Here is a 273,697-nt window from a genome sequence, read left to right as displayed (position 1 = left end):
CTGAGCTGTACGAGCTGACGACGGCCAAGCTGGACCCGGGCGGCTCTGGCAGCCGGGTGGCCGACGCCTTCGCCCGCCTCATGTCCACCATGGAAAAGACCAGCACCTCCACAAGGTCAGGGGTCAGAGGGGGGTCAGGGGTCAGCAGCTGTTTTTACCTCAGACTGTAGAGGTCATGTGGTCGTCATGACGCTCACCTGTTGCTTCAGTTTCTTTATTAAATCATTGGAGTCAAAACAGACATGAAGCGAAAAGTCGACACAGCTGATGATTGAAACAATACACAAGAGTTTCATATGTGACAGAGTCAGGTGTGTGTGAGAGGTCAGGTGTGTGTGAGAGGTAGTGGGGGTGAGAGAGGGGGGGGGGGGGGGGGGGTCACACTCGTACAAAGAGGATGATCTGCTTTCTACCGAGGTCGCAGAGGAAACGTTCTCCCACGTACGCGTCCGTCAGCTCGGGGAAAGTTTAACAGGCCTGCGTCAACACGTGGTGCGAGCTTGGTGTGGGAAAAAAAAGCCTCAATAAAAGGGGAAGAATAGGGTTGATTAAGACGCTTTAACGCCAACCACAGACTCCTTTCGTTCCTGTTTTAACTCCACACACCCTGAGACCATGAATGAAGAGCAGGAAGCGGGGCACCTTTTCCTCACCCGAGTCCTGATCCAAAGCCAGACCTGGAGAAAAAAAAAAATCAGGTCCTTCCTTTCATCTGAGAAATGGGTTTCAACACTCAGCCGGCTAACAATATAACGCCTCATATTGCTTTACAAGTTGAGGTTAGTTTAGTAGGTCAGAGTCTGTAAAAGAGAAAGAGAGAGAGAGAGAGAGAGAGAGAGAGAGAGAGAGAGAAAGAGCAGGCTTTGTGCTGCAGGTTGAGCATAAACAATGTACTGGAGTAAGAAAATGACTCTTTTAGCAGTTTATTTTTCCGCAGATACAACGAGGTTACGAAGGTGAAACAGCCACCAGACGCTCACCGTCTCCCATCTTCACCCTCTAACAAGTGTAAAACTCTGTTACAGGCTTCCGAAGTGACTTTCAAGGGCCGTATAATCTCATCTAGTGAATCAAAGACAAGGGAGGGAGAGGAGATGAAAGTTTCTGATGTTATCAAGGTCGAGGGAGGAGGAATCTGGAAAGACGTTTGATCGGAAACGACCGGTTAAAGAGTTCTGGAGTAAAAAGTTACTTTCAGGGAAGTTTGGATCCAGTAGACGAGATAATTTTACCGGTGCGAGCTGGTTTGAGAGGTTTTGTTGTGTTTAGTCTGGTTATCCAGTGGAGGTGCCAGTGCAGATACACAGAGACCACTTATCATGGCAACACCCAGCGTTTAAATCTGACTCAGAGAAAATCTGTCCAGCCTGAGCTGAGCTGCACAAACTGAGGCTGGTGCCATGCAAACAAAACAGTTGTAGCTTTAAAGCTCCGATGAAATAACGATGGTTTTATAGCAAAGTTTACAAAGATGCAACAGCAAAACACGTTCATATCGCTAAAAGAAAAGACAACCTTTTAAATAAACAAGCTAGAAACCATAATTAAGCTTCACTGATTAGTGAATGAATCAAATAATCCATCAGAAATAAAGTAGTATGCAACTATTTTGATAATCAATTTATCATTCAAAGTAAAAATGTCAAATATTTTCTGATTTTAGATGAGAATTTGCAACTTTTCTTCATCACATATGATATTTTATTAAATATCTTTGAGTTTCGGACTGATGAAAGGAGCAACTCTAAGATGCCGTGACATTTCATAGAGTAAGGAATAATTCATTTAACACTTGCAGACCTAAAGCAAAGCAGTAATAGTTTTAAAACCCCAAAGAAAAAACAATCAGATGCAACAGCAAAGCATTTAGTCTCTTATAGACGTTTATAATAGTAAAGAGGGACAAAACAAACCAAAACAAAACATCAAAAACCCTCAACAAAACAACCCTATTACCAAAATCACTATATGTAAGATAATAAACACACCAGGCACAAGTTTAGGAGTTGGAAATACTCCATAAAGTGTAAGAAAAAGTCAATAAATTCACTATATCGCTCCATGAAAACACCATAACCTCCTGTAGAAAATATTTCAGTGTCTTTGATAGAGAGGACATCATTTCTAACTGCACCAAAAGACTTTAAAATGGCTCTTAAAGATATTTTGCATGTTATGAAATGAGGTTTACGGGTGTTTTCGTGTGATTTTGTTCGTGTTTTTTTTTTTTTGTTTGTTTGTTTTTTTACCTGGTAGAAGTAGCGACGAAATCTCCTTCCAGCAGCCTGAGCTTGCAGAACAAAACTCCGTTGACAAAAGGCACCGCGGTGAGCTCCTCCAGGGTCAGATGAGTCTGAAACTTGAATTTCTTCTTTTTCACGAAGAAAGCCATTGTTTCACTCGCATAAAAAAAAAAAAACACGGCTAAAGCTAGCGGAATGACCTGGGGGATACTATTTAAAAACTAGCTAATGTAAACGAAGTGTCCCTGCTGCTCCTGCTGGTGTTTTAGTTTGTGTTTTCATGCGAACTCCGTTTCCCCAGAGATGATTCAGCACAGAAATCTGAAAACAAACCAAGCGTTTCGGTTGATAACGTGTATAAACGTGGGGAGAAATTTAACGTACGTGTTTAAAAAAAAAAAAAAAAAAAGTAATGTCGGACCTACCTGGAGACATGTCTTGTCCCGTGAGGTTTGTCCGCAGCGGTGCAACAACGTACAATGACAGAGAAAACAGACGCTTCATCTCGTTTTCTTCTCGGAGCCGAGAGGAGGAACTTCGCGCGAGGCGCATCAAGCTAGCGGAGAGTACGTCATTAGACTTCCGGTTCCTACCTTTCGGAATAAAAGTTAAAAGCTCAATTTTTATTTATTTTGTTAAAAAAAAAATGTTTTGTGATTTTGTCAAAATTTCTGAATCATTGGCCAATACACACAACACACAATGCCAATAACAATATCCAGTGAGAAACACATAGATATGATATATCATATATGCATGTTATTGCACAATGTCAGTTTTAAACTATACTATTATAATTGTAGGTAAGTGGGTGTTTTAATACTACAGGGTTATTGCACAGGGATTGTGGGACTTCCTGACTCTGGAGGTGTACAAGTCCTGGATAGTGGCCAGGTCAGTGATTGCAAAGGACTATCTGGATCAGCTTCCTGAGCTGGTTGAGGAAGTACATCCTCTGCTGGGTTTGAGGGCTTAAGTCTTACTTAGTCTTACTTATAAAGTTAAGAATAAAACCTTTTTATTGAACATCTTTTGACTTTTAAAATGCTCTTAAAATTAGTATTTTATAATGTTGTAATGTTTTATAAGGGTTTATCATTATTATTATTATTATTATTATTATTATTATAATGATAATAACAGAGTTGTAGGATTTATTGAACAATTAAATTGTATTTAAGTTTAAAACTGATTTTTTTCCAGTTTGTTGATTTTATTTTAAAAAGGTAAATCACCTAACATCCGGTCATGTACTAAATTCACTCTTATTGACTTGACACAGCTCAATGGACCAAGTCAGTGTCAGTCACGCTGCAGCCTCAGCGGTGAAACAGCGACATTACGTGGCCACAGTCTGAACTGCTCTCTTGTTGCCTTCAGCATTATAAGATATTTTCTCGGACACACACTGATATTTTATGAAATGCAGCTTTTCCCGATGGTGGAAAGTAACTAAATACATTTACTTACTTACTGTACTTAAGTACAAAGTGTGTGTTTACTTTCATATTTTCAGTTTATGCTACTTTATACTTTATACTACCCCACTGCATTTATTTGACAGCTATAGCAACTTCAAGTTCAGCCAACAGAGAGCAGCAGAGGACTGAAGGGAAAGCAGAGTGCGGCTCTCCATCTAAAACTTCCAGTCTATTTCTATATCAGCATTTTGGATTCTTGTGTATCTGAGAATACATAGATAAAAGGATTTGAGGGAAAATGAGTGGGAGAGCAAGGAGAAGGGACAGGACAACCTGTGGACCAAGAGAGGAAGCTGGAATAGGTGAAGAGATGATGAAGAGAGTGAGAAAGGAGAGAAAAGCTGAAGTTAAGAGAAGGAAGAGAGGAGAAAAATATGTGATGAAGAATCAGGAGGAGAGGAGTGGAGAACAGGTGAGGAGAGGACAGAGGAGGAAGTCTGGATTTGAAGAGTGAAGAAGAGAAAAGTCAGAAGAAGACACAAGATGTGAAAACTAGATTTGTTTCAATGATGATAAACGTGTAATCTGTAAATATAAATCAACTTCCACAAATACGAAAAACACGTTTATAAACTCACAAAAATATCTTGCAAATATAAAACGGATCTGCAAATAAACAACTTTCACAAATAAAAACAGATCTGTGAATACATTTAATTAATTTACAATTAAATGAATGAACATTTACAACTTTCAAACGGACATTTGTGAATCGAAAAAGCATTTGTGGATCTCACTTCTACGCTTGTGGATTCATATCAGTGAGACAAATCTACCTCCATTAAAACTCTTTTTGTTTTATATTTTCTTCTTTGAGTGCAGGGATAGATGAGTGGAGCTGAGAGAGAAGAGAGAAGGAAGAAGAAAAGATCAGGAGTAGATCAAATAAAATACTGTAAGATAATATTACAGTACATGTCCATGTTGTTGATCCATATTATTATGGTCTGGATTTAAATGTAGATTTGTCATCTAAACATTAAATCTGTGAACTCTGTTCTAGTACAGTGTAACAAGGTGTCAAGATTAGTGATGCTGTTTATGCCAAATTCATTCCCCACCTGTGCCATGTAAATTCAAAATAGTCACATCAGACAATCTTCCTCTTTTTCTGTGACAGTAGTGGAAATGAGTCTGTTGTGTTGTGGTTTCAGAATGATGGAGACAGAGAACAATTAGATTCAAAATATGATGCAAGCTCAGGATGATGTGCTTAAAAAACAAAAAAACAAAGTAAAAATACAGCTGCAATCACCGAGGTCCAGGCGGCTCACAAACATTTAAATACCATATGTATTAATTGTTACTCAAGTTTTGCTGAAGCAGGACTTTGGGCATCTGGGGTTTCAAACCTCTGACCTTCGTATCCCCAGAAAAGGCGACTCACTGGTTGCGCCACTGGGAAACCAGGTGCTGCCCACGCCTTCACACCAGTTGAGGCAATGACATCACATGTGCAAAACATGTGTCTGTGTCACTTTAAGACACTTAAAACTGACAAAAAGTGGGTGTGAAAGTCCTGACAAAAAAAGACCACACATCATTTTACTGGTTTCAGGAGAATCATCAAATAATTCTGTGACTTAGAAAAAGAAAATGTTGTGCATGAAGTAAAAATGACAGAGAGATAATTCATTTACTGAGGACTCACCGTTTGTCTGATCCAAACACCGTTTGAAACTCTTGATATCCGCCATCTACAGAATGTCTGTACACTTGTGGACTTGTGGAGATATAGATGTTTATTGATTTTACATATTATTAAAAGAAATTCGCTGCTTGGAGCCTTAATAAGTGTTAAATATTGTATATTTACAAACTGAAAAACCTTCTACAATTTCAAACAGAATTCACAACTCCAAAACAAACGTTATAAAAGAAAGTGTAGTTCATGTCACCGAGTGTTTGAATTTTCTGAGGGATAACATTTATAAATGCCTCCTATTTAACTTAAAATGTCACATTTCCAAACAAATACTGTTGATTTTACATCACAGCATCAGATAAAATAGGATCTAGGAAATAAATTCATGCATCTATAGAATGAATTGGCTTCATTCTAATTATAGTAGGTTGTTAGCTTTATGATTCACTGGGTTGGACTGATGACAGGGAACGTCCTGTTAGCTGACATTTCTCAACAATAAGTCATCAACAACCAAACTGTAAAACCTCACCTCTTCCTCATCACAACAGCAGCTGTATCACTGCCACATCCCTGCACCGTACCACTGAGATTCTCCTGTTAGTGATAAGACCACACCCCCTCACCTCTCACCCGTATCATCCCCGTCAGACACGGACTGTTTGTCTGATCCCGCAGGTTAAAGTGCTGCTGCTGAATCCTGTTTGTCGCAGGCCGCTGTGACTCTGGCGTAACAGTTATCGTTTACTCTCCGCTGAGTGACGCCAAGGATTGGACAACAGACAACAAACACAGCAGCTACACACCAACATGTTTGTGTTCACACTGGACTTTAACTGGTGTGTTAGTGGACTGCTGAGTTTGCAAGCTGCTGCAATTATTGTAAACAATTTCACATACCTTTGAAAATAGAGTTTAATATTAGGTAACAGTCAGAACAAACAGCCGGGACAAAACCTGAGACCAATATACAGATGTAACCTAAAGATCTTCATTAAAAAACGTTTCTTTTTCAGTCTCATTAAACGTTTCCTCAATAACAGCTGTAGTGTATCGAGTGTTGTGAACAGCAATTCACAGTATAGATCTTATATTTTAACAGCAGCAAGAATCTTTAAATTCAGCGTAAATGGAGAGAAATCTGAAGTGGAAACAAAGATTTTCATAGATTTCTAAAGCTGGATAAAACTACGGTGATGCTGAAACAGTAATAACTATAATCTTGTTGCCACAGTGTTTATTGGAGACAGAAGAGGAACATGCAGCATTTTGGATTTAACTGTCCAGCTGTTGAGTCAAACTGTGCATCATTTGGAGGTTTTACCATAGAACCTGAAAACCATTTTGATGTGTAAAATAATTGGTACAAACAGTTAAAAACCCTCTGAGGGAATTTTCTCAATTTCTAAATTATGTCTTAAATTCATCTTTCAAAGGGCGGCATCTGTTTCTAAAGCGAAGTCCCTTTTGGTCGGAGAGAACTGTGCAAAGAGATAATTTGGCCCAAATGCTGAAAAATCGAAGCTTGATTTTTGAAATTCTTCAAATATGTTGTGAAAACATCCTTTTACTGTTGTGGATGAATTGTTTTGGTGCTTACCAAAGTCTATAGGTTCATAAAAACAGTGCAATATATGAGTAAAATAGTAGATAAATGGATAATAAATGCCTAAAATGAGAATTTTATAATATCACGTAGCGTCGTAGTGTCATAGTGTCCTCTGTCACTCTACTTTAACCAAATTTTAGAGGCTTTGAGTCACTTATGGTCTTGTAAGTATATGTTTTACAGATTCTAACAACATTACAACCACGTTTCTGCGCTGTATTATCACAAAGATATTAATAAAAACAAACATTGACTGCAGAGGGTTAAATTTGGATTACACATATGGTCATTTTGGATTTTCCAAAACAAGGCCAACGTGTGATTCACACAGAGCAACATAACAGTGAGTTTTCTGTGGGCCAGTGGAAAATAACACAGTAATTCAGAGTGAATGTTTTCACTTCATCAAAAATTAAATCTCACCTGGTTAAGGTTTTGTTTGTTGCTTTAGCTCAATAGTCAGTTAATGTTTTATCTGTTATATCTGAAGAGAAGGGGGGAGCGTTCAGTAACACTAAGAAAAACATCTCAACAACAACAACACTTATTTTTTCTTAGCTGACACAATAAAAAAAAGTTTATTTATTGTCTAAATTATCACTGAACACTTTATTGGAACTAAAAATGAAACACAGGCTCATTTAAGTCTATGCTCAGGGATGTCTATATACTTTTGGCCACATACCCGTCTCCAGATTCAGTGCAGAGTTATACACCAGTGTGAGGTTTAAGAGCTTCATGCAAAAGTCAAACTTAAACCAAGTTGAAAAGTTATCTGCATGAGTCTCCATCAATACCAAGACGGTCAAGGAACTTTGCGCTCGCTGTCAGTGAAGAGAGATTTAGAGGTGTGTGTATGTGTGTGTGTGTGTGTGTGTGTGTGTGTGTGTGTGTGTGTGTGTGTGTGTGTGTTGTATGTAAACTCAGACAGCATCAGCTGACGGCCTAAGGGGTTCAGCCTGCAGTACTTGGCGTTTCTTCAGCGCCTTTTTTGGCTTTTGGCACTCACCCTCCTCCCGGTTTAGGTTCAGAGCGTTCATCCCTCCGGTCCGTCTGCCTCAGGCCAGTTTCCTCGGAGAACAAGCTTGGCTCTGACTCCTGCACCGTCAGTGGCCAAATCAGATGACGCAGCATGGTCTGCAGCAGAGTACACAACAAACAAGGAAAGAAAACAAAACCCAACACTGAAGTAATGCAGGGACAAAACAGGACTATCGTAGCTTCTCAAAACCTCAAGATAAAGACTGTATAGTATAATATTAAGACTAAAACCAGTATATAGCTTAGTGCATGTGGTGGAACACGAGGGAAGAAATGGAGAGCTAGGTTTACTCAAACTAACTTGCATATGAATTTTATTTTTTATTTTTTACTTATATTGTGTGACTTTTTCTAAATGCTATTTCTTGCAGGGAAATGATGAAGACTGAACTCAAACTAGCACAAAGCATTCATGAATAATGTTGGTTGTTTTCGGTTAGTTTGTTTTCTGATTTATGCTTAATATGTGGCAGGAAGACAAAAATAAACTATAGACGACGTGTCTCAGTTGACATTGACACACAACCCATTTATTTATTTATTTTTTAGTTCTTCATTTTTCATGCAAAAATAATTAGAAATGAAATTAAAATTGTTAATTTCTTCAACCAAGCTTTATTATAACATTATTATTATTATTATTATTATTATTGTTGGTATTTATATTTTGCTTTATTTTATTTTATCAAAATGTATTTTTGTAATTTGTCTTTGCAGGTCCTTTTCTCATGTTGAACTATATTATTATTATTATTATTATTATTATTATTATTATTATTATTAATAATACTATTGCACATGTCCCGCCAAGCAGCACTCGTATCTGCGTCATCCACAGTTTGAATGAAAGAAAACACGGGATTGGTCAGTGTTTGCCAAGATGGCTGAAAGGAGGGACGGGATTGGTCGACGATTCTACGACTCTTTATGTACGTAAGTAGTAGGCGGGAACGAGCCGAGCCCATCAATGGGCGGTCTCAGCAATTGGTCCGTAGTAAAACGACGTCACCTTTGCAGGAGGACCAGCCAGTGACGTTGCACTATTCCTATAAGGGGCGGGGTGTCTTGACACTTAGAAACCGGCGTTTCGGTACCGGCATTTCAGTATTGTCCTGCGGAGGAGGAGACACGTTGGTGTGTTATTTATTTATTTATTGTAGTTCCTTTTTAAATTTTCTGGAGCCAACATGCTCGGCCTGTGCCTTTACGTCCCGGTGTCCAACTCAGACCCGATTGAAGTGGAATATTTTGAGTCTAACGGACTACCGTCGGAGCTGAAGTCTGTCTTCAACAAACTGAGCGTGTTCCTGCCGTCTCAGGAGTTTTCAACCTACCAAAAGTGGCGACAGGTGAGAAAAAAATCACTTAAAGTTATCTTTTTATTTCTATATATGCCCTCGATAGTGTTTATTACCTACTTCTTTAAATCCCATCAATTAGATCACGCTAAATCCTTTCTTTCCTGGCGCCGGAAGGATTAGCACAGGGTAGTAAAAAAGCCTTACGATTAGGCCGCAGAGGTGACCGGCTTTCAGAAAATGTATAATTTTTTATAAAAACTTTATCGAGATTATTGGTACAATATCTAGCTAACAATAGTTTATGTTAAAGGTAACAGCTTTTGGTCCATGCAGCGTAATTTTCATGGTTCTTGTACACTCAAATGAACCGGCGCGCGCTCTGTCATTCATGTTGCAGGGGAAATCCACCCTAAAGAGGAATTCATGCCATGCCCTTCATTTTCACGTGCATTTGAAAAGTAGCTGAAGTCAGTGTCTGCTCCCATGAACTTGATCAGACATTATAAAGTAGCATCAAATGCACAAATTAAAGGTAGTCATTTTATAACGTTGTTCGATCATTGCACTACTAGTCTTAATTAATTTGCACGTAAAGTGTATACTTGCAGATTGCACAAATTGCAAGTCCAAAACCCCCAAAGTTTTCACTTGAGTGTTATATATGACAGAGAAGCAGCAAATCCTGCAGTTTGACAATCTGCAGAAATTTTCACTATTTTACTTGAAAAATAACAGAGGATTCAGCTCTATTCTTCTGTTGCATGTGAATATTCCCTCTGGGGATACAGTGGGAGTCTTCTTACTGCCACATGCACATGTGCTTTCCCGAAACTAGAAAACTGGTGACCTGAGCTGTGACTTTTGTGCTAAGAGATTGCACTGGACTGTGACTCATGCCTAATCTGCAATCAGTGGGATGCTGACCCACTGCTAACCTGTTAGATTTTTCAGTTCTTTGCACTCAGCTGAGGTTCACATTGTGGTTCATCAACTGATGGCAATGCAAGAACATTCAGTAAACATGATTTATTTTAGTGTGGCAACTTCAGTTAGTGTCTTATGCCTCCAGCAATGACTTTTAAGACAAGTGGCACAAACACTGGTCCCTTAAAACTGGTGAAACAACTTTCCCCTTTAACCATGCTGCAAGTCACATTTAAGCACTTGTGCAGGTAGTTTGGTGTGAGGTGCAGGGGAGAGTATCATTGCTATGTGACAGTCATGTGCCTGCACTGTGGGCAGCGGGTCAGGTATCCTGGCTGGCTGGCCGGCGGGCTGGAGTACTGCCGGTGTCCTCATCTTGTTTTAGCTCAGGAGGTTCGAGCTCAGACTAGATTAAAACAGTTGGCAGGTCAGCATGCAGTTGAAGTCAAAGATAGACCAGGGTGTTACTACCTAATACCCCCCCCCCCGGTCCTAGAGATATGGACGTCATTCAAGAATGCCAAGAGCACCGCAGCTTGGCAAATGGGTCATGAAACACAAGCCAGGGCACCTTTTTAAATCTCCACTGTCATATTCAGGACTGTGGGTTTGGCTGGTCATTAGTTGTTTGGCTTTAGATCGAGTACATTTCAGGACTCGCTGTACCTGTTTCATAATTGAATGTAAAATTGTTTTGGTGTGTCAGTGCAGATGACACGTGCATACCACTGCAAAATGTCATCTAATGCCGAGACTGATTTCTCCTTTCACCTTTGCAAAAACCACCACACTGTATTTGCTTCAATAAAATTTAAATTCTTCCTCCCTCAACAACTGTCATTATGCAAACTTTACCCTGTCCTCTTATCCGACTTAAAACAGAGAATCTTATCTCATTGCATGTATGAATTTATTTTCTTGCAGAAAACTTTAAAAGGGGAAGGACACGACTCGGACGGACAGCTGGACTTTGAAGAGTTTGTTCACTATCTGCAAGACTACGAGAAAGACCTGAAGCTTGTGGTGCAAAGCCTTGGCAGGAAGAATGCGGGTATGTGGCTGCTGCTGCTGCAGAGGTTTTGGTTTTGTTTCAGATGGTTCAGCTGCCATATGAGAAACTTTTTTTTTTTTCTTTCTTAAAACTTGTCTGTGTTTCCTTTTAAGGCCACGTTGATCCCAAAGAGTTCATGCAGTCTCTTCGTGACCTCGGTGTGCATATTTCCCTGCAGCATGCGGAGAAAGTCCTTAAGAGGTAATTTCATTCATCTGTTTCATCCGCTTATATTTTGGATTGTTGTATTAACTGGAGTCCGAGTCTTAGTTTTGTTCTTTCTTTCTTAAAGCATGGATAAGAACGGAATGATAACGATCAGCAGTAGAGACTGGAGCAACTACATGATGGTGGAGAAGACGGAGAACATTCCCGAGATCATCCTCTACTGGAAACACTCCACGGTTAGTTGAACAGACTGAAGTGAAACATCGAAGTTACCACTGTGGGGAACAGATGTAACAGTGATCTTCTTTATCACCAGAACCCAAACGGGGAAGAGCTAAATAATCAATAATGACTTCCTTTGACTAAACTGGAATATTCCATTTGTTGGTGTTACATAAATGTTCAGATGTGCTATTTTCACCCGCTCTTCGGTTTGATAAGGGTATCAGGGCGTCCGATAATGGTATCACTCAAGCTGGAGCTTATCAAAGGGCATTAGGTGTCTTTCTCCTGTCTGAAGGACGGGGAAAAGAAAAAAAAAAACAGGTCAATTAAGAAGCGAATTCCCTGAAAGGCTTCATGAGCACAAGGCGTGCGTCAGAAATTAAGCTCTATTAGTCCATGAAAGGAATTGGTCCCATTCTGAGAGGATTATGTTGGAGGGATTTGCCCATTTGTCTAGCTGTTATGTAAAAGGTGGCAGCAGTAAATGGGAGCAGGTGGAGACTGAAGTAATTTAGCACAACTCCCGCAGGAGGACAGTGTGATCTTGGGTGTCGGACAAGTTATTTCAACGCCGTGCTCATCTAATGAGTCTAGCAGCCTCGACTTGGCACAGACGAGATGCTGATTGACTGACAGGCGGAACCAGGTCCAGGAATAGCACCGGAGTTACCACTCGCAGCAGATCAAACGAAAGGCAACCACATTACTGATGAAACGTAAGCCCCTGGATCGTTTCAGATTGGAAAAAAATCCGATGTTTAAAGCTCTCTGCAGTTACAGCACAGCTTTGTTTCCCACTGCAGAGCCAGCGTGTCCCAGAGTGACACAGACTTTCTATTGGGTAGTTGCAGAGGTTGCTGTCCTGTATTTGGGACACAGTAATAAATAGGATGTTTTATTGACTCTGTCAAATTATATAATGACAAAGCAAAAATAAAATTGAGGCTGCACAGAATAACATCGAAAACAAACTGGAAAAATCTTATTTAGCAGGAGGACATCTTTTTTTTCTGATGCCCTTTTAAAGTCATGTTTAAGGGGAGCAGAGTTGGCACAGGTCCACACCTGCAGGTTTAGATGGATCCAGTTGTAAGCCTGCTGTCTGCTCCTGACCTAGATCGTTTCAAAAACACGTCCCCCTGCAGACTCGCACCCTTTGACCTTCGCCCAAGGAGCCTCATTAAAACCTTCGTGGCTCAGATTTTTAGAGCAGTACAGTGTGTCCCTGATTATCCACTGAAGTCAATTAAATCCTGACCTATACTGTGGTGTTTGTGAAAAGAAACCCACCACATAACTCACAGTTTGACCTTTTACTGAGGCAGGAGGAGTCTGCTGTCACACAACAGCGATGTCATGTGCTTTCTAACAAGAAAAATGTTCACAACAGCACATGTGGGGAGCTGGAGTTTTAAGTGGATACTTGTATAAGAATAGAAGCTCAGGGACACCAGGGGGTTCCCAGCAAGAAGGGATTGAAACTCTTTCTGTAATGAAAATCTTATCAGATCGGGGTCGGTGGTCTCTCTTTTATATTGGTTTCTTGTCCTTCATGTGAAAACCTTTTGAGAAGCTCTGTTCTAACTGATGCCGGTGAAGACGAACAGATAAAAACATGATCTTGTCGTCTTGTGGTCTGTCTCTCTCACGTTATCCTAGCATCTAAACCTTTCTGTCTTCCCGGCAGATATTCGATGTGGGTGAGAACCTGATGGTGCCGGATGAGTTCACCATCGAGGAGAAGCAGACCGGGATGTGGTGGAGGCACCTGGTCGCAGGTGGAGGAGCGGGAGCCGTTTCCAGGACTTGCACCGCTCCGCTGGACCGAGTCAAAGTCATGATGCAGGTAAGACGGTCGCGTCCAAACCCAGTGTGTATGAATCAAAGGTTAAAAACCCCGTAAACGAGTTTCCAGACCTTCAGGAGTTTGGGAACTGGACAATGTGAGGTGGAAGCTCTTATCTTACTCGCTGTTTGCAGCGGTAGAGAATTATCATCAGCTTGTGGGTCATATGATGTAGGTGCCAGCTGTCAGCAGAGCCACCAAGACTGAAATCTACTCACCTGAGTCAAATCAAGAGAGTTGAGCTCAACAAATCAAACTTTGAATAAGTAAATGTGAGTGAGATTCTCCTGAAGGCCATAACTGAGGGGCTTTCGTAACCGCAGCATTCGGCACAATTATTCAAGTAGAAAGATGGAAGATTGCCCAAGAGTGTGTTGCTTAAATGCCATAAATGAGTTAATGGTTAATGGACAGTATAAGAGCGAGGGGTCAGAGTCCAGGGGCCAGTCGCCCGTCAAAGCCGAGCCATAACCGTGACCAATGACGGCTCGCCAACGGCCGTCACTCCCCCGGCTGCGACGCCTCAACCGCCATCAACGGCTGAAGGTCTAACCGTGCTGATTCGGGATCTGTGTCAACGGCCCTGATTGACGTCAGCGGCAGTGTGGAGAGTCGACTTTGAAACAATCGTGTCAACTTTGAGCCCCATTGATTTTTTTCACTATTTTCCCATCAATTAGTTAAACAACCCTGACCCACTTGGATTAGTTTTTGGGTAAAAAAAAAAAAAAAAAATTGGGCTACATGGCGCCGTGCCTGATCCTGAGATTTAACATCCCATTGTAATTATTTCAGCAGCCTATTAAATCAATCAGATCTCCAAATGTTTCCCTCTCAGTGCAGACAGAAGTTTAGGGCTGTCGAATATTTACATCTAATTGATTATCTCTAATTCTTCTTTCTTAGGTTTATGGATCCCGAACCAACAACATGTGCATCATGAGCGGGCTGATGCAGATGATCAAAGAGGGCGGCATGAGGTCGTTGTGGCGAGGCAACGGCGTGAACATCATCAAAATCGCCCCAGAGTCGGCGCTCAAGTTCATGGCGTACGAGCAGGTATGACGAGTGACTCTCGCAGCGCACTGTCCTGAACCTCGGCTGCTCTTGGTGTCCGTTCACTAATTCTCTCTCGGTCGCCTTCTCCAGATCAAACGTTTCATCGGCAGCGAAAAGGAGACTCTGACCATCTTGGAGCGATTTGTCGCAGGGTCTCTGGCCGGCGTGATCGCCCAGAGCGCCATCTACCCCATGGAGGTCCTGAAAACGCGCCTGGCTCTGAGGAAGACCGGGCAGTACGCCGGTATCTCCGACTGCGCCAAGCGGATCTTTAGGAGAGAAGGAGTTGGGGCGTTTTATAAAGGCTACATCCCCAACATGCTCGGCATCATCCCCTACGCAGGCATCGACCTGGCAGTGTACGAGGTGAGCGGTGGATTGGATTTTTTATTTTTCTTACTTTCTGTATTCTTTCTTGCAACCTTCATCCTCAACAGTATCAGTTTGTTCTTTCTTACTGTGACTCAACTTCTAATCGGAGCAAGAATGTAAATCTTTCAGCTGCAAATTCAGCACATTCACAGTTTTACTTGTCTACTGTTAACTTTGCACACTGATAAAATGTCCAAGTGTTAAACCAAATATTTAAAAAAAAAACATGATGTTTAACACAAGAGAGAAACAAAGGTGACGTTTGATCAGGAGACATTTAAAAAAAAAAAAGCCAAAGGTTGTGTTACCACATCTTGCCTCACAATGAACCAACATTAAGAAAGAACCAGACGAACTCATGACTGGATTACATAACACAGTCTGATGACTAAGTGACTGTTGCATCCCCCTGTTCTCTTGGTTCCTGCCAAACTTATCTTGTGTTTTTCCCCTCCCTCAGACGCTGAAGAACAGCTACCTGCAGCAGTACGGCATCAACGGCACCGACCCCGGCGTCTTCGTCCTGCTGGCCTGCGGCACCGTGTCCAGCACCTGCGGCCAGCTTGCCAGTTACCCTCTGGCTCTGATCCGGACCCGCATGCAAGCTCAAGGTGAGGCCTTCACTCGCTTGAAATACTGAGCTTCTCTGACAGACTCCATCAGTATAAATCTGACCTGAACATGTCAACACTGAGGGTGAAGAAGTTTTAACCTGTGAAATTTTAGTATTTTATGTTGTAAATATGTTTTTTTTGGTTTTTTTTGGTTTTTTTAAGACCAACATTTTACACATTCCTTTGAAATGGAGTGTCAAAGATTTCTTACAGAAGTAGCAGCTCCTTAAAGGAACACACCCATTTAGGGAGGATATTTCCCGCACTGTGATCAGGGAGGAACATTCATGTCAAGGGTGGATGACATCATTCAATAACTATCAAACTTCTGGCATTTTTGTTTGAAAAACCAATCAGTGAATCATTTCAGCTCAAGTTCAAATCTGGAATTTTTTTTTGACATTTTTCACAAAAGGACGCTCTTGATCTTTAGTTATAGAACATTTATTGTATTATATACAAGTGCTTGACAAACACTTGTGTATAAAAACCAATCCAGGGTAATTTTAAGAGAAATAAAACGATTCATGGGAAAGTAAAACCAGGAGAAGCTCTCAGATAAAAGCCTGTTTTAAGAAGGTTAGACTCATCCCAGAGCCGTGGGGCCCTGACTGTAAACACTCTGTCAGTTTGTTTCATCACTGTATCTTTATTGCAATATCTTCATTGACCTGTTGATGATGTTTTACAGCTGCAACAGAGGGCAGCCAGCAGGTGACCATGACGGGTCTCTTCAGGCAGATCATGCAGACCGAGGGTCCGACCGGGCTCTACAGAGGCCTGGCCCCCAACTTCCTCAAAGTCATCCCCGCCGTCAGCATCAGCTACGTGGTGTACGAGCACCTGAAGACGCAGCTGGGAGTGACATCGCGCTGAAACCCCACCCCCTCCTTTTTGTCACATGGCTTCAAAAGCTTGAATACGACAAGTGACCCTCACCCAAACACCCACCGCAAACCCCGCCCCCTCCCGCCCGTTCCCTTCCAAGGCTCAAGCTAGGGAATCCCAGGGACCTTTTGTGGCCCCTCTGGGGGTTCGTGGAGCCATCTCATTCTGTGAATGTCAGCTGACGAAAGAGGAGAAAGGACACTGAACGTTGGAAAGGCCAAGGTGGAGGATATGAACTCTGTGAGCTCAGGTTGTCAGGATTGTGACTGCTGCTATTTATGTTTTAAGGGGAAACTCAAATGTGAAGAATGTGAGTGACTGTAAGTCGAGGACCAAATGTTTTTGCTCTTCCTGCCACTTTACGTTTTGGTGCCTGAGGAAAATATCCAGTTTTGTTTTGTTTTTCATGTTGGTCTGACATTGCAAGCTTTGGTCAGTCGGCTTTAATATGCATCACCAGCACTCTTGTTAAATAACTACTTCATTTAAAAAAAAAAAAAAACTGAACAGATTCAAATACGTGGCAGATCTAGCATTAATAAGCTTTATTCTTTAACAGTTCTGCCTGTAGGAAGAAATGATTGTGTCCCTAGAAGAGAGGATTTTGCACATGTGAGTTTGATCTCTCTCCACCTCCGTCCCGAGTGAATGGATTGATGGCAGCATTTTCTTAATGACTGCAGAGTATTTATTTCCATCTATCCTGTATTTATTGCTTTTATTTTGTAGAAGAGAGAGGAGGTGTAAAATGTTTTCTGTTGCATGTTTTCTGTCTGAAGAGCCAAATGTGCGATTGATAACAGTTGTAAAATGCAGTGTGGTTATATTCAGGGTGGGAAATTAATACCAGGAAACGGCCTTAACACGTGGCTATCAAACACTAAGTGTAGTTGTGTGGTGAATTGTTGAAAAGAGGGTTGGAGCTTGTACTCATGAGTCACTGTGGCTGGTGTCTGCATCAACAAAGACTTATTTTTTTAGTTGCTTAAAGAGTTTAATGGCATCGAATAGCGTCTGTTGATGTGTGTTTGCCCTTTTTTCTTTTTTTCTTTAAAAAAAAAAAAAAGTACAAACGTCTTAATGTTCATCTCAGGTTTAAGGGCAGATTGATGTTTTTTTTTTGTTCACATTTGTACTTGGAAAAACAAGGGCTTGAAAAAGATGAGCAACATAATGCACTTTAATTAATGCTGGACGGGCCTCTGAATGAATGTCATATCAATCCAGGTATTAAGATTAAATTCTTTGTATGTTTTAGTGTTTTAATGGACCATTTTGATGCAAATAAAAGCAAATTCTTGTCAGATGTTTTGTCAGATGTCCTATTTTAGATGATGATCTTATGTCTTGAACTGCACACAACAGATCAAGTGACAGAAACTGAAGTGGAATTAGACTGGGGCTTTCTGATCTTTCCCATTTTCTAGGATCCATCCCATATGACGTGAACACACTAATCCTGGTTTATTGTTACAGCTGCAACTAAAAAGCCAAATTACAATAAGACTTTTCTATTTGACTTTTGCTTAGATAAGCAAATAATATAAATTAAACTAAAATGAATATCCAAACACAGAACAGATGCATTGATAACAGAAAAATCAACAAACTAGTAAAGAGCTCGTACAACCCTCATTAGAGATCTTGAGCCATGGTGATTGGATTTTGACACATCTGCAGCCACCTCAACACAACAGTGAATGAAGTTTCATTTGTGGTGGAGAAATGACATTTAATCAAAAAATTCCAAATATAACAGAAGCACAAAAATGTTCCTGTTTCTATAGATAAACCACAGAATTGTTTCAGAGGGAAATCCCTAGTAGCAGGAAATTCTACTGATTATTCTGTGGAGACAAATTGCAGAGCCAGATATCTCAAAATCTAAATAAATAAAACTACAACTATCTGAATGAATATATACTAGCAATGTGTGTGAAGTGAATAAATCATTATTTTATTAGAATAGCCCCAACCTTTACATGCACAGTGACCCTAGTATTACTGTACCTCTGCACTGGATCATAGATGGTAAAGTATTTTATCATTTAACTGAACTGAACTGCAAAAATCTCCTTTTTCCTTTTGTTCATTACTTAATCTTACAATGTTTAACTTAAAACAAGTGAAACATTAATTTGCTGTTCCCACAACAGTTTCAGCTCTTCCAGGAAGCTTCTATAGAAACTGGTCATGGGACGAGTAGAGATAACAGACAGATTAACTCACTGTACTTCAGAATAAATAAATTACAATGGCTGAGTTATGTGTTACTGATATGACAGACATTTTGGATATTTCACATAATATTTCAGTAAATTTGAATGATTATATACAGTATTGTAACCTTGGGGATTTATTATGATTTATTATGTTCTTACATAGTGGAGATCGGAGAAAGATTTAGAATTAATGCGCAACAGGAAACAGCAAATAGTTTACTGGATAGGGATTACTCAGAAAAATAGTAAAGTGTTGTTATGTAACAGTAACTGATACAGGATTAGGCTTCTGCACAGTCCATGATGAAAACACAAGTTTTGTTGGTTGAGCTGAACTAAGAGAGTGTCAGCTGTCAATTCAACACATAGGAATATGGATCAGCCAGAAACCTTCTCCAATTATTATAATTTGTCAGCGGAAGATAAGAGAATAAATGAACAACCAGGGAACACAGTCTGGACTCTCTGGATCCACGGATGCCTCCACTGTAAGACTTCCTCAGTTATACTGTAACAACGCCCGTGATGTTTGCTCTGCAGGTTATTCCTAGGTCACAGCTACTGACTAAGGGTGACTGGGCCTTTGCTGTCAGAGCTCGCACACTGGGAAACAGTCTACCTATTAAGATCAGAAAGCTCAACATCATTGGTGTCTTTTAAAACTCTTTTTTTTCTTTTTTTACTGTGTTATTTCGTGATCCATTCAAACAATGTTGTGGCTTACTGGTCTTTTCCATCCAAGCCTTCTTTAGGACCCCGTAGTAACCAAAAGTAATGTATCTGAGTTAAAATAGATAATACAGGAGCAATGAAGTAAATGAAGCCATTAGCATCCAACAGAAAAATAAATAAATAATAATACATAAAATACAAAAAACATTCTTTTATCAGAGAGCTTTTATGAATGTTTGATATGATGTTGTGTTTTATTTTCCCACTGTACAGACAATTTATATTTTCGTGTAACTTGCCTCTGTTATGTTTGTTTTTCCTTCGTTTTTAATGGCTGTTTTTTTCTGTAAGGCACTTTGTAACTTTGTTAAGAAAAGTGCTATATAAATAAACGTTATTATAACTGCTATAATTATTATTATGTGGTCCAAAGATTTAATTCAGTTTGAGTAAAGTAAATGTCATATGTATAATATTACGGTATACCCCATTCATTCATGAAAGGCCTGTATAAATACAGTTAGCTAAACTGTCCATGAGCAAATTGGTTTGTTGACATGCTGATTCTGTTTAAATGCTAATGTTGCTAACATTGGTCAACAGTGTTTACCATTATAAAAGAGCCTACTGAGATTGCCACCGAATGCTTAAAAGTTTGTTTTAGTTTCGTAACCACTCTTGCTACAGCTAACGAGGCTAAACAGTTACCTGGCAGTTAGCAGTGGTGCTAATGAAGGACATTATCAATATTATTATTAATAAAAATGGAGCCAAGCATTTCTCGGATGTTAGCTAAACTGTCTGAGCGAATTTGGTTTGTTTACGTGCTACTTCTGTTTACATGCTAATGTTGCTAACGTTGGTCAATGGTGTTTACCATTATAAAAGAGCCTACTGAGAATGCCACCAAATGTTTAAAAGTTTGTTTTAGTTTCGTAACCACTCTTGCTACAGCTGAAGAGGCTAAACAGCTACCTGGCAGTTGGCAGTGGTGCTAATTAAAGACATTATTAATATTATTATTAATAAAATGGAGCAAAGCATTTCTCAGATGTTAGCTAAACTGTCTGCGAGCATTTTGGTTTTTTTACATGCTACTTCTGCTTACATGCTAATGTTGCTAACGTTGGTCAAAGGTTTGTACAAAGGTGGAAGTGACAGACCAATACGGAGCCAAGCAGACACACACACCTCTAAAAACAGGGCAGTCAAACGGACTCACCGACTCTGAAGCGCGTTCCTGCTAAATCCATGAGGGGGCTGTCCTACTAAAACCATCAAGGGCGGACATTTTGTGCGCTTTATGCACTTTTTCCATAAGTCCGCATTTCTGCAGACTTTCCCTGAAGGAATTACCCACGACTCATGGGTCATATTAAAACACGGGTTTACCATGGTTACCACGGGATGCCCTAAATAAAACTTACCTAAATAAAACTTACCAGGTGACGTCAACTAATTCTGATTCAGGTTAGGGCTTTAACGCGGAACCTCGAATGCAGTGACGTAACCGTACATTTGATGTGTAGAACGGTGACGTAAACGAACCTTGCCTTACAGACTCAATGCATTTATTCAAGTATCTCAGGAGAGGAAAGTATTGGTTTTATTTGTCATGAAAAGATACAACGACGTCTTTTTCAAGATGAACATCAGTGGTTGGCTCCCAACAAGCACTGGGAATCCTCTCAGATCAATGGCTGCTGGTCTGGGACTTAACCGTCCCAGTGGAAGCCAAGTCTGCGTTTCAACACCTGACCCACCAAGATACGTTAACTCTCTGCACACAAGAAATGGCCAAATTCCTGAAGGCAGCTCGCAAATTGGGAGTGTGATTTTCCTCCAAACAGTGACTGCTCCAGGACTCAAACCCAGGACAGCTATTCAACACCTCCAGTGCCATCAAACCAAGATAACTTTTTGCAAACAAGCCATGGATGTAGCTAAATGCAGTTCAGTCAGCCTGAGTCAACAAATTCAAAGAAGGCAGCAATTGCATGCTCTAACATCTGTATTCAGAGGTGTGGTTTACTGGAAAGTTGCTGGCAGATGAATACTTCAACAGATTCACCTTTCTAGACTAGAAGTTATTGGTATGGTGCATGTACAAATTGAGTACACACATTAGAAAATAAAATTCACTCAAACTGAAATTCTGCTGCTTCAGATATGCTCATGAATTCCCACATGGGTGAAGTGCAATGACACAACATCATATGAACATCACTTCCATAAGTATTCAAATTATAAAATAGGTAGTAGATAAGTTATGGTTAGGGGTATTATGCTAATTCTCATTTGCATTACCAATTAATCATTAACAATTACCACTCTAACATTTTTAATGGTCTCCCTGTCTCCAGTATTATGGCTTTATTGTAATATAGTCACTCCAATAATATCATTCACACAAAATTTCTCAGTTTCTTTGTGCACCAATCCACTAAGTCTTGCAGTGGGTATCTTTCAATAGCAGTAAAACTAATACAAAAATGAAATATGTTATGGCATTTTATAATAAAGATGAACTAACTTTGGTTTATCTGTTCACGAAGAACCCAGGAAGGAAAAAATAATATATGTTAGTTTTCATTTTAGACAGCTAAATACGTACGAAACCTACAATAACAACATCATACCACCTCATTTGACGTTTTCGCGCAGGTTTCAGTTCGCGCAGTTTGTCCTACTCTGCCTCCCGTATCACAACAAGGAAGTAGCAACACCAGGGGGGCAAAGTAAAACCAGACAAGAAAATATATAAAATAAGCATTTACTACTGTAACTAGCTACATGGTCACTTTATAAAACCCTCATGTATTTCCTAACATAGATAAAAGGTTTGTCTTAGTTTCGTGACCACTCTTGCTATGTTGCTAAAAGACAGCTAACGAGGCTAAACAGTTACCTAGCAGTTAGCAGCGGTGCTAATGAAATGTATTGTTATTAGTATTGATAAAATGGTGCAGAGCATGTTTCGGACCGGGTTTCTAGTTCGGGCCACACACACTCTGCTAACCTGGGTCACAACCCTCATACTGTTCCTGCATGACACCGGTAAGTTCATTCAAACTTTCTAACTATTAAAGAAGGACAGATCAGAAGAGAATATTTGACTCATTCCTGAGCTACGTTTATTCTTCAGGTGTAGTTACTAATTACTCCTTCTGGAATGAAATAGGTAAAAATACCGAATATTCCAATATTTTTTAACCTATATATTTATTCTGTTTTGCACATATCAAACATACCTAACATAAATTGAATAAGAAAGAAAGAATAAATAACAAAGGCAGCCACTTATATATATATATATGTATATCAGTGAACCTGAATTTAAGAAAAACATAGACAATGAATATATTCAAAATATGAGTGACTCAACAAAGAGATTTAAAAAAAAAAAATCATATAGATGTATCTTAGAAAACTACTGATCGTGTACAATTTGTCCAAATTTATTTAAATAACAATTTTATATTTTAAGATGAATACAATTCTTGTATTTAAAAATCCATGGAGGCCATAAATTGTTTCTGTTCTGTCTTTAGGGTTTCCCTTTACTGTAAATTACATTTTATCCATAGAAAGCAAGCTCAGAAGTCCTTTTTAGTCACTGGGTGAGAATGAATTAAATGGATTATTCCAGCACACAGCAACAGTATATTTGGCGAACAGATAACAAAAATATACCATCTCTTTCTATTTCACTCCATTAAATGATTAAATGAAGGAAAAGAAAGAAAGAAAAGTTGGGCCAATGCAAACCATCACCAAGTTTATGTATTGGTTATTGTACTATTGTGATGAAGGAGCTTTAATGTTGTATCTTCCTGATCTTAAAAAAAATATTCAGTATTTATTTGACTGTATTAGATTTGATTTAATGTTGCATGGAAGCACCAGTAGCTCAGCTCTGTTGTGCGTGTGCAGATTTACGGAAGTGTGAGGAGCGAGGAGAGCTGCTGCTGCCGCTTCTGTTCTTCCTCCTGGTCGTGCTGTCGGTGCTGTTGTACTTTGCAGTTTCTTTAATGGACCCCGGCTTCGTTCTTACTGACACTGTCAAGGTAAGATGAGCTAACCCAACCCACATCACTACAACCAAACAGATGTCATGAAAAAAGGTCTTTTATTGCACCACAGTGGTTTAGAGCTGAAACAATTAGTTGATTAATCGGTTAGTTGACATAAAAATAAAATGCAACTATCAGATGAACCTTTTCTGTAATTTTTCAAGCAAAAATAGTGAAAGAATCACAAATATTCTCTGAGTACAGTCTCTCAAATGAGAGGCTTTTCTGCTTTTCTTTGTCTAATATCTTTATAAATGAAATACTTTTGGGTATTCAGACTTTTGCTTGAACAAACTGAGATTTTTTAAGACGTCATGTTCAGCTCTGCAAAGATGTGATTGGCCGTTTTGACAAGTTTTTAACGTGTCATAACCTAAACGCATCAATAAAGTAAAATCAGCAGATTAACTGACGTCGATGCAACTGCTCACTTTTCACCTTCAGTGTATTAAAGAAACAATTCCCTCCACATTCAATATTTCAATATTAGGCTTTCCCCCCTTTCTCTTTTTTTGCTCATGTATATAATGCCAAAATGATCCTTATTTTTCCTTTCCTTATATGCACTGATTATGATTTGGATCGTTCACTCCCCCAGAGGGACCGGCTTTGATTTCTTTTCTGTAGTAATGTCTTAGTTGCAGGTGTCTGTTGAATTCACGTGTCCCCAGGTTACACAGCCCTCTGATTTAAGGTCACAGTGGGTACGTTGCGTGTGCGTATCTGTGTGTACACGTGTGACCCACATCGGTCTGTGTTGCGCAGGGCGATCAGGGTTCAAATGAGGAGATGGAGTCGATGATTCCTCAGGCTTCGACCCCTCGGCTGCGGCGCTGTGGATACTGTTTGCTGCAGGTAACAACTCGCACTCTGTGTTCATCAGCAGCACGAGTTTGTCATGAACAAGTGTCAGTGTGATATTCTCTAGATCTGTTTGTTTGATTTCTGTTGGAGTTTTTATTCTTTCCTTGTCGCGGTGACTTGGAACAGTAATGCAACTTTGGCAAAAACACAATCAGACAACATGTTCGCTGTGATGGAACATTTTGTAAAACAAGTGCATTTTCATACAATGAAACAATAGACTTAAACTGCTCTTAATTATACTGCTTCAGCTATTGAATTATTAGTATTATTATTAAATCAAACGATTGCTGATAAATAGTTTTTACTCTCAGGTTTGTGAGTAGAAGTGACGGATTTTTACTTTTATATTTCACTTAAGTTCAGTTTAATAAATACAGACCAGGAGCTGAAGAGTTCAACTTTTCAAAGTTAAAATAAGGCCCCTCTCTCTCTCTCTCTCTCTCTCTCATGAGCAGCAGCCAATGAGAGCGAAGCACTGTCAGACGTGTAAGCGCTGCATTCGCCGCTTCGACCACCACTGTCCGTGGATCGAGAACTGCGTGGGCGAGAGGAACCACCGCTGGTTCATCGTCTACCTGCTGGTGCAGCTGCTCGCTCTGCTGTGGGCTCTTCACATCGCTCTGTACGTCGGCTCAACGCCGCCTGTGGTCTTTAAAATAAACGCCCTCATCTGGTGGAAAATAATCCATAATCTAATGTAATACACATCGCCACCAGTTTTTGTTCCGCCTTAACGTCAGTGTGTGAATCTTTCAGGTCTGGCATTTCCCCCGGCGTCACATGGGAGCTGTGGTTCCGAGTGAACGGGTTCCTGCTGGCGGCGCTGGGCGTTGTCGGGGTTTTCTCCATGGTGGTGGTGCTGCTGCTGGGCTGCCACCTCTACCTGGTCTCCATCAACTGCACCACCTGGGAGTTCATGTCCCGCCACAGGATCTCGTACCTCAAGAACTGCGGGGACGAGGAGAACCCGTTCGACCGCGGGGTCTTCTGCAACATCTGGGATTTCTTCTGCATCTGCAGGACGGTGGTGTGGGAGCAGGTCTACCAGAGAACGACCGCAAATCCAGTCTAGCCTCGCTGAGACTGGTGTCAGACGGATACAGTGTTTGTAAGGGAAGAACTCTGGACCGTAAAACGATGGTTTGACACCTGGAAGAGTGTCGGGCCAGTGGTTGATCCACCATGAGATTCACATTAGTGGTTTTTTAGTGAAATTCTTGACAACTGTTCGATGGATTCCCCTGAAATTTGCCACAGATATTCCCGTCCCCCTCAGGATGACGTGTCGTAACTTTAGTGATCCTTTAACTTTTCTTTTAGCACCATCATCAAAACAAGGCTGTTAAAATCAGGGTCTTTTTTCAGTGTGAACGTGGCCTTAAGTCTTGTTTTCATTCAGGAAAGGAAGAAAAACCTCTCGACCGGATCTGTCTTTAATGTCGTTTTAACTCGACCTTTTCCTGTTTTTACAGTCAAGTGCAACACACGTATTCTTCGTGTTAATGTCATTCAACACACGTAAATTGCCACTGGTGTGTGTGGAAACAAGGGTGCTACTGTTTGAAATGAACATCGTTATGATTAAGTGGTAATATGACGTTAGAATAAATAAACGTTCTGCACTAATTTTTGACTCTTGACCGTTTTCCAAACTTAATATTAGAGACAAAAACAACTGGTTTTTATCTTGTGTAAGTTTCTTAAATATTTATTTATAATTATATAAGACTGGGAGAAATTTCTGGGTGTTTTTCTTTTTTATATTCTTGCTGACAACAGACCCTTCTCTAACTGCAGTACGTCTTGATGATAATGACTGAACAAAAGTGGCAAAACGAACAACAACTATTCCATCATGCTGATAACAGCGTAGAAGGAATCTCGAGCTTCAGCCCGTCACACTACAACGGGCCCATTGAACTGTTTGTACTGTGTGGGGATACTTCAGTCCACAAACACAGAAATGCAGTGAAATAAATCTGTATTTCCTGGTTTGTTTTGTTGAAAGAAAGAAAACGCTTTAATTTAACACTAATAAGCTGCATACAAACATTTAATAAATGGTTTATAACACACTATCAGGACAGTGTGAGCAGCTGTAAGGAGCTTTATGAGTGTTTATTAATGTACAGTATTTAAGTTCTAGATTTTATATTATTATTATTACGTGTTACAGCTACATTACAGTAGGTTATAAACCATTTATTTCATGTTTATATTCTGAATATAAAGTAAAGTGAGGCAACACCAACGGTCTGCTGCAGGTCGGGGTTTGATTCACTGTATTTTGATGTTAAACTTTATAAAAATGAATTTAACTCTGAGATGGAGCCAAAATATTTTACAAACATCTTTCTTTTTTTTAACTGTATTTGTTCTTTTTGTATTTATTGACAACAAGGGTACATTAAAACACTGATGATATACAGTATGTATGTTGTTATAGAATACATCCGTACACACTGACATTCCTGGTCAGGACGCTCCACAGACAAAAATACAATACTGACACACAAGTAACATGTAATACTCAGCAGCAAGAAACTTATAAAGTGCTACAACAGCTAAAACCAACGCCGGACGCTCGTGACTGAACACACTGGTCTCTCCGGAGAGTGAAACCTTTCAGTTTCGGGACGGCGGTCGAATTCGTTAAAAGAGAAACTTACAGCTTGAACACACGCCTTCTTTACATATTCGAAAAGGCTTTCAGATCACCTCCTCCACTAATACCCCCCCACCCCACCCCCACACCCCCCAGCTCTGACAGTCAAGACCCACTGGACCCTTTATTTTACAGCTTCTTTATTTTACAGCTAAATTTCCTGGAAACTTTCAGCATAATTTCCTAAAAAATGAGCCGGTACTTATCTGTAAATTATGAATCTAATAACAGGGAACGAGCTCTGCAGTTTGGTGCTAATTATGAGAGAAATGAGGAAAGTGTCAGTTGCTGCAGTTATGAAGAGTCCACTTGTTATATTAGAGTTTTAAAGAAGGAAAATAGGAGTTTGTGCAGCAGGTCAGTGAAAAGTAGTTCATAAACTGACGTCAGTATCGGTCAGAGTTTCTTACAAAGGCTGACAAATATTCTTAATTAGAGAAAATGTGCCACATTGAGTCAATTTATTTTACTGGTCTGCTCTGTGGAAATTAGATAGAAATATATTTGTAAGTGTAACTTACAAATTGAAAATTGAAATTGAAATTCCATCTAATAAGTTAAATTTATTTCTTAGCCTTTCGAGGAAACGCTGACGGATACTGACGTCAGTTTATGAACTATTTTCACTGACCTGCTGCATAATCTCCTTTGTTTTTTCAAAAACTTGAACATGACAAGTGGATTCTTCAAAACTGCAGCGACTGACACTTTCTCCATTTCCCTTTTAATTGGCACCAAATTGCAGAGTATTTCCTTGGAAATGGATTTATAATTTACAGATAAATTCCAGATAATTATGAGGAAAGTTTCCAGGAAATCAGCTGTAAAAACAGAGGACCTGTAAAATTAAGCGTTCCAATTTCAAATCTAGTTTTAAAGGCCTTCATCATTTCAGTTTATGTTGTTTCTCCATGGTGATTAATTACTGACTAATACAGCGGCGAGACACAGTCAGTGAAGCCTCAGGAATTATCTGCATTTATGTATAAATCTGCTTTAAAATATGATCAGATCTTTATCTAAGTTACAATTATGAACAAACACAATCTGTTTAAACTAAAAATACACAAATCATTGTGTTGTTCTTGTTCATATTGAAAACATTAGTCAAATATTCACAGTGTAGGTCGGAGTCGAGTCACTGAAGCCAGATTAGTTCCTTAGAATTAGAATTTAGAAGAATTGTTGATTTGTATGAAGCTGAAAGTGTTAACGAGTCGTCTCGAAGAGTCCAGATCGTCATCAGTCCACAGTCAGACGAACTGTCTGCAAATGGAGATGATGAATGAAGACAAAGACACAACACAGACGATCAGCAGCGTCACAAAGAAGCTCAGACTTACGACCACTTATTAAATCCAAAGGTTCACTTACTTTTCCCACCAGCACTGTGAGTGTTGAAGGGCTGCGTTCAATACAGACATCAACGATCATAACCGTTTGTGTGTTTTTGGCTTAGACGCACTGCGTTTGTCGACACTTGTGACTCAGATGAGGATCAGATCAGATTTTATGACCAATTCATGCAGAAAACCAGGGAAGTGCAGAGGCTTCACAGACTTTATCTCACCTCAGCACGGACACCACGCACACGCAGGAGGGTGAACGCAGCTTGTTTTTGCCCCACAGCAGGTTCACAAAGGCCCTTACTACTCCTCTATCTTCCCTTCTGTTCCCATCAGGCTCGTCTCAGATTAACGTCCAGGTCACTGGCTCGCTCACGTTTCACTCACTCTAGAATAAATGCATCAACCTGAAGTTACTCCTTAAAGTCCCGTGTCTGAATGTGATGTCGAGCCCAAACGTTCCCTGGAAAGGAAATATTTAGGGATTTTTTTTTTTTGTGTGTTTCAACAAAATCGGCTAGTTCATCTTCCAGCTTCGTCCCTGCCGCTCCTCCTCCTCCTCCTCCTCCTCCTCTTCCTCTTATTGCACTGACATCATTAGAGCTCAGTTATCACAGAATACAATTTGCTAAATTCAAAATACAGATATTTTCTTACTATTATGGCTATATTAGATTTTCTATATGGCTTCTTTTTATACCGCTAGCGATTACAGGATTTCTAGTGCGCAAGTTCACCACGGTGCCATGCACTTCTACTGTTGACAGCTGGTCTGGAGGAGACTGATATGTGAGCGTCTTCGCTACGAGGGGATGAGTTGACAAATATTGAAGATTTTTCTTTTAAAAATAGACGTGTAACCGGAAACTGGGTTAGCTTGTTTCATCTGTTTGGTCAAGGCAGTGGGCGAAGCCTGTCACAGTGATGCATAGAGACGGCAGCACATACTATACTGTACACCTCCGGAGGATAAATATTAGAAAGAAACATAATAAGCGAAGGCCACGAAGCAAGCTGAGTCGGTCTCCACCACACAGGGCGCTTCAAGAGGCTACGAAGCTCTAAAACTGACTCCACAGTCTTTTGTAAACCTCCTGATATTTAGCCGGCACATTCAGATGATCCAGGACTGCAGAATCTAAACTCCAAAGAGGAATAAAGACGTGGAAGGAAGAGGTGATAGTGTCACAAAGTCCTCGAGCATCCTGTATCTGCCTCCATCGAATGAGTTTCGTCCGTTCGTGGAGCAGTTTCACCTCCTCACCCTCCCATAAATATCCGTGTTGACTCTCCACAGACTATAAAAGGGCTACAATCACTGTCTCTGCTCTGTTAATACAAACAAACAAATAAATAAGTAAATGAATAAAGATGCTGCCGGGGGGTTTGATCGACAGTCGCACGTCGACTGGATGAAAGCGACAACAGTCAGCGAAATCAGCCATGGGGTCGTACCAAGTATCCTGTCTCAAGACCAGGGGGGGAAACTCTCTTCAAGTGGCAGTTAAATGAGGTTTTTACTGAAGGGATGTATCATGCACTACTGCACTGTCAGGGGCTTGAAGGGCTGCTGATCAATACTGATAGCTAATTAGCTAACGATTGGTCCCGGAGCTCAGATCTCTCACTTTGTTTCCTGTAATCTGTCAAATGACGCAGGGCTCCAACTACTAAATCATTTACTTTCTGTTTAAAGGAATAGTTTGACATCTTGAAATATGCTTATTTTTGCTTTCCTGCTGAGGTAACTGCATGAAGCATTTTTTACAATTAGGTTCTTGTACTGATTAAATAAACGACATTTGATATTGTCGTACATCGGGACGTTTGGCCTGTTGGATATTTTGGATCATCGTAAAGATGCTGGAACTGCAAGGAGGATAGAGCTTCATATTTACCAGACAGACATGACAGGGGTATGAAACCGCTCGGGTTTTTATCGTATTAATAAATGAATTTAGTCTATAAAGTGACATCTGATGGTCATTACAAAAAACAGCTGTAAAAAGTTTTCATGTAAATGATACAAAACAGTGAATTGGAGGGAAATGCTCATATTTGTGTCTGTAATGATTGTAATGATTGATTTTATGCTAATTGATTAATGAACTAATTTAACTATAAAGCTGTAAAAAGTTAAGCAGGACTCATCCTTTAATGTTTGTATCCAAAGAATGATAAATAAAGTAGTTAGTCACTGTTCTGACATGCTGACAGGGGCCTGATACGTAGGTGAAGATGGCGGTTACCTGCCAAAGAAACGGACAAACTTTCTCAACAAGCGTTTCCTGTCCGCTGGTCGTTTCCCTCCCTGGTCTTTTCAGCTCGTCTTTCATCCATGCAAGGCGCAGAAGTCGAAGTCGGCGAAGGCCTCCTGCTGCTCCGCGGAGAGGCTGAAGGGTTTGCAGGGGGGGGACAGGATCGGCTGGAGCCGAGTGAACTCGCTGTCGAAGTTGCTGACATCCACGGGCTCTCTGATCGACGGCAGGAAGGGCGGCGTCACCTTCTTGGCCAGCAGAGCTTCCCAGTCGATGGTCTACGGGAGCCACAGTGTTTATCGCAGTGTCCATGGGTTTTTTTTTGGCAGGTTAAATCAATGACTAATCAAAACAAATCAATATCTCACTGGGCTGAATCAGTAGTGGTGGACAAGGGTTTTAACGATCTAACCTTCACAGGGGGTTAAATGTTTGACGACTGATGATTTACCTCAAAGAATTTCTCTCCTTTGACCTCGTTGGCGTCTCTCTCTCCGGCTCCGAGCCTCTTCAGAGGATTCTTCTTCAGCAGCTGCAGATGGATCATGAAGGTTAGTTAATTATTGACAAATACTGCACATTAATAAATATATATATAATCAGATCTTAGTTAATAAATAAATATAAATAAAGTTAATAAATAAAACCAGTTATAATTCTTCTGCAGTGTATCTGTTAGATCAAACATCTTTAAGCTTGTTGAAGCTGAACCTTTTCAACCATCAGTATTATTTCATATTTATATATATGTATTATTGTATCAGAGGTCAGAGGTCGTTACCTTCTGGATGATGGCGACGGCGTCAGGAGGAAGAGAGGCGGGATACTGCACGTCATCGTTGACGATGCTGTCGAACACCTCCTCCTCATCCTCACCAGGGAACGGAGACTAGCGGGAGGGAAGACAGACGCCAATCGTTTATCATCACGCAAACATTCAAAGCTTCGAATATGAACAGAAAACGAATCAGAAATACTGATGAAAGAAAAACAAACCTCTCCCACGAGCATCTCGTAGATGAGGACGCCCATCCCCCACCAGTCCACCGCTCGGGTGTAGTTGTCGTCTGTCAGGACCTCAGGGGCCAGAAACTCGGGAGTCCCACAGAAAGTCGAGGTCCGGTCTCCGTGACCCATCCCTGCCAGAACAATGACAACGCTGTTAGACGTGCCGTGACGGAGGAGTCATCACAGGAACTGGAGTGAAGACGAAACCGGGGTTTAGAGCTTGAGTATAGTTTTGGTTCTGTAATAGTCCGGCCGGTTGGACAAGGAGCCACCGAGTGACAGAAAAATAAATGTACAACATGGAGATAATGACTTTTTCTTTGAGGCTCCGTGTTGATAAATCATGTCAGCGTCATGTTTGGTGTTTGCCTCGCTCCTCATTCTTCACTGTTCTAACAAGCCTTCATTTTTATGTTTGTATTAAGTCTGTGTTTTTCTATTTCATTTTCCTCTATAAAATTTGCCCTTGAGTGGTGGAACTGGAAATTTCAGGTACATTTGAAAAGAAGAGGATGATTTCCTGTGACCCCTCGACATAAAACAACCGGCCCTGGTGACTTGATCCGCTGTATTTGGAGGAGAGAGCGGAAGAGTGCGGTGTGATAAATCAAATTACCTTCTTTACAAAGTCCAAAGTCTGTGATTTTCACAAACCCGTCTGTATCCATCAGCAGGTTGTCCAGCTTCAGATCTCTGTGTAAAACACAAAGCGTGCGCTCTGAGACCGGAAGCTTCGCTACGTCTGCAGCTACATGACACAGTGACTTACACCGCTCTCACTTACCGATAGATGATTTTATTCAGATGCAGGAACTCTAAACCCAGCAGGACGCACGCTGAATAAAACCTGCACACAACAACAACAACAACAGGTTTTAGATTGTAGGACTCGCAGAGCCACTTAAATACCTGCGGAAAGAAGAAAACAAAGGTCGTTTATAGAGTGTGACCTTATGATCTTACAGGATAAACACGCGAAAGTACAGACATACTGTCCACTAACAGTGAAACATGCGGACCTGGTCTGGGCCTCTGTGAAGACGTTGTTGTGGATGTGGATCATGAGGTCGCCGCCTGGTAAATACTCCATGACGAAGCAGACGTGGTCGCCGGTCTGGAAACAGCCGTGGAGGTTGACCAGGAACGGGTGTCTGGACGCGTTGATCATCTCAAAGATCCTCTTCTCACTCATGAGACTGTAGATTAACACAAGTTACTCTGTGTTTTATATATTTCACAGACAGACAGAAGTGATTTATATCAAACACTGTTTTGTAATTTGGGTAAAACCTATAAATAAATGCATGTTTGACGACCGCTTTTCGTCTTGGTTTCCCGGTTACCAGAGGTCAGTCGCTCTGGTTACCTGTTTGCAGGTTTTGTAATTTGGATGAACTGACCCTTTAAAGCTTTCCCTGTCCTTTCACACACCTGTCCACTTCATCACGAGTCACGATGTCTCTTTTCTTCAAGGCCTTGATGGCGTACAGTTTCCCCGTCTTCTTAAACTCCGCCAGCAGAACCTGGGCAGAAAACATTCACGACCGACTGAGGACAAACACGAGAAGGAGTCTGGATCAAGCTCAATGAAAAACTTTTTAACTGTTACCTTCCCAAAGTGTCCTCTGCCCAGAACTGAAATATACTTGAAATCCTCCATGTGCATCCTTAGAGAAAACGAGAAGAAAACAGGAAGTAAAGACGCTTCATTGTTAACTTTTACAGTATATGAGATAATGTCTATGTGTGTGTATGTGTGTGTGTGTGTGTGTGTGTGTGTGTGTGTGTCTGTGTGTGTGTGTGTGTGTGTTTACTTTAGAGCAGATACAGGCTGATCTTCACTTCCCTCTGTATTGTTTATGGACGACTGCGAACAGACACAAAGTTTAATCATTTCACACCTTTTAATGATTATATTATATTTCTTTTCTAACCCACACAAGAGGCTGAATTTGCATGTAGTTAAATGTAGTTCCTGTATACGTCATTAATGTAATCTAGCGGATGATGAGAAGCTCTATATGGTTTGTGTTTTGTGTTTTAGCATCTCAAGTAGAATAACTCTCATTTTCAACTTTTAAACTGTAACATTATAAAATGTAAGTATCACAAATATGACGTTCTTAAAGACACAAGAGTAAAAACCTACAGGAAACATTTATGGGTAACACTTTATTTTAATTCTTCTATTTAATGTTTATAAACTGGTAAAAAATAAAATGGTTTAAAACACACTAAAATATGTAAACAGGTGTTTATTAATGTGTTTGTTAACATAAGTGGATTATTATTTGGATAATTATTGAGAAATTAATGAATAAACAATAAACACTTAAAATATCCTTATATCTACTTACAGCTACAAAAGTGTGTTTTAAATCATTTATTAAATGTGTGTATGCTGCTCATCTTAAAGAATAGTGTTACCCACCTACGCTTTTAGCCATGCTAGCAGAGACATTAGCATTTAGCTCCTGGTGCAGCCTCACAGAGCTGCTGGTTTACACTGGTTATAATCAAAGAATTTAGGCTTTTGCTTCCGTTTCACTGTTTAAAAGTCACTTTGGATAAAAGTGTAAAAGTAAAGAGAAAATTAAATCTACTGAAATATCTTTAATATCAGGTTTATTAATCATCATTTACCAGTTTTTCTTGCAGTGCAGGTACAGATGAGGTTTTGTGTTCTGTGGTGATGATGGTGGGGCTGTTGCCTCCCTGGTTGATGCTGGTGGGGGACGGCTGATCCTCAGTGATGCTGAGTCTGATTACAGGAGCTTCACTGCAGAGACACAAAGACCAGTGGCGGAGTATGAAGTATTCAGATTCTTCACTTAGGTAAAAGTTACTGTACTATCAGTATAAGAAATACTTTAATACAGGTAAAAGTGTGTCGGGCTTTTCCAAAAGTTCAAAAGATTTCAGACTCAGTTATTTAAATTAAATCATGTTTAGTGTTTAGAGGAGAAATGTCTTATTGGTGGAAATGCTGACAATTGATAGACATTTGAAATGTTGCTTTAACTGTTTTTTGTGTAAAAAAAACCAAATAAGTTGGAAACAACTAGTTTAATATTTAACAATTATTTGTATTTTACAATTACGGGGGAATGTTGTGTGTCTGTAAATAACACTGTAAACAGCACGGCCCTCTGGTGTGATTTGACGCTCTATAAATAAAAATGATTATGTCTGACCCTGGCAGTGGAGTGGTGATTTGAGGCTCCTTCTCAGTGGGACGTGGGCTGTTGTCGGCCACCAGGTCGGGGGTCGTACAGAGGGACGAGCTGAACGTGGTGAAGGAGCTGTAGCGAGGGAGGATGCTCATCATCAGGTGACCCCACGTGGCAAAATTCATGTTCATCTGGGCGGCTCTGAGGAAGTTCTTACCTGTAAAATACATTTTTTTAAAAAATCACACATAAACAAAATTAGAAATAAGAATTGAAATAGTGACATGTTTTCGAGATACGCTGCAGAGACAGAAACACAAATGAGATTCTGCAGGTTGCTCATCTGTACCTCTCTCTTTAGTGAAAATACATCGCTGACGTCTCAGTCTCGGCTGCCGCTCGACAACAGCGTCAATGAATCGAAGCTGTAAAAAACCACAACAGCAGATTTTTGTCCTTGTGTTTATGGTCAGATTAACAATTACTGAGAATTTTATATTTAAAATGTATTAAAGGTTCCACGTGTATGAAGGTGTGATTCAAAAATACCAGTAGAAACAGAGTCATAAAAGAACATTTGAATGTGACACTGACTGAAACATTAAAGATTATATGAAAGAAAGAGAAACAAAAGTAGGTTTTGTTATATTTCAATATCATTTATCCAAATAGCTTCTGGTCAATATGACAAGTAGAGGATATGAAACAATAGCTGAAGATTAGATAACCCTTCATGGCATGACAGCAAGTCCTGTGGTGTGACTAATAAGTTATTCCTCATTACAGAAGCCTGACCAGACTTTAGAGGACGTCTGCTACACCAGACCAGGCAGGTTCGCTGTGTGCACCTGGGCGTGGAGGAGGCCCTGAGGCTCCAGGCTGAACCCCTGGTTGTGGTTAGGGTTGTCCATCGTCTCCTCCAGGCGCAGGAACTTGACGGCACACATCGCCCGCCGGTCCCGCCAGAAGACACACACCTCCAGCTCTCGAGACTAAAGAGGAAAGTTGGACATCAGGCAGCACGCCGTTAGCGAACACAGACAGTAACGGACAAACGTGACTCAACCTGTGCTTGTGAAGTGGACATTTCGTTTGTCGTTTTGAAGGTCATGTTCAGACAAACAACAATTCATATAAACTCAATAAATACAGCTCACTTCTTAAGAGTGATGCGTATCTTGCATCTTTTCTTCGGTATGAACAAACTCTCTGTTTTATTGGCGCTCAGGATCGTCTCCGTCTTGAGGTTCCCATGATCAAAACAAAGCTCGATGTGAATAAGTGAAATCACTGAAATCAGACTTTTACTTCCCTCTCTGTAAACTTCCAGTTCAGCTGCTGCTCTGACAACAGAATGAGTCAGATCCTGAGTTGGATGTTTATCTGCAGGTATGAGGGAGACACCTGCTGGTCTGACATGGAACTACAACAACAACAATAACAAACAACAAGGGTACATAGGACTATTAAACAGTAGCTGCTTCAGATGACTGGCTAGGAGGGCACAACACGCCGCACAGCAGCTCCCTCTAGTGGTGGAAGAAGTACTCAGATCTTTTACTGAAGCAAAAGTACTATTAACACCACATTGTAAAAAAGAGAGACTCCATTACAAGTAAAAGTTCTGTATTGACAATGTTATTTAAATGTAAAAATGTACTTGTTTGCAGCTCATTTTAAATGTATTTTATATAGAACTGCATTTTTATCTTGGATTTAAACTTTTCCTGATCAATCAGATGATTGTTTTTATTTGTAAAAATTCAGATAATAGTGAGAAATGTCGTAACAATTACTCAGAGCCCAAAGTGACGACCTCCCCTTGTCAAACCAATAGTCCAAACCTCAAAATTATTCAAATCAAGAGAAGGAAAAGCAGCAAATTCTCATTATTGAAAAGCTGCAGCTCTGACTGGAAACACTGGTGGGTAGTTTAATATATAAGAAATAAAGAAATTATCTTTCATGAGCTCTGTTTATGTTTTGTATGTAATTTGCAAAGAAACTACAGTAGTAACTACAGCAGTTAAGTAAGTGTCCTTCTGAAACAAGGAGTAAAAGTATTTCAAATGTGTACTGTGGTACTAGTTTGTTGTCAGCTGGATTACACTAAAACTACTGAACCGATTTGCATCAAACTGGGTGGAGGGAGGAGGCGTGTCACTCTCCTTAACATTGCCAGAGACGACATTTCAGACGAGGTAATATTTGAATCTTGACGTAAAAAATCAAAGGGTTTTTACCATCCAGAGTTTTACATCCTGACTGCATTAAAGCATTATATTCTGTATATTCTGTATATAAATATGATCTTAATGTAGTAACTCCTAAAGGTAGAACTACTTTTAACTACTTTATATGTAAAATGTTCAAATATAAGTGCAGTAACTAGTAACTCTAATAACTGTAGAGCAAACAGTGCGGAGTAAAAAAAGAAAAAAGTGAGGTGAAAGTATAAAGTAACAAACTGGAAACTGGAAACTGGAAATACTCAAGTAAAGTTCCTCAAAGTGATTTTTGCGCTAACATTAATACATTTTTGTTTTCTTTCAAAGGGCAAAAAAAAAAGGAAAAACTAATGACTCTATTGTCTCTTTTACTCTCCGAGCAGAAACCACCTTGTTAGAGCAAGGCCTGGTCTTTAACTGTGACTCTTGTCCATGTGTTTCCAGTTCCTGTCTGTCCTGCACGGTGCCCTTGTATAATCCATAAGGTCCTGGGGTTGTTGTATTATGTGTGTCAGCAGTGTTACTACAGCCTATAAGCTGCTGATGCTGTTTGAATCTGCACCAATGTCACAGAGGCAGAGCCCTGTACATTCATCATACAAGGAGAACATACTGCCCTCCATCTTGTTTTCTTTAACCTGCCAGGACTGCCATATGGGAAGGGAACAGTAAATGGATGGAGCCTTGTCTCTGTTATTCCACTCATTTCAGGTTGAAACAGGATGAGCGCGAGGGAGGCGAATGCACAGGAAAAACGGCTCGAACGTGGGCGGCGTGGATCAGAATGATCACGAGAAATGACTCACGAATACTGGAAGCGGGCCTGCGGTGAAGGGTGTTTAAATGATGGGAAATCAGATGAGGAATCTGTGGTGGAACTATTGTTTTTCACTTTCCACATCACAAACATGCAACATGAGCAAAACAACTGGTTCAAACGTGTCGATCGGCAACAATTAAAAGATGATTTTTCAGACATTTTTCATTCATTAACTCGGGTTTTTGTAGAAAGCAGGCTCACTTTAACGTTAGATTCATCTCAGCTTACATGAAGTGCTCCAGTCACGTCCATGTGATTGACTTGTAATTAAGAAACTCTGCCTCTTTCATGTGAATGCATTTATAGCAGGATTGGGAAAACTGCCTTACCTGCCACTTTGACTGTGGCTTAGATAGAAGCAAATAGTCAGACTTCATCGGCTGTACAAAGCAGTTTAGTTGTAGACTATACTGGGGATATCCAATGAATTCTGGGTAAATTGTGTAACAGTAAAAAAAAAATCTAAATTAAGACTGGACCGCCACTACAGACCAGTCTGAGATGTCTCTGTGAAACTGGCCCCCAGAGCTAACTGACTGGCTGTACTGCATCCCCAGGTGACCCAGCCGGAGCCAGATCACGTAGCACCTGGCGTGCGATGAAAGCCTGACTGCGCTACAACAGAAACACCCTCGTCAACTCCAGTTACAGAGTCGTTTGTCAATAAAACAAAAAAAAAAATATGACATGTAACTGAATAAGGTCCGTTTACAATAAGTTCACGTGTTTCAAATCCATCTCAGCGTCTTTTTCTTCGTGACACCTGAGGAAGACTGTGAGTCACAATCCACTGTCCGGAGCCGCTCGATCTAGGGGGCCGCCCCGGGCGTTCCCCACAACAGTGCAAGCTGGCAGAAATGCAACCCACACGGACCGATGGCCCGACCGTTCGCTTTTATTGATCAGCCTCATCTTTTTGCCTCGCCTGCCAAGCTCATTACACATGCACTGTTGTTCCACATCCTGATTGCTGAGTCTCGGAGACGCCAGAGCCGAGCTCCCTCCTCCAGTCTGTCTCGTGAGTAGCTGTTTAGTTATCCAGCTCGTTCAGTGCCTTCTGTCTGTGGTTAGTTTAGTTAGTTTTTCACATCCTGGTAGCAGATGCTCTTGTTTTCTGGTGTCAGAAATTATGTGTTTGTTGAAAGTTCTGAAAAGTTAATAAGTGGACCTCTAAGCTTAGACTGTTTTGTTATGAATCCTGTTCCCAAAGGTCAAGAATAAAGCTTCAGATAGATAGATAAATAGATAGATACTTGGGATGAACTGTGCACATTAAGGCCTGAAACCAATTTACATTTATAATGATAATAATAATAATAATAATAACAACTTTAGCACTATATAACACTTTTCTTTTAGGAAGTAACAAAGACCTTTACAAGAAAAGTAAAACCTGATGAAATTAACTAGTAACTATAGCAGTTAAGTAAAAGTATTAAGTCTCAGAAAATGGAAATACTGAAGTACAAATACCCCAAACATCTGCCTAAGTATTGTCTCTTTATCTGTTTGTTGTCAGCAGGATTACAGTAAAAGTACCAGTGTGCAGCATGTGACCGCGTGTCTGTGACCGGACTCACCCGCTCCAGCTGGATGCAGAACGTCTGATCCCAGCTCAGTCTGCTGACGGCTGCCCACCGTGTCCGGCCGACCAGTCTGCCGTCCAGCCGGAGCGCCGCACCGACCTCTGCTGCGAGACAGAAAGTGATAAAAACTCGACACTTTAATGACTTTACGATCCGTTTTCATGGTAATACACCTTACTAAGACCATCAGCTAAATATAAACCATCATCATTTTAATGGGAGCCGGTTCCGAGGAAGTTCATTCTTGTTTATCATTTGTCTTTGTTCAGGTTTAAGGAAATAGCCAGTAAATGTCATGCCATTTAGCAAATGACTTTTGACATGACATAGTCTCCTTCTAATATCCTTAGCAGAGGACGTAATGTAATAAAATGCAATAAGCACATGGACAGTGATATTAGATTAACCTTTATATGAGTATTTCATACTTTACAACAATTTAATTTTTGTAAGTAACAACTGTAAACGAATCAACAAAATAACATGCAACTGAGCAGTCAGAGTGAAGACCATAAGATGCGACTGAGAGCTCTGGGATCAGCCTTGAGTTAAACGTATTTCATCACACTTTTATTCACAAGGTCAGAAACTTTCACACTCGTCTAAACCTGCTTGTAATTTGTTGTATATATATATATATATGTTTATACATCATGACCCTACAACTGTTTGCATTTTAGTACGTTACTACTTTATTAATTGTTCTGTTTTTTTGTCACACTTTATTTTATGCGCCAAATAATTTATATTCATGTATTTATTAGAAAACATACCGCTCCATATTTGTTGTATTGTATGGTTTCAGATTTTTTGCATGTTCAGTTCCACTGCTGTGCGCTGACAGAAACACTCATGCTAGCAATTAATTGGAATTAATTAACTGGAAATGTACTAATTGGAACAAATTGTCTATTTTCTTCAATTCTAAAATACATAATTCTTTCTAGCATGCTGCGGAAGAAATGATTCAGAAAAGACAGACCTGTAAGATAGTGAAGTGTTGCATATGTTCTGCAGGAATTTATTTGTACTTAAATGATCAATATTTCAGTATCTTCATTAGGAAACGCAGCTGAGAAACAAGCTGAACTGTTGTGGGCAAAGCAGTAAAATGTGAAACCAAAACTACAAAAACCAAAAACGACATGCTTTGAAAACTACAAACGTCCACTTACCAGAAGGTCCGTCCGTCCGGGGAGCAGCAGGTGAACCGTCCTCAGTGGGACTGGCAACGTTTTCCTGCTCTGGGTTTGTCTGAGGTTTCAGTAAATCCTCACATCCAAGAAGCCTGACTTCAAGTTTGCCTTTAAAAAAAAGAAAAAAGAAAATTTATTTTTTCCACAGAATTTACGACAAGAACATCGACTAGATTAAATAAATGTTGCGATCAAGTGTAAAAGTAACTGCCCACAAATTGGCAGTGATTTTGTGCTCTGTTCTTACTAAATACTTCAACCCGTAATGTAATAGGTCAACCGAGCGTGTTTCTAGTTCTGAGTAATGAATCTCAGTCGAGACAGCTGACCAAAGTGAATGCAGCATTTCAAAATAAAACCTTTCATTTGTCGGCATGAATAAATCTCTCTGAGTCAAGCCTTTAATCAGAGCTGCACACTGAGCGTTCACCTCAATTTCTTCACTTCACTGTAGCATCAACAGTGTTTTCACCCGCCCTGACACTCGTGCTCAGTACTCGCTGCCAACAGAGCAACTCCAGGATTTGTCTCCTCATTACATCATCAAAAGGCCTTTTTTTTTTTTTGTGTGTGTGTGTGTGTCTTTTTCCGCCTCATGCGGAGAGAGACTGGCTTACAACCGAACTGTCCAAAACCAACAGATTACATGCCCTGATTATCCACTGCCAGAGGTCAGCGTATGGTAGATCATGTTTAAACACTGGGCGTCCATGATACCAATGACAACATCTGCATATTAGATAGAAAATGAACAAAAAATAACATTATGCTAGTGTTTTAGAAAATTACAGAACCAGATAAAGTGGTTTTAATAAATCCATATTTTCTTAATTTTTCCTGCAAATTTTCTTTGAAGTTTTCCCAGGACGAACAATTTTATTTGGTACTAATTATATGGAAAATGGAGACACTATTCAATTAGCACACTCCCAATTAATCAATTCCAATTAACTGAAGGCCAACAGGCAAAAAGTTGACACAATGACAATGACACTCATTTGCATAATAAAGCAGAAATGCATAAAGAAATGTAAAAAGAAAATACAGAAATAAGTAAGATAGCAGGAAATAATTAGAGGGGAAATGCAAAGGAGAAATTGTAAATGGATAGATAAATAAATAATAAATAAGTAAATAAAAAATTTAAACAGGAATTTAAATGGGAAAGTAAATAAATACAGAAGCAAATTAAAACAGTAATATAAGTTTACGTCACATTCTATTACTTAATTAATGTCTGTATTTATCTTTAATATTATTTTTTGGTGAATTTAATGGCATATCAATCTATTTATTGAGTCATTAACTAATTAATAGATTTTTGTTAACATGTTAATTTGAAATCTGCCTTCAGCAAAACATACAATGCAGCATAGATAGAGAATGAAGTTTCTATTATAAATTAATAATGAATTAATATTTATTTGGGTTTAAATGGAGCTGTTTTTTTTCCAGGAAATTTCTAATTCCTGTGTAATTAGTACCACACTGCACAGTTCTTTCCAGGAAAGTATCAAGGAGATAAAATGAAGCGTTACACTGTGCAGAATCCCTGACCTAAATATTTCAAACCGGCTGAATATGAGAGACAACCTGAATATATTTGAGTATTAGTGTCGCCCTCTTTCTCATACAGACACACGTGTTTAAACATTTAAGTGTCTGAAAATTATTCGTGTAGAAAAATTCATTTCTACACACGTATAAAAACACTTCCAGCCGAGTCTGTGTCAATACCAGTTAAGGAGGCCGGTCTGATAGAGAAGATGGACGTGGAGGTGGACAGGGGACATCCAGGTCCAGAGTTTTGGGGAGACGGGGTTCCCTCTGAAGGGTCGACCCCCCCTGCAGGCTGCTGTAGAGGCTCCTGGTTCTTTTCCTTCAGGCATCTCTCAAGGGCCAGCCGCAGAAGATCCAGCTTCTGGGAGGATTCCTGCACCCGGGACTGAGCCTGACGGGAAGATAAACACTGTGCTGTTATATTTGGTCTTTGGTATTTTGGGATACGGTTTGAGCCACTCCACTTTGTTTTCCAAACTTTAGGCTTTAACTAGGATTGTTCTTCGCTTTTATTTTTGTGCTTTTATTAATTATGAAATTTTATCTAATGACCAAAACTAAACAGGATCGAAAACCCAACATGAATATTGCATATTTTATGTTTTCATTTTAACACTTAAAGGCCTACCATTATTGTTTTGTTGGATGTATATTACTGTCTTTCTTTCATTTCTATGTGACATAAAAATCAGATGGTAACTCTTGAAACCTGCTGGAGTTGTTTAATCTATCCCAGTGAATGTCTTCAATCATTTTTGCCAAATTTAAACTACATTAATACGTAAAAATGATGCTTAAAAAATAACAAACACCTAAAGCAAGTGCAGAGAGAGCCTGCAAAATGACTTTCATATTCTGCAAACCAACAGGATGCACTGAAGAATAACCAGCAGTAATACTGTGTTAAGTTTACATGACATGATTTGTAAGGGGCAAAGACAGATTGCTGACCATGAGTCTGGTTTCATTGGAGGGTTTTAATTAACTAAAGGCTGTTTCAAAGGCTTTTCCACCCTGACAATAATTCATTTATTATGAAAAATCCTAAATACGTCAAATGTTTTGAGAAGGAAATGAGCCACATTTAAAATACTGAGTATCAGGTGGACATCTTTCTCTATAGCTCAATACAGGTCAGTGGTGAAATGAGATGGAGTTACAATTTTCCAAATTCCAAATGGTGACAGTAATTAACCATACTTTTACGCACCTGCACTTAAAAAGAGCAAGTTAACTTTAGTTGCCACATTTAAGTTGGAACAGCCTCATAAAATGAAGTAAACACTAATAAATTGTTAAGTAAATTTAACAAGTGGATATAAAGTCAACATAACTTAAAACTAATAGTTATATTTACTTAGTTTTGACAACACAATCGGTTTCCTAGGTCTTTTTAAAGTAAGATGAAATCGTCATATTTTCTGTTTCCCCATGTTAAGATTGCACATTCTAGTTCGCTGAAGTCGAGCTACTTTAAAACAAAATGAGTCAAGAGTCCTACTTCAGCCAGTGCCTTCTGGTCCAGCGATGAGATCCCTTCCAGCTGCTTCACCACATCTTTGGCCAGCACCGATGCATCTGTCTCTCTCTGCATGAAGTGCTGCAGCTCTGCGAAATGAGCCTCCGCGGGACCGACGGCGACCGGAGAGATCCCTGAGAGGAAAAGAGGAAGAGTTAGAGAGAGAGAGAGAGAGAAGGAATTCATTTCAGATGAGCGACACATCTTCATAGATTCCTCACTGAAACTCTTTTTATTCCTGCAATCAATACTTATAAAGCTCTGTTCTCTAAAACGTCTCATTGCTCCAGGCAAAGCTCTTACCATGACATATTTTGTGTTTGTGGCATTTAGCTGACACTTATCTGAAATGTATGAAGGCTCGAAAAGGCTGAAAGAATACACACTTTTTCTCTTGCTGTTTGGGGCTTTGGTGATATTAACTTATGAATGTGTAGTTTTAATATTTTTATCCGTGTCATCATTTAATTTTCAGAGGAGCTTGAATGATTCCCTCAAAGACAGAACTGCAGGGGAATCTGCATCAAACGACATTTTCTGAAAAGTAAATCTGGTTATTTGGTTTGTGTATCTTGTATGTTTGCATGGGAAATAGGGGGAATTATTAATTTTGTGCCTAATTTCTAAATATTTTTGATCAAGTCCTGCATATGCTTATAGGGTGTGAAACGTTACAACCATGCCGCACTGTGTGGGGGAAAAAATAGCAGTTATTTCATCTCTACGTAACGATGATGAAAACTGTGCACAAAGCAGCAAGAGCGTTTTTACATTTAGCTGATACCTGGATGAACAGTGAAGTAAACTGCCTTCCATGGTTCACAACATGTTAAGGAATCAATGAGAGGAAAGGAGGTCAAGAGTCAGGGACAGGAAACACAAGCCGAGGAAACAAGGTGTAGAGTTACTTGTCTCGTATTTCATACTCTTATTTTCAGGCCTGGAATCATTTATTAAAGCGGGCACACATCCCCAGTTTAGAATTAAACGTCACATTCACTCTCTGTCTCTATTAATGCTGCCAGAGTGGTTTCATTTTCTGGATTATACAAATAACAACCACAAAGATGACAGTTGGCAGGAAGCACGGCTCAACCAATATGGGTCTTGATACCAGCACTGATATTTCTGAGCTGAAGTGAACTGAAATGTCTGTTACTAAGTGTCTCTGAACTTGACCTTTTTTCAACAAAAAAAACCAAAAAACAAAAAAATGCTCTACTTGTTCACAGGAAATGCTTCTGAAACATCATCATCATCAAAGTTTAACTGCAACTAAAATAGAGCACTTTTGCAGATGGCTACAGCATTTCAAATTAAAGCTCTGGCTTACATTAGTGCCTTTAATTAAACTGAATCATTCATTAAACATTAAATCTTCAAATCACATATCTGGATTAACATCAGCAGGAAAGAAACAAGATAAAGACTGAAAATGTTCGCAAAGGAAACAGAAGCCAATCTTAGGGGAGAAACAAGTTTTTTTTTCCTGCAACATAGCAAAAACATATATAAATATATAAATAACCATGTAGTATCATACATGTAGAATTTCCAGGAAGCAACAGAAGCGGTTATCAATATCAGTGACTCAGTGATTCCTCTGCCAGATTCTGAGGCAATTTCCAGCCACTACATTTCTAGCAGTTCAATAACCGATTAGAGCTGTGAAGGTTAAAATGACTTCTGTTCTGGCCCCAAAATGGTATTTAATTTGTATTATTCTACCATGTTGTTATCTATTATGTTTTCACTTCTTGTTTCTGACAGATTCCTGGTTTATTGAGTCATTCTCTATACTCTATACTTAGAAAATCTGACTGTAAACAACAAGACATACACAGTATCAAGGTTGTGTTCAATTGTTGCAGTTGCTACTGGTGACAGACAGAATTTCATTGCTGTAATAGATAATTTCATGCCACTTATTGACACATTAGATGAAGCTCAGAGGCTGGTCATTCTCCTAATCTTACACAGGGAAAGTACATTTCTAAAATATAAATAAATTCTGACAATTTCTATTTATAACCACACACATCCAGTGCATCATTGTAAGTAAGTCATGGCGTAGGACTCTGACCTCTATGAGTGGAGCTGTTATGGTTGCCACCATCATCACTGCCAATACCGCCACCACCGCCGCCGGTGCTGCTGCCAGCCTGGGTGACTTTGATAATCTGCAGTCGGATCAGCTCGATCTTGGAGCGGCTATCCTGCAGCATCTGTTGAGCTGTGGACAACATCTGATCCTGGATAACGACATCACATCAAGAGACAACAAGGCTCACTTCATCACCATGCTTTTTTTTTTTTTTTTTTTTAGCACATTTGAGCACATTCACAAACAAAAAAAAACACTGACTGAATACAGGCTTAGTTGACCATAACAAGTGCCAGAACATGAGGAGATCACCTGTGACGGCGCTGCACGCATGACTCGTTTCCTTACGGGAGAAAAACAAGTGCCAAAGAAGACGTGGACTAAGTGAGAACAGCATGTTCATTTCAGCTGGAAGCAGTATGACTTTGCGCTTCACTAACCTCAGAGTGATGCTCTCGCTCCTTGCTGAATAAGGACTAATTCATCCTCTGTGGAGGTGGTGGTGGTGGTGGGGGGTTTTCTCAGGTTGCGCCTCTCCACCTTCACTATCCTTGAAACACAACAAGTCCCCTGATGTTATGGTGTGTTCACACATACGCGCGCGCACACACACACACACACACGCACACACACACACACACACACACACTCTGACCGAGGGCTCCTCTGATGCAGCTCCTACATCTTGAGACCTGGATCACACAGCCTGTCCTCCTGTTTGTTTTTGCCTCCCTGCAGCCTCCTCTGCAACATCCCCTTCACGCTGCATCCTCATCCTCTGCTCTGTAACCAAATCCCCCCTCTCTCCCTCTCTCTCTCTCTTTTAGGGGGGTTTCTCTCTGCAGGGGGATGGCAGACCTCTTCTCCAGTGCCAGCACTGCTGCTTCTGCTGCTGCTGCTAGTCTGACAGTGCTGATCGCCCGCTCTGGGCTCGGCATTGGCCGCTGCATGACCACATGTTCCTGTGCTGTCACCAACCAAAAGACAAACACAGAGCTGCTGCTGCTCTCTTTGGGACAAGGCACAGAGCAGCCTGCAGCATTTAACAGATTTATTTAACCTGCCCTGACAAGAGGGGGGTTTAAGAGACATTAATAGCCATACTGATAGTCAACATACGTGCAGGGGGTGGGAAATCAAGGTGCAGCTGCTGGTGAACTGAACCTGATCCTGGACATTGAGGTTTGCTGACAGCACTGTGATTGTTTCCAAACCCTGCATGTACACTTGTCTGCATACAAGCATACATGACAACTCTGTGGTGGTTGTTGTTCTCTTCTCGGCTGTCTGTTGTCCTGTAAAATAACAATGGAGATTAGTTGACTGAAAACCATTAATATTTGAGTTACATATAGACAAGGACGTACACACTGGCCTTACACTCTTTGTGATTAGGCTAATACGCGTCCGGTAGCTTGACAGTCTTCCTCACCGATTAGGCTAATATGAAGCTATGATTTATACACGTCGTTTAGCTAAATTAAAATGCCCTGTTTATTTAGACTTTTCTTATCTAAAACAAACAATAAGCTCGGGTCAAACTGTGACTAATTAGCACCGACCATCAGGATGGGGCTTCAACTTCGACTGACATTCAGCATCTTTTTTTTTTTTAAGTGCGCAAGTGCGAGTCGGTCCAACTGAAGCTTTGGCCTGGCCCGAATAAACGTAATTTTTTTTATTTATTAATTTAAAAATCGCGCATGAGATATATACAAGTAATAATTCGAGGGTTGGTTCATTTTGGGGTGATTTTAAGAGAAGAGAGAGTAGTAAATGAGCAAATTGGAGCCGAGTAGTGAGACCTATTTTGAGAGGCGGAGCTCTTCTCTGCTCCATTCGGCGAGGCGCGTTCGTAATGAAAGGAGCGCGTGAGCGGCGGTTGCTGTGACTTCCTCGCTCCTCGGCAGCTACATTGTGTGGAAAGCAGCACGTTGTTGGCTTCTCCACGCTGAACTTTACGCCGAATTAACGTTCTCCTGTTCGGGGAGAAACCAGATTCAAAGCTACTAGCTATTCTCTCAGACGTCTGTAAGTTACCCCAGCTTGCGAAAACATGTCGGCCTCGGCGGCAAAAGTGAGTAAAAAGGAGCTGAACTCAAACCATGACGGAGCGGACGAAACCTCCGGTAAGGGGGAATGGCGGCCTCCTGTTCACCGCCATTTTCACTTTCTTCTCTAACATAATTTGCATTGCCATAACGTGCATGAATGTTAATAATTATTTTATGTATTGCTTTGATTTTGCTTAACGTCCCTGGACCTTCTTTGTGGTTGACTGCGACGGCTGCTGCGTGTATTCACATTTCGCTAACAGCAGCTAGCTCGCCTGCTAACGCGTTTATTAGCATGCCGCTACTCCAGCCTGTTGTTCAGTTCAGACCGGTGCTGAGAGGCCATGTTAGCTAGTTAATTTAGCATCATCAGCGTGGCCACTGTTGTCGATGGCTACTGACCCAGTGGCCGTATGCGATGCTTGAGCATGATTTGTTGTGTGTGCTGTTGTGAAACAACCACAAACTGCCCAATTTGCGCTAACGTAGTTATTATTGTGTTTAATAACCGGAATAGTTGCCCCTTTCATTTGGGCATTAGCAGCTAGCCAGCTAGTGTTGTTGTTGTAATGTTACCTAACGCTAGCTGACGACGTTGTGTTTTGTTACTGGCCAAGATGCATTTAAATCCACCAGCCCCGCATTCAGTCAAACTATTTATTAAAAGTTGCATAACTGGATCTAGGATCCCGCCGTATGGGCAAGGGTTTGACAGTTACAGGGGTCTACTCTGGCATCTGTCCTAGCTCGGTGTCTCACGTTATCGCGGCTCTGTGTGTGCAGTCTGATGTCCCACATTTAAACCACGCGGCCTTGTCGGTAGCAGCCGGCAGGAAACGGTGAGTGTCTGAACCGCTAGAACTGCAGCTATTGGCCGCTCATATTGCCTTTACCTCCGGGAGACTCCGACTGTTAGTCTGCCAGATAACCTGACAACTACCGTTACCTACCGCATACTAACGGAGGATTATTTACTATGTGCGCGGAAACAATTAGAAAAGCAAAAAAACCTACGTACAGACCCCAGTAGTTTGCGTAAACTTAGTTGCGGGGATGAAAACAACAAACGATGATAGAAATTTGGCTTTAATTTTTATATACCAAAATTTGTATGCGGGTATGAGTAAATAAATACTTTTATTTAAAAAAAAAAAAAAAAAAGATATTATGAATCTCCCCTTCTTTTGAAATTAATTTATAAATTAACGTGTATTTATTTTAGTCCCACTCTTGACTGTTGATACTTTTACCTTTTTATATTTTGTGACACATTTCTATTCTTTGTCCCCCACAGAAAAAGAGCAGCAAGAAGCTATTGAACACATCGACGAAGTTCAAAACGAAATTGACAGGTAACACAAATTTGTCAGATTCTTACAGATTAGGGATGTCACACTTTGTCCTTGTAGGGCTGAGACTTTATGTCCAGCAGAAAACTCAAGGAGGTGATTGGATTACTAAAATGTTGTTAAAGGATGAGGAACCAACTAGTGAAATCAGATGTTGTAATCACAGGGTGGCATGAGAACCTGCAGAATTTCAGCCTTTCACAGTTCACTATTTGGCATGCTTGTCTCTAAGTAAACATGATGATAAAACAATTGAAATGCATAACAAATGGATGGTTTTGTTTTGTTTTTTTTTCCTGTGTGTCGATCAGCAAAATAGTCCAAATTAATTTGTATTTTGGTTTGTGATTTTTATTTATTTTTACACCCTTCAGGTTGAACGAGCAAGCCAGTGAGGAGATCCTCAAAGTAGAACAGAAATACAACAAACTCCGTCAGCCATTCTTTCAGAAGAGGTCAGAACTGATCGCCAAAATCCCAAACTTCTGGGTCACCACGTTTGTCAACCATCCACAAGGTAAGAAATTCAGCATGAGGTGTATATATTGTTTTTATTCTGTGGAAGCATTTAGATCACAACGACAGATGTTTGCATGACAATAAACCAGAAATTGAAGCCCTATATCGGTCTGTAAAATATGCATTTCCCTGCAGTATCTGCCCTACTGGGGGAGGAAGATGAAGAAGCACTTCACTACCTGAGCCGAGTGGAGGTGACAGAGTTTGAAGACATCAAGTCAGGCTACAGAATAGATTTTGTAAGTATTGTAATGTTGCATACACACACAACAATGGTGATGAAAATCTCTTCTTGTGTTCTTACCCTGGTGCATTTTGTCTTCCAGTATTTCGATGAAAATCCGTACTTCGAAAACAAAGTACTTTCCAAAGAGTTCCATCTGAACGAGAGCGGAGATCCATCTTCAAAGTCAACAGAAATCAAATGGAAATCAGGAAAGGTGTGTGTGTGTTGAGTATTTTTTGTTGTCAGGGTGGTAGTATTCTCATTATCCTCAATCAGAACATTTCCAACTTTTACAGTTTAGCTAGTATGGGTTGTATCAGAGCAGCATGACCTGACCGGACCTGATTATGAACTTGCACAGTGGACATTTTCAACAGGTAATCTTTTTATTTGTCTCTGTGTGTTTGTAGGACCTGACCAAGCGCTCAAGCCAGACACAGAACAAAGCAGGAAGGAAGAGGCAACATGAAGAGCCAGAGAGCTTCTTCACTTGGTTCACCGATCATGCCGATGCTGGCGCAGATGAGCTAGGGGAGGTCATCAAGGACGACATCTGGCCAAACCCTCTGCAGTACTACCTGGTATGTTTACGACCAGCAAATTCAGTGCTTATTAGAATGCTTAATGTATTCTTGCTTGTAGCATATTTATTTCCCTAGATGCCACTTCTCACAATAAGCGGGCATATTTAATCTGTCCGTTTGTTCTTTTATTGAAATGTTATCTTTGGTGTTGATGTTCCAGGTGCTGTATCTGGCTAATAAACTGGATTCCAGTAACCAGAGCAGGAAACTTTCAGTTGCGTGTGTTATAACTGAGAAGACAAATGTACTGAAAAGTGATTGTTATCCCCAGGTTCCTGATATGGACGACGAAGAGGGTGAAGGTGAGGACGACGAAGAGGATGAGGAGGGTCTGGAGGACATTGATGAGGAGGGAGATGAAGACGGAGAGGAGGATGAAGAGGATGATGGAGAAGATGGAGAGGTAAAGGGATAAAGTCTAGAAAACAGGTTTTGTTTGCAGTACTTTTTCAGCACTCACTTCACTGTTTGTCTTACTCTCTCAGGATGACGAAGGAGAAGACGACTAAGAAATAACATCATCTACCCAGACCCTCAACCTTCTATTCCCTGTTTGGTTTTTCCACTCATGTTCGGGAGCAAAGGTTTTACTTTTTTTTTTTTTTTTTTTTTTTTTTACTTTTTAACTTTTTTTTTTTTTTTTTTTTTTTTTACTTTTTTTTGTGCTTCATTTTCCATTCTGAAGCCTCTTCACCTGTTGGTGCCATGTTATGTTCTCCTTTGATTCATCTAAGGCCAATGGCACTTTGCCCTGAATTGTGAGTACCATCCCCAAGGTCATCTCGAAAATAATAAATAAAAAAAAGTATAAAAAATAGAATCAGCGCGGCATCCTGAGTAGAATTTGAAGACAATTCACACAGAGTTCCTTCAGTTAAAGGTTGTGTGGTAAATTGACTAAAGCCATGGTGTAGTGACCTAGCGCTAGCAGACCTCAATATTTTTTTTTTTTTTTTTTTTTTTTTTTTTTTTTTTTCCCTCATATAATTTTTATTTTATTTTATTTTTTTCAGTTGGGGCGTTGATCCCTTGAAAAAACTGTTATTTTTCCCCTATGTGGTTAACGAGTACCAGCTCATTCCTTTGACTTGTAATGTTTAGGGGGCGGGGGGGTGGGTGGGCTAAGCTGGGGAGGGGCAGGAGTATGTTGGTTATTGGGGAGAGTGGTTATTTTGACATCATTTCTATGGGACTTTTTTTTTTTCTTTTCATTGTATTGTTTTACAGATATCCATGAGATTTGAAATGACATTTTTAATAAAGAACAAAATGGAAAAAAAAAAACAAGCTTGTAAATTTTGGCCCCCACTGCTTCATGGGTAAAAAAAAAAAAACCTGTTATCTCATAGAATTTACATTTAATCACCCTCTCCTTTTCCGCTGGGGGGAAAAGAAACTGTTTTAAATTTGAGGTGTACAACTTGCTTTGTTACAATAATAAAACTTACTGTGTATACACGTGTGGGAGTCTTCAAACTAAGGGGATGCATAGAAATTTATTTAAAAAAAAAAAAAAAAAAAAGTAGCAGCAAAGGCACCTGGGTAAATTGTACAGTCAAAGTCCATCAACTCGTGAAGGATTTTGGAGTCATTAACAAGCTTGAAGCAAAGTCTTCTCTTAATAGTCGATGGGTGATTAAAGCCAAGAAGGTGTGCTCCGACGCCTCAAATTTGGTTTTAGTGATCGTGTCTGGCCAGTTGCTGGGTTGGAAGGCCCAACCTGGAGTGAGAAACAAAACCAATCGGTTATCTTAAAACACACCTGTTTATAAATCATTAAAATATAGCACATGGGTTCCAACAAGTGCGAGGTCGTGACCTGTAGGGAATGAAAAGCATTTTTCTACTGATTGCTCAATATTCGTAACTTCTCTTTCAAATGAAGAGATTTGAACTTTTCACCTGCTCCCACTTAGGAGATAAAATCGGTAATTGTGGCAGAGTCATAAGAATTTATTTAAGTGTGTATTTCCTGGAGAAATCTGATATGGAGCAAATAAGAACTTACTATACTAAATCCAGAATATACCAAATGAATGGCATAGATAAAATAATATTTCTGAGTATTGAGTATGCACAACTTACTTTTCAATGGGCTACAACTAATTACATTCATTATTATCATCGATAAACCTGTAGATTTATTTTCTTGGTTAATTATTTTGTCTATAAATTGTCAGAAAATTGCAAAATCTATTTGGGTATGTTACAAAACAAATCTCCAAAGATTTTCAATTTACTATAATGTATGACCAAGAAAAACATCAAATCTTCACAATTTGTTGAATCTAGTGACCAGTCAAATATGTGGAATTTTTTCAAAAAGAAGTAGTAATTCAATTGTCTAAATAGTTGTTTATTTGTTGTCATTGATTGATTAATCACCGCAGCTCTATTGTTCAACATTATTGCTCCATAATTAAGACAGTAAGTCTTTAACACACATGGAGCAAATACAATTATTTAAGAAGTTACATTTGTCTTCAGTTGTAATTTTAACATAATTAAGATTAACTAGCTAGAATATTTCTACTGTAGTTATTTGAGTGCATAACTTTTGCACAAATTTTCTTTATATTTTGATTTACTCAAAGTTAATTGTTATAAGATAATTGGGAAGGTAAATATTATTTCAAAGTATTGAAGCCTTATCAGACCAATACAAGTATTTATTAAGAGGTCAGGATTCTGTGGGTTTCAATTTTGATTTGAAAAAGTTATCCAGATTAAAATGGACAGCATTAGTACAAGTATTTAATAAGACTATTCTAAGTTAAGTGAGAGTGCATAACTTTTTAGTTTACTGATTTAACCTTTTTAACATAGTTTTAATTACTAAATTTGATTACTAGTTTGTGGCATATAAGTATTGGTTGAGTATATTTCAGTGTTTTTAAATAGTAATTAATTATCACATATTTGTCGTCGCTGTGAATATTCTAACTCACACTCGCAGCTCTTTTGTGGAAAACTGTTTATTTCTTGATGCGTCTCATTTCCCAGAAACAGCTCTGTATTCAAACTACTATCAGTAATAACTTAGTTGTTTTAAGTTAAAGGTTTTAAATATGTTTACTTTATTTTCGCACCATTCCCGGTTTATACCCACCTAAATGAGTTTTACACCGAGGACAGGTGGCCACGGTCCACGAGAACCCCGGGAACCAGGAGAAGTGTTTATCTGCCGGCCAGTGCTGGGTAACGTCCGCTTTTCTGAACGTAATCACCTCAAACTGGTGTCCGTGGGGATTTTCAAAAAGCTGGACGTTAACCCTTCGACCCCCGACCTGCGTGTCGTTGCGGCTGGACAGTGCCAGCCGGCTGGGGACAAAGTGGATGTCCGTCCCGACCGCCAACTCGTGTCCGCACGCCCTGCACAATAACAGGGTGTCGGTGCTGGTTCCCACCTCGTCCGCGGCTGCAGCACACGCCTCACCGGGCTGGTATGCAGCGGGATAAAAGAGTAGTACAAAGGAGATATACTGTATTATTATTAACCTCTCCAGCTGCTGTACCAGCAGCCGCAGGCTCCTTTTGCATCTCATCGCTGCGTCGCACGCACATGGACGGCTGAAGCTAGCAGCTTTGTTTTTAGCTGAGGCGGTTCAACGATGAGTTGGTTACAAAATACCAATCGAAAGTACATCAGATTTATTACTTAAGCATGTGGACTCGGTCAAGAACCTGCAGCGTAAATATACTAGTAAGCCATATGGTGATTTGTGGACTTAAACCGCGGCTAATAGCTAATGAATTGAGCGTTAGGTAGCTCTGCAGGCTAACTAATGTTCGGAAGTGCTGTAGAAAGAAACAGGAAGTACAGTCATCTCAACCATTTCCTTCTCTTAACTGCGAACATTACACTTCAGCGGTTACATAACCATTAAATTGGTGCTTACCGTAGTACAAAAGTCATTTAAGTTACACATTAACTATCAGTTGTAGTTCTGTAGTTGCTTTACAGAGTAATACTTATAATACGTTTACTCAGCGAGCACTTTATTAGGAACATCATATTAATACTATGCAGATTCCACAAGATGTTGAAAACTTTACTTTGAGATTGTGCATGAAGTATAATTCTTCTGCACTTGTTGACGTTGTATAATGAAAAATGCCAGTTTAAGGGGTATTGCCTAATTTCATTGTCCTCCTTATTCTGAGTGTAAATGTATGTTGACGTTTGTGAGCTCGTTCTTCATTAGCCGATGCTGCATAAACGCTGTTAACGCTTTGCGTCTGTTATTGTCCCATTAAATGAAGACGTGCAATTCAATTCAGCGCAACAAACCGTCAGTTTGTTCCATTGTCCAACCTGTACAATATAAAAATTGAACAAGGAAATCAAGAGCCGGAAACAGAAACAGGTCGTCTTCAAAGTAAAAGTTGAGTGTTTTGAACAAACGTCCAGCGGTAAATTTAAGGAGAGCTAAGCTAAATATATAAACAAACGGCAAATAATGAACACAATTCATAACTGTTATCGATGTTTAACTGCTAGCCCACAACTGATCGGGAATACATTTTCAATGAACACTGGAATTATTATAGAGTCTTGCGATTCGTGTGTGTAGCTATTCATCAATTTATTAATTTGATTATGGTTACTCAATCTGTTACTTTGGGTATTTAAAAATTTTTTTTACTTAAATAATAACGTATACTTGTGAGATCAACTTGAAAAAAACAACTGTCTAGTAAAATAAGTCTTATACGAGTTGAAACCGTACAATGGCAATCAGAAAAAAATACTCAAATTATAGATGTGAAACTAAAAATCCTTTATTAATATATGGATACACCAACGCGTTTCGACTTACAGAGTCTTCAAAAAACAAACAAGTAATGACAATAGAAACAACAAGAAATAATATTAATAAAAAAAAACATTTAAACTGCATCAAACACATATGAGCTGAGAAAGAAAACAGAATTATGAATAATAAGACTGTAGGCTGGGGAGAAACTAATAGTAATGTAGACAAATAAAGTACACTAAACTCAGGCCTGTGAAATAAAGTATAAACAATAATATCACAGCATAAATCAGGAGAATGACGTGATGATAGTACACAGACTGGGAAACCGCATATAAGTGGAAACATAGTCTAAAACAGTTTAATATCGCATTATCACATATCAGAGAAGTTCCCCAATTTATATGAGAAAAATCTAAATGTGAACAACAATATGGAAACAATAAAAAATACTGTAGAAATACGCATATTGTATATCATGGTAAGTAAAACAGTTTATAGAAAGGGGCTAAAATCTATTTCATCATTTAGGCCTCGGAAAGAGGTGGCCCTGACTGTGTATCCAAAATGTCTCCTGTTGAAGGAGAGGTTTGAGTCTATCGCCCCCCCTTAATAGTCTTAAAACTATAACTTCAGTGACCATGGCTTTCAGAGAGTCTGGGTTAATGTGGCCAACAGCCTTGTAGTGTTGTAACCTTCAGGGAACGTTCCCCAAGGGTTATCTGTTTGCTGAGGCTGTGGCATTCAAACCATGATTAATTGGTATTAAGGGGCCCAAAGTGTGACAAGAAAATATTCACCACACCGTTACACCACCAGCAGGAGCAGCCTGGACTGTTGACACAGGCAGGTTGGGTGCATGGATTCATAGACGTACCCTACCATCTGCTGCCTCAGCAGAAATCCAGATTCATCAGACCAGGCTACGGTTTTCCAGTCTTCAACCGTCCAGTTTTGGTGAGCCCATTAACTTCAAGGTTGGACATGTTGTTCAGCATAATTCTATTTTTTTTAATTTCCTCTCCCATTACTCATCTCATGACGCCACAGATTTATCTGATGACCCTTTGAAGAGGCCCACTGGACTAAACTCACTAACACTCGTTTGAACTCGCTCCACCTCTAACAGCTACAGCAGTAAAATGCTGCTTACACATTGTTATATGGTTGTAACTTAAGATTGATTTCATCATCAACAACTTTGATTATTTTGATTATGTTTTTGTTTAATTGATAAACCTTTTTGTTAATAAAATAGTGGAAAATGTTAAAGTAAAAATCCAAGGTAATGTCTGTCTCATTATTACTTTGTTTACTTCGTCATGTACAGAACAAAAATCATAAAATCCTCACATTTGAGATGCTCTGCATTTTTTTCTAAATAAACGACAAAAAATGTATTATTATTATTAGTTGATTAGTTGAATGTCAAAATAGTTGTCCATTGCCCAACCTCTACCCAACGTGCACAAATGTATAAAGTATTACAGTATATCACTACCATTGTATTGAATATACACATTGTAAAATGTATATATGAACACATTATAGCTATGGGTCTTAAGTCTTTATTTATCTATTTTATTCTATTTATTTATATGCTTTATTTACTCTATCTGTTATCTATCCATCTAAAGTAAAAACAAAGATTAGAGAAAAGTAAAAACAAAGGTTTTTAGATATATTTTTCTGATTAATCTGGTAATGTACTTACTTTAGTAGGATTTTGAAAGCAGTACTTTTGCTTGGAATATTTTTAAACTGTCGTCCCGCTACTTTTACTAAGGCAAAGGATCTGAGTACTTCTTCCATTTTAGAATAATGTGTGAAAACTCCCACACCGGAATAACGGGTGTTTTTCAAGTTCTTCCCATTTTGCGGAAATTCCCTGAATGCAGCATTACCCGTTACTTTCAGTGGTTACCACGGGCAACGCTTATCGAAAACTCGCTTCCACCAATCACAGAACGAGATCTTGCAAACGAGCCAATCAGCGGGCTCGTATGTCGATCCAAACAACCGTCGGCTACGCAGACAAAAGTCGAGATTTGTGCTGGAAACATGTAACTTAGCATGCTAATAATGTGATGTCCGGCTTAAATACTCGTCCGGTTCGGTTTCATTTATCTCGAGACGCGGTCTGAATGTTGTTGTAACGTCTCGAAAGAATGAAAACCCGGGATTCATCACCACCGCAGCCGCCGCCGCTGTCGACGCCACCGGTTCATGTCCACGTACCGGAGACCACACCTGTACATGTTCATATGAGAAGGAGTCCCAGCAAGACCCCACAGGTTGTTACCCTGGTTTATTAAGCTGGAAATACAGTTACTTTTTTTACTGCTTATACTGCATGGTGATCAAAGTTTAAACATCCTATTGCACTTATTTTGTTGCTCATATGTGAAATTCATCACCGAGGTCACCTGATTTAAGCTGCACTGATTTGTTCGTTTCTTAACATTACCTATAGGTGATTATCTACCGGGCACACAACGAGGGTTTCACAGGATTCACCTGCAAAATGTCAGTGAAAGAGACTCAAAACGTCAACAAGTCATAAAAGAGATGCAAAATGACCAAAAAGAGTCACAAAACATCAACAAAGAGTCATAAAAGTAACACAAAGTGACCCAAAAGGTCCACAAAATGACCGTAAAGAAACAAAACAAACCCACGATGAGATGCAAAATGACCATAGAGAGACACAAAACCAACACAAAGACACACCAAACAGCTTCAAATAGAAGCACAACGATCAAAGAGACACGCAAAATGACCACAAAGACACTAAAAACATCCTTAAAGATGCTTGACACGACCATACAGATACAAAATGATCTAAAAAGGATGCAAAATATCTATAAAGAGACACAAAACCACCACAAAGTGACGCAAAACTGCCTCGAATAGAAGTCAAATGATCACAGAGACACACAAAGTGACTACACAGAGACAGAAACATCGACAAAGACGCTCAAATTAACCACAGAGATGCACAATGACCACAAAGAGTTGAAAAACATCCATACAGACAAAGACAGACAAACCATACAGATACAAAATGACTTCAAAGAGATGTGAAATGTCTATGAAGAAACATAAAATGACACAAAGAGACACACAACCACCTCAAATAGAAGCAAAATGATAAGAGATGCAAAATTACCATAAAGAGACAAAAACATCGACAAAGACGCTCAAAACGACCATAGAGATGCAAAACAACTCCACTGTACTCCTCTGCAGGAGGGTGGGGGTTGTGTCATAGTCTCTTCAGGACAGTACCTTGTCATTTGTCTATTTTAACACAGTTTTACAGAGTTCAGATTTAAATAGACTAAATTATTCAGAAGATGAGGATGCTTCAGTAAGTCTTGTGTTTTACCGGTCTCTTCTGTCTCCTTCTGCAGAACAGGGCAAAAGATGTCCAGGTGAAGGGAGAGGGAGGGAGGCCAAAGGCCCGGTCGCCGTGGATTCCTCCTGGAAGACTGTCCTGCCGAAGAGATGCGGGCTCATACAAGTGCCAGGTCTCTTTATACACTTTACAACTGGGGAGAGGAGGGGATATTCACTGCTTGTTTACTGAGGACAAAACGTTTGCTGTCATAACTTCTTCAAATTGTAAATTTTTCATTTGACACAGAATCACGTAGAGCAGAAATCTGGCCCGATTCCTCCCCTCTCGCCTCCCCAGAGAAACGTGAGCTGTGTTTGTTTGTGTGTTATGAGCAGAGGAGCCGAGTGCAGCGTCAGTCAGGACATCAGCGTGATGGAGAAGAGCAGGAAGAAGAGGCGGCTGCCGTATCCAACAGCCTCAGCATCCTACTCCAAGAGCAGGAAGGCATCCGTCGTTCAAAGAAGTAAGAGTCGTGTCAACGTTCCCTAAAATACCAAAGTACTCAAAACAAACCCGTCCTGATACACTTGAGTAATGTTCAAAACAACTTCAGATCATATGTTTGTCATTTCTGGGGACATTTTCCTTTAGTGGATACGGCAGCTGTTGTCGTCGCTCCTCTCAAAATTAAAAATCGAAAGCTTTTCTCCCAGGACGTCTGCCTGAGATCAGACAGATTTTTGTGTCAACAGTTGCCAACAATAGACTCGACATTTAAAATTTGGCATAGTGCACTTTGTTAGTCTACTCTTTCCACTGACAAACTGTTGCACATGTGCTTTTTTTTATTAGTTGAACTGTGTTTGTTAGTCAGCACTGCAGAGTAATATCCTGTGGAACAGCTGTAGAACATAAAACCTGCCGAAGGAGTGAACTCACTGTCATCATAAATGTTAAGCAGTGGGAGAAGTACTCAGATCATTTACTTAAGTAAAAGTACTAATACCACAGTTCAGTAATACTCTGTTTTTTCCTTGTAAAAAGTTGCATAAAATAGAAATAAACATATAAAGTGTAAATACCTCAGAATTGTACTTAAGGACAGTACTTGAGTAAATGTCCTTAGCTTCTTTCCACCACTGTAAAGGTTTTTGTTTGGATTAGTCGCCTTTCTTTCTAAAGATACAGGCCAGTGACGAATGTGCCCCATGTGATGACAGCTGTGTTCACACACTGGCGTTTCCCTTTGATATTTTTCCATCTTCCTTACAGGTCAGATTCCAGGGGTCAACACAGAGAGACGGACGTGCTCCTGAGGACGCTCGTAGAAGCAGAGATCGACGGCGTAGCTGTAGCTAATCAGCTGACATCCCTGAAGGAAACTATCGACAGCCTGGCGAAGGTGAGTCCGGTGACACAGCTGGTCAGCAGGATGCAGGATAGATGCTCAGTGAAGGATGGATGAGGACTTATTTTCCTGGACGCGGACATATCTTTATTGAGTCACTTATTTATTTTTTAGGACAAGCGGCTGTCCAAGCTGCACGCAGCTTCACTGGGACGGCAGCAGGAGTTGTTGTTCGAGAAGATAGAGATGTTCGACAACACCAACCAGAGCCTTCGAGAGCTCCTCAGAGAGTGGAGTCAACACGAGGTACAGGAAGTTACAGCTGTAAATAGTCGACAATCTTAAATCATTTATCAAGTAAAAATGCCAAATGTTTCCTGGTTCTTCCTCCTCAAATGTGAGAATTTCATTTTTTGTTTGATTTCACTGAAAATGAAATATCTTGGACTGTTGGTTTGAAAAAAAACAAGTGATTTAAAGACAATCAATCAAGAGAAGAATCAGCAGATTAATTAATAATGGGAGTAATCATTAGTTTTCACCGTCAGTCTCAAGGTAAGTGTGTTCACACTGGTTTATTTAATTTGTTTATTCTGTTCAAGTTTTCTGCTTTTGTTCTTTCGTTAGTTGATTTAGCTGCAGGAATGAAGCCTTTTATTCTGAAAGGAAATCAAAGCGGAAGATAAAATTAAAAGAAAACTTTGAGCTTATATATGACCTCTGGTTAGAAAAGAAAATATACAGAATTTACAAATGACAGCAGAAGCAAACACGGCTCGTCTGCTTGTATCCACAGAGAGATTCACTGGTGCGGTCAGAACAGAAAGACGCCTTGAGGAAGAGACTGACCGACAGCGAAGCAGAGAACATTGTGAGTGACGTACGCTGCTGTTTTGTCCCTTCATCCATAAATTCACCTGCCACCAGGTAACATCACGGGAGGTTGTTCCTGTGTCTGTTCTTCTCTTGCAGCGACTCGTGGCCAAACTCACCCACAGGGAGAAAGAGGCGTCGAAGCTCGCCGAGCATTTGGACTTTGAAAGGGTTGAGAATTATAACTGGAACTGTGTCTTTGTTCGCTTGTGACGTTGATTTGTCTCACATAGTCAGATAGAGGTTCATCTACAAGAAACTCACCCTCTGCTTCCCTCTGTCGTGGCAGGACACGGTGAAGACGACGGAGGAGCTTTCGAGAATCCTGGAGTCAACGCGCGACCATCTGGAGTCTCAGCTGAGCCGAGCAGAAGCCGAGAAGACCCAGCTGGCTGCTCAGATTCAGGTCTGTGAGCACCGAATACAATCCTTTGGTTTGCTCTGATTTTCATTTCTGTGGCGTGCCAAACATGTGGAACCGTCTGACATCAGTAACACTGTGTTGGTGCTCTTTTAAAAAGTATATTTATACAAACACTGACAGAAAAGAGCTGCTTGTTTTCCTCACACAGTTCACATGTGAGCAGCCTGCTCGCTCTCTGTGCATCGTCCATAAGAACAAAGTCAATATCAGATGCTGTTTTTATCTCACTAAACAACATATTGCACAACCCCCCCCCCACACACACACACACACACACACACACACACACACACACACACAAAAAGAAAAAAAGGAATAGAAATTATGACTCATTTTCTGTATCGTTCAGACGACACACTGAACAACTCTGCTTTTCAACAGCGTGTGGTAAAACACCAGATCTCAGCTGGACACATGGAGATCTTTTACTTTTAGATAAATTCAGTAAAACAAGATTTCATTACAGTCCAGCCCGAATATAGTGACAAATAATATAATATAGTTTTATATACTATAATTTTTTATATATATATATAATTATATGATTGTGTTTTCTGTTTCAAGTATAAGTGATGCTGCCACTAAACAGAACAATAATTATAATAATTTGGTGTGTTGCATACAACAATGAAAACCAGCAACATCTTTGTCCAAAAACAATTTCCTGATTATTCAGAATAACTCACAGTTTTATGGAATATTGTATTAAAATAGGACATTTTGATATTTTTATTTCACTCCAAAAACTTGGCGCTACTAAATATGAAGTGCAGATCTACATGAACATGTGAGGGTCTTTATTACACCTTAAACCTGGTTTGTGCAGAGGATGCAGCAGAGCCAGGAGCAGCAGCAGGAGAAGCTCCAGACTCTGCAGGAGGAGCTGCAGACTCAGAGGCGGCAGCGGGGCGAGGAGGAGGGGGAGCAGGGGAGGAGAGACCGGGAAGCTCTGACCCTGCTGACCCAGCAGGCCGAGCGTGCCGAGGAGTCCGCCAGAGAGCGAGCGGAGAAACTGAAGGAGAAGGTCAGTATTCAGAGCTGACCCCACCCCCACCCCCCCTCCCCCTCCACAAGGTCTGAAAATCACAGAGCAGCAGGGCGGTGGGGAACATAAAGGATGATTTCTGCATCCCTCAGCAGAAAATATAGATAGATAGATAGATAGATAGATAGATACTTTATTTATCCTCTCGGGGAAATTCATGTGTCTGCAATGTAATAATTGTCAGAGGCTCGTTAGTCACCAAACGACGCCGGGGTTCCTGAGGCTGGTCCACAGACCGCTCTGTGGTTTATCCTGCGTCATGCAAATCAGTTGTTTTCTCACGGGTGGCCATGACTCGTCTGATCTGAGGCTTTTATGCAAATCAAATTCAAAGGAAGTTGGGTTGTTGTTCCAGTGAAACACAAAACACACAAATCTAACAAACACAGGTGTGAGAGCAGGTCACCGCCGTGGCTCAGCTGCTTTGACTTAACTGACAATCTGGTCTTTGTGAGGAGTTCCTTAAATATTCAGCACTTTGCAGTAAATGTGACATAAATAGTTTCTATTATTAACTTCACAGAAAGTGCAGCAAAGAGTAAAAAGGGAAGTCAGATCAGTATTTGCTGTGCCTCTCCCCCTTTGACTTTAAACCGGCTCCAGTAGGTCGTTCCAGCATCTTGGAGAACCCATGGTGTCTCTGTGTCTTCATGTGATCCCAGACTGACTCCATGATGAGTTCAGGGCTCTGCGGGGGGGTCAGACCATCTGCTGCAGGTCTCATTGTTCTTCTTCTATGACTCTGTCTGTGTGTTTGGACTCATTGTCCTGCTGCTGAACGACTCTGAGACCAACCAGACGCCTCCTGATGTTGTTGTGTGACCCTCTTTCACAGTACATGTATATCCTGACATGCAAAACGAATCCCAGGCACGGAACATGACTTGAAAGGCGAAAACATAAAAAATAATTAGGAGACAATTTCTGTGTTTTATTTTAAAGGAAATCCAGTTGGCTCAAGCTCTGTCCACATCCAGTGACTGGTGCCTCCGACACTCTAAAGAAGCAGCTGCCAAAGCGCAGCTGGAGGAGGAAGTCTCTGCTCTCAGATTGTGAGTGCTCTCAGAAATATACAGTGTATATATATATATATATAGATTGTACTATATAATCATCTCTTATTTTCTGTTTTGTTTTTATTCAAACGGTTCTGACCCGACCTGTTCGTAGTGCAGTCCAGGATGGGGACGGGGGGAGGATGAGGGTTAGGAGGGTTTTTGTTTGAGATTTCTATGTGTTTCTGTTTTATTATTTAGGTAAGGAGACAGGTGACGCTCCGAATATGACTGTATTACTCTTTGCCATATTTTTTCTTACTCTTATGTACTTTTATGCATTATATTGCACTTTTGCTTATTTTTTGTTCCCTTACTTACCTCAGTTGTTTATGTCCTGTAGGTTTAATCAGTGTTTTGTCTGATTTAAATGTTTTTCTATTTTATTTTTATTTTATTCTCCTACATGTTTGGATTTATTGTCTGTTTATACATAAGAAGCACTGAATCTAAGCAAGTAGATGCTTCATAATAGAAATATTTGAAACAATTGGTTCTGATCCAAAAGCACCGTATCTTTGAACTTTTAAGTTCAGTTTTGACTTTTGACCTGCGTCCATCACAGCCAGGCGACAGAGCTGAATTCCCAGCTTCGCTCAGCGGAGGAGAAGAGCCGGGCGGAGAGGGAGGAGCTCAGGGATCAGCTCCAACATCTCAGCGCTGAAAACACCTCCACCAAGCTGGACAACCAGAGACTCAAGGTACCTTCAGGGAAAAAAAAAAAACCCACAACAGCTTTCCTCTTCGACTGTTTCGTCATTTCTGTGGCAGTTATTATATAAACGCATCGTGTTTAGGGAGAGTTGGCGTCATCCGAGGAGAAGCTCAGGGGGCTTCAGTCTGAAGCTCGTCAGATGAAATCATCCATCAAAAAGTATGAAAACGTGGTGGAGAAATACAAGAAGAAGGTACAGTCTGACTCTCAGTGATGCTGCTTCACTTTACACCCGCAACTGTAAATATATAACGATATAAAACCCTAACCCTCTCTGCGCAGGTCCAGCAGGCTCGTCTGGAGTCGGAGGAGCACTGCCTGAAGCTGGAGATGACGCAGAGGGAGATGCGGGAGGTGGAGACGAGCCTGGAGAGGGAGAAGGAGCAGGTGAGGAGGGAGCTGCTGGGTCGGCTCAGAGAGCTGGAGACGCTGCCCGACAGACTGAGGAGGACCGAGCAGCAGCTGCGAGACGCCCAGCAGGAGGCCGACGCCCACGAGAGGAGGAACGTGGAGCACAACTCCGCCCTCTCTGAAGTCAGACACAAGGTGCATAAGAGGCTGGAAGACAGTGAATATTAGAGGAGAAAAGGTTTACGTACTTTCAGCAGCTTGTTTTACAATCATTTTCATAAATTCTCCTTTAAATTGAGCGTCGGTCGATTTAGTTCTCCCAGAGGAGTTTGCACATCAGCACATTCTTCATACAGCCTGAAGGCCTCCTCGTGGTAACAGGAGTCTCCACACCTCTCATCGCAGGATGGGCTTAAACTAAACAATTCCAGTTATATTAAAAATGTCTTATGTTTTCATTGGGTCTTGTGTAAGAAGTGAAATGATGGTAACATCACAAATGACCTGAATTTACCTTCTGATTAAGAACGTTTGGAGCAACAGCACCTGTGTCTTTCTCGATAGCACCCAGCAGAGGGCAGCAAAGCACAGTGTCGTTACTTTCTCAAATAGAAGGATTTCATTTGTTTGTGTTGAAAGAATTTACATAAGACAAATATGATATAAGAATAAAACAAAAGGGGAATGTTTATGTTACTTTAGCTCTTTCACACTTGATAGTAAATACTAATTAATCTCTGTTACAGTGACGGCTACAGACAGATGTTTAAGAGAATGACACTTTTAAAATTCATGCTTCCTGAGGTAATACAGCAAACTGTGATCTTTAAGAGGAAAAGAAAAACTTGTGTTTCACTTTCCTCTCAGCTCTCACCTGTTACAAGAAACCGTCTCACAAACGACCTAATTCAGTTCGACTGAGAGAACTATTGGCTGTAACAATGCAGGATGAACGCATGTGGTATTTTTGCCTTTTATTTGAGAGCAGACAGTAAACAGCTGTCAGTAAGAGGTGGATTTCTATCATGGCTGACCCTGTGTCGGCCGTTCATCGTGTTCCTCCCCAGGTGGAGCAGCAAGGCGCTCAGCTGGAGACGTTTCAGCAGAGGAACCTGCTGCTGCAGGAGGAGAACAGCGTTCTCAAGGAGAAAATTCACAACTTAGAGAGGTAGAGGCAGAACGGACAAAACCGTCTCTGAAACATACATCTATGCATTTCTTATATAAGAAATAAAGGGACATAATTGATTTCGTGCTCTGTTTGTTGCAGGAGGCTGGAGGACGTGAAGGTAGAAAACAGAGAAATGTCTCAGGTTCTCAGCTCAAAGGAAGCAGGACTCCGCAGCGTTCAGCAGCAGCTGGAGGAGAAGACGTGTGAGTGCAGCGTCCTGTCCAGACAGCTGCAGCAAACACTGGACGACGCACAGAGACAGGTCTGAAACCATCACATCACAACTTTAACCTCAATCCAGAGAGACATTTAACTGAATAGAAACACTTGACTCATACACTCGATGATACCTGCTACAGTCCTACCATTTCCACTTCCCTTCTCATCTTGTTTGTGTTGTTGTGATGCAGAAAAGCACGAAGCATGAAGCTCTTATGACCCTTTAATATTTAAAATGTGCTGCTTATTGTGGTTTTAAGGACTACACACAACACAACACAACACAACACAACACAGCCAGATTAATGGTCGATGACAGCTTCCACACATCTCCGTGTTTCCCGTGTTTGTATCTTAATCTGACTGATGATGACATTTTGTTTCACTTTATTTATTCATGAGATGCTTAATAAATCAGAGATGTGGGTGGAAATTCAGACGTCTAGAATGCTCTACTCAAAGTTGATTAATTATTGGCAATACTGCTGTTTATCATAAGAATAAGAACAATAAAGGTCAACTCCAGCTGTTTTACACAACAGGAACAGTTTACTTTTTGAGTGCTTTGTGAAAACAGTTGTATGTATTTTCGACGTGTCGACAGATTTGTAAAAGAAAGCTTGGATTACAAACTTCGTCCATAGAGTTTAGCCTTTATATAACTGTCTATAACTCCATTAATATGGCAGCTTTTATACAAGAAACAAGTTCCAACCCTTGTGTCTTATTGTTGTTTACAAACTGAAGTTTTGAAGGTTTCATTTCCTAAACAAGGTTCATGTTTATACCTTCAATAACAAAACTGGAGTTAGATTAATGATAGATAATTATGAAATGTAAATATACACAATCAGGAAAGCTTCAGTTCAACATTTTGCCTCTCTCGTCTGCAGGTTGACGACAGCGTGCAGAAGGTTTTGGCCAAAGAGAGAGCGTCCCAGTCGAAAGCTTTGGACCTGCAGAGCCAGCTGAGCCGAGCCAAAACAGAGCTGAGTCAGCTGCAGCGAAGCAAGGAGGAGGTACGTCACTGTGTCCCTCCTCAGTTCTGTCATGATCAATCCTCAACAGGATTGACTGCTGAGAGAAGGGAATGAGTGAATTAACCTGGTGCTGATGAATTTTAATGTTGCACACACCACGCAACAAAATCCTGTTCCGTGTTTGTTCTCCTTCAGATGGAGCGTCGTTTCAAGAGTCAGCTGCAGAACCTGAAGGACAGATTGGAGCAGTCGGACTCTACAAACCGCAGTCTGCAGAACTACGTCCACTTTCTCAAAACCTCGTATGGAAATGTGTTTGGTGACTCTTTGCTTACAAGCTGACTGCAAGATTCACCGACCTGACCAGCATTTCATCCCTCAGCAGTGTAGTAGAGCTAAATTACATTTATTGAATATCTACTTTTAACTTAAGAGTTTTATATTATCTATGAAATTAATAAAGCTTTCTTTTTATGAAAATCTTTGTAAGGATTGCTTGATTTTAGTCACCTGGAACTTATTTATATTGTTTTAAATAAATAACTTTTCTGAGTTATTGATTCTGATTGCATCGTTTTCTGAAAATCTTCCATCTTTCATATTCCTAAATTTGAAAACTTCAATTATGAGAAAATGTATGCATTTTGCTGACATGAATGAAACTGAGAGTAACGTCCTTTGTACAGAGTGAAACGTGGGGAGTGAAGTACACGCACCAAGCAGCAGGCACATTCAAAACTTCTCCAGGAATTTTCTAATTTATATTTTAACATTTGTAATTGGGTTTGCGCTTTTTGGCCGAATTTTCCCATATGTCGTGTTGCAGTTAGCTTTGAAGTTATTGCGTGAGAGTTGAGTATTTATATGAGTACATTAAACAAATAAAAGATAAACAAATTAAAGACCGAATTAAGAAAACAGGCCGGCTCAGGGACTGCAATGCCCCCATTTCAGCCACCTATCCAGAAATACTCTCATTAGCGAAATAAATATTGTTATTGGATGGAATACATTTTATTGTATGCAATACTATTTTCTTATGTGACCATTAAACCTAAAACAAAATATAAAATATAAATATAAGGGGGATAGCAAGGCCGGAACCGTGGAGCCGCCATACCGCGTTTCTGGTCGGAGTGCAATTAACGTTGCCTCATCAGGCGGTTCAAAATTTAGCTCAGCGTTATCGTTAGTTAGTAGTTTTGGGGTTTTGTGTACGAGTCTGTCGGGATGCCTGCTGAAACGATGGGTAAAAAATGGGACGTTATAGAGGCTTTAAAAAATTCACCAAAGGGAAAAGTCACTTTCGACCCGCACTGGTCGGACAGGGGCGAGGTGAGTTAACCGCCGGCTAACTCTGATGCTAGCTAGCTAATGGCTAGTTCACGTTAGCCAGGCTAAGCTGCCCCCTGCCTGTTTACCTAATGTTAGATGACTTAACCACTGTTGATGTATTAATTAAAGTGACCGTTTGAACATTTAGCGAAACTATGGCGACCTGTAGTGACAACAGGACCACCACAGTTTGCTAAGTCACCGATACTGAACCAACAAACAGTAGAAGGAAGCACTTAAGTACATTTACTTTAGTACAGTGCTGAGTTACTGTCACTTTGATAAAAAAAAAATATACGAATATATGAAAAAAAATTATACATCATATACACGAAAAACATCAACAGCCACTAAAGAGTCAAGAAAACAACAGTGTGCAGATAGTAAACAGTGTACTAGTAGTATACAGATCAGAAATACAGTGTGCAATTTTAATGTTAAGAAAGTGTTCAGTGCAAAATGGCGGCGTATACAGTATAAATATGATATATACAGTGTGTAGTGTGTTCACCTTTCACACAGGTGAGCTGTTGTATAGTGTAATGGTGAGTTACTTTCATTTTCAGTTACGTAGGAGGGAAATATTCTACATTTTACTTCACTGTTTATATGACAGCTGTAGTTATTGCTTAAATTGCAGAAGGAGGTTTTTACCTTAAACAAAAAGTGATAAACTCATAAAGTGAAACCAGTTGTTGAAGGTTAAACTGGTGGGTCCAAAGTTTTTGGTCTTTCTCAAATTAAAAAAGTGTGTAGCTGTGTATGAAAGACACTCCCCCTCTAAACCGCTCAAATAGTCTCTTTTCAATAGCTGCTTGAGTCCCAGTATCAAATGTTATTTTCCCCAATTTTTTGCATACAACTGCATCTGACAGCCGTAGGTGCCTTCAGTGTTAAGTATATTGAAACCCAGAACTGTATGATTGTCAGTGTTATCTTGATCATCATGGTCCATCCAGAAACTCATGGCAAGAATCAGACAAAGGATCCTCACACTGTTCTGATGGCTCCCAGCAATTTTAGTTAATCTGCTTTTCATGTACTTGAATCTGAGATCTTTTTGTTAGAATATATGTGGAAACTAATGTTGATTTTTCAATGTATTTTTCTAATAGTGAATATTTGTGTTGAATTCATCTATACTTTTGGTGGTGTGTATATCAGTATATTTAAGACTCTGTGGTTGAGATGTCTGTGATATATTATTTAACCATTGGAGCTGAGTGTGTGCTTGTCCTCTCTCTCCTTAAAGAAATACAAGCCCAAAAGACTCTCAATGAATGAAATACACTTGAGTTATACTGTGTCTATGTTCTTGCAGCATATTATGGCAGGTTGTAAAGAGGCCATCAGCTTGTCCTCACGCTCTGGCATCATCTTGGAGCGAATCGGCTCCTCGCCCCTGCAGAAGTCCTGCTTTCTGGGCTCCATCTCCGGAGACTCCAGCCCTGGCTTGTCGGAGGAGATCCCCGCCTCCCTTTCCTCCACAGGATCTGTCCTTGACATCAACACTAAGCACATCACACTGTCCGCAGCCCTGTCTTTAAAGGCCGACCGTGAGCAGGTAAGTCTAAGTCTCTCCTCCAGACGTGAATACGTGCTGATCTCCCTATGTTCTTCTGTTCATTTATCAAATTACAGTGTAAATCTGGCAGGTTAAAGGAAGAGTTCACCCAAATTCACATTAGAACTTGATCTTGTCCAAAAAATTCTTAACACAAATTTTTTAATTTTATTATTTTTAAAAAAAAAAAATTTATTTTTGAGCTTTCAACCACATGTTGATAAGCAACTTTTTGTCCATTTGTTTACACTTTAGGTGCTATTGAGTTGTTTGCTGCTAAAGCAGGAGACAAATGAATTGTGAGATGGGATAACACATGAGTAAATAGAAGAAGAAAAAGTTCACGTTCAAACATGTTGAATTCAAATTAAGGCTGTTTGTGTAAAATAAAACAGACAGATATTTTACTAAATTCGGGTCTGAAAACCTGCAAATTGTCTGTTTCTTAAGGTGAACAAACTTAGTTTTATTCCCTGTGGCTCTGTCTGAACCTTGTCCTGAATTTTCTAACTGTCTTTTGCTCATTTTAACGTGCTGCAGGCTGTTAGTGATGAGGTGAAGGATGAAGATCCTGAGGCAGATGTCAGTGAGGTTTCCAGTCCTGCGTCACCACCTGCCATTTCCCTGCTGTCGCCCAAAGCCATGGAGATGGCCGGCTGCATTCTCAAAGCTGAGGAGAAATGTCGAGAAAAGGCAAAGGTCAGAGACGGTGATTTTATAAGATCAGCTCAACAGCCCTGTGACAAAAAGATGTTGGCTGTATATAATGTTTTTTTTATGTGAAATACATAATCTCACCTGTTGATATCTTAAATCTGACGCTCAGGTGGCGTTCAGACAGCGGCAGGAGATGCAGGAGAAGCAGCTGGCGGCGGTGGCGAGCGCCGAGTCGGAGCAGCTGAAACGCTTCGAGGAGCTCATGGAGCTGAAGCAGAGACAGGAGTGCCAGATCATAAGGGACATGATGGACAGAGAGTAAGGATGCAAAGCTCATGCTGTTTCATGTTTCTCAAATGTCACATGTGACTTTAACGGCGTGGTTTTCCTCTCTCTGCACCTCAGAACCAAAGAGAGCATCGGGCGCCAAGAGAAGCTGAAGGAAGAGCAGCGACACCGGATGAAGGTACGATCATTGGAGAGGAGACTGGTGTGAACGCCTCCCTAAAAAACAAATTCAACTGAAATCGCATCACTTTGAGACACTGGATAAAGATGGCTGCCTCGCAGGTTTTGTACCTTATTAATAAATTTTCTTCGTTGTCCTCGGCGTCAGATCCTGAACCTGCGGCTGAGGGAGGCGGAGCAGCAGCGCCTGCGGGAGGCGGAGCTGGAGCGGCAGCGGCAGGCAGAGGGCAGGGAGCGGCTACGTAACCTCAACACCATCCAGGAGGAGATCCTGCAGCTCAACCAGCTGCTGGAGCCGTCCACCCAGACCAACACCCATCTTCCACCGGCCGGCCTCAGCTCCTTCAGCACCCGCGGGAACCAGCTGTGCTCCCAGGTGTCGGAGGTGGTGAGAAAGACGGCAGAGGTCAGTTTAACTCCTGATGGTTGAAGCTCAGGTTTGGATCGTGGCAGCTTCCACACCGACAGCGGAAAACGTGGTTGTGTTAGAAGTTGTCAGATCTGGGTTTATATTTTCTTTGTTTTTCCCCCTCGGTTCAATCATCAGAGCAGGAAGATGATCAGACAGGTTGGAATTTAGTTTCCACATCCAAACTTATTTGGAAGAAAAAATAAACAGTAAAATTATCTTGATCTTCTTTTACACAGTTTTATTTTCTTAACTTGGACATATCATATTTATTTTAGGATTCTTTATTTGATTAAAGCAAAGTAGAACCACTTTGCCTCACCTGCTGCCATCGAGACCCGACCTCGGATAAGTGGAACAAAACGGATGGATGGATCATTTGATTGATCCGTGTGTCTATAATGTGTCAGATAATGTGAGAAATGCCCAAAAAAGAATTTCCCAAAGCCAAAGGTGATTTTTTTTCAAATATTTACAGTGAAATTAAAGAGAGAAAAGCAGCAAATCGACACAATTGAGAAGCTGCAACCAGAGGAGGAGAGAAAGGAAGAAAAGACTTTAAAAGATTGTTGATTCGATTTCTGAGGATCGATTAATCGAGTGTAAAATTCCCTGTACTGAATGCTCTGTATCGTAAACTCTGTTAGACTCTGGTTGAACAAGACGACTATGATGTCTGAAGTTGATGTCATGGTGCAGGTGAATAAAAAGCCGACTGGGAGGTGGAGTGAGAATGATGATGGATGATGGCACACATGTTCAGACGGTCTCTGCAGGAAGACATTTATTATGTTGCATTCAGTTGTTCACATAAAAAGTGATAGAAATAGTAAAGTATATAGTAAATTAGACTCAGGTTTCCCACTTCAGGACGAACCGAGACTCGATCCGGATCTCTGACGTGGATCATCCTGTCTGTGTGTAACCGTCTCCGCTGCGTCTTTTCTAGGGAGAGTTCCCCAGCGTGGAGGACATGACTGTGGCCGAGCGAGCCCTCCACGAGATGAGGGCGCTGATCCGGCTGATGCAGGAGGAGGTCGCCAAGGTTCAAGAGAAGAAGAAGAAGGACCAGGAGGAGGAGGAGGTGCGCAGGAAGCAGGCGGAGCTGCAGGTGCAGCAGGAGGCGCAGAAGAAGGCGGCGCAGTCGGCCAAAGAGAAGGCGCAGAGGAAAGGTAATGATAACGTTATGAAAAAGATTTTCCAAAACACAGTGGAAAATTTTCTTAAATCTGTCGACAACTCTGTAGTTAAATATGTAAAATTGAACGACTGCAAACCCCAGAATCATCACATTACAATGATTATTATTGATATATATTAATCTGTTAATATTATTGCGCAACATCTTCCCACAGGGCTGCAGAACAGCGCTGAAGACGGCACGTTGAAGTGGCTGAAGGAGCTGCAGGATTCAGCCGCTCAGTGCGCTCAGTCCTTCGAACAACTCAACTCCCCGAAAGACGCCCAGGTGGGTTCTTCTTCTCTGCATCAATGTTGGTAACAAAGCTGGGAAAGCCCCAACAGCCTCAGGGACGCACCAGTAATAAAAAGCACAATTGTAGACTAATAATAATAATAATGTAAGTAAGGTAAAGTAAAAATGACATCATAATGCAAAACAATGTAAATTAAAATCAAAGACAAATGGAAACAAGAAAAAAAACAACAAATACAAACAATAAAACTACTAATAACGATAATGACAACAGTTTTATCTAAAGTAAAAGTAAAACATTTCATTAATTTACATGTATATTAAATACATGTTTGCCTGAATATTATACAATATTTATATTATATATATATCGTCTCATATTTGACGACGGTTCTTTCTTTTTGAATGGAGAGAGCACCAGTGTCTTCTACAGAGAGTGGTGCATTGTGGGTTGTTTGTAGGCGTGATGTTGAGTGTTTTCAGTCAGTTTTAAAGTGTCGGCCCAGTTTAACCTGCAGACGTTGGTGATGATTGAATCGGAGCTCTCAGCGTCTCCTGAGAGAAAATCTGTCAAACAGAAGAAGAAGAAGAATCGCAGCCGTCACAGAGGATGAGCTCAGACTGAAAGTCTGAGAAACGGGAACTGTCAGAGAAAATGATTGTGACAGGAGAGAGCGTCAGTCTGCGTCTGAGAGACGAGACACACCAGTGTGGGTTTTTTGTGTTTGAACTGTGCTTCATGTTTCAGTCTCTGAGATCTCAGGGAAGTTTTCCCCACAGTGTCTCCCGTCCTCAAAGTCTGGTAACAAGGTGCGACCCATATTCAGGCTAATACAATAAATCAAATCTATATGATCAGAGAAAAAGTCAATAGGCCTCACTCACCGATATCTTCTATCTTCTTCAGATTCATGAACGTGTTCTTAAACCACAGTATTGTGCGAACCTGTGTTCTTAGATTGATGAACGCCAATCTCCTGGTAAATGCAAAGCGTGTGCCAGGCGGCCCTGAGGAGAGTAGGTGAAGAAAGGTCGTGACACTGAAGGGTCGTGTGCAGACTCAGACAGACGTCACAAAGACGGAATCAAAAGGCAAAAGGAACTTTTAGTGGTTGTGAAGTGGAGGAACTGCTGCAGGAAGTGAGCCGCTAACGAGCCGTTTGGTCTTAATGTAGCGTTCATTTATTTTAAAAGACCATAATGCTTTGTAAAATAACAAAAGTTATAAATGACAGAAATATTATTGTAATTTAAATAATATACCATTATATAAATGTAGAACAGAAGAAAGCGCAGACATGTTGCTCAAACATGTCAGAACTGAAATGTGTGTAAGAGACTCTTGAGTGTGTAGATTCTGTTCTGAAGAACAAATCCCATAGAAGAAAACACGTGAGAGTCTTTGTAAAAAAAAGTGGGTTTTAAGAAGAACTTTCTTCTTACGAATGGTTGGTGAATGAGGCTCAATGAGTTGAGGAATCTGATTGGACGTTTGCTGCCAACTTGCATGTGAAGCTCTGTTGTGGTGGCACTTGCTGTACCACTGAGCAGAACTCAGGTTCAGATGTTTGTTTTTGGTTTTTTCTCTCGTCTCCACGCAGACGAAGAAGCTGAAGCTGGAGCTCCAGAAAGCCGCCACCATCCCCGTCAGTCAGATCGCCAGCAACTCCGGATCGCAGCTCCGAGAAATCTTCGACAAGATCGACAAGCTGCTGTCGGGGCGGCCGGTGGTGTCGGGGGGGAAGTCCGTCTCCACCTCCCAGCATCCTCAGGGCCTGGACTTTGTCTGCTACAAACTGGCCGAGAAGTTTGTGGTGAGTTCGCCTCGTGCTGTTTGATGAAATGAAATACTTGGTGTCACCTTGGACTCTGTATTTGGCATTTTTCACTATTGACTGAGATTATATCCAAAAAGGAAAAGCATAGATAGATAGATAGATACGATTATTGATTTGTTATTTAGAGTAGCTGCAGCCCTAAATAGAAACATCTTTAAGTCTGAAATTTGATTTGTTGAAACTTATAAATGAAAGATCCACAAGAATCCTGGATTATTGCTGCAAAAATAACATTTATTTTCATTATCAATGGATCTGACTTCAGGTTTTCTTCATTAATGGTTTGGTTTATAAATAAAATGTCAGAAAATGTCAAAACAAAATGCCAGTAGCCCAAGATTATACCTTCAAATTGCTGTGTAAAACTGCATCGTAGCTTTACTTGAACGTCCCAGATTTCCTGAAGGAAACTTTACAGTTTTATGAATGTTTCTATTTGCCGAGATTATAGTGTCAAGAAATTTCAAGTTTCCAGCTTCAGCTCGTTCCCCTGCAGTCTGAAGGAGTTTACTTCTCCCAGAATCTTTGAGCTCCTCTTTAGGTTTCCCAGTGTTGGACTGAAGGTTAATGAAAGAGTTATGAAATCCTTCCCTCCTGCAACACGCAGGATTTTCACATTCTCTGTGTTCGGTTTACAACGTGTACGAACAAACAAACAAAAGCTGTTTACACACAACAAACCAAATCAAAGCTAAACTCCTCTGGACAGAAACAAGGAGAGGAGGAGGTGGCGTCTCACCACGAAGCCGCCTTCCCCATCGCCGTGGTGGCCTCTGGTGTCTGGGAGCTGCACCCTCGGGTGGGAGACCTCATCCTCGCCCACCTGCACAAGAAATGTCCGTACGCGGTCCCGCATTACCCCCCGATGAAGGACGGCACACCCGTGGAGGAATATCAGAGGTGAGCCGCTCAGACGCGTCACTTCATCCTCCTCTTTACTCAGGGTGCAGGTTCACATCGGGTGTTTTTTTTTACCTTCACTCCCTCAGGATTCTTGGTTACCGCGTCGACGACTCCGGGGTGGAAGGTCAGGACAGTTTCCTGAAGAGGATGTCTGGGATGATCCGTCTGTACGCCGCCATGATCCAGCTGCGGTGGCCGTACGGCTCCAAACAGGGGGTAAAGATAAAACAAACGTGTCGCACCTGATGATCGTTCTGAGGTTCCTGTTCGCTCAGAATCAGAAGTGACAGATGTGGAACTGAATTTAATCACAAGCTCAAGTCTGTAGAAATATTTAAATTGATCTCAGGTTTACCAGGTTTCCTCTTCAGATCTGGAAACATTAAAGTTTACTTACGTGTAGTTGTCTTTTTAAAGCAGTTCTGTTGAGAAGAATAGATCGTGTTTTTATCGCTTCTCATTTACATGTTTTGTCTCAACAAACACTCTTTTCATTTTATGCAGAACCTGCATTTTCCTCTTTTATCTTTGTCTTATTCTCATGTTTTAGCCTCGTCTGTCTTTGTCTTAAATCACAAAGTGACCTGGTGCATGTTTTCATAGTTCACTGTAATAAACGGTTCTTTGTTCTCCGTGGTGTTACAGTCGGTTCCTCACGGTCTGAACCACGGCTGGCGCTGGTTGGCTCAGATGCTCAACATGGAGCCTCTGGCCGACATCACAGCGACGCTGCTGTTCGACTTCCTGGAGGTGAGTCGGTCCTGCCGCTCTTTTTTTTTCATTTTCATTTTCATTCACATTTCATTTTATATTTTCATTTATTTCCATTGTAAAGTCTTTATTCTCACATACAGTCATTCAGACAGCGCAGGGATGTCGTCTCTCTCGCGCTCTGCTGCGACACAGTTACACTTTTGTTTCAGCCGTTTGCTTTTTGAAAAAACCTTAATTATTCTTTCTTTCTTTTATGGCTTTAAGTCGAATTTCCTTTTCAAATCTGACGCAGTGGATGACACTGGATAAATAACAGCTTATAAAGTGACTCATGAGTTGTGTTGTTCTTTCTTTCCACATAATTGTGCTTTAAGAGATTTAATCTTCTGACTTCCTGTCTTTACATCGTCTTAACATCGTCTGATAGATAGTGTGTGAGTTTGAAGTTTAGTATTCGATGATGAGGTCCGAGCTTGTGTGAGTGTGTTGCTGTGATCAGCTCAGACCCTTAAAGCCTCATTAGTGACAGTTAAATCTTATTTTACTGCTCTGCTCGCTGACGGCGGCTGTGGGTGTAACTGATGTTTGTCTTGTTGTCGTTTGTGTGTCTCCCTCAGGTTTGTGGAAACGCTCTGATGAAACAGTATCAGAGTCAGTTCTGGAAACTCATCCTGCTTCTTAAAGAGGAGTACTTCCCCAGGTAAACACACTCCACGCCTGATCCTGTAGCGGAGATCATCCTCAGCAGCAGCAGCAGCTGTGTCCAGATGTTTAACTCTAACGTGTCACTGCTTGTCTTTGGTGTCTCCAGGATTGAAGCAGTGACCAGCAGTGGACAGATGGGCTCAGTCATCAGACTCAAACAGTTTCTAGAGGTAAGAGACTCACTGCTAATGTGAGCTAATGAGCTAATGCTAATGAACACAACTGTCAGACAGTGATGAGCCAAAACACTGCGACCACAGACAGAGGAAGTGAATAATGTTGATTATCTCGTAACAACAGAGCATGTCCACGTCTGGCTTAGATTAGAAGGTAAGTGAACAGTCGGCTCTTGAAGTCTATGTTGGATACGGGAGAAATGTGCAGCGTTAAAGATCTGAAGGACTTTGACAAAGACCAGACGACTGAGTCGGAGCAGATCTGAAACGAGACGGCTCGCCGGCTGCTCCTGGTGAGAACTTACTGACTCTGGTCTGTGGAGGGAAAAACCACGGCCGGGTTTTTGATGATGTGCTAGAACAAGTCTGATCCACAGCTTCAAGGATCTGTCCCTAAAGTCTTGATGCCAGAAACCACAGGACGCCTTTAGAGGTCTTGTAGAGTCCACGCCTCAGTGGGTTTTGGCATCAAGTGGAGGAACAGCGGCACATAAAGCAGGAGTGGTCGTAATGTTCTGCCTCATCGGTGCACGGCAACACGGGGAAGCTCCTTCGACAGGATGTGTTTGTAACTGTAACTTGTTTTTGTTTCTTGTGAAAAGACGTCACTGCAGAGCCGACAGATCAGTCCGCCCAAAGGTCAGCTCACCTCCATGTTCTGGAGGTCGTGAGGGAGGAGGAGACGCGTTGGACGTTGCTGCACGACGCCGTGTTCAGGCCTGAAGACGGGAAGAGAGGGATGATGCTGAGGAAGCTCCTCTGAGGCGGGAGGGAGACTCGCTCTGTAGTCAGGAAGCTGCTGGGAAGAAACCCGCTCTGGTTTTATGTCTCTGAGCTGATCGGGCGGCAGCTGATGGATGACGACGCTCAGCTTCATTTTTAGACTCTGAGACATTTATCAGCAGCTTTGGAAAAAGTTTTAAACTGCTAACAAGATATTTATCCATAGGAAGCACTTCTGGAATAACACCGACAACGACATCCGTCCTCCAAACATCTGTTCAGATGGATTACTGGGTGTCCTTGTCCAGATGTTTCTGTCGTGCACGGATAATTTTTCTGCTTCGTAATTCGTGTGTGCAACGAAAAAGAGCCAAATTTTCTTAAATGAGAACATGCAATAATGATGCTGTCGTGGTGAGGTGTCAAGTTTTTCTGAAGTGCCTCCAGTGTTGAAGATCAGATTGTTCACAGCAGTTTGTTTCAGTTTTACTGTTAGTTTGTTGTTTCCTGTCAAGAGGGAAAATCTTTTTATTGTCATGAAATTTGGTCACTACAGGATCATCAGTCGCTGCTCAAATCACAGTTGTGTCGAATGATTTGCTATTTATTTTTGTATGAATCCACCGTGTGGAACAGAGGTTTGTGGTTTGACGAGCTGTCGTTTAGTCATCGTGAATGAAGTTACCCGAAAATTAAAAACACTGGTGGTGACGTTACAAAACTACGAGTTCTTCAGAGTTTTCAGTATTTTTCCTCAAATTGAAGCGGGAACCTGAAGACGAGTCTGAGCTTTAACATGAAATTCATTGTGATTAGTTTTGTTCCGACTAATGTTGAATAAACAGATGGAATAGATCCCAGGATGATTGTAATCTCTGTAAAAATCCATCAATGAAGCAGATGTCTGAAATAAAACCTCATCAACAGTTTACTGGACTAATGTTTCTGTATTTTTCTTTTTCACCCTTCGTTCACAAGGCCGAAAACAAATCTAATCAGTTCATCCTCGAGTCCTCCAGAATGTTTGAAGCTCCGTCGAGGCGTAACAGAGATTTCCTGCATAAGATGGACGAACAACGTGAAAACGGTGTTGTTTACTTTTGCAGCATCCTGATAACTTAAAGATAATTCACTAAATCTGATGGAAAAAGAACTAAATGTAAATTATTTTCTGTTGTGACAATAAAAACACACAACACCAGGTTTCCTTTTTTTATTTTACCTTTTTACAGCTATGCACATTGAGTCGTTTCATACAATTAATATAGGAATTAATCTGCAGCTGACAGTTTGCATATTAAGTACATTCAAACCGGCAGCTCACCAGTTCCTCTTTCATTTAATTTTCATTTGACCCCTAAAGAGAGAGAGAGCAGCAGCTGATGAGCTTATTGATTCTCCGCTGCCGGACCGATCCTGCATCACTGATCTGAAATAAATACAGAGATAACCTGATCTCCTGGAGGCCACAGCTGCTGATCTCAACAACATGGACCTGAAACAGAACGAGAGTCTGACAGAAGCTTCATATGGATGAGTCTCTCTTCACAACATGTGTTTGAAAGCTAAACTTTAATATTTAAAACGTCAAAACTAGGAGCAAAATCTGAAGAAATTCAAACAGTCGTACAGAGAGATTTTGTTTTGTTCCATAGATAATATGTGTCGAAGCTCAAACTCTGGCGGAGAACCACTCGAATAGACCATGTTTAAGATTTTTTAACAAGAAATAATTCATGAAATACAAGCAGTTCCCAAACATTTTAAACTCCAATCAAGAGCTTGAAATGTGTGAAATCACTTTCCATCTGCACAGAAACCCTGCGGGCTGTCGAACTATTAAAGACTCAACTAGTGAGATGTTTACTTGCCCTGTAACACAAAATAAATCAAACATATTTGCATGAAATTGCTGCACCAGAGACATGCTGACTTACTCCTTCACTCGTGCTGTGAGTATCTGACTTCACTCTGTTGGTTACCTGTCTTAAAGTTGCAGAAAAGACTCAGTATGTTTTTATTGATGCTGCAGCTCCAACACTTCACCAGTAGAGGTCAGTAAAAATCACAGACGCCCGTAAATGACCCACCACAAAGCAGCTTGGTCATAAAAGGGTGAAATTAAATATGTGACGACTCTTTTCATGTGTTTCTCTTTATCTACGTCAACGTCTGCAGTGAACTCGCTCTGACGAATCAACAGGTTTAAACTCGTGTGTGTGTGTGTGCGCGTGTGTCTGTGCGTGTGGAGCAGTAAATCAATCATGGCAGCGGTGACCGCTCTCAAACCGTTTCCACAATAGAAGCAGGACTTCTTGCTTCCCGATGCTGGTCACTCTTCTTTCTGGAGGTTTTATGGTTCCGTCTGTTTGAGGCTGGAGGCGCTCGGTGTTTCTCCGGCCTCCTTCACCCGTTTTCGGCCTCAGTCTCGGCCCTCGTGGTTGAGCGTTGCTCTCTCCATGCGTCTGTACCAGTATTTGACTTTGGTGTTCTCCATCATGTCGTCGAACGCCTGCAGACCCTCCATCACTCTGAGGACGCCGAACACCGCCTGCAGACGGAGGGAAACTTTCAGAGGCCGCGATAAACAAGTCGCCGTGTGCAGCACAACAAGGATGGATGGTTTAAAAACAGACTTTATCTATTGGTCCTACAGCCTCACTATTAGTGGGATAAAAAAAATCTCAGATACCAAATCAAATATATATATTTTTTTACTCTAATCTTTGATTTTATTGTGAAATTTTCTGTAATTAGAGATGAGAAGTTTAGAGGGGAAGTCACTATTTTGTGGGCCTCAAAAAGTCAGTTTTTTGTGTGTAACTTATCACATTTCAAAAAGGTTGGTTTAATCTTTGGCAATAAATTATATTTTATAAGCTTATTGTTTGATTTTGAATGTAAAATCTTAATCCGAAAAGTGACTAGTAAGTGCAGCTGTAAAATACATGTGGTGGAGTGGAAGGATAAAGTAGCAGAAAATGGAAATACTCAAGTACAAGTACCTTAAAATTGTACTTTACTAAATTGTCAATACATATGAGCATATTAACATGCATGTTAATGTATTATTAGCATGTTATGCTAACATTTAACTTGGTAAATTGTGAACATGTAACTACTGTTTCTTCTAAAACCTAACACTAGATTTTAACATGATCACAGAATGTTATGCTAACCTGCTAACAACATGGCTACTACTAAGATGTTAACATGCATATCATACATTGATGTCCCAATTAGCATTTAACATCTGGTTTACAGAGGCCAAATTAGCTTCAGCTGTAAACTCAATGATAAATAGAAAGTACGTTAGCTGGTTTATGCTAACTTGCTAACATGCTACCATGTTGAGATTGAGATGTTTTAGCAAGGTAACATCTGTACTGCTAAAAGACTAATAACCAGTAACATACTAACCTTTCTCATGTTATTTAAATTGAGCTTTTATATAAAAAGGTATAACTTCATTATTCATTTATTTTTAATCTTATTTACTACTACTTTTTTCCCCTTGTTGCTGCTATTCGTCTGTGCTGCTGTGTCAAATTTGAATTTCCTCATCTCATCTCATCTCACAGCTGAGACTGTCAGACACTGAGTTTCACAGTGAGTTGAAACAGGTGGTCAGGTTGACAGGAGGCGAAACCTGCAGGAATACAACAGGTGCGTTCCCTCACCAGGTCTGCCAGGTTAGGATGCTCTCCGCCCATGAACTTCCTCTTCTTGCCGATGGCTGCCACCCAGTCGTTGACGGCCTTGTAGAGATCCTGCCTGACGTCGTCCTGCAGGTTGTGTCTGTTGGATCAAAAGGAGAAAAATAAACGACTCTGACGTTCAAACGCCGATTTTAAAAACACAAAAACTACAAGTGACTCTGGAGCTCCAGGAGCAACGAGCAGATCAATAACGCTGGAACTGAACCGAGGATCACTGGAAGATGTTTGTTCACGTTTCACTCACCGACTCTTCAGCCTCTTGGAGATGAGGAACATGGCCGTAGCGCCGACGTATTTGGCAAAGAAACCCTCAAAGGTACCGAACTTTCCCTCACGCACGATGTAGTCGAAGGAGGCCAGGGCCTCGTTGGTGGTCCGGTACACGTTGGGAGATATAAGGTGCACGAGCCAATCGTCGGCCCACTGGCGCCACTTCATCTCCTCCCTGGAAACAGAGAAGGAAAACATCCAGAATAGAGGTCGACCTGCTGGAGCTTTCAGCCATGTCTCATGACTTTCATTGTGGAGATGCTGTGCATTATGGTCTAGGGAGCTCAGATGTGAGGAGAAGGAGCCTCGTTAGCCACATGGAAACCACCCTGTGTGTGAGGAGCAGGTGTGTGTGAGGAGCAGAGGTGTGTGTGAGGAGCAGAGGTGTGTGAGCAGCAGAGGTGTGTGAGGAGCAGAGGTGTGTGTGAGCAGCAGGTGTGTGTGAGGAGCAGAGGTGTGTGAGGAGCAGAGGTGTGTGAGCAGCAGAGGTGTGTGAGGAGCAGGTGTGTGTGAGGAGCAGAGGTGTGGGAGGAGCAGAGGTGTGTGAGGAGCAGAGGTGTGTGAGCAGCAGAGGTGTGTGAGGAGCAGGTGTGTGTGAGGAGCAGAGGTGTGGGAGGAGCAGAGGTGTGTGAGGAGCAGAGGTGTGTGAGCAGCAGAGGTGTGTGAGGAGCAGGTGTGTGTGAGGAGCAGGTGTGTGTGAGCAGCAGGGGTGGACTTACTTCTGCATCCCCTTCTCGGGGTAAACCACGGCGGTCTCGTCTTCGCTCAGCATCAGCCAGTACTTGTTGGCGTACTCCGTCACCTGCTTCCCGCTATCGTTCACAGACTTCATCTCCGGGTAACAGCGGATGATGTCAGACACACTTTTCTCCCTGGAAAACAAACGTCAACTGATCAATTAATCAACTAATCGTTGCAGCTCTTCTGTTAACGACATCACTGAGACAACCTGTTACAGTAGAAAAACAATAGAAGCATGTTTCATGTTCTTCCCTCACAATCAACTTCATTTTACTTTAAGGCTTTTAGTGGCAGGATATTTAATGATCATTATAATAATTATCAAGAAAAAAACAAATATTCACGTCTCATCAAACAAACACTTAAAAGGAAGCTACAACTCACTTGTTGACTAAAAAAGACCTGAGGGAGCTGATGATGACGGAGGAGTCGTTCAGTTGCTGCAACAGAGGAGAGAAAAATCAAAACGACGTCAAGGAGGGAAGAATAAAATAATGACATGGTTTCTTTTCTGTTTTCTGTGTTCGTTAACGCTGGTTTAGATGTATGAGGTGGTGACAACTTATATATCTGTTATTGATTAATCTATTGATGATTAACTGTGAAATATGATCCAATTTCCCAGAGCTCAAATATTTTATTTTGTCTATTAAAAAGTCGAGTTTAAAATCACAAAAGACCAGAAACCAGAAAACATTCACATCTGAGAAACAGAAACGAATTTGTACTTACTTCCTTTAATAAAAGGACTTAAAACGATCAAATAGTTGACAATTATTTTGCTGTAGACGTGCTGAGATCAGACTGTCTTACCACGTCGCTGTCCACCATCAGGATGGGCACCTTCCTGTAGGCCGACCACTTGATCTCCTGCCTCATCACCGGGTTCACCTCCACGATCTCGTACGGCAAGCCGTAGAAGTCCAGGAACGCTCGCACCTTGCTGCAGAACGGGCAGGTCTTGTACTGGTACAGGGTCAACTTCGGACCTCCACCTGGAGCCTGGAACCAGATTCAGAATCAAGGGCAAGTTCACCTTTCACCTTTCAGCTCACTAATGACCTGAACCATGTCGCCATGACAACACTGGAGTGGCTTCAGGACGAGTCTGACTGTCCTTGAGCGGTCGAGCCAAAGCCCAGACTTAAACCCCACAGAACATCTGTGCAGAGACCTGAAGTTTGATCTGCCAGAAAGAAATTTTTCTGTTTATATTTTCACATTTATTTCCCTGTTCTTTAACAGATGTAATCAGGTTTTTCTGGCTCTCCTTGGACTCCAGAGACTGGATGAAGATTTTAAGTCTGAATCATTTCTATTTTCCAAACGTACAAACTAATGTTGACAGAAGTCTCAGGTGTTCTGCACATTTTAAATGCTGCAAACTGCCCTCATGCTGGATTCATTCATTCACCTTAGAGACTTTAAAGATTATTATGTGATGTGTTCACTGACCCTTGTAATAACTTTTGTCTCTTAAAAATCAGACAGCAGCAGCAGCTCAAGTTCAGATCAGTGACCCTCTGCACATGTGAACTTAGAGAACTGCCGTCAATGAGAGAGTGACACTGGAGATCAGTGGGACGCAGCTCACCTGGATGACGTGCAGGTGAACTGAACGGACTCACCTTGGTCTCCTCCTCGGCCAGGTGCTGCTGCACAGAGAACTTCAGGGTCTGATACAGTCCCAGACCTCCACCGAGCAGGAAGGCGCAGCCCAGCGCCCTGCCTCCTCCTCCTCCTGCCCGCAGAGAGGAGAGCAGCTTGGACCGGACCCCGGTGCCGCCGGTACCGTACGCCCTCCTGGACCCATGCGCGCCCACATTCCCCACCAGGTATGAGACGATACCGGGCCGGCGGGCGGCGGGAGACTCCAGAAAAGACCAGCCGACCTTACCCAGTGTTCTGGCGCAGGCGGCTGCCATGTTGGGTTTACATAAAGTCCCACAATGCATCGCGAAGAAGGAGAGTAAAGGGGCGCATTTGCCCTGAGTTGAATCTGTCAGGCTGTGTGACGCCCCCAGCGGCGTGCAAAGGCAAAATCTGGGGAGTGGACAAGAACTGTAGCATGATGGAACCTATGGAAGTTTATAATCATGTATGGAATAGTGAACTGACAAATTCATCATAAAGACATGCAAAATAGCTACAAAAAGAAGTATTATGACCATAAAAGATGCAAAATGAAGACGATTAAATGCAAAAATGACCCTGAAGAAATTAAATAAAATATAATATAAAAAGAGTAGAAACAGAGTAAGTGGTCGCAAAGAAATGTAAATTAACCACAAAAGAACACAAAATGATCCCAAAGTGCCATAAAACAACCACAGAGAGACGAAAAATGACCATAAAATAATGTAAAACAACCGCAAACACAAAATGACCACAACTACAGCATGCATATATATATATCATTGTCTCTGCTCTCTTATGATTATATTCAACTTTTACAGCTAAAAATAAACCTTTTTCTCAAACATAAATACAAGCCACAGCTTGTTTTTAAATGTATTTGACAAGACTCAGTTGGAAGACACTTTCAATTAAATCAAAGTTTCAGTTCTTTGTTTGAGAATTATATTAGAAAAGACAAATTTGATACTTGTTTGTTCTGTATACACTGTAAAAAAAACGGTCAAATGACTGGCAGACAAACACAAACCGTAAAATTAAAGTAAAATATCCTTATTCAAATAAAGTGTAAAAACAATAAATTACGGAAAGTTTCATTAATATTCATACAGAGAAAAACTGTTATTATTCCTAGTTTATTATGATCAAACACCTTCAATAAAGTGAAACCACTCAAGTTTCAGATTTTTCCCAAATTATTATGATCAAACACCATCAATAAAGTGACGCCCCTAAAGTTTCTGCAGAGAAACTTTTTCCTAATAACAAAATTAAGTGTCAATCAATTAAATGTTAACACATGCTTGATATTGTAAAATAAACCTTTCGTTTTGGAAGACAAAGTAAAACATGCTGTGTAAAACAGATTAAAATCATCTCAAACTTCAACTTGCAGTATTTGTGTTAACATTTAATCTTTAAGTATGTAAAGTAATGTTAAAAACCTGTAGAAGCAAAATCTAAATAGTTCACAAATAGTTCTTCAGAACATAGCAACAATAGGAAAATATATATTTTTTAAAAAGAAAGAAATTTGTGTATTTCGATTTATTTGTAGGCTATTTCATTTTTGACCAATTAGGTTAAATATTGTTTTTCGTTATGTGTTTATGGTCTGACTCGCTAGTTTGAAGTTTTCTTCAATTCAACATGATGTTCATTTTTCAAATTATGGTCCTATTTAAAGGAAAATAGACGTTAAAGCAGAGTGGGTCTATGACGTGGCTACCACGTCATTGACACACAGGGGGACCTGCCTGTTAATCCGGATATGATATCAGAGCGATGTGTCGGACATTTGACTTGTCATTGTGTTTTTAGTTCATCAAAGTTAGCTCCAACATGTTGTTTGCCTTCAAATGTCTTGTTCTACGTTCAGTTGTTCTGAAAGACACTCGGAGGGAGTCGGCGGTTCATTTTTTCCGGTAAGTACATTTTGTTTTAAGCCTGTTTCTTTGCTAGCCAAAATTAGCATCCCTGTTAATATCACAGTTCAGGTGAAGATGCACCTTGCTAACCAAGCTAGCCAGCTAGTGCTAACGTTAGCTGATAACTTAGCGATTGCTATGCTAACGGTACCTGGCCCCACTGGGCTGATAACCTGTGTCAACCTGGGTTAGCCCGTGGAGGTGTTCAGCCAAAGCCCAATAAAAAGGTGAATTTAATCGAAGTTAATCTAACAACGTTTGGTTTGTGTTTCTCCACATGTGACCCAGTTTAAGTGATCTGCGTTCGTGTAATGCGCAGCGTTAATGTTGGTTAATACATTGTCCATGTGAGCCAGAAACCAACATGGCGGCAGTGAACTGACACCTGGCTCTGTGAGCAGTCCTCAGTCAGTAAGTGAAATACTCGATGAGTAAAATCTTCTTTACTTGCAGAAATCAACTGCCTGGTACTGGATGTGAGTCCCACATTGTTGGAGGTTTTACTTTCTCAGCAAAGTGGTTCCACAAAGGGTTTATATCTTGATGCTTCATGTGAACAGTGCAACATCTACTGGCCAGAATGCAAAATGGGCAAATACAAATGTTTGTGCATCACAAAAATGTAAGTATAAAGGAAAACATGATTGTATTTTATAATCTAAGCATAGATTTATATACTGTAAAAGCAAATCAAATTGTTTTGTATGCATCAAATGTGTCAATATCAGTCAAGTTAAGCCAATGTCTTTGTTTTAACTTTAGTGTCAAAACTATAAGTTAGTTTGCAAATTGTTAGTATGGACATTAACCTTATAATAACAAGCTACATTTTTAATTACAGATAATTACTGTCATTTTACACAGATTTGTATGTAATTAAAGAAAGCAGAAAAAATACTATATGAATAATACAGTATTTTTCTTGACAAAAAATGGGAAGTAAATGTAATGTAAAATCTATAAAATGTGAGAACATTACAAAATACAGAAAATATCCATCATATATTCCCAGACCCAAAGGATTTTCACCAATTCACAATTGATTTATTATTCCATTACAGAAAAGTAAGGCCCTGATTTTTGGGGGTCTTGCTGTTCAAAATGCCATTACATCAACTGCACAATTCAGCTAGGAATAGTGTTTATAACCATTTGTTATGAAGTACTTACATACACACATAATACAATAATATAATATGTACAATTAGATATTTAAGTATAACAAAAAGATTATCAGCAGTTAGCAGTTTATTAGGTACACTTGCCTAAAACCTAGCTATTAACTAGCACTCTAATAGACATTTGTGGTAATTTTGTTACATCGTCGTTACATAATAATATAAACTGTAGGTCTCATCTTTCAAAAGTTCATTTTGTGGTATAAAGTACCAAAACGATTCAAATTTTTTATCCATTTTAAACTCAAGATATAAGTAACATCTACAGCCCCCCTTCCCCTCTTGGACCTGCTAAAATTATTTCATCAAGTGATGGTGTTTGGGTTTTTTTCCAAATTAAATAACGTGTTATTCATTTCCGTGCAAATACACTGTTGAACATCGCTGGGATGCGTTCAAAAGCGTCCGATTTGCCTCTGTGTCGTGCTTCGTGTGGTGCGTTCAGGAGCGTCGTTGTTCTGAGGCGCTTTTATTCTCCCCACCGCAGCAGCGGTAGCGGTAGCGGTGGCGGTAGCGGCGGCGGCAGCGTCTTGTCTTGGTGAAAGCGGAGTTTCCCTCAGCCAGCAGCAGCAGCAGCATCATCCATTTCAGCATCAGTGTTACAGTGGTCAAATCACCACATCCCCCCCCCCCGGACTCTCAGCTCTTCACTGGGATGTCGTCGTCGAGTATCTGGAGGGAGGATTCGGTCGGGAGAGCCGATGCTAGAGGACACCTTTCCGCTGTATTTCTTCGAGCGTGACTGGAAGGGAGAGGAGCGGCGATGGATGAAGGCAGGAGGGGACAAATAAAATTTTGATAAACGCTGGGTTTAGCTGGCTAACGCTAGCACGCTAACGTTAGCTAGCCCTCAGCCTCCCCCGTCACCCCCCTTTTCCCCGTTCAGTGACCGATGTGGTGTTTTCCTCCATGAATAAAAAACACTCCTTAATGCCTTTTTATATTCATGTCGAGACATGCTGGAGTCAGCGAGGACATTTCTCTCAAGGATAAAGCACCGTAGCTGTCTACTAGCCTCCCAACGTTAACGCTAGCTAGCCGTGAGCATCGTTAACCGTTATCTTTTTTTTTTCTACCGTTATTATTTTTTTTCTCGCTCATCTGAAGAACAAGATGCTGGCAGAGGAGGAGTGTGTCTAACCGTGAACCTGAACTCGCATGGATACACACTCCATGAAGGTCATGATACTGAGAGAATGATCATGCTGGAAAAACAGGTAAGAAATTGGCACACATTTACATGCACACACACCTGGGCTCATTTGCATATCGGTCACTGTAGGTGTTAATTATCAGTATCACACCGCCTCTCTCTCTCTCTCTCTCTCTCTCTCTCACAGTGTGTGTCTGATAAGACTTGGATCCGTGTAGTGATTCTGCAGGTGATCAATACCTTTGTAATGATGACCCTGCTGCACATATTTCCCCTCATTATAACCGTCCTTCCAGCTCTCTCTCTCTTTCTCTGCCCTGCTTAAAGTCAACCTCTCTCGACCAGTGTACCACCAGCTGCTTTACAAAGAAAAAGTATGAAATATGTCAGAAAATGGTAGAAAATGTCGTCAAATTGTTTTAAGGAATAAGAGAATTTTGTGCTCCACAGTAATCTATCACAATTACTATTAATAAATTGATTAACTATTTGACTTATTTATCAAACATTAGCTGGTTTGGATTTATCCAATATTTCTCTAATTAAAATTGAATGATTTTTTTATTTCATTTTGATAATCTTTGTCATTAGGGCTGTGGCAGCTTGTGTCTGGTGAATTTGTGCAGTAACTGCAGTGATTTATACCTTTCTTTAAATGACTCTGGTGCTCATATTTCACCCTCATTATGACCTTTACAACCTTCCTCCCAGCTCTCTCTCTCTCTTTCTTGGCCCCGCTTAAAGACGACCTCTCTCACCCTGCTGTCAGAAAATAGGGGAAATGCCAGTGGTGGAAAGTCAGACAAGTCAAAGTTGATTTAAAGTGCATTATCACACACGAGTGTCTCAACACACTTTACACCAGGAAACGGTAACGAAATAGCAAACTAACTAACTATAAAAGTGCAAATGATAATTTAATAGAAAAAACATAAATAAAATAAAATAGGTAGAGATAAAAAATTCAAGAGGAAATGGTGAATATTCACTGGATCCAGCTTCTCAAAAGTGAGGATTTGATGCTTTTTGGGTTACAAGACACTTAACAATAACCTTGATGCTAAACAAGTCAGAATTCTCTAAACTCTCAATTTTCTCCATCTTCAGAAATTATATTAGTCATTAGTTGCAGCCGAATATGAAGTAGGACTGAAATGATTGATTCATTGATTCATTCGTGACAGAAAATTAATCATCAGCTTCTACAGACTTTGGATCCACAGCTTTTCTCTACTTGTGTGATTATAAACTGAATCCCTTTGGGGGTTTTTAACGGTTATTCAGACAAAATGAGATAAGAAGCAACATTTTACGCTCTGGGAACTTCCAAAAAAAACATTTTAAAGACTTAATAATTAGCTGATTGGTTGAAAAAAAAATAACCGACAAAAGAAAATATGGTATCATTTGCCAAAAATAAATCCGCTGGCGTTTCAGTTCAGACTCATTAGCTTCAGTTTTAGTCTCAGCTGCAGACCAGAAGCCCCTTCAGGAAATATCCTTCAGTCTGCAGAGCTCATAACCTCCTCCTTCCAAGAACTGTGGGAGGGCAGAGGGGGGGGAGGGGGGTATGTGAGGGGATTACTTCTTCTTGTTTACTCCCACAGCAACATCAGTAACCATAAACAAAAGCTGACACATCAATAAAACATCACAGCGTCAGAGATGTGAAGTGTTTCTCTCGTGGAGATTCAACACGACGATTCTTTGGCTGGTGTCGTTTCCCTGGAAACGCTTTGTCAATTGACCAGTTAGTCACTCAGCAGGAAATTAGTCCATTTACATTAATTGTTTAATATTGATTAATTGTTTCTCAGTGGAGTGTGTTCAGGTGAGCGTAGGTGTGAAATGCGTTTGTGTGCAACATGTCCTGGGTGTCTTCTACCTAATGTCCGCTGCATGCTGGGTTATTAACTCTACTGGTTTTCATAGTAATCTTTTATACTCTGGTCTGTGTTAGTGTGGGTCTAACCCAGAACCCAGAAACCCTGATTAAGTAAACATGATGAATCGGTGTCAGAGGTCACGGGTGAAGCGAGCAGGATGAGAGCTGCTGCTGCAGGATGTTGAGGCTTCCCACTCCTTTAGTTTAACCCCCCCCCCACACACACACACACACACACACACACACACACACACATCGCCTGGATTTCACTGTAAACAACTGTTCCTTATTCTTCTTCTCTCCCCTCCACCTAAATCCTGTTTCCTCTCGCTGGTATTATTGATGTTTATCCTCTTTTTGAAACATTTATTTGCCTTTTCTTTTTCTCCACTATTGTAGGAATTGTAGATAAAGCTGTACGCTGTTCTTGTTGCTGCTCCATTTTCTGCATGGCGCTCCAGAAACCACTCTGTTCTTGAAGCTTGACTTCACTCCAAGCATATCTGACTTCTTTGTCTGATGGAATGTGACAAGAATCAGACTTTTTTTTCTCCACTTTTTAGTCCCGAGGGTTTTTTTTCTTTCTTTCTTTCTTTCTGTTTTTTTCAGAAGCATTAGTTATGTGTGTGGAGGAAGGGCCTGTCCTTGAAATCTTGTCAGTGTTGCAAAGTGCAGCAGCAACATTTCTGACTTGTTGCTGAGCATTTCACTGTCAGACTGTTCTGCTCTGCTTTTTTTCTTTTTCTCCTCAGCAGTTCGTTCAGTCGGCAAACAGATCGAATTTGTTTTTTTTGTTTTTTTTAAATCTGCTCTTTGAGGCCAACTGTCCACGTTTGTAATTTCCAAGTGACCGGATCAGATTTGTGTGTGTGTGTGTGTGTGTGTGTGTGTGTGTGTGTGTGTGTGTGTGTGTGTGTGTGTGTGTGTGTGTGTGTGTGTGTGTGTGTGTGTGTGTGTGTGTGTGTGTGTGTGTGTGTGTGTGTGTGTGTGTGTGTGTGTAGACACTGTAATCATTTGCAGGCGTGTACATGCCGGCTGAAGGCAAGTTTTCCATCCAGAGTCTCTGCAGGCCAGAAACATGAAGTCTGGCTGCTGCTCATTCTGACTGTTTATAGATTTTTCAGATGTTCAGTCTCAGAGGAGGCATGAAATGTCTTCATCTATCTGTCGTATCTGCTCTGTCACATGATCACGGGTGTTTCACCTGCAGGTGAATCACATTTTATGTTTGAAATCAGCATAACATTTGATCTCAGAACATTTGATCTCAGGGATGCACAATATTCATCAGCCAGTTCACCTGTATCAGGGAATAAATGCTTTAAAGTTCCTCTCCACACGTTTTAAACTCTGTAAAAATCCTCTGTTATGATTCATATTTAGTTTAACTTTGTTTTCCCACATAAAAACTGGGTCCGAAGCTCATCTCCTCTTACTTCCTGATTGATAAATCTGGATCAGGCCTTATGCCCCGCCCACCACCTGCTTGCTCCAGGTGGACAGGTGAGAGAGCAGAGAGTATGAAGATGGTTAGAGGAGGAAACAGCAGAGAGACTCAGTCAGACCCAGACTCAGAGGAGGAGTCTGTTGAGACCAGAACCAGAGACTAGCAGACGGATCAGAATGGTTAGCGTAGTTAACAGCGGCTGACACAGTGTTAGCGGTTGTGCTAATGCTAACGCGCACTCTCTGTATTGGCAATGTTTCATGTTTATTTAGCCCCGCCCCCTGTCCCCGCAACTTGACAGGATTGGTTCCTTAAGTTTATGACATATGAAACCCTGAATCTGTTTTTATGAGACTGTCATTGGTTCACTGCAGTTCAAGGTGGAAACACCCAGTTATGGTGCTGATGATTATTAACAACAAAGAAGTTAAAAACTTTGCACCAAAGTAAAAGTTACATCTCACTTACATTTGAGTGGTGAAGAATTTGTGTAAAAAAAACAAACAATACTCAGCTGTAAACTCAGCCCCGTCATTCTTGTCATAGGAATAGTTTGACTTTCTGTTGGTAAATATGAAGCTACAGGCAGCAGCTAGTTAGCTTAGCTTAGCTTAGCACACAGACGGGAAACTGGGGGAAACAGCCAGCCTGGCTCTGTCCAAAGAGATCATAAAATCTACCTACTGGTACCGCTAAAGGTCACTAATCCAAATATAATATTTTTGTTTTAATCCATACAAAAACCAAAGTGTAAACAAATTTACAGTTTTACAGCAGGATATGTGCAGGACAAATTCTAACTGATTTCCCAAAACGTCAAACTATTGATGAATCTGCCTCAGTGACATTGTGGCTTTTGATTCTTCACCTCTTCACCTAAAGTGTTCAACCTGCAATAACTGACATATCATCACCTTCTAAGCAGATATGGTGAACTGGCTGACAAACAGTTGCTTATTCACATAGTCATCAGTTATGGAGCAACATTATTGTAAATGTGGAGTGATGTTTGTGTCTAGTATTCCCTCTCTTTTCTTTTAGCTCTGTGTTTGGTCTCCTCCAGCTCCTGAGGGAAATCTCTGGCTCTTTAGCTGCTAAATGCTCCGCTGTGTTCAGCAGCTGCTCTCTGACTGTGTCTGTCTGCTGTTTGCTGCTGAGCAGGTAGAGGACAGTGAGTTTTTTCTTTTTAGAGCTTTTACTCATCAACAGCTGCTGCTGCTGCTGCTGCTGCTGCAGGCGGAAACAAAGCCGTGAGGTGCTGTGAGAGTGAAGTTATGGTCGGGACAGGTCAACAATGAGCTGAAAGTCACTGTAAAGCTCAGTGAAACCGAGGGAAGCTGCAGATTCAGCGAAAACATTCTTATCACCATCAATTACAGCAGCTTTAACAACATGATAATGTCGCTATCCCACATGTCGCTATAACACATTGTCAACACAGCAAAAACATAAAAAAGCTGAGGATGTATCTTAAATTAATTTTGATATATCATAACTTCATAAACTTTTGACCTTTGAGACTCGGTATATCTCCACTAAAAGCAGCTTTACAATAGAACAAAAGCAACCAGCTGTGGTGACAAAAACAAGATAAAATCTGAGCTCAGCAAACACGGAGCTGCACGCTTCAACACATTCTGGAAAGAATGTGTGCTCAATTGTTTGATTCGCTGTGTGCATGTTCTCAATCCAGAGCCTTGTGTTGAATTACACAAGTTACATCGCTGCCTCTGTGCCGGTGATGTTGTTGATGTTTGTGGTCGGAACATGTTGTGCCGTGAGATGTCGCCTGAACTGTAACACCTCATCATGGGCTGTAAGTAGCTTTCAGATGACAGTGAGAGCAGTAACGACAGGTTCACAGTTTCCAGCCGTGACTTCTTGTGTACCTGCACCGCCCGTCCTGCCTTTGTCCGAGTCCACAGGAAGCCGACCTGCAGGTTACAGTCTGGCTTCCTGTCCTGGCTGGGTATCTGTAGCAGGGGGGGGGGGGGGGTTTGTAGCCCTGTGAAGAGCCGGCTTTGCCTCCCTGTTTCCATGACGACCGCTCTCCTACAGTATTCAGCCGTGGGACGGCCTCTGCATCTGAAAGCAGTTCCCAGTGGTGTTTCAGACCCTCTTGCTCTTTCTCCTTCTGCTACGCTCTTCTTCTTCTTCTTCTTCTTCTTCTTCTTCTTCTACTGTCTCGGTTTTTTTAAAGAGCAGCAGCACTTTATTTTCATCTTCACTCGCCGCTGTACTTTAAAATCACCACGTCGAACATCATTTGCATCTGAATCAGGACTGAATTCTGCCTTTGTTCCCTGCTGAAATTCTCCCCAAAAACTACAACCCAAGGCTTGGACTTGGAGCCAGAACCCACTTAAAATATTTAGACTGACTGTCCTGTAAATGTGCAAATATTAGCTGAGTGAGACTAAGACAAGATTTTTAAATGAGGAGCCACTGAGCATCGTGCTCTTTGTTTATTTAGCAGGGTCATTGTGTTTCATTTTTCCACGGATTTCCCAAAAGACACAGTTAATAATCACACAGCGTGGATGTTTACTCTGAAACGAGCCGAGTTTAGTTTTGTACATTCGCAAGATGATGAAACACAAAAGCAAAGTGGTCAAAGCAGCGTTCAAGTCAAAACAGAAAGCAGGACTTTGTGTGATAAGTGAGATAAAAAACACAAACCCACAGAGGCTTTCAAAAACAAAAATGCAGACACGTTTTCACAGCTCTGAGGAGTTCTTTTTTTTTTCAGGTCAAAGCAAAACTTACTTCCTTTCTATCACCAATTCAACCATTTGGGGTAAAAGCTGTGTGACCTACATACAACAAGGTTGACTGGAAATACTTTTTATAGTCTGGGCCGTCAGATTCAGGCTGCGAAGATGACGAAGAAAATATCAAAGATGTTTTTTCACCTGCTATTCAGTTTATTGTGAAGGCAAATGTGTAAATGGAGCCTCAGGCCTCAGTTTCGTGTGTTGTTTGGTTTGGTCAAAGTGTTGCAGTGTGTTTGCTGATGTGCTCAAAGTTATGAAATGTAATCAGTCCAGTGTTGTACTCCTGGATAATGAAGCTCCAATCAAACTAGACGTTGCAAATTAAGCAAAAGGTAATCGCACACAAAACGAGCTGCCTCGGAATCATGTAGTTTCCTGTGTACTTGTGCAGATCAGGGCCAAATCATCTGTGGCTGACAGCAGAACATCATCCGTCACATTCAAGACTTTCTGCCAGTGTTGCTTTGGTTTGTTTGGAGTCTTGCTGCTGACCTTGCGTCACACACTGATGTAACTGCACCTCACAGACACATAGTGTTGATTTGAGAACACGTGCAGCTAAAGAAGGAACTCAAATGTTGTCAGTGTCAATGTTTTTATATCATTAATAACACTTTGCACTGTGTAAAAGCTTAAGTTGTGTCCAGGGCTGCAACTGATGATTATATTCATTCATGGATCAACCTGCTTTGTCTAAAAAATGTCAGAAGATCATGAAAAATGCCTGATATCATTTCCCACAGCCCAATGTAACATTAGAATATTCAGTTTACTATCAGATATGACAAAGATAAGCATCAACTCCTCGCATTGGCGAAGCTGGAACCAGTCAATGTTTGTCATTTTTGCTTAAAAAGTTTCTAAAACTATTATCCGATTATCAAAATAGTTGAAAATTAATTTTCTGTGGATCAACGAATCGGATTAATCAACCGATCGTTGCAGCTCCAGTCGTGCACACAAAGCCAAAAACAAGACTGGCAGCAAACAAGCCTGATCCACAACATGTCATGAAGAAACATCTTTTTGTTTTGAGTCACAACCTCAAAAATAAGCCAGAGATCAACGGGCGGGTTCACGGATGAGCAGGTGAATGCAGCACGGAGACGCCGAAGACAGAACAACACGGAGGATCAGACAGATTCACAGTAACACCATCATCATCATCACTCAGAGCTGTGACGTCTGCACATTTAGATCTGTGACATTTTCATATTCATCGTTGTTTGCTCGGTGAGTCATCGTGAAAGCTTTAACACACACTGCAGTGAACAGGCACGACGAGATGCTTTTATTTAGCTACTCCTCTTTAAAGTGAATTTACATCGTACTGCAGGAAGCTCAAGAACAGAATGACTGTCGCTGCAGCTTAGAAATATTAAGTCATAGCACCACCTACACATCACAAAGCACTGGGTTAGAGACACAAAACTATACTTTACCAGTTACCAGTGACTTGCTTTGAGTCAGTGTGAGACACAACAAGCTCAAGTTTTATTTACCCAGTTCTAGTTGTACAGAATAATGAGAATTTGACATTTAAAACGGGGTCAAACAGTGACATGTTTGCAACCATACCATGTTAGTTTCACTCTCTTTAGCTCTGTTTTTGGTCTCTTCCGACTCCTGATGGAGATATCTGGCTCTTTAGCTGCCGAACGCTCCACTATACATATAAGTTTATTAATAACTCACAACACTGGGTCAGAACAGCCCCTTCTGTTCCCATCTACCCTGGGTAAAGTTACCCTGTGCATTGTTGGTGATTTATTCACCCAAACTGGGTGACTTTTGACCCAGTGATTTTTCTATATGCTAAGCTAAAACCAAGCAAACTGTGGTGGATGTTGCTTGTGTTCTTTCAGGAAGCTTATAGTCTGACTCACTGGATGTAGACAGTGGGGATAAACCTGCCATTGGGCGCCTTTTTCAGGTGTCGTTTCCCTCCCTTTCTGCTTCCCCTGCCTGTTACCGTTTTTTAAATCCCCCTTTTCTGTGGGAAACAACAACATCCACAGTTAGAAGCCGATTGTGTAATCGACATATGTCTTTACTATTTTTTGTGGGTGTTTTCTTTTGCGAGGAATCAGCCATTTTGATGACAGCGCTCACCTCTGCAAGTTCCCCTCCGACTCTATTTTGCAGGAGCGCTGTCGCTGCATCCTGGGCTCAGCGCCACCAAACATGATTGTGATTGGTTTAAAGAAAATGCAAACAAGCCAACAGAATGAGAATGGTGCTGTGGAGATATGTCTGGCTGTGCGAGACTATAGGAACCTTATATAACTCTGTATTTAAACACTGTTGGCTGTTGACCTGCTCAGCAGCCACAGATGAGTACCTTGTAAATGCAGGCTGTGTTTTTATGCACATTTTGAATTTGGACATAAAAACAAAAACAAACGCTTGGCTGAGGTGGGAAAGTTGTCAAATCGATAAAATCACGATGCGACAAAGTGCAGTGGAAACAGACTTTGTGAATAAATCATGACGTACATGAAGAAGAGACAAAAACATCAGATCTGTGCGGAGCGACGAGGACACTGAAACTGTCCCCGCATTAATACATGAAACAACATAAACGTCATATCTCCATTTGTTTTCAGTGGATTAACGGCACCTGACCTGTTAATCTCGACAAACCGACCCCCAGTATTCACACAGCAGTGAGAGGAAACCTAGCTACAGTAAACTAAACTGACTGTGTGCATAGTTAGCATGGACAGCTGTAGTTAAGACGGAGGAGTGCTGCTTAATAAAGTGCATCATTTCTTCATCAAATGTCACTGGGGAAAAAACATCACAGAACCGCCCACAGTGTTTGATTGACAGGTGGTTTCTGAGTGTGACGGTTGCAGCGCAGAAACAGCACCGTGCTGAGAGCGGAGCGGAGCAGCAAAACACCATCAAACATTTAATAACGGTCCAAAGAGAGGCGCGAGTCAGCGTCTCTTAGACTTCACTTCGCTTTCATCGTCCCGGCAGATATTTGCTTAAAAAAAAAAAAAAAAAACATTTTTCAATTTTCAGATGAGGGCTGGTAACCTGCCAGAACGTCTGGTTTCACATTTACCAGTGGCATTAATGAGAGGGGGGGAGGCTGATTCATACATCAGCCCCAGAAGCAGTCACCCTGCTTCATCTTTAATGGGCTCACACAGACAGTCTGGCACTACGGAGCCGTTCCCTCTCTCCTGATTAAATCGCTGCAGCATAATGAAGCAGAAGAGAGTCAGACGGCATCTCAGAACCCCTCTGTGTACCTGCTGTATTTCATTTTTTTTTTAATATTTCTAGTCTGAACACTTCAGCCTGAACCTTTCAGGGCGAGGGGGGGGAAGAAGCAAACACACTGCGGTTGTGGCATAACAGCTGAGTGTTCCTGAGCTGTTGGGCAATACCTCCAGAAGACGGAAAGACAAGAGAGCAGCTGCTGACAGTTAAGACGTCCCTGGTGAGGGAGGAGGAGGGGAGGAAAGACGAGAAAAGGGAGGGAGGGAAACGAGGGGCAGGGTTGTTGGTGGCTGGGAAGAAGAGGAGGAAGAAGGAGGTGGAGGTGGAGAGGTTCCTCTTTTTTTTCTTTTTTTTTTCTCAGAGACGGATTTCTCTCAGTCTTCAGTGAGAGGCGGAGCGAGCCAGCAGCAAGCTCGGGGAGTTCCTTCTTTTTCTTTTATTTTTAATTTTCATTTTGATTTTATTTTTCGTGGGTTGTATGTTTGTTGCGAGCGGTGGAGCGGCGGCTTCGCGGTGCGTTCACTGTGCAGCATGGAAACCAAGTCCCTGTTCAGCCTGCACAGAGCCCTCGCTCAGCCCGTCAAGATGTGCATGTTCGATTTCCCCGTCACCATCCTGGACGACCTGGTGAGCGCCGACACTGGGAGCTGGGGGTGTGTGTGTGTGTGTGTGTGTGTGTGTGTGTGTGTGTGTGTGTGTGTGTGTGTGTGTTCATGAGACCAGTGGGTGCATTCAAACATGTTTATGTATGGATTTGTGCATGTGCTACATTATGTTTCTGTGTATATGCAGAATCTGTATGTGTGTGTGTGTGTGTGTATAGATATGTGTGTGTAAGCATACATTAAATTGTAATTGCATGTGTGTGTATGTCCCCATTTCCATCTGTGAATGTGTTTCTGTGCTCTCATGAGTGACATACTTTGAACTACAGAGCACATTTAAGTATTTATTGTGTGTGTGTGTGTGTGTGTGTGTGTGTGTGTGTGTGTGTGTGTGGGGCGGGGATCAGTGCTGTATCATCATTCCCCCTCACACAAAAAGAGCATTAAATGTATATTTTTATGCAGTTTTAGCAGTGTTTGTTTGTGCGGCTTACAGCTGTGTGCATGTGTTTATTTGTGTAAATGACTACTGAGTGTTGGAATGTGACTCTAATGTATTTAGTTTATTATTATTAGTGTGGATGACAGTGTGACCTTGTCATTGTGGATGTAAAGGATGATCACAGTTCATTGTCTGGTCTGATCCAGAGTAGAGAAGCTGATTTTACTGCATCTTTGTCCCTGGTTTGTTTTGTTTCACACCTCCGACCAATTAACAGCCAATTAGGGCTTGTGAAGAAAAGTCACATGACTCTCTAGTAGCACCTCTGGAAACTTGTCAGGTAGCAGATTCAAGCTCTGAATGTAATTGTCTTTGTTGGTGTTTTCCTTTCCTTCCTTCACCTCGTCTTGACCTCAGGTGATTGTTCTCACCTGTATTTGCTTCTGCTTAGATTCACAGTCTGTCCCTTTGACGGTGACATTTTAGACCTGAATAAAACATCTGTTCCCATGTGAACAGATGTTTTTTGTTGGTACAGTATCCGCCAAGTTTGATATCTGCTTTAACGGACGCAGCCTTCGTTCAGCTGTGTGTGTTTTTGTTTCCGAGCTGCCGCCGCCACCGAACCCCGCGCACCCGGGCAACCGCCTCCGCGCAGAGGCGGCTGTGCCCTTGATATTTTGGCATGTTTGGTCGTGTCTGTCATAATCCCGCGGCGCCTAATGAATGTTTTCCTGTTGTCAGTTTGTTAATGAATCCTGAGAGTAAAAAACAATGCGACAGATCCTCCGCTGTTGTGGGTGAACACAGCTGCTGATACGATTATTTTACATGACTGGTGTTTTTACAACTCTCTATTCAGTGATTAAATATGGAAAAAATGGCAGTTTCCCCATAAATATATATGTCTCTGGCACCTCAACCAAAAGTACACCATATGGCCAAAAGTATTCAGACACCTATGTGCACAGACCTGTGCGTAGGTTTGATCTGGGACTGTTTTTCATTGTCTAACGTCTAACTTTGAACACAATCCATCTCTTTGGACAATCACATATAGGTTTTAAGGTCTAGGTGTCCACATACTTTTGGCCATGTTGTCTGTTAAACTCTACTGTTGTCTTTAGTATTAATCCCTTTCAAAAATCTGCATGGACTTTCAAAAAATTGACACCTTTCATCATAAATAAGCTTGTGAACGCAGCTCTGATGGTTCGACGACTTCGCAGAGAAACTCTCCACCTTGGAAATACTGAACATGTGTTTACACTGACTTTCAAACTGCTGCAGAGCCACAAAGATCCTGATATAAGAGCTGAAACAGCCTCCTTTTGTTTCCAGTCCAGTGTTTGAACTTGTTTAACTGGCATCCAACACATCTGTAGATCACCTGAGGTTATATTATTGTATGAAATGTGCTCCAGCAATAATATTTAATCAGATTTGATACTCTGCTGTGTCTCACACACACACACACTCACACTCGGCCTTTCTCTCAGTGTCTCTCGGCTCCAACGCCTGATTGTGTTTCATGTGGCCTGAATTCTTCTCGGGGGTCAAACGAAGACGTTCACTTTCTCTCCCTGCGGTCAGTGTGTGTTGTCTGTTGGTGTGTGTTGTTGTCTGTTGTTGTGTTGTGGTGACGCTGGGCGATGTGGCTGAAGTAAAGTCCAGGCAGCGAGTCGAGTCTGAGACGCAGATGACATCACGGTGAAGTCATCAGGGTTGTCTCAGCTTGGGCTTGGAGACTAGAAATGTACAACAGACACTCTGTGGGTGTGTGTTTACCAGGCAGGGAGGATGTAAGGAAAAGATGCTACAGGGTGCATTGTGGGAAATGTAGTATCCTGTGATGTTTTTGGTGCTACATTTAAAGACCAATAGTAGAGTCTAAAACAATCTGGAAGACTAAATCACTGGATTTCTCTCAATACATGTCACATGAAATCACATGTTGAAGTCTCTGCAGTAGAGCTGCAATGATTAGTCAGTTAATTGACTAGTTGATCGACTGAATTAATCTGCAACTATTTTGATAATCAAATAAATATTTGACTTTTGCATCTTAAATGTGAGGATTTGATGCTTCTCTTTCTCTGACATGTTGGTTGCAGCAAAACTCGATGTAAAGCCTTGAACTCTGAGGAGTTTTTACACTTGGCTGAGGTGGAAGAGTTGGTGTATTGATAAAAGCAAAGTGGAAACAAATGAATAAGTTGAATAAATCATGATGTAAATGAAGCCTGTGAGTAACATTTACTGAAGCGTCCGCTGAGGAGACGACTGTGACCGTCCTCAGATTAACACATGAAGCAGCAGAAATGTCACATTTCCATCCACAGATTTTATAAAGAGTTTTTGTTGACTGGGGCCTTTTTAATTTCATCCTCCTCTGCTGTCGTGGTTCAAAGGCACCTGACTGGAGAATTTGGTGCAACCAGTTGTTTAATCTCGGTGAACCAACTCCTAATATTGACGAAGCAGTGGCTGGAAATGAGCGTTAATGTGGGTTTTCTGTAGCAGATTTTCTGGAAAGTCGAGTACAATTTGCATTACGTCTGGTTGGGGAACTGGCTGTTGGAATTTACGTGAAGCTCGCTGGACTGACGGAAGTTCTGTTTATATATTACTGATGACCAACAGGGAGAGTACATTTTGAAAATGTAATGCAGACTGGATCATATTTCCTCTTAACGTAATGAGGAAATGTATCAGTGATATCTGTTTGTCAGGACTCAGCGTTATTACACTTTGTCATGGTTGTGTTGAGACTCTGGGAAAGAGCATGGTCTTGGTTTAATAAGGATAATTATATATTTAATATTAACATTTAATGAAAATTGTGATTTTCCTCATCATAACCAGTGTTGTTGCCTATAAGTCAGAACATGAACTTCGGTCTCTGGTGTCGGACTTTGCATCCTCGTCATCCGCCCTGACCTCCACCCTGCTGCTTCAGAGTGCTTCATAAACGTCCGCTGCTTTCATTACGTTGCATCGGTTTGATGAATTCACATTATTACTGAGCCCCGTGGGTTACTGCTGATTAAAAAATTAAAAAAAAAAAAGTATTTTTCAGCTTCATCATCAGTCCACATGATTGGTGCAGCTGCTGTGAAAACCATGATGTGCAGAGATGTGATCAGCTGCCGAGAGCCAGCGGTGATGACAAGTTTAACAGCAGCTGCCAGAGACTGAGCTGTCAAACGAAGGAAATGAACGGACGTCTGCAGACTGCTCGATAATGCTCACATGATGTGTTCTTTTTTATCCAAGTGTCAACATTGAGACGGTTTTGAACAATGAGCATCAATGAGCATCAATGAGCAAGTGGAGTTTTTTATTGTAAAAGCTAATGATCAACAATGAAATCTGAATCGTTTTTTAATTTTTCATTTGTTGCATGGTTACACTCCTGCTCAGAGTTTAAATTGTTGTTTTTAAATGCAACGGTTTTCAGATTTTCTTCCTCGGGCGGCAGATGTGCCATTAGTCTCTCACTCTTAGCTCCCACTTGGTTCACAAAGCCTCCAGAAATGATGTGAACAAAGCCGGAGGAAGCAGGAAACCGAGTCCAGCAGGGGCAGAAGCAGATATAAGTCCAAAAAAACAAACTAACTAGACAGGAGGGTGGAGAGCAACAATAGACAAATAGACAGGGGAACGCTGGCTCGGGGGGGGGTCTGTATACAGGGGAAGTGATGAGGGAGTTGGGAACAGGTGTGCAGGGGGATGTGGAGGTGATGTGGAAAGGTGAGAACACTCTGGGGACGACTACTGGACAGGGAGGGGATGGCAGAAAGGGGGTAGAGGACATTTAGCTTCACGGTTTTTCCTCGTCTTTTTGTTTCCCCTCTGTTGTTGTTGTTGTTGTTGTTGTTGTTGTTTCTTTCATGCTGATAGGAAGCTGATTTCAGAGGGAAATATTCTACTTTTACTTGACAGCTGCAGTTACTAGTTACTTTTCAAATTAAGATTTTGCATTAAAAAAACAAACGATGAGCTTATGAAATGAATTGTTAAAGGTTAAGCTAGTTGTTTCTTTTGTCTGTTTATAAGTTGCAGTTTCAACAAAGAGACATTTCACATGGTTTCGTTTAAATAACAGTTTAAGGCTCAAATGGGAAAAACATCCAATATTTCACAAAAAACAGCAAAAGTTTGAGAAAAAATGAATAAAAATTTCTCTATCAGAACTGATTTTTTCATTCCTCTCCCACTAATCATTTCATGACCCTTTAGCTTTACGTGGTGACCCTTTGAAGGGGCCTGACCCTTAGGTTGGGAACCACTGGACTGAACTAACTGTAACTGCTCCACCTCGAGCAGCAGTGAAATGTCTGGTTATCATATATAATGATCCCTCACAAGGGGCATTATATTGCAGGAAGTACTTAAGCTTTTGATGCTTTAAGTACATTTAAATGATAATACTTGTATACTTTTACTTTAGTCGGGTTTTGAATGCAGGATCTTTTCATACTTGCATGTTTAGTTTGTTCTGTATTGTTACAGGGGACAGAGGCAGCAGTTAAAATGAAAGTGGAGCTGCATCAGTTTGTGTAGGTTAGATAGATATCTCACCTCAAACACATGAAACAACAAACAGCCAGTGGAGTCAAGTAAATCAGATGAAAAGATGTTGATGTTGATAACAGATTGTAAACAGTGTCGTGGAACAATCAATGCGAGCCACAGAACTATTATTCTGACGGAGCAAAACAAAGAGAGGCAGGTTTATGTCCTCCTCAGCCGGGCGACGGTTGTCAGGTTACCTCAGAGCAGCGCTGATCTCCCAGAGATCCCCACTTGGCTGCAGTTGGTATGAGAAAGCATTTTTAAATGCCAGGAGCTGGAGGAGGAGGAGGAGGAGGAGGAGTACCTGAATGGCTCTGCTGGCTCAAATAATGGCAGGGCATAAATCCAGAGGCAGCTCACCGACAGGCGGGTCCTCTCAGCTCTCAGGAGCTGCTTCACTGGGTGTGAATGGGAAGCTTCTTCTCCTCTCTGTCTGTCACTGGGACACTTTGTCACGGGGTTTATTTCCTGTGGTGCAGCAGAGACAGGACATCTGTGGGTCTGTAAAAGAAAAACAACCTCCTCTTGGATATAGTCTGTCCTTCTAAGCCAGTGGTTCACATTGATTTAAATGGGCTCCTTCACCTTTATTGTACGTCATACTGCATGTCACATATACCGTATGTGACATATATAAACTACAGTAGAGCTGCAACAAGTAGTCTTTCAACAGGAAATAGATTTTAATATTATTTTAAGGAAAATGGCAAACAGTCCCTGGTTCTCGCTTTTCAAATTACATGCGTTTCCTTGTCTAACAGAACAGTAAACTGAACACCTTTGAGTTTCTGGCTGTTGACTGGACAAAAACAAGATATTTGAAGATGTCACCTTGGACTTTGAGGAATTATAAATTGAGATTTTTTTTCACTATTTTCTTATATTTTATGTTGAAATTATTAATCGGTTAATGCAGAAAATAATCCTCAGATGAAATGACAATGAGTGCATAATCGTGCAGCTCTAAACTACAGTGATGCTGCTCTCACTCAAAAGAAGTCAGTTGTTGTTACGTTGCTGTGCAGATTTTCAGATAAACACTGAACAAATGCTAATGGATTCTAATTGGTTAAATGACGTTGAATCACAACAGCCATTGGCAGATTATTCCATAATGAAAATAATCGTTAGTTGCAGCTGTAATTATTTTAGATTTTTAAGGGAAAACGTGTACACAGCATTTTGCACTGCTGGTGTTATCTCTCTTAACTGCTGCATTCAATATGTTTTCTGTCTTTTGGGTTTATTTGACACCTCTGCACCATCTGACAGTTTCCTCTGCAGATGAGAGATTCCTGTGTGTGACACCTCTCCACAAACAGCTGTGAGGCGAGTCGCTTTCATTCCCACTCATTCACTCTCTTCTCCGGTGACACCGGAGAACTGAAATATGCGCATTAGAGGCATTAAAGTGCTGCATGATCCGCTGTCAGTCACCAGGATTTGAGTTCCCCACGTGGGTCCTGTCAAAGCTGTCCAATCAGGGAGTTAGCTGTCAGTGCGTGTGACTCCACGTTTACAGCTCTTATTTCATTTATTAAAAAAATTAGTGTGAAAACAAAACAGAGCAGAACTAAAATACAATCATTTATCATTTCCCTCTTTGAACCAAACATCAGCTGTGAAAGAAACATTTCAGTAAGCTGTTTGCAGGTGAAAATCCTTGGATTTTTATTGTCAGTGTTGATGCAGCCAATCAATTTTTGATGATTGTCTTTATTAGTTTTAACACACGGCCCATGATTTCACACAACAAGGAATTTGAATACATACAGTGAGCCGTCTGAGCAGTTTAGAGATAGAAATAAAATAATAATCAGCTTTTACTTGGTTCACCAGAGATTTTGAAATAAAAGAGGAAACAATCCAGAAAAGAGGAAGAGGGGAAAAAGAATCCAACACAAACCAAAGGAGAGAAAACGGCAACAAATAAGAAGCACGTGGAGAAAACAGAAAGGGAGAAAACATTGTAACCTCTTCCAGCCTTACAGGGAAACAACCGACAGTTGGTTTCATTTCACAATACTTTCTGTTCTCTTAATCATCTGGCGTTGTTACTTTCTGCTTCTGATCATTTGAGATTTAAGTTATACACAAACAGTAGAATCCAATGTTGTTGTGTTGGTGTTGTGTTGTTTATATGGTTGAGTATCAAACTTTCTTAGCACTTTTATGGAGCGACTGAAGCTGTTTGATACTGTCGATCGATCAATGCCTCGTCGTTCAGTACCTAAGGAGCAAATTAATAAAGCTCATCAATCAATCAGCATGCAGCATGCTTGGACCAACGCTGGTGATTGGCTCTTTATTTACACGCACACAAAGAGGCGGAGCTTAAAAATAAAACTAAAATTTGTACCGTAATGTGTAATATTCTTTTAGTTATAATGGATTTGATGAAATTGGTATCAGAAAAAGTATCGTTAAGAATCAGTATCAGTAACGATATTGAATATTTTTTAATGATACCCAGCCCTAATTGTTTATGCTGCAAGAAGTGTACATCTTTCTTTAACAGATAAATTAAGTTCAGAAATACACCCAAGCCTCAAAAACAGACAGAATCTTTTTTATTTTATTTGATGCACAACATGAATGACTGATTAATGACTCATGTGTCAGTATGTTGTGGCTCTTCATGCTTCAGGTAAAGGCATTTCACTCAGCAGCTAAACAGAACCACCCACTGACAACATCTACGAACCCGGAGGTAATTCCCGCCTTTAGTTGGGAAGGGAAGTCACTTGGAATTTCACTGCCTCTTCTTTAGCTTTCATTTTCTGTTCAGCTCTTATAAAGTTTGTGACACCGACATGCTGCGGCATTATTTACTGAGGTTTGATTTCACCTCTGACAGACAAACACATTCTCCTTCTTCCCAGCATAAGTTAATTTTTTCTAGTGTTCCTGGTGTTGTTGACACAGCTGTAAAGTAAACATGTGCCGAGCACAGCGTCGGCTCGGGGGGGGGGGACGACACTGGGGGCTCGGCCAATCTGTGACGAGGGGAGTGGGAGCGCTTGAGGCTCGTTGATGGGTTCCAGGACTACTTTGGATCCCCTTTGAGATTTCTGGTCTGGTTCTGAGCGAAATCGCAATGTGGAGCCGGAGCTGGTGGACCTGTGGACTGCTGGTCAGGACAGGTGTCTGCTGGGACGGCGAGCTTTATTACCAGGCGGTCCGGGGGGCAGAGGGCACACAGGTTGGATTTACGGATGTTTTCTTATATATTTTCGGACAGGACAGGACACGGTGATTGTGTCAGGACAGTTTCTGTGACCACAGGCCACAGTCAGAGTTTTTCTTGTATTGATCATTAAATCATGTTACAGGCAAAATAGTGATCAGTTATCTGCTGATAAATCTGGGGTTCTAAAGTAACTATATAAACTTATTAAATCTGAGTTGTATACCACATAAAACCTTTAATCAGCTGAGCCTCAGTCACTTTGTTGATTTTCTTACTGCACATTACTCAATAACTCTCAGTTGCCAGTTAATTACTTAAACTAATGTGCTCTAATATATCACCCCTGCAGTAAATCCTCCTGCAGAAAGAGTCACTGGTGAGCTTGTGTTGAGCTTGTTTTAGTGAGGTGTTGATTCATCTCACCGGTTGTTTTGGAGGCTGTAGTTTGCAGTGCTGCTGAATGGTTTGTCTTTGTCTTATGTAAGTGAGTGCAGACTAATTACTGGAATGTATGAGGTGTCCTGGAGGCTTCCCACATTTCCTGTCTGTATCTTTATGTCTCTGTGTTTTAATAATAGTCATTTAATCAAACAAATGATTTTGTCCCTGCTCCTTCGGGACCAGGTTTTCTGTTCCTCTCTGAAACTCAATATATTAGAATTCCGCACTGACGATGTTTTAAGACGTAATTTTTGTTTCACCGTTTGCTGACGTTTAATAAACCAAGAAACTAATCAGTTGATCACGAAAATAATCGATGATGGAAATAATCGTAAACCTTGTTTTGCCAGACAGAGCTGATAGTGATAGTGATAGAAAATTATTTTGGCAGCTAAGATAAGATATTCCTACAAAACAAAAACTACAATATCAAATACTTAAAAAAGATCAATAATATTAGATAATGTTACAATTAGATATTTGAATACGAAAAAAAAACAAAAAAATAGAATGATAACTGATAATCTATCTAGTGATAGTGATAGCTATTTTGATAATCAATTAATCGATGTCAAACTCTTGCTGGTTCCAGCTTAAACATATAATATTATTATATGATATTTTGGCCCTTTTTTCACTTTTGTTTGACATTTTATAAACTTAACAGACTTTTTCAAACTATGGACTTAACTTACCTTAAATGTTTTCTTAAATGACTGAAATGTATTTGCCTCAAAAGAGTAAAAACTGTTCTTATATTATGAAGTCGTGAACTTGTGGCTGGACTTTGAAATGAGTCCAACACAGAGCAACAAACACAAACACCTGCGTCACGACGCGTCCGCAACGGAAATACATTCCTGCATTTGAAATGAAAGAGTCGATGCTTCCCTGACTACAATCAGATCCCATTAACCGTCATTACAGCGTCCCGGCTTCACCGCGACACGAGGCCTGACCTCCACTGTCTGCCTCTTGCTAAGAGCTGTCAGACTGAGACAGCAGGCAGGGCAGGAACCCAGCATCCTCTCTGCCTGCATCCAACCCGCTCTGCCCACGGGATCCTAACAATCTGCAGCTGTGAGATGTATATGAGACGTAGAACTGGTTTTTAAAATAGAAGATAACCCTCCAGGTGATATCTCTGGCTTTGTCTGTGAACCTTCTGTGAGCTGCTGTCCAATCAGAGATCCTCAGAGAGCAGATTGGCTGATTTGGGGCTATATAGAAAATAAAAATCTCTTCCTGAGAATTTATGAAATGTGTTGCTTGTTCTTCCGTCCTCCCACTCAGTCGCTCAGGTTATGCCACCCCAGCACCTGTCAGTCACCAGGTAACCAGTGTGACGACCCTTTTCCATTCTCCTGGCATGTTGCCTCACTCTTCTCCTGCAGTTATGGGAGTTTGCTGGAAGGCGGAGCTTGGAGGGTGGTTAGGTAATGCCGGCACATTTAGGTAGGGCCTCCCAAAAGGCATAAAGGTCCGCCCCTCAGGTAGTCTCTCTCTGTCTCAGCTGGGCCTGCTGCAGCCACTACAGCCTGTCTCTCTTTGTTTGGTTTGTTGCATCTTACAACGTGCACTACACCATATTTTCACCCATCCACACACTTCTGACATGACTGATGACTTTCTTACTTACACACACCATTTGGTCAGTTACTGTGGTTATGCATTTGAGTTAAATAAATCGTTTCTTGATCAAAGTGTCTGTGTGTGGCCTCCCTGTTTGTTGCCGGCCTAGAGCCAGTCGGTAACACCAGCAGACGGAGAAATGGAGGATGCTCTCTGAACGTGGTGCTTTTCTTTCCGTCTGTTTTCTTCTCACTTTCTTCCATGTTTGATTTTCAAACACTTCACTTTAACTGCCCCAGTCATCATTTATATACAGTATATGAATATATAATCAATTGTCCAGCACACACCAGAAATGTAGTTTGAAGCAGATCTAAGGACATTGAAGTGGTTATTAATGTGCAGCTAGTATGTAGATAAGACATATTTTATATAAGATACAGATCAATCAATTGGTTGTTTAATCTTTTGAGTCATTTCTCAAATAAAACGCCCAGAATAAGCTTCTACCTGCTCCGACGAAATTCAGTTTGAGATTTTACCTCCGACCAAGAAACCGATCGATTCATTTAGAAAATAATCTGATTAATCATCGAAGAAAATTAGTGTTAGTCATAGATTTGGAATGATTAGTTGATTAATCAGTCAGTCAGTTGTTTAAAATTGCAGCATTGCATTATGTGTGTATGTGTGTATGTATGGTTTTATAGATACAACTAAAGACTATTTTCATTATAGATTGTGTTGTTGTTGAGTAATCAATGAATCATTTAGACTCTGAAATGTGAAAACACAGTCATCGGGCTCTCACATGTTCCGAGACGAAGCCCAAGACGACATTTCAGATGTCTTGTTTTGTCTGATCAACGGTCCAAGAACCAAAATCATTCAGTTTACAATGATATAAAACACAAAAGCCTCATATATGAGAAGCTGGAACAAGAGAATATTTATGTCCCAGATTGAAAAGATCTTCCTGGACTGGCTTTTGACCTGACGTCGATGTTTTATAATCAGTTTATTCTCATTTTATTTGCCTGTTTTTTTTTTTTCTGTTACGTAACTCTGTACTCTGTCCATGTCTGGCTCACTCTCATTGGCTTTTATTGGTTACAGATTTATTGTTTGTTGAGCTCTGGGGAACATTGTGCGCCTGGCAGCTGCCCAGCGCAGCCACAAGCCTCCACTGCTGGCCTGTGAGCCTCCACTGGGGGTGAAGTGCCTTGCTAAATGGCATTTTTTAACAGAAGTAGAACTCGTCAAGAAGTTCCTGCCTTGTTTGGTGTCATCGGGACTAAAATATCTTCCTGGTGTCACTGCTCCGGTTTTAATTTGAACCTCGTCATGGTGGAGATGCTCTGCCAGTTCTGGCTGCTGACGTTGACTGCGGCCTCCTCGCCTACTTGGCCTCTTGTCAGACTCTTTGTGGGTGTGGTCAACGTCTTTAATTATGCTGCTGCATATATATTTCTGCATCTGAGTAACTGCGTGTGTGTTTCTTTGTGTTTGTGAGAGGCTGTGAGCGTCACCGCCCTCTGGGAACAGTAAAACATGTCGGAGCTTCAGCCAGAGCCTCAGCAGCAGCAGCAGCAGGACAACAACATCCTCTGGTATTGATTTCCAGCAGATGGAAGAAGAGCTTTAGTTAAATCGCAGCAGACTAAGAGTTGGCCCGCCCTCCGCGCTCTCAGAGATTTCTGGGATTCAGCCCATGTGGGTTTTTTTTTTCTGGAGGACAGATATTATTATTATTACCGATAAAGCTGATGAGTTCTTCTCATGTTTCATCACGTCTTAGCGCAGGGTCTGATCCTGAAATACGACAGTGTTTTCCTTGTAGAGAAAACAGGAAGCAGTCACATTAAACTCCAAACAGAAAATCAGTTATCATAACTATATAAGAATCATATTATTGTATTCTATATTTCAGGTATAAGCGATGCTGCCACTAAACAGCAGTTCAAAGTTTTATTTTGTCACATGCCAAGGTCCAATCTACTGCAGGCACATCAGAGGAATGAAGACAAAAATTCTGATATTATGAAAAATATTGAACATCGACCCAAGCCCGATCATAACCATCTCTTTAAACTGTCTGTTCTCCAGTTCTTTAAGGGTCAGAAAGAGACATTTTAGTGTCATCGTAAATCTGATTGCTATTGGTCTTAGTGTTTGTGTTGATAGTTTTTGCAGTTAGGTGCAACTGAATTTTATGATGTGACATTGCAGGTAATCTTTATTATCAATAAATACAGGAATCACACACACCAACCTACACAAAAGACAAGGAGTTACATACGACTGAAATAAAACCAGTGAATACTACACAGATACACAGTGTTCATTTGACAATGCAGTCTCAGCACGAGGTCCATGTAGTAGCTGCTCTGGAGCTTTTGTGTGACACGTGTGAAATTCTGTTGTTTCGCAGATTAAGAATAAACATCAAATCCCAACTTTAAAACCAACATCGACTGCTGAGGAAGATCATGTGATATGATAGAAGGTTCCAGAACAGCTACTAAATGGCTGCAGTTATTCAATGACAAAAACCTCAGACTGCCGATTATCTTTATTATCAGATTTCAGTCAGTGACAAAATTATATTACACTGCATTTTTTTAATGACATTAGATATTTTATTGTAAATTTGAGATTTATCTCTTTTTGCCTTAAATACTATAAAATAATGGAATCACTCTGTTTTATTGTTTTTGTAATGATGTAATGGTGCAGAGGCTTTTCCATCTGAACAGGAACAGAACAAACCATTTACTACTTATAAAAATAATCAATTGTTTTTAAAATGTAGCACAAAACATCAGCTGTTGGTCACTGAACATTACCAGAGTCAGTATCAGCTTTCCAAAACCCGTATTGGTCCTTCACTGCTCCCTCCTCCTCCTCCTCCTCCTCCCTTCCACATTTTGTCCTTTTCTGCTCCAGCAGCTGCAGATTTGTGAGTTATGAAGCGCAGCAGCCCCGTGATGAGAGAAGGCTGCTGAGGTCAGACGTGTTTGTGGTCGGATTCGGCCTCAGCTGGTGCAGCAGATGTTTTTCTTCCATTTGCTAAATCACTTTCACACCTGTTCTTCCTGCCGATGCGTCGGCGTGGGAAGCCAGTGTGGGTTATGTAGTCCTTCGTGCAGGTTGGCACAAGTTTTTGGACGTTGATATCGTTAATTAAAGTCCACCATTAATTAATTGGTAAAATACAGACTGCCGCTCTGCTGTGTTCATTTGTATTGTTGACTTATAGGCTGCTCATTCAAAACAGGCTGAATTCATCTGAGTTGGTTATCGTTTTAAAAGCTTGGCAGGCATCTTAAGATGATTGATACCTTAGTGTGACATGAGACGATGGCCAGTAGGAGGCAGTGTTACATGTCGAATCCACAGAGGCTCCTGCAATGTTGGACAGTAGAGTCCATTAGAGAAATACTTGGGCTCCAGTCTAACCGTGCTGTAATGGTAGATCAGTTCAGTTGGTTTACTTCAACACAAAACAAAGACATAATGATGAGCATTTCAGTGTGGAATTTGAGCCACTAAATGCTACTAATGTCCTGATTCCCACTTTTTAAACATTAGGACTTGTTGCCTTTCTTTGTTTTATATAATAGTGAATTGTATATTTTTGGAGTTTTAAGACTGTGTGTCAATCATAATCAGACTTTTAAAGATGTTTCCTTTGGCTCTGGGAACCTGTGATGCTCGTTATTCTGACCTTTTATAAACTAAACAATTAATCGATTAATCAAGAAAATAATCTGCAGATTAATTCATAACTCAATCATCATTAGTTGTAGATCAGATCCTCTACCTCATAATAGTGGTAATTGCACAACGTCAAAACACCCTTTTAAAATAAAAGCATGTCATTAAGAAAGTTAAAGTGCAGAAGTATGAAGTGTAGCACTGAGTGTTAAACTCTATTATAATGTATGTATTTTATGTTATTTCACTATTCATTTTTATGCATTTAACAAGTAAGCAGTATTTTAATATTTTAGCAGATGAAGATGGAGTTTTATATCTATAGATTATAGATCAAAGTATTGGTTATGTTTAGGTCATTTATTTTGACTATGAAAAGTCAAAAAACAGTGCTTGGGTTGGGAGTCCAAGGTGACATCTTTAAATGTGTTGTTTTGTCTCACCAATAGTCAGACAAATATTCAGTTTGCAATGATATGAAACACTAAAACCCTCATATGTGAGGAGCTGGAACAAGAGAATACTTAGAATTATTATTATTATATTTAACATTGCCTGATGAAATTAGTTTATCAATAATTGTTGTTGAATAGTTTTATATTTTTTAATCTTAATTTAATTTTTAATGTTTTAATTTTTAATTTTATTTTACCAGTCACGTAAATGTAGAGGAGTGAAAAGTACAATAAGTGTAAACTGGTAATAAGTATATTAAGTAATAAACTGGCATAAAAATGTAAATGTACTGAATCTTCCCACCATTGACCTTGTTCAGTGTCAGTGTGTGTTTGCAGCAGGGGCAGTGAAACGCACATGTGTGTTTTTATCCATACCAGCCTGCTGCCATAGCGAGAGCAGCAACAACACATGAGCATCATTTCCCAAAGGCATGACGTAAGAGTGGTGGATTTTAACGCTGCCTTCAGGGACTCCTTGTAGACTTGTATTTAAGACTTGTAAATATTAACCTACCTCATAGTATTGTCGTTGTTGGAAAACATAAAAAAAGGCTTTGTGATAAAAACAGTTGATTTGATGTTTTGATCCAGCAAATATTATATAATATTTATTCATACATGTTACTTTAAGGAACTTTTATACTGATATAGCCCACCTGTTTGGCTGAAATTAATATAATATTGTGAATAATTTCTTAATGTTTCCCACTCAAATATATATCCAGCATTTTAATAATACAAATGATTATATTAATAGAAAATAAATACTTTAATAAACTATAAAAGAAATGGCTGATCATGAGTGATAATAATCATGAACAAGCTAAATGATAATGTTTTAAATGCTGATATGCCACTAGGAGTCTCACTAGGTTTAAGCTTGACCATCACCACCTCTAAAACTTACATTCATAGGAAGTGAACATGATCTTTTGATTATAAAATAACATCTCAATGAAGATAAACTAAGACTTAATTAAGGGGTAAATAGTGTTAAAGTAGTATAAATATCACAGAAGTAAAAACATGTAAAGAACTAATTAGAATTTTGACGTTTAGATTTTATTAATTTTTATTTTATATTTTTGTTCTTCCACTTGCGTATTATGTGTTATGAGTATTTCTACGCCGTGTTTTAGTTAATTAAAAGATGTGAGTGGGTCATCCTCCGCTGATGAGTGTAAACAGTATTTTAAGAACGCTAATCCTCGGTTACATCCCCGGGCTCTGATATTTCCGACAGCCCTGAAGGCAGCACGGAGCCGGGGGGCGGGGTTTAGAAAAGCCCCAGTGTGAGTCATGATTCTCCTAAACGCAACAGACAAGCAGCGATGATCCGACACACCCGCTGTAACCCCAGACAGCCGCGGTGACTCTTCGCTTTGAAAACTCAAAATAAAAACAGCGGAAATGTCTCCACCGTTACCGTGACTGAACTCTCGGCTCCGCGGGCATCCATGGTCTATTTCCCAGGGATGCAAACCGAGGCGCACAGCGTCAAGCCGGGACAGCTGGTCGAGATGTTTGACTCGTCGTGGAAGGTGCGGAACATTTGGGACGGGGTGAGGCTGGAGGTGGTAGAGGACCCCAGCCCGGTGGTCCTGCACAGCTTCACGCACCTGGACCCGGACCTGCCGCTGCTGGAGGTGAGGAGGAGGAGGAGGGGGAGGCCGGTTAGGTGGCAGGGTGACGGGGCGGGATGCGGGTGACCAAGAGACGGGGATGAGGGGAGACTCAAGTCCCTGAGCTGATACGGTTTGTTGTGGCGTTATTAGGAGGATGATCTGGACCCAGGCTGGCTTTGAGGCTCCAGGGTGGAGATTCTGTGTTGATCCAGAGCTAATTAGAAATTAGCTTTTCATTAAAGAACCAAACTTAGGAATTAATTCAATTCTTTAACAGGTAGTTGATCTTTTTTTAGCGGTTTGCCAAAGACTAAACAGTTAATTTCATATTTAAACAAGCAGCTGCAGGCTTCCAAAATATACATTAAAACACTTCACGTATACAAGATGATAATTTTCTTGTCTTCTACCTTTAACATGATATAATCCAACATAAAGTCATCCACTAATCTTATATGTAGATGCTGTTTACACATCTTACCACTGTGAAATTGTTGAGTGGGTGGAAAGTATGGGGATTTTTCTGTGTCCTGGAGAAGTAAGTGAAAATTTACCACAGTGAAAAAAACAAAGTGAAACAACATAACGTGACAGTTGTGACACTCCCTAGACATTGGCACGAGCGCTCTGTTACAGGATGACTTGCTTTTTTCACAGGTTTCACCCCCTGTGGTTATCACCCCCCCCCCCTTGCGCACACACTCATTCAGTTAGGTAGTAGGTGTCACTGAGTCAGAACTCATCAAATGTAATGACCTATTAATAATATTGACATTTGAGAATAGTTGATATGGTTCTTATATCACAAATAGTTTTTCCCTTTGTGTCACTTATATGTCATATAAAATCATTTCAGCCAGCGTACGGTAAATCTATCAAGTTATGTAAACTCTCAGTATTTCTAAGAGTGAACAGAGTTTAACTGCAGGAAGATACGATCGATTCATTGTCCAAGAATCTTCAGTTGCCCCAGAATTTACATAAAAACTCATAAAAAATGTTCAAAACCCAGGTTGACATATTCCGATTGTTTGCTTTGTCTACGCAAGTCTAAAGATTTTAAGTTCAATATCACAGTAGATGAAACCCAGTGAATCTGATCTAAATAGCTGCTGTTTGATTTTCTTGTTAATTGATTATTCCACCTGTTTCTGCTTCACCATGGTTGTTGTGTCAATACTGTCTGTACAGTGCAGAAAATCCATTTCCACCAACAAAAATCCACAGGTTATGTAAACTCTCTGCATTAATGACAGGAAATAGTGTCCCAACTGCAGAAAGTTATATGATGTAGCATATCAACTGATGATTATTTGACTATTGATTAATCTGCAGAGTATGTCCTCGATTAATCGATTCACTGTTTGGTCCAAAAATGCCCCAAAACACAATTTCTAAAAGCCCAAATTTCCATATTCAGGTTGCTTCAGTTCAAAACTCAAAGACATTGGATTTAGTAAAATACAAAACAGCAAATATTCGTATTTGAGAAACTGGAATCAAGTTATATATTTTTTTTTCTGAAATTTAAACGTGATGAAATGTAAAATTATCAAAATAGTTATAAAATTTGCCTTTTAAACCTTCAAAGGTTGTACTGTAAGTGCTTGTATATTATATTGTACTGTATAGTGCAGAAAATCAATTTCAAATGACGTAATTCATCAAGACATGCAAATTTAGAGCATTAATGCCAAAAAACCTGTTTGTTTTAGAGATAAAAATATTCACTAAACGCTTGTCTGGCAGTTAATTGTATTTGTTGTGCACTCTGAGCTGTTTACTTCAATCTTAATCACCAAATTCAGCTCATTTCATCCCCATTATTCCTCTTCTGCATTTCCCTCTGCGTCACTCTTGTTTTAAACCCATGACTCAAAAGAAACAATTTCGCTGCTATCGGTAAAAATGTCCTTTTTTATGGGCTGAGTGGAGCATTCTCCAGCACCACACTCCTTACATCCCGTACGTCGATCAGATAAGGAGGGGGGAGGATGAGTAATCATATTTATCTGTCTTATGTAAGGCCCGGGATTGGACGAGGACGACATCATAACTGATACCACGCGGAGACGATCTGATCTCCTCTGTCTGTCCACTGGGACGGGATGATGTGTTCTGACTCTCTGCTCGTCCTCAGTCAGACCCATATCACAGTCCTGTTATTAAAATCCTCATGTTTGCCTCAGCGTGTCCTCAGCTCAGAGACGGAGAGCTGGTCTCTCGTCTGACCTGCTCTGCTCCGTTTCTTCGCTCTGATCTAACCCCCCACCCTCCCACCCCCCCACCACCACCACCACCTCTAACACAATTACCTAATGCCTAATCCCCCTCCTGCAGAGGCCGAGACGTTTCCTCCACAATCGCTGCCTTTCTTCCCCTCGGTCCAGAGGCTGAGCTGGACGTTATTTGATGCTGAGGTTCTGTTACAGTATGAAGGGTCACCGGGGGCTGATGTGGTGGTGCTGAGGGTGGGGGGTGGGCTGGGTTCAGTCACTTTGCTGCTCTCTGTGGCTCCATGTTAACAGCACCAACGTCGGTCTGTAATGTACTGTATCATATTGCTGAGAGTATCGAGTGACTTTGAAATGGAGGGCGACTTCCTGCTGTGCCGTGATGCTGTGGTGCCCCAGTTAGTGCAGATTCTCCTTTTATTGTTGTACGTGATAATTTACCTGAAGTGAGCTCGGGGTCAGTCAAATGCTGCTAAACCTGACTGCGGCAGGTAAATGGATCTGTTCACACCCAGAGTTAAAGTTTCAGTGAAAAGGTTTCAGCTCTGAAAGCTTCATTCCTCTGCTGTTGATTTATTAGTCATAGCTAGACTTAACTTGGCGAGGCTGCCAGGTGCTGCAGAAACATCCCACATTTATTCATTTTTCATAAATCTGCTGATTACTTTTTTTAATCAATCATTTAATAATTTGGTCTGTGAGACTGTGAAAAATGTCTGTTGAAACATCAGTCGACATCTTCAAATTATTTGTGCAATACCCAAAAATGATCGGTTCTCTGTTGCATGTGACGAAGAAAAGAACCAACTCTTCAGACTTGAGAGGATGGAACGCCTTAAAAATGACAAATCAACAATCAACTCATCGATCAGTCGACTAATTGTTAGTTTAGTCTTCTTCTTCTTCTTCTTCCTCTTTTTCACCCTCACATGTTTGTGTTCTTCCGGTTTCACACCTTTCGCGTGATAGAAAATCTCGTCTCACTCGCTGTGAGTTCTCCGGACAGTGACCTTCTCTTTTCGCACATGGGCTCAGTCGGACATTGCACAGGCGTTGTACTCGGGAGTTGACAGCTTAAAGTCTGTTTACTGTCCGAATGATTCTGACATTTGTGTTCTCACATCCTCCGGCTGATGTCTAGATAAGTTGAGTGAGTAACTCAGCTGTTTGAATGTCATGAGTTTAAGCCTTATGTGGCCGTGTCGTGCCACTGTAATCATATTTCCATGGGAGGTAAGTAAACAGCGCTGACACAGATGCATAAAGCTGCAGCCAAACTGTAAAAAAAACAATTCAAGCTAAAAATAGTCATAATTAAGAGTGGAGAGTTTTCCCAACGCTGCAGTCCAGTAACAAGCCAGCGGGATTAGGCGCCGGACCTCCATAAGACACTGCTGACTAAAGAATAGACTGCTGTTCATTGAGACGGTCTCAAGAGGCCTGAGACAATAAGTAGTTTAAACAGAAAACAGCCCATTCAGTTAGAAATGAGTTTGTGTTGGGAGCAGAGGACATCAGAGAACGAGGCCTGGTCGGCTCAGACCAGTTCAAGACCATCAGACGACAGAGCTTCTATTGTCTCTGTGCTTCTGTTCACCTTCCTGCTAAACAGTGATCTGCAGCTCTGTGCAAAACGTTTCTTATCCATCACACAGTACCATCAGGGAGGCATCTGATTGGTCCAGATTCATTCAGCGGCGGGACGAGGAGTCCAAACACACGGAGTCACAAAGAACTGTCTTCAGAGACGGGAAGAACAAGGCGTCCTGCAGCAGATGGTCTGATGGTCACAGAGCCCTGATCTCATCATGGAGTCACATGAAGAGACAGGAGACAGACGCCGAGGCTGCACCACCTGCTTCACGTGTGCGTGACGGTCGCGGGCCGCCTCGGTTTTCATTGCGGCGTAAACACCGCTGTGGCGTGTCATCTAAAATTTCAATGCTCACTTATTTTTTCACGTTGCGATGCAAAAATAGACGGTGAAAAACATGTGTTGATGACCAGCAACGTCACATAAAACTGACACCTTTCATATACTTTCAGTGTCCCGGCTGCATTTGAATATCACACTGACATGAAAAGAAATTCTATATTATATATTTTTTTTTACCATTTTCGCTATTGCATAGTAAAAACTACTCCTGGTGTTATTTTTGAAAGCATCCACTTGACTTTTAGTGCCTTAACCTTTTGCACAGTGCCGTGTATCTGATTCTGTCTGGAGGTATTTGGCTCTATTTTAGGACGCGATCTATACACTGTACAATAATGTCCTGGCAGTGAAATCAGAGACACAGACCCACTGCAACAACAGCTTTCTCCCTGTCATGCTCTGCTTGTCCTCGGTGCTAACAGTGACTCAGCCGAGCTCACAAGCACTCCCAGATGAGTGACATAATAACACAGTACGACTCCAGTTTTCCCACATGGAAGAAATAATCTCACAGGCGATCAAAAACAAACAGAGTATCTCGTTACAAAAACAGGAAAGGTACAACTTGTGATTAAAGTTTGAGGGTTCATGTTGGGTGCAGGTTTCACTGTATGTCTCATAATCCAATTTTATTCATGTGACCCAGATCTGCAGTGGAAAAATGTGACTTCAATGAGCTCTCTGCTGTTGACGATGATTAGAAAACATCAGATCTGAGACACGTGTTGGGGGGAGAGGCTGAGTCATGTTGGAACGCTCTGGGCCTGAGCGAGCCGGAGGTTGAACGGTGATGTGCTCTTAGCATTGATTTAAAGTACGGTAGGGCGGAAGCTTGGAGAAACGGGAGCCGGATCGTGGGCCGCATGGCACAGAGGAGCTTTTGTTTCCGCGGTTCATCTCGAAGGGAGTCGGGCAGCCGAGCGCTGGATCTGAGCGGCAGACAGAACGACAGAAACAGACAGAGGCTGGAATGTGAAGGCCCGCTGCCTGGAAAAATACTTCATTCTCCCAAGTTCACTCAAATGGTCTGATTCTGCACCGACTTGTCTGTCTGATGTAGTTTAATGACCAGGACTGGTCTTACATAAACCTGTTAACTGCAGCTCTGAATCAAAGGTGCAGCTCTAAATGTCCAAATCAGACTTGTTTTCCCTCCATGTGACACAGATCTGAGGGTTGAACAACAACAACTGCATGGAGTCGCCCTTTTTTCAAGTTCCCCATCTGGACTGAATTAAAATGTGGGATAAAATCAGACTCTGAGACATGCAGCCTGCATGAACCCCAAATCTGAATCTATAAAGGTAGAAATCTGATATTTTTAAAGGGTTATTTCAATGCTTCTGGAAATATGCTTATTAGCTTGTTTTTCTTTTAGTCTTTTATGTTTGTGAGTGAAATTATAGGGGATTAGTCTTCCCTAGAATCAGGGCTGGAATTAGGGGGAAACATCTCGTTGTGTCCTGGTGTGACATTGGTTGTCAGGTTCCTCGTGAGTTCAGGTTTTGGTTTTGGTCTTGGCAACTCAGCAGCTGATTTAATCGATTTTTGGATAGACTCAGGTGGTTTGAAACTTTGAATTCTCATATCATAATGGAAACAGTTTGGAAATCAAAACAGATTCAACATTATTTTTACTCTGCAGAATCTAAAATTTCTAAAAAAAAATTCCAAAAACTGCCGGGGGCGACAGTCGAGAAATCAGTCGGCTGCAGACGCCACAAAAACAGACGCATGTGAACCTTTGATCACACACACACATGAGACAGATAAAGTATCATCACAAAGTTCAAGAACTCAGCCTGTGTTTGCCGTTATAACATGATGGAAACACGGCGCTGTCTAAAGTCTTGTTGTCTCTGGACACAGCTGAGAGTGTTCAGAGAAGAGACGTTTTTACCCTCCTGCGGGACAAAACGACCGTAGTGTTGTTTCTCTGAAGATTGTTCAGTTTCCAGAGCTGCAACTATCGATTATTTTTTTAAATCAATGGTTCACTATTAAAAATGCCAGAAGTAATGACAGTTCCCATCTGAAATTATTAGAGCGTAAAGGCGTTGTTTAGGATTGATTATTCTGTCCCCCAAATGTATTTTATTCACACGGGTATGAAATGCAACAAAGCAACGGTCAATATCTTAGAAGCTGCAGCCGCCATGTTTGGCATTTCTCTTGATAAAGGACTTAAATGATTATTTGATTTAACTTGAAGGGTCATTTTTGACTTGGGGAAAAAGCAGTTTGACGTAAAACATCTCACATATGGTCCAGTTCACTTGTCACTTCCGAAGCTTTCAACCCCGTCCACTGAGGACATGAGACATGGTTGAAAGCTTCAGAAACAAAGGACAAGTCGGACATTGTCTTTTGGACTATTTTATTATTAAAATTGTCGATTTAATTGGTTGTTTCAGCACAAATATGTTGACGAAGCTGTTCTGTGAGAACAGTGTAAAAGAAAACCCAACAGAAACTCGCAGTACAACAGTTCAGCCAAGAAAAGGTGAAAACAAAAGGGATTGGGATTCGGTCACTGCCAGAATCCCCACCAGGCTCCAGTGAAGGATTAGAGGTTTATTCTGCCAATGAAACTCTGCATATGCATGTTAGTGATTTATAATGGCTGACAAAGCCAGTTTAGCTGCCGGCGTTTATTACTAATACCTGTCACAACAGCTCTGTCACCAAGTTTTAGGGAACACGTGGACAGGAGAGCACTACGCCGTATGTTAAATCAACGTTTAGCTTTAGTTTTTATGCATGTGCCAACCATCGAAACTGAAAGAAGAAAGAAAAATATTAAGAAAGTGTGTGTGTGGGCGAGATGAAGAAGCAAAAAGTACAAATAGCTAGAAGGCACTTGAAAGACAACAAACCTCCTCCATCTTTCTGTTGCACCAAATCTCTCCCGTCACTGTGGATTTACAATCACTTCTTGACAGAGTACAAGCAGGGAGATTTGAAATATATCCGAAGTTACAGCTAAATAAAAATATAATCGTCTGATGGCAGGAAATGTAGATTGAGGTCATCTCCAAAATCTAATCAGCCGTTCTCTGGCCCACGGCCCGTCCGTCAACTTAATTTCACAGAAAAAAATCTGTTCATGTTCATGTCAAGTTTTTGCTGGAAGAGGCACGAACAAAGGCAAAAATAGAGCCTTTGTTATGGTGGTAACTGGGAAAGAGAAATGATCCAGAACCTTTTAGATTAACCCAGATTCAGGGAAAGTACTTTAGAGAGTTACTGCGGTTTTAAAGACGGGAGTCTGTATTTTTATGTATTTGTGTTTCTAAAGAGAAAGGTGGTTGAGCAGAATCAAAAACAGACATTTCCAGCTACTTTCCAATGACACGTATGATTCTTACCAGCTTTCTATAGCGGGAAAACTGCTCAGTGCAAATTCCCACAATTCAGAAAGAAATCTGCTTTAGTTATTATCTACTTAACAAACTTGTACTTTTTTGGTCCCCAAATATGTCTCTTGTGTACCTAAGTTACTTATACAGTGAAATATCTCAACATTAACTTGCTGGATTGGCACAATAATGTTGAACACGTTCTTTGTTCCCAGAGGATGAACCCCCTGACTGTTCCTCTAGCACCACTTTGAAAAATTCATATTTGTGGCTTTAAAATGTCTCAACAACTTTTGGATGGGTTGCCATGAAATTTTAGGTATTCATGTTCCCCTGAGGATGAATTGTAGTGACTTTGGTCTTCCCCTGATGTTTCCTACAGCGCCACCAGCTGGTAAACATAACTTAAGTTACTTATACAGTGAAATATGCAAATGTTAGGTATTCATGTCCCCCTCAGGATGAATTGTAGTGACTTTGGTCTTCCCCTGATGTTTCCTACAGCGCCACCAGCTGGTAAATATAACTTAAGTTACTTATACAGTGAAATATCTCAACATTAACTTGCTGGATTGGCACAATAACGTTGCACACATTCACTGTTCCCAGAGGATGAACCCCCTCATTGTTTGGATGAGTTGCTATGAAATGTTAGGTATTCATGTCCCCCTCAGGATGAATTGTAGTGACTCCATGTTTAATTTTAGCAGCAGTGTTTTGTCATCTACAACTTGTTAGATTTATTATTTGTTTGCTCCTTGCTGTCAGGGAGAAATGTTCTCAACCAACTGATCAATCAGAGAATAAGATATAGATTTACTCATGTAACCAGCTCTCGCAGAAGTCGGAGATGAAGTTTTCTTCTAGCCGAGGCCGTTTGAGAGTTTTCTGAACATGCAGCTACACCCTCCTCTCTCCTCCTCTGCCTCTTACCCCACATCCAAATGATCTCACCGGCTCTCAGCGCTCATTGTTAGCGAGGGGAAGTCGCTGGCTTGTGCTACAGGGTTGTAATGGATGCGCGCTATTGTTGGCTTTGTTTAGCTGTTGACTGTTTTGGGGGCAGGTTTTCTCTTTCCACTGGGAGTTTCCCTGCTGATCTACATTTAGCACTGGGCTCAGAGGAGCTTTCTAAGCGTTCGTTCAGGACTGCCGCTTTCGAAGCAGGTGTGTTTTTATGTTGATGAGCGTCATCATTTTTTGGCAGACCCCTCCAAACGTGCTCCCAGAGCGCCGTTTGGCCTTGAGGGGATTTTGGCTGCGAATCAGACTTGACTTTTTGTCCTCGTGTGTTTGTTTTAGTCTGAGCCTGTGCCAGGTGGCTGTGTTTATAAAGACCGTAAACCATCAGATATAAAGATGGGAGGCTTGTTATGAGGGATAAACATTTTTTGATTTCCAGATGAAGAACCATGATTGTGTTTCTGAACTGAGCAGCAGGTCAGCCAACTGTTCGGCCTGTTATGGAGGCTGAGGGTTGTGAAGTGTTGACATCTCAGTCTCCTCCAAACAATGAATTTCCTTAAAGGCTCATTCTCCTTTACCACAACCTGGGGCTTATATTTATAGTTTTAACCCTCGTTTCTGTCCGGAATAATAACACTGTAGTTACTAAGTTGAGCTGTGGGTATATGTAACTTCACTAAGTGGGGCAAGAGACACAAAAGAATTCACTTTTTCTAAGAGAAAACAAAGGCAGGCAGTAAAATTATTGCCCAAACTCATTTTAAACGCCCATCACACTTTACAGATGAACCTCATGGCTCAACCTTCGCCCCCTCTTGTGTTCACACAGTTTTGCTGCGTGATGATGGATTAATACTGACGGTGTTTTCATAACTAATAGAAACGACAAACAAAACCATGAAAATATAAGTATTAACAAACTGTGAATATCCTCTAAAGCTCTGACTGAAAAACTGTCAGACAGGAAATTAATTGGCAACTATTTTGATAATTGATTAGTTGTTGCAGTAATTTTTCGAGACAAAAAAAGTCAAACACCCTCAGTACTTAAATTTCATACATTTTCATTATGGCTACAAATAACAGTTATTTTCATCAATGATTAATCTACAGATTAATAGACAGACATAATTTATCACAGCCCAAGAAGATGTATTCAGATATCTTGTTTTATTCAAGCAGCAGCCCAAAACATTTGATATTCAGTTATACATCCACATATGAGAGAGAAAACCACTAAATCCTCACATTTCAGTGGCTGGAACCAGCAAATGTTTGAGTCATGTTATATCTTTTAACAATTAACTGAATAAAGAAGTGCAAAGAAGGTTTCACATGTACTGTGACAGCGGTAAATGAGAAACCAGCATGTAGTTAGAATGGACAGTTTACATTACAAACATAAAACAGCAGTAAGTCCATTGGTCCTGCAGTAGAAGAAGCCGTTATCCACTGAGACTCATGTGATGCGATTTTCCCTTTTCCTCTTTCTGGAAACTTATTTCCTCTTCTGTGCCTCATCACTCACCGCTGACACTTTTATTCGCCTCACATTCCTCCAGCCCACATGTACATTCATGGTCATTCATGGGCCAGGATTGGTGTAGGTGAACGTAGATCTGATAAGTGCTGGAACAAGTGTGGAGGAGGCTCCTTCTGGATGCCAGACATTTCTATGGCCTCTGCTGGAGTTTTCCCATTTTCTGCTTTTACTCAAAAACTCAAACGTCGAGCCAAGAAACACTTAGAATATTATATTCAGAGTTTAATTAGGTAAATTCAAGTAGGAGTTCTGCATTGGGTTTAATGCCACTATTAAGTTGATGCATTTATATTTCTGACATGTAGCTGATGCTGCAGAATTTATGAAGGTAGACATTTGGCTGCAGTGAGATCATCTTATTAAAGTCTTTTAAATTGAAATGTCATTGTGATGGTCATCCATCAAGTTTATAGATTATAATGTGACTCCTCTGCTCTCAGACAAAAAAGTCTGACTGTGGGTTTGTGCTAACAAGCGTTGGCCAACACTCTAGGCTTTTGTTTTAAGCTGCTTGGTGCGCCAGCTGTTAAAACCGCCACTCATCTGGATTAAACAAACATTAATATTTTTACTGTAAATGTTTTCTGACGTGGTTTCACTCATGTGGGGAAAAGATTGAGACCAGTTTCTGTTGAAGAGCAGTAGATAAATAAAAATCTTCACTGCTATGAAAACTGCTAGTTACATTGTTTTTTCACAACCATGAAAAACATAGATAGATTTATAGATGAGGTAACGGAAGCACGTTGAAGGTTACAGGTTGACTATAAAGGTGACAGAGTCAAACAAACTTTTAAGCTTCGGCCGATATTCAATAAAAGTTCCTAATTCAGTTGAATATCGGCCTTAAAGCTTCTAATTCAATATATCGCATATGATGGGAAATATCGCAGTATTGGATATATATATCCAATACTGCGATATCGTGATATAATATTTTGATATTATATTGGAATATTGCAGTATTTGATCATAACCATTATCATAATATTGATAATATCCAATATTGCGATATGTCAATATTAGCTGCTTAGCGTTCTGTCACAGGTGACTGGGTCCGTTTTCACAAAACAACAAGTTTTCTCCTTAAGGTTTGCTTAAAACGTTCACTTAAGTATTTGAGATTTTCTCCTTATCTTAGTATTAAACTTCAGGAATCACGTAAAGTCAGTATGGCAACCAATCAACAGTCTCCATGGAAACAATAGAATTTTACTGCTGTAAAATCCCCTTCACTGCTGTAAATCTTTCTTTTTTCCTTTTAAGAGATTCTGTGCAACACCCTTAAGTAACTCCCCCAGCGGAGGAGAAACTAAACCTTAAGTGTCACACTTAAGTAGAAATCTTAACCGGCACCTTGGGACATAATGTGCTGATTTCCAACGAAGCCCATCTGGTTGACTAAGTCCTGAATCAGGATGAAGGAATGTGAGTGAAACCCAAATTAAAAAAGAAAAAAGAAAAGTGGGGCAGGCTTCGTGTCCAGATTTCAGAGATTTCCCTCCTATTTCCACAGGATTTCTTATCGATTGATATTTGTTTCCCAGAAAGTTTATTTCGACTGAGATGGCTCCCAGGTGCTGTAGAAGTCTGACCACAGCTTACTCTCTTATCATCTCAGTGTCCAGAGAGGTTTTGTTACCTGATTTTCTGGTGATGGTCATCAAGCAAACGTTTGGTCTTTACTTTTCATTTCTATTTTTGATGTTTTATCGTCAGAAACCATCTGCTAATCTCATCTTTCATTTGTTCAGTCGTTTCTTTCCACCTGTTTCAGCTCTTTTGAAGTGACGCTGAACCTTTCTGTTTAAAGTATTGATCGCTGAGCGTTTTGTTCAAGCATTAAGAGGAGTTTGGTTATCATGGCAACCCTCGTCCTCGCTGCGGCAGGGATGAATAGGGGCATTATTTTGAGAATTGACTCTGCGGACGGAGCGTGGCGCTGCCCTTGAGCGCTGCATGTTTTCAGGGCTTGAAGTGATAGCAGCGTGGCCTCTGTGGTTTGGCTGATAAGCACCTCTCCTGCCGTCAAGGCCCTCGGCTGCAGCTGTGCCTCGGCCATTACGCTGCACTTGATTTACAACAGGCCAGGGGTTTGTCTGCTCTCTCCCCATTTATCTCTCACACACTCCCTCGCTCTGTAACGCTCTGTGAGGATCTCTGCTGGGATTACTGACATTTATTGATCTGATCATAATAGGAACAGTGTTTTGTTTTTTTTTTGTACTTTTTGTTGAATCAGGGTTTTCTTGAACGTAGTTGAGAGTGTGCCGAGTTTGAATGGTCAATGCCGAAAGTAGTTCTGCAACTGATTATTTTCATTATGGAGTAATCCGCCCATTATTTGTGGAGGAAGACAACGACTGCTAGTCACTAAACATGGACGTAAACAATGCAAACTTTTAATGAAAAATCATCTTTACAGGAGTTTTATGTGGAATAACTTACATTTATCACTTTTATTAGAGTTCAAATAGTCGTTTTATGAGAAACAGAGTGTAAACATTAGTTTTCTTTGTATATGAGAAAATACCACAGGGTACCTTTAACTCCTTCTGATTTAAATTCCTCAGCTGGCTGATGGATTATACATAAAGAAGACCAGAAACAAACTTGATTCCACCCTGACGAAGGCAAGGCAGACATAAATGTGTCTGGAATAAACCACAGTACGATACCTGACCAAACCACCTCAAACAGGACAGTTTTTCATCCATATTTAACGCAAATTTTAACAGAAATTACGGAAAATGAGCAAATGAATGTGAGTTTCCATCCCTCGTCATGATGTGAATATTAGGAGAGTCAGTATAAACAGTTGGTGGGGCTGATTTTCCAGTCAGGAGCCATTAAACCAGCGTAGAAGAGGAGTTTACAATGAGGTGAGGTAATTGAAAGAGTGCCGGTCATTACGTAAAAATAATAAAAGGTTGATTACAAAAAAGTAATCAGTCTGACAGTCAAACCATGTAGAAAACATAATGGAGTTTGTGCATCAGCTTTTCCACCTCCACCTTTTTTGTGACATTTTATTTCCAGTCTTTTTTTTAATGTACAAATTGTATTGCAACAGTTATGGACATAAACTTCTCCAACCAGGCGTGGTGTGAAGATACCTGAAAGCTCTAAGTTTGTCTTACTAGTTCAGGTGTTTTGGGGTTTGTGTAGTTTTAGTTCCGCTGCTTTTTTAGAATATAATTAATCAAGAGCCTCGTGGCGTCGTTCTTTAACTTTTCCATCACGTCTAAAACATGAAATTTAAATATGAGAACAGCAGTATTGCTTGAAGATACTGTACCACTCATTGCACTGCTTTTCCAAGATCACGGCCTCATTACAGCTTGTTTCCACGGCAACAAAGACACAACAGAGGGACTTGATGTTACCGAATAGAGCCTTACAAAAAGCCTGTGAAGCAGGGAGTCACACTGAGCCTTGGAAGCCGACCCCGATGACTAACGCTCCCAGGATACACAACAAGAGGCCGTGACAGATGACTGTGGCACGCCAGATTACATGCCATTCCTCCATCGAGGCCGCCGGCTTAATGATTCACGCCACTGTAGCGCCGCTATTTCGGTTAGATGTGTTCAACAGCCTCAGCGCTCAGACTGTCACCGTTTATTTCCCTGCAGTGGCACAAACTGCCGATCGGATGCACATGCTGTCGTGTGTCACAGAGTGAGTTATTTACAACTGAAAAGAGGGAAATGTTTGAATAAAAGTGGAATAAGTCTGAAGTGATAGTAGGAAGCTTTGGAGTATTAACTGGTATTAACAGGTTTTAGATTATTTACAAAGACCAGAAGCTCTTTCGAGTGATTATCTTTAATACAACACAAAGTTTTTTTTCCAGTCTGAAAAATGAAAGAAGACAAATTCATCTTCAAGAACTGAAGTCACTTTTATGATCTATAGCTTTTTTTTATATAGATTAAACAAACTGAAGCTTTTTGCTGCTGTATTAACACTCAAACCACAGTACGGTGCAGACCAACGGCTTTAAGATCAATATGATAGTATCGATGACTTTGACCCCGTCTCTTCCAGTCCGGTGTTTACTCTCTGCTCATGTTGTTTTAGTCTCCATTCAGTCTCTACTGCCCTTTGAGTTTCGAGAGAATCGAGTTTCCATTTCAATAATAAACATTTCTCAGTACCTTCAGTGTCCTCATGTCACAGTGTTTCCGAAAACACAGTGTTGATAAGATTTTATTTATATTATTTTATATCTTCAAGTGACAAATGTTGAGAATCTCATGTAAAATGATGAAAGTGAGAACTGAGTGATTGTTTTTTTAAGTAGAAATGTGACATATCTGTTGCTCTCAGCTTCTCTAATGTGAGATGATCAACTGAATATCTTAACTGATATTTGGCTGGTGTTCAGACGGAACAGGAAGTACGAAGATGTCAGCTTGTTCTGTGGGGAATAAAAAAAAAAAACGATTAAAAAATCAATGAAATAATCAGCAGATTAGTCAGTAATGAAAATGATTGTTAGTTGCAGCTCTTCTTTGTTCTGTCTTTATATAAACATTGGTTATTTTATTATATATAAGTAAGTGGTACGCAGCGACGACTTGTCTCTGAACATTTTACGAACTGTAGATGTGCTGCAGGTCAGATCTTATCTTTAGATTATTGTTTTAATAAAGGAGTTCAGTCGTGCTTCTGTCAGAGCGGATCAGCTTCATCACTCTCTGACTTCCAGGACTGATCGTTGTAGGTCTCTCTTTACGTCCCTGAGTCGCAGCTTTCATCTCATCCAGAGCGCTGCAGTTCGATTCTTAACGAGAACATAAGGAGACGGATCATATGACGGTGTTTTTAGCTTCTGATTGATTTCCAGTTGATTTTAGATGAGGCTTAGATTGTGGCCATATGTTCCTGCACTCCACCTCAGATCCTGTAACAAAACCCCTTCCTCAGGCTCCTTCCTGACTTCCTCTGAACATCCACTCATCATTTTTACAAACGAGGATTTCTGCATGAAGTTCTCTTCTGATTCATGTGTGTCGTCTTTACGAGACATCTTTCATGGATTATTTTCTCTTTATTTTTTTGCCTGTTCTCTTGTGTAATCCAATGACAGAGTGCTGCAAACAGAGGTTTTTATCCTGAGAGGCACTGAACAATAATACTGAATTACTGCGCAGCTCTACCTAAAAAAGCTATTTCACACTTGAAAACTCTGGTAATACCGAGGGCTTATACGTATAGAAGACACAGCTCTGTTTTTGTTTTTTTAAGGGAATGATCAGGAGAGATCTGGTTTTTATGTCTGAAGTTTTGTCAATCAGCTGCTGTTTTGTAATCCATCGATTTGTTTTAGTTGTGCAACTCTCAGCAGCTAATGCAGGATACGCGCATGATGAATGTGTGAATTTGCATCATGACTGTGGTTGTTATTGACAGCCGTGATGATGGATGAGACCATGAAACTGCGGTTTGTTGCATCTTTGTTTTTAATGTCCAGGAGAAAACAACAACAACAACAAAATGCCGTGACGGTGACATGCAACGACCGACAGAGCTCTCATTCATTCATGCAACAAGCAGCTTGTGTTAATTCCCCAGTGTGGGTTTATACAGGCTGCAGCTTGTATTGTGGCACCAGTTTATCCAGTAAGCTCTGTTCAGTAACAAGCTATTGTTTGTTTGTGCACGGCAACGCACATGATTCACAAAGTGTGACTCAGAGAGACGGAGCGAAAAGAAGAGAGCAGGGTCACACAGATGGCCATAATTAAAGGGTTTCGGCCCAAAATGAGACGTCAGATATTTTTAACTTGACGTTCCACACGGTAACGGTGGCATCTTTTCTCGGTCCTCGACTCCCTCTAATCTGCTCCCAACAGATATTTAAAGAGGTTGTTCCAGCCGGAGAAATCCACCACTTTGTTCTCAGTGTTTAAGGACATGACAGCACTTAGTGTGAGGTGGTTAGCTGGAGTAAAACGTCTCATTGTCCGCCCCCCCCTTCCTCTGTCTTGTAGAGCTCGACGCAGGAGATCGGCGAGGAGGCCGAGGAGGACGCCATCTTCACCATCACGCTGAGGAAGGTGCAGCTCCACCAGTCGGCCAGCAAAGGGCAGCGATGGCTGGGCGTGGAGACGGACGCCGCCCTGAGCCTCTACGAGACCTGCAAGGTGCGGACCATCAAGGCCGGCACGCTGGAGAGGCTGGTGGAGTACATGGTGTCGGCGTTCAGGGGCAAAGACTCCACCTACGTCACCATCTTCCTCTGCACCTACCGCTCCTTCGCCACCACCAAGCAGGTGCTGGATCTCCTGCTCAACAGGTACAGTGATGGCTGACGACTCACCTGGTGGCTCTCAACCCGGGCAATGTTTTTGTTCCACCAAATATTCAGTTTACAGCAGCAAATCTTCTCCTTTAAAAAGCTGAAATCTGCAAATATTTGGCTTTTTTCCACAATATTTTTCAAGCAGCTAATTAGTTAATCAACTAATTGTTTCAGCTCTACTTGTAATTAAAGGTCCCATATAGTGTAAAGGTCTCTGTCCATGTGTAGTGTGATTATAGATCAGGTCTAGGTTCTATATTAATACTGTGAAAGTATCAAAGCCTCAGTCCACAGAGAAATGCACACAGCCTGTATTCAGAAACTGAGCCTTAAAACCAGCCGTCAGGACTTCCTGTAACTTTGTGATGTCACAACAAAGCAGTCACCAAGCCCCGCCCACCTGGACCCACCATCCAAACCTTTACAGGATTTGGTTTCTCTGAGTGTTTTTACCTGAAATCTGCTTTATTTTTATTGGATCACTCAGAAAACAGTCAGCCAATGAGAAGAGAGGCTCAGAGCCTCCTCTCTTCTGATTGGCTCACCGACCTGTTGTTACTAGAGCTGCAGAGAGAAGCCTGAGACAGGAGATGTGAAACTACACTGAGATGGTTTTTGGTTCTTATAACCACAAATATATCTTCTTATGGATCAACACTTCAAATAAACCACAGAAGAAGAAGAAAATTTGGAGCTTTAAATTGATTTTTTGCCTTTTATGACACCTAATACTTCGATTCCACTTTTTAAAATATGTTTATTATTTTTTAATAAATTGCATTGTGAGAGAACAGAAGTATATATACTACATATTACAATATTTAAAAAAAGGCAAAAGAATACAGAGCATGTTGCTTAACATTTATTTACACATTCATTTTTACCCTGAAAGAATTTCAGTGCAGAGTCCCAGATCTTATCAAGCACACCTCCTCCATCTTCATTATAAAAGCTCGGTCTCTCCAGGTGCTGCGTGTTTGCCATTTCTCCCAACCACAAATCATATGTGGGTGCAGCTTCCACAGTCGTAGAATTAACTTTTGCAGTTACCATTCCAAACAAAACAGCCATTTTTTCATATTTATTAGTCGAGGATGAGGAGCTTGTTGCTGCAAGAATCACTGTCAGCGAATCGTGTTCCCAGTGCTTCACAAAAACAGAGGGAAGTTTACTGCATGATCAGAAAGACTGGGTTAGATAACTTATCCTAGACTTCGATTACAAACAGGTGAAACATCAGAAGAAAACGTAATTTCTTCATCTGGGAATAATAGAGTCTGTGCAACGTTAAGATGAAACGCCTGTTCTTACAAGACGAGTGAAAGTAGAAAGCACAAAGGTGTATATGACATGTTAACGTTAGGCTAATGATGACATATTTTAAAATGTTGTTTGTTGAACGACACTGATCCGGTGTTTTTTGTTTCAGGTATGCCAAGCTCCAAAATGTGCCTGCAGCCACAGCACACAGAGTCTCCCAGGACGACTGCACAGAGCTGAGAAAGTAAGTCTGCCGCGACCTTCAGCGCCGAGCTGCCAACATTACTCACCGAGCACAACCACAGCGGCGGGTTAAAGGGGTGTCAACAGAATGTTTCTGTGGGTGGGGTGGGGAGTTCATGAACTGATAAAAATGTAATGAATCACAGAAAAAAAAACACTTCAGCGCTTTGGAGCTTCAGTTTCACTAAAACAGGTCCTTACATCGCTAGCATTGTTAGCATTGTTAGCATTGCTTGAGAACAATATGCACCTTTGAAAGCTCGTGTCCTCCATGTCAGCATGACTGAAACCAAGGATTATGGGTATCTGTTGTCTGATTAACATTGTTGACGAACGTATTAAACACAGCATCTTAATTATGTCTACAGACCATCTGAAAGAAACTTATACTGTTAAAAACAATATTTTTGAAAAATATTTTCAGTTAATTATTATGATATAAAGTCACTTTACATGTAAATAAACTGTATTATGTGTCATTTCTTACATTTCCTGTTGTGTTTGTGAGTATAAACAGTGAAGTAAAGTTTTCTCTAACCTTGAACTGCTCTATAATAATACTTGTAATAACACTATGCTACTTCTCCGTGTTTAGTTTACACTGTGGGAACAGTGAGCAGCAGAAAGTTCAGATGGTCCAACACGGTCACAGACGTATTTTGGTCCTGAGTCGCTGAGAGATTTATAGACGAGCAGCTCTGCTTTAACGACAGAGAGCTGCTGCTGTGAAGTCCTAAAGTCCTAAAACACATTGTTTCTTCCTCTTGAATTTAATTTAGAACAAATCCTAAATATTTTCTCTTGTCTGCTGTAGATATAAACGTTTGTATATACAGTTATAGTCCATCAGGAGACATTTGACACCTTTAAACTCCAGTAATTCTAGGCCATCCTGTCCCTTCTGGGCTTCCATCATACTTTCATATGATTTATAAGGATTCTAGAAGCAGCAATAACAAGTTTAATTAAGTTAATAATAAGTTTATCGTTCCTCACTCCTCAACAGGTGTCAGGTGTCATATTTATTTTACTATTTATATCATTTCATCTTTTAATTTCTGTCCTTTTCCTGTGTGTGTGTGTGTGTGTGTGTGTGTGTGTGTGTGTGTGTGTGTGTGTGTGTGTGTGTGTGTGTGTGTGTGTGTTGCAGCACTGTTTCGTCCATCCTGGGCGCGTGGCTGGACCAGTACTCTGAGGACTTCTGGAGCCCCCCCAACTACGACTGTCTGCACCAGCTCCTGTCCTACCTTCACCTCCACTTCCCCGGCTCGGACCTGGAGCGCCGCGCCCGCAACCTGCTGGCCCACTTCCACCGCCGACAGCAGTGTGAGCCTGATCCTGATGGTATGAAGGCAGGACAGGAGAGGGACAACAGGGCAGGGACTCAGGGACGGGGGACGGGGGGCGGGGCGTGTCCCAGTAGAGACTAGTAAAGATGTACCATGTTTTTCATTTCCTGTTGAGCACATTTCATGTAGCCGTAGACACAATGTCACATGTTGTGATACTTGCAAAGAACAGTTCGGTACAAGTGGTGAGAACGCCGAGGTCAAAGAAAGGATGAGATGTTTCCAGAGCAGGAACTGTGTGTTTAGGTTGAGCTCAGGTCGAGGCAGCGCTGTGAAAAAGGTTTTTTGTTTTTAAATCTCTGTAGGGGAACACATCGGCTGCCCTTTCGCTACGCAGGAAGAGAGCGGCTTTGAGGACGAACTTCCTGCTTTTAGCTTCCTGTCGTTTGACCCCATCATGGTCGCGGAGCAGTTCACGCTCATGGACGCGGTGAGGACGTTTTCCTTTTCCCCCTATCAACAGATTTCTGCCGCTGTTCACCTGCGCAGTCACTCATCTGTAGAGATTCCCAGACAGTTTGACCTTCAGATCAGTGAAAGGCTTTTAGGTTCTTGCTAATGGTTATTTTGGTTCTGGATTAATCTGCTCATTGTAATTTTTATTAATTGTTTAGTCCATAAAATGTCAGAAAATGGTGAAACAACCTAAAGTGACATCTTCAAATGTCTTTTTTCATCTTCAACACAAAGATGTTCAGTTCACACATTAAACCAGGAGAAGCTCCGGACTGCAGAAGCTAAAACCAGTTGGTTTCTTATTGACTAAAATTATTGATTAATTATTGACTGAACTTATTAAATGAAGATATCAGGTTTTTAAACAACAATTTTCCTTAAATTGCGAATCCATCAAGGTGATTTTTTTTTTTTCTTTTTTGTCAAAGTGACTGTTTTCCAGATTTTTTAGCATCAGATTAAAACCACATTTTTAATGCAGAAATGAAAGTTTCTTTGACTCCAGCACAAAGCCGAGTTTTCAAAGACGAAACCTGGATTCTTCATCTCCCATAATGCAACTTGGCAACATCTTTTATCTTCTCCTTCTTCTTCTTTTATTATCGTAATCACCAGTAAACTGACCTCTCTGTGTGAAATGACCCTTTCAAACAGAAACCGTAGAATCACATGGTCTCACTCATATTTTTAAACCCCGTCTTCATACTGTTCCTCAGGATCTGTTTAAGAAGGTGGTGCCCTACCACTGCCTCGGGGGTATCTGGTCTCAGCGGGATAAGAAGGGGAAGGAGCACCTGGCTCCCACCATCAGAGCCACCGTGGCCCAGTTCAACTCCGTCACCAACTGTGTCATCACCACCTGCCTGAGCAACCCGACGCTGAAGCCCAACCAGAGAGCCCGGCTGCTGGAGAGGTGGATAGACGTGGCCCGGGTGAGCGACCGCTGTCCCCGCTACTTTATTCACGCTTGGTTTATTCACGCTGCATCAAGCAGTTTGTTTCTTATCTGACCGGATCGTCGCTCATGTTGTGTTCAGGAGTGTCGGATCCTGAAGAACTTCTCCTCGTTGCGCGCCATCCTCTCCGCCCTGCAGTGCAACGCCATCCACCGCCTGAAGAGGACCTGGGAGGAAGTGTCACGGTGGGTTGTCAGAGTAAACTTCACGTTGCTTCGATAATACAAAATGGCTCCGTACATGTCATCTGGTTTGCAGTGAGGAGCACTGACCACATTAGGACAACGGGCTAAAGAGGTTTTTTTGTTTGTTTTTGTTATTTTTTCACAGGGAGAGTTTCCGCACTTTCCGCGAGCTGTCAGAGATCTTCTCAGACGACAACAACTACTCCCTCAGCCGAGAGCTGCTGGTGAAGGTGGGTCACAGCTGCTCAACAGCGCACACACAAATCTCCAACAAGCAGCACGTGTGTTGTTATTTTTACAGTGACCAAAAGAACAGAAGAATTAAATTATTAACTACTCATTTAAAGCCTGTTTTACCCACGCACTTCTTTAATATTTGAAGTTTCCTGCTCGTATTGTGTCTTCACAGATCAGGTGTGAGGCTTGTTTTGAGGTATTTGGCTGATGCTTTTATCCAGAGTGATTTAAAATCTGAATAACACAGTAAAAGAGTGTGTGGTCTCAGTCTGGTCGACATAACAAACGTCTCTCTGTGACTGCTGAATGATGATTAGATAATAAGACAGAGGGAGAAATAGGAGCCAAAGAGAGGAGAGGTATTTTTCTTCCCTTTAGAGGAATAAAATAAATGTGTTTGCTTCTAATCAGACTCTATTAATCCGATAAAACAGCTGATGAATCTATAGGAGTTACGTAACGCCTGCATGTGGCAGCTGAACAGATGGCGGCGGGCTCTGTGACCCGTCCCGTCGCTGGACTTCCTCATGTCTGTCTCGCAGCAGCTGCAGAGGAACATCCGGCAGTGCGGGACACAGTGTACCGTGTTCTCTTGGATCACAGTGTCCATATATTACTGACGGTGTCCTGGGTGGGCTCGCTGCAGCTGACAGACCTGTTGCGATCATTAATGTGATTTATGGCGGTCAACGCAGAGAGGCGTCGACACCTTCTGAGTGTTTTGCAGCTTGATACGGGGACGCAGGGAAACATGACTGAACAGGAAATGAGACGACAAATCTACATGTTTCCATATTCTGCTGTTGTCATAACAACTGACATTTACACACAGAGAAAGCTTGATGAAATATTATTATTAAGAAGGCTTGAACACGTAAAATACATCACATCACAACTTCTTTGAGTCATAACTCAGTCAAATCTGAACAAGCAGACATGATAGAAATATTTTTAGCTTCAGTGCGACTTACACTTTCCAAGGATATCGTTATTATTATGTCCATTACAAATGAACATCCATAAATCCACTTAGAAATCATAGAGGAAAGACACTCCAGCAGCTGCCTGGGAATCATCACGCTCATCACTTTTCTTCAGTATCACATTAATCCAGTGATAGTCTTCTGTTCATCCGTCGGCACGCTGCAAACAGGAAGTGCTGGTAGCTAATTGGGCGTACTTTAAATGGTGCCCGTTTGCTTAGATGTAATGTACCCCACAGTGTAACTCACTGACTTCATGGAAGAATTATGAATGGATCCCCAGATTATGGCAAAGTAAGACAACGAATGATAACAGCAGTTACAGTATCTATTTATATGATTCATGGTTCACTATCAGTGTTTTTACAGAACTACGGCTCAGACCGTCCGTTAACATCGGGGGTGGATGGGGAGGAGTGGGGGCGGCGGGTTTCTCTGAGGGGGAGTCGGCCGTCAGTGTCAGACGGTGGAAACCTGTTTTAGGCCGCGCTGGGAAACTGCTTTATAATGATCACTGTGATGCAGTAACTTGATTTGTCAGGTATAATTGACTGGATTAGCCCAGAACAGACAAATTACATTTAGCCTGTTATCTGATCTGAGCAAACCAGATCATCATCAGCTGTAAAAAGCTGTTTTCAAACTGAGGTTAGGTGTTTACACGTCGACACTAAACATCTTTACAGTGTGACCTAATGAAGCCTGCAGACGGTGACTGTGTTATCCCCTATTTATAAACCCGAGGCGTTCGCTGATGTAACGGTGAGCGAGTGCTCGGGGCTTCCTCTGAGGGAATCCCTGCTGACGTCACTCCACAGGGAGGGAACCTCTGGCAGGTGTAGATAACGGGCTCTGGTGTAAGCGAACACCTCGGGGCGTCGCCGCTCTCTCGCTCTATCTGCTCAGACCGGGCTGCGTTCGCTCCGCTCCAGTGGGCTCGGGTTACAGAAGGCCCCTCGGCGTTACGTCACTCTGAGGAATGTGAGCAGGAACTCAAGAGGTGGATTTTCTCCCACCACTGTTCCTCTGATGGTTTTTTTCCCTCTGAAATTCAGCGACAAAGAAAAAGTGTTTAGAAGAAAAGTCAGCGTGAAAATATGGTCACATTAGTTTTCATGTTCACACTGACATACATAACGTTTCCACGACAGATCAACATGCAGCATAGACTTCAGTTAAACTGATATTCAGATTTTCAGGCAGGTCCATAATGTCTGGGAGCTCAAAGTCATGAAGAATCAAAACCCAGAACACACACTCAGATGGATCTGTAGGTGTTTTCACAGACCTACTTCATTATTACGTCCTAGCTTTTTCTTAAAAACCCAAATATACGAAGTTAGTACCAACTGAAGTCGGCCTTTCTTTGAAATCTCTTAGTAATTAACGGCTACATCTTTGGAAATTAAGAGGAAAGTTTCTATTATAATAGCTTGAAAACATCAGCTCTGTAAACGAAAGGGTTGCTTGTTCCTGTTTGGGATGTTTGCAGGTGATGAAGCCCTGTAGGTGAATTATGGGAAACTTTTGCATTTAGGATTTGAAGAGTTGCAGTTTGTTTCTCTTGAGTATTTAACACGGTCGGACTGATGGACCGTCTTGTTTCTGCTCCTCAGGAGGGAACGTCCAAGTTCGCAACTTTGGAAATCAACCCCAAACGAGCTCAGAGGAGACACCAGCAGCAGAGAGACCTGGTGAGTCCACAGCACGGAAACAGCACAAATAAACAGTAAAATAAAAGAAATGAAATGTTTGTCTGTCAGTGGTTTGTGCTGAGAACAATAAACATCAATTTTGGACCAACAGCTCCATCTGGTGGCAAGTGAAGTCACTGCAATTGGTTCAATTCATAGATTTAACACAATGTTTGTCTGTTTTGGAAGTGAATAGTTTTTATTTTATATTCATCAAAAGTTTTAAGGGGAAATATTGCCTCTAGTCTCTCCAGTAATTCTGTGGAGTTCGTTTTCTCGTTGCTCCACGTTTAAGAAGAATCTGTGGAGGGTTATCTTCCCGCTCGGCCTCCATGTTTACCTCCACTGGTTTCCCCTCTGTGAACAGGGAGTGATGCAGGGGACTATTCCCTACCTGGGGACCTTTCTGACCGACCTGGTGATGATGGACACTGCCATGAAGGATTACACTGAGGTCAGACTGCTGTGTGGCATGAGCTGATGCTGTGATACCTTTTTTCCTTTTGGCTTGTTTTTCTATCAGTTGCTCACGTTCTTGTCTCTTCTGCAGGGTGGTCTCATCAACTTTGAGAAGAGAAGAAAGGTAATAATCCAAATCAAATCATCTTCAGCTCAGAACAGACAAAAATAAACAAACCGGGCAAATTAAAGGCTGAAGCACTGACTCCTTTTCTAACCTGTTTGCTGCTGTGCTGTGTGTCTGCAGGAGTTTGAGGTGATCGCTCAGATCAAACTGCTCCAGCTCGCCTCCAACAACTACAGTTTCACTCAGGACAGCCACTTCAGAGAGTGGTTCGCAGGCGTGGAGAAGCTCAGCGAGGCAGAGAGGTCAGTGAAGCAGACCGCCTTGTTATTCAGGGGCCCTGCTGTTGTTACACCTCTGACTGTGAGGGCGGGGGATGGATGATGATCAGTTTGTAAGTCTAGATTTCTGCAAACAGCTGCTCTGTGTCTGAATGAAAACTGATCCACGTCCCTGGAAGATAAAGGAAGATGTTCAGACTGTGTAGTGGGAGATGAATGAATGACTGAATTAGGGCAGAACCTGAGTGTTGAAATGAATTTCTATAGACTTGATTAATTACAGTTAATTAATCCCAAAGGAAAATTTGAGTGTTCCAGCAGCTTATATTCAGGATGAGCAGATACCGATGCAATAAGAAAACTAATAATAATAATAATAATAACATTGCATTAATATTAAAATAAAAGGAGACAAAATGGAAATGTCTTTACATTGGGAATATAAACAGAGATGGTGTGTGTGTGTGTGTGTGTGTGTGTGATATGTTTACAGGTTCAGTAGAACTGTAGGTTGTTGAAGTGTCAGACAACATGACTCAGAATTGAGCAGTAAACATAAAGTGTTATCTGCTCTGTACAAACTGTAACGACGGCCCTGCGTTGGGGCTAATGTGAGACCGGTGTCACCTTGAGGTGCAGCTCTACGAGCCTCAGCCTGTCAGGATGTGTCAGGTTCAGTGTGCGGAAAGATCTGGACTCACCTCTGTCATCATCTCGTCACGGCACACAGCCTTGTGTTGAGTTCACTGACACGTCACCGCAGGATTTCTGGGCACTTCATCGACAGGATGGCTTTTTTTTTTTTTTAAATACCAAGGCCGTCCTGTCTTTATCCTGTGAGATGAGTTCAAATTAACACAGTCATCATCCTGACTTCCTGTTCCCGCAGCTACAACCTGTCCTGTGAGATCGAGCCTCTGTCAGAGTCGGCCAGCAACACGCTCAGGGCCAAGAAGAACGGAGGCATCATGAAACGCTGGAGCGAGTAAGTGACAGTGATGAAACCTGAGCCGTGAAGTCACATTATAATCATCACATTCAGACAAATAAGTGAAATCTGACTCTTCCCTTCTTTGTTATTCCGTCCAGCCGGCAGTTGACGGAGGCGGGCTCCAGCGGCGCCGCGGGCTCCCATTCCAAGTCCTTCGACCACTCGCACTACAGACCGTACCAAGGAGGCGGGGGGGACAGCGGCGACGCTCTCAGCGTCACCTCCGTCAGCTCCAGCGGTTCAGACCTGGAGGACGTGAACGCCAGCTTCCTGTCTGACTCCCCCGAAGGACACGAGAGAAAGGTAAGGACGAGAGACGCCACCGGTGACCTGTACAGTTAAATTTAGCTTCTTCTGTGGGTCGTCTCCTCCTCTGCGGCCGTTTGCTGATGCTCTCTGTTTTTGTTTTTCTCCAGACGTCGACTCCTTCAGTGAAACTCACCGTCTCTGCTTTGGGGAGAGAAGCTCCAGCGGCAGATACAACGTCAACAGTAATTTGTTTTACGTTTTTATTTCCATTTTTATCCTTGAAACTTGATTAGGTTTGTTTATATATGACATTATTACAACACGCTGTCCATATTTAACTATATTTCTATTTGCTCTGCGGTGCTTTATACCTCCGTCACTCTGCCTCCGGGCTGAAATGTCTCCACAACCATTAGATTTCTGTGAAATGTTATAGATATTCAAGGTGCCGGAGGATGAATCCCACTGACTCGTGTGTTACGTAGTGCCACCATCAGGTCAACATTTCCACCTACCCCAGCACACTAAGAGCAGCTCTGTCGTGTTAGCAAGCCAATAAGCTAACAAAGCAAAACGTAACATATGACAGGATTAGTCAATTAAACGATTAGTTCACTGACAGAAAATTAAATTACACGGTTTTGATCAAATTTATTAAGAAAAAATGCAAAACATTGTTTGTTTGCAGCTTCTGAAATGTGAGAATTAGTCGTAAATTGATCTTCTTTGGTGACATTTGAAGCCGCCACCTTCAGGGTTCAGAGGCTAAATAATAATCAGTAGAACAATTCTGCAGAGATTAAAACAGCAGATGTGTAAAATACAGATTAAATAAAGAATGTGACTCCTGAAAAACTCCTGACTTTTAGTCCCCAGTATGGCTCAAGTTACAAAAACACTGGATCCTACATTTCCCATCATGCAACTTGGTAGCATCTCCTTGTTGGTGAAAAGCTACTTTTTTCAAACTCCACGGCCCCAGTTTCTGAAGCAGGTTCTGTGTTGGACATCAGACGTTATGACTGTTTTCAGCGTCTGAGTCACGACGCGTCAGCTCGTCTTCATATGTAGAATTAGTAGAGAGCATCTTTAATTAATGAAGTAATGATATTCCTATGACGTCAGCCTCCTGTGAAAACGCTGATGTTCTCTCCTCCCCGTCCTCTTCAGTTCTGGGAGTGCACGTCTCTGTCGTCTCTGGACACGTCCGGGACGGGCTCCAGCTCCGGCTCGGCCTCCGGCTCCAGCAGCGCCTCGTCCTCCTCCGTCTCCTCCTCCACGCCGCTGTCGGCCTCCCGCTCGCACAAACGCTCGGTGTCGGCGGTGTCGAACTACTCCACCCTGTCGCTGCCGCTGTACAACCAGCAGGTGGACGACTGCTGCATCATCAGGGTCAGCCTGGACGTGGAGAACGGCAACATGTACAAGAGCATCCTGGTGAGGAAATACTGTAGTGATGATTCTCTAATGGGATGAATCAGAAGTGGTTGTTTGTGATTGTGTTTTTTTCTGTTTTTCTGTTGTAATTTCCATGAAATGTTTATTTTTTTCCATTTTGCTTTGTTTCAATAAAGAAAATTGAATCATTCATGAACATTAAATAGGAATAGTGAGGAATAGATGTAGTTTTAATGGCTTTTAAATACATTAAAAATGTCTTTTTACTCATATTTCAACAAGAGCTTTTATCGTTTTGTCCCTTGATGCAGGTGACGAGTCAAGACAAGACTCCCGCCGTCATCAGGAAGGCCATGATCAAACACAACCTGGAGAGAGAGAAGACGGAGGAGTACGAGCTGATGCAGAAAATCTCTGAGGACAAAGGTAAACACTAAAAACAAGCTCCCGATGATTTAGTGTCTCGGGTTTGGATTGTGCTTCAGACTTTTTATTCTGGCTTTTTATTGAATTGAATTGAATTTTTTAAATTTATCTTTCTATTTGTTTATTTATTTTAAGCTGTTTTATCCAGTTTGTCCTTTGATTCTACGATTATTTTCTGGATTATTTTAATTTTAATCCCCTACTTTTATTTATAGTTGTTTATTTTACTTCAGCTTTGATACATCTCCGCTGATTCAGTGTTTTATTATTTTATCTTTATCACGCTATCGTTATCTCGTTACCAAGTTGTTATTGTCTAATTTCTATTGTTTTTATTTATTACTTGGTCATTTATTGTTCTGTATGTAAACGTATGTGTGTGTGTGTTTTATTGCTTTTATTCTGTAAAGCACTTTGTGTTGCATTGTTTGTATGAAAAGTGCTGTATAAATGAGTCTGATTGATTGATTGATTGATTGACTGACTGTGATGTTTCTTCTTCTCTGTCGTCTGGTTCTGCAGAGTTGCGGATCCCGGACAACGCCAACGTCTTCTACGCCATGAACTCCACTGCCAACTACGACTTTGTGCTGAAGAAGCGCGGCTTGGCGCGGCCGGTGCGGGCCAAGAACGTGGCCAGTTCGACGCTGCCTCGCATGAAACAGAAGGGACTGAAAATTGCGAAAGGGATCTTCTGAGGAGAGAAATGCGCCGCCTCCTGCCTCCCCCTCCACCCCCTCAACCCTCTCAGGCCTCCGCTCCTCAGAGGAAACATTTCTGTTCGCGTCTGTTGGAGGGAAACTTAACCTGAAGTATCTGAGTTTTGGTTTTGGACAAAGACTTGAGATGCCAGAGGAGAAAACGACCAAGCAGCTTTCCTGTGGATCAGCAGGAAGCGGAGGAGCATCTTAGCACTTAGCAACAGCTGAGGCCGAGTCCGTCGCAGGAAACGCCCACGTAGAAGCTGTTTCTGTTCGGCTGCAGGTTCCTGGAAGCAGAGGGACACGCAGGTGGGGAAAACAAGCAGCCGCGTCGGGGACGTGCGCTGCTGCTCAGTGGCTGAACCAGTCGAACTCTCTCACCGGCGTCACGTGACTGGTCGTGTCGAGTGTGGAGAAGCAGATCCATTTCATTTCCTGGTCCATTACTTTTTGTTTACATTTGTTTACATTTGAACATCAGCTGGTCAGATCTTACAAACATTTCCCTCAGTCCTCTTGCTCACGGGAGGAGTTTTGCACCTTCGATGAAACACTTTTTTTAAACCCCTCAGCAGCCGCCATCCCTCTGCAGTCGTCTCGCACGCCCCCTCCTGGCATGGAGTGTACATAAGTGAACAATACGAAGCCGCAGCAATCAGCTGGGCGTTCGAATGTGTTTCTATTTTTTCAGGGAACTTTTGTCGTGACTGTGCCGCCGCCTTTACCGTCTCGCCCCCAGGGCTCCTGATGTCGACAGCGTCCCCTGGGACCGCGGCTCTGAACGTTCGGCTCTCTCTCCGCTCTCGGACGCTGGGACTCATGTCGGCATTTTAACACCAGCGACACTGACGTGGAGGAATCTGAACTCTTTTAACTTCTGAACGCTGCCATGTTACAAAAAAACAAAAAAAAACAAAACAAAAGGTCAAGTCAAAATGGAGACATGGTGTCAAAATCCGGTCCTGTGGGCACAGCCATGAATCATATGCCACTATTTTCTTTTCTTTTTGTTATGAATGGTAACCACTACACCGTGAAGGAGGTGGTCGTCCTGTGGTCGCACTTGACTGGGACAGTTTGTTAGTGGAGAACAAACGAGCTGAAAACAAAACAAAACAAAAACTGAGTGTATATATCATTAACACCGACTGTGCAGTACGTTCCTTTGAGATGGACCATGAGATTTTGTTAATAGACTTATCGCGATATCAACACTTTTTTTTTCCACTTTGCTTTGTACATTTTTTTTTTTTTTTTTCTGCATCTCTCTGCTCTGATATGGTGCTGCTAATTATCTTTCTGAAGAGGTCGTACGAGCTGCACGTCACTGCTCTCTACTTCCTGTCCACCGGCCGCCATGTTGGAAGAAACATCGGAAACATAACTCACCGCCTTTGCTGTCCTCAGAAAGTTCTTCAGTTTTCAAACAGACAAAACATTTATGACGGGAAGAGAAAAAGTAGATGCAACGGGTCAAAAAAATAATTATAAAAAATACTAATAGTTAGTTGATTCAACAGTGGATCAACAGGAAAGTATTTTGATAATGGAAGACTGCAAAGATTCAAACATTTACTACATGACATACTTTCCTCTTTCTTCTCTGTTGTTTCTGACAGGAGAATTTCAAAATGCAAAATGTAAAATCCAAATTATGAGACACAAAGTCAAAATTATATCAAGTAAATAATTTGACTTTGTATCATATAATTTTGAATTGCCATTACTTGGGCTGCAGAGAGCAACTTTTACTATTGATTATTTTAATAGTGGTAAGAGCGAAAAATGCCTGTTATTTTTCTAAAGCTCAAGTTAATGTGTTCAAAGAAAAAGCAGGAAATGTAACATTTGAGAATCTTAAATGAAATTATTATCCAAACCATGATTAATAATTATCTAAATATTTGTGGATCGATTGTCTGGCAGGAATAGGCTTCCACCTGAAAATAGATTTCGATCAAAAACATTTAATATAATTGAATTTGACCGTAATAATTGCAAATAAGATAAAGTTTTATATTATTCATTAAACATTTATTGTTTTGAGGAAACCTCTGTGACATTTTGAACATCTGAGACGCTAAAATCAGACTTTTTATTTTAGTGTTAGCAGCAGTGAAGGCTGGCCTACTGCACCCACTCAGTAGTGTGTTTTCAGATTCATTATTTTATAGGATGATGATAATAATAATAATAATAATGATGATAATAATAATAATAATGATCTAGAGCTGCACTAGAGAAACTCTGGGACACAACAGACAGTTCTTAAGGAATAAAGATAAAAACATCAGCGACATAAAAACCATGATATTGTGGTTTCTCTCTGTCTGTGGTCACTGAGGATAAAAGAACAATATTCAAAATGTTCTCTAACAGCAAACTGATATTTTTGGTTTAACCCTGGACCGTACCACTGAACGGGCAGAGGTGATAAACTGTGGGTCTTTGTTCTTTCCAACACGGCGGCTCATTCTTCATATTCATTAGTAACCACTCTCCAAATGTGCCATGACGGGCCTGTGTGTCTCGGACGCACCAGACGAGTCCTGCTGATTTATCCCGCAGGATGTTTTTCTGTGGTTAACGTGTCGCTGATGGCAGCAAAGTCTCTTCCTGTGTGGGCTCTAACTCGCAGTCGGAGTGGAAACGATGGCGTTTGATGGTTTCCAGAGCTGGAACAGTTTGAATGAGACTGTGCGTAGGAGCCCGAATGAAGGATAACGACGCTGCCAAACTGCACATGAGGGAACAAACTCTTCTTTCTTGTCTGTGTGCTGTCCTCCAGCTGTTTCTTTTAAAGGAAAAATCCAACCTAAAAACATCTTATCACTCTTAAACAAAGCAGTTCTGGGGTTCATATTTCGTTAATGTTGCATCGTTGAGATATTTCTAACAGCTACTACACAGCAGTCGTTGTTAAAGGGCTTCTTTTCTGGATTGTGCACAGTTTCTCCTGCAAGTTAAACCCCAACCCTGTTTGTTTGCTGCCTCTGTCCGGCTCAGACACATGTACAGTTTCAAAGCTAAAGATTCACCATCGAAATCCTTTCTGACAGAACGAGTCCTTCATTTCAGACGAAAGTAGACAAGAGTTGATTTTATGATAATTACAATAATCTTTATTTGTAAAGCACTTTCCGAAAGTCAAATTACGGATTTTATAATAACAAGATGAAACTAATTAGTGTGAGAGAAAAGAAATTACAGCAGGTTGTTCTGGTGCCTCGTTCTTGAGAAAATGGAAACAGAGAAACAGGATTGTTCTTGTATTGAAAAGTAACTCATATTATTACAAGTATAAGTTTAACATTGGACCAGATAAACACACAGTTCAATCCTTGTTGCTTTTGGAAAGGGTGAAAAAAGACAGAGCACCTGTGTCATGCTAATAATGCTAATAATGCTAACCATGCTAATCCAGAGCTTGAACTGCTGTGTCCAGCAGGGGGCGGGGTTGAGCGACCAGTCAATTTGATCAACAGGGAAATTTTCACACCCTTTCTGCTGTCGCATAGCATTCTGGGAAATGTAGGAAATTACTAATTCAGGGAAAAGTGGGATTCACAACAAAAAACAAAAAAAAAACACTGGTTATGATTGAATATGTGAGGTTGGATTTTTCCTGATGAGTTGTTCATATCACAGCAACAAACACTAAATGAGCCTGGATTGCACTGCGACCATGTACTGCCTTTTCTTATTTAGTTATTTTCACCTGCATGAAGTTCATAATTTTCATAATCCTCTTAACGATCAAATGAATGAAGTGCCCAAAAAAAGAAAAGGAAAAAAAAAAAAAAAAGCAATATGGTGATGAGCGGCAGGAGCACGTCGTCCGGCTGTCGTGGATGTTGTGGCGTGAAATCCTTCGCTGTTGAACACTGTGACCTTCGACCTTTTCACTCTGCCCTCTCCGCCTGTTGATCGGCGCGTCATGTCGAGCACTGTGAACTGAAAAAAAAAAAAAAAAAAAAAAAAGATGTCTCGTTCCCCCTTAACGGTGTCGTAGTGAACGTCCGCCCTTCGCTCATCTTGTTGGCGAGCAGCGAAGGCATCAGGCTTGATCCTCCATGTGCCAAAAATAACAAGGAAAGAGAGGAAAAGGTTTCTGTTCACAGATGAGTCCTCTGCCTTTCACAGTGGGGAAAAAAACACGTTTGTATGTTTACTGTTGTCGCATTTTTCTGGAAAACTAAAAAACATCAGAACACTATGAAAAAAATCCTCTGGACCCAGTTCCCTGTGGAGAATTAGACTTGAAGATGTTTGTCTGGAGCTGCAGGTGAAGCTGTTGTAGAAACTCCACTCTCATGAATCTAAATCCTATTTTTTCATGTTTATATGTCTGTGAGGATCAAACAGCTGGAGCGTCTCTGCCCTTTAAAACCAGGTTTTTATTCCAAACAAACTCCACATCCGAGAGACGTTCACTGACAGAAACATGTAGCAGCAAATTTCTGGTTGAATTATATGAAGGAAACCACTTGAAAGTGACTTTATTAACCAAGTTTCAGTCATGAAATGCTGTTAATAGAGTGAATACAAGTGATTGACAGTGAGTTTTTGATCCTGATAATGTGTAACAACTTTGTTTCCTTCAACTGGTGCTCAACATTTAACACCAGATATATTTTTGCTCCCTTTGTTGATGTTTCAGGGATGAAAACCCTTTAAAAACCTTTTAAAAACCACTATATCTCTGGTGAACGCCCAACAAGGGACACAAACTTTCATCAAAAAAATGTAGAGAAATTATTTTTTCTCTGTTAAATGTACTTAGACACAGTAAGTGGAATATAAGAGTTCCTCCTCCTTTCTTTTATAGCAGATGGACCTTGAATGCAGCACGGTGACTGCTTGATGACACAAATTGACTATAGATTATGGGCGAGAACTGAGCCGTACAGATTTTCTTAAAGGACCTAACCTGGTGTTATTCTTTATTTTCCGTATTGTCAACAAATCCTGAGAAAAGACACAAACCAACTATGTGCTCGTCCGTCTCTCGACACTTAGAGACTCTAACTTTCTCTAACTTCCCTGGTTCCATTGAAGATGTAAATCTTTAAAAAAGCACTTTGAAAATATATAGTTACATTATTTTTTAATTGTCATAAATTTCCTTCAACAGCTGAACAATGTAGTTTTTAGCAAGCTACTCAAACAGGAGGGAATAGTTCATTTTCAGTTCATTTGGGGACTATTTTCGGTGGCGTATTAATCCACATGTGGTAGGCACAGATAAAGGGGCCAAAGGGTTCCAATGGGCCCCTGAACCAGAGTCTCTGTATGAAGTGACTTCTGGGAAAATCGATTAAATGACGACAAACCGCTGACAAATGAGTAAAAATAGACACAAAACAGCCACTAAAAGATGCAAAGAGACACAATACTTTACATGAGGTTTGCTGACAATAATAAAAATAGAATATCAACAGACTTTTCCCAACATAACTTGAACGCAGCATCAGTTTCTTCTCTGTGGTGTTTGTTTGGAACAAAAACTTTATGATTCTTTGGCGTTATAATTTAAAAAAAGAACATATTAACCGGAGACTCGGGGTTTCCTGCTGTGAACAGTTACTCTGGGGTTTCTGCAGCAGCTCCATCTCTCACTGAAGTGTGCTGGTTTTCTCTGTCAGGTTTGAGAACGTAGGATGGATGTGCACGCGAGTGGAACTTTAAATGAATTCATGAGCCTGCGAGCGTCTCTGTGCTGATGAGGTTGATGTTGGACTGGTCTGTGTGTCGTTGTAGACTCGTGTTGAAATGACGTACCTTTTGTGATTTGACCTGATTCTGTGCGAGTTTGAACAAAAAAAAAAAAAGGCTGCGTTTACAAGAAAAAAAAATCTAAAAACTGGAAGTCAGCTGGCGTGGTGTGTGTGTTTTATTCTTAATTTTTTTTGTTTTGTTCCCCTGAACTGTGCTCGGGTGCCATTTTCCATTTTAACAAAGGATATCAGAACTTTTTCTAACTGCGATCTCCTCTTTGATTTACTTTTCCTACCTTTCCCAAGAACACAAACCCATGTAGAAAACAAAACTGTCCTTGATTATGTCTTTGTTTATTTATTGATTTGTATATAGAGATTTTGTTTTGCATTGTACATTCTCTCCTTTCTTGGTTATAGATTAATATATTCATGTATATACGAATAAACATTAAGTTTATAAAAGTACAAAGACTCTTTTCTCTTCTTTTAAGAATTTTTACCTCCTGCTGCATCTCTGCGTTTGTTTATTGATTTAGATGAACATGAGATTATGTTGCTCTCCAGTAAGAATTTGTTTGGTTTTGTTACTGAAGTAGTTTGGTCAACAGAAGCTCAAACAAGCTAAAATAATAATAAAAGATGTTTTGTAATGAATGTGTGTTATCATTGAGGATCACAGTGGTACAAGAAATATTAAGATCTTTCACTTAAGTATAAGTAGCAACACCACACCGTTTAAAAACTCAGTTACTGGCAGTAACAATGGTCCTTCAGTGAATGTTTGAGCAACAAAAAGTACTTCAAGTATCCAAAGTTTCACCCTTAACAAAACATCATTTTAGAAACTCAAGTTTCTGTTTAAAATTTATCTGAAAAACAACTAAAGCTTTCAGGTAAATGTACGTCAGTAAAAGTAGAAGATTTCCCATTGGAATTTAGTGGAGTAGAAGTATCAAGTGTAACAAAGAAATTTAAAGCACAAGTAATTTGCATTTCAGTAAATGAACTTAGTTATTTCCACTGGATGTTTCAATAGGGAGTTGCAAAGTTACATTATAATTTTTAAGTTGAGGGTCTTTATTTTACTGATACTTTAATAATTTTTATTGATTAATTTGCTGATTGACAGGTTTAATGATACCAAAGAGTCTCTTTCTCAACTGTCTCTGAAGACACTTTATTGTAACGTCATTTTCCAGCGACAGGACGTTCTTAAAATTCGCGCCTGCGCATTGGCACGGAGCTTTGTTGTTGGATGTCAGTATGGCGCTTAGCAAGACGTTTGGACAAAAACCGGTCAAATTTCAGCTCGAAGAGGATGGGGACTTTTACATGATCGGTTCAGAGGTTTGTATTTCATCTCTTTAACAAAGCGCTGCTTTACTGGTTTGATTATCTGGGCAGAAATGTGTAGGTTTTGTCCTTGCAGCCGGTCCGCTAGCAGCTAGCTAAGGATGCTAACAGAGAGGGAGAGCAGCGCACGAAGACTCATTCATTTATATTTGTTTTTTAGGGAATGTAACTGCGTATATTCACCAGAATTAAACTGACTAATCTATATGCTTGTGTTACCGGATAAAGTTTGACCTGAAGAACGTTCGGCTTTCCTCAGAGGTTCACCGGGTGTTCTCCGCCGGAGCTAACTATCATTTAGCCAAGTAGCTAACGGGGTTTAGCCAGCGCTAATCACAACATAGCGGCTTTGTTAATTTCATACTTTAATCAAGTCAAATCTCACACTAATTGAAATCAACTGAATCTTGTCACTTGAATATAGCTCCTCTCATACTAATCGCATATGTTAGTTATCACATAAACCGATGGAGGGTTGCAGCTAACGATTATTTTCAGTATTTTCCTAACAAAATGCCTGTTGTAATTTACCACAGTCTAGGATCACTTCTTCATATGTTGTTTTCTGTTTAACTATCAGCCCAAAACTCAAAGATATAGATCAAATTCTTACATTTAAGGAGCTGGAACCAGCAAATATTTGGATTTTCTGCTTAAAATGTGACTAAAACAAAGGATTAATTATCATTAGTTGAAGATATAAACCGGTGTTTTACCAAAGTCTTAGCCCTGGTTTGTGGCTCTCAATCAGACACCTCCTGATGTTATAAGATTGTAAACATCTGAACTCTCTACAATCTCTGCACAGTCCTGTATGTCCTGTATAATAATACATCAACATTTATTTGTGGACTATATTTTCTATTGATAATCTGATACGTTATCATTAGCTAAAGAGCTCACAGACACACACACATAGGTAGCCATTTACCACCGATAAAATGTCAACAATGACGAAATAAAGGGAAATGAGAGATTCTTCTATAGATTTTATTGTCCAGTCCTTCTGTGTTTATTATCAAAATTGATTCATTATTTTCAGGATTAATACATCATTTTCTTGGTCTGTGAACTGGAACCAGCAAAGAGGAAGAATGAATCGATTCTCATCAAGAATCTTTAATAACGGTTCAAGTGATCTGCCTTCATGTTTGTGTGTTTGTGTGTGTGTGTGTTTGTGTTCAGGTGGGAAACTACCTCCGTATGTTCAGAGGCTCCCTGTATAAAAGATACCCGTCATTATGGAGGAAACTGGCATCAGTAGAAGAACGGAAGAAAATAGTGGAGTCGTCACACGGTCAGTAGAGAGCAGTGCTGCCACGTCTACAGCTGGGTGGGGTTATGCCCAGCTCTGAATCCTCATCATTAACTGTTTCCTCTGATATGAGAGGATTCTTCCTTATTCAAAATAGACTAAAGTCACTGTTCATTTTTTTTCCATCAGAGACATTATTATTATATTTTATTGAACAATAATAATGATAATAATTAGATCTTCCTGTGCTTAAATGAATTATTTTGCTTTGCAGTTTGACAGTCTATTATCAGCTTATTCTATAAGACTTTCTACAGATGCACCTTGTGTTCGGGCTATTTTGTAAAACAATAAAATAATAATAAAAATAACATTAAAAAATATGGAACATTTTGTAACAGTAAAAAAAATCTGATAAGGATTCAAGGTTTTCCACTCTGATGATCATTTTAAAGGCAGGCTCGCTAAATCCTGTCAGTCAGATGATGATGATGTTGTTGTTGTTGTTGTGTTGATGTGACTCCTCTCTCTTCTCATGCAGATCATGGCTACACTCAGCTGGCCACCAGTGTGACCCTGCTGAAGGCCTCAGAGGTCGAGGAGATCCTCGAAGGAAACGATGAGAAGTACAAGGCGGTCTCCATCAGCACTGAGCCCCCCGCCTACCTCAGGTAAAAACCAGATTCAGACAGGACTCTTATTTGTCTGTGAAGTAACTGAAATGTTGATGATTTATCTGTATGAGATATTCCCCAGGAAATGTAGCTTTCCTAAAAGAGCGGGAAAAATAACCAGACCTGAGTTTGAACTGTGGTTTCAGGCGTTTTATCTGACAGTGTGTACAGAAATTGGCTTTTTTCTTATATTATATTAGACTCATATAACCAGTATTTGCAGGATTTTTAATATGTCCAACCCATGGCTTTTTTCATTTTGTTATTTAAAATTATTTATTTAAAATTTTAATTTATTTAATTTATTTTTTGAGGTGTTCTAGATAGACTTTAAACAAAAGAAATAAAGAAAAGCGCTGGAAAATTCTTGGCTGATTGAAAATCAAAGTTCCTGTAGTAATAACTGTGTTACAGCTAAAACTCTTGAGGTCTGCGGCGATGCGATCGATCATCGATGTCGTCAGTGTGACAGTTTGAAGTGGGAGAAAGTGCAGATACATTCTGTCTGATTTTCACACGTCATCACGTCTCGGTTTGTCACCAGGGAACAGAAGGCGAAGAGGAACAGTCAGTGGGTTCCCACGCTGCCCAACAGCTCGCACCACCTGGACGCGGTGCCCTGCTCCACCACCATCAACCGCAGCCGACTGGGCCGCGACAAGAAGAGGACCTTCCCACTGTGGTGAGCTCCGGGAGTCAGCTCAGGATGTAGTGATGTCAGCCAGTAGAAGTTTTACCTCGTCATTTCTAACGAAGTAGCTCCTTTTATTACCTCTGGTTATATCAGGTGATCATGGATGTTGGAACTCAATGATCAGGATTAGTGGATTTATAGGATTTTTGCGTCACTGTGATGAAATGCTTTATTTTATCTGGTATTAAAGTCACTAGAATAGATGAAAACAGATGCTGTTATAAAAGGTGTGAGGTGTAAAATAAACATCTTGTTATTTTCCAGCTGTAGCAGACAATGATAATTATTCAGATTGCAGCTGTCTGGTATTAAGTTCTACTCCTTCGTGTATCTTTGTTGCATCACATCTCTCTGTGCACGATATAACAACACAGACATAAGTAAGATAACCTGATCTTAACCCACTAAGCACAATTTTCAGAGTGAAGTCGCCTTTTTTTTACCTGTAGAACAGATTAAATCAACATTTAATAGACTTTTTTTAAAGAACACAGTACAAGCATTGTACAAATTCACATACTCTGTGTTGGTAAGTTTTTGTCCTGTCTCCTTCCCGCCCAGCTTTGACGACCACGATCCAGCAGTGATCCACGAGAACGCCACTCAGTCTGAAGTCCTGGTTCCAATCCGTCTGGACATGGAGATCGAGGGGCAGAAGCTCAGAGATGCTTTCACCTGGAACATGAACGGTAACATCGCGTCATCGTTTCCTCTTGCGTGCAGAAAAACACAGGCTACGTGAAAGTGAAAAGAGCGCCAACAGCTCATTTCGTCCATGTTTGGGTGTTTTCAGAGAAGCTCATGACGCCTGAGATGTTCGCTGAGATCCTGTGCGACGACCTGGACCTCAACCCGCTGGCCTTCGTCCCCGCCATCGCCTCCGCCATCCGACAGCAGATCGAGTCGTATCCGACAGACAGTATCCTGGAGGACCAGACGGACCAGAGGGTCATCATCAAGGTGCCGCTCCACTCTGCCAGTAGCTCATCGTTAATGTGATGCTGAGTAACACTTGTAATTCAGGCGCGTCATCAACCGTCTTTTTCTTAAACGTTTCATGTTGCAGTTGAACATCCACGTGGGGAACATCTCTCTGGTGGACCAGTTTGAGTGGGACATGTCCGAGAGGGAGAACTCCCCAGAGAAGTTTGCTCTGAAGCTCTGCTCTGAGCTCGGCCTGGGGGGGGAGTTCGTCACCACCATCGCCTACAGCATCCGCGGTCAGCTGAGCTGGCACCAGAGGACGTACGCCTTCAGGTACCGTCTCACACACACACACACACACACACACACACACACACACACACACACACACACACACACACACACACACACACACACACACACACAGGATCCTGGAGAGGAAACATTATTAGATTTGTCTGGTAGCAGATATAATCCGTTTACAGAACAAAGTGCAGTGGTTTGTTGTCATCCACTGTCTGTGTCTCCCATCATCCTCTGCTGCTCTTTAATGCCTTAATGCCAGAAAACATTGTCATTAAAGGGATTTTTGGATGATATCTAGCTCTTGCTCCTTCGTTGGTTGAACACTTATTGTAAGTGTCTGCCACAGTGGTCACAGTAAGAAAGAAAAGGAAATATTTTACCGGAGGAGTTAAAGAGGATAAATATGTAAATAAAGACTTATGTCTGCTGACAGCTGCATTACAGTGTGTTATGAACCATTATTTTCTATTTAGAAAGAATTTTTCTGATATTTTAACCAGTTATTGATGACCGTTACAAAGGTGTTACAGTCTAATATCTCTATCCTGAACAGAGGGCGGAGCCTCACCTCCTGCACAAGTCTGACAAATGAGTTGGATCATTTCCTTGTTTTGAAATATTGAGGGAGTTGCAGAAAAAAGAAGTGTGGAAATGTCTGTCCTGTTGTTGCTGTTGTGTGTGTGTGTGTGTGTAGTTGCCACGGTGATGTGACCTTTCACCCATCTTCTGTTGGCGTCTTGTTGGGATGCTGAAGTCTGTCGTCGTTCCGGCTCTTTGGGTGAAATGTAGCCGACAGTCACGTTGAAGTAACGACATTTCGAAACCCAGACATGATCTCTGTCACAGCTGGACGTCCGTGGCCTTGAGGAATAGGATAAATGTTTTAGTCACATGTTGAAATCTGTCGTTATAACAGAGTCAGGTGTTTGTCTCTGAAGCTTCAGGTACGGTTTGCGTGTTTCAGGATTCGCTTCATCGAGGAATCGGGGGAAAAAGTGACGCCATGTTTCACACCGTGTAGAAAACTTCTGATCCGAGTCACATGAAAAAAGAAAAATCTAAACTTCTGAGCTGCAGCGTGACGACGTCCCGCATCAGACTGAAGTGTGTGTGTCTTGTTGTGTTGTCTGTTTTCAGTGAGAACCCCCTCCCCACGGTGGAGATAGCCATCAGAAACACAGGCGACGCTGACCAGTGGTGCCCCCTGCTGGAGACGCTGACAGACGCAGAGATGGAGAAGAAGATCAGAGACCAGGACAGAAACACAAGGTGAGTGTCGGCTTGGGTTTTATGCTGTCGGCTCTCGGCCTGGTTTCTCTTGAAGATGCATTATTTTAATTCAATCAGGCTTTTTTATCAGATTAGATAAAGATTTGATACAGAAGTAAATCAATTAGTCGATGGACAAAAATTATCTGTAAAACTGATGAAACAACGGCAAATATTCTCTTAATCAAGAATGAAAATAATCACAATTAGGGCTGAAGCTAATGATTATTATCACGATGAATATACATATATATTGATTATTGATTAATCCATGACATGTTATTCGATAAAATGTACAAAAAGAGTGAATAATCTTTCTGCAGCCCAACGCGCTGTCAGACATCTTGTTTTGATAAATGACAAAGAAAAGCAGCAGTTTGTCATTTTAACTTGAAATTTAACAGAAACAATTAATTGAATATAGTATAACATTGATTGATTATTTTTCTATTCATCGATTAACTGAGTTACTTTGGTGCCTTTCTCATCACATTGTTGACGCTCTCTTCCCGTTTGCTCCACAGGCGAATGAGGCGACTGGCGAACACGGCCCCTGCGTGGTAGACGGAGCAGCGTCGGCGCGCCCCCCCCCCCCCCCCTGCAGGAGCGGTGCTCGTCTGATTGAGGTATGGCGCCGTCACGGTTCGCAGCATCAGCAACAGAGATGTTCCTCCAGTCGTGCGCCGGATGTGTTTACTGCTCGACCGGGTCCTCAGTCCGCCGTTCACCGTCTTGCTTTTTATTTTCATTATTAATATTAATATTTCGTTCTGTTTGGCAAAGCCCCCCGGTAGAAAATGTCCCTCCCTCCTTCGTGTTTTCCTTTACGACCCTCGGCGTGGAGAAGCTGCTCTCTCACTTTGACCACTGACTCTTTACCCGACCACAGAGGGAGGAAAAAAAAAACACACAACCAGTCTCAGATAATATATTGTTATGTTGTATTTGTTGTCTTTTTGTACATTTTAATAATTCTTACAAAATAAAAAAAAAAAAGTTAAAGCTTGATTTCCTGTCTGGTTGTTTTACATCATCATCATGCGTCCGTCCCCACTGATGTGCTCAGCGAGGAATTCTTTTACTTCACAGTCGTGATTTGAAAGAGTGTGTTTTTAATTAAAGCTCACATGATTAACGATGTCTTCAACTGCAGCAAGTGATAATTAATTAAGGATTTAAATTTCCTCAACTGGAGCTAAACAACATAAATTCTCAGAGTCGACAGAACCGCAGAAAATGAATCTCTGCTGTCGGCCTGTGTCTACATTCACTCCTGGACAAAGATGTTTCGTGTTCAAGATGAGACATCACTCTGCATCATTTTTTTAAAGCTTGAAAAAAAAAAAAAACATTGAGTAATAATGAATTTGTTCGTTTTTTTGTCCCATAATGATGTCACTACAAATGTTCCTGTCGATGATTTTAAAATCAAAGACCTGGTTTCTTGGTGTTGACCTTCACACCCGCATCAGTCGGACCTCAGCTGTGACTAATATTTCCCCCGCAGCGCTGTGTTATAAGGGATGATGTGTTTTGTTGTCGGGGTCCCACAGAGACGTGTTTGCGTGTTGTTGTGCTAAGCAATTTCCATTTTGTCCCCAGTGTTTGACCCACAAAGGCAGCGGGTGAAAGTGCAGAGTGTGCAGACGGGGCTGATGGGATTTCAGGCTGTCGGCAGTTTGTGTTTGAACCAGCGGTGGTGACGCAACAGCAGGGAAGGGAGCGATGGGTCAGTCACAGTATATACGACAGCTTCACTTATCTGGTCATGTTCACTCTGACTGTGTTTACTTCTTTTACACGGTTCTTATGTTCATGTTGTTTATGTTGACAGAAGGAAAAGCTTTGTAAACGGAGGTCAAATGAATCAGTTGGATTAAGAAATACAGCAACACAACACACATTTGGCTTCTTTTATAAACCTGCTTCTGGTATTTAACATGATTTCTGTTGGTACATGAATAATCTTAACTCAAAGGTCCACTTACTAGCTTTCTACGCACCCCAGGAATCTCACACTTTTAGGAAACAGGGTTACGTATGTCGCCTACATCCATCACCCTCAGGTGACCCCTGAGAGCTCAGAGGAAGCGTGTAAGTGGACGTTAAAGGTGTCCTGTGGAGTTTTCTTGTCAACAAACAAAACGCATCGAGGTCTCACAAACGTGTTGAATAAATCCTCACAAAACCTTTACAAAGCTGTGATATCATGAACATTTGACACCCATGTTTATTTGCAACAGTCGCCTTCGCTGACACGTTGCCGTGTTGTCGTCCCTGCGTGTGTGTGACACAAACTAAACTGGGACTCACTCACAAAGAAAAACTAAAGGTCCAAATCTCCACAGGCTGCCTTTAAATAGAGATTATTGTGTCACACATACAGTCATCTCTGTTCTCTTTGTACTACTGAAGAACACTTATAAAATCATGTGAACACGAGCTCAGTTCTTCCCCTAATCCTTTGCATTTTGGCCTCATATCCTGTCGCTGGTTTAAGTCACACTTTGACGCCTCAGACGCAGCGACACAGTCTTGATTTGCTTCTCTGGCGTTTTCAGTGCTGGTGTCTTCTCGTCCACACAAATAACTTCTCCACAGTTCAACAGTTTCAAACACTTTCTGTGTGAACGTGCCATTAGCTTCCAAAAATAGTTTTAAGAAAACAGAAATGTATTTTCGTAATTGAAATGAAAAATTGATTATGATGCTGGGCTTTCAGTTCAGTCCTTCTGCGTCTCATTGTCTTTTACGACGGTTCAGGACCGTGTGTGAATCCACATCTTGTGACTGTGTCTCTGCCTGATGATTCCTGCTGATTCTGGGGGTCTTGGTGTCGGCTGTGCTGTTAGCTGCTGTTAGCGGCTGTTAGCGGCTGTTAGCGGCTGTTAGCTGCTGTTAGCTGCTGTTAGTTGTGCGGCTCCTCGTCCTGCTGCTGCTCCTGGAGGAGATGGTAGTCTGGGTCCTGCGGCCGATCAAACATGGTTCGCCTGTAAAGAGAGATTCAACTCATTTACTTTCAAGTTCACTAAGTTCCTCTGAAAAATATTACCTTATAATGTGGATATGGTAATTGAGCACTGGCGGGAAAAAAAGTCTTTTGTTAAAGATGGGATAAAATTGAAACTGAAGATTTTTCGTGCATTTATTGTGACACGTTTCTGAACCTTCAGAGGGTCGGTGTTTGATTCCTAAAACATTATGGGAATATTTCCACTTTAAAAGAAAAAAACCTGCACTCATATCCAAGGAATGTTGCATCAAGAGGGAAACTGTAGATGCAACTGTAGACGTTTCATCGTCTTCAGGTTTCTACAGTAGTTCTCATAGTTTTCAGTAGTTTAGTTTTAACAAAATAAACCTTCAACTTAGAAGTTTTTAATGTTTCCTTAACACAAACAGCCATATATAATATAATATAATAATAATGTAAAATAATGTCAATTTAGGACTTTTATCTAAAGAAAGTAGTAGTTCCTGATTTAAGCAAGACTAAAGTCGTGCACAGACAGGAAGTTAGAGCGTGAATTCATGCTTTAAAGCTTCTGTTTCTTGAAGCATTTGATGATGGATGTGGCAAATAAATGTTCTTTATTCTACAGGTGCTTCTGAGCTCTTCTGGTTGTTTTCTCTTCTCCGTGCACCTTTTTGAAGTGGGTGGAGTTGTGCCAGAAATCCCAACTTAAAAGTTTGTCAAGATGACTTGTGGTTCTTACAGAAGTTCTGGTGTCATCAGCAGCTTCCTTCCTCCCGGCTGGTTTGGAAACACGTCTTCTAGGAAGTAGTACATGTGGCCGACGCTGATACCTGCGGAGGGAAGTCGGAAAGTGTCAAGAAACGGACTCACATGTTGGTTTGGGTCTTTTCTTGGGAGTTTCTGATAATGAGACAAATAAAAAATAATCCTCCTCCTGAGCACCGTCCAACATTAATACATTGAGGTCTGGTTACATCAGATGTTGTTGGTTTTTTGGTGACATGTTTTATACCCAGGAGGTCGACCACGATGGAGTTTCCGAGCAGCAGCGAAAACCCCATGAGCACCCAGGGGAGAAACGGCGCCTGAAAGTTCAGGAGGCCGAAGAAGTTCATGCGTATGAGCGGATGTCTTCTACTCCACACGTACACCAGCATGATGATGAAGGCCTGACCCAGGAAGAAGACATTGGCGAACAGACCGAACAGCTTCAGGCCTTCAGGTTAAATACAACTCATCACTCGGTTTGTTACAACAGTAAAATCAACACTTCAGTCTGTTTTGGGTGGAAATGTCAGTTTTTGGTAGAAATAACTTTCTTAGTTGAGTTAAACCCGAGTTGGTGGCAGCTGAATGGCGACTTTATACTTTCTCAATATTTTAACATCAACATTAAGTGTCAAAATTGTTACTTAAATAGTTTAAATTAGTAGAGTTGACTTCTTAAATCACAATTAAGAAATATTAACTTATTATCATATGATTATGAATTAAGTCACAAAACTGGCTTCTCAAAACTTTATATCATATACTGTGAATTTACCTGTTAGATTAAAAGTTGGATTTTAGAATTATAAGATACTAAGATTATTACATGGTGACTTCTTATGATTAAAAATTCTGATTTAATAACATATCACAAGTTTAATTGTTATATATTTATTGCCTAACTTTCCTAATTTTGAGTAGAAAAGTTAATATAATATAATTATGTCTCATAATTACAGCCTAGTATCTTATAACTTTGCCTTACCAGGAGTATTTTTTATTTTTGATCATATTAAAACTGTAGTTTAGGTTGGACTAAAGATTATGGAATATTAAGAATATTGTCTGTTGACATGATTTGATTAAAAATTGACATATTAAATTAAACTTCTGATAGATGTATTGATATAATATCATAATTCTGAGAAGAAAAGTCTAAATTTAACTATAATTATGACACTTTTTTAGTTGGACTTTGACAGAATTAGAAAATATGATTTCTCTCTAAATATTGATTTATCTGAAGTCAAAATTTGACTTGTCATATGCATAACATATACTACATGTCATAACATATACTACATGTATGTAGTATATGTTATGACATGTAGTATATAGTCAGAAAACTGTTTTGGGGACATTTCTTCCTCCTGAAATGTTATATAACGTAACAACAATATGTAAAGTACCGGACATTAATCACTCAGCACTTTATTACGTGACACAGTTTCCTAAAATGTGAATATTTCTTAGAATAAAGTGCTAAAACTACCATCTGGAACATTAAGTTTCTCTAAACTATTATTTTGGAGCTGGTGGTATTGTTTACCAAATACTAAACCCTTCACAATAAGAGCCAACCTTTGACATTCTTTTCATCTCAGCTCAACACACTCAACACTGTACTATCCTGATATTACAGTAGAATCAGTCCTCATACACCTGCATTTAAATCTGTCCATGAAACATAACAGGGCTCCAGGAAAACCCATAAACCTGCACACTGACCGTTTCACAACAGCCCAGGGGGACGTCTGTAGTAAACAGACCCAGGACTGTACCATTAACCTGGAATGTGAACAAGAGCTTCTGGCAACAAACTGCTGAGCATCATCAAAAAAAAAAAAAGTCGGGCTGTGTGTACAGTAGCTGCTTTTACATGCTTTTAACCGGTAGACGTCCCAGTTTAGACAAAAATAATCCCTCAGCCATCAGGAGCACAGGAATGCAAACACATAACCAAAAATTAGACGTTTATCAACCAGCCTGTTACCTGAAAACTGAGGGCAAATTAACCTGCAGATTGTTAAATCCTTTTGGTCTCACTTTTTAGATTTTAAGATAGTCTTTCTTGGATTTCTGTCACTACTTGCATGTCTTTTTGTTATTTGCGTAAACTGGGCCTTTAAAGAATTACCTACAGATGTCATAACAGTGTTAGTTTAAGCATCATTTCAGTAAAACCTGGGGATTTACACTTTGTTTTTGTGCTAAGCGTCTTAAAGGATACAGTCATCACGATTCCTCCAAACATGAACATGAAAACAAAATCTGCCGTCCTTCCACGGAAGCAGCCTTCCTCCAGCATCCGACAGTATCGATAACTTATTTTAGTCAAGGACTCTGCTGTAGATTTAATGTGGCTAATGTGTGCTGCCATTAGAATCTATAGTAAACTGATAACAGATGACATAAACTGAGATATTTCCTCAGTTTTTGCCCAAGGAATCACTGTGATAAAAAGATACAGGAAGATGATGTTGAACACGAAACTGAATCCAAGAGAACCAAAGAAGAGGAAGCTGGTTATCAGACGCCATATCTAAGAGACAGATAGAGAGAAAACAAATTGTGTAAATAAGATAATATACCGTATGGACATGTTTTAAGTTGATTAAGAGAGGTGCTAAATGTTACCTGGTATCTTCTGATGATGAGGTCGGGGTTGAAGTAAAGCTGAAAGGGGGTGATGACCTCAAGTTGCTAAAAAAATAACATACACTTTGAGATTAGTCAGCAAGTTAAAGTATCAAGACATGCAAGGATTATCATTATTTTGATACATATTTGATGTGTTGCATTGAACTACTTGACACTTCATGTGCTTTAATCTTTTACTCTTTAAGTCACACTTTCAGCTCAAAAATCTACACTTATGCTGTTCCAAGTGCCTCCACTTCAACTAAATTTCAGCTGTTTTAGTTTTTTACATTTCAACTGACACTTCGACTCCTTTCATTGAGTTAAAGTAATCGAAAACCTCCACGGCTGTCCCCTCCCTCTCTCTAACTGATGGTTCAACTACTTTCAAATGTGATTTTGTAGCTCACACTTTACCTGACACTTGAACTGCTTTTACACATGACAGATCTACTGACATTACAACTGCTTTCACCTTTTACTCATGAACTTGAAATTGTTGCTTACACTTCATTTGCTTTCACTGGTTACAGTTTAACTGAATTAAAATGTATTACATTAACTTGCTCTTCAGCTGCTTTCAGCCATCAAACTTCTACTGCCGTTTCAACTGCTTTCATCTTTTACTCATAAACTGACAGTTCAACCCCTTTCAAATCTTACACTTAAATCAAGAAATTTAAAGAGCTTTTTTTGTCCATCTCACTTTAAGTGGCACTTCCACACTGTTTTTGTCTGTTACATATCTACTGACATTTCAACTGCTTTCACTTTTTACTAGTAAACTTACAGTTTGACTACTTTTAGTTCTCACTTCAGCTGATTTCAGCTGGTGTCAATGTATATCAACTGCAACTGCAACTACTTTCAAATCTTTTACTTCATCTAAAATTTGAAGTGCTTTTGTTTCTCGCATTTTAACTGACACTACTGACATTTCATCCATGTTAATCTATTATGATTTCAATTAACAAGTCAAATGTGTTCAGCTGACACCTCATCTGCTTTCATTGCTTCAACTTCATCTGAAACCTCAGTTGCCCTCATCTTGTTCTCTTCAACTACTTTCAGAGCTCACACTTAAACTTCCACCGTTACATATCAACTGACATTTCATCTGCTTTCATCTTTTACTTACAGCTCAACAGCTAAATTCATACCATTTTAAGTGCACATGCTTCATATCTCTTCAGTGCTAACATTTAATTAAATTATTTTCTTTGTTTCTCTTAAAATGACACTTCAGGTGCTTTCATCTCAAATTCTGAGTGAGTACAACTGCATTCAGTGATTTTACTTGGGTTAACATTTCAAATGTGTTCAGCACTTTTACTTCAACTTCAGTCCAGTGTTTAACCTGGAACTGACATATCAACTGCTTTCGTTGCTGACACTTCAACTCCTTTTAGTGCCAACACTTCAGCTAATACTTGAATTCCTTTCAGCGCTCTGACTCTCCATCTTCTTAACTGCTTCAACTTCAACTGTAACTGTCGTACCACACCACACAAACAGCTCCAAAGACTCAACATGTGAAGATGTTGTAGTAAATTTTGTCTTTTCTAAGTGAAAGTAAATTAAAAAACAACACAGTACGACTAAAAAGCGTGAGAAAGCAACTTGTATTCATAATGTTAACATGAGCACAATGTCTAATTTGGAAGTATATAAAAAATAGTCTTAAAACTTCATAATTCAGTTCATAATAAGTGTTAGACTATGAATTTTCCTGATATCAGTGCATGTCTTCTGTCTAATCTGATCATGGAGGTCAGAGTTGAAAACTTCTGTTGTTTTCTTGAATGTGACTAAGTTGTTGTTGTTGTTGTTGTTGTTGTTGTTGTTTCTGTTGTTTCTTACCACGGCAGCGGTTGTGAGGACGCAGGCGGTTGTGTATGTTCTGGTCACCACAGGGATCTGAAAATACTCCTGAGTGAAGCTGTGAGCCATCGCTGCTGCTGTGCCTCACTGTCAACCATGATTTACCCACTGAATGAACTCCACAGGCCCCGCCCCCCCCTCCCTGAACCAGGCAATCACATTCACTCATCACACTGTCAACTGTTAACACATTATAGTCACTTTTAAGGCAATAAACTTAGAATACGGATTCAGAAATATCATTTAAATTCTTTTTTCTGACATTTTCACATTTAATCCCAGTGTTATATCTTTCTATTTTTTTTTTTATTAAGTCTCCCTTAGAAAAAAAGATCTCAGTGGGATTCAGTTTGTGAAATAAAGTCTAAAAGATACAAACCTGATGAACAATGACAGAATAAAATGAGAGACATTTTTAGAAATTTAAACTATCGTAACTGAGAATTAATTTACAAAATTATCCGTTTTTGAAAGACTTCATATAGAAATTACTCAAAATTGGAAACTTAGAAATAATATCTTGTTAAATTGTTGATGATTCAGTCTATAAAATATCATTTCAGCAACAAACCATTTTGCAAACCAGTTTTTTAAGACATACCACAACATCATCAAGATATGATGTTTTTTAATAAAGAAAATATCTATTAGTTATGTTTTGAAAAATATTCAGATTTGGCTGAAAAGTGAATTTATTTGTCAGTTAAATTCATACAATATATTTGTCAGCTAGTTTTTTAACAGATGTATTCAAGTTATTAAGTAGGTTATTCATAAATGTTACATTTAGATAAAAAAGGACATTTATTTCACTGTGCATGACAGATAAAAAAATATTTAAATAACCTTTTTGATCAAATATGAAGCGTATAAATGTCTAGTTTGAAAGTTTCTGTGGTGAATCAGTGTTAACTCTCTAAAGGCAGCAGTTTGGTAAAAAGGTTATGGTTTTATTAGAAAGAAACAATATGCAGTTCATACTTTTCAATGTACAATGTATAGGCTACATATGAGTAAAAAAAATAATAATCAAAGACATGTATGTACAAGAAACTCTTGCTAAGTCGATTGTGTATAAATATTTGTTCGAAGCAGAGTTCACTGATTAACACTTGAAATGAGTTGATGAAAAGATTCAAACAGCAACAACGGACTGAATGATGAAAACCGTAACGACTCGTCAGTGTCCTGCACTGAAAAACTAACATGTGACGAACACGGCAGGCAGTGCTGAGACTTCACAGTTGAGTGCTGCAGCCAGGGACACGGCAGAGGGAAGGTCAGATTCGCAGGAGCAGCGGTTCTCAACCCGGGTGTCCATAAGACCCTTTCACTATTCAGCAGCGGTGGAAGAAATATTCAGAACCACAAAGGTTGAAATGAAATCATGCAGAGATGCTGAGAGAGAAAACTGCTGGCAACTCATCTGAAACATGGAGCCCTAAACAGGGTTTCTTGTAAGAGGTAACAAGCCAAAAAGGTTGGAAACCCATATTACATAATACTTTTAAGTAGTATCCTCGAGTATACTCAGACCAGGAAATATGGATGCTAAAATATTCAAATAAATTGTGGATGGTGGTGAAACAACAAACTCCAAAACATCTTAAATTTCCTTTTAGTGTAACATGGTGAAGCGTGTTGATTTTTGTTGTATGGACTACTAAGTACTATGGTGATTATTATGTAGTACTGTATAAAGTAGTATGGGTTTACATCTTTAACAATGTGTTGTGTTTTATCAGTTCATCATCATCATCATACATTTTTAGTCTTAAGTTAAAAAGTAATTATTAACTCTCGCTGTTCAATAAGCAGCAGAGTAACAGTACAGTATTTTTGAGCTGCAACAATTAGTTGATTAATTGATGAAGAGAACTGCAAGTTAATCTGAAAGTTTTCTGATAATTCAATAATTTTTTAAGCAAAAATGTTTCTAGCTTCTCAAATGCAAAGATTTGACGCTTTTCATTGTCACAGGAAAGTGAATATCAGGCAAAAGACGTGGGGAGGCCATCGTTATCTGCGGGAAATTACAATAAGAATTTTCACTATTAACTCATTTTATTGGCAAAAAAATCGAAAAAACAATTGGCAGATTAATCAATGATGAAAATAATTATTAGTTGCAGCCCAACAATATTTGTCTCTGAAATCCAGTTGTCTCTAAAAAAGGAAGTAGTTAAAGTAGCTAACGTAAAGTATCACCATTACCATCCAGTCAATAATCTCTGATAAATTCTTGTGAAACATTCGTTTTGTTCAGTAAAACAGCCTGAAAAGCAAAAATAAGGTCAAAATTAAAGTGTTTCTGGCTGAGCAGGTTGAGAACCACTGACCCTCACAGCAGCTGCTGCCCCTGACCGCGCTGCACGGACCGACCTGAACAGCGCACCATGTTATGGATAAGCAACGACTTCGTCAAGGATGAGAGACACAAAACATGAGGATCACCCTCCTCCTGCAGGGTGACAGTGACAGTGCTGCACTCTAGATGGCGCCCTGGAGCTTCTGCTGCAACACAGGCCCGCAGGCCGGTGAGTGATACAGAGCTTCACACACATCATGTTAGAAAAGGGACATTAAAACTCCACGAACAGTAATGTTATCACATCTTCTTCCTGCATCAACACTGAATTTCTTTAAGGCTCCTTATGTTATGAAAAGCAGAAATTCTTTTGTTCGGTCAGGGAATAAAAAGCAGGTAACAAAACATAAGATCTAAAATCTACATGAGGAAAGATTTAATGTAAAAACCAGACGTTATCAGCCTAAATCACAACAACAGAGAAACATCTCATCCAACTTACTGAAATCTGGAACATATGAAAAATAAATACGATTAAAAATGTTTTTTCAGACTCTTCAGGTCTTCACGCCCTCAAAGGTCAGCACTGTCAGGACTGTTTGCTAATAGTCAGTCACTAATTTGTGATATGTGCTTTTCCATCCTTTAAAAAGGAGTCTGAATATTACAAAAAAAAAAACGTTTTACCCTTGGCTGAGGTGGAAAAGTTGGTGTATCCGTAAAACAAGAAGCGACAAAGTGCGGTGGAAGCAGACGTGGTGGGTGAATCGGCATGTGACCTGAACGTCACCCGTCACTGAGAAGTTGAAAACATCAGATGTGTGCGGAGCGATGAGGAGGCCGTTACCTTCCTCATGTCACGAGAAACAAACAGAAAAGCCATAATTCCTTCACATTTTCCACTTGGTAATCCACTGCACCTCTGCAATGGTCCAATGGCAGAATGAGAACTGGACGCATCCGACTCCTAATATTCACATGAGAGTAGTGGATGGGAGCAAGAAATGACATGCATTTTTTTTTTCTTTTGCACATTTTCTCTGTAAATTTGGTTAAAATTTGAGTTAGATTTGGTTTGAAACTTGACTGTTGGTGACACTGCACAGCATGAGAGTGACGGCTGCCTGAGAGACGCACCTCAGGGCAAGAAACCCCCGAGCGCTTCGAAAGCTGGTAAGAGCATAAACACACAAACGAGCCCATCACTTTTGTTTCTTTGTTCCGATTCATGGTTGAATGCCACTTGATGCCACTCTTCAAACACTCGAGGATCCGCAAGTCCATCCATGATGGAAAAAACATCCACTACAGGGAATAAGACAGTCTGTACTGGTTCTGGTTCTGTCTGTGAACCAGTTTCAGTCGAAAAGCTCAACGTCAGGCTCAAAAGAAGGAGGTGAGAACGGTGCGGTTCACATCGGTATCACACGTCATTAATACAGGGCCCAAATGTGCAAAAATAAATATGAGTATAGCTGCACAGGAGGTGCCAAGTCTGAGGAAACATAACTTGGTTTTCCTGAGAAGAAGCTGTAATTGATCTGAGTATCAATAAATGGAGTAAAGCATGAACAGATTTGAAGGAGATCCTCTCATCTCCCTGAATCTGTAGTATGAACATACAAATGTCTTCGTTTCAAAAACTCCTCTTCATTGTTAAAAAAGAAAAAAAAAAAATCTGTCCGTCTGAATCTCCACGGTTAAAAAACTCACACGTTCCTACAGCCGAAAAAATCCATGCCGATGTAGCGAGGGTATCCCTCCAAAGAGTTCATGCCGACAGGATCGAACTTCCAGTACTGTCGCCCTCGGATGAAGTGAGCGTAGCCTGAAAGACACAAACCACAGTGGCTTTTATTGTGAAATCAGTGTGTCAGAAATCAGTCTCAAGGATCTTGCACTGTTTTTCTTTATTGCAGTAATATTTTAAAGAAAACAGCATCAGATTAAAGAGAAGCTCAGAATTCATCCTTCAAAAATCATTTATGGCTGATGAGTTTGTGTGCATCATATAATCTGGTGAGTAAATTAAGGGAAAAGATCAGAATATTGCTGATGCTTATAACACTGTTTCTCTCTCTCTCTCTCTCTGAGAGGCCTGATTTGCACATAGATTTGTTTATTTCCAAAACCCTTCATGGAAAGCTGCCTTCATGTCTGACATGTCGGTCTGGTCCACTGCACCACATTAGATGACTAATAACCAATGACCGGCTCATGCTCCATGTCCCTCGAGTTCATACTGATCTTAGAAGATCTGCTTTTGGCGTCTTTGCCCCGTCCACCTGAACTCACTACAAAGCAATTTTATAATTGAATTTGTTGGTAGCTGTTGGTCATTTTAGATTCTTAATCTCTGACCTTTTCATTTCTGTTTGTACCAGTTTTAATTGAATCTTGTCATTACATTATTTATTAATTGTATTTATATGTTTGTTTTAACTGATGTTCTTTTTAGGGCTTTTCCCTCAATGATGTTCGAGTTAAAATAAAGACATGATTTAGTGATGTTCATAAAGTGCAAACATTATCACAGTGTAATCCTTGGAGCAGACTCCACAAACCACATAGATTGTGTCAGGTAACAGATTAGAGATTGTCTAGGCTCAGTAACTTGATTCACAGCAGCTCCATACAAAAACTAAATTCATTTTCATACATGAATGTTTATTAACATGCAAACTAGCGTCTCTGAGAAACATCTGTGCACCAATAATTTACTTAATTTGAGTTGTGTCTTGCTGACGTCTCTAAGGAGCATCCATTTATCATTAGAGTTTAATGTGGTAATTTATCATCATAACTTTGAGTTGAAACTTGGAGCTTCTCTCAGATATTGTGAGAATTGTGAGAACCCCTGAACGACTGTAACTAAAATAATAAGGAATGTATTTGTGCAGTCAAAGCAATTTGGGTTTAAATATTCAATGTAGAGTCAAAGGGAAAAAATGAATTATTCAGTCTTGGATCATCGAAATCCCATTAATTAATCCCGAACTTTTAACTTTGTTCTCTCATGTTTTCGTTTTGGGGCCGTACCGTAGATGTCCCTGAAAGCGGCGTCCACGTCGTCGGGGATGCCGCTCCAGTCCTGCATGCTGCGGGGGTAGACGGACTGGACCCGGTTCTCGCGGGGGCTGAACCTCCAGTAGCTGCCTGACTTGAAGAAGTAGGTGTTGTAGTTGGAGTCGTGGCCCCAGCGCAGCGCCGCCTGGATCCCGGACACCGATAGACCCAAACTCCTGATGGACTCCGGCCCCTTGATCTGCATCTCGGCATCGAACACCCAGTAGTTCTCACCTGCCGAGACAGACGGTGAATCAAGGTGAACCGTTAACGTCCTGCAGGTAAATTTCATTCGTCTTTGACTCTGTAATTGCCACTTTTATTTAGACAACTTGAGACACTGACAGGGGGTCGTATCTTTCACAGGCTGCGTTTAAAGACCGATTGCGTCACACCCATGCGACCAGTGTCCCCCCTTTTTTTTTTTTTTTTTTTTAGATTTATAGATTATTAGTTATTTTGTTCTATCTTTGTTTTGTTTTTTTTAAGTTTTTTTTGTTGTTGCGACTATTCTGTCCCATTTTGAGGTTTCCTTGAAATACGGCTGAGAAATGCGACTCAACATATCCCAAGATTCATTGCGCGCCGGTAATTGAGAGCAAACGACACCGACAGAGAGCCCGAGGATTACACATTTAACTGTAAGTATTGGGTTTCAGCTCAGTTCAACAGCTAACGATACAACCGTTAAAACCAAGGGCCTTAAATACCTCAAGTTTTTTTTGTGGAAAAAAAAAGTTATATGTTGTCAAGGTTGTTAGGCGACAGAAACCGTGCTTTGCGACGCAACGGTAAGGGCGGGAACAGCTGGTTACGCAGCGAAAATCCCTCCTTAGATAAGGGGCCTGTTTCACGAAAATAGACTTTGACTATTACTTATATATAACAAATAGTTAGGCTTTAGATAGATATCTAAATTCCATCTTAAAGCGGATTGTGATACAATGAATTCTGGGTAAATTAAGACTTTAAATATAAAAAAAAAATGGCCGACCAAGGAACTGCATCCAACTGCTCAGCTCTGTTTACCCCAGCAGAAAATTTGTGTCTTTTGGAGGGGAATTCAAGGTACAGATAAAGAAACAAGGACATTTTTCAAATCGAATTTGGAAAAAAAAAAAAGACTGAGGTCTCTAAAAACTCTTTCTCATTGCTCTCTCCATAACAATGTTAGCAAACCACAAATTATGAGCCATGTTTTCCTGTTTTTTGTTGTGGGGTGCTACTGGTCAATGCAGGTGTCATAGACTGTTGCCATGGTAACATTGGTCTTTGCAGTGTCTAATTGGTGTCTAATGTTTTTGGCTTAAAATGAGTCAGTCTTTGACTTCCGTTAGACTAATCCATGAGCAGAATTAAGACTGACCTATGTCGGCCTTTGCGGCCTATAATGGCTACAAACTTGGTAGACCGCGTCCTCCAAAGGATGCGGCCCCTGAACTGGGACACCGCTAGTGTCTTCAGTGACCTGACAACATCTATGCAGCTGCATCAAATTAACAATTTTCTTTGGTTACTGTTGGTGATTAATTCAATTTTTTGTCTCCTGTTTTATTTCAGTGTGATCAGTTGGAGCTTCAGCGTAGCTCAGTGGATAAAGACAACACCGAACCAAAAAGTCAGATGTTCAAACCCTCAAACAGCCATGTTTCCTGCTGAAGTGTCTTTAAGCAAGCTGCTGAACTTCAACCTGCTCTCCATCAAGGTAACAGCAAGGCCCAGACAGTCAGGCTTTACCTTGTAATTCACTTTATCTGATGCAATATAAGTTATGACTCACATAACGTGTAGTAAATTGAGAATTTTTGGCATTCCCAACGAGGACAAGCTCAGCCATAGTGGTACGATACTTTTTGTTGATCTGTGCACTTAACGTGAGACTGCCTCCCCCCTGATCCTGCCCTCACATGAAACCACATGACAGCAGCTCAAACATCTTCTTCACTGACCTTGAAAGAACCAAATATTCCCTGACTTGTCTTCAAAGGCGGCGTCAATGTTGTCAGGAATCCCCCTCCAGTGACGGGACGCCAGCGCCGGGTAACCGCTCTCCAGATGCCCGTCCCTGATCCGCCAAACGTAGCCCGACTTAAAGAAGAACAGCTCCCCTCGGATCATAGACACAGCATCAAAGTCCGTCTGGCAGGCGTCGGGCTGGAAATAAAACAGATCACTTGTTCATTTGAAAGTGATACACGCAAATGTAAAATCTCCAACAATAGGGATTTTTATTGCAGTGGGATACAGTGTTAAAGAGAAATTTTATTGCCTGAAATGATCCTTAAAATAAAGTACAGCAGGATCCGGTGCTTAATTCAGTTTAGGATCCAGCTGAAGATTTTCAGTACAAGTGTAAAACTTCTCAGTTACAAGTTTTACAAGAGAAAATAATGATGACTGAACCTTTTTCCAGCGTTCTCCTGTGAGAAACTCTGATGGGACTAAAATCTAACGTTTGTCTTTGACCCTCATTTATCATCGATGGTTCAAAAATACACTTCTGTATGATGTGGTGTCCTCTCAAAGATATTCACTGTATAAGTGAGTAACGACCGCAGAAACGACTTCCTCTTTAAGGATAAAGCCTGATGTGTTCGATATTGTTCTTCTTGCCAACAAATCCCATAAAAATGATTTGATCTTACAAACAAGTTTTCCCTATAGATTCTTATTCCTCTGAGCCACAGAGCTCCATTGTTTCCAGAAACTATTACAAACACATCAATGAGCCACATGAACCATGAACACACTCACTGTAGTTTAATTTGATGCAATCCCACACACACCGTCCTGCTGCCCCAAATACTCACCAGAGCACCAATTGTAGATTAATTCGCTGCTGAAAATAGTCCCCAACAAATGAACTATTTACTGTTTGTTTGCTAAAAACTACAGTGTCTATTTAAGGGCTTGAAACTATCAATTGTTTTTGTTTTTTTTCAGTGAGGTGTTTTTAAAGTTTTAATTCTTCATTAGGAACCAATGAACTTGGAGCTGAGGGCCACAGACAGAGGAGGGACTGTTGGTTTGGGTCTTTCCATGGGAGTTGTTAATGATAAGACAAATACAGAACTATCCAGCCTTAATCAGTGGATTATTCTGCTGCTGCAGCTCCAACAATCAAACACATGTATGCACATTCTTGGTAGGTTAGTTTGTAATATAAACAGTATTTCTACTGTTTACCTTGCACTTGTTATAAATATAATAATAAATAATTTAGCAATTTAACATGTTAGTTTGTATAAGTTAATATTTGCTAATTAGCACAAACAAAGTAACACAAAGTCCATCTGAGGCTGATGGGAATATTATTAGTTTTGCGGATATTAGACCAATTAAAATTTTGACCTGATGATGGCGTCAATGGAAAAGTGAGAGGATGATTCAAATTATTAGAATTCACCTTGAATGTTTCCAACAAATTTCATGCAAATCCCTCCAACAGCTACTGAGATATTTCTCTAAAACTTAATATTGTCATTGTGTTTAATATAGAAACAATATATGAATGTCTCTGGAAGTGTTGGACCGACCTCAGGGTTTTTTGCAGTTATGCTTCGGTGCATTTTTATGTGTAACCCAATATTTATAAAGAGCTTTTCATTTGTAACCATCAACTTGCCTGATATTGGAAAAAAAAACTTTTTTACTCTTTGATATTACCTGTTATTTTGCAAATGTTATCATTCTTCCCAGGCACACTGTGTTGTTAAATTCAGTAACGGTCTCATCAGCTCCACTCACATTAGTGACGATCTCATTGGTCTCTGGGTTGGATGGAGGTGGAGGTGGGGGCGGCGACGAAGGCAGGACTTGTGGATGAGTGCCGTACAGGTACTGGATGCCTTGCTTGTCATCCTCGCTCAGCCTCAGCGGATACGAGAAGGAGTAGTATGCGGACATGATGGCTCCCGGCTCGCGAGAGTGCTGCAGGCCCAGGACGTGCCCAAACTCATGGGCAGCAACCTGGAGAAGGTCTGTGCCTGCGGGGGAGGGGGTCGACAAACCTCAGAGGATGCAAAACCACACCTGGTTCAGATGCTGTCTGAAAGCTACTCCAGGTATTTGTTTTGACCTGCTTGCAGAGGCAGACGCTGGGGATTTTGCAACCTGAGATGATGCAGTGCCAACATCAAAGAGACATTAAAATGTTCCCCACTGCTTCCAATCCTGCTGACTCATATCTGCTCCCTGTTATCCTCCCTGTTTCCCTGTCTATGTCCTGATAAAGCCTGGTGGCACAGATGTGTCAGATATGTTTGACTTGTCATTGACTTGATGAACTCACCCAGCGGGGTTTAGAGAGAGATGATCACTTTAGCACAAAGTATTTAAGTAATGTACTGACAAACTTAAAGCTCATGGCCATTATCTTCTTGGAATATCACCTGTGAACACATGATCGATCACATGTATGATCAGAGAAGGAATAGCCAATCAGAGATCTTGATCGACCATACATCTGCCATATTGTAAATTCTTTTTTTTTTTTAAAGAAATCCTCACAGTTAATCTGGAGCTCTCTGACATTTAAGTGCATTTTTAAGTCATTTATTTTTATTCATTAGTTTGTGAGTAAAAGTGAAGGATTTTTACTTTTATCTTTAACCTAATTCCAGTCCTTAAGTTAATTTTACCTTTAACAGTTTGTTCAATACACGCTCTGGTCTGTTCTGTTATTTTATTCTAGTTTGTACGTTTTTACTAAGTAAAAAAATAAGTGTTAGTTGAACTCAAAAACAGTTTTCTTTCTCTACTTTCTCTACACCAGCCTCAGCCTCACACTCACCCATGTGGTTTCCAAGGGTCCATGACTCATCGTAGTCAAAGTGAATGTCGCCCTGTCGGTGTGTTTTGGGGAAGAAAGCGTGAGCAAGAATCCCACCCGGGCCGTCGAAGGGAAGGGTGTCTCCGTGCCAGTACCTGCAGGTTCGTAAAACAAACGCTCTGAGGAACATAGAAGCCACTCTGACGACTTAGAAAAGCACAATAAACCTTTTAACTCAATCTTTATTAATTATATTAATTATTAATAATTCAACAATTACAGGTCAAAGCATTATACCTAATTAAACATGAATTTAACAAGATACATAGCAGTAATGTTAAGTTCCCTTTTGAGCAAAAAACTAAACCATTAGGGCCGCAACTAATCATTAAAGTATCAGGTATTTTCTTAATCGATTAATTCACAACAACAGCGAGATTTATGAATCCATATTTTTTGTCAAAATTTGACATTCTCCAAGGTATTTTGGTGTAGCAGGGAAAACAAAGACGGCTGTGACATGACCAACAATAAAGCATGAATCAAAACCGTGATTCAAAAGGGGAAAACACAAAATCGTTGCAGGAACAAACAAGCAAAGCTACATAAAAGAAAATTAAGTCATTTCAAAAAGACCCAGATACCACTTAAAATTGTGGAGTTTGTTTTCTGCTTGTCCTTTTCTTGCTCGAATATCTCTTGTTTCTATCTTTATGGCTCTGTAAAGCCCTTTGTAGCAAAGATCTTTGTCCAAATCAGATTTGATTTAATCTGATTCCTCCAGCCCAAACTCATAAACAGATTTAACATGTTTGACTCTGTGTTGACCAAGAAGCTCGTGGTTATTTGTGGTGATGACAAAAAAACAAAGACGCACATCAGTTCATCAGCAGAACAAGGAAACAAAAATGAGCTGAGCCAGTAAAAAACATGAGTTCTTTAAGACTGAAGTGATACAAAACCATGAATGGTATCCGACATCAGCGGTGCTGATAGGACACGTTGACTCATATCAACTAAAAATAAAAAAATGTCAATAAAATCCAACATTGCATCAAGAAAAATTGACAAATAAGCAACTTTCAACTTATGATTGTCATTTTAATGTCAAATGTGAAGTATTTCAGAAAAAAGTTGTAGAAACAATCAATTGATTCGTCAATTAGTTTAGACTTATATAATAATAAATTATTTATGTATTTTTATTTTTGTATATATTTTTTTTATTTCTCATCGAGACCAATTTGCTGTGCCTCAATTCAAAAGAAAACGTGGTCACCTTGGTAGCAAGTGCTGTGTGAAAGTGTGACATCATCACTGATGTCATTAATGGCATCGCAGAGTGTTGCTCTGTTGCTTTGATTGTAACCCAACTGAGAATGTGACGTCATCAGAGGAATCCGCCCTGCTTCAAAAGGAGATCTTCATGACATCAGCAAAGAAGTCTGCCTTCGCTGTGCCTCAGTTCAAAAGAAATCATGGTTACCATGGTAACAACAATTGCTGTCTTTTGGGGGAGGGTTTCACGAGAAAATGAAAAAATACAGACCCTAGCCCAACTGACTGATGTCAGAGGACAGAGGACTCTGTGACATCATCACTGATGTCATTAATGGAATCACAGAATGTTGCTTTGTTGCTTTCAAAAGTCCTGAGCCAACTGTCATCAAAGGGCTGATATCTGTGACATCATCACTATGACACCATCAGTGACAGAATCTTGCTTTGTACCCCATCATGGTGTTTTTGGAATAACAGGCGCACATGCACATTTTGAGGATAAAAAGACAACAGAGAAGGAAATAACAGCGGCTGTAAAACATGGAAGGCAACCACTGGGAGACTGAATCCACACTGCGCCTCTACATTAGGTACAAGGAGGAACAAATGAAGGACAGCAGGGCGAAGCTCTTCCCGTTGGAGATCAAAGAGGATTGGCTGTTCAACCAGCTCCAGGAACAGAGAGAGGACGACAAATGGAGCCAAATGGAGAAAGAGCTGATGCAGAGGGAGATATATCACCTGAGAGGTCGGCTGCATGAGGCCCAGTCGCAGCTGTCCTACAAAGCTGCTGCAGAGTTTGCGACTCGTTTGAAGGCAGAAAAACTGGAGACGGATCTTGTGTCTGAGAGGGCTCAGACTGAGAGGCTGCGGAGGCAACTGAGCGAGATGGAGGAAGCTCTTTCCAAACAGAAGGAGGATGCGAAAAAGACGGAGGAAATATTACAGGCTTCCCATCAAGCCCAGCTGGAGGAACACCGAGCGGAGACCAGCAAGATCAAAGCTGCCCTCAAACAGGCCCAGTACCTCTGCTGGCAGCAGGAGAAAGCTGGCCAACTGAACCAGCAGAAAACCTCCCTGCTGCATGAAATGGAGGAATCCAGAGCGCTCAATGTGGCTCTGCTCGAAAGGCTGAAAAAACATAACAGTGAACTCGCAGCGGCACTAAAGAAAAATGAAGAAAAGCTACAGACTGCCCGTCGCAAATTGCGGCAGCAGGTGGATGAAATGGAGAAATCCAGAGTGTCCGATGTGGCTCGCCTTGACAAGCTGAAACGGAAGAACAGCGACCTCGAGGCAGCATTAAACAAAGGTGAACAAAAGCTGGAGAGTCACCACGTCCAGTGTCAGCAGGAGACACGCGCCCTCTTGGAGGTGATGGAGAAATCCATGGCTCTCTATGAGGCTCAGCTCGACCTGCTAAAAAATGGCAACAACAACCTCGAGGCTCGTCTGGAGAGAGTCCAGCAGCAGTGGGAGAGGCAGCGCATCGACTGGCAGAGGGACAAGTTTTCCCTCCTTCAGGAAAACTCGAAACTTAAGAAAACTCTGCAGGAAAAGGAGCCAGAGCAGGAAGAGAGCTGCATGAGGCCGAACCCTGAGGAGCCGGAGAGCGAGGCAGGTCACAAGAAAAAGAAATGGTACAAAAAAACTCTTCTGGTCTAAAAGTAAAACTGGTTCCAACACAGATAAAAATGACCAGGAGGAAACTCTGGAGGAGATGGAGCAGGCGTCGCAGAAATGGTACAAAAAACTAACTACTAACACACACACACACACACACACACACACACACACACACACAGACACTTTAAATTTATTTAAATAATAATAAAAATAAAAACATATTTGATGTCTGAAAGAACTTCTTCAATTAGAGCTATAAAAGCAGATACACACACATTTTACAGAGGATGTATCCTATATATCCAACAAGTGACCAATATAAATATGTAAAGAAAATAAATGAATTCATGAATAAATACTACATATAATATCAATTTATATACTTCCCATCAATTATATTCTTTTTAGAGAAAGTTTACATTCATTTATTAATTTGTGATTAATTATGGCAACTTATTTAACATCTGTAAGAATCTATTTTCTAATTTATCTACAAATATGAATCCAGAAATATTTACACCACAAAAAAAGTTTTTAACCTTAATCCAAGTCCAGGTATTATATATTTTTATATTTAATTTTAATTTCAATATCCCACAAAAAAAAATTGATATAATAATAAATAATTGTAGTCCGTATCATCTTAACTTGTTTACCATTCTATTGTCATTTTGGCTGATGTGACAGTGAGACAGGTATTAAAAAGGTATTAAATTCAACCAGGTGAACACTGGAGAGCCCTGTACTCTCCTAACACCTGAATGACACTCTGCCTTCCTCTTAAAGACTGAGAAGATACGGTGCAGATGTTTTGATGCCTCATACTCTGCCAGTGTTTGTTGCCCCTTTAGTCTTTTTCATTTTTATTTTTAAGATAACACAAAGTTTGCTCTGTCCTACAGAGAAGTAAAAGTAAAAAACAATGAAAAACAAACTTTTTTGCTACTATTTGAGCATCTAAACATTCAGGCTCCTTTTCCTTTCTAATGATGCTTTATTAAAAAGGGGTTATCTGTTTCCTCTCACCTTGTGAAGTCGATGCGGATGTCAGCTTTCCCGCTGTGGATCTCAGTGAAGGTGAGCGGCGTGACGTCACTCCAGATCTTCAGGGCTTCCCGAAAGACACGACGAACCTTTTCCTCGCCCATCTGCCACGGAAACCTGACGATCCTGCGAGAGACCGATGCAGGTGTCAAACGCACACACAGACACACACACACACACACACACACAGACGATACAGGATGTAAAGTATAGCAGCAGAGAGGGACCACCGGCCTCGCACGCCTCCCTCTAATCTGATATCTGCAGTTGTCTCGTCAGCAGGGAGGTGTGCTGTTATTGACGCCCTCAGGCTCACTAACAAAACACTGCATCATGATCTCCTCCCTCTCCTTTGAGATCAAACCACCCAGTGTGATAACAGGAAAAAAGGAAACAGACCTCCTCATCTTACCAACAGGACGCACTCACTTCAGAAATGACATATTGCAGAGCTCTGAATACATTTTTCCTCGTTTACAGCTCAAATCAGAAAGTCACTGCTGCTAGTTTGAAATAAACCAACATGACGGAGAAACATTATCAGCAGCTCACTTGCAGAAAGGCCACAGGTTCTGTTCTGACATTAAAGGAATAGTTTGACATTTTTGGAAATATATTTATGAGATATATAGAGTTAGATTAGAAGCTCCATACAAGTCTAATGTCTCTACAGGCTGGAGCCAGTTAGCTTAGCTTAGCATAAAGACTGGAAACAAGTAAAACTAGGCGGGGTCTGACCCAAAATAACCAAAATCTCACCAAATCAGCACAAATGAAGCTCACTAATATTTTATCATGCTGTTTTTAAATCAATACAAAAAAATGTAAAAACAACAGTTGTTTTATTGTTATTTGCCCGAATACTTTCTGTGAAACAACAAATTATAATTTAATTTGTTGTTTCACAGAAATTAAACAATAATAACTTGGTAATTAGTGAGCTTTAGATTTAACGGTAATCAGATTTTATTTGCTGTTTGGTCTTGTTCCAGTCAGTCCTATGATCGAACTCTGCCACAAAGCCAATAAGCGTATTTCCTAATATGTCAAACTTTTCCTTTAACAACTATGTGAGCTGTCACGTTGATGCGAGCCAAAGAGGTAAAAGAATAGTTCAGCATTTTTGCAGATATGCTAATTTGCGTTCAGTGAGTGACATGAGAAGACAGCGTGGAGCTGTCAGGACGTGTTCAGCCTCCATCTATTGCACATGCTGCCAATTGCCACTGGTGAGGTTTCGGTTTTGGCACAGTGCTACCAAACCTGGCAACCTGAGTGCACAACAAGAAATAACTGCAGCGTGTATCTCCTAATGAACCTACAGATTGTGGTTTTAACTCTTCTGTTTGTCTGTAGGTTAAACTCACAAGATACAACATGCTAATCAGTGAGATTTAGAGGCGTTGGTAGAATGAGTTATTAACTTTGCACACAGCAAGGTTTACTGTTTCCCCTGCTTCCAGACTTTATGCTTAAGCTGAGCAAAACATGTCCTGACTCCAGGTCTGTTAATTCTGCATATGAGCAGCTGGAGCATTTATTTAGGCAATCAGCTCGTCTACCTGGGGTCTGCGTGGGCGGATGGTTTTATTGATGTAAAGGTATATAGTTAAAGGTATTATATAAAGCATTTTCAGTATAACTGCAGCTGCTGTGACAAACCAGACCCTCAGTAAGAAGCCTGTCAGCCTCTACTGAAACACATGAAAAACCTGCTGCATCAGTTTATGGCATGAAACAGAAAGAAGGTCTGTCAGTCCAGAGTATGTTAGTTTACCTGCAAGAATTTATACAGGCTGTTATCAGCGCTTTTTTTTTTTTTCACGTGAGGATGGTCAAGAGGGACAGGAAACAGCATGGTTTATGGGAAATATGGTCTTAATTTAGAGAAACATGAGCAATAAAAACCCCCCACTGGCATTCATCTCAACCCCTGTCTCCTTTGTTTACATGGAGTATAAACTGCGGGAAGAGCGGTAGAGCACAACCATGACATTTTCTGAATGTCCATTTAAACCCAGGTGTGTGGATCCTCTGTGTTTTAAGGAAACGGTTAAAAATAAAAGGTGCAAATATTTGTGCAGATTGTTTACGTTTGCACGAAGGGACTTTCCTCAGTGCAAAGTTCACATAGCTTGAAATTCTTGAGCTTATCACCTTTTGCACAAATACCCTGAAGATTACAGATTAAACATGACTCATCAGACCCACATTGCTGAGCTTCAAATACGTAATGACACCTGGTTTTATTTGAGGATAATGCAGTTGTTATTTCTTCTACCTTCAGACTCCTGTTAGAAGCTCTGGCAGCTTCTTCAGAAACAGTCGGTAAATCAGTTTGTATTTTGCTTTAAACGTAAATGCAGCTTCAGTCTGGGATGTTCAGAGAATCTCTGCAGGAATTCTCCGATCAACTTTTATCATTTCCTCTTTGATGAACCCACTTTCCCCTTGACCAGTTATACATTTCCTACTGCTCTTACTCAAAACACATGTTGTGTGGACGCAATGCATTCTGGTCTATTGATGCTAATGCTAGTGTAAGAACTGGTCTCTGTGACTTTCTACACAGAACGATTGCTGAAGATACTTTTTTACAGACTGGGTTCAACACCTGATTATTATTTTTGACTGTCGAAATCATGGCATCTCAAATACTTGGAGTCTGTAGTGTTTGAAAATATATATTTGTAGGATTTTATCCCATTAAAAATCTACATAAACACATCGAGATCTATATTAAGCTGCAATTTAAAAGGCTTTAAAAGGACTTTTTACTTGGTCAACAAATCGAATGAAAAAGACCAAAAACCAACATTGTCTGTCTTTCTTCCTACTGAAGACATAAGTGTTTAAAAACAGCCAACAAATATACAGTTTTAAATACATATATATGTTTTAAATGGCTCACTGCTCACTCTAGTTTTCATCAAACAAACAGGAAGAAATAGTGCATTTGTTGGGGACTATTTCCAACGGCAAATTAATCCATATTTGGTGCTATTTTTGACATTTAATAGACTAATGATCAATTGATTTAACCAAAAAAATATTAGGCAGATTAATCAATAATGAGAATGATCATTAGTGGCCTAATATAGTTTAATTTTTGNTTCCAACGGCAAATTAATCCATATTTGGTGCTATTTTTGACATTTAATAGACTAATGATCAATTGATTTAATCAAAAAAATATTAGGCAGATTAATCAATAATGAGTGATCATTAGTGGCCTAATATAGTTTAATTTTTCGTGCTGTAGTGAGTATTTGTGGTGTGCTGGTTTTGTTTTTTGAATTTTTTGACAGTAACAAACAAAACTTTGAATATCATTGATTTTTCCTTTAATTTTACAACCTATTGAAGTTAATCAAAACATCTTTAGATGAGTTAGATAAAATGTAAAGAATGAGGTCATAAATATAAATAAATCTACGATTGGAAAACAAACCTGTGACTACACCATAACAAACTTAGTCCTTTAACGTTTTTCCTTTTCAGTTTCGTCAACAACCGTAAAATCACTTACAACAACACTGCTCTCAGCTGACCCAGCGTGACTTCAGGTGTCACGCCTTAACTTGCTTCACCAGCTCAAAACGCTGGCTGATTCTAAATATAAAGTAAACACAGGGACTCATTAGCGTGGCTCCACTCTGTCAACACTCATATTTTAGTCATTTAGAAGGCCACAGAGTCGAAGGTGGCCCGGTTAGGTCACGCAGAAGTGTAGTTTGACTTTGTGGGTCGCTGCCATGATCCTGGTCGACCACATCACTCAGGTGCCACTGTTGTGCATGCTTTATTGGTCCAATCCAGCAGAATCTTATTAGTCTGTGGCCGGTGCTGCTAATAAAAGCACTCTGCCTCCCCCCTTCTCTCTCTCTCTCTCTCTCTCTCTGCCAGTCTTAATATACTGTTAAGTTAAAGAATGACTACAATGAAAGGGACCCCAGGAGACACAGACAGAGAGGCAGCAGCCAGCAGACGACTGCCAGACTCTCAATGGTGCCAAAGTCTTAGATGAAAGAAAACCAGCACCACTTTTTCACAATCATAATTTCAAGACTTAATTTTCTAAGTAGTATATAGGAGCTCCTAGTTTACACTGAGTTCATCATTCAGTGTGTCTAAAATCCAGCAAATCCAGCCTGCAATAGAATCATCTTTTTATCATATTATCTTTCTTTAAAGCTGCAATGACATATGTTTTTGGCCACTGGGGAGCAGCAGAAACAAGCTGGAACACAACGCTGACATATCAGTAACTTAGCTGCACTTGTAGCTGCTTATATGAAACATCATGGCCAACATTTGTAGGGCTGTTTGTAAAGTTGTGTCCGCTTACTCGCTTGTTCTGAAGGTCTCGACCAAATCACAGAGTTTTCATCAGCAGATTACACTTAGTTGTATAAAACTTCTAATATCTCTCTTCATGGGTATGTAGATCTGCAGATCTGTACCTGTAGGTGAGGTCCGTCTTCTCCAGACGTCCTCCGTACAGGACGTAGCGTCTCTGGCGCTGTCGTCCTCGATAGTGCACCTCCCTCTGGGCGGGGTAGTCCGGCACACCGCAGCGAGGTCGGTTCCATGTGTTAGAGGTGCTGTTCGACAAACTCGTCTCCTTCACTACGTCCTGAGCGTGAGTGGCCTTCCCTCTCTTCTTCAGGTCGGGGAACTTTTCAGAGACCTGGAACAACAACACGAGTTCAGTTAATCTTCTTTAGATGGTATTAGTTCATGGCGACATGCACGTTATCGGCCTCGTAAGGCCTGGTCACTGTCGAACATGTGCTTGGTGATGTAGGATGCGTCTCCATTTTTGATGGCATGGGTGGTCTGCTGACTCGCTGGGGTAGTTTGCTTTAGAGGTCAGTTTTGAGTGTGTGGGTGCAGGTAACCTTCTTAAAGTCAACAAAACACCGCTTGTTGAGAGGGTGCTCACTTGTTGAGCCTGTAGACCTCTAGACTCTAATTAGCAACTACTTGTAAGACTGGTGTAACTAAGTAGGGATGATGGCATTCAGATGAAACTGCCTAAACAAGCCGGTGGGGCCAGCCACTGTAGTGAAGCCTGAGTAGATATATAGTAGATATAAGGATGAGTTTCAGAGGCAGTTTAAAGGTTCACTATGTGTCTCAGTAGATTTATGACAGCAGTGCCTGATGATGGGGCAAAACATAACTTAACATTAGTACTAGGTCTCCATAGGAAAAAATAAACTTTAGGCACTTCTGGTAAGTATGAAAATGAGTCATTTATTTTCTTTTTTAGAGGAAAATGATAGAAAATGGAACAAAAAAAAAAGGGATAACAGATGCAGGAGAAAAGAGACAAGGTAAAAACACAAAGGTTGAAGAGCAAAATGAGTAAAGAGAGGAAAAAGTACAAACAAGACTCAGAGTCTACAGCCTCGCTAGTGGCTCCATGAGATTCTACATACCTACAACTTTAATCTAAATATACACATTAGCAGGCTAGCAAGCACAAACTCACATGTTGTTAAACAGGTATAACGTTAACTATCTTAGTTTGGCATGTACGGCCGAGGCTGAGGAGGATGTCATTGGTTTTATGTTTCAGCAAACTTGTACGTTGACACTAGATAAAAAGTCAGAGGATCGCCAGAGTCGTTACCATTTCTCCTGTGGTGGACACGAATGCACATGCAAAATTTAATTGCTCTCCATCCAGTAGTTGTCGAGAAAACTCAACAAATGTCAACCTGCTGGTGGAGCAAGAGGGAACGTCACTAGGATTGATCCTCTGGGCACCGTGAATGTGCGTAGTAAATTTCATCAAATAGTTTTTGAGATATTTCAGTCTGTGTCAAAGTGGTGACTGCGCTAAAAAAAGGAAAGGAAGAAGAAAAGAAGAAGAAGTACCAGGAGACCGTAAAAAAAGACCTGAGGCGGATGTGTATCTCAGTGCTGCTGGATATGAATCAGCATCATTCTGATTTCATTTTGAACTCTTAATGACGGCACACACTGAAAATCAGGTCACCAAGACACGTAGTTTGCCCCAGTTTAAAAGACACTTGGTCCCAAAGTGTCCCATTATCGTTAATACCCCCCCGGCCAGATCCAGAGGAAATGGCTTTGCTCATTTCCACAGAAGCAAATTACAGAGGAGAGGCGTCCCATCCGCACCTCCTCATCTGACTCAGTCCTCAGCCTCGGAAACCAAACCACATCTGCAGCACCACAGTTAACAGGGAAGTTTTGGGTGTTCTCCTCATATCTCAAAATTATGTGCATTTCCTTTTTCCGCTGCTAGCGCTTAGCATGACCTGTGGGAAAAGACGCTATCAATATATTGTGTGTTGATGAAACAAATTACTGCTCATCATCAGATCCTATGAATCTTCCCACAGCTTCTGTTACATAATCTCTCTAGGGTTTCAGGACCACCACAACGCTGATCTTTGACCTCAGTGTCAGTTTTGCTCACAAGAATCTAAGCATCACAACCCACTTCACGCCGTGATTGGTCAACTATGTTTTTTCGTTCTTTACACAGCGATTTCTGTCATATTTCACGTGAATTACCGAGTGCAACGCTATGAATGTTTTCCAGCTACAGTCTCGAAATGTCCACCGTCATCCTCATATTTAAAGCTCCATATTTTCTTCTTCTTCTGTGTTTTATTTTGAAGTGTTGATCCATAAGAAGATATATTTGTGGTTTTAAGAACCAAAAACCATCTCAGTGTAGTTTTACATCTCCTCTCTCAGGCTTCTCTCTGGAGCTCTAGTAACAACAGGTCGGTGAGCCAATCAGAGGAGAGGAGGCTCTGAGCCTGTCTTCTGATTGGCTGACTGATAAGAGATCGAATACAAATACAGCAGATTTCAGGTAAAAACACTCAGAGAAACCAAATCCTGCAAAGGTTTGGATGGTGGGTCCAGGTGGGCGGGGCTTGGTAACTTATTGTATATTCAAATCCAGACTTTAGAATTACTGCTTATGAATTGTACAAAGAGCTAAATTATTGGATGAATAATGAGTCAGATAATCCAACAGATAAGTCCACTGTAAGTTAATGTCACCTCATGTTTACAACTCATTTATAATAAGTCTGTGTAGCATGAAACACACTAGAACTGGACGGCAAAAGCACTAGATAAAAATCCTAAAATATAAAATAATTACAGGAGTACAGGAAGTTTATCTGAGTGAGGTCACAATCATGTTTTTGTTGTGTTTAAAGGAGCCACACTCCCTCAGCCCTGCAGGACTCAAACTGTGTCGTTGTTGTAGGTTATGGGGAACAAAACCCAGCAGGATTTGTGGAATGTGCTCCAGACTGCAGTAACATGGTGACTGATGGGTCTGGATCACAGAACAAACAGTACACACCTCCCAGACCCCACCAGCCCCCCACCTCCTGTGTTTCACTTTGTTTAAAGGAGATTTTAGCTGCTTATTCCGATGCACAAAGCACTTATTCATGTTAAGTGGGGAGTTTCTGCCCATGTCCTACAGTTTTCTTTAAATGGCTGGTTAGAGTTGTTATGAATGAACTGAAGGAGCCATGACTCCCAAGCTAAGCTCCCAGCATGTTTTTTTTTTAAGGCATCTACAGAAAACTTCTTATTCAGCTTCTTTTTGCTCTTTTTCTCAGGAGGAAAAATGCACAGGGCCAGTGTGATCTGAGGTTTCTCTCTCTGCACTGTAATCTCTCTCTCCTGCAGCAGAGACTGCAGGAGCAGGAACTCCAGATAAACAACAAAACCCTTATCAAGGTGTACAGCAGGTCTGAAGCGTATCAGTAAAAGGCCGATGACATGAAACTGGTGGAGGACACAACCAGCATGGAATTCAATCTCTATTTGTTTGCCTTTTTTTTTTTTGTTTGCATTTATTTACCCTGGGTTAAAGCTGACAAAGCCCACACAGGCCCGTAGCTGCCAGTGAGGACACTGAGTTCATGTCCTCAGCGTCGTTAAGGGGAATTTGGGGATTTTAAAGACACGATGAGCAGAGTACGACTACAGAATAAATACACATGGAGCTTATTTTAATATTCTTTCTTTAAATGTGACTGTTTTAGGAAAATTCATTGGGTTGGGTTAAAAATTGGGATTTTCAAACCTGCAACCCTCAACTCAGACGAATCCTGCTCCTGCATGCTGTCTGAATAGTTCATGTGGGTTTTTTTTATTTTTTTATCTTCCCTTTATGCGGATAAAGTTTCATCAAAAACACATTGGTAAAAAAGCAATGTGCGCGAATTTGATACACAAACCTGCACACGCTGCTTATGACAACCTGAACTGAGAGCGCTGTACGGTAAACAAAGTACCACGAGTACAAACAGCATCATAAACAATGCAGACTGATAAAAACATATGTCCCACGCACTTTAGTGGCTGAATCCGATTGGAAAAATTACAGCCGTGTCTTTTCCAACTCTTTAAAGCAGCAAAAAATGGAATTAAAGTTTACCACATGATCTTTACAACCTGCCACTGTTTCGTAATCAGCTGATTGATGTTCATCATCATTCCTGTTGCTTCTTTAGCTCCCTGCCCCGCTGGTTCGATCCTCAAAGTCTCAACGTTACCAATACAGAGTCTCCTTTTGATAGTAGCCCATCAAAGGTGCATCACATCTTTATAAAGAATTTAATCAAACACAACTTTATTAGGAACATGCATCATGTGGCCACAGTATAAACTGAAATTAGTTGACATGGGTTCCCTCTGCAAGGCATGGCCACAATTTAAAGGGGTGAAAGTTCATTAAAACTGGCAGTTAATCAAATGATCATAAACAGTTCACGTAAAGTGGTCCTGGGGCTTCTTTTGGTCATGTGGTCTGGGGGTTTGGGGCAGTTACCTGGTATGTAATCCAGCCTCGGTCCTTTCAGGGTTTTGAACTAACAACTGACACTGTGTTTTGCAGGTGAGGACAGTGTCCTGCCCACTGCTCCCGCCTTGCTGGGGTCTTTGTCGAGGACTGGAATTTGAACTGACAATCACCCCGTCACGAGCCGACCCCTCCGCCCCGTCCCCGTCCCCAAAACGAGACAGTTTAGACCGAAGCTGCCCGCTGCCTGATCCCGATCACAGAGGTGAGTGTCGGCTTTCAGGGTTGTAAAACTTTAGCTAATTCTAAGTGGTGGGTTGCAGGGGGCCGCTCTGTCATTTCAAAGAGGCCAGATGAAGAAAAAAAAAAAAAAAGTGTGGTTAAAGGACTAACCCCGCCCCCGCTCCCTCCGCCTGTGTGTCAAATGGATTGTTTGACCTGTCTGACCCCACAGCGGAGTAATACCCTTAATGTGCCTGACTCCCAACATCAAAGTTCAAGGTCAAACCCAAACAAAAGCTTCAGCTCCGTCTAGAATGTCTTGTATGTTTTCCCGGTTTTATTGAGCAGTTTTTTTTATTTTTTTTTTATCAATAATCAAAACATCGTGCTGCTTGTTAAATCATCTGCTCTTACGTACATTAATAACAACAGAAGATTCATAAACCATTACTGACATATACATTGCCTTGTGGCGTCACGTTAAAATAAAACCAACAAAAACCAACCATGCGTTAGTCTGTGTCGCTGCTCTGACTTCCCCCTCAGCTCCAAGCCCATTGGTTCCCACTGAAGACATAAATCTTCACAAATACGTGTTTTCATTTCTTTTTAAAACAGCTGCTCCCTCAAGTTTCCCTCAGGAGTTAATTGTGCATTTGTTGTTCAGTGGTTAGCACTGTCACCGGTTGATAGCCCTGTGGATAGACTGGCAACACGTCCAGGGTGTAGCCCGTCCTCGCCGAACGACAGCTGGGATAGGATCCAGCCCCAACACGACCCTATAATGAATGAATGAATGAATGAATCTGGAATATCTACAGGTCATCAGTCTTCTAACGCCGCTGTCTGACTCTGGTACATGAACGAATACAATGAGCTCCAAAGCCCCAAAGCTTTGATCTAATCGTCAACGTACGAGAGGTGCCGAGGGCAGAACGGTCTCCGCGTGTCACCGCCCACACTGCTTAAAGTTAAACTTGATCACATGACGTTCAAGTGAGTTTGTGACACTGCTGAAGCCTGTAATGCTTCTACTTTGACCTGACAGTTAAGCTTGGTAACGATAAAGTTTTGTGGCCACGCTCAGACAATGGAAATCCTGTCAGGAGACGGTGTGACGACGTTCGAGAGGGAAGGGGAAAAAAAAAAAAAAAACCCCTCGGGACAATTATTCTGTCACTTTCTGCTGAGCGTGCAAGAAGCTGGTGATGAGACGTGAAAACTCCCCGCGGGCCTGAAGGCCTCATAGACGCTTCTTCATGCTGGGAACATGTGAAGGAGTGTGTGACGGCAGCAGTGAAGGTGGAGGGTGACGGAGGGGCAGGGGGACCGGGGGGGGACCAGGGGGGGTGGCGTCCATTACAAGTATGGACACATCTAGCTTCTGGTTACAGTGATGACAAGCTGTGTGAGCGGCGGCGCAGGGGATCTAACAGTGGTATTCAGAGAGCACAGGAAGACATGTCTGTACACGGTGCGACTGAAGAGCGTCTCCAGTCTAACAACAAACCCACCCCCCCCGACTCCATCACCCCCCCACCCACCCACCTAGGTCACCGTGCTTCACTTTGACATGACCAAGAACCCGCATGGAGCCAGGAGACAGTCAGGACATTTTCACTGTTGGTTTTAACCCAGAAAACTGTCCCAGTCCAACTCCAAACCCACTTTCACCCACACCACGTCCTCACGTCTTCTTCAGCTTAACACCTGAGAGGCAAAGGTGAAAGCACTTAGGTTCCTCAGCCGGAGTCCTGTAATTAACTGTAGCAAGAAAGCACAGTACAGTTCTGTATTTCTGCTACTTTCCCTCCACTACGTTCAATAGTTTGTTGTATTTTTCACTGTCTCTCCGTCTTTCCTCCCTTTGATTCCTTCCTTCCATCTTTTCATGTGAAAGCACAAAAATTTAATATTTTATTAAACCTAAACTGAATTTCTCCTCATTTCTCCTCCTCTCCTTCGTCTTATTCCTCTGAGCCATCGAGCGCCATTGTTTCTAAAGACTGTTAAAAACACATCAGTGAGTCACACTGTTTCACTGTCTGACACGTTCCCTCGTTATCATGAACACACACTCTAGTTTGTTTTGACTCCGTCCTACACACACACCCTGTTCCCCAAATACACACTACAGCACCAAATGTGGATTAATCCGCTGCTGAAAATAGTCCCCAACGAATGCACTGTTTACTATTGTTTAAGTGAGGTTTGGCTATTTCAGGAAATTACTGACATTCTAAAACATCACTAAAACTATATTAGGACTGCAATTAACGATTGTTTTCATTATTGATTCATCTGCCAATTATTTTTTTGTTTAATCAATTGATCGTTAGTCTATTAAATGTCAGAAAAAGCATAAAATCTTCACATTTGCGATACCGGAGCAAGACAATGTTTGACAAATGTTTTCATGATTTTTTCTTGAAGAATGACTGAAACTCTTCATCGATTATCAGAACAGCTGCCGATTACTTTTCTATCAATGGATTATAATTGTTTTAACCCTAAAGCTAAAAGGAGCTAATAGCTGCAGGCAGGAAGTGTTGGGTTTTGGTCTTGTCATGGGATTTGTTTGTTATTGGGAAATTATGGAATAATTCCATCTTAATCCTGAAAAATCTGTATGATATAGATGTGGACATAGATATAGAAATATATATAGATATAGATATAGATATAGATATAGATATGTTGTGTAGAGTTTTATTGGAACAAAATCCTATAAAAATATATTTTCAAACAACACACACCCCAAGTGTTTGAGATGTTTGAGAAACAATAATCAGGTGTTGGACCCAGTCCATGTTCAACAATCATTCTGTGGGAAATCCACTGGAAAAAAGTCACAGAGACCAGATTGTACACTAGCATTAGCATCAATAGACCAGAATGCATTGCGTCCACACAACATGTGTTTTGAGTAAGAGCAGTAGGAAATGTATAACTGGTCGAGGGGAAAGTGGACTTATCAAAAAGGAAATGATAAAAGTTGATCCAAGAATTCCTGCAGAGATTCACTGAACATCCCAGACTGAAGCTGCATTTACGTTTAAAGCAAAATACAAACTGGTTTACTGACTGTTTCTGCAGCTGCACAATATATTGTTTCAGCATCGTCAATATTCACATCGCATCGAGGTGCAAATTAACTCCAACATGTTATAACAACCTGAAAATGAGCGAGGAACAGGAAGAAAACAGATGTGGTTGCATAAAGAAAAAACAGAAAAAAGAATATTGTAATGTCAGTTTTTTCTAATATCATGCAGCTCTAGTATCCAACTGTCAAATAGAAACAGTCTCAACATAATAAGAGTAAATCCGGATGATGGGAAGTAAGTCATAAGTGACTGTTTACTTGAGGAGACAGATAAGGTTTCAATTTGAAGGGTGTGCTCGCTGAAAAAACTGTTGCTTACAGTGAGAGAGGATTTATTGTTGCCAGACAAGAGGGAGGATGTACAAATCTTTCATCAACAAATATCTCGTTATCTCCCTTCTTAATCTCCTAATCCAATATATCATCAGAAAATCAGAAACACCTGGCAGCGAAAGGTGATATAAACCATCTGGGCATCTGCTTCAATCTCTTATCTTTCCTGGCGCAATAACACTCTGAGCCGAGCTCTTCGACTCGCAGATCCTCTGTCCGTCTGGCTGCGCTACGACTTACTGACGATTTCACTGTTGATTGTGATTATTAATGAGAACACGTCCCCGGGGGAGTAATAGATACCATGCTATCTCATCCTCCTGTCGTTTTGATGGCAACTTCACCACGGTGTTCAGCGGGCGTACGAGTGTTTCAACTCGGCGAGTGGACATGAAATACCTCGACTGAACCTGACCGGAAAGATCATGTGGCATGAAACCGTAGAGCGGAAAGTAGATCCAGGTCTAGACGGTCGGACAAATCATAAACTGAGTGTCGGTGGAATCTGTGATGTAAAATCAAATCCTCATCGTTAAGAGTGTCTCCTGGTCGTGGGCAGACTCCTCTTGAGAAGCGTTAAACTCGGCCATGTTGCAGTTGAGATAGAGTCACGTTTACCGTTTAGTTTTTTATCTCACTTTGGTTGCTAACGTCTTCTGTGTGTTAGTGAGTTAAACTTAAGTGAACAACCTGAAGTTTAAGAAGAAGAGGGTGTTTTTTGCAACTGTTTTTATTTTAAGGAAACTTTAACTCAGACTTTAAGGAAAATCTTAACTTAAGGTGTTTGTACAACCAGCACCTGGAGTTTAAAAGTCTATGTCTGATACTTAAACAACAGTTTTGAGGCGTGCTAGCTCTCAGTCAGTCACCACTTTGGTCCAGACTGAAATATGTCAACAGCTATCGGATGGATTGTCATTAAATTTCAGACATTCATATCCCCCGCAAGATGAACTGTATTTACTTTGGTGGTTCTCTGAGTTTTCGTCTGGAGTTCAATACTTTGCTTTATGACCAAATACCTGCAGAAGTATTGACATTCCCATCAGCACAGGTGGCTCAGAGGCTGTGGCAGCAGCTGCCTCTCCACAATGATCAAATGTCGATTTGAGAGTTGTTATTTCTGACAACAGTCTGTTCCCCTGCGTCCATCTCATCCACACCGTCTGTCTGAGGTGCTTCTTTGCGTAGCTAAGCAGCTAGCTGGCTACATCGGAAGACGACGTCCCCCATTCTTGATCCCGTCCGCTAAAAACTCTGGTTTACCTTGAAGACCAGATATTATAACTGCTAACTTCTCCAGCTATCTGCCGTCTCGTCTCAAGAGATGGGGATGTGAAATTGGTCAAGATGCCATCCAGAAACTCAGAGATGTGCACTTTAATAAATTCAAGTACCGACACCATCCTGACTGGATCCCTCCTCTCACCTTGTTGGTGGAGGATTCAGAACCAGGCTGAAGGCCATCCCTGTGCTAATTAACAAAAGCATCTGATTAACTTTATGAAGGAGGGGTGCATGTGCTTTTTAACTGCCCCCTCTCCCCCCTCCCCTGTCGTGTTTCCCACTCACAGCCTGGCGCAGCTGTGACCTAGATCTGCTCGATGGGAACCCAGAGCAGCTCTGATGTCACCTTTGCTCTCACGGTTCCCTGACCAATCACATCAAGGCGATGGGACAACACACAAATGTAAAGGTTTTATTCAATACCCAAACAAGTTAGCTTATACCGCCCCCCACCCCCCACCCCTGTTTTACTCCGGAGAGAAAACACACACTATGTGTGTGTGCCATGAATGCCACAGACACTGAGGCCTGTCCAGGCCTGTGTAATCACTCACTCTTTTGTTAACAAGGGGGGAACAAATTGGCAAAACTACAGATTAGACTTCCCAGTGAAATGACCAGCAGACATAACAAAGTTGTCATCCCAGGTGCAACATAGCTCTGATAATGTGTTGCTGGGAAAGTCATTTTTCATGTATGGAAACCTGGTTTTCAGCTCATCAGATAATCTCACTGTCGACAGGAGATGTGTCACAACACTACAGCGGCCTGACTCCTGATTACTGTGAATTAAACACAAGAACACGGGGGACACTAATGAAGCAACCCAAGAGAAAAACACAATCTCAGTGGTTCCCACCTGTTTGAAATTAATGTTCTTGTGACCCCTCCTCACCACTTGCATGTGTCCACCAGTTGTGACCAGTTCAAGAAGCAAAATTATCCAGTAATTTATCAGTAAAAAGTAAAGATTAGAGGAAAGTCTGAAAAAATAAGAGTAACTGCAGCGGAAATGATTTTTTTTCTGCTTTCCTGTTTCTGTTAATCATCTCGTGACCCCCTTAAATTTATCTCGTGACCCTTTGTGGGGATCCTGACCCTCAGATTGGGAACCAGTGTAGAGACACAGCTGACATGTTGGATCCTGGCCAATCAAAGCTCAACGACTTGCATGACAAACATGGTAGCATCTTTCCTCTTTCTCCTCGCCATTTATTTTCTCTTGTAAATGATCACGTATGTGAACACTTTTATTGTTTTAGCTGGTTATGCAACATCTGATGAAATCAACTCCCTGCTTCTTCCTTTATTGAAACTATCCCTTGATGGAAGTACATTACATCCAGAACAGACCACTGAGCTTATTTAACTCTGTGAGATGCTGCAAAATATCTCGTCTTTTTTGTCAGATGTTGTGAGACGTCCCAGCTGCTGCATCAGTTTTCTGGATTGGTTTGGATCGTTGCAGCCGACGCTCCCCACATCACAGCTATTGGATATTTCCATTTATGGGCTGATACTGTGTCGTCTTATCTTAGCATTAAGTTGGGGCGAAGTCAACCTGTGTGAATCATTCGCATGGGACTTTGTGGTGCTTACCAGCTGAAAAACATCCTGTTGTTTGTTTGACTCAGAGAGCCTCCTCTACTGGAGGATAAACTGCTCCAACTAGTTAGTATTTATTTATTTAATCTTATGTATGCATGATGCTGCATCAGGAACAAACTAAAAATATTCACTTGTGCACATTGGTCTCCTAAAATTATCTGCAATCTTACCTAAATAATCACTGTTGTCATCATCATCTCATCCTTCTCTGAAATTTCCAACTGTTCTCTGTAATGGCCACACCATTCCCTGTAACTACTTATCCAGGCCAGCCTGTTTGTTTTGAAGGATTATTTATTTTCCTGTGTACCTGTATACAGAACAACCCGAGATAATGCATGCTAAACCAGCCTACTGCTGTGTAAATGAAGTTTAACTGTTTTGTTCCAGGAAGTAGTTACAAACAGGAAAGATCTTAAACAAGGGAAACGTGAATTAAATACAGTAAATACTATGGAATCCAAGATTACACAGCCAGAACATATGAGGAAGACATTAAGAGTAAAAAGTATGAAATAATGAGCTGCAGCTGTGTGCAAAACAGCTGTAAACGAAAGTGAGACTAATGATTAATAAATAATTCATTAAGCAAAGTGAAAATAGGTCAGAAAAGCCACCAAAACACGGGAGTGTGACTGTAACATGCCACTGAAGCCTGCAGGACGGGTCCATGTGTTGGACCCTTCTCTTTTATGGTGTTGTTGACAAAATGCCTTAAAGACCTGTTATTACTGCTTCCTGCCCTGCAGACAGGGGAACTCAGCAACCCTTTTTCCTCCCTCTCCCCTCTCTCTCTCTCTCTCTCTCTCTCTCTCTCTCTCTCTCTCTCTCGCGCTCTCCTCCCCAGAGATCAGACCTGGGCAAAAACCAAAACACTCTGCTGTCATCCTGCGTGCACGGAGGGGAGAGCACGTCAGGTACGGCTGCCAAGTCATGACTGCCTCCAGTGCTGCTGAGCAGACAAAAAATAAATAGTGATGATAGTAATTTCTTCAAAGTAAGAGCAGCTCCCGGGCTAATTACAGTGACAGGTCAGCTCCTGTGCGCGCGTAAAATAGCCATTTTCATAATTACAACATTAGTGTCATTGGTCCTGATGATTACTAGGAAAAGGGCGTGCGTGTGCGCGTCCGTGAAGGGGACAGGAGGCACTTGCAGCTGCAGGAAAGTGAAGATTTACCTAATCTTAAATCTCTACACTTCATGCAGTCAAGAGGATGTTATTTATTTTGACTCTTTCTGCTCCGAAGTCTGCATAAAAACATAACGGCGCGCGAGTGTGTGCGCGTGTGCATGCGTGTGTGTTCAGGGGGTAGGGGAGCCACTTGCAGCAGGAGTAAGAAATGAAGTAAGTCAACAGTGCAGATTACTTCAAAATGCAAAAGGTGAATTCAGTTTTCATGCGTGCAACAGTAACAAAGTTCAACCAAAGCGACTCGTTCTGCAGCAAAACATCAAAAAGTTTCCGAAACTTCTGAAACTTTTCTCTTAATTCATTTTTTTTGCTTCGACTTTGCAACAAGTAAAAAAAAAAAAAAGAAAAACAATTGTCCTCCAACTCACCGGTGCCACTTTGTACCTGCCGGATCCCCGCACTGGAACACAAAGCGTGCTCGGGAGGCATTGCAGCGCAAAGACGCAGCAGCACACGACCAGAGAAGTCCGCATCCTCACCGCAGTCGGGAGCCGTGGTGGTGCACAGGCAGGCTGGGGTTTTTGGCGCAGCTGTGTGCGGTGCGCAGTGCCGGGAGTCACACGGCTGCAGGATCGGGGGCGACTTCTCTTTAAATAGACTCTGATTTCTTTGTTCTCTCCTCAAGTGTTTTTTTTTTTTTTTTTTTTTCCTCCACATACGCTTTTTTTTTTTAACAGCCCGGGGCTGACAATACCACCCGCTACCACGTGACTCTTAACTCTTTCTCTGCCGCGTGCCAGTCAACTCAAAACAGATGATGGTGGCTTTGTGTTCCCACCTCCACCTGTGCGTTTTGATTTTTATAAAGACGAAGAATCCGAGATTAAATTTTGGAAGGAAACATCTAATAATTACTCACAATCTCCCACATTAAACACCAGGACACGGTCACACAGCATGTGCTGGCACACTCCAGCACCTTATGGACATATTATAGGATTATTATAAGAGTGTTACAAGAACACAATCAGTAAAAACTAACCAGCCAGCCACAAAACACACTACAAGTCTCTCTAAATCCTTTTTATGAGGAGGAGAATAATAATAAAGTCATTGTTAGGAACAACACTGCTGTGACAGAAAGCAACGTGATTTTAGCTTAACAGGGACATAGACATAATTTTAAAATATACCTTACACCAAAAATATAGTCCCAGTTTTTAAATTCTTTTTTCTTAAATGTAAAAGTTTTATTTTTCTAAAGGAAGACTGTATCTCAAAAACAGCATGTTTCAGATAAGGTTTTAAATAGTTAACCAAACTTCATCCATTCATCCATTTATCAGAAGAAGTGTAATCATTATATTTGGAGATAGAAAAAAAAATCACTACACAGGGACTCTGCTGGGAGTAAGATTCAGGTGGGGGAATAATGAGTGAAGAAAATCATCTTATAAAACATCCGCCACTTGCAGAATATAAACTCCTCCCTGTATCTAAAACTGTGAGGCTGCCAGACACCCAGCTGAGACGCTTCACAGTTGTGGGCGGATTTATACATTTGTCAAGTTCCAGCATGTGACTCCTCCTAAAACCACAAATTGTGTCTTTTACATTTCTGTTTTTGTGCGGATTAAACAAACAAGATATAACGTGATAATTCAGGGGCTTTAAAGGTGCTGGAAGATGGATTTTTGAGCTGTTTCCAGTCTGCACAGTTCGGCTGTAACCGCCTCCTCACTCCAGCTCTGTATTTAACGCACAGACTTGAGATTAATCAGTCTACTCATCCAGCTCCTAGAGACAAAGAAAATATTTCCCCGCATGGAAAAGTATTGCAATAAATGTGGTAAAAAACAGTAATAATTATGATGCGATGTGTGTGAAGAGTAGTTTTATGAGGCTGGAAGGAGTGTGTGATACAGAAAGTTAAAACTTGCAGCTGTAAGATAAAATGCACAAGCTCCACAGTCGGGCGCACAGGCGGTTTGTGACCCACCTCCGTCCCTTTGTTCAGTCAGTCAGTTTGAGATCATTTCTATAATTACAACCACTAATAGCAGTAAAGAATTTAGCAGTGCTTTCCTGTGTAATGGCTGTCAGATTTCTGAGGGCTCTCTGGATGTGAAGAAAAGGGAGCTCTAATAAAATCTGAGCGTAATGAAAGAGAAAAGGGAAAGGCTTTATAAGTGACACTACTAATTTCTGGACAGGAGACTGTAATTCATGTTACTACGTGCAGATGTGTAACGTACAGAGGCCAATTAGAGTCAAAGCTGTCACTGCATTGGTCAAATGTCAGTGGACTGTGGCCTTCACCCTCTTATTTAAGCTGTTAGTGTGTTGGGTGATACAAGCGGACGTACGCTATCTTTGTCACATTAACATCACATCTCTCCTAGAATCTATAGTTCAACAATAAAACACTCCTCATAGCAGTGGCATGTGCAGACTGTCTGAGGCGCAGGGGCGGCACTGGTCCTTATCCAAACGTATGAGAAGTGGCATCCTGTTCCAGAACTGGATCTGTGGTTTTAGCTATAGCATAGCATGAACCCGCAGTGTCAGAATGCAGTTCGCTCGTCCTCATAGCCCAGAGGCATGATGGGAGTAACCAGGAAGCCAGACACTTTTTTGGAGTATGTGCTAGGTGGGCAATTCTTAAAGGACTGAATGGGCACCATTTTGAGATCCGTTCTCATAATACAGCCATGCCTGGGACAGAACAGGACCAAGTTCCACTTTCACTTGCTAGCTGTTGTTGTTGGTTAGCTAACCAGGCGACACTCAGCAAACACTTTGAGCCTTAAAATGACTAAAAAATAATGAATTAATAAAACATCAAGTGAAAAAATGCTAAACTTGGGCTTTGTGCTCTCTCCTGTTGTATTTTGAGAACAGAGCAGAACCACGTTTGAGTTTCATTAGCTGCCTGTTATTGTTGGTTAGCAATTTTTTGTCTTTTACAGGAGCCTTTCTGTGTGGAGTTAGCATGTTCTTTAAAAGGATAAAACGGTATGGATAATGAATGAATGAATGTCTTACATACAGGAATAAAGCACATTGCAATGATAGTTTATCAGTACAATAATTTCACATGAATGAAAAAAGGAGTTGTCATTCATGTTTTATCACTGTGTTGTGTTCACGTACGCTGCAATATGTGTATATTTGTCTCCACCCCTTAAGATTTAACTCAACCGAAGAGATAAACTCTGCTTCAGGCAGCCATCTGAGAACGGTTTACAGCTTAAACTCAGATCCACTGTGTTTTGATCACGCTCTATATATTTTTATTGTGTTTGAGAGGAGCGCGTTCTTGATCTCGAGCAGCTCTTTTAATTCATTCACTCTGAACTTCCCACAAACTCCTCAGTTATCAGATTCTAACTTTAAATTAACCTGCGCTGCACTGGCCATTGTCATCACGTGAATTATATAAATAAGCTATGTCGTGCTCCCCACAGATGGTACCAATACGTTTTCCTCCTCAGTATTTTTTTTTTTTACAAGAGGTGGCAGTGAACCAACATATGACAGCAGCTCTCAATTAGACCAGAAATAGGCTTCAAAATCAGGATTCGAGTCACTGCCAAGTCCAATAAATATACAGGAATCTGCCTGAGTGACACTGGTGCAGGGAAATGCTGAAAACCTCCTGGAGCTTCACATAACATGCAACATGGTGATTAAGGTAGAGGGACAATGGATGTAATTTAAACACAGCCACTGTAAAAGTTCAAATGAAGACATATGGCTAAATGTAAAAAAAAAAAAAAAAAGGAAAACAATGTAAAATGCTTTAAGAAGCAGTTTCTCTAATGACCGCTAGCAGCTGGCTCCAGTTTTGTTTTGGTGATATAGATAATCTTTATACTTTTATGTATAAATTCCACATCTTTCTCCATAAAAAGTTTTGGTCTCAATAGCTGAAGTCCGGAAACTGAAAGGATGCAACATGTCTTTTAAGAAATAATGGGTGAAATCACAGCTGCTTCATGTTTTAAGCCCCATCAGCAGAATTAGGGAGTCCATTGGTCAGTCTGTTGGTCTGAAGTAAAACAGGTTACCCCTAGATGGTAAAATGAAACATCTGGCCCAACATATGCCCAGGTCCTCGGTCCAGGTCTGGCCCATATATGGGAATACAGAATGGGGGAAAGTTTTACTTGTGTGCCGTCATCCCAGTGTAAAGTCTATTGGCTGAGCGGTAATGAGCTAATGTTGGCTGAGTTGTGGCCCCTCCCATTTTGCAACTCTGTCAGGGTGCGTTGTCTTTTTTTTTTTTTTTTTTTTTTTTTTTTTTTTATTAACTGTGCACAGGTTACCATGCTAACATGCTAAATGCTACAACACTCAACATTAGAATTTAACATGTCAGAATTACATGTTAAACATCAGTGTGTGAAGTGACTTTAACTGTACCTACAGTATGTTACCATGGTATCATTAACTGAATTCTAACTGACTGTTTTAACTGACATCAAAGATTTTCCAGAGATGCTCAAAATATTCTTAGAAGAGACAGAGATTTTAGGATATTTCCTGCACTCATGTTACCGGAAAACAGACCAACTTTTAATGCTAGAGTAGGATCGGTTCACAGTATCTGAGAGGGGTTTTTATGTCAACTTCTCCTTTATCACACACACTGATCCATTCATGCACTATACTGGTCAGACTGAAATATGAACCTCTGGAAAACGTTCATATTTCATACTGCTTAGTATTCCAGGGTAAATTAACCATTCATTATCCATGAACACGATTTTGTTGTTTGAAACATAAATATCCATATCTACATGATAATCATCCCAGTGAAACAGCTGCAGGTTATATCCAGGTCTACATCTACGTCGTTTGCCATCCAGGTGAAATCAAGCCGAAAGATCTTTTCAGATGAAAAGCCTTTGTGGTTTTCCATCTTGTCCTGAAGCAGCAGCTGTCGGTCCGGTTTGAATGGAAGCTTCAATGTGTTTATCAACACGCGCGGAATTCACTGATGAAGCTCAGTGTTTTTCTCTTTTGGTAAAAATGCAAAAACCATAAAAGAGTCACACAACGAAAAGTGCACAGCGTGGCATTCCAGTGAGCTAATGCCGGGCTGGTGTTTGCGTGTGATGTGTGTGATGGGGGTTTGTTCATTCCAAGGGCTTGACTTGGTTCACCCGCCCTACATCTGCCCGTGTGCACGCCTTAGCTCACACGTCCCCACAGAGTTCAAACTGTGTCAATGGACTTCATTTAAAGACTTGGACATGACAATTTAAAGGTGGGAGAAGCAGGATTGCGTCCACAATTACCACAGCTGATAGGCTAGACTCGGCAGATAAGGTGTTAAGGTGAGGGAAGGTGTGGACTTAAAAGAACAGTTTGACGTTTTGGGAAATTGGCTTATTTGTTTCATGTAGTTGGTATTTTAATGATATTCATATCATATCATTAATTTGAGTTTATAAACATTATAGTTTGAATCAGGAGCTTTGGTATTTGGATGAAGTAGCTAATGAAAAATAAGATGGGCTGAATATAAACAGTGTCAGTGACATATTTAATCAACATTTACATAGATATACTGTAGATATTAGATCAGACTCGGTATTGGCAGATATTAGTATTTAGGGACTCAAATCATGATCAGGACCAAAAGAACTTGATCAGGAAATCCATAACGTTCATATCTGTATGCAAGACAACCACCTGTTGTTTGTGCTGCTTTTCTGTCAGATTTTGTAACATTTATTTGAGCCAGGCTGTTTCCGGTCTTTGATGCAGGCTGAGCTCTGCAGCTGCTCGTTCTAATTTCATATTTACCACAGACATGAGAATGATATCTCGACTTTGACTTCAACAAGAAAGATGCGTGTTCTGACTTTGAGTGACTTCTCCCCAAGCCCAAAGATTAAAATAATATCATAAAAAGTGTGCTGCAAATTAACTCGTTTATTTTCCTGACAACAGATACTTCAAAGCTCCATATTTTAAGTGTTGATCCATAAGAAGATATATTTGTGGTTTTAAGAACCAAAAACCATCTCAGTGTAGTTTTACATCTCCTCTCTCAGGCTTCTCTCTGGAGCTCTAGTAACAACAGGTCGGTGAGCCAATCAGAAGAGAGGAGGCTCTGAGTCTCTCTTGGCTGACAGTTTTCTGAGTGATCCAATAAAAATATAGCAGATTTCAGGTAAAAACACTCCTGCAACCAAATCCTGCAAGGTTTGGATGGTGGGTCCAGGTGGGCGGGGCTTGGTGACTGCTTTGTTGTGACATCACAAAGTTCCAGAAGTCCTGACGGCTGGTTTTAAGGCTCAGTTTCTGAATACAGGCTGTGTGCATTTCTCTGTGGACTGAGGCTTTGATACTTTCACAGTATTAATATAGAAGCTAGACCTGATCTATAATTACAATACACAAGGACAGAGACATTTAGACTATATGGGACCTTTAGATCATCCATCAGCAGCCAATCATGTGGTGTAATCAGGAGGGAAATCTACGTTTGGCAAATTATAAATTGTTTTGGACTCAGTAAAGTTAACATTTTGACTTGGAGCTTGTTGAACTCGACATGGGAATTGGATATCCATAATTTGAGACTCGCATGTTTCGCTTCCAAACAATTGTTTCCCGTCTTTTGAACATGAGTTACTGTGCATGTTTCTGCAAAGTGAAGTATTCACGCTTAGTGATGCTCAGTGAGGGGAGGAGAATCTTCCTGTTGGTTTCAGGTGATTGAAAAGAAGCAGAGTGTAACACTGATGTGAAAATACTTATCCAAGAGTTTCCTTCATGGTTACTGAAGGCGTTATCTTGGTTTCGTAATGTCTATCCTGTACTTTGGAAGAATTAATGGCAGCGCATTAATTCCCCAGAAGCTCACATATTAAGAAAATGAAGTAACTTTCACCCCCTCAGAGTTGATGCCTCAGAGTGGCTCCAACATTATCCTTCAAAGGAAAATCTGTCTTTATTCTATATTTTTATTATTCTCAACAAATCCTAAACCAATGTGATTAAAACAGAGGAAGATCATGTCATATCATCGAGAGCTGCAGTACATCTGCTAAAGGGACATTGTGATGAAAACTACTGAACTTTAAACCTCAGCTTTTCATCCAAACATTGATCAGAAAAAATGGGAATTTCCTACATCAACTGGGCAACTCTGTCAGCTAATAAACAGCGTGTGATATGAGTGAAAGCTCAGGAACAGCTACTAAATACACCTGGTGCTGAGATTGGTCTCTCTCTCAAATAAATATCTTTTAAGACTCAGTAACTTCCTGAAACAGCTGGTCCTATTTTCAGCGGCGGATGAATCCACATTTGGTGTTATAGATAGTATTTTGAGGCTCTATGGCACAGAGGAATCAGATGGACTTGTTGGTATATATTCACTGTTGGTTTTGGACTTTTCATTGTTGTTGACGACAGACGTATCCTTTAAGGAACTTTATTAAAGTATCAAGTGGCTGTTTGGCGTTGCAGGGTGGTCCGATGGTTAAACAGATTGTCTGGTTATAAAAGAGGTCACAGGTTTGATCCCTGCCACAGCCAATGTGTCCATCAACCGCCATGTGTCCCTGAGTGATACACTGAGCTATTGTGTGCGAGCTCAGAGTATAAATCTCAGTCGTGGACAGAAGAGTCGTCTTGCTTTTTACGGCAACATGCAGCTGTAAAAGCGACATGTGATATATAAAGTCTGAGCTGAAACATCCAACATGCGTTCTCTCGGCAATAGATTCATATCTGGTGACTGACTCATGTCCCAACTCCGTCTCAGATCAACTGTTCCACATCACAGCGATACTCTGCCCATCATACTTAACGAAGGGCTTAAGTCAAATCATAGGCTTCCTGTCATTAAGATACCTCCTGTTTAAAGTGAAACGCTGACCCTGAATAAAGTTTAGCCTAAATCCGCTGCCTGAGAAACCCATTTTTCATTCGGCTGGTTATGGGTTCGTGTCAGCCGCACTTCTCAAAACAAAGACCACATGTGTCCATTTAATGCAAACCAGACGCGTGGATGGGAGCGCCCAGCCTCCAGCTGCCTGCCTCCTCCAAACCGGCCGGGTGGAGCGCTATGAAAAATGGCCTTGGAGGGGGGTGAGGGGGATCACAGCGGGGGTTATTAGCGGGTTTGGAGGCATTAACCCTCGTTCTCTCCTCTTGCCGTGACCCCGGCTGACCCCTGGCAGCCCTCGCCACAACAAAAGGGCCAAAAGGGGTGAAGGCGGAAAGACGGGAGATCAAAACAGAGCCGGGGAAGTGTGCTGCTGCTGCTAATCTGGGTTTTCCTTCAAGGATGTCATGCATCAGCATCTTCTGCGGTCGAATAATGAGTTTTCCTGTTTTGAGTTTACATCAGCAAACGTTGATTTGCTGCAATTTCTGTGATAAAAAAATAAGTTTGATGTTGTGGGTGGTCAAGGGTTTCGATTGCCAGCATGGTTGAAATCTTTTGCATTTCAAAGGATTTTTCACTTTAAAGCATTAACTGTGGCGCTAAGATAAAATACCTGCGGCTGATCCAGAATTCCCATAATTCCATTATAAAAATTACTTTTATAAGAGGATTTGCAGTGCTGTGCTGGCCTGTTTTACTTAAAGGTGATTCTGTCTTCTATCTTTATAGTGTGTACTGAATATTTTAATGTTTATGTTTCCAAAACTTTATTTTTCATGACAAAATAATGAGAAAAACAACCATTTAAGAATCCTACAAAATAATCCAAACTCAGGATCCACTTAATAGCTTTTGGAGAGCTTTCAACCACATCATGTAGTCTTCATCACCAATTAGAGTTTACTCAGTTGTCATGGAGACTGCCAGCATGTTTAAAAACTTTTTTGGCAAAGCCAGTAAGTGGACCTTGAGTTGTGATTGTATCATCAATCTACTACTTCCCAGCTCAATAATGAACTTAAGTAAATGTTTAGACAGCGCCGTAAACCTTGTTGACACTTATTACAGGTGTTAAAGCTATAAACAAAAGCATGATCATACAACTGCATTAACTAATATTGATTCAGAGACAGATTCCTGTTCATAGTTCGCAAAAAACTTGACCAAAAAACCTGATTCTTTTCCTTAGTTTTAATAATTTTGAGGTTTTTTGTTTTTTTTGTCAAAACATTTCTCATTGATTTATGAATATTTACAAAGCAAACAATTAATTAATTAATTAATTAAGAATGTAATTGAGGTCATTAATCCATGATGGAAATAGTTATTAGTTGTAATACTATGAAATAGTTTAAAAATGAGCTACAGCTCAACCAGCTCCAGAAGTAATATCCTGCTTACACATTAAAGTATGAATAATAATACTCTAATTATGTAAAGTATAATAACTAAAAGTCAGTTATGCCTTTAGCATAATGGTATTCTGGGGTCGATGTTGAGGACATGGTGGAAAAACATTCAGTCAGACAGTTTGATTAATTGTCACAGCTGACCTCTTTATATTTCATAACCATCGTGTTCTTGCAGCTCCAGTTGGCTGCATTCCAGGTGGAGGTGAGAGAGTTTCCAACTGTCTCACAAATATCTCTGCGCAAACAAAACTGTCTTTCACCACCAGGTATGACTTCAAAACATGAACTGATGTGAACTGAGAGGGGTGATGAGGAACCTATGAACTTTACTGACCTCTGCTGGTGATGATCAGGAACTGCAACAACACGGGAACTGCCTTCACACACACATTCAACATTTGTTTTCTCTTGGCAACAGCGGGGGGGAGATGTAGGGTATGTATCCTTTACTCAAGTAAAAGTATCAGTACTACAATGTAAAAAAAATTTATTAAATTCTTAAAACTGACGCGTCACTATGTAACATTTTACTGTTACTGTTCGGTAACCCAGATTCAAATCCTAGGGGTCGGGAGGGGTCACAACATGAGTCCGAGGGGTCGTGAGAAGAAAAAACAAACCTCTAAACTAATCTGTTTTCAGTTTTTGAACTATCTGAATAGTTTGCAGAACTAGTAGTTTGAAGAAAACCTCCAACTCTCAAACTCATAGACATTTGAAACATGACACATGGCCCTTTGGCTGCTGGGCATTTATTTTATTCCATAATAATGAAATCTATCATGTGTTTTTATGTAGAATTTTAATCTATAGAGTAACTAGTAGGTACAGCTGTCAGATTAATGTAGTGCAGTAAAAAGAACAATATTTCCCTCTGACATGTAGAGCAGTACAAATATAAAACAGATCCAGTTTCCTTTGTAAAGCTCTAAGAGATACTGATGACCTGATGAGTCTTCACAGGCGTAAGCCAAAGTGGCTTCATTCTCAATAGCTGTGGTCAAATGAATTGAAGGTTAAAGATTACAGGAATGTCAGATTAATGATTTCAAAGTTTGGGATACTATAGTATTTATCATATACATGGGTATGTTGATTAAAACTGGGATAAGCCTCATAACTGGGATACAGATGTTCAAATAAACACCCAGTGATGTCACAGGCTCCTTTTCAACAGCTTGTCAGCGCCCAGTACCAACTCCACAATCATACACCTGTTTTGTCTGATGACGAAACAAAACATGGGAATCTCACCGATCTCTGCTGTCCGTTCCATATGATGTGAACACAGCTTAAATCAGTAAAACCCTGTTTCAGATAACTGAAGAGTTAGAGCCGTACAGGACATAATCCATAGTACAGAGTGTGAAGATAATTACAGAGTATGCCGAATGCTGTATATGTCACTCAAGTAAAACTCAGTCAAACTGTTGCTGTTACTCCATCCTTATCTTCAGCACTCCGGGCCAATGTGTTTGTGTTTGTCCCGCTGCAGATCAGCACTCTGAGCTTCTCTCTCAGGTTCTTGTTGGAGCAGGTGAGGAGGATCGCAGAAGCCGTGCAATAAAAAGACAAGCCAAGGAAGAGCATGTCCGCGCTCAGCCCAGAGGCGAAGATCGCATGGAAGTAGTAGAGGGAGATGGTGAGCAGCGTGGTGAGGTAAACCCAGACCAGAGCGACCGTCAGCCTGCAGACAAGCAGGTACGACTCTGCAGCGTGAGAACCGCTCTGCTGGTTCTGCATGGACAAGGTGTGTTTGCAGAGGTAGACGACCAGCCTCAGTGAAGTGGGGAGCATGATCATCAAGGGCATCAGGGCGAGGTAGCAGATGAAGATGACCACATAGACGTTGACGTCGACCCAGGCAGGTAACAGGGGCTTCCTGATGACACAAGAAGCTCTTTCTGTCATGTTTTTTGGAACAAGAGTTTTGTTTTGGGATTTGAGGTAGAAGAAAGGGGTGAACATCACGCAGGAGGTCAGTAAGGTCAACCCCAGGAAGACGTTTAGGATGGTCGAGATGTTCTCCTTCAGCACTCTGAATATAACTGAAGAGAAGCTCAGAACCCTCATGCAGTAGAAGACGCTCAGCCAGGCCACGGACCAGAAACTGACGGAGCTGCTGCTGAACCACACGAACAGGACGACACAGAAGAAGAAAGGTAAGTCCGGCCAGCAGAGCACCACAGCCCAGACCGAGGCCACAAGGACGAAGGTGGAGATCTGCAGCAGGACGTTGCCCAGCGAGATGAAGCAGATGATGACGGCCACGGTTTTCACACATCCGGACCTCCACTGCTGCACCAGCATGACCACGAGGTTAAAGATGTTGGCGAGCGATCCCAGGACCAGCAGGAGGGCGGTGCCGCACAGCTTCAGATCAGCAGAGCCAAACATGGTTGCAGAGGCCGAGCGGAGATGGATACTGTTGCATTCCTCTCAGCTTCAGAGCAGAATGATATGATCAGGGTCCTTACAGAGGAAATAAAAATACGCAGCATGCAAATCTGTTCCTGTGAATCACTGGTGAATGTTGCTGCATATGAAAATAGAAATTAGACATCACTCAGATCAGCCGCCTCGCTGCTTTGTTCATTCACGGCACAGATCTTGACTATAAACTGAGCAATTACAGAGTGTCAGGTTGACCTGACATACGGGCTGAGCATATATGAGTGCTTTGTTTTTGTTTATGTCCGTATCTTTGTGTGTATATGTGTCTGTAACTGTTGCCATAGTGATGTTGCTGTTATTTCATCCACACAGCAGCAATGTTTCAGTTTTATTCCTCTCCTCTGAGGTCAAGTCCTTTACTGGTATTTGCATTTCAGTAAGTTGAATTTACATTTTCTTAATATTTTTTGATGTAATCCAGACTAATTCTCAAAGAGCAGCACAGAGACCACTGTTTCTGATTTTAAAGCCTAAACACATTCACTTTACAGCGTTTCCACCTTTAATTTCTGTCAGGATGAAAGTGATTCATCTGAAGAAGACAATACAGTGTTCAATAAATAAATAAATAATAAATTATGAAATAAATAATCATAAATAGATATGATAAAGTGTATTCATGGGTGGGTGAATGGGAGGGAAGGAAGATGTTCTGAGGTAGACATTAAAGACGCAACCAACCCATTTTAGAAATGATATGCAATAAATAAATAAAAAAATAATAGTTTGAAACGGAAAATTGACAATGGTTAGTTTATTTGTGTTAAGCAGAGAACTTTACGAGTTGTCCCTGAAGGCAGCATTGCCTAGCAACAACCTAGTTAGCTAACTAGTTTCTCAGAGGAGATTTTTCGGTAAACTTCGAAAATGTCCTGAATGAAGGATTAAAAAGGCAGAGATAAATATCATAGAGCCAATAAATATACGGGGGAAAGATAAATACATAACTATGGCGGATAAAATCGGTTCTGGTAACAAAGAAAAGTCGGTGTATTTGGTACAAATTTGGTATCTTGATGAGCAGTTGGAGAGGTAAGACTGCTAACGTTCACTGCAGAGCTAACGTAACTTCTCTTTTTGTGGGAATAAATTGTCAACTAACAGTTTCTTTCAACACAGAATGATGTATAAATGCAGATGTATATCTTAGTTTTTATCTAATATTTAAAAATCTCGCTTTATTTTAAGTCCTTCAGTTAGCCAAAGTGATGTTAGCCAAATTAGCAATAGCACCAGTTTAAGATAGCACTGTGTTAAGATGGCCACCATGCTAAATAAAAAAAAATGCTAATAGGACCTAATGTATAACCTCAATTTAGACTGCTGGGAAGGAAGTGTGTTTTTATTGCACGAAGCGCTTTAGCTAAGGCTGCAACTAACTATGAACTATTGTCATTGTCTATTAAAATGATGATTATTTTTCCTGATTAATTGCTTTGTCTTTAAATTGAAAACTGCTGATTAGTATTTCTCAGGGCCCAAGGCCATGGACTCAAAAAGCTTTTAAAAAAAATCAAATTATTATCGTAAAATTCAAAGATATTCAGTTTACTATCATACAGGACAAAGAAAAGGAGCAATGAATTAATATATTATAAAAATAGTTGCTAATTAAGGTTTTTTTTTTTTTTCCAATTATTTCTTTCCCCATGTTAACGTTCCTCTAATTGATAGTTTGAGTCACATTTCTTTTGTAAAGAAGTGCAAAAAAAAATACAAATATACTAAATTATACAAAAAACTGTACGATATTTGGTGGATTAGCCTCAAAGCTTTTAGCTTTACTCACCTCATTTAAGTTTTACTGACATGGTTTCACAAAGTAAAACAGATATATAGAATATATATTATCACTATATTTCACCTCACTATTAATGTCATGCTTCTGTCTCATATTTAGCATGATAAAAACTCTCTGATAGAGGATGTAGTCAGTGCAGTTAGAATTTAATTTTAGATACGCTATTCACAGCAAAAAAATTTTTTCCATACAACCCTGAAGCCCTGAACGTGTCCCTCTTCATCCTGCAGATGTCAGCTTAAATCTGTCGAGCTGGAGAAACAGAACAAAGACCTCTCCTCTGAGTACAGCGCGCTGCAGAAGGATAAGAAAGATGTCACTGAGTACCTGAAACGTGCCGTGGCTGCAAAAGAGAAGAAGGTGGAGGAGTTGGCGGAGCGCCTGGAGAGTCAGCAGCTGGCTGCTGAACAAAGCAGAAAAGTCCTGGAGCTGCAACACAGGCAGGAGATGAAGGAGCTACAGGAGCAGGCTGACAAACTTAACTCGGAGACCACGATGCAGGGTGAGACAATCATTATGTGTGATTGGAGAAAATATTTGTTACGCTTTTTTTCTTTTTAGATTTTTCTTCTTCTACTCTCTTAGAACAGATTGAATGTATGAGCTTTATATTGCAGTGACAGCACTCGGGGAAACAGAAACTACAACAAATTATTATTATATTCATTACTGATTAAGCTGAGTATTTATATTTTATAGTATATTCATTAAGTGTTTGATAAACAACTTAAATGATTAAGCAATTTTGCTGTTGTTAGAGGACAGGACATGTGATTTATGCAGTTATGTGCTTGAGCAGACAAGTATTCAGACAAACTAAGAAAGAATTTTATATACTCAGGCTAGATTCTTTCATTAAAGACACATTTCCACTCCAAACATCTCAGATTGTTTCATTTAAATAGATATGTGCAGCCCAAATAGACACACAATCAGACCTGAATTACTGAATAAATATTGAGTTGTTAGACCCATAATTCCCAATAAGAGTCAGAGAAACATATGTTAGGAGGATGACCGAAGAGCTTTTACATTTTTAGATACATCTTTAACTGAGAGAGGCACTTGAAGGCTCTGCCAATTACAATGACTGCATGAGTCCAAATAACGGGTTCATCCGGGATATGAACCTGGGACCGCTCGCACCTTAAGCGAGAATCATACCCCTAGACCAACAAGCCACTTGTGTTGTGTGATTTATGTCACAAAAGATCTGACAGACCCTGGTTTTTGACAGTGTTTATTTTTATTGTAGCTAGTCTAACACTCATTATAACATCAAGTGTAGCGCTGTGACACAATAATAAACTTGAGAGCCACTCACAATTGAAGTGCGCAAGTACAAAGCAAACTCTTTACAAACAAACATGTCATATGTCATAATGCAAGAGATGAGTACAGGAGTTAGAAGTGAATAACACTTCCCTGTTTAACATTTCTTCCAGTTCGTCTGTTGCTTTTTGAAAGTTAAAGACTTTATTTATACGCAGGTTGTCAAACATTGCATTTATTTATCATGCATGACATAGATGACATCTTTTGGACATTGGCAGCATATCTGTTGTGAAGTGCCGTAAATCTGATACAGGGGGCATCCGGATTTGAACCGGAGACCTCTTGATCTGCAGTCAAATGCTCTACCACTGAGCTATACCCCCACAGTTCAACAATCACATCACTGTCTCCTGATCGGACAGAACATGTCCAAGTGTTTGTGAGAGAATGATGTGCAAAAGTTGGACTTGAGCAACGGTACACTGTAGTACTCAGAACATTCAGATGCCTGAGATTAAATGTGTTTCTTTAGACAGGATATATGGGACTATAGGCTCATCACTTGTTCAAAGCGGTTTATAACACTCAGCAGGTGAGCAAACTTTAGACAAGAACACCAGCTGTTAATGAACACACAGATGAATGTGTGGTTTGCATGATAGGTTAGCCTGGCTGGTTTGCTTTTCTTCTCCTTCAACTAACACAATCAGTAGGTTTGTTTCATTTTTCATTTCCTCTAACTCTTATATGTTGCTAAGGACCATTGTTGTGTTGTTCCAAACATTGGGCTTATTAGAGTATATTGTGTCAGGAGAAGACTTGACCAAGCACAATTTGACATATACTTTTAGTTCAGAGGTGCTTGAATGACCAAACAATGGGCTCGTCCGGGATTTGAACCCGGGACCTCTCGCACCCTAAGCGAGAATCATACCCCTAGACCAACGAGCCACTTATAGATAATTATTTATGTTAAAGATCTCACAGACACTGTTTATTGACAGTGTTTATTTTTATTGTAGCTACTAATGTTCACTATAGCATCAAGGCTGCAACACAGTAATAAATTTAGTACTTTTCCTTTACTGAAGTAAATTCATTTTATACAACAAACCCCTAATAAAATATTACACAAAAAGATAAAATAAAAAACAAAGATTAGACTAGAAAAAACAGTGCTCCATCCCTCCAGTAGAGATCAGACACTAAGAGAGGTTAAGTTGGTTTTTCCTGTAATTGGTCACACGCTGGTTTATGATGGTTTATATAATGATGCAGCATTGAAATAACACCAACAACTTTCATATGTTGCTAATGACCATCACTGTACCTTTATAAATAACGGGCTCGTCCGGGATTTGAACCCGGGACCTCTCGCACCCTAAGCGAGAATCATACCCCTAGACCAACGAGCCACTTTCTCCAGTTAATTTATGTCAAGAATGATCTCACAGATCCTGTTTATTGACTGTATTTTTATTGTAGCCACTAACGCTCGTTATACTAATACATTTCATACTTGTACTTTACTTAAGTAAATCCATTTTATACCATGAACCCTTCACAAAATAGCAGAGTCTAGTTGTGGCTGCCTGTTATGTTTCTGATGTCTACGAGTTCTTAGAAGTTTCACCAAAGGGACATTTCTCTTCCAAACCTCTCAGATTATTGCATTTAAATCATTGTTTGTGGCTCAAGAGGTTGGTGTAAAGGATTCGCTATACTTTAAATTCCTGTGCGTGATTGTCTGTTTTGGAAAGTTGCAACAATATATCGGACGCAGGGAAAGGTGTGGTGGGAGGGGGTTTCAACCACACTTTGTGTGAAGCATCTTCTCCTTGTTTACTCTCCTCCTCTCAGTGACAAAGATGAAGCAGCAGAAGCAGAAGCTGATGCAGCTGATGCAGCAGTTGTCTAATACAAAGTCTCTGGAGAAGCAGCTGGTCAGTCAGAGGGAAGAGCAGGAAGCTGCCATTTACAACCTGAAGATGGGAGTAGTGTTGGAGAAAGAAAAGTAAAGTCAGAGAGCAGAACATGTACATCTGCAGAGGAAGTTTTCATACTTTTAATGTTGGCTGTTGATTTAAAATGTCAGTCAGTAAACAGCAAACGTTCACGTGCACCTTCCCGTCCTCCAACAACAGGATGGATGATAATATACAGAACACAGTGGACGACCGCGTTCAGAGGGAGCTATCGGACATTCTTCGGGTGGAGAGAGCTCAGCACGGCGAGAGGTTGGAGTGGATTCAGTTCCTGCAGAATGAGAAGGCGCCACTGCAGAGGGAGAGGGACGCCCTGCAAGACAGAGAGAGAGAGCTTTACGTCAGGAAGGACAACCTGAAGGAAGATCTCAAAAAGATTGTCAAGGAGAGCCTCATGCACAAGAAGGTAAGAGCACGACAACTAACGATGTCTGCACAGAGGGGACACAAATCCAAGACAGGGAGCATCCAGAATTGAACTGGAGACCTCTTGATCTGCAGTCAAATGCTCTACCACTGAGCTACACCCCCACCCTCTGGTCCAACTGTTTGTCTTTTCACACAGTAACTGGATCAGTGTTCATCAGAGAATATGTGCAGCTAAATATCCTGTAATTGCATCTAGTGGCCGCAGTGGCTGCTGTTCAGCAAATGTCCCAGCAGTTGTAGTCTGACTTTAAAAAACATACAAATGTCTTGGTTAGTATGCAGTGTTTGGATTAGATCTCAGATTGTCTTTGTGTGGCTCTGGCTGAGCCTCTGTTTGAAGCCCATGATTGTCTCCGTTTTATATGTGTCTTTTTAACACCATTAATTTGATTAGCAGGACCAACCTTCCTCCACCTGGGGGCAGCACACTGTTGTAATATACAGCATAGTTCAGTTGTGATGAGAATTGAGCAAGTTAAACCACCATCTAATGAGTGTGGCCAGACATAAAACAGCCTGAGAAAGAACAGCCAACCACAGCACAGAGGGAAAGCAAAGAGAGAAAAGTTTGTGCCACAGAAAATAAACACAAAACGTTGAAGAGAGAAATGGACAGATTCTTTTTCCTTTGTGGAAAACAACTGAAACCTGATCGATCAGCTTTATTATTGCTTCATGAAATATGTGTCCTAAACATGTCGTGTCAGTTTACTGTGGTCCTCCTGATTGATTGAGTGACTACCACAGGACTAGACTGTGGCCTCAGTGCTCCTGTTGAGTTTACGATCAGAGTGAGTCGGAGAATGGATACAGAGAGCTCATCTGTTATCTGCTGTTCTACGACGCTTTTAAAAATCTTCCATTTTGGATTTATGTCGGTGTTTATTCCCAGTGACGCCTCATATATTAGTATCTAATACACAACTTGTGATTTTAAAAAGTTAAAAAGAAAGAAAAAGAAGAAGTTGGGAAAACTTCTTCCACTCCAGACATCTCAGATTGGTTCATTTAAATAGTTAACCTAAGACATATTTGCAAATAATGGGCTCGTCCGGGATTTGAACCCGGGACCTCTCGCACCCTAAGCGAGAATCATACCCCTAGACCAACGAGCCACATTTATCTGTCCATTCATGTAAACAAAAATCTGACAGACCCTGTCTATCTAGTGTTTATTTTTGTCGTAGCCACGGACACTCATTATAACTGCGACACAGTACTAAACTTGAGAGCCACTCATATTTGAAGTGCACAAGTACAACACCAACTCTTTACAAACAAACAAGTCATGTGTCATAATGCAAGAAAATACTGCAGGACGCCACTTGATAATGCCACTCTGTTTAAATTCATGATGTTGCTTCCAGTTCATCTGTTGCTTTTTTGGAGGTTAAAGCCTTTATTTGTATTCAGCCTGTGAAATATTGTATTTGTTCATCATTTTGGACATAGACGACACATCTTTCGGACGGTCTGTTGTGAAGTGCCATAAATCTGACACAGGGGGCATCCGGATTTGAACCGGAGACCTCTTGATCTGCAGTCAAATGCTCTACCACTGAGCTATACCCCCACAGTTTCTGCTGGAGGTGTATCAGTCAGCGAGTCACTCAGCTCTGTGAGGACACGTCCACAACAACCGTTTCTAACTCTCAAAATTTCAATCTGGGTGTTGTTCTAAACAGCAGTAAGCAGTTTCAGATTTATGCTGCTAACATCTTAGACTGTATCATTTAAATAAATATGTGAGGCCCAAAGTTTAAAATAATGGGCTTGTCCGGGATTTGAACCCGGGACCTCTCGCACCCTAAGCGAGAATCATACCCCTAGACCAACAAGCCACATTTGTAAGATGTTTATGTTAAGAAACATCTGGCAGACTCTGTTTATCGGTAGTGTTTATTTTAATTGTAGCCACTAACGCTCGTTATAGCATCAAGGGTGGCACTGCAACACGGTAATAAACTTGAGCGCCACTCATATTTGAAATGCACAAGTACAAAACAAACTCTTTACAGACAAACACAAAAATAACATATAAAAGGGACGGGCTCGTCCGGGATTTGAACCCGGGACCTCTCGCACCCAAAGCGAGAATCATACCCCTAGACCAACGAGCCACATGTCCTTTAACTTTATCTCAAGAAAAGTCTCAAATTCTGAGCTGGGCTTTTAAACTACAACACAAAATTTTCCCCCCCAAAAAAAAGTCTCACATGTAGAGACGTGTTGTCTCAAATCAAACACTGCTGTTCTGCTCTCTCTGGAAATGGCAATCACAAAATGTGACCACGATTGTCGCCCACCTGCCGGCTGCTTCGCTCGATTGATTTGAAAAATTCTCCTATGTAATCAAGCTGGTTTATTGTTGAAGGTGAGAAGTGTCCATTGTTGTAGACTCAATATTGTTGTGTCATTCCAAACAATGGGCTCGTCCGGGATTTGAACCCGGGACCTCTCGCACCCTAAGCGAGAATCATACCCCTAGACCAACGAGCCACATTTATCATTCAGTCTACATCAAGAAAAGATCTGACAGACCCTGTTCATGTAGCATGTTTTTACCAGGCAGTACTCGTCCTATGTTTCACCTGCATGTATGAAATTCGGTAGACACGTGTAACATGCCAGGACCTACAAAAAGACTGCATGTACCCTTAACCCAAACCCAACAGGAAATGAGATATTTTGAATCTACTCTGCAATTTTGGTGCAGTTTTGCCATTTACATGCATTGGAATTTAACTTACACCTCTTAAAGAATTAATCAGTTCGACATCATATTCGGTCATAATAATCTTGAGACTTTTGCGAAGCTAAATTGCGAAGCTTTTGAGTTTTTGTTGAACGTCTAAATGTCGATAGTCAGTTAGTCATAGTGTCACCTAATGGCAGCAGGAAATGTTTTAGAATTTGATTTACTCCTCCTAGCTGGTTGAGCAGATCCACCTCAAACTCTTTTTGAAGGTTAAAGCCTTCATTTGTGAAACCCTGTGCTTGAATGTCATGCGGCACATAGATAACACATCATTTGGACATTTTGGTGCATGTCTCTTGTGAAGTGGCATAAATCTGACACAGGGGGCATCCAGAATTAAACCAGAGACCTCTTGATCTTCAGTCAAGTGCTCTAACACTGAGCTGTACCCCCACAGATTGACCACCACATCACTGTCTTCTCGATGGACAGGACATTTGGACGGACGGTTATTTTCTAATTTTTTGATGCAGACGAGAGGCAAACTGCAGCTTATTTTCCTTTACGTGGTTTACTTTTCTTTTTAATTCAATTTTCAGTCGGCCCCTCGGGCTCAGGGCGAGTCTCTAAAAAGTTTGGGTGGGAAGGTGGGAACAGGATCTTCTGTCATACTGGTCTTATTCTTCTTCATCCCCAGTTGACACCTTTAAAACAAAAAGCTAGAACTTCCCTCACTCTGTTCTTCTTTATTTGAGTTTAAAAAAAAAAAAGCACTGAAATCATTCATCATCTTCTGTTCATCAGGAAGTGGAGCAGCTGAGGAAGACGTGGCAGCAGCTGATTGAGGAGCGAGAGGACTGGAGCTACACCCACAGCTACATATGGGCTCAGATAGAGGAGCTCAGGTAAATGTTTGTTTGTGTTTCCATACACAAGACTCACACCAACTGTTGTGGAAGGTGAATTACAAGACTGTTTCAATCCTCAAGATTTCCAATTTTGTGTTGTTTTATTTGTATATCATCTTGGGTGGAGAAGCCAAGTTATTAAATGCCATAAAGCTGACACAGGGGGCATCAGGATTTGAACCGGAGACCTCTTGATCTGCAGTCAAATGCTCTACCACTGAGCTATACCCCCACAGTTCAACCAGTCAGAGTTACTGTATCACTGTTTTTTCAGAGAGCAAACAGCCTTCGTGTCCGACGTGTGCTGTCAAAAAACAGATGAGGCGGATCAGCTGTGGACCGAGCTACAACAGGAGAGCAGCAGGAGTCAGCAGCTGGAGGGCGTCAAGCAGGAAGCAGCCATCATCCTCAGACACATCATGATGGTAAAAACACTGTCTGGACCAGCAGCATCAGGACAGCTGCTTTAGTTCCTGCTGCAGAATCTGATTTGCTGAAATTGAAACTCTGCAGACTCTCTTCCCTGGAATATCACAGCATCTGTGGGAGCTGTACTCCAGAGGGGGAGGATGATTTACTGGTTATTGGGTCAGTTTTAGGTCAGGATGGTCAGACATCCCATTTACTTTCTGCTGCTCAGACAAACATCCATTGGTGCAAGACGTTTCCAGACTAAAGCTACAACAGTAGTGGAGTAAAACGTGTAATGTTTCCCACACTAAATGTAGCTGAGTAGATGTATAAAGCAGCACAAAACAGAAATACTCAAATAAAGTACAAGTACCTAAAAATTATATTTAAATACAGTAGAGAGAAGCTGCCGAACCTTTCTGCATAAATCCAAACTCACCACTCTCTGAACATTCAAAAATATGCCTCTGTATTTACTTTACCCACAACACAATCAGTCCCAACCATAACTCTGGAGAAGGGAAAGTATCATGGTTTTTCCTGAATGAGCGGAGTGTCATTGACCCTCCAGCATAATAATAATAATGATAATAATACTAACTTGGATTTTTATAGCGCCTTTCAAGGCATGTGAAATATCACTACTACAGACCATTTAACCTTCCTGTTACATCTCCATAACAGCTGTTTCAGCCAATGAGATCCTTTCAGATTATTGAAGCTCTGGCGTTCTCTGTCCTCTGCAGGACTCAGTGAAACCATCTGACACTCAGTGGAAGATGCAGAGGCTGCTGGAGATCCTGGAGAGCACCGCCCCCCCAGGGAGCAGCTGACGCCGCTGAGAGGAGCAGTCGAGGGCGGAGACCTCAGACCTCCGGCCACAAACCAGCCAGGTACTGAAATCACTCTGCACTGGACCGTGTCTCTTAATTTCATGACTTGTGAGCACATGGGTGTGAACATTGGCAGCTGATTTCCTGAGAAATGCAGAACACTCTGCAGCTGTGAAATAACTTATAATCCCGTGTCCCTGCTGTCCCTTCATACACAGCACCGTGCAAACATTTGAGGCCCTTTAGATCTTAGTTTAAATTCTTAATCATTACGCAACACCGTCAGTGAGGCGTCTGATTCATTCTGCGGCAGGACAATGGACAAACATCCAGCCAGAGTCATAAGGAAATATCTTCAGAGACAAGAAGAACAAGGAGTCCTGCAGCAGATGGTCCGGTCCCCACAGAGTCATGATCTCATCTGCATTCAGATCATCCAAAAACATTCTTTCTTCGCCTGACCTGTTCTCAGAGTGCTTCATTGTTGTCCTCATACACAGAGCATGCTTAGAGTACAAACAGCAAAGAACTCACTCTCTCTCAGTGGATGTATTTCCATATTTCCAGAACAGAGGACAACAGATGGTGTCGGTGTCCTGCTCCCTCAGTACAGAGGAGACAGATTCATGTCTGTGTTTGAAGATGAGAAATGATCCAAACTGAAAGATGTGGTGGTAAAAGGTGAAGAACTTAGTAACATGTGACAAACCCACTTACACCTCAGATGTTTTCTTGATATTTTGAGTGAATCTGATAGGTATAATGTAGATGTGGAAGTCCCTAAAACAGGAACAGCATATTCATTTTAATTAATTTATGTATTACTTAAGTTGGATCACATGACTACTTACTGACTACTCTGAAAAACGTGGCTCATAGTACGAGCAAACTCTGTAGTTTACCTCAGTTCTATTACCGACGAGCTGGTGAAGGACGTGAAGCTCTTAGCAGCTGAAGAGTCACATATTTTTCTCAGAAGTTGGCGTTGACCAAAAACAGAGCTAAATGCAGAGTAAATATTATAGAGTAACATTAATCTGGTGGCCAGAAACAAGTGAAACGATGAGTGCTAATGTTGCTCCGTAATGCTGGATGTTTAAATAAGCAACTGTTTGCCAAGAGGTTTTTAGCTTTATAAGGTAACAATATGTCAGTGTTGTGTTCACAGTGTGTTTCCGCTGCAGCCGATTGCCAAAAACAAATGTAATCAATTAAGAATAAATAAATAAAAATACACCATAATTGTTGTTTTTTCCGTTTTCATGTATAATTGGTTCTTTGTGTAAATATTGTTGCTGCGTCTGTCCCTCAGGAGACTCAGCCCTGTCGACCCGTCTCCTCCGGCTCCTCAGCAGATTGATTCAGAGGCAGGAGCCTCCACAGACCACTGAACCAGCCAGCAGTAAGAAACCACCACCTCATTTCAAAATAAAGGTTTTACTCACTTTAGTCCTGCTTCTGTTCTGACCACTGATCTGTTTGTGTAGATTTGAAAACACTGCAAAGTATTTTTTGTAACAATTAGACTAATTTATTTTTATTGCGGCTTTCTAGTACCTTAGAAAGTCGCTTGTGAGGCAGAATAGGTCATGTATATTTGTATGACACGCTGCTGCTGTTTCAGAGAAGCACACTGAGTCCAGAGAAGTTTCGGAGGTTTTAATATTTCAATCGGATAATACAGCGGCTTTACACGCGCCCATTTGATGTTAAATGTGTACACTTGGCGTACGTGTATCCAAGCAAACAAAAGAACAAAAGCGATGGTAAAAGCGGTCAACAAAAATTACGGCTACCTAGACTCGCCTCACTCTCCCAGTGCAGGTGAAGCAGGTTATGATATAACCTACCGGCTGTCAACGACGGTGCTCATGTGACCCCAAACACTGCATATCCCCATGGCAACAAGACAAAACTAATCAAACACAAAATAAACGATCAGAACCAATATATTATTGAGTTAATGTAAATAATTACTCTCATATCACGTAGGAGACATAAACATATGAAAAATATTCAACAATAAAGTTCAAAATTAATGTCCATTAATTAATCCACACGACTCTTCTTTCTTCTTGAATCATATGACTCATTGTCCACAGTCTCATTGATCAAAGTCAAACAGCCAAAGTCCAGTAAAGAGTCTAGTAACAGTCCAAAAAAAAAAGAGAGAGAAGAGAAAAAAGAAAAATCACAACTGAAGCCATCGTGTCATCAAATGGCGTCAGCCTCCTGCAACAAGCAAAGCTTTGTGATGGGCCGGTCCAGGCAGCTGCTCCGGGTTTTAATTCGCACCTGACGAATGAATCCTCTTCGGTCCGGGAAGGTCTGTATCACTCGTCCCATAGGCCAAGAATTCCGAGGAGCTGTGTACTGAATTCTTGGCTTTCAACAACAGGTAAGTCACTGTTCCATATCCATGTTTACTGGCATCGCAGAAATGATGCAACTGGGCTGAAGTAACTTCTCCAAAGCCTGGTGGCTTCATACATCTGCTGACCTCAAATCTTTCCAACAGATGCAGCTGCTGCAGCCAATCCAACCACTCTTTAGAGACTGACTCAGGCACAATGTCATCCCTGCCTATCCCTCTCCCACACAGGTCTCTCAGGATCCTCTTCGCTGTTAATGATCGTACTGATGATCATAGATGGAGCTGACAGTCGAGAGAATTCCTCTTCTGGTTAGTGGTCTGTCCTTAAGTACCATTTTGAACTTGAAGGAGTCTGATTTAATGCTCCATTCCACACCCAGCACTCTCTCTACAGGTAGCGAATTCAGTTTCATGTCCAATCCTTCAATGCCTTTTGCTCTGTAATTCTCTGGGATGACTTCCAACACTCCAGTCCTGTTACTCAACCACTTTGCGAGAAAAAATCCACCCTTGGAACACAAAGAGACGAGGTTCCTGTAAAGCATCACTGCTTCCTTCTCCGTGGCCACCGACACGAGGCAATCATCCACATAAAAACAGTGCAGTAGTTTATCCACAGTTTCCTTACTGTAGTGATGCCCGTGGTCCTCTGCACACTTTCTGAGGGCGAAGTTAGCACAACTGGGAGATGATGTCGCCCCAAACAAGTGCACCTTCATCCGATGCTCAATGGGTAGCTGCTGCGTATCCCCCTTTGGCCACCAGAGGAACCTGAGGAGGTCTCTGTCATCAGGAGGGACTTGAACCTGATGGAACATTGATTCTATATCGGCCATAATCACAACTGATTTCTTCCTAAACCGAGTCACCACTCCAATCAGGGAACTGGTAAGATCAGGGCCCTGTAGAAGCTGAGCATTTAGTGATGTTCCTTGATATCTTGCTCCACAGTCAAACACAGCTCTGATCTTTCTTTTAGTGGGATGGTAGACTCCGTGGTGTGGTATGTACCATACTTTCCCATCGCCACGATCCAACTCTTCTTCGGGCACCTTTTCTGCATAGCCTTTAGCCAGAAGGTCATTTATAAAGGTGTTATACTCAGTATGAAATATTGAGTCCTTCTGAAACCTCCTTTTCAAATAACACAGGCGCTGTTCAACAACTCTCCTGTTGTTTGGCATGCTGACGTCCCTGTTCCTTAAAGGTAACGCAATCTGGTAATGCTCTTCCACCTGTTTCACTGTGTTGTTGACAAACTCCAAGAACCTTTGATCCTCCCTTGACATTCCTGGTTGCTCCTCAATACTGCTTTCAGGGAAATCATTCTTAAATTGTTGTTGCCAGAGGTCATCCAGGTTCACGACTGCAACTCTGTTGACAGTTATTTTGAGGATGCTCCACTTAACGGTCTCTCCATGCTACCTGTCAGTGGACCATTGACAGTCAGCCCAAAGTTCGGATCGCATATGGTCGCATCATTTACGCTACACACACAATTCCAGTGGTTCCAGTGCTTTAGGAACATTGGTACTATAAGTAACTCATCTTTGCATCAATCTGGGTAAGCGAATGTGTTTCAGATGTGACCATTGTTCAATATCCTTTTCTTGGGAATATTTCCTCTGTTTCACAGGCATGGACTCTTGCGTGTAAATCTTGGAAGCTCAAAGAAATTGTCCCTTCAGTGCTGCAACCTCAATCCTGACACGATGTTGCTGCTTACGACTTTCTCCTGCGCCCATGGTTCGAAGGAGAATGCGTCATTCTCCTGTGGAGGTGGAGTTTGTGCATTAAGCTCTCAGTGCAAACACAGCCGTACTCACTGGTCAAGAAAGCGTAAGTGATGAAGTTTTGGTTCCCTTCTTAGATTTAACCTGACCGGACAATGGGAGTTTGCAGTCTGATCTCCAGCCCCTGTAAGACATTGACACAGTGTGTTTACATAGCGGCCCTGGGCTCCTTCCATCTGCTCAAAATCTTTAACAGGTTCCTTATGAAAGTACAGTTGGGGATGTCTAAGGCTACATTTAGAGCAGGAATCCTTTTACGGCATCTCTACTGATGTGCCCTGTGCACAAACACCAAAACAGATGCCATTTTCCCTTAAGAAGCCTATCTTTTCTCATGAACCATTTTTCCCATCTGTACACATACATCTAATGTGTGTCCGTCCTCCACAGCAGATGCATGATTTTTTTGTTTGTTTGATTTCCTTTTTTTCCTTACAGACTGATATTTGTTCTCCACAGGGCTTAACATTTGGTAGCGAAATCTGCTCCCCTTGTGTCCAGGACGAAACTGTGACTTGGGTTTGTTTATTCTGTTACTTATGATTATTGATTGAGAGTCTTGTATATTGCCAAACACAGGATCTGTCAAAATTTTCACCTGTCTTTCAATGAAGTTAGCAATATCTGTGAACTTAACTCTCCGGTTATGTCGTTCCTGTAGCTCACAGGCATGTTTCCTCCACCTATCTCTAAGTTTGTAAGGCAGCTTTTTAATGATGCTCAACATGTTGGAAGGCATATCCATGTCTGAAAGATATTGTACATCCTCCATGGCATTACAGCAGCCTCTAAGGAAGAGACTGTAGTCCTGCAGAACCTTCACATCCTCTGCTTTAATTGGAGGCCATGAGAGGGCTTTATCCAGGTAAGCAGAGGCGACCTTTTGTTCGTTCCCGAACTGCTCCTTTAATAAAGCTTTGGCTTTTGTATATCCTCGTTCTGGATGTATGTGTTGACAGCTTCTTACAAGCTCCTTAGCATGACCCTTTGTGTGTTGTTCCAAAAAATATAAGCGATCGCAGCTGTTAGTTGTGTTCCTCTCGACTCCGTTCTCAAAGGCTCTGATGAATGTGTGGTATTTCAATGGATCACCGTCATAAATTGGGATCTCTCTCTTAGGTAGAGCTGAAAGGCTTTGCTGTTGTATTAGCAACGTTGTTATCTCATTTTGTTTCCTCATGATGCCAAGAACTTCCTCTTTGGGTTCCAGACCCACTGTGTTAACTCCTAGTTGTTCATATGATTCATGTATGTCGATTAGGGGGTTCATATGAAATTGCATTTGGTTTTGTTCATATGAGGTTATATTTGGATTTGTGGTTGCTTCAGTTTGTTTTGGAATAAATTCATCTGCATTGACATTAAGTAACTGCTGTGCTTGTGCCTTTTCCAAATATGTTTTCATTCCATCTGAGACCTTTGATGTCCGTTTTCCACTTGTTGTGCTTTGTATTTTGAGAATTTCAAGTTTTGCCATTTTTTCAGCAATCTCAGTGCTCAGTTGGAGCTCTTCTTTCCTTTTGTGCAGGCGTTGCTCCTCTTCTTCCAAAGCATGCTTTTCCTTTAATAATTTGTGCCTCATACTTAAGGCTGCCAGCTCAGCTTCGGCCTTTAAACGTGCAGAAGAGGTTGAAGAGCCTTGTGACTGAGATGTTTTGTGGCTTCCAATGTTTGAAACACTGTCATTTGGATTAATGCCATCCTCAATTTGACTTGGTTCGTTCTTTTGTTGTAATTGAATTTCTGCTGAATCCTGTTGCTCCTGAGAGATTTTTTGTCCAGTTTCATCAATCCAATTTTGAGTGTCCTTTTGCAATGTATTGCTGTAATTCGTAATGCTTGAAAACCATTCCTTTTGGTTGATGAGTTCCCCCTCAGGGAGTAGAGGCAACAGTTCATTGTGTGAGGCTGTGGCATTTTCACACAGTGTGTTTAAATTCTCCAAACATTGCTTCACATCCAACACATTTTCTCTTTGTTTCATGAGCCCTTTCATTTTTGGTATTAAACCTTTGATTTTATCAACATCACGTTTGCGTTTATTTTGCAGGTTTTCAATCTTATTCAACAAACCCTTTTCAGTGAGTTTCCTCTCCCTTTGTTTCCCAGACTCCATGTCAGAGCACGAGGCTGCGTCATTTGTTTGACTCATTTTATAACTTTGTTATTCAGTTTTCAGTGAACTGTGACATTTAAATCCATCCACAATGCACAGCAAATCAGGACATTTCATTTCAACAAAGCAGCATCAGCGTTCCTCCATGCAACATCAAAAAGCTTTGCATATCAGCATCAAAGTGCAGACGCCAACTTCGCATATCCGACCAGCATTCATTCATTCGACTTTTCCAAACAGAGGCACTTCGACATTGATGCAATCTGGATTTCTTCACCGCACACATACATGCACAGGTGAGCTTAGCTTACCTGTCCTCCTTGACAGATGTATGACGTGGCGCTTTGTCTTACTTTATTTAGGTCCGCTGCGCTGTGCGTCCTGCAGATGTCTTTGTGCTGCAAGCAATCACTTTATTAATTGATGCCTTTTTTGTTGACAAATATTGCGGCTGTCTAGTACCTTAGAAAGTCGCTTGTGAGGCAGAATAGGTCATGTATATTTGTATGACACGCTGCTGCTGTTTCAGAGAAGCACACTGAGTCCAGAGAAGTTTCGGAGGTTTTAATATTTCAATCGGATAATACAGCGGCTTTACACGCGCCCATTTGATGTTAAATGTGTACACTTGGCGTACGTGTATCCAAGCAAACGAAAGAACAAAAGCGATGGTAAAAGCGGTCAACAAAAATTACGGCTACCTAGACTCGCCTCTCTCCCCCAGTGCAGGTGAAGCAGGTTCTGATATAACCTACCGGCTGTCAACGACGGTGCTCATGTGACCCCAAACACTGCATATCCCCATGGCAACAAGACAAAACTAATCAAACACAAAATAAACGATCAGAACCAATATATGGCTCCTACACACCAGCCCCTAATTATTGAGTTAATGTAAATAATTACTCTCATATCACGTAGGAGACATAAACATATGAAAAATATTCAACAATAAAGTTCAAAATTAATGTCCATTAATTAATCCACACGACTCTTCTTTCTTCTTGAATCATATGACTCATTGTCCACAGTCTCATTGATCAAAGTCAAACAGCCAAAGTCCAGTAAAGAGTCTAGTAACAGTCCAAAAAAAAAAGAGAGAGAAGAGAAAAAAGAAAAATCACAACTGAAGCCATCGTGTCATCAAATGGCGTCAGCCTCCTGCAACAAGCAAAGCTTTGTGATGGGCCGGTCCAGGCAGCTGCTCCGGGTTTTAATTCGCACCTGACGAATGAATCCTCTTCGGTCCGGGAAGGTCTGTATCACTCGTCCCATAGGCCAAGAATTCCGAGGAGCTGAACACAAAATAAACGATCAGAACCAATATATGGCTCCTACAATTTTAATTAACTGATTTCAATTGATAGTTTAAAACAGTGAAAAATGCGATCTCATGTTCTGAAGTCCAAAACCCAAAGATATAATATTTTAAATTTGTTTGTGTAAATAAATAAACTATAAATAAAACTAAACTAGAACATGAGCCCTTTTTTGGTTGCTGGCTCTGGATAATGCTTTACAGCCTCCACCTTTGCTGCGACAGGTTTCCCTGCCCAACCACTCGGCCGAGGTAGGTCACAGTCGCCCTGTAACCGCGAGCCTTGCCTCCGCCAAACGAATGAACAGCTCTCGGATACGACTCGGGTGAGTTTCCCAGTTACGCCACATCACCATCCAATTACACTGCACAATCTTGCAAGTCCCCAGTAACGCGGTTCATGAGACGCTGGAAAGTTGCCGGTGCGTTCCACAGCCTCAAAGGCATCAACGGTATATGAATAGAGACCAGACTGTGTTATAAATATCTCACGCACTCGCTGTGACAAGGGAACCTGCCAATATCCTTTCAGTAGGTCAAATTTGCTGACGAATTTAGCAGAACCCACCTGAAAGGAATCTGGCTTGGTAAGTTATTCACCTTTGCCAAAGTCAGTGCAGAAACGTGGCGTATTATCAGCCTTTGGAACTAACAAGCAGGGCGAGGACCAGCTGGAAGAACGGGGCTCCATGATGCCGTTTTCTAGCATGTACTTCACCTCTGCCTCCAACTGTTCATGTTTTTTCTGCGTTGACACGATACAATCTCTGCTTGATGGGTTTTTGCATCTCCAACATGAATATCGTGTTCAGTCAAGTGGGTTCGATGAGCTCAATCAGCTTCAGAATTAAACGACCCTGCATCAACTCTTGCTCGGTTGGACCCAACTCATCCTCCTCCCCCCCTGGACAGGTCTGAGGAAGGCTCAACCTGTACTGGACCAGGTACACAAGCTGCATGAAGCTCTTCAACATCTGGCCGTTCAGAAAAGGGCTTTAACAGATTCACGTGGGAAAGCTGAGTGGGTTGTCTACAGTTAAGAATAGTAATAATATAGTTTTGCTCTGAAACGTGTTCTTCAAACATTTCTTCTCAAATAAACTGTATCAAGATAACTTCCACTCTCTCTTTCATGCGTTTATGGCCAACATTAATTTTGAAATATTCTGCTATTTCCAACAGTTGCTCTTTTGTACATTGATACAACAGTTTCTCAGGAGGAGAAGTCAAAAGCTCCTCTACCGTCGCCATAACTACTGAGGTGTGTGTGTACAGAACAGTGAAAGCTGCTGTATTCTATTATAATACAGAATATAGACATAGAAATCACTACACACCCTAGAGGGAATCCTCAGGGAGTCCATTAACACCCGGGCCCAGGTGAGTCCAAATCAGGCGTCTCCGCCCCTCAGTACCTGCTGCACCAAGAATACAGGCATACACAAATAACAAGCCAGGGAACCGTCACAAGATAAAAACGTGATAATATCAGCTGTGTTTACAAAAGGTTGGACAGGGCCGAGGCCAAAGGTCAGACCGCTCAACCACGACGGCCTGCTCACTTTGAACTGTCGCCACCGTTTAGAAATCAATGAGCCTTACAGCGAGGAGAGGCGGAGTCCTGCGCAGACTGAGGACAAAAGGCACGGCAGGAGAGGACTGAGGACACAGGGGGAAAACGCGGTGGAAACGAAGCATCTGCAGCATTCACACTCTGACATAATGGAGCTCTATCTGGACCTGTTCTCCCAGCCCTGCCGCTCCGTCTTCCTGTTTGCCAAAGCGGTCGGGATTCCCTTTGAGTTCAAGCGCGTCGACCTCTGTACAGGTAATCCCACACCGACACACACACACAGGGACGGAGTTTTTCAATTCATGCAGAGCGGATTTGTGCATGTTTTTTAAAAGGCTTTTGGTTTTTACATTCTGCCTTAAAATACATTCAAATACTAGTTCATTTTGAGCTTTTGGAAATGTACAGTTTCCAGATGCTTGCAGAGTTGAATGAGCTGCTTGTTGCGTAACAACCGCAGAAGTCGGCATAGTTAAATTTCCGGCCATTTAAGTTTGTAATTGTGTAAACACAGTTTGCAGGAGCTGGGGGTTGAACGTCCTGCTTGCTTTGAACTTGTTATGTAAGCATGAATGTTAAAAAAAATGCTCCTCTGGGCTATCGGTTTACATTTTCACATTTCACCCAGAAAGCTGACAGTCCCATCCAGAGAGGTGAGGAGTAGAGTTACGTTAACTCCTTGATAACCGACTTTACAAGCAACCAGTGGGTGGGATGTCACGGGTCAGAGGTCAAAGCATTCAGACAAAACATTGCAGCATGTCTGAGGTGATTGAGTACAACAGAGAGCTGCTGGGGAAAGAAAAATAAAGGAAAGAAAAGCGTCTCAAAGCATAAGAAGGAAGAGGCGGAGGGAGAGTTAAAAAAAAAAACCCACACGATAATGTGTTTGATGTTTCCACAGTCAGATATTTTATTCATCTCCTTTTCTCCAAACAAATTGTGAAACGTGTTTTGGATTTTCTGTTTAAAAACTGACTTCAGGAATTTTGTCCTCATTTTGTATCCCCTTCATTTTATCACATCTGTGATTGTCATTGTGTCTGCCTCAGGTCAGCAGCACAGCGAGGAGTTTGGTGAAATCAGCATGATCAGGAAAGTCCCTGTGATGAAGGATGGAAGCTTCATTCTGACTGAAAGGTAAACGACGACGGGTTGGGTTCGAGTCCCCCTACATCTACAGATAATTCAGATCATTTCTGAAGGTTGATGCTGATATTTATGGAGCTGCTGAGTGTTGCATGGTGGAAACTTCAAGGGTCATTTCACCCATATCACAAAAACATATTCTAACACCTACTCCGGCTCATCTGCCTGACACGTAAACAAGTTTAGTTGGTGTTTAAGGCTTTGCGGCCTCTAGGGGGCGCTCACGCAAATAAATTACAAATGTGTAGTCCTGCAGCTACTTTCTGAACTGTCTTATTGCTGTATAACCTTTATTTTATGTTATGTACTACTATTAAGACATTTTTAAGTTTTGTCGTGTTGTTTTCTTATTTGATTGTATCTGGTTGTAGTTCCTGAACATTTGCACATCACAGGTTATTTTGAAGCAGTTAAACACAGGTACTTTGGTGGACCCACCCACAAGAGGTTAAATACCTGGGTCCTACTCCACTTTCTTGGTCAGACTAGTGCGGACTAGAGAGACCAATACATAAGAACTGATGAAGCCGCTTGGATAAGAGGCGAAACGTCTTCCACAGACAAATACAAGTCCAGTTGCCTTCGATTTAATTTGAGAGAGAGATAACAATGACCTGGACGAATGAGAACATTCACCGACAGAAAGCAGTTAAACAGTTTCTGTAAAATAATAAAAATGATAAATAATTTTAAAAAATAAATAAATTGTTGTGTGGGTTAAAATTTTGTTTGAGGGTTGAAAAGGCTGAATTTTTACCAACTGAAACTGTGAATCATCATGTTTTGTTTTCATTTTTTTGATATTTAATGTCTTTATTTGGTAGAAATAGTGGAGAGAGGGCGAAACAAAGAGTCTCAGCTGGAGTCTGTGACATTGTGGGTTACTGATTAATCCATAAACCACAGTGACGCACCTTGATTAATCAGTTTATATGCAGTAAAACAAATATTTATGTGGTGAATTATTATAATTATCGGGTTTGTGTGGTAGCACCTGTCCTGGTTGATATGGTGTGACCTAAGTAAATATGTATTTATGTATAGTTCTGTGCAGATCAACACCACCACTCTGTCATGATTTCTTACTGTCTTCACGCTGTCTGTGTTGCAGCACTGCGATCCTGAAGTACATGGTGCAGAAATATTCAACGTTAGTGGCAGATCACTGGTTTCCAGCTGACCTGCAGCAGCGAGCTCGCGTTAATGAATACCTGTCCTGGCAGCACATGAACCTCAGAGCTCACGGGTCAAAGGTCTTCCTGCTCAGGGTACGAGTCCCAGATCAACCCGGCGCTGTAACCAAACCGGACCTGCTTCACTACAAACATTTCAACAGTTCACACATTTTGTTTGGTTTTATTATAATTGATACTCTCCTCCAAATACTACTGTTACTTTAAAATTGATATATAGTTGATGTGTTTGAATATATTGACATCTTTTCAAGAAGTTTTCATAATGTTTAGCCTCTTACTCTATCTAACAAGATCTTTTACCAGGACTAAGAGTAGAAAGCCATTGTAGGAACTCTTAAACACAGCACTGAGCGTTTGAGCAAATTAGCACTATACAGACAGTATATCTAAAGCTGATGGGAATGTCATCAAATGAAAGTTTTATTACAGTTGATCCTGAAGTGGACATGAATGTGTGTCCCTAATTTCAACCCCTCAAAACCACCACTACGACCCTCATGAAGGTGCTAGATCATAAAAATCATTAAGATTCATCATCTGGGGAACATGAATGTCTGTAAAAAACTTTATATCAATCCATCCAGGAGACGTTGAGATGTTTCACAGGACAAGTGAAAACTTTGACCTGCTGGTGCCGCCAGAAGAAAAGTCCCCAAAGTCATTAGGATACATCCTCTGGGGACCTTGACTATCTGTTACCCATCTGAAATCCATCTAATAGTTATTGAGATGTTGGTCAATGGGCCGAAAAACTGTCATCCACAGACCCTTTCTGCTAGCATGACTATAAATATACTTACTCACCCACTCGATACACAGGCCACTGTCACTATTACATTGACTGCTGCTGCTGGTTCAACCAGAGTCTCACTGATGTTTGCTTTGCTTTGTTTCTCTGTGAGCAGAGTCTGTTTCCTGTCATCATGGGCTCTGAGGTCCCAAAGGAGAAGATGGACGCTGCGGTCGAGGACCTGAAGCAGTCACTCGACCTGCTGGAGGAGAAATTCCTGCAGAACAAACCGTTCATCATTGGAGACAAAATCTCTCTGGCTGATCTGGTGGCTATAGTTGAGATCATGCAGGTAATGCTACTATTTCCATGTCTACTACTGCTACTGGTGAGTAAATGTAAGTAAAAACTTTATATTGCACTTGTCAGAGTCTGGGTTACCTGGTGCAGCAACTACTACAACTACTACTGCTGCAGGAAACTAGTTGTACAGCTGCGACAGTGTGTACATGTTTAGCTTTAGGTAGCTACTGTGATGTAACCAGTTCAACACAGGCTAGCCTTAAGAGGGCACCAGTTGTACACATGAAGTTCAGTTTCATTTGTGGCTCTGGAGGGAGTTTTCCAAGTCTGAGTTGGATTATGGGAGCTGTAGGATGCAGCATATTTGGGATTTGACCCATGCTAAAGACCCATACCAGAGAATACGTGATAGGACAGAGATAATAATTAAAGGTGTCCAAATATCTTATTCTCTGTAGGTTTAGGTCTGGCATTTTGTTTTCACATTTGGTCATTTGGTACCAACTGTAGCTGCTGCACTGGAACTGAGAAACAAGCTGCATCCCTGCGCGGCTGCCTGCTGCTTATCAAACTGACGTAACCTTATTTTTCATGATTTACTTTAAACCCTGTGTTACATGTCTGAGCTTTCATGTTCCTTCCTGCTCCCAAAGAGCCTCAGATGCTTCACTCCATGTTGCTTCTATCTGATGAGATCAAGGCTCCAAACTCTTCTATTAAATCACTTTCCAAAAACTCACCTTTTCAAAACAGGTTTTTATTGATTTATTGATTTATTTTTTAATGTTCTAAACTTAAACTAAGTTTTATCTGGTGTGTTTTTATGTTTTGATTTGACAAACTGTGCAGCACTTTGTAAATGCTTTTGTGCTTTAAATAAAATGTATTACTATTACTATTATTATTATTATTATTAAAACGCAGGATATCTCAGCCTCTGCTGCTTTTATTTAGATTTTTTTAAGTTTTAATCTGTCTCTAAACTTTAAGGAAGTACAGGACTAAATCACAGGAAAGCCTCTTTAACCAAAATAACTAAAATGATTTTGCTAACCCCAACGTTAGCCATGGTGCGATGGGTACGACCCAGAATCAATATCACTGAGGGAACTGAAAAATCTATCTGTCAAATATAAATTTATTTGTCTTAGAAAATACTGAGGATTCTGTTCCACAAGAGATCCCGACTCCAACTCTTCTCATGTATTTTAATGTAATTCCATGTAATTGCAGTATTCTGTTTCTAAGAACACGTGTGTTTCGCAGCCTGTTGGAGCCGGTGTGGACGCGTTTGAAGGCCGGCCGAAGCTCCTCACCTGGAGAGCACGAGTGACGAAGGAGTTTGGCGAGAAGCTGTTTGACGAAGCTCACAAGACGATCATGAACGTGAGCAGCCTGCCGCAGATGATGCAGAACAACACGGAGCTGGAGATGCTCAAACCAAAGTTTCAGAAGCTTTTCAAGTGAGGACGTTTGTGTGCACAAACAGAGATAACACGACTGTCACTGACGTCAAACTTCGTTGTGAATTGTTTTTCATCATGTGGTTGTATGGTGACTTTTATCCTCTTCACGTTTGTTATAAAATCATGTAACCAGCTTCCAGGTATTAAAAGCTGTTAAAGCTGCAGTTGTGAGCTCGCATTGTGAATAAATTCTTTAATTTGTTTTTCTAATTTGGGTAAAGACTCAGCTGACAGTCGTGCTGTTAAATCTCTTCCTGTAGAAACCATAAGAGACATATGATTGTGTATTCTTTTTTTCCTGGTGACCTTTTTCTGAATGACTGCACATTCATGATCCTATATCACAAATATTAAAATGATACATCAACATTATATCTAACAAAACAACTTTTTTTTATTCCTCTGCACCGGCGACAGTCAGAGCCGGTAGCATATTGTTTTCAGGTTGTCCGTCAGTCCGTCCCGTACTCGTGGACACGATATCTCAGTAACACTTTGATGGAACTTCTTCAAATTGACACAAACATTCACTAGGACTCAATGAGAACTGATTAGATTTTGGGGGTCAAAGGTCACGGGCATGGTGTCCTCAGAAAACACTTTTTAGCCGTTACTCAAGACTTCCCAGAAATTATGACAAAATTTCACACAAATGGTTCATATTTTCTCTGACTCTGGTTAAACACTCTGAAACTAGTCTGAGTGGTGGAGGGAGACAACCACGAGGAGATGATTCTAGTTTTAGTTATATGGCTTATAAAGGTATGTAAAAAAAACAAACAAAAAAAAACATGTTGGGCACAAACAGCCAGAGAGTGAAAGTAGATAAAAAACAGGGACTAGTTTATTATCACAGTCCTCATCATTAAAATGAGATATACGATGTATTTATGCAGTGAGGCTGCTGCAGCAGGGCAGGGTTGTTCATACACACTGTATCAGGACATTAAGCTGAACATGCAAAGTGTTCAGATCCATTCCAGGTCCTTTAAATAAAAATACTCCAGTATAAAAATACTTCAGTACAAGTACAAGCCCTGTATTCAAAATCTTGCTTCTGCTACTTCCCATGAAATGCAGCAGAGTAGAAGTATGAAGTAGGAGAAAATGCAAAGTACTGCACTGAAGTAAAGTATTTGAGTAAATGTTCTCAGCTACATTCCAGCTCTGTGCACCGAACTGTTGCAGAGCCTGAGTGGCCGTCATTGTTTTCACATGAGACTTTCTGCTCAGTGTCTCTCACAGAAATCCACTTGTCCTGCTGGAAACAAGAAGCTCTTTATCTGGAGGAAAAGCAGAAAAAAAAATGTAAACATGGAATATTAATATGGAATCAGCATATTATTTATTTTGGTCCCAAACCAGATCATACAATTTAGGTTGGAATTTTCTGATAATATGAGAAGAATATTCGTTTCTCCCGTTTATTTCTCTGTGCGGAGGAAATCCTCCGAACTGATTTCCAGCCAACACAGATTCAGATCGTTGTTGTGACCACCGCTGAGACAACACTGCCATCTAGAGCACATGGTTATCCACGTGTTAAAAAGTTAGGAAGGAAACTTAAAATTAATTTTGGGGGGGTACTATCATTCCAGTTGTATGACCTTATGTAAAAAGAAAAAAAAGATATGTGGACTGTAAATGAATAAGTTATTTTTTCACTGGTTAATGAATCCACCCATTCATCCATTTTCTGCTGTTCAAGAATTAATTAATAATATTATTAGCACTTAATGTTAACAGGAGAATCAGGAGTTTAATCTAAAATAATCCATCACAATGAATTTGTTGATGATCTTGTGAATTAATAAATTGAATCTATTCAAAGCTGCCAAATAAATGCAGGAGGGTAGAGAAATAAACATGTTCTATTACTTTTACTCCACTACATTACTAGTTACTTTTCTGATTTAAATATTACAGAATTAAATATATAATGACTTTAGAAAACATAATTCATTGTGAAGGATTAAACATTTTAAGCATGATTAGCAGATATTAATTGTGTACTTTATTTTTTTAATACTTTATTTACTTTATTTTTTTATTTTTATTAATTGTCACATTAGACAATAAGGCACAAAAGAAGTAGTATAACAGTAACAAAGACAAACAAACAGATATACAGCGGGATATATGCAAAATTTGACAGAAATACAATCAAAGTATATGTTTAAAGAAAATATATATATTCAAAATTGTATTAATATTTTACATTTGGAGCACAAATTGAAGGTTTTCACAGCTTTCCTATTACATGAGGTAGATAATGTTCTAATATAGGACTCTGCTTCCTTCTTAAAGATACAAAAACAGGGTTTTGTTTTTAGCAATCAAACTTTATCATCACTGACTTGACAGACATGGAGAATAGGTGTATGGCTATTAAAATAACAGTCTCACTTTTCCACTTGATTCCACTTGAAAACATCTAGACTTAATAACATGCATTTTTTTTTCACATATCACACAACTAAAGAGGTCAACTTCCATGTCTTTCAAATATAATATTGATATTGAAAAAGATGGAAAAACTACTGAAGTTCTAACTTTGTTTTCCTTCTTAAACGCTGTTATTGTCCTTTTTCTTTTAATACGTAACGCTTTTACGTTGCAGCTGCTGTGATGATGTTGAAGTGAGAGCAGCTGCAGGAGTCTGGACATGTGACCGTCCACACAGGAAGAAGAGTGAAGAAGTGAGTCAGAGATTCCTCTCAGTCCAAACAGCGGCAGCACCGCCACCACCATGCCGTGCTGCAATCTGCTCAGCCTGTGTCAGTACGACACCAACAAGCTGGTCCGGATCCAGAGCGTCCGGCTCGGCTCTCTCAAGTGGAGTCTGAACGCAGCCATTCTGCTGTTTATCTGGTGAGTGAGCTTGTCTCAGCCCCCGCATCTGTCTCTGCTACAGGCGCGGGGAGCGGCTGCACACCCCCGCTTCCCAATTATTGCATGTAACCGTAAATACACCGACCGAAAGTGAACAACTTCATGTGGATGTGGACCAAACTATCTTTGCACTATGCTTTAAAAATGTGATATTTTGTGCAGGAACCGCCCATAAGATACTCAATTGTTTCCTATTGTATTTTCAATAATTCCTAGTATTCCTATACAGTTGCCTAAAATACGAGGCTGTACTGTATGGAAGCCCAGTTCTGCCAATGTAATTAAAAAAAAAAACATTTTAAAATCAGAAACTTTCTCAACATTATGACTTAGTATATCAAAATAATAATAAACTTTATCAAAAATAATTACTTATTGTGTCAAAATAAAGACTTGGTATCTAAAAATAATGAGAAACATTATTAAAATAACTACTTATTATGTCAAAATAATGAGTTAGTATCTCAAGTGCAATGCATTCACTTGAGAAAAAAAATCTGCTGTTTTTCTGAATAAATGAGATCATATCAAATCTGGTGAATTCAGAAAAACAGCAGATTTTTTTCTTAAGTGAAATCATCACAGTTTGGTACAAAATAATTTTAAAAAATTACTTTCTATGTCAAAAAAATGAGTTTATCTCAAAAAAAGAGAAACTTTCTCAAATTAATAAGACACTTTTTCAAAATGAATGACTTAGTTTCTCATTGTTTCAGTGTCATGATTTCAAGAAAGTTTCACATTATTATGACTCGCACAATGTTTTTTGGTGGAAATGGACTTCCACATTTACCCACCAAACATTGTATTTTACTGTCTGTGGAAGAAACACTATTTGTATAGAACCTTAAAATGCAGCTGAAAATGTTTTATTTCAAATTGTGTGTGTGTGTATCTATTTATCTTTTATGAAATATTTAAAAATAATTAAAATAAAAGCTTTTCAAACCAGACATTAAAACAGAGTAAAACAGGTAGAATTATATATAAGTATAAGTTAACATAAGATTAAAAGAATGAAAAGAAGTTATGGTACGATGCCAAATGCCAAAAATTCTGTTATTGTAGCTTCTCCAGTGTGAGCATATGCTGCTTTTCTCTGTTTTAAATCAATATAAACTGAATATATTTTGGTTTTGGACAAAACAAGACATTATAAAGTTGTCAACAAGGATTCTGGGAAATTATGACACTATTTTTTAGACCAAATAATTAACTGATTAATCAGAACAATGGACTGCAGATGAACTGATAATGGAAAAAAGGTTTTAATTGCAGCCCTGAACCTGATTTTTTGCAGCTAAAAACAGAAAAATGGGTCTTAAATTTCCCATAATGCAACTTAATGGTGTCTTTCATGAGTTCCTGTCTGGTAAACACCCATTCCTTTAAAAGGCCATGCTTTCATTTAGTGATGAAGACCTAGCTGACTCGTCCTCCCCATGTACAAACAACCTGACCTTGATGTGTAAAATTGGACGAATTTCCTTTAAACTTTTTGGTTTTGGTTTTTATTTTGCAGCATCATGATGCTGTGGAACAGAAAGTACCAGGAGTTTGACCTGGTCGTGAGCTCCGTCACCACCAAGGTGAAGGGTGTAGCTCAGACCCGCCTGCCGGGAGTCGGGGACGTGGTCTGGGATGTGGTGGACTACAGCGGGCCCTCGCAGGTGGGAGCGGGTTCCTCTGGGTTCTGGGCTGTGAAGGTTCTTTACGTTTCTCAAAGAAGAGATTTTAAAGAGATTCTTCTTTTTTGTTTTTAGGACAAAAACTCCTTCTTTGTGGTGACCAATGTCATTGTGACAAAAAATCAGCAGCAGGGAAAATGCCCAGAGGTGCTTTCTCCTTATTATCCAACGGTCCAATGGTTCAGATGAAGAGTTAGCAAACCTTTCTTATGTTGCAGCAGTGTTTATGTTCCAGGCTCCTCGTAATGGCAGATTGTGTCGGACTGATAAGGACTGTGAGAAAGGAGCCTGGGACCAGCAGAGCCACGGTACAGTGACTTCTTTTATTAGACCTGGATCAGCACCAGGAAGCGCTCGTTAGCACCACCTGGTGTCCTTTAGCAAACACTGGATGATTCAGTTACATGGTTTTAAAATACATTTGGTTGGTTTTTGAAGAATAAGTCTGGTGATATTATATTCAAATAATTCAAATCCCATGAAAAAAACTAACAATGAGCATATCTTCTTACAAGTGTGTGTGTATCAGACTGTCATATATCCTACTCCTCTGAGCCACAGAGCTCCATTGTTGTTCAAACACTATTGAAAACACACCATTGAGCCACTGTTGCACTGGGTGACATGTTTCATCATCATGAACATCACACGACTGTAAGTTTAATCTTGACTCAGTCCCACACACGACCGTCCTGCTGCACAAAATACCAAATGTGGATCAATCCGCTGCTGAAAATAGTCCCTGACAAATGCTCTACAAACTGCAGTGTCCAGCTGTTTTTTAGAAAATTATTATATTTGTTAGCTCTTTTTTTTTTTCTTCCAAAATATCTTTATTTGCTTTTCAACATTAATACAAACAGCTGTAACATGACAAACAAACAAACAGTGGTGATGCGACAAACATCTGAAGAGAAAGAAGGAAATAAAGTAAATAATAAATAATAATTGCAATATTGAGGAAAAAAAAATACTATTCCACCTCATAACCCAAAAATATCAGTAAACCATTCTTCTTTCCTGCCGTCCGTCACTCCCTTGTTGGCTCCTTTTAAACACATATTGTCTTCAGTAGGAACCAATGGATGTAGAGCCGAGAGCCTCAGACAGGGGAGGGAGGTCGGACAGTATTTAGAGACGGACTAATGCAATTTTGGTTTTGGTGTTTTCATGGGATTTGTTGACAATAGGAAAATAAATAAGTTAACATATAGGAAATGCCAGCTTTATCCAAGAAGACAATTGTTTGAATTTGTGAAGTTTAAAAGGCCTGATAACACATTTCCTTAACTAGCCTCTCACTATGAGCCACGTCGTCCCACAAGAACTCCAAACTTTCTGCCCAAGCTACAAAGATTTGCTTATTTAGTCATTAATATTTAATATTGCAGAGAAATACTAGATGTTTTCAGGAACTATAAAGAACTTCATTACCCAGAAATCCTGACAACTGATGTCATCAAACCAGATTAGTTTTTAGTGTGTGTTGGAGCATCATTAGTGCATCTGGCTTTTCTGCACAAATCCTCTTCTTTCATCCAGTTTCTTTCACAAGTTTAGATTTTTCAGTTTCTGGGAGCAAAATATTTGGCACCGATGAAAACAAAGACTCCGTCATTTAATTTGAACAAACAAGGTGAAGCTGGAGCGTCACAGAAAATGAAGACAGGATATTAAACTGTCTGTTTGGGCTCGTCACCAGTTCACACCTGTTCCCACACGGAGCGGAGGAATGTGCCGTTGATGTGTTGCAGCTTCAGCTTCGGCCACTTGTAGTTCTCGGCTCTCGGCTAAATGAAAGAATTTGGGTCACGGCTGCTGCAGAAATCAAACCTGTGACTCTTCAGACTGCGTGTCTGTCCTCTGCAGGGATTCAGACGGGATCGTGTGTGAAGTTTGACGTGTTGAAGAAGACCTGCGAGGTTTCCGCCTGGTGTCCGATCGAAAGCAAGACGACCCCTCCGAGGTAAATTCGTATTATACAGGTTGTTGTATATGCACATTGTGATTGGAAGCTGCAGCAGCTCAGAGTGAACACTTGTCCAACACTTTAGACAGTTTATAGCTCTCATCATGACGGCGTGTGAACATGTTAACCTCCATCAAATGATTTAGGCAACAACACGACGTTTACTCAGACCAAACATTTGCAGACTGGAGGTAAACAGCTAAGAAAAGCAAAGCTGTCCCTTCATGTCTCATCCATCCAACATCAGTTTCCTGTTGTGTACTGATCACTGTAGCTTCGCTGCTGCTGCCGCTGCTGCTGCTGCTGCTGCTGCTGCTGCTGCCGCTGCTGCTGCAGACTTTTAGTTTTGTTCAGATGATGATATGATAACATGAAGAGTTTTCTCTGCTGCAGGCCTGCTCTGCTGGGAGCAGCGGAGAACTTCACAGTCCTCATCAAAAACAACATCCGATTCCCTGCATTCAACTTCTTCAGGTGAGACTGTTTTATGCTTGGAGGTGGGGCTGCAACACTAAGTTGATTAGAAAATTAATCACCTGAATATTCATTTAATTCATTTTCAAGCAGAGATGCCAAACGTTCCCTGGTTTCAATCAACATATTCATTGAATTTAACTGTTGTTTCACCAGTTTCATAACATTGTCATTGTGTTTTATTATAGTGTTCACAAGTTAAATATTTAGTACGTACAGTTGTACTTGATCATCCTGGAAGAAAAATCTTTGAGGGGTTTCATCTTTTTCAGGTGCCATCACTTCTCCTCACTGGGAGAGAAACTCTGACTCCCTGTGAGTCTGTCTTTTGTTTTGCAGAAGGAACATCCTCCCAAACATGAACGACGCCTACCTGAGGAGCTGTCAGAGAGGAAACGACTCGCTGTGTCCCATCTTCAGACTGGGAGACGTGGTTCGAGAGGCCGGGGAAAAGTTCTCTGTAATGGCCGTCGAGGTGAGACCACATGTTCAAATGTTCCTGCTGTGGAAGCTGAGTTCATTTTTACTACAGCGTGGATCTTATTGTGTCGTTCTGGGCCCGTGTGAGTCAAACTGTTCAAGGTTAAAATCTTGGATTAAAGTAAAACGCCTTCACTTTTACTCACAAACTTAAGAATAAAACCAATCAAACTTCTTTTGACTTGAGTCTCTTAAATGTGCGAGAGCTGCAGAGTCTGTTCCTCCATGACTGAAGCACAGAATCAGCTGATGTTTCCTGTCTGATATTAACACATCAGCTGAAGCAGTTTAAGTACAAAAGACTAATTTTAATCTTTTATTTGTATTTGAACATTTGACAGGATGTTACATCACTTTGTCCTTTTTCTTTTTTTTTGACATTTATGACGCAAACAAACATCAAGAGTAAATCTGACATTGGTTTAATTTACAATCAGTGTCTTGTTGTGTTACAATATGATCAGACTGATCAGATTTCCTATTATTTCATCCTTATTTTATATATTTTTAAATTATAAATGTATCAGATTGTTGTAGGTTGATCCTGGAAATATTTCACACAAATAAAATGAACTTGATGCTGATGAACTTGATAAAAATGTTGATTCTTGTCGAAAAACAACCCCCTGAATAAGAATCTGCAATGTGGCAGATGTAGGGTCGATCTATATCTCTGATTGGCTACTCCTTCTCTGATCTCTGAGAGTTGCTGACTTTTACACTTAAGAGGAAGTTATTCATAAATGTCTCATTGCTCCGACCCCGAGGTTGTTTTTAGACTCTCCTGTAGCTTCATTCTTACAAGTTTAATAAATATTGGCTCTGGTCATCGTTCCAATCAGCTGTGATAAGATTTTACTGAATAACTTTATTGTTGAAATCTCAGGAAGCTGCATCATTATAAGACCAGAGCAGTTTTTTCCACCCACTTTCTCTTTCTTTGGGTCAAGTAATCATCAAGTAAAGTGGAAATGAAACTGACCTGTCGACCAGAAGGAGGAAGTGTTCCCACTTCAGACTTTCGTGAGTTTGTGTGGATGAAAGTGGAGAGTCAGTGTTGTCTCAGTTTTGTTTCCATATTTAACGAGCTGATGTTTCTTCACTTCTCATCAAATCATTTTTGTTTGGTCCTTGGAATTTTATTTTCTTAAAAAACTCTATCTGTCACTGCAGTCCATGTCATGCAGTTCCACTGTCGTCCACAGGGTGGCGTCATCGGCATCCTGATCAAATGGGACTGTAACCTGGACCGGCTCATGCAGCGCTGCCTGCCCAGATACTCCTTCAGGCGGCTGGATGAGAAGGAGAGCAACAGGACGCTGTACCCCGGCCTCAACTTCAGGTCAGAGAGGGTCGCTGGGGTCAAAGGTCAAATTCAAAATCGCATACCTATTATCTATAGTATAATCAAAGGTCAAAACTGTCAGTTTGTGCCAGTTAATATATTAGAATTAGTATCTGAAAATGTTTCTGTCTCAATGACCTTGAATTTACACAAAAACTAGTAAAAATTTAACACTTCCCCAAAATGTTATGGACGTTAATTTCCACTCAGAATCAGTCCTCCAGTTTCAGTACATGTGTCAGATTTGAGGTAAATAAATCTGCTTCCTGTTAAAGGTTAAAGGTTAAAGGTCGTTCTGTGTGTCTTTTATTATTTCTCATATCCACTGTCTCTGATCAGATATGCAAAGTACAACACAGTGAACGGAGTGGAGGAGCGAACGCTGTACAAAGCATTCGGCATCAGGTTTGACGTCATGGTCTTTGGACAGGTGAGTACAGTCTCTCTGAGTTCTAGGGATTTGATTTTTATAGATATATTGTTGTCAGGGATTCTCTGTGTTTCTTACAGTTTCCATTTCATTTTATTCATTAGTTTTTTCTTTCATTTAACCCCCTAAAGTCCCGTTTCTTGAAGTAGTGTAAATATTTTCTTATTCCTCATTGACTGACAGTATCACATAGTCTTCATCTGCTTGTTCCAGCTAAAATGACTGATAACTGTCTTCAACCTGAGTCACGTCTGACCTCTGTGTTTCTAAACTGTGCAGCAAAAAAATGTGCAAATGAAAACAAACAAGTGACAGTTTGTGTTTTCCAGGCGGGAAGATTCAGCTTCATTCAGCTCATCATCTACATTGGATCAACGCTGTCATACTACGCTCTGGTGAGAGACCACACAGTGTGAGCTGCTGACACACACACACACACACACACACACACACACACACACACACACACACACGAGTCCATTCATGCATTTATCCTCCATTAGGACTGAACACAGTGGCAGTCAGTGTCCAGAGTGCCGTCTGTATCTGGACAAACTGAACGACTTTCACTCCAGAGAGAGCTGAATAAACTGAGTGATGTTAAGAGCTATGGCTGCAACAGAAACAAGTGCCCCACCCCCCACTAACTTAGAAGTCCTATAGGCAAAAATATAATTCTCACTGTGGTCTGTGGTGCAGATTGTCTCCACATATCACGTGATCAATGATGACAATGCATTTGTGCCATAACAAGGATGTTTCACCGGAGCTGCAGCAGCAGTCATTGGCTGAGAGCCTTGATATCAAGTTACTGAAAGTGAAGATGTACTTTCAAGATAAACAACATGACAAACATTAGAGAAAATGGAATTAACAATAGAGATCTGCACTTTTTAAAGGTCCCATCCAGTGTAAAGGTCTGTGTCCATGTGTAGTGTGATTATAGATCAGCTCTAGCTTCTATATTAATACTGTGAAAGTATCAAAGCCTCAGTCCACAGAGAAATGCACACAGCCTGTATTCAGAAACTGAGCCTTAAAACCAGCCGTCAGGACTTCTGGAACTTTGTGATGTCACAACAAAGCAGTCACCAAGCCCCGCCCACCTGGACCCACCATCCAAACCTTGCAGGATTTGGTTTCTCTGAGTGTTTTTACCTGAAATCTGCTATATTTTTATTGGATCACTCAGAAAACAGTCAGCCAATCAGAAGAGAGGCTCAGAGCCTCCTCTCTTCTGATTGGCTCACAGACCTGTTGTTACTAGAGCTCCAGAGAGAAGCCTGAGAGAGGAGATGTAAAACTACACTGAGATGGTTTTTGGTTCTTAAAACCACAAGTATATCTTCTGATGGATCAACACTTCAAATAAAACACAGAAGAAGAAGAAAATATGGACTTTTAAAGGGGAAGTTTGGGTCTTTATTGTTCATGTCAGTACATGTGACGTTTCCCTGGAGACGGCCTCTAGTGGCTATCAGAGGTTCTGCATCGTCTTCCGCTTCAGCTGTGATTGTGGAGGATGTGTGGCGCGTCTTGTGGATGAAGTGTGACGGTGTGTGTTCGTCTTTTCCTCCAGACGACCGTGTTGCTCGACTGGCTGATTGGAACCAGCTGTTACTCTGCAGAGGTCGGACAGAACTACTCCGAGAAGAAAGTGGAGCCGGTCCAGGACAAACAGAAGGTGACGAACGGTTTGATTTGACCCACAATGTGATGTCATATGTTCTGTAGCTGTGAACATGTTTCTAAATCGCTGTAATCAGCTCGTTTGTCTGACGGTGTGATGTGACGGTGTGTTGCAGTGTGTCCTCTGTGTTTCCTACGTCGATGAGAGCAACATTCGACTGGTGAAGAGATCGCTGAAAAAAAGTTTACAGGACGTCAAACCCATGTCTGTTCAGCCACGTAAGGTAAACCTGCTGCAGAGAGATCCACACAGACCTTTAACGAACGAAAGATAAAGAAATTAAGACTGAGTATCAATCTGTTGTTCCAACATATTAGCTTCAAATAAAGTGAAACCTTCTGCGTTGAAGCAACATGACTGATGAATTTCTGGTAACTTTATCTGAAACCAGATATGAAGTATTATTCTCGTTTTTCTATTCATCACATTTAAAGTGAAATAAGCTTGAAATGTTATTAATGACCACAGAGCAGCTCTTGGATAATTAATTTCATTGTCATTCATTGTCATAATAATAATAATAATAATAACTTACACATATATACTTTATTGCTGTGTTGCATTATTTTCTGGGTCTTGGTGAAAGAATGGGGAATAAAGTGATGAAGTGACACCTGGTGTAACGTTCAGTCTGAATTCAACCTCAGAGGTTTGAAACAACTGACAATTACTACAGAAAAACTTTCATTTTTGCAAAATACTGAAAAATGTACAGAACAGTGCAAAAGTTTTAGGCACTAAAAGTAAAGTTTTTATTTATCAGTTAACTTCATCCAAAGTCCTGTAAAGTGAAAAACTGAATCAGATCAGTATTTGCAGTGAAAGTGAAAAGTTAAAATCACAGCTTTGGTCATGTGGGTTTCAGCAACATGTTCTTGTCCCAACAGGAGGACAGGGGACACCTGAGAGCCGCTCTCTGTCTGCTACAGCCCGGTGTCGCTGCCGATCAGGACGCTCAGCCTCCTCTGGACCATAGACCCGACCCAAAGCCCAAACCTCACCGTCCGGCCTGGTGCAGGTGTGACTGCTGCACTCCCTCCTCTCTCCCGCAAGAGGAGCTGTGCTGCAGGCAGAGCGACGGCGCCTGCATCACCTCCTCCCCTCTGTTCGAACAGCTGGTGTTACGCCGCCCCCTGCTGGAGGCCGTCCTCCTGTACCGGCACCCTCTATCTCCCCCTGCCGATCGGGGCCAGACCACCGCCCTGCGTCACTGCGCCTACACACAGTACATCAGCTGGAGATTTGGAGACACATCCGACGGCACCCACCCGGCCATCCCCAGGTGCTGCGTGCAGAGAGTCAGGGAGGAGTACTCGAGTCCGGACGGACAGTACAGCGGCTTCAGGCCTGCCAGTATGGTGTCCATGGAGGCCTGCGCTAACGGAGAGCTGTGAGAGGAGGGTTTCCACATTACAGAGCAGGGACTCCCCCGCTCACTGACCTGCTAACAGTGTTTTTATGTTCGACCTTTCAAAGCCAAAATATGCAATAACTTCACTCACCTGGGTGGAAAATGAAGAGTCAGTCAGTTTTTGTCAGCTTGTGTTCAGTCGGAGGCAGGATGAAAGGATGAGTGGATGAAAGGATGAGTCAATAAATCTCTGCATTGTCTAAGATCATCCGTCAAGTCATTTGGCTGCTCAGTGTGAAGCTATTTTTCTCTCTCTTTAAGCAGCTTTTGGCCTTTTTATAGAGCAGAAATATCATTTTTAACATCACTGACAGAAGGAATGTGCTCACATCCGTCATATCATATGGAAACATGAAGAGTTTAGTTCAGTATGAGATAGAAAAGCAGCATTTAAAGAAAAAACTAGATTCACCTCCTCGTGGTTGTCTGCCTCCTCCACTCAGACTAGTTTCAGGTTACATCCCTGTTTATCCAGAGTCAGAGAAAATATGAACCATCTCTGTGACATTTTGTCATGATTGCTGTGAAGTCTTGAGCAATGGCTAAAAAGTGTTTTGTGAGGTGACCTTGACCTTTTGACCTTTGATCACCAAAATCTATTCAATTCGTCCTTGAGTCCAAGTGAATGTTTTTGTCAAATTTGAAGAAGGTCCATCATGGTTTTACTGAGATATCATGTCCACGAGAATGAGACGGACAACCTGAAAACAATATGGCTTCCGCTCTGACTGTCGCCGGCGCAGAAGAATAAAAACTTATTCAATCCCGGAACATGTCACATGGCAGCAAAGTGGCTGTTTTTACACTTTGGCTTCTGCACAGATTCATATAAGATGTTGATCCCTGAGCTTTAGAGGTGCTGGGTGGTGGGTTCATCACCTACAAACATAGCCAGACTAACTGTTTCCAGTCTTCATGCTAAGCTAAGCTAACCGCCTGCCAGCTGTAGCTGTAATATTAACCGTACAAATGTGACAGTGGAATCAATCAAATTCAAATATTTCCCAAAATGTGGAACTTGTCCTTTAATGCACAAGACTAACACTCTGATGTCACTGTTGCCAAGAAAAGATAATAAATCTCTCTCCTAAAATGTTGAACTATTCCTTTAAAACCATTTCTCATTGTTTGGCGGGTCTGCTTTGTGTCATCGTCTTTCCCATGATGCCGTGTGCACACTGTTTACTCATTTCTAACAGATGATGAATGGGGGGGGGGGTTGAACTCCACTGGATGGTGTCTGGTGTGAGATGGTGTTGGAGTTTCTGAGAAAAGAGAAAACTCTGCTAATGTTCCAAAATAAGTACAAAACATCTGCAGCTGAGATAAGAAGCTTCATTTGTCTGTGTGATATCAGCAGGAGGAGGAGGAGGTCACAGATCAACCATAACCCCTGCTGTATATGAAACAACCCACCTCTGTGTTACACTTCACACAATTATCTAAATGTGCTGAAAAGTCAGACAAATCAGACTAATTAGGAATTCATACATTTATCTTATAATAAAACAGCATCCTGCCGACTCCCAAACCCGGAGGCTGAAACATGAAACAGCAACACTGAATTAGCAACAACTGCACTTCCTCTAATGACCCCTAGAGTCCGGCTCCAACAGTGAGTCGATCCCCATAGACTCCCAAGTTAAAATGTCCAACTTTACAGCAGAAATAAACATGTTTACAGCCTGGTACCTCCTTCATGACACCTGTTTATATAACTCACCTGTTTACATTTTATTATGGCTTAACGTTATACATAATTGAGGGTGTGGCCTCTTTGAGTGACAGTTGGGGGGGCCCAACCTCTTTGAATATTTTTGGATTAGCTAGGATTTAGGGGCGGAGTCAGACACTGCCAAGATGGCGACGGCAGGCAGCTCACACTTAGCTTCAAAACTCCTCTTCTGAAACCTGTGGGTGACGTCACAGAGGCTACGTCCATCTTTATTTACAGACCATGACTGAAACAGATCTGTTTTCCTTTTACAGATGTAGGCAGATGTTTCGGCAATTTGCCAATTTTGGTGATTTTTGAAGTGAAAAGAATTTATTACTGGTGTCAAAAATACATAATTTCCCTCTGAAATGTAGTTGATGTATGTAATGTAAAATGAAAATTATGAAGTTCAGCACAATTACATCAATCATCAACTCTAAAATTGTGGGAATATGATCAAATGCAGCTGGTTTGTGGAGGACAGCTCTTGTGTTTTGATGAATATATTCTATATAAAACAAACAGCCCTACCCATCAGCCTTCACACAGTCCAACACTTCCTCTGTCAGATCCAGCACAATAATAGCTGGAGTAATATTAGCTGTTAGCACCCCAGTCCCATTCTTTAAGTGGCCTATTTGACATTTACAAGCACTTTCAACCTTTCACTTTCCCAACTCCAGACCATGACCATTGTTTTTAATAAATGGACCACTTTATGAAATAAGGGCTCTTTGTTAAACAACTCCAGGCCTGAAATAGCTCCTGGCGACTTGTTTGAGCAGCAGACATCCCTCTTTCCTCCCATTACTCATCCACTGACCCCCTCACTGCTGCTTTTGTTCTGTGGAGTTTGAACACTGTCGGCTAATCTGTTAGCATGTGTCTCTTTAATTTTATTTTATTTTGAAATTGGCCTGGGGTGAGGAATAACAGCGCGGTGGATGGGTTTCTGGTATATTAGATTATTCTATATTCTCCATGATCAAATACATTTTCAGGACGTGTGACTCGTGTGTGTTTTCTTTTCACGAACATCAGACTGAGTGTGTTTTTACAGCTAAGTCTAAATCATTTAGTGCTGTGTGAAGTGGGGTGAAGGCCATCGTGGACATGATCTGATGCACGCTGGCAGATGGGTTAATGGGTAAATGGATGTGCAGATGGATGGAAAGTGATGTACAGTGCAGAGATTAAACGGATGGGCGGATAGATCAGTCCGTGCAACTACAGCACAATAAAAACCTTAAATCGCCGTCACTGGACTGAACTTGTTTATCACAAAACCACACGTGAGCCTCAGGAGTCAAACAGTGGTTACACAGTCTGTACTGTTTGTGTGGTCGCTCTGCTCTGACGACGGTTTGAGTCGCACCAACGTTTCTCTGAGGCAGAAAAAAATCATCATTGGTTGAGTTTGAACTTGAGTGGGTGGAACCAGGCGGCCACAGAGTACAGGTTATTTTGATTTACGTGGCGCCCGTGGAACTCACAGGGGTGTTTTTCCATCACAATATGGAAGGTCAGGACCACCTTCTCAGTGTTAAAGGTTTAAATTATGACATTGTAGTTTTACAGGCTTGAAAATGTAAAATGATTGAGTATTTCTCAGTTAAAAAAAGAAAAGATAAACATCATTTAACTAGCAACAACTTTCTTGTTAATCACCTCATGACCTTTCAGATTTATCTTGGGTTTTCATGTTTGCATGTTGTATTAATGAAATTTGAAATATAATGTGTTAACCTGAGACTATAGAGGAGACGTAATACAAACAGCCTGCGTACTGAAAGCAGCCATTTAGCAGAGGAGCAGCAGCAGCTTCAGTCCTCCACCTGTATCTGAACAGGATTCATCTTGATACAGAACTGAATGATGATCTCAGATCCGGAGAAAATAAACTCAGCCGTGTTGTTTTTACATTACAGTTTTTGTTTTTCTTTGTACTAAAAAGACACCAGGTGTTAATCAGTGAGCTTTCGAATAAGACTAGCTGTTTCCCTCTGTTTCCAGTTGTTATGCTACGCTAAGCTAACCATTTGGAGCACAGACATGACAGTGGTATTAAACCTCTCATCTGTCTCTCAAAAAAGAAGCAAATAAACATGTTTCCCAAAGCTGCCCTAGAATGAACAGCAAACCCTAAATGTGTTTCTGCAGCCTGCAAAAAATATTAATAGAAAATAAAAGTTACCAGAACAAACTACAGAAGGTTCAGTAGGTCCCTCTTGTGCCACACTGTGATGTTTTAGTTATTTGTTTGACTTCAGCCCCCTGGTCTAAAATCAGTGATGCTACTGATAAAATTTATGAACTTACCAGCCATTTTCTCCATTTTTCCGCCAAAGGAAAAATGATACCCCCCCCCGGAGTCAACTGTACAAAACTGGACTCATGTTCCAAAGTCAACACACTGGAGACGGATACACATCGCCCCAACTAACAAAAACATTATAGAAGTGTAAGAATTAGTGGATCTATGAAAATATTAGAAAAGACAAATTTAACAAAAACAAAATTCATAATGTTCCTAAAAAGATGATTTTGAGGTGAGGCTGGAGAACTGCCTCTGTTATGATTTATAGAGACATAACAGTTCACCAGATCCATCAGGTTACTGCAAACAATGTGGAATGGAAATAATATACATCAGCTAACCCTAACCCTAACTAAATATATTTTCATTATAAGAATAGTAGAATATATTTTAAATGTGCAGTCAGTGTGGAGCATCGGTTCTGTGTGGCTTTGTTTACTCAGGGATTTAATGGACTGGATAATGTAGGAGAAACAGGCAAGTAGGCAGTTTGTTCCCTTTAGTCTGAACATGAGTTCAGTCTGAGGCCAGCACAGTGAGTGTGGAACATACAGTACATATACATTAGTTTAAGCAGCATGTTGTGTTTTATACGAGGGATTATTATTTTCATTATTGATTAATCTGCTGATTATTGTCTTTATTAATTGATTGAAAAAAGGTGGGAAAAGCAGTTACATTCACCCAGAACTCTTCTTCTGTCCAACCAACAGTCAAAAACTCTAAATTATTAGAAATAATAATAATAATTAATAATAAAGGAAAAGCAGCAAAGCCTCACATGTAAGGAGCTTCTTTTAAAAAAAAAAAAAAAAAATTATTATTATTTTATTTAAAAAAATTCAATTAATTTTCTGTAAATTGACTTCATCATTTGCTTTAACCGTATTTACTGTTGGGTAGTTTCATCTATAACAAAGCATCACATTTAATAAACTCTTTATATCTTTTGTCTGTAAAATTTTAATTTGTAAAGTAGGTGTAGTTGTTAAATAATTGTATGTGAGTAAAATGCGCAATATTTCCTTTTAAAATAGCGCGAAAAAAGAATACAGAAGTCCAACACAGTTATAAACCAGTAAAAATTACCGGATTGATGACGTTTTGTCGACCAATTTAAATTATTTCCGTTAGCTAAAGGTCAAAGGTCATCCAGGGGCAGAGGTGAGTCGTCATGTGACGAAGGTATCCTGGCCATGATCCTGGTAGGTTGACCGCGGTGAGGAAAATGGCGCAGCCGTTAAATAACTTGTTCGATAAAAAAACATCACCTTTCTGGACTTCACGGGTTCCGTATAAAAAAATTCAAACCAAATGACGAACGTTGGAAACGGAGGCGGGAAAAATAACAGTTTTCACTGGATTATTGTGACTTTGAAACAAAGGAGCAGCATAATATGAGCCAGAAGCTACAGAGTTTCCTGCACCTGCTTTACTACGTGGAGTTATTCACCGGATAAACTTCGCGGGTCTTCTCCAACAGTCCGCTGCTGAAGGTAAGTTAGCATCGCGCTGCAGTTGTTAGCATAACGGTTGGTTGTGTCACTGCGACACATTTCCGACTGGAAACAGGCTGATACCGAGCTGATTGTGTGTTGATGGTGTTTGTCAGGAGGAGTTTAGCTGCTTTAGCTTTAGCTTTAGCTGCTTGCTGTTGTTCAGGACACATAGTCCAAATTATATTTAATGATGGTGTTGAAACTAGAGGCCCCCCCTCCATAAGATAGGACGCGATAATGAGCTAATAATACAGGAAGTAATTTTCATTGAACTTGTGCTGTAGTGGAGCAGATAACTTAAGCTATTTATTATTTATCTGACCAACCAGTGGTGGTGGTGGATGAAGCTGTGGCTTTTGAGGGTCCTCATGGTGTGGGGCCCCTGGGCAGTGGCCCCCTTGACTGGGTTTGCATGTCTCTTGTGTTTGTTGTTACCTGCAGTAGATTTGTGGAAAAAAAAAACCCCATCCATGATATTGGGTGTAAACTAAAGGGACGCCAAATATTTTCGTGGGAGGGCCACATGTGGCTGAGGCCTTGCTGTGGTGTATGTTCTGATGTGTTTGTTACACCTGTCATAGTGGTGTACCTATTTTTAATTGAGGGGATGTGTGTTTTTTGTCCACTTTATCCCAAGTTCTTTCTTAATTCTGTATTTATCTCTCCTTCATTATTCTGGTTAGAGGCCCAAAGATGCTCAATTATTATGATGATTGTTCATGATCTATTTTGTGTTGGTGCTGTTCTGTTGCTTTTCTCTGGTTTCTGATGAACTACTGACAAGGCCGTCTGCAGTTAGACTGTTCACTGTGGTAACACGACAACAGCAAAACAAAAACCCTCTAAAAACAAACACAAAAAAACAAGTGCAAGAAGAAGGGTTATACCTTACTTAAATAATATCAGACTGCAAACACAATGTCAAAGAGGAAATATGTCTTAACAAAGAGACTTAAAGAAGGAAATCACAATTATAAACTCTTATTCATTAAAGAAGATATTTTTATCAGCTTCTCAGGAGGCTAAATCTGTTTTAATGGATGTTTTTTTTGTCATTGGTGCAGTCAGTCAAGAATTCATGTTCATTTTTAAATGACATAACTAGTGTGAAGGTTTCCTGAGGTGTTTATTAGAAGAGCCCATTTGAACAGATATGATATCATTTAAAGAGGTTGCATCTTTCTTTCTGTCATCACAAACCCCTTCTGTTTCCCTCTCTCCTCTCTGTCCCTCTATTATTCTAGAGTCACACATCCATAACAATACTGACATCTCAATTTTTCAATTTCAGTCATGCTGAGCAGATTTATGAACCTGAGCCTGAGTGAATTGACTATGTGTGTTCATTGGAGGTTGTGAAAACCTGTCGGAAACTCTGAAATGAAAAGCTTGAATGAAATTGTCAGCTTTACACTTAATAGTTGATATTTGGATACACATGTACAGTAAAGGCTTGTAGCTACGCTTGTGCATGCAAACACACTGTACAATCATGCATACAGTATGAACACATGCTCACACACGTGATTACTACACGCTCGCTAAAAAAAAAAAAGTCACAAAAACACACTCTCAGTATGCACACGGGCCTGCCATCGCTCACACACGCAAACACACACCTCCACCTCCCCCACTGCTGCACACTTCAGCCACGCTACTTGACAAAATCATTCATGTGGGAGGGAGGGGGGGTGGGGGGTGAGGTGTTTCTGATCTGCTATCTGTCAGCACGCCAAGCCGTGAAGCCGTCCAGCAGCAGAATTCAGCTCCATTAGCACCGCACAGCATCGTTCTTAATCACAACCCTGAGATGAATTCAAAAGGCTGAATTTAATTTTAAGCTAAAATTAGCGCTTGTCTGCTAGCTCTGTGTGTGTGTGTGTGTGTGTGTGTGTGTGTTTGCGTGAGTTGTGTGTGGAGTGAGGGGCGGCCCTCGTTCGTCTGATTTAAAAGGAGGGAATCTTTCCAGGGAGCCATTAGTTAAACAGCCTGTTTGGAAAAGTGTGTTTAACCCACAGGGAGCAATCTCATCCACTGCCCTCCATTTAAACAATGGAATGTAATTATGATTGTTGAAGTTATTATGACGGCTGGCTGAGCAGCTTACGGCGCACCGGGCCTCCTGAGTCGCAGCAAAAAGTATTCATGGTTTAATCAAATACACTCAGCGGACGCCTTCATCAGATTCACAGGGAATCAAACCCCTAACCTTGAACGTATCAGTGCCTTGCTTTGCCCACTCAGGGAACGGACACTGTGCCAGTGAATATAATTTGAAGTCCCATATTTTTATTTGACGTGTTGATCCATAATAAGATATGTTAATAAAACCGTCTCAGTGTAGTTTTACATCTCCTCTCTCAGGCTTCTCTCTGGAGCTCTAGTAACAACAGGTCGGAGAGCCAATCAGAGGAGAGGAGGCTCTGAGCCTCTCTGTTTCTGAGGTGCTCTGACTCGGTCGTCTGGCCGTAACGAGCCCTCGTCAAAGTCTGTCAGGTCTTTAACCTGCACATTTCTCCTGCATCGAACACGTCGACCTGGAGAACCGCCTGTTCACTTACCGTCTAATATCTCTCACGGCTAGATCTGTGCTGCTGTTACGAGATAATCAATGTTATTCACTTCATCTGTGAGTGGTCGTAATGTTTTAGCTCCTCGTTGTAACCAGTTATCAGAAGTTATTGATGGTTAATTTTCTGTTAATTGACTCCAATAGAGGAGTTCCCACTGTGAGGCTCCTCCCCAGGGGGCGGCGTCGAGGGAAGGATATGTGTGAGGTGAAAGGGACAGGTGTATGCAGGTGTTGTTAGTTATTGTAGTTTGACCCTTTTACCAACACAGACAACAGTCGCAGCAGTGGTCTTAGGTAGAAGTAACTTAATCAAATCTGAATTTACACTAACCAGGATATTATTATCTCACATGTTCATCATGAATAAACCAGAAATCCAGTTAGAAGTCAAAGAAAACAGACACTTCTGATACAAACAGAACTCGCCTAAGTCACATTTTACAGTAAGAGGAACTGCTAGTCGCTGATTCGGCATGAAGTAAACACTTAAAAACAAAAACAAAAAAATCCTATTTCTTAATGTGAATATTAACAACAGCTGTTAACCACCTAAAACCCCTGGATTAAATTAATGAGTATTTGCGTGGACCATTGGTACAGTATGATGCTGAAAAGGGGGGTAAGCAATGTTTATTATATAATTATTTATTTATTTTTTATTCTATAAAAATGTAATTCATAGCTGCTGTCTATGATGTTTTAGGAAATTGACCCAAATATTCTGAAATCATAATGTAGAATTTGTTCATATATTGATATGATATAAACACAATAAGCACTGCTCTTTCCTCACTCATACCTGTCAATGGAAAGTTAAAACACACATTAACTCAGGTATTGTGTATAACAGTTTTTTTTTGTTTTTACTCAACTTTTCCTAACTTGTAAAAACTTTATTTTTCCTACATGACACATTCCACCTGCTGAACTGAAGGATCTTCTTGTTATCAATGTGGTCAGATGTCGGTTTAAACAGTCACCTCATTAAATGTGTGACTTTTGCTGTGTGATGTGGCGCCGCTGCTCATTATGAGCCTCATTAAGATTATAGTTGCTGAAAATGTAATTTCTTCTGGTGCACTTCCTGGTTACCAATTTCACTACTTTCCCATTCAATCGGCATCACAGCTTCATTATTCTCTTCATAATAACGTCCCACAGAGAAAATGTGACCTGAGACGAAGTCTGATTGAGCTTTAAGTAACTGCAGCAACATAAAGGAGGAGCTGCTGATAATTGGCTGCAGTGTGTGTGTGTGTGTGTGTGTGTGTGTGTGTGTGTGTGTGTGTGTGTGTGTGTGTGTGTGTGTGTGTGTGTGTGTGTGTGTGTCAGTGCGTCTCTGTGAGCATCAGTGTGATCACAGCGCACCCGGTCAGAGAGCGTCACTAATGTGGTCGCAGAGTCATTACAGTGACTGTGGCCGCCTGCCTCAGTGAATTCACTGCAGCTTATGATGATGAGGAAGGGAACGCTGGTGCTGAAGGTCACGGTCACGCTGCCAACACGATGAACCCACTCGATTAAGAAATATTTTAATATATTTTCTGATTCACCTTCAGTCAACCAGGTAGTCAGGAAATATAAAAAATAATTTACGGAGTGTTAATACAGACTGAGACGCAAATCTGTGTAAATAATGTTTTTGAAATTATGCAACAGGGACAGCAATTAATTTTACACTAAAAAGATTATTTTCATTACTGATTAATATGTTGATTTGTTTTTGAGTCCAAGGTGATGTCTTCAGATCTCCTGTAGCTTTCTAAAACACAGTGATATTTAATTTACAATGATATAAACAGAGAAAAGCTTGAATTATAAAAATAAGAATATTGTTAATACATTTTCACACATCAGTTATGGCTTCTGTTATGTCCTTCCATCTGCAGTGTTTTAAGGAATGGAGTGGCTAAAGTTGGTGGCTAGGTAACATTATTTAGGTCAGGAAATATGGCATGTAAATAATATTGTGATATTTTTCAGCTACATCGCGATATTTTGAAATCTCTTCTAAAAGTCTGTTTGTCTGCTTTAAAACATTTTGTTTCAAGTTTATTCATTAGTGGTTTCTAGCTTTTAAATTTGCAAAAAGGTGGAAATCGGTGAGTTTTGAGTTTTTGAAATGCTTAAGAGGCTTTAAAAAATATGTGATTTTGTACTCCTTACATTTCGTATATTTAGTATATTTGTTGTACTGCCTACCCATAATTATAAGATACCATCAAGCACAAGAAATGCCGAAGGATATCTGATTTTATTTTTGGCACATTTCATACAGTTGCTTTGATTTTTGAAAATACTTAAGACGTTCTTGTGTTGTTGAATCTGACTCTTCTCTGGCAGCTTCACCTCATTTTCATATGCTGTCGTTGTTTATAGTTCTGTGATAACATCTTGTGTGTCTGATTTGTGATGAATGGGTTTTTATTAAGTTGCCATCCTTGAGTGACCTCAGGGTTCATTAAGCAGCTTGTGACAGTCTGTGTCCCATGAAGCAGCAGCTGATGGAGGAGGAGAGGTCAGCTCTGTCCTCTGGTCAGCATCAGTTAGAGAGGCTATAAAACGGGACCAGCTGACCTTTGAACTTTTTTAGGCGTTGATGTTTCCACTGCACTGCCTTTTGAGGTAAGGCTAACCACTGCATTGAACAATGAACATTGAACATTGAATCAATAAACTGCAGGAATCAGCTGCTGTGGGGTTTGAAGCACAAAATAGGGTCACGAGAAACTCGACCAACACATGACAGAAACTCAAACTGACACCAGCCTCACTCCACCTTTTCATATCAAACACTCCACCTCTTTAGCTTCAGGTCAGTGTGAATTCATGTTGATTTTTACAGTGGTAAGAAAACATTTCTCTGACCTCACCTCTGACACACAACTCTGTCAGGCTGGTTCGTAGGAGCATGCCTTAGTTTCTGGTTCTTGGTTCTAATCAGCAAAACGAATCCGATTGCTTCACAGTTACTATGATTTTTAAGCTTTTTAAAGGATGAAATTGGTCCGACTTTCCATTTTAATGGAGATTGAAAAGGTCTTATGAAACCTCAGGAACACAGAAGATCTGTTTAAAGCTGCCTCATGTTGTGTTCAGTGGTTTCTTATGTTCAAACTTCAGAGAAGATTCACGCCACAGTTTTAACACCGGTGCTTCTTAGAGCTTCAGTGTCCATCACATACGGGATTGAAACATAGACTGTAAATAAAGATGGACGTAGCATCCGTGACGTCACCCACAGGTTTCTGAGGAGCATTTCTGAAGCTCAGAGTGAGCTGCTCCGCCCTCGCCGTCTTGGCAGTGTCTGACTCCTCCTCTAACTCCCAGTTTATCCAAAAATGAGCAAAGAGGTGGGGCATGTGTGGAGCTGAGATTTTAGTTCCTGCCTGTTCAGCAACTGTGGCTTCCGTTAGCATCATTAGCACAGTTGGACATCTTGCTCAAAGGCCTAATCCAAGGCTAATTCACTTACTGGCCAATTAGCTAGTTAACGACCTCAGCTAACAAGCCAGATATGGTGAACACAGACACTGATACATGCTAATTGGTGCTTACATATAAATGAAATAATACTTCCATTCTTTCACTCACCTCAAAAAAAAAAACAGGAGCACAGACTTCCTCATGTTCTGTTGGTCAGTTAGACAGCTAGCAACTAGCGGCTAGCCAACTGTAACAACTGGCACCTGCCTGTCATTTAAAGAGGCCACGCCCTGAATTATGCATAACTTTAAGCCTTAATAAAAATGTAAACAGGAGAGATATATAAACAGGTGTCATGAAGGAGGAAATTATCTCTAGAAACCAAAACAGTTTTTGTATCAGGCTGCAAATAGTTTTATTGCTGCTGTAAAATTGGACATTTTAATATGGGGATTGACTCACTGTTGGAGCCAGACTCTAGTGGTCATTAGAGGAACTGCAGGTTTTGCCAGTTGATTACCATACAGATGAAACACTGATCATGTGTTCTGATAACCCCCTCCTCCCCCTCCTCCTCCTGCTGCAGCTGTAGCGTCATCTGTCATCATGACGTTTTCTTCATGTTCTGACAGTAACAGGCTAATGGCGTGTTGTGCGTCCGTGGCCTGTGTTTGTGCGTCTGTAGACAGCGAGGACACAGTATTGGCCGTGCAGACTCGCGCTGTAAAAGCTAATTGTCTGTGGCACCAGGCAGGCCTTCCCCTAATGAACCATGTGCCTGAGGTTAATTCAATTTGGGCAGGAGCTCTCAAGGGTCACATCATTTCTCTGGAAAAATAAGAGGAGCTGGCTGAAAATGGGGGAAAGTTACCTGAGAGAGAATGTATGAACACGATTGATGATGGAGCGTATGAATTATATATAAAGCTGTTGGTTTTATGATCAGTGTAGAATGAAATTGACCAATACTCAATATGTTTTGCTATAACTGCACTGAATGCCCTCCCTCGTGACTTCAAACTGTATATGAAAACTGACATTTTTCTTTAACCCTTTCTGTTTTTGCCTTATAAAGTTGTCATTTCTTATAGTATCATAAAGTTTTACACATCCCAGATCAGCATAACCTCCGCCAATTACACATGTCGTTTAATAAAGACTTTCACAGACTCAACACAGGAAGTTGCATCTACTGTTCATGAGTTATACCCATTCTTTTGGGCAGTATTCATTTTTTCTTTTTCTTTTTTTTGCTAGGAGCTTCCATCTTCCCCTGCCTGCATATCCCTAAACATGATCTGCGTCATGGCAGTTCCTGTCCAGACTCACACACAGCACCTGACATGCCTTACAGATTCATTTCTGTACATTTACATACATAAAAATGAAATAACGTTTCGCTTTAAAAACACCAGACAAGCAAAATAAATATCAAAATAGTCAATAAATACAATAAATACAAAGAGAATGGGGTATTTTTCTTACACATTATTCACTTTAGCTGCATTGAAATTACTTTACGGTATTTTTTTTTGGTTTATTTGGCATAGTATTTACTTACTACTATAATAGTCTGTTTACATACTGTACATTTACATTACCATGCCATAATGATCACTTACAGAGAAAACACAGAGTACTATCATTAGGCTGTAGATACTGATGACTTTGTGTTTCTTTGATATGTGACTTTGTCACTTCATTTCCTTTCGATCCTCTAATCATTTTAGCACTAGGTGAATGGGAGGAAGGGCTCCAGCTTTGCCAGCTGGTTTTGCTGTCATGGTGATGGGGAAAACCTTCAATTATATTGTTATATCCTCAGTGGGTGAGACTGACGGACTGAAGCTTAATAGTTAAGAAAAGCCCAAATATCAGATCTGACCTTCCTTTGAAAACATAATCACCCAGCGGTAGGATAATAGATATGACTCGTCTGCATGTAAATCCCCATTCTTTTTCCGTCCTCGCTTCATTTCGCTCTGCTGTGGCGTTGACCTTTCTGTCTGCACTTGAGTTGTAAAAGCGGCAGGAAAATTAGGTCACCTTTGTTCAGCACCTTCAGTTCCACCCTTTTGCACCCCCTCCCCTTAACCTTTAATTCAGCTGATGTCAAGAGAAGCAGGATGGAGATCGTTCCTCTAGAGAAGAGTTGCAACTCTGTTTAACTACAAAAAAAAAAAAACACAGAGTGATGCATCTTTTCACAATCAGTTTTCACAGTATGGCCGAATACAAGCACCAGCTCCAGAGAGTGCATCAGTCAGGAAACAGACAGACTTTTTTTTATTTTAGCTGTTATATAGATATACGGTGGTTGTGGCTCAGCATCGACCTTGCAGTGTCATGGACTCCAAAAGTGGCATCTGCCGGCATCTGGGTTCGAACAGGCAGGAAATGGAGCGCAGACAAATCTCTGGAGGTGGTTGAGTCACGCCTGAGGCACAAGGCACTGGTGGGGTCATTAGCAACAGGGCGGGCAGGCATAGACTACTTCCCCGACTGAACACGTCCAGGGGAAGCAGCGGCAACATCTTGTGCCGGAAGAGGAGATAAAAGCCAGCAGGATGTTGGGGATGCGAGAGAAAGGAGCACTGCAATGAAATATCACCCGCTCCAACATCTGGTAAGCAGACTCGTCTAATGATGTTCCGCCAAGTCCAGCAAACCTTCACGTCTGGGGCAGAAGTGAGACACCTTCCTGCTCATGTTGTTGAGGAAGACGATCCTTGAAACACCTGCTTAGCAGCTGCCCAGAGGCCCTCAGAGACGGCGCCATGACCAAGTGCTTAAGGTAATAGCTCTGAGTGGAGCCATGGCTATCAAACTTAGCAAGGGCCGCCACCAGACAAAGAACATCCATGTTCCTCAGAGCGGGAGAGAAGCCACTACTAGAACCTAGAGCAAAGTCTGGTCTCCTCACCGTTGCCACCGAATGGCGTCTGAAAGTTGTCTGCAGCCGCGCCGTCACCGCCTTCTCCATGTTTTAACTCGCCGCGTGTGCGTCTGGGAGGCTGTTATTGGTTGATGCTTTTTAATTAACCACGGTAATCGACCACAGTTATAGTTGTAATTAAAATTTAAATGGTAACATTAACTGTGGTATTTCTACCATGATATAGCGTGAAACCAGTAACCGTTTCATCTGTTGTCTCTTCAGAGATCCCTCGAACCTCAGAGCAGAAATCAGAGCATGGTCAAAAAGCCTTGAAGGCTAAACTCTGGGTCCAAACACAGTGGCCTTCTCGACAGTGGGAACATGTTCTTTATTACATAAAACATCTGAATCTCAACCTCATTTTGAGTGTAGTTTGTTTAAAACATACGTCTATGTCCCTTAACGTTTAAACATCTTAAAGGTTTAAGAAAGTTTAAAAAGAGGAAAGTAAGAAAGTTTCATCTTAACATTGTCGTCCACAATGTGAACTTCCACAATAAGAGCCTCCCTTTAGCTCTTTGCCGCAGACGCTCTGACCCCCAGGTCCTCAGACTGCTCTGTAACAGTCTTAGCTTCAGGGCTGTGACATAACTGTTGTGTTTTTCGGATCTTGCCTGCCGGGACTTGAATCACAGTATCACAAGTTCTTCTTTCCAAACATTTAGTCACAAGGTGGCTTCCCCCGCCGGCCTGCCTGCTGCCTGCCTGCTATTTCCAAACAGCGTTGTGTTGACTTGGTAACATGGTGTTAACAAGTCGTACAAGATGTCAGACAGCTGACTGCTTGTTCAGTGTTTGGTCTCATAACATAGGCAGATGTGCACCTCTGACCCTTGACCTGTAGAATTAAAAGCAAAAACAAAGAGCTAAACATGGCGGCTCATGTCCTTCCATCCCACCTCAACGCTCACCATATGGTTACAAAAAAAAAAAAAAAGCCCAGCAGTGTCTGAATGGTGTCTCTGTTCAGACACCCAGCCTGGAAGGGGAAGACGTTCTCGTCATGACTCCCCCCCCCCGGTTCACAGGGGTTGCATCGGTTTGATGTGGTGAATCAGCAGACAACACAGTCTGGTAGTGACGCAGGTTTGCTGTTATAGAACCTGCTGCTTTACTTGTTGTTTTTTGCATTTTATGTTTTGTGGTATCATAGAAAAATACACCGAGCTCCAGCATTTCTTGTGGCGATATGAGAATCTTACAGCAGCAGCTTGTCACAGGATAAATAAAAGTCAAAATAATATACAGCATCACAAGGGTTTCTGTAAGGGTACGCAGCTAAGCAGGTCTGTGCTGTAACAAGCTGGTGTCCAAAGTTTTATTTTGCCCGCATGCGATCCAGATCTGACCCAGATCTGATTTCTCAGTGTGAGGAGCAAAGAGCTGCACTCAGACTTTTCCATCTTCTGTCCTGACTGTATATACTGCCTAACATCTGATACCACAACACAGCAGACAATGCAGCCTGTATTTAACAGATAAAATCTGCTTTTCTCTGTGTTGCCATGTCAATAAGTAAACTAGGTATTGAACTGTAGTTCATTTGAAATGTAATCATAATTTTGAAAAACTTGTCAAGACAAGAAGACACAACATAATATATATATGTATATGGTTCATAATAAACAGGAAAAATCATCCATAAGGACAAACCAGTATATATCATGCTAAAATCACCTGTAACCGAACCTGTTTTGGTGAATTATTCAAAAATATTGGCCAAAATGTCCAAAAATATAATTTTTTCATATTGATCGATATGAATAATTATCAATATATACATGTAATACCAATGATGGGTAAGAAAACACATTCAGTGTGTTTGTTAGACCTCAAGGATACAGAAAACTGAATGTAAATGTAATTCTTTTTGTTCACGAGAAAACTCTACAGGGTGGCNGTGTTGCCATGTCAATAAGTAAACTAGGTATTGAACTGTAGTTCATTTGAAATGTAATCATAATTTTGAAAAACTTGTCAAGACAAGAAGACACAACATAATATATATATGTATATGGTTCATAATAAACAGGAAAAATCATCCATAAGGACAAACCAGTATATATCATGCTAAAATCACCTGTAACCAAACCTGTTTTGGTGAATTATTCAAAAATATTGGCCAAAATGTCCAAAAATATAATTTTTTCATTTATTTTAATTTGAAATTCAAGGCAGTTTATTATGGAATCCCACATTAATTAGTTTTGAATCAATAGCTTGAAACTCTCTGCAACTGTCGTGGTGCAACATCGACAAACCATTTCCATGTAACTTCCAAACACAGATGTTGAGACGTCTCGTCTTGTGTGGTCGTTTGACTCTCCTCGTGGTCGCCCGCTGAATATTTCTCATCATTTTATCGTCATGATTGTGAGATTTTGTTCTCCGAGATCTCTTTGTTAATAATTTGTATTTTCTGTTGTGACTGGGCACAGAACCCTCCAGTAGGAAATAGTTCATGGTACGTGTGGGGAAAAAAAAAGAAATATTTGAGCTGTAATGATCTGTTTGAATTTAAAATTGACAGTTTACACATGCGTCAGGTGTTGAAATCTTGAATCTTAGCTTGACCTATTGCCTGTCCTATTGACTTGTCAGTAAACTGATCTAATCAATAAAAAGGCAATACGGTACATTGAAGTAATTAGGTACCAGTTTGAATTCATTCATTATTTATATACACTCACCGGCCACTTTATTAGGTACACCTTGTTAGTGCCGGGTTGGACGCCCTTTTTCCTTCAGAACTGCCTTAATTCTTCGTGGTGCTGGAAACATTCCTCAGAGGTTCTGGTCCACATGATAGCATCGCGCAGTTGCTGCAGATTTGTCGGCTGCACATCGATGATGCAAATCTCCCGTTCCACCACATCCCAAAGATGCTCTGTTGGATTGAGATCTGGTGACTGTGGAGGCCATGTGAGTACAGCGAACTCACTGTCATGTTCAAGAAACCAGTGTGAGCTTTGTGACATGGTGATGTTATCCTGCTGGAAGTAGCCATCAGAAGACGGGTACACTGTGGTCCTAAAGGGAAGGACATGGTCAGCAACAACGCTCAGGCAGGCTGTGGCGTTCAAATGATGCTCCATTGGTACTAAGAGGCCCAAAGTGTGCCAAGAAAATATCCCCCACACTGTTACACCACCACCAGCAGCCTGAACCGTTGATACCAGGCAGGATGGATCCATGCTGTCATGTTGTTTACGCCAAATTCTGACACTACCGTCCGAAAGTCGCAGCAGAAATCGAGACTCATCAGATCAGGCAACGTTTTTCCAATCTTCTATAGTTCAGTTTTTGGTGAGCCCGTGTGAATTGTAGCCTTCAGACCACCCTCTGTAAACTCTAGAGATGGTTGTGCGTGAAAATAGTAGATCAGCAGTTTCTGAAATACTCAGACCAGCCCGTCTGACACCAACAACCACGCCACGTTCAAAGTCACTTACATCACCTTTCTTCTTCATTCTGATGCTCGGTTTGAACCTCAGCTGGTCGTCTTGACCGTGTCTATGTGCCTAAATGCATTGAGTTGCTGCCATGTGATCGGCCTATTAGATATTTGCGTTAACGAGCAGTTGAACAGGTGTAAGTAATGGTTGATTTTGAAAGATGGTTTTTCTGATCCGTTTTTTTCATTGCTGTGAGCACCAACAAAGAAACTCCACTCATCTTCACTGTGCTGGGTGGAGGCAGGAATCTCAAGGACACACAAAAACTTCCAAGACCAAAACTAGAACGAGCTACGTGACGATACACCGACAGGGCTAAGTGGAGAAATATGTAATAATATGATTCTTTAAATGTTTTATGTCGTACAGCCGTGGTCTTGCTGTGGTGTGTTTCACTCTGCAGGGGGCATCTGGCTGATCCTGCTGCTCTTGTTAGTGTGTGTGTGTGTGTGTGTGTGTGTGTGTGTGTGATCACATCGGCGTCTTTTTCCAGTCTTCCCTTTTCTTTCACGCCTTCACCGGCTCTGTCTTTGTTCCCCTCTCCTCCGTCCTGCATCTTCCTTCCATCATTTCATCCGTCTCTCCCTCCATTACACGCTGGTAGCTGCAGGAGCTCTCCTCTCCTAATCAAAAGATTTTCCTCACTTTATCCTCCCCTCAAGGTGTGTGTGTGTGTGTGTGTGTGTGTGTGTGTATATATATACATGTATCTCTGAAAACGTGTGTGTTGCCATGTCGTTACATTTGCACGGGTACACTTCATACGTGCGGGAAGCCTGCCGGGGAGGGTGGACGTGTGTTTGCACGTGGGTGGGCGTGAGCGGTGTCTGTACAGACGGTGCTCGCCGCTGAATGGCTGAGAGACGTGGAGGGGGAGGGGCTTCCTTTTGACGAGCGGAGCGAGGGGTCCACGGAGATGAGGGAGGGATGTGGAGACACGGGGGAGGTACAGTGATAGTAACAGAGAGGAAGATGGAGAGGGATGTGTTGATGTGTTGTTGATGTGTTGTTATAGGACGTGGAACACATCAAAAAATTAAGGCTGCAACTGAAGATTATTTTAATTAATTGATTAATTGTTTTGTCTACAAAATGTCAGACAATGGTGAAAAATGTTTAGTTTGATATAAAAACAGAAATGCTTTAGAGGGTGATCACATTTTTTTTTGTTGCCATATAAAACACTTTAACAATCAATCAATTATCAGGTTAGTTGCTCGTGACATTTTCACGAAACTGAGACAAGATGTAAATTCTACCAATCGATTTTCAAAATAGTTTCAGATTATTTATTTTGTCGATTGACTCATCGATTTCTTGATTGATCTTAATCTCTATTAATCTCAGGCGACATCTTCATGTTATTCCAACCATCCAAAACACAAACAGAACCAGTTACAACGGTATGAAACTTACACATTAAAGCAGTTGAGTGACGTCTGTTTCCTCAGACTAATGTTTATGCTCAAGACACTGAAGCGCAAATCAAACCCATTATCCTCCTCTCAAAAGATTTTCCTACAGTCATGGTGTTGTGCAGTGGTAATACAGAGCCAGTGAGGAAGAAAGGAGGTGGAAAAGATGGAAAAAAAAATTCAAGATAGAGGAGGGAGGAAGAGGAGGGAGGAAGAGGAGGGGAGTCGGAGTGAGGGGATGTGAAAGAGAAAAGAAGGGGAAAGGCTTTACAAAAGAAAGCAAGGAGAAAGGGAGGGGAGGAAAAGTGTGTGTGTGTGTGTGAGAAAGAGAGAGTGAAGGGGAGGGAGCACCAGTCCTCCCTCCTCTTTTCCTCCCTCCTCTATCTTGCATATTTTTTTTTTTCCATCTTTTCCACCTCTTTCTTCTCGCGGCTCTGTAATTACCACTTGCAAACAACACATGTACACTGTAGGAAAAATCTTTTTGAGAGGAGGATTAATGGGTTTGATTTGCGCTTCAGTGTCTTGAGCATAACATTAGTCTGAGGAAACAGACGTCAACTCAACTGCTTTAAATGTGTAGTTTCATACCGTTGTAACTGGTTCTGTTTTGTGTTTTTGGATTGGGTTGGAAATAACATGAAGTATGTTCGCCTGAGATTAATAGAGATTAAGATACAATCAAGAAAAATCGATGAGTCAATCGACAAAATATAATATCTGAAACCTATTTTGAAAATCGCATTGGTAAATTTACATCTTGGTCTCAGTTTTCGTGAAAAATGTCACGAGCACAACTAACCTGATAATTGATTGATTGTTAAAGTCGTTTATATGGCAAACAACAAAAAAAAATGTGATTCACCTCCTTAAAGCATTTTCTTGTTTTTATATCAAACTAACATTTTTCACCATTGTCTGACTTTTTGTAAGACAAAACAATTAATTCTAATTAATTAAAAATAATCATCAGTTTGCAGCCTTAATCTTTTTGATGTGTTCCACGTCGTATAACAACACATCAACAACACATCAACACATCCCTCTCCATCTTCCTCTCTGTTATCCCATCACTGTCACCCTCCCCGTCGTCTCATCAAACTCCCTCCCTCATCTCCGTGCGAACCCCCCTCGCTCCGCTCGTCAAAAAAGGAAGCCCTCCCCCTCAAGCCGTCTCTCAGGCCCCCCATTTCCAGCCGGCGACGCACCGTTCTCTGTACAGACAACCCGCTCACGCCCCACACACCCTGTGCAAACACACGTACCCTCCCCCGGGCAGGCCCTTCCCGCACGTTATTGAAGTGTACCCGTGCAACACCCTCCGTCCACGACATCGCGAACTCCGCGACACCACCGTTTCCCAGCCCACGCATCACCATTTCATCACCTCCCTATATACACACAACACAACACCACAACGACACAACCAGCCACTCCACACTACACAACACACACACACACACCACACACCTTGAGGGGAGAGAGAGCTAAAGTTAGCGAAAACTCTTTTTGATTAGGAGAGGAAGAAGCTCCTGAGCTACCACCAGCGTGTAATGAGAGGGACGAGTACGGATTGAATGATGGAAGAAAGATGCAGGACGGAGGAGAAGGGGAACAAAGACAGAGCCGGTGAAGGGTGTGAAAGAAAAGGGAACGACTGCGAAACAGCCGGATGTGACACACAACACACACACACACACACACCACACACACACTAACAAGAGCAGCAGGATCAAGCCAGACTCGCCCCCTGCAAGAGCTGAAACACACCCAAGCAACGACCACGGCTGTACGACATAAAACATTCCTTTAAAGAATCATATTTATTACCATATTTCCTCTCACTTAGCCCTTCGGTGCTATCGTCACGTACTCGTTCTAGTTTTTGGGGTCTTGGAAGTTTTTGTGTGTTCCTTGAGATTCCCTGCCTCCAACCGCAGCACAGTGAAGATGAGTGGAGTTTCTTTGTTGGGTGCTCACAGCAATGAAAATAAACGGATCAGAAAAACCATCTTTCAAAATCAACCATTCTTACACCTGTTCCCAACTTGCTTCCCCCGTCGTTAAACCGCAATAATCTAACCATAGCGCACGCCCCACTCACATGGCAGCAACCTCAACTGGTGCAATTTAAGCGCCAACATGGACACGGTCAAGTCACCACGCACCACCAGCAGCTGCAGGTTCAACAGCCCGAGCATCCACGTCAATGCACGAGAAAGGTGATGTTAAGTGAACTCATTGCAACGTCGGCGTGGTTGTTGGTCGTCAGACGGGCTTGGTTCTGAGTATTCTAGAACTCGCTCGATGCTAACTATATTTCCATGCACAAAAACGTAACATCTCTAGAGTTTCACAGTAGGGTGGTCTGAAGGTACACAATTCACTACGGGCCTCAGCCACCAAAACTGAAACTAATAGAAGATTGGAAAACGATTGCCCTGAAAATCTGAATGAGTCCTTCGATTTTCTCTGCCTCGCGACTTTCGGACGCGTAGTGTCCGAGAATTTTGGCGTAGGCCAACCAACATGACAGCACATGGGATCATCCGGCTGCGTTGTCAACGGTCAGGCTCGCTGTGGTGGTGGTGTACAGTGTGGGGGATACTTTCTCCTTGGCACACCCTTTGGGCCTCTTACGTACAATGGAGCATCATATTGGAAACGCCACACTTTCCGCCCCTAGACGCGTTTTCCCGCCTGACCATGTCTTCCCCCTTTAGGACCACAGTGTACCTCCGTCTCTCCCATTGATGGCGTCACTCTCCAGCAGATAACACCATCACCCCCATCGCCTCCACAGCTCACCCCACCCTGGCGCTCAACCTACCCGGCACTACACTAAGGTGTCACCTAATAAGTGGCCGTGAGTGTATATAAATATTGCACCCCATGAATCCCTCCCCAAAATGTACATTCTTATATGTACAAGCCTATTGCCATTTTTCAATACATTACCTTAATGGGAGTTTATTTGAACAAGTATAACATCCTTCTTGCTACTATATATGGCTATCTAATGTACGTCTGCTTAAATGATTAATCGTTACACACGAATGCGACAATAGGTCAAACTAATCAGATCAACCTGACGCATGTGTAAAACTGTACATTCTCTATAAATTCAACAGATATTAACAGCTTCAAATATTTCCTTTTTTTTTTTTTCCCCCCACACGTACCAATGAAGCTTAATTTCCTACTGGAGGGTTCTTTGCCCAGTCACAACAGAAAATACAAATTTATTAACAAAGACGAATCTCCGGAAAACAAAATCTCACAATTCATGACCGATTAAAATGAATTGAGAAATATTCAGCGGCGGGTACGGCCGAACCACCGAGGAGAGTCAAACGAACCACAGCAAGACGGAGACCGATCCTCAACATCATGTGTTTGGAAGCTTACATGGAATGGTTTGTCGCGATGTTTCTCACCCCACGACAGTTGCAGACGAGTTTCAACGCTCATGATCTCAAAACTAAGTCTAATGTGGGATTGCACCATCTAATAAATGCCTTGAATTTCACAATTAAAAATAAATGAAAAATTACCTACTCTTTTTGGACATTTTTGGCCAATATTTTTGATTAATAATTCAACCAAAACAGGTTTGGGTTACAGGTGATCTTTAGCATGATAGTACTGGTTTTCCTTATGGATGATTTTTCCTTGTTTTGTATTTAATGAACTCATATACATATATATAACTTATGTTTTGTGTCGTTCTGTGTATTGACAAAGTTTTTTTCAAAAATCTAATGATTACATTTCAATGAACTGACAGTTCAAATACCTTAGTTTACATTTATTGGACATGGCAAACACGAGAAAAGCAAATAATCTTTATACTTGTTAAATAACAGGCTGCATTGTTCTGTCCTGTTTGGTTGTGGTATCTAGATGTTAGGCAGTAATATACAGTCAAGGACAGAAGATGGAAAGTCTGAGTGCAGCTCTTTGCTCTCACTCACCTGACAGAAAGATTCAGAATCTGGGTCAGATTCTGGATCGCATGCGGGCAAAAATAAAACTTTGGACTACCAGCCTTGTTTGACAGCACAGACCTGCTTAGCTGCGTAACCACTTACAAGAACCTTGTGATGCCTCGTATAATTTTTTGAACTTTTATTTTTATCCTGTGAACAAGCTGCTGCTGTAAGATTCTTCATATATCGCCAACAAGAAATTGCCTGGAGCTGCGGTGTATTTTTTCTATGATACCACAAAAGATAAAATGCAAAAAACAACAAGTAAAGCGCAGGTCTATAACAGCAACCTGCGTCGCACTACCCGAGACTGTGTTTCTGCTGGATTCCCACATCAACACCGATGCCTACGCCTGTTGTGAACCGGGGGGGGGGACGTCATCGACGAGAAACGTCTTCCCCCTTCCAGGCTGGGTGTTCTGAACCAGAGACACACATTCAGACACTGCTCTGGGCTTTTTTTTTTTTTTTTGTTAACCCATATGGTCGAGCGTTCGAGGTGGGATGGAAGGACAAATGAGCCCGCATGTTTAGCTTCTTTGTTTTTTGGCTTTTAATTCTACAGGTCAAGGGTTCAGAGGTGCACATCTTGCCTATGGTTATGAGAAAACCAAACACTGAACAAGCAAAGTCAGGCTGTCTGAACCATCTTGGTACGACTTTGTTAACACCATGTTAACCAAAGTCAACACAACGCTGTTTGGAAAATTTAGCAGGCAGGCAGCAGGCAAGGCCGGCGGGGGAAGCCACCTTGTGACTAAATGTTTTGGAAAAGAAGAACTTGTGAATAAACTGGTGATTTCAAGTCCCGGCAGGCAAAGATCCGAAAAAACACAACAAGTTAATGTCACAAAGCCTGAAGCTTAAAGAAATGTTTACATGAGCAGTCCCTTGAGGACCTGGGGGTCAGAGCAGTCTGCGGCAAAGAGCCTAAAAGGGAGGCTCTTATTGTGGAAGTTTCACAATTTGTGGACGACAATGGGTTAGAATGAAACTTTTCTTTAACTTTTCTCTTTTTTAACTTTCTTAAAACCTTTTAAAAGATGTTTAAAACGTTAAGGGACATAGACGTATGTTTTAAATACAAACTACACCTCAAAAAATGAGGTTGAGATTCAGATGTTTTAAATGTAATAAAGAACATGTTTCCCACTGTCGAGAAGGCCAAACTGTGTTTGGACCCAGAGTTTAGCCTTCAAGGCTTTTTTTTTGAACCATGCTCTGATTTTTCTGCTTGAGGTTCGAGGGATCTCTGAAGAAGACAACAGATGAAACGGTTACTGGTTTTTCACGCTATAATCATGGTATAAATACCACAGTAATGTTTAACCATTTAAATATTTAATTAACAACTATAACTGTGGTCGATTTACCGTGGTTTAATTAAAAAGGGCAATCAACCAATAACAACAGCCTCCCAGACGCACACGCGGCGAGTTAAAACATGGAGAAGGCGGTGACGGGCGCGGACTGCAAGACAACTTCAAGACGCCAATTTCGGTGGCAACGTTGAGAGACCAGACTTTGCCTCTAGTTCTAGTTAGTGGCTTCTTCTCTCCCGCTCTGAGGAACATGGAGTTTCTTTGGTCTTGGTGGGCGGCCCTTGCTAAGTTTGAAATAGCCATGGCTCCACTCAGAGCAATTACCTTAAGCACTTGGTCCATGGCGCCGTCTCTGAGGGCCTCTGGGCAGCTTGCCTAAGCAGGTGGGTTTCAAGATCGTCTTCCTCAACAACATGAGCAGGAAGGTGTCTCACTTTTCTGCCCCAAGACGTGAAGGTTTGATGGAATTGGCGGAACATCAATTAGACGAGTCTTTGCTTTACAGATGTTGGAGCGGGTGATTATTTTCCAAATTGCAGTGCTCCTTTCTTCTCGCAATCCCCAGACATCCTGCTTGGCTTTTAAATTCTCCTCTTCCCGGCAACAAGATGTTGCCGCTGCTTCCCCCTTGACGTGTTCAGTCCGGGGTAAGGTAGTCCTTATGCCTGCCCGCCCTGTTTGCTAATGACCCCACCAAAAGTGCCCCTTGTGGCCTCAGGCGTGACTCAACCCACTCCAAGGATTTGGGTCTGCCGCTTCCCATTTTCCTGCCTGTTCGAACCCAGATTGCCGGCAGAATGCCACTTTTGGAGTCCAAATGAACACTGCAAAAGGTCGATGCTGAGCCACACCCACCGTATTCTATCAATAACAGCTAAATAAAAAAAAGTCTGTTCCGTTTTCTGACTGATGCAACTCTCTGGAAGCTGGTGCCTTGTATTCGGCCATAGCGTGTGAAAATCTGAAATTGTGAAAAGATGGCATCACTTCTGTGGTTTTTTTTTTTTTTTTGTTTAGTTAAACAGAGTTGGGCAACTCCTTCTTCTAGAAGGAACGATCTCCATCCCTGCTTCTCTTGACATCAGCTGAATTAAAGGTTAAGGGGAGGGGGTCAAAAAGGGGTGGTAACTGAAGGTGCTGAACAAAAGGTTGACCTAATTTTCCCTGCCGCTTTTTACAACTCAAGTGCAAGACAGAAGGTCAACGCCAACAGCAGAGCGAATGAAGCGAGGGACGGAAAAGAAATGGGGAATTTACATGCAGACGAGTTCATTATCTTATTTTATCCTACCGCTGGGCTGATTATGTTTTCAACGGAAGGTCAGATCTGATATTTGGGCTTTTTCTTTAACTTATTAAGCTTCAGTGGTAGTCTCAACCCACTGAGGATATAACAATATAAATTGAAGTTTTCCCCATCACCTGAAACAAGCAAAAACCAGCTGGCAAAAAGCTGGAGCCCTTCCTCCCATTTACATGCCATAAATGATCACTTACAGAGAAAACAACAGAGTAACTTCATTAGGGCTGTAAGATACTGATGGACTTTGTGTTTTCTTTGATATGTGACTTTGTCACTTTCATTCCTTTCGATCCTCTTAATCAATTTTAGCACTAGGTGTAATGGGAGGAAGGCTCCAGCCTTTGCCCAGCTGTTTTTCTGTCATGGTGATGGGAAAAGCTTCAATTATAATTGTTATATCCTCAGTGGGTGGAGATGACGGACTGAACCTTAATAGTTTAAGAAAAGCCCAAATATCAGATCTGACATCTTTTGAAAACAATAATCACCCAGCGGTAGATAATAAGATTGAACTCGTCTGCATGTAAATCCCCCATTCTTTTTTCCGTCCTCGCTTCATTTCGCTCTTGGCTGGTGGCGTTGACCCTTTTTCTGTCTGCACTTGAGTTGTAAAAGCGGCAGGAAATTAGGTTCACTTTGGTTCAGCACCTTCCAAGTTCCACCCTTTGGGCAAACCCCCTCCCCTTAACCCTTTAATTCAGCTGATGTCACAGAGAAGTAGTATGGAGATCGTTCCTTTAGAGAAGAGTGCAACCTACTGTGTGGGTGATCAAACTCAATGAAAAAAAAACACAGAGTGATGCATCTTTTCACAAATCAGTTTTCACAGTAATGGCGCGAATCAGCACCACTCCAGAGAGTGCAATCAGCAGGAAAAACAGACAGAACTTTTTTATTATTTTAGCCTGTTATATAGATATACGGTGGTTTTTGTGGCTTCAGCTCGCCCTTGCAGTGTCCATGCGACTTCCAAAAAGTGGCAATCCTGCCGGCATCTGGTTCGAACAGGCAGGAAATGGAGCCAGACAAATCTCTTGAGTGGTTGAGTTCACGACCCTGAGGGCACAGGCACTGGTGGGGTCATTAGCAACAGGCGGGCAGGCATAAGACCTACTTTCCCCGACTGAAACCACGGTTCCAGGGGAAGCAGCGGAACATCTTGTTGCCGTGAAGAGGAGATAAAACCAGCAGATGTTGGGGATGCGAGAGAAAGGAGCACTTGCAATGAAATATCACCCGCTCCAACATCTGGTAAGGCCAGACTCCCGTCTAATGAATGTTGCCGCCAAGTCCAGCAAACCTTCAACGTCTGGGGCAGAAAGTAGAACCACCTTCCCTGCTCATGTTGTTGAGGAAAGACGATTCCTTGAAAAACACCTGCTTACAGCCTGCCCAAGAGGCCCTCAGAGACGGCGCCCATGACCAAGTGCCTTTAAGGTTAATCAGCTCTGAGTGGAGCATGGCTTATCAAACCTTAGCAGGGCCGCCACCGAAGACAAAGAACATCGCATGTTCTCAGAGCGGGGAGAGGAAGCCACTATAAGAACCTAGAAGCAAAAGTCTGGGTCCTCCTCAACCGTTGCCACCGATGGCGTCTTGAAAGTTTGTCTTGCAGCCGCGGCCGTCACGCCTTCTCCAATGTTTTAACTCGCCGCGTGTGCGTCTGGGAAGGCTGTTAAATTGTTGAATCTTTTTAAATTAACCACGGTAATCGCCAACAGTTATAGTTGTAATTAAAAATTAAAAATTTGGGTAACATTAACTGTGGTTATTTCTAACATGATATAGCGTGAAACAGTAACCGGTTTCATCTGTTTCTCTTCAGAGATCCCTCGAACCAGAGCAGAAATCAGAAGCATGGTAAAAAAAGCCCCCTTGAAGGCTAAAACTCTGGTCCAAACACAAGTGCCTTACTTCGACAGTGGGAAACATGTTTTCTTTATTACATAAAACATCTGAAATTCTCAACCTCAATTTTGGAGTGTAGTTTGTTTAAACCAATACGTCTATGTCCCCTTAACGTTTAAACATTCTTAAAAGGTTTTAAGAAAAGTTTAAAAAGAGGAAAGTAAGAGTTTCATCCTAACATTGTCGTCCACAATTGAACTTCCACAATAAGAAAGCCCTACCCCCCCCCCCCCCATCACCTTTTAGCTCTTGCCGCAGACGCTCTGACCAGGTCCTCAGAAACTGCTCTGTTAACAGTCTTACTCAAGGGCTGTTGACTAACTGTTTGTGTTCGGATCTTTGCCTGCCGGGACCTTGAATCACAGTATCACAAGTTCTTCTTTCCTAAACATTTATCCAAGGTGGCTTCCCCCGCCGGCCTTGCCCTGCTGCCTTGCTGCTATTTCCAAACCAGCGTTGTGTTGAATTGGTAACATGGTGTTAACAAGTCGTACAAGATGTTCAAGACAAGCCTGAACTGCTTGTTCGGTGGGTTTGGTCTCATAACAATAGGACAGATGGTGCACCTGCTGACCCTTTTGACCTGTATCAAGAAATTAAAAAGCAAAAACAAAAAGAGCTAAACATTTGCGGGCTCATGTCCTCCATCCCACCTCCAAACGTCACCATTATGGTAAACAAAAAAAAAAAAAAAAAAAAAGGCCCAGCAGTGTCTGAAAATGGTGTCTCTCTGTTCAGACACCCCCCAAGATGTCGTCCTGGATAAGGGGAAAGACGTATCTCGTCATGACTCCGCCCCCCGGTTTCACAGGGTTGGCATCGGTTTGTTGGTGAATCAGCAGACAAACACAGTTCTGGTAGTGACGCAGGTTTTGCTGTTATAGAACCCTGCTGCTTTTACTTGTTGTTTTTTGAATTTTATATCTTTTTTGGTGTATCATTAGAAAAAATACACCGAGCTCCAAGCATTTCTTAGTAAGGCCGAAAATTCACAATAAGGAAGATATATCTTACAAGCAGCCAGCTGAAAGCTTTGATCACATGTAAGATATAGCTATAAAGAAAGTCAAAATGAATTTATAAACATCCATCACAAGAGGTTTCTCTGTAAGGTACGCAGCTAAGCGATAGGTCTTGCGTCTATGATAACAATCCGAAGACGTGCGTCCCGTCACAAAGTTATTATTTAGCTCAGTGCATGATAGAGCGATCCACTGAATCTTACCAGCTAATCCTAGAAAAACTTCATCAGTTAGCAGGTCATGCAAAAAGAAGCTAGCAAACTCTGAGAACTATTCACAAATCTCTGGTACACAAGACTGTATATACTGTTCCTAAACATCTTGTATACACGCACAACACAGACAGACTCAGATGACAGCATAACAATGCCAATATCTTAACAGTAAAAAACTCATGCTTTCTCTGTAGTTGCCATGTTCAATAAGTATAAACTAGGTATTGAACCTGTAGTTCATTTGAAATGTAATATAAGTTGAAAAACTTGTCAAGACAAGAAGACCAACAATAATATACTATATGTTATATGGTTTCATAATAAAACAGGAAAAAATCATCCATTAAGGACAAACCAAGTATATATCATGCTAAAAAATCAACCTGTAAACCAAACCTGTTTTGTGAATCTATTCAAAATATTGGCCCAAAAATGTCCAAAAATATAAATTTTTTCATTTATTTTAATTTGAAATTCAAGCAGTTATTATGGAATCCCACATAAATTAGTTTTTGAATCAATAGCTTGAAACTCTCTCGCAACTGTCGTTTCGTGCAAACATGACGAACCCATTCCATGTAAAACTTCCAAACACAGGATGGTTGAGACGTTCTCGTCTTTGTGTGGTTCGTTTGACTCTCCTTCGTGGTCGCCCGACTGAAATATTTTTCTCACATCATTTTATCGTCATGATTGTGATGATTTTTGTTCTCCGAGATCTCTTTGTTAAATAATTTGGTTATTTTCCTGTTGCTGACTGGCACATAACCCCTCCAGTAAGGAAATAGTTCATGCGCGCGATACGTGTAGGGGAAAAAAAAAAGAATATTTTGAGCTGTAAGATCTTTGAATTTAAATGACAGTTTACACCATGCGTCAGGCTGTTGATATCTTGAATCTTAGCTTGACCTATTGCCTGTCTATTGAACTTGTCAGTAAACTATCTAATCCATAAAAAAGGCAATACGGACATTGAATAATAGTACCAGTTTGGAAATTCGCAGTTCATTATTTATATACACTCACCGCCACTTATTACGTACAACCTTGTTAGTGCCGGGTTGACGCCAGTGTGAGCTTTGTGACCAATGGGTGATGTTATCCTCTGGAAGTAGCCATTCAGAAGACGGGTAACACTGTGCGTCCTAAAGGAAGGACATGGCTAGCAACAACGCTCAGGCAAGGCTGTTGGCGTTCAAAATGAATGCCTTCCATTTGTACTAAAGCAGGCCCAAAGTTTGCCAAAAAAAATATCCCCACACTGTTAACCACCACCAGCAGCCTGAACCGTTGATACCAGGCCAGGATGGATCCATGGCTGTTCATGTTGTTTAACGCCAAATTCCTGACACTACCGTCCCGAAAAAGTCGCCAACAGAAATCGAGACTCATCAGATCATGGGCAACGCTATTTCCAATCTTCTATAAGTTCAAGTTTTTGTGAGCCCGTTGAAATTGTAAAAGCCTTCAGACCACCCTCTGTAAACTCTAGAGAAATGGTTGTGCATGAAAATAGTAGACTAGCAGTTTTCTGAAAATACCCTCAGACCACCCGTCTGACACCCATACAACCACGCCACGTTCATTTAGTCACTTACATTCAACCGTTCTTCTTCATTCTGATGCTCGGGTTTGAAACCTCAGCTGGTCGTCTTTGACCTGGTCCAATGGTGGCCTAAATGCATTGAGTTGCTGCCATGTGATCGCCTTATTAGATATTTGCCGTTAACCGAGCAGTTGAACAGGTGGTAAGTAATGTTGATTTTGAAAAGATGGTTTTTTCTGAATTCCGTTTTTTTCATTGCTGTGAGCACCAACAAAGAAACCTCCACTCATCTTAAACTGTTGCTGGGTGTGAAGGCGGAATCTCAAGGACACACAAAAACTTTCGCAAGACCAAAAACTAGAAAACGAGCTACGTGACATTACACCGACCAGGGCCTAAGTGGAGAATATTAATAATATTGATTCTTTAAAAATGTTTATGTCGTACAGCCGTTGGTCTTGCTGTGTGTGTGGTTTTCACACCCATTCTGCAGGGGGCATGCTTGGCTATCCTGCTGCTCTTGTTAGTTGTGTGTGTGTGTGTGTGGTGTGTGTGGTGTGTGGTGATGCACATCGGCGTCTTTTTTTCCATCTTCCCTTTTCTTTCACGCTTCAAAACCGGCTTTCTTGTCTTTGTTCCACTCTCTCCGTCCTGCAATCTCCTTCCATCATTTCAATCCGTTCCTCTCCCTCCATTACACGCTGGTAGCTGCAGGAGCTCTTCCCTCTCCTAAATCAAAAAGATTTTCTCACTTTATCCTCCCCTCAAGTGTGGTGTGTGTGTGTGTGTGTGTGTGTGTGGTGTGTTGTGTGTGTGGGGTGTGGTGTGTGTTGTATATATATACATGTAAATCTCTGAAAACGTGTGTGTTTGCCAATGTCGTTACATTCACGGGTACACTTCAT

The 273,697-nt window shown here is 41.0% G+C and overlaps 15 protein-coding genes and 10 non-coding genes across 28 annotated transcripts in view; 9 read left to right on the top strand and 16 right to left on the bottom strand.

Moving 5' to 3' along the window:
- The window catches only part of fam102a (family with sequence similarity 102 member A), a 33,330-nt gene extending 30,573 nt beyond the window's left edge, over positions 1 to 2,757 (bottom strand). Inside the window, exons 1-2 of one of the 2 annotated variants that reach the window (XM_022768138.1) lie at positions 2,669 to 2,757; positions 2,250 to 2,564 (exon numbers count right to left, since the gene is read on the bottom strand). In XM_022768138.1, the coding sequence (XP_022623859.1) occupies positions 2,250 to 2,392 (143 nt within the window). In that variant the 5' untranslated portion in view covers positions 2,393 to 2,564; positions 2,669 to 2,757. Of the gene's footprint in view, positions 1 to 642; positions 678 to 2,249; positions 2,565 to 2,668 lie in introns of those variants that run through there. The other variant, XM_022768139.1, reaches the window with a different exon arrangement.
- Positions 2,758 to 9,206: 6,449 nt separating this feature from the next.
- Positions 9,207 to 17,773, top strand: LOC111238546 (calcium-binding mitochondrial carrier protein SCaMC-2-A-like). Its single transcript, XM_022768115.1, has 9 exons — positions 9,207 to 9,368; positions 11,169 to 11,295; positions 11,409 to 11,496; positions 11,588 to 11,699; positions 13,376 to 13,534; positions 14,441 to 14,593; positions 14,684 to 14,959; positions 15,426 to 15,576; positions 16,271 to 17,773. The coding sequence occupies exons 1-9, from the start codon at positions 9,207 to 9,209 to the stop codon at positions 16,453 to 16,455; spliced, it is 1,413 nt and encodes a 470-aa protein (XP_022623836.1). The 3' UTR covers positions 16,456 to 17,773.
- Positions 17,774 to 22,073: 4,300 nt separating this feature from the next.
- Positions 22,074 to 26,660, top strand: LOC111238547 (probable palmitoyltransferase ZDHHC12). The gene is made up of 5 exons (XM_022768116.1): positions 22,074 to 22,418; positions 23,295 to 23,428; positions 24,200 to 24,289; positions 24,757 to 24,923; positions 25,058 to 26,660. The coding sequence occupies exons 1-5, from the start codon at positions 22,292 to 22,294 to the stop codon at positions 25,371 to 25,373; spliced, it is 834 nt and encodes a 277-aa protein (XP_022623837.1). The 5' UTR covers positions 22,074 to 22,291; the 3' UTR covers positions 25,374 to 26,660.
- A 3,948-nt stretch (positions 26,661 to 30,608) lies between these two features.
- On the bottom strand, positions 30,609 to 45,903 carry LOC111238530 (serine/threonine-protein kinase N2-like). Its single transcript, XM_022768097.1, has 19 exons — positions 45,741 to 45,903; positions 43,640 to 43,791; positions 42,316 to 42,529; positions 40,558 to 40,686; positions 39,377 to 39,486; positions 35,597 to 35,740; positions 35,098 to 35,173; positions 34,773 to 34,965; positions 34,222 to 34,357; positions 33,393 to 33,445; positions 33,188 to 33,245; positions 33,010 to 33,101; positions 32,598 to 32,774; positions 32,363 to 32,425; positions 32,195 to 32,271; positions 31,567 to 31,709; positions 31,352 to 31,459; positions 31,022 to 31,102; positions 30,609 to 30,848 (listed from the first exon to the last, which is right to left on the bottom strand). The coding sequence occupies exons 1-19, from the start codon at positions 45,901 to 45,903 to the stop codon at positions 30,645 to 30,647; spliced, it is 2,373 nt and encodes a 790-aa protein (XP_022623818.1). The 3' UTR covers positions 30,609 to 30,644.
- Positions 45,904 to 47,669: 1,766 nt separating this feature from the next.
- On the top strand, positions 47,670 to 51,071 carry LOC111238549 (protein SET). Its single transcript, XM_022768120.1, has 8 exons — positions 47,670 to 47,890; positions 49,110 to 49,167; positions 49,539 to 49,681; positions 49,819 to 49,922; positions 50,010 to 50,123; positions 50,320 to 50,490; positions 50,765 to 50,896; positions 50,979 to 51,071. The coding sequence occupies exons 1-8, from the start codon at positions 47,818 to 47,820 to the stop codon at positions 51,000 to 51,002; spliced, it is 819 nt and encodes a 272-aa protein (XP_022623841.1). The 5' UTR covers positions 47,670 to 47,817; the 3' UTR covers positions 51,003 to 51,071.
- Positions 51,072 to 57,312: 6,241 nt separating this feature from the next.
- Positions 57,313 to 67,278, top strand: LOC111238565 (outer dense fiber protein 2-like). The gene is made up of 17 exons (XM_022768137.1): positions 57,313 to 57,544; positions 58,664 to 58,780; positions 58,986 to 59,113; positions 59,863 to 59,992; positions 60,113 to 60,244; positions 60,735 to 60,809; positions 60,911 to 60,982; positions 61,101 to 61,217; positions 62,062 to 62,259; positions 63,223 to 63,332; positions 63,901 to 64,036; positions 64,133 to 64,243; positions 64,333 to 64,596; positions 65,469 to 65,569; positions 65,672 to 65,834; positions 66,685 to 66,810; positions 66,967 to 67,278. The coding sequence occupies exons 1-17, from the start codon at positions 57,419 to 57,421 to the stop codon at positions 67,111 to 67,113; spliced, it is 2,253 nt and encodes a 750-aa protein (XP_022623858.1). The 5' UTR covers positions 57,313 to 57,418; the 3' UTR covers positions 67,114 to 67,278.
- Positions 67,279 to 67,927: 649 nt separating this feature from the next.
- On the top strand, positions 67,928 to 78,627 carry gle1 (GLE1, RNA export mediator). The gene is made up of 15 exons (XM_022768114.1): positions 67,928 to 68,106; positions 69,428 to 69,670; positions 70,211 to 70,369; positions 70,497 to 70,645; positions 70,733 to 70,793; positions 70,944 to 71,201; positions 72,154 to 72,376; positions 72,560 to 72,672; positions 74,241 to 74,453; positions 75,187 to 75,377; positions 75,467 to 75,596; positions 76,026 to 76,130; positions 76,712 to 76,794; positions 76,906 to 76,969; positions 77,578 to 78,627. The coding sequence occupies exons 1-15, from the start codon at positions 68,002 to 68,004 to the stop codon at positions 77,644 to 77,646; spliced, it is 2,166 nt and encodes a 721-aa protein (XP_022623835.1). The 5' UTR covers positions 67,928 to 68,001; the 3' UTR covers positions 77,647 to 78,627.
- A 1,308-nt stretch (positions 78,628 to 79,935) lies between these two features.
- On the bottom strand, positions 79,936 to 84,355 carry ptges2 (prostaglandin E synthase 2). The gene is made up of 7 exons (XM_022768112.1): positions 84,057 to 84,355; positions 83,242 to 83,430; positions 82,813 to 82,868; positions 82,407 to 82,559; positions 81,662 to 81,862; positions 81,379 to 81,496; positions 79,936 to 80,249 (listed from the first exon to the last, which is right to left on the bottom strand). Exons 1-7 carry the CDS (start codon positions 84,351 to 84,353, stop codon positions 80,121 to 80,123), a joined length of 1,143 nt encoding a protein of 380 aa, XP_022623833.1. The 5' UTR covers positions 84,354 to 84,355; the 3' UTR covers positions 79,936 to 80,120.
- A 3,960-nt stretch (positions 84,356 to 88,315) lies between these two features.
- ralgds (ral guanine nucleotide dissociation stimulator) lies at positions 88,316 to 146,375 on the top strand. 3 transcript variants are annotated; one of them, XM_022768095.1, is made up of 18 exons: positions 88,316 to 88,386; positions 130,328 to 130,632; positions 132,068 to 132,142; positions 133,292 to 133,485; positions 133,796 to 133,920; positions 134,663 to 134,878; positions 134,984 to 135,087; positions 135,233 to 135,317; positions 137,924 to 138,001; positions 138,369 to 138,455; positions 138,552 to 138,584; positions 138,708 to 138,829; positions 139,695 to 139,790; positions 139,895 to 140,099; positions 140,213 to 140,287; positions 141,216 to 141,482; positions 141,755 to 141,869; positions 142,392 to 146,375. In XM_022768095.1, exons 1-18 carry the CDS (start codon positions 88,366 to 88,368, stop codon positions 142,565 to 142,567), a joined length of 2,379 nt encoding a protein of 792 aa, XP_022623816.1. In that variant the 5' UTR covers positions 88,316 to 88,365; the 3' UTR covers positions 142,568 to 146,375. The 3 variants fall into 3 exon arrangements, with proteins under 3 accessions (XP_022623816.1, XP_022623814.1, XP_022623813.1); XM_022768093.1 differs by lacking the exon at positions 88,316 to 88,386 and adding an exon at positions 98,077 to 98,289; XM_022768092.1 differs by lacking the exon at positions 88,316 to 88,386 and adding an exon at positions 114,123 to 114,311.
- Positions 146,376 to 149,505: 3,130 nt separating this feature from the next.
- LOC111238538 (SWI/SNF-related matrix-associated actin-dependent regulator of chromatin subfamily B member 1) lies at positions 149,506 to 155,715 on the top strand. The gene is made up of 9 exons (XM_022768105.1): positions 149,506 to 149,637; positions 150,829 to 150,940; positions 151,440 to 151,569; positions 152,117 to 152,254; positions 152,828 to 152,955; positions 153,060 to 153,226; positions 153,333 to 153,523; positions 154,634 to 154,765; positions 155,290 to 155,715. The coding sequence occupies exons 1-9, from the start codon at positions 149,554 to 149,556 to the stop codon at positions 155,327 to 155,329; spliced, it is 1,122 nt and encodes a 373-aa protein (XP_022623826.1). The 5' UTR covers positions 149,506 to 149,553; the 3' UTR covers positions 155,330 to 155,715.
- Positions 155,716 to 155,724: 9 nt separating this feature from the next.
- LOC111238539 (derlin-2-like) lies at positions 155,725 to 163,125 on the bottom strand. The gene is made up of 7 exons (XM_022768106.1): positions 163,011 to 163,125; positions 161,148 to 161,213; positions 160,979 to 161,052; positions 160,741 to 160,834; positions 158,755 to 158,950; positions 158,482 to 158,572; positions 155,725 to 157,755 (listed from the first exon to the last, which is right to left on the bottom strand). The coding sequence occupies exons 1-7, from the start codon at positions 163,098 to 163,100 to the stop codon at positions 157,674 to 157,676; spliced, it is 693 nt and encodes a 230-aa protein (XP_022623827.1). The 5' UTR covers positions 163,101 to 163,125; the 3' UTR covers positions 155,725 to 157,673.
- An 859-nt stretch (positions 163,126 to 163,984) lies between these two features.
- Positions 163,985 to 194,166, bottom strand: LOC111238564 (stromelysin-3-like). Its single transcript, XM_022768136.1, has 10 exons — positions 194,062 to 194,166; positions 181,591 to 181,817; positions 177,110 to 177,253; positions 173,198 to 173,331; positions 172,153 to 172,391; positions 172,027 to 172,049; positions 171,415 to 171,424; positions 170,355 to 170,559; positions 168,379 to 168,639; positions 163,985 to 167,167 (listed from the first exon to the last, which is right to left on the bottom strand). The coding sequence occupies exons 1-10, from the start codon at positions 194,164 to 194,166 to the stop codon at positions 167,049 to 167,051; spliced, it is 1,467 nt and encodes a 488-aa protein (XP_022623857.1). The 3' UTR covers positions 163,985 to 167,048.
- Positions 194,167 to 204,379: 10,213 nt separating this feature from the next.
- On the bottom strand, positions 204,380 to 205,354 carry LOC111238563 (taste receptor type 2 member 40-like). Its single transcript, XM_022768133.1, has one exon. It carries the CDS (start codon positions 205,352 to 205,354, stop codon positions 204,380 to 204,382), a length of 975 nt encoding a protein of 324 aa, XP_022623854.1.
- A 3,444-nt stretch (positions 205,355 to 208,798) lies between these two features.
- Positions 208,799 to 208,870, bottom strand: trnac-gca. The gene has a single exon. It is a non-coding gene; the product is annotated as a tRNA-Cys (tRNA).
- A 496-nt stretch (positions 208,871 to 209,366) lies between these two features.
- On the bottom strand, positions 209,367 to 209,438 carry trnap-agg. The gene has a single exon. It is a non-coding gene; the product is annotated as a tRNA-Pro (tRNA).
- A 392-nt stretch (positions 209,439 to 209,830) lies between these two features.
- trnap-agg lies at positions 209,831 to 209,902 on the bottom strand. Its single transcript has one exon. It is a non-coding gene; the product is annotated as a tRNA-Pro (tRNA).
- A 1,029-nt stretch (positions 209,903 to 210,931) lies between these two features.
- trnac-gca lies at positions 210,932 to 211,003 on the bottom strand. Its single transcript has one exon. It is a non-coding gene; the product is annotated as a tRNA-Cys (tRNA).
- A 941-nt stretch (positions 211,004 to 211,944) lies between these two features.
- On the bottom strand, positions 211,945 to 212,016 carry trnap-agg. The gene has a single exon. It is a non-coding gene; the product is annotated as a tRNA-Pro (tRNA).
- A 386-nt stretch (positions 212,017 to 212,402) lies between these two features.
- Positions 212,403 to 212,474, bottom strand: trnac-gca. Its single transcript has one exon. It is a non-coding gene; the product is annotated as a tRNA-Cys (tRNA).
- A 196-nt stretch (positions 212,475 to 212,670) lies between these two features.
- On the bottom strand, positions 212,671 to 212,742 carry trnap-agg. The gene has a single exon. It is a non-coding gene; the product is annotated as a tRNA-Pro (tRNA).
- A 207-nt stretch (positions 212,743 to 212,949) lies between these two features.
- trnap-ugg lies at positions 212,950 to 213,021 on the bottom strand. Its single transcript has one exon. It is a non-coding gene; the product is annotated as a tRNA-Pro (tRNA).
- Positions 213,022 to 213,328: 307 nt separating this feature from the next.
- trnap-agg lies at positions 213,329 to 213,400 on the bottom strand. Its single transcript has one exon. It is a non-coding gene; the product is annotated as a tRNA-Pro (tRNA).
- A 1,267-nt stretch (positions 213,401 to 214,667) lies between these two features.
- On the bottom strand, positions 214,668 to 214,739 carry trnac-gca. The gene has a single exon. It is a non-coding gene; the product is annotated as a tRNA-Cys (tRNA).
- A 10,254-nt stretch (positions 214,740 to 224,993) lies between these two features.
- LOC111238533 (glutathione S-transferase theta-1-like) lies at positions 224,994 to 230,141 on the top strand. Its single transcript, XM_022768099.1, has 5 exons — positions 224,994 to 225,180; positions 225,978 to 226,065; positions 227,186 to 227,342; positions 228,176 to 228,352; positions 229,570 to 230,141. The coding sequence occupies exons 1-5, from the start codon at positions 225,075 to 225,077 to the stop codon at positions 229,768 to 229,770; spliced, it is 729 nt and encodes a 242-aa protein (XP_022623820.1). The 5' UTR covers positions 224,994 to 225,074; the 3' UTR covers positions 229,771 to 230,141.
- A 2,363-nt stretch (positions 230,142 to 232,504) lies between these two features.
- On the top strand, positions 232,505 to 242,530 carry p2rx7 (purinergic receptor P2X 7). Its single transcript, XM_022768098.1, has 13 exons — positions 232,505 to 232,640; positions 234,184 to 234,331; positions 234,425 to 234,496; positions 234,585 to 234,657; positions 236,219 to 236,315; positions 236,712 to 236,792; positions 237,132 to 237,267; positions 238,478 to 238,614; positions 238,957 to 239,047; positions 239,377 to 239,442; positions 240,627 to 240,731; positions 240,853 to 240,960; positions 241,625 to 242,530. The coding sequence occupies exons 1-13, from the start codon at positions 232,519 to 232,521 to the stop codon at positions 242,129 to 242,131; spliced, it is 1,743 nt and encodes a 580-aa protein (XP_022623819.1). The 5' UTR covers positions 232,505 to 232,518; the 3' UTR covers positions 242,132 to 242,530.
- Positions 242,531 to 273,697: the final 31,167 nt, after the last annotated feature.

Source organism: Seriola dumerili, unplaced genomic scaffold (assembly GCF_002260705.1).
Source record: "Seriola dumerili isolate Sdu_G_001 unplaced genomic scaffold, Sdu_1.0 BDQW01001417.1, whole genome shotgun sequence".
NCBI lineage: Eukaryota > Metazoa > Chordata > Actinopteri > Carangiformes > Carangidae > Seriola > Seriola dumerili.
This window is presented reverse-complemented; position numbering and strand designations above follow the sequence as displayed.

Bases quoted from the DNA above. Each gene is read 5' to 3' on its own strand.
- LOC111238546 (XM_022768115.1), top strand. From the start codon at position 9,207: ATGCTCGGCCTGTGCCTTTACGTCCCGGTGTCCAACTCAGACCCGATT. The intron at 14,960-15,425 runs GTGAGCGGTGGA...CCCCTCCCTCAG, and splicing joins TCGACCTGGCAGTGTACGAG to ACGCTGAAGAACAGCTACCT. The intron at 15,577-16,270 runs GTGAGGCCTTCA...GATGTTTTACAG, and splicing joins GACCCGCATGCAAGCTCAAG to CTGCAACAGAGGGCAGCCAG.
- LOC111238547 (XM_022768116.1), top strand. From the start codon at position 22,292: ATGAAATGTATTGTTATTAGTATTGATAAAATGGTGCAGAGCATGTTT. The intron at 22,419-23,294 runs GTAAGTTCATTC...GTGCGTGTGCAG, and splicing joins ACTGTTCCTGCATGACACCG to ATTTACGGAAGTGTGAGGAG. The intron at 24,924-25,057 runs GTACGTCGGCTC...TGAATCTTTCAG, and splicing joins TGGGCTCTTCACATCGCTCT to GTCTGGCATTTCCCCCGGCG.
- LOC111238530 (XM_022768097.1), bottom strand. From the start codon at position 45,903: ATGTTGTCCACAGCTCAACAGATGCTGCAGGATAGCCGCTCCAAGATC. The intron at 39,487-40,557 runs GTAAGTGGACGT...TCTGTCTCGCAG, and splicing joins CCGGACGGACGGACCTTCTG to CAGAGGTCGGTGCGGCGCTC. The intron at 32,272-32,362 runs GTAAGTGAGAGC...TGTTTTACACAG, and splicing joins CTGAATAAAATCATCTATCG to AGATCTGAAGCTGGACAACC.
- LOC111238549 (XM_022768120.1), top strand. From the start codon at position 47,818: ATGTCGGCCTCGGCGGCAAAAGTGAGTAAAAAGGAGCTGAACTCAAAC. The intron at 50,124-50,319 runs GTGTGTGTGTGT...GTGTGTTTGTAG, and splicing joins TCAAATGGAAATCAGGAAAG to GACCTGACCAAGCGCTCAAG. The intron at 50,897-50,978 runs GTAAAGGGATAA...TTACTCTCTCAG, and splicing joins ATGATGGAGAAGATGGAGAG to GATGACGAAGGAGAAGACGA.
- LOC111238565 (XM_022768137.1), top strand. From the start codon at position 57,419: ATGAAAACCCGGGATTCATCACCACCGCAGCCGCCGCCGCTGTCGACG. The intron at 60,810-60,910 runs GTGAGTGACGTA...CTTCTCTTGCAG, and splicing joins ACAGCGAAGCAGAGAACATT to CGACTCGTGGCCAAACTCAC. The intron at 61,218-62,061 runs GTCTGTGAGCAC...TGGTTTGTGCAG, and splicing joins AGCTGGCTGCTCAGATTCAG to AGGATGCAGCAGAGCCAGGA.
- gle1 (XM_022768114.1), top strand. From the start codon at position 68,002: ATGCCTGCTGAAACGATGGGTAAAAAATGGGACGTTATAGAGGCTTTA. The intron at 70,794-70,943 runs GTACGATCATTG...CCTCGGCGTCAG, and splicing joins AGCAGCGACACCGGATGAAG to ATCCTGAACCTGCGGCTGAG. The intron at 72,377-72,559 runs GTAATGATAACG...ATCTTCCCACAG, and splicing joins AGAGAAGGCGCAGAGGAAAG to GGCTGCAGAACAGCGCTGAA.
- ptges2 (XM_022768112.1), bottom strand. From the start codon at position 84,353: ATGGCAGCCGCCTGCGCCAGAACACTGGGTAAGGTCGGCTGGTCTTTT. The intron at 82,869-83,241 runs GTAAGACAGTCT...CCTCTGTTGCAG, and splicing joins TGATGGTGGACAGCGACGTG to CAACTGAACGACTCCTCCGT. The intron at 82,560-82,812 runs GTGAGTTGTAGC...TTTGTTTTCCAG, and splicing joins AGGTCTTTTTTAGTCAACAA to GGAGAAAAGTGTGTCTGACA.
- ralgds (XM_022768092.1), top strand. From the start codon at position 114,123: ATGGTCTATTTCCCAGGGATGCAAACCGAGGCGCACAGCGTCAAGCCG. The intron at 114,312-130,327 runs GTGAGGAGGAGG...TCTGTCTTGTAG, and splicing joins CGGACCTGCCGCTGCTGGAG to AGCTCGACGCAGGAGATCGG. The intron at 139,791-139,894 runs GTAAGTGACAGT...TATTCCGTCCAG, and splicing joins ATCATGAAACGCTGGAGCGA to CCGGCAGTTGACGGAGGCGG.
- LOC111238538 (XM_022768105.1), top strand. From the start codon at position 149,554: ATGGCGCTTAGCAAGACGTTTGGACAAAAACCGGTCAAATTTCAGCTC. The intron at 151,570-152,116 runs GTAAAAACCAGA...GTTTGTCACCAG, and splicing joins GAGCCCCCCGCCTACCTCAG to GGAACAGAAGGCGAAGAGGA. The intron at 154,766-155,289 runs GTGAGTGTCGGC...TTTGCTCCACAG, and splicing joins GACCAGGACAGAAACACAAG to GCGAATGAGGCGACTGGCGA.
- LOC111238539 (XM_022768106.1), bottom strand. From the start codon at position 163,100: ATGGCTCACAGCTTCACTCAGGAGTATTTTCAGATCCCTGTGGTGACC. The intron at 161,214-163,010 runs GTAAGAAACAAC...TTATTTTTTTAG, and splicing joins TCCTCACAACCGCTGCCGTG to CAACTTGAGGTCATCACCCC. The intron at 157,756-158,481 runs GTAAGAACCACA...CTCTCTTTACAG, and splicing joins CTGATGACACCAGAACTTCT to GCGAACCATGTTTGATCGGC.
- LOC111238564 (XM_022768136.1), bottom strand. From the start codon at position 194,166: ATGCGGACTTCTCTGGTCGTGTGCTGCTGCGTCTTTGCGCTGCAATGC. The intron at 181,818-194,061 runs GTGAGTTGGAGG...TTGTTGTTCCAG, and splicing joins GCAGGTACAAAGTGGCACCG to GTCTCTGAAAAGTTCCCCGA. The intron at 177,254-181,590 runs GTACAGATCTGC...GGTCTCTCGCAG, and splicing joins AAGACGGACCTCACCTACAG to GATCGTCAGGTTTCCGTGGC.
- LOC111238563 (XM_022768133.1), bottom strand. From the start codon at position 205,354: ATGTTTGGCTCTGCTGATCTGAAGCTGTGCGGCACCGCCCTCCTGCTG.
- LOC111238533 (XM_022768099.1), top strand. From the start codon at position 225,075: ATGGAGCTCTATCTGGACCTGTTCTCCCAGCCCTGCCGCTCCGTCTTC. The intron at 227,343-228,175 runs GTACGAGTCCCA...CTCTGTGAGCAG, and splicing joins CAAAGGTCTTCCTGCTCAGG to AGTCTGTTTCCTGTCATCAT. The intron at 228,353-229,569 runs GTAATGCTACTA...TGTGTTTCGCAG, and splicing joins CTATAGTTGAGATCATGCAG to CCTGTTGGAGCCGGTGTGGA.
- p2rx7 (XM_022768098.1), top strand. From the start codon at position 232,519: ATGCCGTGCTGCAATCTGCTCAGCCTGTGTCAGTACGACACCAACAAG. The intron at 238,615-238,956 runs GTCAGAGAGGGT...GTCTCTGATCAG, and splicing joins TACCCCGGCCTCAACTTCAG to ATATGCAAAGTACAACACAG. The intron at 239,443-240,626 runs GTGAGAGACCAC...CTTTTCCTCCAG, and splicing joins CGCTGTCATACTACGCTCTG to ACGACCGTGTTGCTCGACTG.